Source organism: Chlamydotis macqueenii, chromosome 12 (genome assembly GCF_036417535.1).
Source record: "Chlamydotis macqueenii isolate bChlMac1 chromosome 12, bChlMac1.mat, whole genome shotgun sequence".
Taxonomy (NCBI): domain Eukaryota; kingdom Metazoa; phylum Chordata; class Aves; order Otidiformes; family Otididae; genus Chlamydotis; species Chlamydotis macqueenii.
In genome coordinates this window covers 20,683,453-20,942,656 of record NC_141567.1, presented here as the reverse complement: position 1 = coordinate 20,942,656, position 259,204 = coordinate 20,683,453, and the positions used below count along the sequence as shown (strand labels likewise).

At 39.2% G+C, this 259,204-nt stretch overlaps 2 protein-coding genes and 1 long non-coding RNA gene across 10 annotated transcripts; 1 reads left to right on the top strand and 2 right to left on the bottom strand.

Moving 5' to 3' along the window:
• Nucleotides 1-26,213: 26,213 nt before the first annotated feature.
• On the bottom strand, nucleotides 26,214-28,295 carry LOC147599307 (uncharacterized). Of its 2 annotated transcripts, none has more exons than XR_015259937.1 (3): nucleotides 28,233-28,295; nucleotides 27,340-27,623; nucleotides 26,214-26,711 (listed from the first exon to the last, which is right to left on the bottom strand). It is a non-coding gene; the product is annotated as an uncharacterized LOC147599307 (long non-coding RNA). The 2 variants fall into 2 exon arrangements; XR_015259938.1 differs by lacking the exon at nucleotides 28,233-28,295 and adding an exon at nucleotides 28,021-28,093.
• Nucleotides 28,296-28,343: 48 nt separating this feature from the next.
• Nucleotides 28,344-158,558, top strand: ENTREP2 (endosomal transmembrane epsin interactor 2). Of its 4 annotated transcripts, none has more exons than XM_086757371.1 (13): nucleotides 28,344-28,589; nucleotides 82,099-82,155; nucleotides 111,042-111,152; nucleotides 119,956-120,087; nucleotides 134,475-134,582; nucleotides 140,950-140,967; nucleotides 143,580-143,740; nucleotides 144,355-144,490; nucleotides 150,161-150,236; nucleotides 151,980-152,567; nucleotides 156,233-156,307; nucleotides 156,972-157,300; nucleotides 157,972-158,558. In XM_086757371.1, the coding sequence occupies exons 1-13, from the start codon at nucleotides 28,344-28,346 to the stop codon at nucleotides 158,155-158,157; spliced, it is 2,223 nt and encodes a 740-aa protein (XP_086613497.1). In that variant the 3' UTR covers nucleotides 158,158-158,558. The 4 variants fall into 4 exon arrangements, with proteins under 4 accessions (XP_086613497.1, XP_086613496.1, XP_086613499.1 ...); XM_086757370.1 differs by having other exon boundaries at nucleotides 144,352-144,490; XM_086757373.1 differs by lacking the exon at nucleotides 140,950-140,967.
• Nucleotides 158,559-159,647: 1,089 nt separating this feature from the next.
• On the bottom strand, nucleotides 159,648-256,514 carry APBA2 (amyloid beta precursor protein binding family A member 2). Of its 4 annotated transcripts, XM_086757572.1 has the most exons (14): nucleotides 255,731-256,015; nucleotides 252,487-252,570; nucleotides 202,241-203,247; nucleotides 190,584-190,664; nucleotides 189,161-189,197; nucleotides 183,588-183,733; nucleotides 182,213-182,248; nucleotides 180,594-180,680; nucleotides 174,536-174,721; nucleotides 171,348-171,527; nucleotides 169,529-169,741; nucleotides 168,716-168,835; nucleotides 162,401-162,541; nucleotides 159,648-160,939 (listed from the first exon to the last, which is right to left on the bottom strand). In XM_086757572.1, exons 3-14 carry the CDS (start codon nucleotides 203,207-203,209, stop codon nucleotides 160,868-160,870), a joined length of 2,268 nt encoding a protein of 755 aa, XP_086613698.1. In that variant the 5' UTR covers nucleotides 203,210-203,247; nucleotides 252,487-252,570; nucleotides 255,731-256,015; the 3' UTR covers nucleotides 159,648-160,867. The 4 variants fall into 4 exon arrangements, with proteins under 4 accessions (XP_086613698.1, XP_086613697.1, XP_086613696.1 ...); XM_086757571.1 differs by lacking the exons at nucleotides 252,487-252,570; nucleotides 255,731-256,015 and adding an exon at nucleotides 256,425-256,514; XM_086757570.1 differs by lacking the exon at nucleotides 252,487-252,570.
• Nucleotides 256,515-259,204: the final 2,690 nt, after the last annotated feature.

The window sequence follows — 259,204 nt, the reverse complement described above, 5'->3', positions numbered from 1 at the left end:
AATACCCTCAAGGAACAGAAAATGATTGTAATTAAGTGGAGCTTGCTGGAATTAACTTTCGGCTGTAAAACTCGGCAAACTATTCTGCCTGCCCGGCGTATCCTGTAAGCCTGGCTTTGTGCATGTCCACGCACGCACCTGCCACCACCTCAACGTCTGGGCTTTGCCGATAGCCGTGGAGGTGTTTCCGTGCGCGAGTCTTGCCCACCTCCCATCGCAGCCAGGGCACAGCCTGAGGAGGTCCGGACGCGTGCCTGCAGCAGAAGCTGGTGAGTTCTGACAGCCCCTCGCCGATGCCGTTGTGTCGCAGCCCCGCTCCCGGCAGCGGTGCGCGGCGCTCAGCGGGCCCGGCAGCTGCGGCAGCCTGCGCGCGTCCCGGCCGGCCGCCAGGGGGCGCCGCTGGCCCTCAGTCCCGCGCGGCGCTGCGGGGCGGGGGCGCGGGGCGGGGGCGGTGCCGCGGTACCGGGCTCCGGAGGTCCCGGGCCCTCCCTTTGTGTTCCTTCTCCGGGAGCCCGCACATCGGAGCGCAGCAGTGTCGAATCAGCACGGCAGCTTGCTAACAAACAGTGCATCGTGTTGCTGCTCTGTTGGGATTCATGTCGATATTTTGCTGCAGTCCTGCCCAAATTTGCGTTCTCTCAGCCGCAGGAACCAGTTCGAGGCCTGGTGTCAAGAACTGGCCAGCCAAGCCTGGGACTTCCCTTTGCTGTTTGATAAGAAAAATGGCAGAAATACAGAACTTCAAACGACTTAGAGCTAGTGTGGTAGTTCTGATCAAGAAGCATCTCTGTATCAGAGGCAGCTGAGAGGAGGGTGTCTGCGCTGTTAACTCAGGCATCAGAAACCTTGCCTTGGCCTTCAGGTGTGCGGCAGTGGGGAGCCAGAGCTGCTCGTACAGCCCAAGGCTGTCCGTGTCCACTTGAGCTGTGAAGGACGGTGCTGCTGGCAGAAACTGTCCTGTATCACCTTCCTCCCGCAAATGGGCTGGCTTGATTTTTGGAGACTTGCCGCTGAAGGCTGCTCTTGTGGTTACAAACAGATGTGGTTTAGTCAACTGTGAAAGCAAAGGGAGAAACAGTGGAGTAGGAATCTAAAATTCTCTGTGGTGAGTTGCGGTTGAGCCATCTCGCTCTGCTTCGGCATGGTGCTTCCTGCCTTTCCCTGCCCAGGACTGTGGGGTTTCTTTATGGACTCAGTGATGGGGGAAATGCCCGAAGGATGCCCCAATGTCATTTACCCAACAAGAGATTAAGAACTTGTACAGAGTTTTGTGGTCTGCAGTTAATTCATTTTTCATGTTCTCTTTGTGTGAGCTATTATCTCTCTGGACAAAATTAGAAACAAGCCTTAAGAAAGAATTCAGTGTAGTACAGAGTAATTTCCTAAAGCACAGGCTATGTGAACTGCACTGTTACTTATTCTTACTGTCAGTGTTTTTTCAGAACAATATGATGTCTTCGTGACAATACAATTTTTTAATAGTCAGAATGGTATAATTGGGATCAAATTCTAAAGTACAAGGATTCCTTGTTTTGCAAAATTGTTTTTCTTTCAAGAGAAGATGACTTTGTGCCATGGGAATATCTTCTGGAAAATGATTTATTTTGTTCTACAGAAATAAAGACATGCTTTATGAGGTCCCTGCTGTAGAGCTGTGATCAAACATGAGCATTTTAGAGGATTAGTTTGAATGTAATTTCAGCTACCTGGAACATCAGTTACAAAACTCCTGTTTAGACTGTTGGGTAAATATTTATGAATATGGAATTAAAATAAAATTGTTGTTGAAGGCCTCAGCATTTGAGACCTCAGCATTTTAATGAATGGTTCATTATTAAGCCCTTTTTAACTCCTCATTTTTAAAAATTGTCTTAAGAAAATAGTGATTTGGGGTATGGATAACTTCTATTTTGTTAGTAGAAAAAATTGTTAAATTTCAAATGTTCTGTAAATACCTTTAAGTAGCCTCACAGGTGCTGAAAAAGTCTACACATAATTAAAAAAAAAAATCCTAATAGTGTTATTTTCCTGTAGAAAGAACAGGTTTGGTTTTAATCCAAGAAGATCAAAGATTTTCTTATCTCTAGTAGCTAGTTTTCTGTCAAAATGTACTAATCTTGGGTGACGCGATCAGGTAGTATTTATTGCAGCAATCATGGCTGCGTAAGCTATCACTTTCTGTTAAGCAAAAAGTGGAGGTTCCAAAAATGTTTCTGCTTTTGAGTAGAACTAACAGATAACAGATATTTTAAGTGTTTAGTGAGGCAATGAAATTCAGGGATCCATCTGTGCATCATCTTATTCTTAGCGAATGTTGAGTTCTAAAAATATTTGAAAAGGATGCTGAAGTTCTGGTGCAGAGTTACGTAAGGATAAATATAACTATGGAGAGTAGTACTTCCTTATGGCATGTGCAGAATTCCAGAATTTTATTCCCATTTATGGGCATGGTGTTGAGGAAATAGTTTTGTTGGTATGTTTCTTTTGCATTAAGAACAGCCATATTGTGACCAGTGAGTGTGTGGAAAGAGAGACCCAAAAGAAGGTGTCTTCAGTAATTTGTTTCATTCTGTATGTCTTGATAAATAACGAACTTATACAAGGTCAGTCTTCCTCATAAAACTTCTAGCTTGTGGACAAGTTTTCTTACGTGCGTCACTACTTGCATGTAAGCAAAGGTAATTAAGTAGAAGAATACAGTAATTCCCCAATACAGATATTTTTTGAGAACCTTCTAAATATTATGAGACACTTCTAAACTGTATGTGTATTTGGAAAATGAATTACTAAGGGAGTCTTATACCCATCATCTGTGGGCGCTAAACTGGGAGCCAGTGATGACTAGTGACTAGTTTGGGGACGAGTCATGCCATCACTGAGTGTCTTTATCAGTCAAAAGAACCAGTAAGATTTTTCTGCCTCCTTGAACTTCCTCACTTGCATTCTCTGCAGCATTGCTGCTTTGGAACCATCTTTCCCTGTAGTCGCTCCCTTTTATCATTTTTTTTTTTTCTCTATGCTTTTTTGCCTTTTTGCCCACTAATGTGTGGTCTGCTTAATCATCGTACTGTCGTTCAGACTCAGGTTAGCACCGGCCTGTTGCCGGTCAGCAGCTGCATCCAGGTGTATGTCACTGAAACTTCATGGTTAGAAACTGTATTAAAAAAAAAGCTATGTGGTTTGTTTTTTTGAAATACATAAAGAATTCCTAAATGTTAAGGAGTGATCAAGACCTAAGCTGATTTATTCTTTGAAGAAATTTCTGTCTGTAGAGTAAGTGCGAGCTTCTTGGCTGCTGTAAGCAATCTCTTAGTTGCAATCTCAGCTTTCACCAAGCGATCAATGACTGCTTTTTCCTCCCTGCAGGTTTAATAGGAAGCATTACACCTCACGTAATGCGGAGCTCTCTTTAATGTTGATGTGCCTTTGAAATTGTCAGATTTCCCAGGTTGTCCCCCACGAAATGTAGCATGTCTAAATCTGGGCTTGTTTAGACTCTGTAATGTTTTGGTCCATTGCAGAAAGTGAAATGTTTTGGTGTATTCTAAAGACTTTTTTTCCTGATCCACATTTCCAGTGTGTGTTTAATGATGTTGCTGTGCTTATTTTGAGAACAGTGTTTTTGTTCATGTCCTCAGAATGTTTGCTGGTTCATAGTTTACTGAACTGTTTTACAAACAGTTTCTGTACCAGACAGAAAGAGAATACTACAGTGCTCTTCAACTTTTTGAGGAGATTGGATGAATGCAGCGCCTACCCTATAAGAAAATCTTAGAAGACCATAAAAATGAGAGATCTCCTAAAAGTCCGAGTGTCACATGTAGTAGCTGCTCAGGATTTTCTTCTTCAGTGTCAGTTCAGATATAAGTCAAGAAATCTTTTCCGTGGATTTCTAAAGAAGATGGATCCAGGGTCATTTCAGTGATACAACAAGAGAGGCATTTCTGCAACAAGCGGAAACTGAAACACAGGAGGTGACCTCTGGAGGTCCCTTACAACCTCAGCCATACTATGATTCTTCTGAGCAGATAGTAGGACATCATGCTAGCCCCAGCAAAGCTGTTCCCTCATCTTTAAGAGTCCATGTGAGTTTTAGTCTATGGACTACTATGGCCTGCTAACTTGGGGAGAATCTGATTGTGTCTACTAAAGACATGTAGTGTCAAAAATACTGTACTTCATGGAGGCTCTTTCCTTCTGTAAGACATATCAAGGTGTCTTAAAAATTGGTTAAGGTAATGGCTCAGTTGCTGTTATTCCTGCTCTGGCCTGCTGACATGCTCTGTTGTTTATGGAAGAAGATTGGAGGCAAACAAACATAACAGCTAGTTTAAGCTCAAAATCCCTGTTAGTAGGTTACACATTTTTGCTGTTAACTGAACAAATGTACTTGTAGCTGTCCGTAGCTCTGCTCTAAATTGTTTATGTTCAGCGAGGCTTCCTGAACTGAATGGCTGCAAAGTTGCCACAGTATACCGGGTCTTGCTGGTGGTGCTCTTATCCTGTCATGTGATCTTATCATGCGATACTTTGACATTTTCACTCTGCACACATCAATGCTGTAAAGCTTTTCTTATTTACACAGTATTTATCTGTCATCTTTAGCAGGTATATTAACTCACTTGCATTTGGTGTCCAATGTCAAGGTATTAAAAAATCTTCATTCTAGAAGTGAGCTGGTATCTGCAGCAGCACTCTGCTGTCTGGTCGGTTGTTTTCAGCTGGATGATGCTGCAGCTAACCTGTGTCTGTCTTGGAAATTGTTGTGCTTGGTGCCCACAAGCAGCCAGGGCACTGCGACGCATTCGTGCGTTTGGTGGACAGGCACAAATAGAACACCATAGATCATGCAGGTCTTCTGCTGTCATGGTCCTTGTACCTTCAAGGTTGAAGCTACGGCTGTGTTTTCTGTGGTATGTGTGTTCCGTTGTTCCTTTTCACACCTGAATGGTTTCTCACTGAACATTGCCATGAAGGTTTCCAGTTTGACAATAAGATCAGTTCTTACCACCCAGTGAACCTTGGCATACCTCTGAGAGTAGAATGAGGGGAATGGAGGAGGTAACACAAGTTCTTACAATAATCTGAAAACTCCTTTTCTCTCACAGTTAAATATTTACCGCCCACGTTTTACTGCTTTAGAGAGTTGAGACTTAAGTGTTTTTCATTGTAGTACTTCTGAGATTCAGTATGTGACAGAAAAGGTGGGTTTATTTTCCAGAATATAGCAATTTATGTTTTAATTACGAAATATCCCTGGCAGGGATGTGAATTCCCACCTTGCTTGCAGTGCACAAGCTGTAAGGCCGGCAGTTTGAACGATGGTAAACCAGCCTTTGCATACCTAGGCCTCTAAAGGAGAGACTTTCCCCAGTTGTACAGTTACGCTTTAACTCACCTTTTCAGTTTTTGTGTGGGATCATAGTTGTGAACTGTTTGGCTACAAGGGATGGCTGAATTTGGATTTTATTTGCAGTTCTTTAAGAAATAATTTTCATTCTGATTTGGCAAATGAATTGCATTTTCATTTTTACTGTCACTGGAGCACTTAGGAGGGAAGCTGTTTGCCACCTTAAAGCTAATACCTGTCAGACATTTGTATCTAGCCATCATTGCTCCATTTAAATGACAGGTCCTTCCTAACACGTAACGGGCTGCCCACTGTGACTGTTTAGTAACAGTTAATGTGATCCTCTGTTGAAGCAAAGGAGGACTGAAAAGTGTGCATGTGCTGTTAATCCAGCCTTTGTATACTCACGGAGATTTTACACCACCCTTAACATGATGTGTAAGGAATCATCGTCTCCAGTGAAAGAAAGGAGAATCAGGCTTTGGATTTTTTCTGAGGACAGCAGACAACAGTCTTGTTATGAACGCGATCCAGACACTGGGATGCTATCAGGAGTGAGTACAATAGAGACTAGAAGTAATAATTAAGTCAAAATACTGCTTTAGCAGCTGGACATGCCAAAAAAAAACCAAACCAACAACAAAAAAGCCCAATCAAACAAAACCCAAAACAAAACAAAAAAAAACCAAACAAAAACAAACCCTTATTTCTTTTTTACACTTTCCAGCCTCAGGTTTCTAACAGGTGCCCAAAACCTGCAGCTGACACTGGCTTTACTTCACTCAGAGATCACAACTTAAGACAACAAAGCCTACATTTCACTTCTCTGGCTTCTACTTAAACTTTTGAAAATCTGCTCTTAATGTGCCATTGTGGCTGGTGAAATTTTCAGCACTTTAACTACAGGCTTTTTGGAAATGCCGGGAATGAGCCATGCTTACTTTCTGTGATATCAGACAAACAGCACTTACTTTGTGTTGTTTAAAATGAAAACTAATCTCTTAGATCTGAGTTCCCCTTGGTCTTTTAAGGGAACTGAACTGCCTGTGCAGTTCAGGCAGCAGAGCAACATCCATGTTTTTCATGTCCTCCACTGACTTTGGTATCCCTTGCTCCATCTTTCTAGGTACTCAAGGGGGATTTTCTGACCTTACTCCACATGAGGAAGCCAAGCTTAACTGCTGTCCCTGTCACTAAGAGTTAAAGACAAGGACAGTGAAGGCAACAGACCTTAAAAAGCCAGACTGACTTAGCTGGAAAGATGTATTGATTAACGGCTACTTCTGGGTAGATAAGTGGGAGACTGCCAGACTAGTTTTTCTTCTTTTTATCTTGTACTGCTTGTACAAACGAAGCAATTCTGAAATCCCTTGTTATGGGTGCACATGGCGAGAGCTACGTATTCAAGTAGTTATGCCTGGATAGAGATTGCTTATGAGAGGAGTGATAGATGATTGCAAATAAATCATTGCCTAGTAATCCATGCAAGTGGTGAAGTGCTTGTGTGGCACTCACTAGTGTCGGACTCGGAAACGCAGTGAGCACTGGCACGCACAGCCCCACCACGCAGCGGTTCTCCAGCACTCTGCTAATCTGATCTGCCAGGTCCTGCACTTCGCGTCGCGGTGGAAACCGGCTACTCACTTCTCAGTGCTATGGGAAAGAGCAAGTAACGGTTAAAACTGTAGTTCACTCTAAGATACCATAGGAGGAAAAAACCTAACTGTAAATGACTTACGGACACTTCAAAATATCTTTTAACACAAATTAATGGCTAAGCACATCTATGTGTTGGGTTTTTTTAAGCATTGCTTCAAAAGGGTTTCAAATAACATTTTTGGCTGGATCTTACCCTGCTAGTGCATCTGTCCTTCCACAGGGAACTATGGTAGCAAATCATAGTGCAACTTGCAGCACAGACTTATGCTTTCTTAAGTGCCATTTAATATCTATAGAAATGTCAGCAACTGACTCTTGATAATCTACTTCATTACTAAATGTAAAAATTCCAAACAGAAAATAGACTAAACTGCCTGTTAAGAGACTCTAATATCCAGCATCTATGCAGCGCCCATCAACACTGCAGACCTGCAACTTACGCACTCCACTGTGTCTGAAGGGGATACAGGGAAACAGACCTCCATCGTAAAGACCAGCAAATCTAATGCAGTGTATTTGCAGTGGTGATTAATTTGGTTTTAAATCCCTCATTAGAGTATCTTTGGATACGCTTTTTACTCTGGAGATGATCAAAAGACTACTTTCTTTGTTGGAAACTTTCCCATCTGTGAACATGAGTTCATGAGAGGTCCTGAACTTGGGTTGAGGAGGACTGGAATGGCTGGGCTGTACTGAAATGAGATTACTCTGATGCTGTCCAAGAGGATTTGTTAAAATAGCTTATGCATTTTTGGTAAACTGTAGCTGTATACACAGCTTCTTCACCAGGCAGTGTACTTGTTCTGTAAACAAACTGCTACCTGCAATTTTTCACAGACTACATAGAATTAGAAATACTTCAAATTAAGGAGGGATAGCTTGTTAAATGCCATAATAAGCATAATAAGATTAGGTCCTAGCATATTAAAAATTCTGTTTTGTAGTGTGTTTTGCATATAGGGTTGAGTTTGCTCAGTGCAATCTCTCTTCTAATATCAGGAATATCTCAGAAGCCAGGCAGCAGGGAGTTGAGAGTCATTCCAATACAATTGCACTGTATATGGCCTTGGTCCACAGAGGACCTTGCCTTTTTTACCACATTCAGTCCCATTCCTTATGGAGGAATGGGGTATCACTAGTTTTGTGGGCTTTTTCCATGCCAGGGTTTAAATTTCCAGGCTTATTTTCAGACTCCCCAGCACCAACCTTCCCAGCTTCATTGCATGTCAGCTCCCAGTGACGTTATCTTGGGCCCCTGTAGAGGGACAGCTGCTCTCCTGTATTTGTGCATCTGGAGATGAAGGCTGCAGACACGCTCTGGATTTGCATTAGCTTCCTAATTCTTCTCACTCCTCACAACAGCGCTGATCTTTCTCCTCTGTTCCTTCCTATTCTTTCCTGAAATAATTATTATCATGATCAATCCATCTCCTTTTCTGGAATGGGGATACACCACTCAGGGAACCAGCTCCAGTGTTTGACTACTCTCACAGTAAAAATTAATAATTTTTAAAAATAAAAAAGAGAATGTCATATATTTTGTTGACTAATAATACATACAGTCTTCTATACCCCTATTTTGGTAAAGCAAAATTATCCTCATGCCTTCAAAGCTGTTCTCTTCAGTTACAGAACTTACTCTTGCACAGCATCTCTGATGCCTGTAGTGCTGCCTGTGCTGTGCTAATTACTGTCAGTCCTCAATACTTGTAATTCCCTGAGCCTTGGAAAAAGAATCGGAGCAGGTTAGGGAGTGGAAGCTGTCAGGCCAGGAGCCCAGTGATGTAAAATACATGCTACTGATCACAACATTTTATGTTGTGAATCAAAGGATCAAGTCCTATTATTTTTATGGATTATGAACTGTTATTTTTATTCAGATGGGATAGAACAAAATCAAAGGAAAAGATTGTATAGTATATAATACTAATGACACTTCTATCCATATATTTAATATTGCTATTAAAAGGAACTTAATTAAATAAAATGCTTTGTGATTTATTGAAATAGCCTGTAACAGCTCAATGCGCTTATAGCTTCCTCTTGAAATTCCGAAAACACATTGTGCTAATGCAGCTAATGGAAAGTCCATCATTGCACCACCTGTCTGTTTGCAATTTGCAAGGCCTATTAAGCCTATTTATCACTCAGCTGATAAGGAACAGAGAAGAAAGAATGAGGTTAGAATAATTTTCATAGAGGAAAATAGTATTGGATTACCTAAATCAAAGTTAGTAATGCACAGGCTCCTAGCGCTCTTCCCTTTTCAGTTGAAAAGGCAGTAATTGAATTAGAGGCTTAGATCTTCAGAAATACTTGTGGGTGAGGCAAGTGTATTGGCTAACGTTTTCTTGTTATTGAATCAACAAAAGACTGACAATTTCATTTGATGTGGGGGTGGAATATTTAATGGATTAAAGGTACGCTTCCCTTCAGCAGTAGAGAAGCTACACAAAATTTTCATTCTGACCAAGAGGTGATAACTGACATCTTAAAATGCCTCTCTTGGGTTGGTTGGTTTGTGTGAATGCTAGCATTTTTCCTCATACAGATTCTTCTATGTTATGAAAAGTAGCTCCAGAGGGAAAAAAAAAAAGAAAACATAAAATGATTAAGAGGAGGCAATTTAAATTCTAGAAATGCTTTTTAAATGTTACATAATTTGGAGATGAAAAGGACTTCAACTTTTTAGTTCAGGTTTCTATCCAGAGATGACTTTAATGAGCTTAGCTCGTTTTAGCCTTGCTGACGTTTTGTTCCCGTACTTGAGTGGTTTTACATGGAGCGCTACAAAACCCATACCAGTGACTGGGCTGCTGCCCCTGTGCTGTTATGTGAGCGAGTGCTGGCAAAGGTAGATTCAAACTGAAACGTTTGGGCGTATTGCAAAGGTTTTTGGTCACTGTATACAAATCACCAGTCTCTTCTATGCTTTAATGGTCTTTGTGGCAACTCAGCCACTGACGCAAACGACAGTGTGGTTTGCCTGCTCTGATACCCAGTTCCTGCCGTTCCCCAGCGAGTCATTTACTGGGGCCTTCGTATGGAGTTTCTACAGCCTTTCCTAACACCTGTAAAAAGCCAAAAGGAAAACTTAATTGGTAATGCTGGTAACCAACGGCACCGGTGCTCCCTGAGGCCGTGCGATAAAAGCCTAATTTCTTCGTGTAAACGTTTGAGTCCTAAGAGTGAGACAGTGGAGCTCTACCTATGGACTCAAACTGTTTGATTTGACTCATCTTTTGGGAAAAGTTCCTCTAGCTAGATAGCATGAAGGAGGATAGTTACCCATGTCAGGAAGACAGAATCATGCTTTTAAAATACTATTTGCTTCAACTCCACTACTGAGGAAGATGGTATTTTCTGATGTTCTTTTGTATGTTCAGAGAGGAAATGGTTTTGCAACAGGAGTATGAAATGAGAGAAAATGATGAGAACTAAAATATCTTGTCAAATAGTCACTCAGCTTTTGAAAATAAAAAGTTCGACTAGCATTAAAAGAAATACAGGCTTAGAAAATAATAAAAACTGCAAAAATACTTGAAGAAAACTGAGAAAAATAGTATTAAAAACTGGAAAGAGTTAGTGGAAAAATCCTTGCGTTAAATAACTTCATTTGATCTGGCATAGAGTTGTGCAACAATATGCAGGCAGCAGGGACAGATCTATTACTTTTCAATGGGAAGTGCCATTTAATTTTTTTCTGTCTTGTTTTTAGGAAGGTTCTATGCACTATTAACAGTATTAGATTAGATTTTCATTTTGAAAGGGAAAAAACCCCAACTGATTCAGCCTCTTTTGCTACACCTTCCCAAATGGCCATACATAAGAGTAAAGAAAGGAATGGGAGTGAAAATATTAGAGTGGGAGGGGAAATAGAACTGTTGAAATACAGGATTTTTCTTTTTGTAACTAAATATATCCAAATGTATAATTTCTGATGAGCCCTGAATGTTGTGGGGTTTTTGTCTCTGATATAATTTCCCCGTGATTGTGGGGCTTATCCAAGTCCTGAATTACATAGAGCAGGCATCTATTTTGGATAACTTTTGGCTCTACAGCAGTGCAAAGCCAATGTAGATTTTTAGTTTAACTTAGAGCTTATTCTCCTCCAGAATAGCACGTGTGGCTTGGAAGCAATTTCCACAAAGGTCTAGGCTATATGCTAATTCTATACTTATCTAGCAACAACCAACTGAAAATATAAATATAAAAAATAGGTTTGTTATATGTATATATATACACACACAGCAGAAAACAAAATAACTAGAAATATAAAGGAGATAAGAAACAATTACAGAATGCTATAAAATCTTATTTTAAATGATTTATTGCTCCAATAGCTTTATCTGAGAGAGGGAATGGGGGACTATAATCCTCCTTTAGTGGCATAGATCACATTGGAAAGATTATTTAATAATTGTTTGAGTGTGTTTATTTCAGTGCTGTCCTATGTGAACAATATCCTATTCTCAGCTGCTACCTCTACACCAAAAGGAAACATGTCCCTTATCTTTACTAGCAGTAGACCATTTACAGTAAATGCTCTTCTTAAAAACAAACAAAAAACTCCTAAAACACGGGCATGGCCTCAACTCGCAGGAAGCACCTAGGACGTAATCTTCCTAGGACGCGGGGTGTAGTGCCCCGATGCAGCAGGATGCCTGAGAATGTACTTCATGGGCTGATCTCCAAGTCCTATGCAAATCAAAGGGATTACTTTCAGGAAAGCATGTAATCCTCTCTAGTTGTTAATGCACAACATTACTAAAGGAAAAAGAAGGGTTGGTAAGTAGCAGGAGCTTTCAGAACTCTGCAAGAATGGCTAACGCTGCAAGAATTCATGCAGGGTAAGAAACACAAACTTCCCCCCCCTACCCCATTGTTTCTAAATTATTGAAGCCTACACAGTTACTTTTCAAAGCTCAGGAACATTTCACCCTCAAGATGGTTAAAGCCTGTGATATTACTGACAGAATCATTCTTGCTGAAGGGTAGGGGGTTTTGTCTTTAAAAGTTCAAGCATATATTCACTACAGGGCTCTTCAGGTGGGTTCTTGCACATCACAGAATCACAGAATAGTTTGCGTGGGAAGGGCCCTTCAAAGCCCACCCAGTCCAACCCCCCCAGGGACATCTCCAACCAGATCAGGTTGCTCAGAGCCCCGGCCAACCTGGCCTTGAATGTTTCCGGGGATGGGGCATCCACCACCTCTCTGGGCAACCTGGGCCAGTGCTCCACCACTCTCATTGTGAAAAATTTTTTCCTAATATCTAATCTGAATCTACCTCCCTCTACTTTAAAACCTTTACCCCTCGTCCTGTCACAACAGGCCCTGCTGAAGAGTCTCTCCCCATCGTTCCTGCAGCCCCCTTTAGGTACTGGAAGGCTGCTCTAAGGTCTCCCCGGAGCCTCCTCTTCTCCAGGCTGAACGGCCCCAACTCTCTCAGCCTGTCCTCACAGGAGAGGTGCTCCAGCCCTCTGATCATCTTTGTGGTCTCCTCTGGACCTTCTCCAGCTGGTCCATCTCCTTCTGATGTTGGGGGCTCCAGAACTGGACACAGTACTCCAGGTGGGGTCTCACCAGGGCAGAGTAGAGGGGGAGAATCCCCTCCCTCGACCTGCTGGCCACACTCCTCTTGATGCAGCCCAGGATGCGGTTGCCTTTCTGGGCTGCAAGTGCACAACATTGCTGGCTCATGTTGAGCTTCTTGTCCACCAGCACCCCCAAGTCCTTGGCAGAGATGCTCTCAACCCCTTCATCCTTCAGCCTGGATTTGTGCCTGGGACTGCCCTGCAGGACTTTGCCAGGCACAGAGGTGAGACTGACTGGCCTGTAGTTCCCTGGGTCTTCCTTTTTTTTGTCTTTTTAAAAATAGGGGTTATGTTTTCCTTTTTCCTGTCATTTGGAACCTCACTAGACTGCCACAACTTATCAAATGCAATGGATAGTGACCCACTTCATGTAACACTGGAAGAGGCTCCTGAATAGCTTCAACTCCAAAATGGAGCCAAATTTAAAAAAAACAGTGTCCTGGCTAGACCACAACGCAGAAGTATTTTCATATGTAACCATTCTGTGATATAGAATATCTAATAGAACTGGTTTTTTTTTTTAAACGTATTTAATTAAAGAGATACTGTAGTAAGTAATGTGAGGGCATCATGCATTTCAGTAGTCTGAAGACTAAAACCAGGTTCACATCTTCCATACAAGTAATGGGTCTATGTTCAGCACAACAACATGTATTTATTTTTTTTTTTCTGTCCTTCTGGGAACATCTAGTTGCTTTGATTCATGGAAATTAACGTCATAAGACAAAAAAAAAAAAAAAAAGCCTATTCAATTCAGATGGGGCTGTGACTGGCCTCTACAACTTCCCTCCAGCATCAAGGAAGAAATTTATAGTCATGCATGTGACTGGTTAATTTTTATAAATTACCCAATCATTGCTTTATTTTGCTTAAAATTGTTAATTAACCTCCGTATTGCCTATGTTGGTTAAATGGGTTGCTGTAATTGTAAGGACAGAACACATTAACAAATGCTTTTATGTGAGATATGTTCCTAGCATATGCCTGTCTAAGGCACTAATTTAGCTGAATTGGATAATCAGAACACTGACGTTATGAAAGCTAACAAAGTAGTCATTAACAGTGCACATTTATACCCAAATGGATTAGAAGAATGGTTTTCTTGTCCCATAATAACAATTATTAAGTGCTGGCTTTCCTAAAACACTAGTGACTTCATGATGTCTACTTCTCAAAGCAACTTATTTTTTTTTTTTAGATTTCAATATATTAAACACTGTATTAGTAAGAGAACTGATTAAATTTTTAGCAAATTTTTAAAACATCATTTTAAAAAAATTAAAAGAATAGAATAATAGAATTGTTAGAGTTGGAATACAGAACTGAGAGGATAAGTTGTACAGTGATGCATGTATGAAGAAAATTATATTCAAATTTATATAATAGAATCACAGAATGGTTAGAGTTGGCAGGGACCTTCAAAGCCCACCCAGCCCAACCCCCCTGCCAGGAGCAGGAACATCTCCAACCAGATCAGGTTGCTCAGAGCCCCAGCCAACCTGGCCTGGAACGTTTCCAGGGATTGGGGCATCCACCACCTCTCTGGGCAACCTGGGCCAGTGTTCCACCACCCTCAGTGTAAAAAATTTTTTCCTAATATCTAATCTGAATCTACTTCCCTCTATTTTAAAAACATTACCTCTTGTCCTATCACAACAGGCCCTGCTGAAGAGTCTCTCCCCATCTTTCTTGTAGGCCCCCTTGAGGTACTGGAAGACCGCTATAAGGTCTTCCTTATGACATATATTAGTAGAGAAGTAAGATTTGTTTCATCTTTTTCATTAAGCTAAAATGTAATTTGGGAAAAAAAATTGTTTGTGAAATTCCAGGATGCTGTTACAGGATGCTGTTTATGATAAGTGTTTTATTATCTGTGAAAATAAGACAGAATTTGGTCCTTGATCACAGATAAGTTTATCTCGGGTAACTCTGTAACTGGCAAATATGCCTGATCTTCACTACAACGTCATTCTGTTCCACTTTCTTTAGGGATTGCAATGAAATAGTTCTGTCTGTATAATGTATCGCTTAAGAAGCAGTATAAGGTGTTGTATTACCTTCTTTTATAGCAGCTATAAATTATTTCAGGTTCTATTCCAACTTTGAGTAAGCCTGCAGCATCCAAGAGGTCTGTTTAGGGAACCTGGTTAAAAGGTGGTACTTCTACAAGCCACAAATGCACAATTCTGGAGTTGTTCACTAAGCCATTCTATTACTATTATCTGCATAATGAATGGAAATTTGCATGCTGACTTCTTTCTGGCTTTCGCTACTTTTGCTCCTTCAGTGTAAAAGATGTTATGTCACTGTAAGAAATGTATCTGTAAAAAACGTAAGTCAGGCAAAAATAAGTTTGCACCAATGTGGAAATTCTCAGCCCAAGACTGCCCAGAAACAGTTACAGCACCAGAAACTGTATTTAGGCAGCAGTCTGATGGGGGATAAGGGGGATTAAACAGTTGTTAGATTTAAACAAAATCTTCTGAGTGATAAATAGGCTTCTAGTTGGGGGGGGAGGCCTTTAAACTTGGTTTCTCCTTAAGTGTTTACCCAACAGCTGTTCCCCTAAGGGACGCCCTTCTGAATGATTCAGTTCCACAATACAACATATTGCAGGGAACTGGAATATTCAGAAAGAAGTTGAAATAAGAATCCAATGAAGTCTCATATTCTCTGTAATGGAACAACTGCCTCCAAACTGCTCCTGGTATCTCAGGCCCCCGTGTCCTTTCAGTACATCAGTATAACAGCAAAGATGTGTTCGGAACTGTACCAGTTTAAATGAGAGGTAAATCTGGCCCCTTGTCTCTGGTGGTGCCAGGAGGAGAAATGCTTATTGCTGCAGGGTGAAATAGAGGGCACTGAACAATCTGGCCAACTGTAAAAAGGCCCCTTGGGAAGAAATGCTTTAACAAGAGGGAGATTAAAAAAAAAAAAAAAAGCATTAAGAATTGTGCTGAAACACTGGATGAAGAGTAATCCTAGCTGTACTCAAGCTGACCTTGTTAATTTTGCTACCCCTTGGAGAAAGAAGCACAAAGCCTTAATGAAATTTCTCACAAATTCCGTTGTTTGAAGGACAGTAAGAAAATCTGCTTAATTATTTTTGGCACTTATAAGTGTGTTTTTTTAAAAGCTTGTCATGGTAACTAATACTGTTAGAGTAATTGCTTTTTCCGTACACCTCTTTATTTAATGTTTTTGTATTATTGTTTTTATTATAAACCCTGCAGGGAATTTTTCTCTCTCCCAAAGCATTTTATATCCTTGGCTTACATTCTCCCTGTATAGTTTTTGCCAGATTTTCCTGTACTAGCGTCTGAGAGCAACCACAATTTAAGAAGGATATGTAAGTAATTTCTTGTATTTTTTTAAATTATCACCAAAAAAAAAAAATCCATTTTGAGACATCTAAAAGTGAAAAACAGAGGCTGGTGATTGAATAGAATACTTCAGCATATGAAATTACTTTCATCTTGGCACTGCCAGAACCAAAGAGAGACTTTAACTCCACCTGCCGTCTTCGCAGACCCCAGGCCGCTGTGGCTAGGGATGCTGCCAGCAGTGTTCCCCAGGCAGCGTGGCAGAGTACGCTGCTCACTGTGCACTGAGTCCACATCGATTCCCCCCGCCGCAGGCCAACGGTAAGCCGCTTTTGAAAAGATACAGGCGGTATTCCTTTAAAAAGAATACATGCTTCCCACCTGGCATCCTATGGTAAACAGGCAGACAACTAGAGAATTTCAGTCCTTCAGAAAGAAGAAATGCTCTGTTGGAAGTTACAGAAAAGGCTACTTTCCTTTTGAGGACACCATCTTCTAGAAATGTTACTGGTGCAATCGTTTTAATAGATAAGATTTACTACTTGTAAGAACAGTAAGAGAGCCTTCTACACGCATAAATCAGAGTTTTCAGCTAGAATGGCCAGCATCTGCCCCCTTGGTGTGGCCACAATAAAGAACATGTATTTTATATGGCCTGCTTGGAGTGATCTGTTCCTCCCAAAGGACAGATCTACGGAACTGTAAGTCCCATGATCTTTTTTGCACCTTCCAGCATAAGAGTATTAATTCTGATAAAAATTTTGCCATTTTCTTTCTGACCATACAAAAGCTGTTTTAAGGAGAGCCACACATCTGTGTTGAATGAATACCCTATTTTAAAAGCATTTTGAAGAGGAAAGAAAGTCTTGTATGCAGTTTGAAAACAAAACCACACCCAGCATTCAGAACACTGTCAAAAATAAAATACTTGATTTTTACCCCACTTTAAGTAGACAGCTAAGATTAGCTTTTCACAGAACAAATGTAGTTTCTTGACTTACTTATTCTATACTTAAATTTTTGTGCTGAATGGGAAATTGAAGTTTTGTGCATAAATAAACCACTTAGAGTTATGACAATACAATTAAAGATTATTAGAGTACATATTATAAAGGCTTTTTAAAATAATTGTACATGAATCAGAAATATATAAAAATTAATTCTGCAGAAGTTATAATCTCTCCTTGAAGACTATATATTTCAGAAAGTGTAGATTAAGACTTTCTCAACTTCTTTTTGGAGTTAATGTAAATATATATATATATTTCTGCCAAATTCTAATAAAAAAAAAAGTCCATCAAATGCCTAAGAATCCCACATATCTCAGGGAAGCATGGAATTTATTCAGATAGAACATTTTATATGGGTGATGCATTTCAGAAGAAATAGCTTCTGTTCAGACTTTTTTTTTTAAACAAACAATACTGTTTTCTACCTCAGAAAAAAAAAACAAAACATTTTTCTTTCCAGCCAATATACTGAAGGCAGAAAAAGAGCCCTTGCAATATCTGGACAGAGAGGAACAGTAATGAAAGTTTGACTTAAACCTTTGTCACAAGTGGAAAAAAATTAACAAGAAATAGCAAATTGGAGTAGGAAACATAAGAATAATTTAAAAAACTGACATAATTAAAATTCAAGAGAGAATGAAAGGGTCTGATTAATAACTGTGAAATTTGGTTCTTCTTGAAGCTTTTCAGTCCTTACGTAGATTTCTACTTCTCTGGCTGTTTGTCATCTTCAGCATCAGGTTGAGCTAACATTCTGCAAAGGGAAATGTTAGGTTTCTGGCTGACACCCTTCAGAGCTGGGGGGGTTTAACCTTTCTCAGTTTAGGGCAATGAAAGCCTTCTGAGGAAGTGTGGATGTTAGACATTTTTATGATGGGTATTTACGCATTGAAGTTGTCTGATGACATAATTATGTCATCATTAGTTACTTTTTTCTGTTATGAGTCAGATCAATGTGATATTCAAACAGAAGTTATTTCCTTAACTATGTTTAAAGGTCTGTATCCCTAGTGTAACAAAAAAATAATTATTTAATTCTTCTCAAAGTGCAGATAGTGTAACCCTAGAGTTCTAGAAAGAACAGCTGAAGAATTGAACACTGTTACAAAAACTTTTGTTCTTCTTACTGTTGTGGTTTAGCCTGAGCTGGCAGCTAAGCACCACGCTCCCACGTGTTCTCACTCCTCTCTCCAGCTGCAATTGCTGTTGGGCAGGTTTGATTTGTTTTTTCTCTCCCCTCCTTTAAATACGTTATCCCAGAGACACTAGCACAGTTGCTAATGGACTTGGCCTTGGCCAGCGGCAGGTCCATCTTGGAGCCGGCTGGCATTGGCTCTGCTGGATACGAGGGAAGCTTCAGGCAACATTTCACGGAAGCCAAACCTATAGTCCCCTCCACCACTAAAACCCAACATGCTATCCTGCCATTGAAATTGTGTGACTGAAAGTGGGAGAAGTATGGATTTGGGCTCTCATCAGGCAGGGAGATTAATCTGTCCTTGGATGAAGAACAGACAGTACTACAAAGAAAGCTCAAGAGAAATGTTTTCTTATTTCCGAGGTAATTCTCTCAGGCACTCTCAAAAGTGGTTTCAGTCAAGTTACCTGTATTTTATAATTCCTATGAAAACTATGCAGATTCAGAGACATTATCAATTCATGCCATCTAAAATAAGGAAGGCTTTTTTTTCAGGTACTCAGTAATACATGAGATACTATGTTGAACATCGGCGGTCTGACAAATCTTGTCTAATATTTGGCCTTTCACAACTGCTTCTACTTGGCTTTTTTTTTTTTTTTTTATCTCTAAGTATTTCTGCATGGTATGTTTGTTATATAGGCAGCACTATGTTGCAAATTAGGTTTTCTCAAAGTTCTTAAAAGTGTGCTCTGAATGTGCAATAGATTATTCTTCCAGAGTAAAAGGTACTGGAGAATAAAAAAATCAAAATGCTGCATCAAACTAGAAGTATTTAGTAGTCTTGTAAGTAGCGTAAAAACTTACTAAAGGTTCTTAGATGAATCTGGGCTAATAAGCACTTAAAACCAGAAATGTCAGCCTCTGCATCTGAAGTATTTTGTATTATCCTTTGAACTTATTGTTAGCCACCTCTGTCTTCCCCAGGAAGGTTACAACACACAATTTAAAAAAACCAACCAAACAAAAAACCCACAAACAACCAACCAACCAAAAAAGCCCCAAACCTAAACCCCAACCTGTAGCTAACTTCCAGCTGTCCTCATTTTACTGAGTTATCTGACAACCTTACCACTGGCACATGTAGATCACATGTCCCAGGTTACATGTAACAAATGCATCTAAACAGCATACACGACAGATAAGGCGTCTGCATAAAAACCACCTGCTCTGCCGTTCAGTGCTTCTCCTCATATTAATGCCCTAAGCTATCCACGACATTTCCAGATCCTATAGTCTTCCTTACCTGGACCGATCTAGGATTTAAGCTTACAGTTGCTTTTTTTTATTTTATTTTTTTCTCTTCCCTGCCCTGCCTCACTCTTTGCTTTTAAACTGACGTACACAAATCCTGAAGACAAAATTTTCCTCTTAAAATTATGAGAAGATAGTGGGTTTTTAAAAGTTCTTTCTCATTTGCGGGTTCAGCCAGACCAATTCACTTAGTTTTAAACAATGAGAGACCACCTAATAGTTACATGGGGTAAAAGAAATTGGTGTAAAATGGTCATTTTATATTAATGCATCCTTTGGGGCAGAAGGTGTTTATTTGTAGAATACCAGGCAATACCAGATTTCCAATTTATGTAATCGTGCTTCTGTTTCATCATGACTTAAGGCTGTTGAGTTTAATGAACATGAAAACAGTATGTTTACTGCTACAGCAGAGCTTTTGATGTTGTAGGGGATCAGAAGCAAAAATACTGAATAGCATAGAACTAAATATGGTAGACATGACTAAGTGTAAGTTCATAAAAAATGCAAATGGAAGTCAAGTACCGTTTATCTCAGTCTCAGTTTCTGCACTACTAGCTCTAACACATAACTTCTTGTAGCAAGAAAGTTCCTCATGTTGCTTATGACTTGCAAAGACTTGCTAGCACGGCATAGTAAAGATTGGTTTGAGGGAAGCTTTTCCTGTGTTTGATTCTAAATACATCCTGTATTTCATCAGCAGTTAGAACAAATTTTGTGCTATAGTAGTGTATGATGCTCAAATAAACAAATGGCTGCAAGACATTTTCTTTCTTGAAGTCTTCTGCTTTCAAAATGGACTCGACAGGAAAAAAAGAGCCAAAAAGTTATAATAGCCTAATAAAACTTTCAGTATGCTCTGCAAGTACAGATTTCCAGATAATGATGTCATTTTCCTTACTTTGTGTGTTGTCACTCTGAAAACCCAATACAGAACATTTTTTTAGAGTTATTTAGGGAACGCTAGAGGTATTTAGAAAGATTAGAGAAGTGCAGAGGATCAGGGGGGCTAGGTAAGCAAAAAGGAAAAGAATGTGAATATGTAAGTGTCAGTGGAAGTATATATGTGCTGGTGGAAAACACTAGCCTGGAGAAGAGGGTGTGAATTAAAATTAAAAAAACACATTATACCAGTATCTGCAGGTTTTTGCTTGCAATCTAGTCCTGCTGTCTCTCTGTCTGGAGAAAGGGGACAAAGTGGTAGGGACTTGAGTATCATCAGAAGGTTGCTTCTACTCTAGGTTGTTCAGTTTCCAAAGGAGGAGGACGAGTTTCAAACAGACCCATTTCAAAACTGCAAGTACGTTGCTGTATTAGATGTGGGTAGGGGGATAAGACTGTGAAGGAAGTTTGCCTGCCTTAGAAATGAAAGTTGAAGCCCTGTGTTACAAAGGAAGACTTCTCACGGCAAAGAGATTTGAGATATTATTTGAGAAAGTCTCTATATTACAGTCTAACCCTTAGAGTATTGCCAAGGTCAGTGAGTGATGTGTTGTGTAATTGCCAGCTCTGGAAGTTTACGGTTGCCTGAGGGCTGTTCCAACTTAAACATCCAAGTTTTCCACAAATGTGACAAAACTATGCAAGTTGTTTCTTCTTCATACAATCTTTTTTTGTATGTTTTGTATGTTTAATCCTTTCATACCTGGCAAAACTGCGATAGCATATGTGTCTAATCATGTATGGTCCATCATTACATAAAATACTGCACTGTGACTTCTGATTAATTTGAATGTATTTCAGATACATACAGACAATTTTCCCTTCTGATTTTCATCTGCATTTCATAAAGAAAAATATTGAGAAAATGATCCAATATGTTGGAGACTGATTTAATAAATGTCAGTAGCAACCTCATATGAAATAGACGTCCCATATGAATTACTATTTCATCCAAGAACCAAAGTTATTTTAATAACCCTTAACTTCAGCTCACCTGAGTTTCTGTGCTGAGCAGTCTTTCTGATTACTTTGGTTATCTAAACTAGAAAAAGCTGTGTTCACCTGCTGTGGGCTTTAACTAAATTGCTATGAGTAGCTCAGCTGGCCTTTAACTTATTTAGTTACCTACCCTATGGCTCTTAATAAAATGGGAATGTCTCAGCCACCAAAGACCAATTTCTGGTTCTCCGAGAAAGATCCTTTTGCCTGGTGTTTAAAACTTTACTCATCTACAGATGACAAGTAGAACAACTGTGTGCTTTTAATAAGCTACTTTCTGGAAGTAGCTAAATAAAAGCGTTTTTCTTGTCTTTACATTTTTGTACGTACTGTTCAGTTAATTAGGAAATCAAGCATCAGAGTTATTGTTGCTTTATTTTTAGCCAGGTCCCATTACCAAATAGTTGTGATAGAACCAATAAAACTAGGACTCTTATCAACAGAAAAGCCTGTGTAAAAGGAAATAATCTACAAAGACAAGACTTTGAAAGTTTTTTTCTAATATTTTGATGATTTTTACTTGGTCACAATTGGAAATCTGTTATTTTTTCCCTTTATCTTTTCAGTAATGTGTACAAGTCTAAGAAGAATAGGTCTCCTCAAGCAGATTAATTTCTGATTCCATGTCCTTTACCAGAAAATCCACAATCTCGGCAAGATACTTAGAAGAGGGACTATTGTTTGTTTGTTTCATTCTAAACACTTTAAATCACTTACCTGTAAATCAAACAAATTAATCTACTGAAAGTTAAACTTCTTGAATCATAATAAGTTTTGAGATGTTTTTCTCAGCAGACTGAGTCTTTGACTTCTATTATATAAAAAAATGTAACTGTCGTCAGTTTTCTTTCAGTAAACAAAAACCTACCTAAAATGATTCTTCAGCTAAGCCACTAAAATCCAGATGTAATTTTTAATTAAATGTTGATATTGTGCACTATTAAAAGTGATGTTATGTTTTATTTGAAACTTTTAGCTACTTAATTTCCACAGTAGAAAATAATCCAATAGACTCTGGCCCTGAAAAGTCCAATCACTTTAAGAGACAGTATGCAGTAGCTAATTCTACATTAGCACATTTTTTCACTCTTGGCAATGGGATCAGTAAGGAAACTGATCACTACTACCAGTTATGTCTATACAGAAGTGTTGCACATTTTAAAGTTCTATAGAAGAAAAGCGGTACAGTTTCATGCACCAAACTTCTGTCCAAAACTTCTTGTACGATATCGGATATATATTTTTCCATGTTTTAATGTCTTAGACCAAACTCCTGATGAAGAATAGTTTTGTTAACTTTTGCTAATGTGTGAACAGAAAATACCAGGTGATTCTTCATTTAATGTAATTTTTTTTTTTTTTTTTTCAGAGTGATTGCATTTTCTGCCAGCCCAGGGGTGGTGATCTGGGAAAGAAATCTATCATCTTGTTTAAAAAAAATCTGAGTTCTAGCTTGTCTTTTGTAAAAACACAGCGTAGTCTGCTTTACTGATCCAAGACACGTACCCAATTTCAACTTTTGAGCAGTCATAAAATGCAGGGCAATTATCTTGATTCCAGCAGTGTCTTTAGCACTCCAGGACATTCATCAGGGCAGCCAATCACATGGAGAAAGTAATTCCAGGGTAGGTATTTCTGAACAAGAGACTCAGACTATTTTCAGATTAAAGTACGGAAATTGAAGTTTCTTTCATTTTTATCTGCAAAGCTTTCCTGTTTAAAACTCCTTTGGCTTACATATGGAAGTAAATCCTATAGTTTTACATATGCTTAAATGATGTCGTTAAAGGATGCTATTTCCTGTAAAACCAACTGATCTGTGATTATCCTCTGTGTAAAAACATGAGAAAACAGAACAATAACAATGGGTGTAAAGAAATGGCAGTTACTTCTCTTTATTGTCTCCTTCAGGTCTGCTGTCTGGTTAGGGTAACAGACCAATACATAGGTGCAAGATGGTGCAGAAAATGGCTGAGAAGTTCAGGGATCCACATCTAACTCCAAGTCCTTAAACAGACATGTGAGAGAATCATTCCTCCGTGCACAATCACCGCGCCAAGGGCAGTGTTCTGCACCACAACTCTGACGTGACAGTCCTCTTTGTGCTACCTCTTGTAAACAGACTTTGTCTAGGCATTGGTTTATTACAGGACTCTCGATGATTGTGAGGTAGATGCTCTTGATTTTAATATATCCTTTTAAAAAACTTTCATAAATAGGCACTGATGTTTCAAGCACAGAAGCAGGGCTTAGTCAAAATCTGCTGATCTTCATGGTATTCATTTTATGGTTTTATTCCTAACATTTTTGTACACAGAATCAGTGTGCTTTGTAAACTCTTCAGTCATTCTCTTCCACAGAAAAATGCTGTAAAAGATGGGACTGGTAGTGATGATGTATGTATGATTTGCAAAGTGAAAACTTGTCTGTAAAAATACAATGGATACTTTTATTAGTATAAAAGTACGGTGGCGGGGAGGAAAGGTTGGTGGTGTTTGGTGGTTTTTTTTTTCTTTTTCTTTTTTAGAGCTTCATTGCTTAGCTACAAGTCTATCAGAGATGGTTGTCCTATTTTAAGGAAAACGCTGAGTCATCAGGAAGCAAGATAACACCAAAGACAGCAGTGCTACTGTAAGAGTTAAACAAGTCTACAGGCTTAACCCTATGATCCTTCCTTATATAGGTGGGCACTGGCATGCATTCTCTTGTTGTCTCTGACCCATTTTAGTATCTGCTAGCAGGACTTTTTATAATTATTACTTTCAAATTATAAAGCTGATAAAGCAGGATACTTCCTGCAACGTGCTGATTACAATTGAATGTTGTATACAGATAAAGCAGTCTATTATTTGCTGTATTGCCCTCCTTTCTCTCCCTGCCTGGTACACTTTTTTGGAAGGTAAAGTTAAGGAAGATTGATTGTCAAGTGCAAGGAAATGGAAAATTCTTTTTTTAATTTACTGAAATACCAGCTTCTGTTGCATTTGAAAGCAAATGTCATTATATGCTCAAAAGTTGGCGTGTGAGAATATGTTACTCTTCGGTTCTGACAATGGTACAGACATTTTATTTAAGAGCTTGCATCTGTAAAGCAATTTCATTACTTCTGTAAAAACCGGGTATGTTGAGTATGGTTCCTGGTAATCTGAGATAACATAAGCTGGAGTGCCCTACCAGTTATTTGCAGAACAGGTCGAAGTGCAGCCATGGAAAAGGATAATTATTTTTTAAGGTATGTGCCAAGGAATAAGGGTGGGTATACTTCATTTGAATTCATCCTAGCTGTTGTGGCCCCGATACTTGATTCCCCCTAAGGAGTGAGCAGAGTTGACAAAGGAAGTAAAACTACTACTGCTGATGTTGTAAGGACCCAAAATCTGAATGGCTGAGAAATTACTTGCTAAATATTAGAATAGTAAAAATACTTAACAATAAAGTCAAGATATCAAGATGCATTATGAAGGTCGGATGTGGAAGGAAGTATTTTAGGCTTTGTGGGTTCTTCTCATTTTGTGTATATGTGTAGATAAAGTATATATTTTATTTTTCAGCAGTGATACCACCTCATTTGACCCATTTCCACTACATCTTTAGGATGTACATTGTGTGGGACAATCTGGATCGTTAGTGCTTATGAAGTCCTTAGAGAGAGAGAAGAGCTGGTTAAAATAATGAAATAATGCAACGTATGCAAATTTGGAGACATGCTATGTAGAAGTGACAGTGGCAGAGCCTTTGGACATACTTTCAATATCTGTACACTGCAGGGCACCTTCTTAACAGTTTCCTTATCTAGTAAGCGAGGCTTCCTGTAACGACGAATTTGCTTCTTATTGCTCATTTTCCACTTCTGTCATACTTGAAAATGTCATTTACTTAATTTCAAATAACAATTGCAGAGATAAAGATGCATGAAATTCTCTAACATTGGAAGTGAGGCAGAATAAATCCAAACTTCAGTCCACCAATATAGTTCCTAGTATGAAGCAGCTTTCTGAACTGGTTGGAAGCCAGTAAAGACTGACAGTAATGAGACAATTACCACAGAAGTGGGATCATTATCACGCTGGCTTCTGAGTTTTTATGTTTTTTAATAGGCTAATAATAAGGTCTGATATGTAGTGCCCTTCTGGCTGCTTTCAGGAAATGATCAAATTATTTGTTAAATTAAATATCAGTATATTATAGTCTTCAAATATAAACATGGCTGCTACAAAGCTTTTGTTACTTCAGTTCTGGAAGAAATTTCAGTACTACATCCCACTTTAAGTTACACTCAATGATAAGGCATTGAAAAACACCACTGAAATATTTTTAAAAATCTCTTCAGCAAAATGACTTCATTTAAACTTAGGGACAATAATACTTCCCAAATTGCCCTCAAATAATTCTCAAACAAATCCAGCAACTGAGAGCCTTCAGAGAAAGCCAAGATGTGTATCCAGAGCTGATTCAGATCTTGAGCAGTATCTATCTACATCTGAATGCTCAGGAAAATTGGATGTGATCTAAACTCCTGTGGATTCCTACTGGAAGCTGAAATAGTTGTTTTCTGGTAGCCTTAGTTTGCTGTACTAGAAGCAGTGCACGTATTGATTACCCGAGACCTTGCCCACATGTGAGGTTCACAGACAGCGGATGAGCATGTGGATTTGCGATGCCAGATCCTCCTCTGGACTGCCTGCAACTGCAGATTTTTTTTTTTTTTAATGTACCAGTTGGAAAGTCCTTGGAAATGAAAGTAAATTGCTTTGTACTTAATGCATACAATAGTATCAGCACAGGGAGTTAGTGACATGTAAATTCACACCCCATTGTAATGTGTCCTAATTTCTCCAAGCCCTAGGGCCATCTTACTCCACCCAGATAGAGCACCCAGACAGAGGTTTCACTGTATTTATTCTTTATAAGGTTTCTAATTGTCCTGCTGTTGAATGACCTTCAGCATTTCTGGCTGGTCGGGGAATGAACTGCTTACTCACGAAGATTGCACAGGTTCAGTTTGGTTCTGGGTTTTGCTTTGTTTCTTTTTTTGCTGGCCCTTTTCATTCTCTTCGGCAGAACGTTGTAACACAGACCGTTCTTTGACTTTGAAAGGTGTATTTTGAAGTAATGTTTCCAATGTTGGATAGCAAACCACTCTACTTGACTAAAAACAAGTGGAAGTTATAGCATGAACTGGTATGAACAAAAATTCAGTGTAATCTATTACCATACATCCCCGTGCACCTTCACTAGCTGTTCCACGTGGGCTTTCAGATGGGACCCAGCACTCCTGTGGCAGCAACCAATTCAGGAGCATCAGCTGAGGCTGCGTATTGGGCAAGAGGGTGTGGGTAGTGGTGTTTTCTTTCTGACTCCCATTTTGTTCATGCCCAGTCTGAGAAACGAAGACATTGTAAGCTAACTCTTCTTTTGATTACTAGTAGTATTAATTTGGTAATATTCTGCATTAGAATAAAAACTCCTAACAAAACAACTGCCTCTTCAGTGTAGTTTTGTCAGGTGCTTTTTGGATCTGATTAAAATATTAGTTGCTAAAATACTGGAGCAGTATTTTAGCCATTTTAGGGTGACAGCACTATTGCCTGCTATCCTAACCTATTTCGTGGCATAGGCTGAAATTTAAGTTAAAAGTGGCATGCTTATCCCCTCTGTCCCCCGTTATAGTAAAATATCTGAATGTTGTATGAAAAAAAAACGAGGGACTTGAATCTTTTGATGCTTTCCTGCCAAGGCACACTTCCCCACTACCACCTCCCCAGGAAACAAACTATGTTATGCAAAGAAGAGTTCTCAAAAGAGAAAGGACCTCATGAACAAATCGATTTAAACCTGGTTTACATGTGGTGTTTGGGATTTTTTTTTGGTATAAATATTGCAGTATTACAAGTATGTAGACTACACATACCAATTCCTGTATTAAAAAAAATTACACTGCCATAGCCAATTATGGTACTACAAACATTAACCCTGGAATAGTTTTACTATCTAAACTATACTGTTACCTGTTAAGATTATGTTCTTGGTTTTGGTTTCTGTTGGCGTGTTTTTCACAAGTAGGTTTAGGTGTTGGCAGGCACTAGGTTATCACTGTGACTTCCCTTTTGCAGAAAACTGGCTTTCATATGTCCTTCAGGTGTGGTGGGGAGCCTTAAGCCCTACCGTGCTGGACAGTGTCGTCATGAGCAGCAGCAGGGCGGAGAGCTTTGCATAAATAGAAGCTCGTTCTGGTGGCTTTTATAATTCTGGTAGTGAGGATGCTTGCAAGCTGAGGCTTGGTCGTAGTTCACTGGGGAGGGAAAAAAAAAGAGAAAAATAAAGGTTAAGGCGACCCTGAGCGTTGTGCCTTTCACAGCCCCTCCCTGCCCGCCCCGCCGGACGCAGAGGCACAGTGCAAGGGGCGGGGGCTGCCAGGTGCCCGCTGCACAAAGCCCAGGTGGGGCAGGTTTCTCCTTCAGTGCCCTGGCGCACGGCAGCTGGGCCCCCAGCTGGAGCCGCCCCCCGCCGCGGCTCAGCGCTGTCCGGGTGCTGGGGGCGCCCCGGGCAAGGCCCCGCCGGCCCCGCACACACCGCTCTCCCCGCAGGGCCGCTGCCTCCGCCCGCCATTGGCCGTAAACAACCCTTCCCCCTTCCCCTCCCTGCCTCTCCCCCTCCCCTTCGCGGGAGAGACAGGAGCGGCGGCGGACCCGAGAGCGGGGCTCCGCTTCTCACTCTGCCAGCGGCGCCGGGGCCGCCCCCGCCGGAGGCTGCGGGCGAGCCGCCCCCGTGCGCTGCGCGCCGTAGCCCCGCAGGCCCCCCCGCGCCTGCAGCGGGGAGAGGCGGCGGGCCCTCTCCCGTCCTGCCGTGCCGTGCCGTGCCCTGCCCGGCGGGTCGCCCCGGGCGGCAGGGCAGCGCCTACCTCCATGCGCCGCGGCTGCCCGCCGCCCCGTGGAGCGCGCCCTCCCCGCCGGGCGCGGAGGGCGGGAGGAGGCGGTGCCGCCCGGCCGCGCCGTGAGGGGCCCGGCGGAGGATGCCGGCGGGAGGCGGCGGGGTGGCGGCGCGGCCCCCCGGCGGGGCGCGCTCCCTTAGCCCTACGGCGCTGTCCCGCAGCTTGTCCCGCTTGCGGGAGCACCGCGCCCGTTCGCGGGCCATGCTGGCCCTGGGGGTCGCGCAGATGGCGCTCGGCTGCCTCATCGTGGCCGTCAGCTTCGCCGCCCTGGCGCTCACCACCTCGGCCCGCGTCCGCCACTCCTGCCCCTTCTGGGCCGGCTTCTCGGTGAGTCGGGGGCGCGCGGGAAGCGGGGGGCGGGAAGAGGCGCAGCCACGCGCCCCCCCCGGCAGCCGTTACTGGGGCCCAACGGTCGGTGCGGGGCGCGCGCGCCGCCGGCAGCGCCTCGGGGCCCGGGAGCGAGCCCGCGCCGGCACAGGTGGCACGCGGCGGCGGCGCGTTCGGCGCGAGGCGCCCTCCGCGGGTGGGCGCCTGAGCCCGGCGGTGGCCGTGCCGCCTTTGGAAGCGTTCCCCGGGGGGGGGGGGGGGGGCGCGGGGGGCTCGGCGGTTTCTCGGCGGCGTCGGGTGCAGAGCTGGGGTAGCCGGTTCACCTCTGGCGGGACCCCTTTTGGCGGGCTGCTGTTGCCGACCCCGGCGGCTTTTTGGAGTTGGAGACCTCACCCCGAGGCGCGGCCGTCCTCCAGGCCTCGGCGCCGGGTTGTGCTCGGGTGGCAAATTCAGTCCTCGGTTGGAAAGCAATAACGTGAGATGGGCAGCGCGGGAGCGGGCGTTGAGGTAGGCACGCGGCGTGGCAGGCCTCGAGGGGCCGCTGGTCCCACCCGAGTGGGTGTCTGAGGGAAAAGCTCCTCGCAAATGCCCAAACCTGCGTCCTGACCCCTCTGTGATTTCATTGTCAACTTCCCACCGTGTCCTGCTAGTGTACGTTAAAAAAAAAAAAAAAAAAAAGGATACTCTTCTTCATTCAGGTGGCCTCACTGAGTGCTGATTGTCAGTGTTCGGGCGTGCGTGCGGATCCGGTGCGGGCGTGGGTGCGTCAGTCTGATACTCGCTTATGGAAGTTTCTCTCATGAGCAGTGAAATGGGACTTGACAGTTACGAAGAACTAGACATTTCTGAGGGTGCTAGTGACAGACTCGGCATTGTTGGTGAGGATCTGCTCCATTTAATTTAATGCGTTATTGGTTTCAAGTATGTCTTTTCAGCTCTTTTAACGGACCAGAGAGTTTTGAGCTTTAAAAGTGCTTGTTAGAAACCAGAGCTGTTAGACAAATGATTTGGGTTATTCAGTTCTGAGCATATGGCAGAAATGGTGTCATCTTAAAAAGTAGCTGTTCAATATCCTCTTATGCAGCATGTTATTCAGTAATTTTTTGAGTCCTTCAGAGCAGAAGAGTAGTTTTGGATTAATTATTTAAGTATTTTTCTTGATTTCGCCAAGACTTCTGAAAAGACACATCAGTTTGCACTAATAATCTTGATATGGTGATAATTATTCTTTTGAGTTTGAACCTCTGCAAGCTAATATGGAACTATTCATTGTGACGCGGTGTGAATTTTAAATGAAGAATCTGTCTGCTTACGTATTAACGTGCTACTAAAATGACACAGCTTAGGCAGACTTGGTTTCTTATATTGACAGACCACGCAGGAATGTGCACAACTCATTGTGTGTTCCAGTAAGGACAACTTTTTCAATAGTACCTTTTCCCCCAACTCCTGTAATCTTTGCGAAAAGAGACTTTGGGAGGTTATCAGTATGCTCTACAATATGCTGGTTTTTTGATTGCGGGTGCCTTCTACCCTTCTCTCTGTCCGCTGTAACCCATAGAAAAGTATGGTTTCCTGAGCGTTACTTGCTCATCATAGAGAAAGCCATGATTCCAGCCTGTGCTGTGAATTGGTGGAAGGCACAGGGGAAGTGTTGCCAGACTGTTGACTGGAAACCCTTATTGTCCTCTGCTACCAGAATAAGGCAGGTATAAATTGTTTCCTAAATTAAGAGCTAACTTTTAGAAAAAAAATAGTTCTACCTTATAAATGAGGTCTATCGGAGCATAAGAATAACCATTACTTTCCTCCTTATCTCTAAGTTTCAAGTAATAAAGTAAAAATGGAGCAGTTTTCAAGTATGGTAAGCCCCACAGAACTTTGAGGCCAAGTTAGTTACTTACACAGCCTTTTCTAAAAGCATTTTGAGGTATTTAGCGAGTTCAACGGAAACTAGGTGTCTCGTCACTCACAGCTTTCTTCCCGTGGAAGTCGGGGGCGCGCGGGAGGCAAGGGGTGGGAAGAGGCGCAGCCACGTGCCCCCGGCAGCCGTTAGCCGGGCCCAACGGTTGGGGCGGGGCGCGCGCCTCCGGCTTGCTTCTGGAAAATACCATTAAACAAATAACTAAAGGTGAGTTGAGTGACATGAGAGAAAAATAAGGGAAGTATTCTTTCTCTCCTTACCTGATGCAAAAATTAGGCATAAATATTTCAAACTTCCCTTCCAACTACTTTTTTTTTTTTCCTTTTTTTTTCCCCCCGCCTTCCCCCCCCTCTTCCACCCGAAATAAATAACTACCTTGCTTGATGGTCAAGTAGCAATTCTGAACCTTTTCTTGGGGGGAGTGTGATATGCTTTAGTTTTTACTAATTAGAAATGCACATCTTAAAACAGAGTATTCTTGGCGTGGGTACTTTTCAGCATTTTTTGACACCAGCTGCCCTGTCAATATAAATGAAGGCTGCAAAAATTTGCTAATAATCTTTTAAAAGTTTTTGAAAATAATTTCCTAGCGTTTGTAAGTTTCTAATTGATTAAAAACTAAACAAAAAAAAAAAACCCAAACCAAAAATCTGTCTTCATATTACACTCCTTGCAGAAAATTCTCTATTCAACTGCAAGGAAAGGTTCTGATTTCTCACTTTCTGTTTGGAATCAAGTCAAATGAGTGTACCAGTGACAGCTTATTTAAAGAACAAGGCACCATAATTTCCATAAAACTTTGAAGAAGTCAGAGCTTCTTTAAGCATCATCCCACAAATTTTAATCATTTTGCTTTGTCTAATGTTTTATAGCATCATATTAGGAAGAGAAAAAATATTTTCATGTATTTTGTATTAAGGTATTTGAAGGTGATTAATGAGAGTCAGCCTTGCGCTGAGCACAAGGCAATTTGGGGATTAGATGGGCAGGCACCGGTTGATTCTCTGTGTAGGCAGAAATCATTGGCAAGATCTTACAAACTGTGTGGTGGAATGCTAGGTAGTTTGTTCCCATTGCAGTCTTTCATTCAGAAGAATGGCGATTTCATCTTCCCATTCTCTCAGCTGGGTAAAGGGATATGCTTTCTTGTATAAGGTATATGAACATGAGTATCTGATCATTTTAAGAACATGAAGTACTGCCTGTTTTGATCATGGAAGAATAGCTCTCAAAATTAGCCTGTTCTGGTAGGTCACTGAATCTTTTCCCAAAAGTATAAGCGACGACAAGGCTCTTTGTCTCTCCTGTAGGTCCAGAGTTGCTTGAGTATGAGAAAACATTTCTTCACTCTTTAGAATCCAAAATATACACCAATTTATAGTTTACATGTTTTATATATGCCCAGATTGCTTCTAACGCTTCAGCTAAGTGTGCTTAATGTTTATGGTTACTACATCAGTGTTAAGACACTAGCAAACCGCAGGCCTAATAGAGCTACGTCAGTGTGACTACAAAGGCAAATCTTGTTTTCTGCGGTCATTTATTGAAATTATTTATAAGTGGGCAATAAGATGTTTATCGCCCCCCCCCCTTGGTTCCAACAGTCTGAGAAAATTTCCAGCCTCAGAGACTAGAGTTATCTCTAGTATAGGAAAGCATTGATTAAATTGTAAGTTATATCATAAGATTACACAGGTTTCTGACATTATACTGTGGCACTAGAAATCTTAGTTTATACTATCTCTTCTTTTATATGTAGTTATTTGGCAAATGTTGTATTCTTGTGTAGAAGTGTGTTGCTGAAAGATCTTGCGCTGCCTCTTCTTTTTATTAAGTTTCTTCTCAATTCTGCCTCTTTTCATCCGTATCTCATGTTCAAAACAGATAAAGTCCTCAGATTTAAAAGCAGCTTTTATATAGTATGTCTTCAATGTTCATGACGTACATGCTTTTTTGTGGTCTTTGAAAAGGGGAATATATATAGGGAGATTGTCAAGGTGAAGTCAGACCCAACTTCTCTCTTGTGAAGAATGTGAAATACATTATGTACTTGTCTACATTATTAACTGAGAAAGCTGAGTGTAGAGCCTTTTCTTCACTGACAACGTACGAAATAGGTTTAAATCCTCGGATGCTGCATAGAGGAGTTAACTTTCAAAAGCCTCTACTAGTCTGTGGCCCTGACTGTTCCTCACACGCAGCGGGTTGTTTTAGCATGTTCCTATGTAGAACCATTGTGGAAGTGAAGGGGAGGTCACAAGAAAGATTATTTGTTAGCAGTTGTGAGTGTTGTATCTCTTCCGTTTCAGGTACAGATTTTTTTCCTTCCTGCTTTCTCATTTTTCTTTCCTTTCTGGAGTTTTCCATTATTGCTTGTGGATAGTCAGGTGAAATAAAAGAGGTACTAGAGTGATGGTATTTGTAGATTGGAGGAATGAGCTTTAGTTTGCATGAAAAGTCTGCTGCCAATAGAGAGTCTGATACTGTGGAAGTAGAGCTAAGCTGTTTGAGAGAAAGTAAACTTACTGCTAGTGATATGTGTTGTATATACTGAACTTGTAAAATCTGCTGACACGCATCATTTATTTGTCTCAGAGCTGATCATCTTGTATCTAGGACTTAAATGGTATTTTTCTTGTCCACCTGCCGTAGGTACAGATTGAACTAGCGTGGATATCAAGTAGTTTTAATCAAACTGTCCATTGCAACTCTGAGTGTGCCACATGCTTCTCCATGAGAGTATCTAGTATGGGCTGCTTGTTTTGGGTACCTCTGGTTATCACACACAACTTGAGAGCTTAACCTGCAGCTTTCTTAGAAGAAACTCTTTTTTTTCTAGAGTTTGTGTAAAACATCAGAAATGTTCCTGAACATCTGTTATAACCACAGAGAGGTCATTAGCTGTCTGGGTAAGATTGATGACCAGATCCCTTCTCTGTAAGTGGTTGTTCTAATGGTAGATTTTCAAATCTGTAGACTCCATGACCATGACGATTAGTTTATCGTGGACAATTTGTTATTCCGTGAAGTTTGCCACTGGTTCAGACAATGTTCTGTGTCTGTAAATATTCAAATTCTTTCAGTCTTCTTTTGGAAGTAGTTTGTATTGCTGTTTTGGGAACTGAGTAGGTAAATTTCTGCACTGAAAAAGTTTTTCTCTTCAGGAGACTTACCAGACCTCTGATGCAGATTATCAAATAGAGGTGGATTCAGGAAGCAAATGGAACTGATTTCCCTATGTGAATGTTGAAGATCTTATGTCATTCCTGAAAGATGGTGCATCCCACACACTAGAACAATTATCTCTATGTTCCTTGCTTCAGATTGATGACATTTAGAAGACCAGGAAATGGATCAGCAATTTGTTAACCTATCTTTTGCCTATTCATGGTCTCCTTTCCAACAGATGAGTGACTGCTGGATTTGGCTAACAACTCATGTTAGGTTTTAGCCAGTGTGATAGTCACAAAATAAGAGCAGCTAGCTTGGATGATAAATTTGAGAAAGCTGTACTATAATGTTTGATCACTGTTAACTCCTCACTTAAGAACTGCAATATACAGTAACAGTTTTAGTTACTTGTAGTGGAACCTCCAGTTATATATGCTTATAAAAGAATTACACTAACTTGTGATTCTTTGAAACTTTGTGTATTATGGTTTATTGCTGTGTCCTTTAGTTAGCCCACCACCCCCGTTTTTTCTGTCTCTACTACATGGGTTGGATGTACCGGCACCTTAGGCATACTTTTCCTTTCCTTTGTGAGCTCGTCAGGGCTTTGCAACGTGAGCAAGCTGGGGAAGGAAGTCAACTGTCTGGAACTTTGTGTCTCAGGAAGGCTGCTAGGCACGTATGTTGCTGGTACACAGTATTAGTAAAAAAATATCAATGTCACCTGCATGGACTTACCTCTCACCTTCATAAAATTAACAAGGATTGCAACGTGTCTTGTCTACAATCATCATTAATTGTATTCTTGATTTGTACATCATGACAATATTGTGTGAAAGAAAAAAAAAATAGAACAAGGCTGTTATAAACTGTTAGTAGATGCCAGTTAAAACCTGTGGTGTTGGTGTACAAGACCAGATTGTATACGTCATATAATCATAAGAAGTAAGAAGCCTTGCATGCATTCTCTGTACTTTCTGGAGTCCGTGGAGGGACAGGGCTTTGGAACAGTGGATTCATAGGTGAAAATGTTGTCTCTATATCCAGATGGAATGATAGTAAATTAGACAACTGGAAAGATGAACAATTAGAAAGAAGACAGTATTGCTTTTTATTCTTTGAACTACACATGGTAAAATGTCTATTTGTAACTTCCTGACAATTTTGGGCCAAGTGTAACCTTTAGATTTCTTGTCTTCAGTACACTGTAAGAAAGCCGACTCCTGGAAGCCACCATCATTTGTTTCATGAGGCAAATCAGCTTTTCTGGCTTCTAAGTGTATTCTGTTGCCTCAGCTTATAGGGCTGGGAAGGACTTGATTGTGCAAATTCATTAAAAAACTTCCAGCGTTACAGGAAGGAATAGTTGAAGAAAGCAAAGATGCCCAGTTATGATACAGGATGGGGGGGTGGGGAGAGGTGCCCAATCTGTAGAGAAGAAATAGCTTTTTTTTTTTTTTTTTTAAATCCTGTATTATTATAAATTACCTGTGTTATGAAGTTATTATTTTTCTGTAGGCATGCAGACTGCAGAATAAAAATATTATGTTTTGGGTAAGTCTTTTACTGTTGTCAGCATAAGATAGAGTTTTATTTTTTATTTTTTGATATGTAGTAGAAAGATGGGTGTATATCTCGGTCTTTTTAGGAATTAAATATTTTTCTTGAATTCTGGTTGTCCCTTCCAGATGTCCTTTCTTTTTTGCTGGAAATGTAGCAGCATTTGCTGTAAGGATAGTCAATGCTACCCTAGAACTTACAACAACTAGCTGCGTGGAACAGTTACAGTCTACTGAGAAACTTAGGAATAGGTAAGTTGAAGCTTAGTTGAAATGGGAATTTCCAAGGTCAATTATCCAGCCATTAGCAGCTGCTGAACATATTACACCTCCATTTTAGTTGTAAGTTGCAACTTATTGAAGGAATGAGTTTGAATTATAATGCTTATTTGGCTCTTCTTTCACGACTCCTTTTTCTGCTCACTCCTGTGCCTTCTGGAATCAAAGGGCAGAACAGATAATGGAACTCTGTAGGGAGTGAACTGCCTGAAAACACATAACTTACACTACTGAAATAGGTATACTCCTGTATTTAGATAAAGATACTCTTACAGCAGCAGCATATGGTCTGATCATTACCTCTTCTCTATGGGAGTAACCACATGCCTTTAAAGGAATACTATGCAAATATGACAAAGCTGGGGAATTTATAATTGAGCAGTGTTTATACATCTAGAGCATCATAACCTATGTGCAGGCAATATTTTAAGATCAAAATGCCTGAAAGCTAAGCCTTCCCTCTTTGGCAAAGTCACAAAATCACAATCTCTATCCCATAACCAGAGGCTGGGATCTGGATTTGTAAGAACAGTGTATTCATATTCCTTTAGAAGTACTTGATCGTGCTGTTTGAAACTTCAGTCCTTTCCCTAGTATAATTTATCATTGTCATTTTTGGTGGTCTGTGGATGTGTCCATATCAGTGTTTTAGTTCTGATCATATACGTGCTCCCACTTTCTGTTCATTCACGTTGTGGAGTGTTCTCAGTGCACACAAACTTGGCTCAGTCTGGCAGCAAGTAGGTATTGAGTTTCGGGACCAGACTAGAGCTTGTCTGAAGTAGTCACCCGTCCAGTATGTATATAGCATGGATGCTCTCGTCTTAAGAATCAATTCTTTTGCAAACAGATTTGCTCCTGTTTCATTTACTCTTCGCTAATTTAGGTAGAACCTGTAAGGCCAAACCTGAAAACTCCTGTATTGTGCAGAGGATGTGAACTCCCTACAGATTCCCAGTAATCCTTTCTGCTGGGCAGAATTTTACTCCGTACAGGTTACATCTACATTAGTAGTTTGGTGCAGGTCTGCAGAGTGAAATAGCTGATTCTGAGGGCCAGGTGCCCATGCCCTGTGTGTGTTACTTTTGAGTATGTTGGGTATCTTTGAGCCAAGTTGCAAAATGAGAAATACTTTTGAATTACTGGTGTATCACTTACAATGAGATGTTTTTGGATAGATTGTGGTTTAAAAAAAAAAGAATAATTTTACAATATTCTAACAAGTGTAGACTTGCTTTTTATTGTTATTGTATCTAGGCTAAAATGAGAAAATGTAAGCACTTTGAAGAATATATATTTTTTGCTTGGATTACTGGATGTAACTTGGATTTCTGATCTTTACAAACAGCTTGATTTAAACATCGATAGTTGAAGCAGCATTGCGAGTTTAAAGTTTTGTGTCTAATGTATGAAGTAAGTGTTGCTAATTTTGCAAGCTTGCTTTCAGTTTTGAGTATGAACTTTCTTCCTTTTACAGATGCCATCATCATGAGTAATTTATGTTATGCAGAGCAAGCAAATAATGTCTGCATTGATAAATATGCAGTTTTGTTATTCTTGTCACCTATAAAGAGTCCATCTCAACAGAATTATTTTTATGTGAGTGATAAAACTCCCTTATGAGATTGTTTTTACTATTGTTTGTAGCAGGAAAGAGCGTGGCTTAATCTGAAGATTTTAGATAAGGCTTCAATGCCAGGCGAGATAAAACCAGGTGTTTTAAGCTGAACACACTTAATCTAGAGGCACTGAGAGGTAATAAACATGTAGCTTTATAATGTCACTTTTACATTCGCTCCTCAGAGAAGAAACTTATTTTCATCTAGGTGAAAATTGTGAATGCAGCTGTTTTAAGAATTGTGGTAGATTTTTGGCTGATTACAGAAAGCAAGGCTACTTTTCAAAAAATAATTCAAACCAAAATGTATTGTTTCAGCATTCATAGTAAAGAGCCAATGGACAATGGCATTTAACAATAATAAACACAAGTAATTATCTCACTATTACGCATTCTAGTCATCGTGGTTCTAGCAGAAAAATTACATTGAATATTCTTTTATTATAGCAGTGAAAAGCATTTGTTGATCAATGGTACTAAAATAGATGGTTTTCAATTTCTGACTCTGTAAACTATAATCAAGAACTTTGTAAGACACATTCCTTAAAATAGTGCTGTGAACATGTGGCTAGCATACTAATTGCTTTGCTATTCTGAAAATAACATTGCTAGAAAGTGGTTTTGTCAGATATTGAAAGTAGCTATGGTTCAAACAAATTTTGTCTTGCCAGAGGCTAAATCCAAAACCTTTTGAAAACTTGTGAAAAATCAGACTAAAGAAAATGAAATGCTGAGCATTCCTATACACCTAGGAGTTTAGTGTTCATGGGTCGTGAGGGGGGAAGGAGACAACGGCTCAAGTCCTGTGTTTGTGTCGGTGTGGAGGGAGCTCAGCTTGTTTCACATGTTTCAGGAGATCCAGACTACCAAGCTACTGTCTTCACTCTTTACGTTTTCCCCCTTAAATAGAAGTTTTCTTTTGGTGGAGGGGAGAGACTATTTAACGCAGTCTTTTAGGGAGTTTCAGTTTTGATGTTCATGATCTTAAAGAACAAAATGTGTTTAGAAAACTCCCGATGAAAGTATGGGATCTCCAGATGAAGAGTGGTTGAGCCTCTTGCTTGTACAGACGTGTTTGCAGCTGAGAAGTACATGTTTTGTTTCTGAAAGGTTATAGTATCTGTTGTAAATGGTAATAATCAGGAAAGTGTATCGATCAGCCTGTCTCTTAAACCAAATGTATGCCTTTGTAGTCCTTTCTGCTTTTACAGTTTATTTCTGATGTGTTAGATTTTGGATTTCTTGTTTTGCGGTAGTTTTAACGAAAATGTATTTCATGTGAAATTCTATTCTGTTTATGTGTAAAAAGGGCCATCACAGGATGTTTCTCAGCTTTAGTTGCAAATTTGGTTATAAAGGATACTTGAAAAAAGTTGACTTAGGGAGTGGAAGTTTATTTAAATACATCTGAATAGTAGAAATAATTTTAATGCTTAAAATAATGTATTAAACCAGAACAAAGCAAGTCACAAAACACAACTGAGATGGAGGAGGGGAAAAAAAAAAAAAAGGAAAAAAACCATGAAAATGACAAGCTCATGCCCTTAAGTCCACATTATCACTGTGTCTGTATATGTAGGAATGTCTTGCAGCTGGATCACGTGATGTCTCTGATGCGTCTGTGAGGCTTCTAGCACAGAACCTGCTGCATGGTGCAGAGAGTAAATACTGAACATAAGACTGGAAGAGAGGACCCATAGGGTGGCAGGAGCACGTTCTCTACCTGGTAACGTTGTACAGATTGGGCAAAATGTTAACAACTTTTCTGTGTTGCCTTTTCTGCATGCAGGTAGGAGTTGTATCAGCAATGGTTGTCCTTTCAGAAGAACATTGGTAGTGTTGCTATGGTATGTGGGAGTCAGATTTAATACACGGGCCTGTGTCCTTCATGTACCCAATTCTTCATGCTTGTTCTGGTAGAAGAGGACACATTACTTTTTCAAGGAGTTCTTGAAAGACATACCTCATGTCCTATTTATGCTTGTGCAAAAAGGATTATTCTGGACCTAAAGAATTTAGGAATTCATTTAAGAGCTACCTTTGCTCCCCTTCAAAGTTTCCCTTCCTTCTTCATGAAATCGGGTCATAGATTTGAAATAATGCTTAACCGTCAGACCATACTTTGAGATCCTATGAAACAGCATGTAGTAACTAGCGACAATACTAAAGCAGTAGTATCTGCTTCTGAAGTTCGTGTTTATTTGGTAAATATTTTCTTCACTAGCTAAGTAGTATAAATAGACAATGCAGCTTTTCCTTTGAACTTTTAAAAATTTTGCACTGTTATTTGACAGACTAATTTCTGTTGGTATATAATATTTGCCCTCTGACTGGAAAGGAATTTTTACTGTAAAAGCAGTGATGACAGTACAAACAATAAAGGGTTATACAGACAATAACCAATGTTAGAATGGCATTTTGCTGTCCACCAGAGACTGTGTGCTTATGTTCCTTGACATAACTTACTGTGAATTGAGTGTCTGAAAGCCTGAATATGAGACCGGCTCCTAGGAAGAGTAATTCCCAGTGACGATACTTGCCAGTTCTGGGTGAGGACCGTCTGCAGTATTCAGTCATATCCTTCATTGTTTTGTGAATCTGAAGTAATTGGAAGGAAGGTAGAAGGAAGCAAACCCATTTTCTCTTTCTGACATTGAACCTTCTTCTGAAGCAGTATACTTTTTGCTTGTGTAACTATAATTCATCACTAGACGAACTGCAGATGTCCTTCCACTTGACAGTTCCTTCTTGTGTCCTGACAGTTTAAAAGCTTTCCTTACAGTATGAATTGTTTGGGCTTAACTTGAGGTTTTGTCTGGATCAGCTGTTTTGGTTCGAAAACTACATAAGTAATTATCTTGCATTATCTGGTTAATTAACCTATTTTGAAAAAGAGAGAAGATAAGAAGTAATGGCAAAAGAGTAGCCAGTTTGAGTCACAGTGACTTTTCAATCTTTAGTGTTTCTGGAACAAACAATTTTTTATTTTTTGGAGGGTGGTTATTTTTTAATATTATGATATTAGTATCTTCCCTTCATCCATGTCTGTTACAGTTTATACAATATTAATGAAACAAGAGAGGTCTGTGAAGAATGAGTTTTTCCCATATGAAAATAAGTCTACATGTGTTTAACTCTAGAGCTCCTGGAAGAGAAGAATTAATTAGATTTTTTGTTTATAGTTTGGTATATTTAGGAACTGTATGAGAGTCCCCAAACAATGTATTTCCTTATATTGACTGCAATTGACTTAATCAGGAAAAAGAATCTGGTGCCAGATTGAGTGCCTCAGTAAAATGTAGTAATGGGCTGTAGCCCAAATTCTTAAAAACTATCTAATTTAGAAATTAGAGCAATATTTTAAGCAATATTTCCCTAATTCAGAAAGGTCTAGAAATACTTCTGGTATCTTGCTTCAGTATGTTAACCATATAACATCAAAGAAGTTAAATCAATAAATTTTTAGCTTCTTTGCCTGCAATATAAGTGCTTCAGTATCAGGTATTTCAGACAGATAATTTAGGCTGTTATTGATACATTTCTTCTGTAGAGTTTGAGAAGGTAGACAGGAACAATGTTAGGAGTATATTTTAGCAGAAAGGTTTTGGCTGAAACTTTATAGAATAAAACACTGAAACTGTGGCCTGTTTCAGTCATTCAGCCAGTAAGTTAAAGCTTTAAGCAAGGAGTCATCTGATGAAAGCAGGCAAAAAATATGAGCAACGTCTCACGACTCATAGTCTTTCTTACCTGTTAGGAAGTAGACGTTCAACCATGCATCTGTTCCCTTGTTATTTAAGAGCAACCAGAGATAGGGGTCTGTGTTTTGGAGTTAAGTCCTACCTTTTAGGCAGTCCTGCAGGATGAAACAAAGCAGATGGATGCGAGGTTCTGACTGACAGCATAGACCACAGAAAATGCTAAGGGTGAACTGGATGTAAAAGGCTTATACCTAAAAATAATACGATGCTTTGTGAAGTGTTCCGTTTTCTGAAAACAGAAAATTCAACAGTCAGTGTAATTGTATTTGTTAGATGCCCACAAGGAGCATGGAGATTAACAATAATGCACAGTGATTATATTAATCAGTAGGCTCTTATGGAAATGGGAGGTTTGATAGTATAAGTACATATAATGATACTTTGGATGAAGTGAAAAATACTTTTTGACGAGATCAGCCTAAAGAAGATGAAAGGTGATTTTATAATTTCATAAAGACAAATTTGCAAGAAGGGATTCCATTATTTTCCACTTAAATTACCAAGGAATAGGCTGAAAAAGGGAAAAAAAAAAAGGCTTGTATATTAGGAAAGGTGGAGTCTCTAGCATGAAAAAGGATACCTAGTGTAGCTATTTTAGGACGTAAGTTTATAGTTGGATAAGTGTAGTTTACTGGATTTCTCAGAAGCAGGCACTAATTTTTTGATAATTTCTGTGTAAGGCAGTAAAATGTATTTTTAGTATAAAAATCAGTGTGTTTGATGTCTGTTAAAGAATGCTTTTATCACTTAACTGGGAGAAATGTTTGCCTATCCAACTGCCATTTGAAATGCCTAAGGAGTGGGAAGATGAGGATAAGCAAATAGTGTGTTCTCAGACAGGATTCACACCTCCTCAGTCCCAAAAGTACTTTCTTAAGAAATGTGCTATCTGCTCCTTCTGTATTTCAACATCTGACAAGTCATTTTAGTAAGCTATAAATATGCCATACCATTGGATAACAAGGTTGTACAAACATGCTGAGGGAACTGTAATAACCATAATAGCAATGAGTTCTTGCTATTTACTTTCTTTACTTCACTTGCTTTACTTTCTTTGCCTGAGAAAGTAAAACTTTTTCTAGCCTAACCTGTGCATATCTTTTAAAAATAACTATAACATGTTGCAGAAACAGTGAATTTAGTTGTTCCCATGACCTAGTGACCTGTATCAAGGCTTTAGGAAATGTAATAACAGTGCAGGGAATACTATCATTAAAATCTAGGATTATAGTAGTAGCATTAGTAGATGTATAGCTTCGTGATTTATAGCAAAACCAAAACAAAGTGAATTTACAGGGCAAGGAAAGATAACGTGGACTCTGAAATAGTACCAAAAGCTAGTTGTTTTTCTCTGTATATTGTTTGATCATGGACGCAAGCTATATTACATTTCATAGACTCAGATGGTAAGATTTGAGTTTTACTGGAATAAAAATACATTTTGAGTGCTTTTTAATTTTCTTTTTACTTTCTATCTTTCTTTCTCTCTCTTTTGTTTTTTTTTTTTTTTGTGTGTGGGGTTTTTTTTTTTGGTTGTTTGGGTTTTTTTTTTGTTTTTCCCTTAGACCACTGACCTGCCTGAATTAAGTACCTGATGGTGTATAACTGTCTGGGCAGCAGCAGTAGCTTAGCAACACCAGCTAGCGCTGATGCCAAAGAACAGTGTTGGCTTTCATTCTTTGAAAATGCCAGCTGGTCCTTTAATAGTCTTTCTATATTTAGAGATTAATTGATAATTGTGTTTTAACCTGTAGACCTAGAATGGATTTCACCATCAAATTGTTTGATAGAGAATTTGGGAAACTCATAAGTCTTTAACTGTAGCCATTGATATAAGATTATGAAGGGCATGGTAATAACTATGAATCCCAGAGTGAATACTGGTTTTATTGGAGATGGAGAGTACAAAGAAACCTTCCTTGCTTCCTACGCTCTATAAGTGCACAAGCAAAGCTGCTTGAATGTACTAAAGGAGTGGTAAACTGCATTCTCTGAGAATCACAGAATGGTTAGGGTTGGCAGGGGCCTTCAAAGCCCACCGAGTCCAACCCCCCTGCAAGGAACAGGGACATCTCCAACCAGATCAGGTTGCTCAGAGCCCCGTCCAGAATGATGATGCTTCTGTGATAAATAGTAAAGTCTGATTAATACGTGCACATTTTTGAAATACATGATTTTGAAAGGAAATTAATATTACAAACAAACATACTCAATGTGTGTACATGTATATGTTTCTATATATGCACTAAAATAAAACATCAAGAACGTATTTTTTTTGTGACAGAAAGTATAAAATTATTGAAATGTGTGCCAGTTCATCTACTCTGTTTTCACCGTGAGATCCATCTATAAACAACGGCGTCTCTGGATGAATGTTTGTTCAGATATTCCTAAATTTATGTCATAAAGGAAGCTTTGTAAACTCTTCCAGCACTTAGTTATTTCTGTGCTAGTATGAATTTCATACATTAACTGTATATATCCTAATATGTAGTGTAAATCTTTGCTGCAAACTAAGCCTCTGCTTTTTCTTTTCTTTTTTTTTTTTTTTACTCCTATTTGGTGGATACAAGGGCAAATAATTTTTTTTTTGTTTATTTGTTGTGGTTTTTAACCTACAAGAAGACTTCCACTGTTCTTTAACCTGGGTAAACAAAACCAGGTCTTTCTAACTCCAAGTAACTTTCCAAGTCTCTTGGCAACTTTATTTCCGACCTGCATTCTCTACAGTAGCTGGGTGTATTTAATGAAATACCATACCTAAGCTAGGCAAAATGTTCTTGCTGAGAATCTTCACCAGTGCCTGTTGCAGGAGAACGTGTACTGTTCACTTTGTACATATAATACTCCTGCTCATTTGTTCTCAGATGTTGTTTGTGTTTTAATGTTCCTCTATCACTTTTTAATTTTTATTTTAATTCCTAGTTAAACTAATCCTCAGGTCCTTTTCTGTAGTTTTGCTGTTATTCTGCCAGTTAGGTCCCCTTACATACTGAAATATTAATCTTTTCTTTTCCTTGTGTATGCTACTTTTCAGCAGTGTTAGAACTTGCTAATTTGCAAACATCTTTTAATTTCTTGTTTGGACTACTTGCTTTTGATTTATCAAGGTTTTTACCAGCATGTCTCCCAGCTGTAGGTCATGCCTGAATGGTTATCTCGGTGTGCCTCCACAGTAATGTCTTGGTTCGGATGTGCACTTTCAAAATGAATTACACAATTGTTTCCACGTGGTGCTTTGGCTCACCTTGTGGAGCTCTCTGAGCCTGCTAAATGGATTCCTTTTGGATAACAGTGAACTGGAAAGTGTGCTCCACTGCTAATGCTGTCTAGCTGTGAAGGGGCATTTAATCCGTGGGCTTGAACTAGAGCTAGCTCTGTGTGGTTTAAAAAAACCCAACAAAACAAACAAACAAACAAAAACCCCACAAAACCAACAAAAAAGACTCAGCAGCAACAAAAACCCCTACACCCTACCACAAAAAGACAAACCAAAAAAACTTAACCTCAGCGAACAAACTGAAATGTGGATGGTGTGGATGTCAGCTTCTTAACAGCATCTGTTCACTCTGTAGCTCTGTTCCTGTTGGCCTACTTGTCAGTGTAGACACTGTAATTATGAATATGGTGTTTCAGGGAGTTGTACATACTCCCTACGCTTGCATCAGAGTTGTTTTGAGTGGTGTAAACTCTTAGGTGGTAGCTAGTGATTTGGATGTTGTTCTTGCCGCTCCGCAGTGCTTTGTGTGTTCCTATGGGCTGTGCTTAGTTGAAGGACTCAAATTAATCTTCATTTTTTATATATTCTGATTTGCATTCCTACCCTGGAATTGTTAATAGTGTTAAATATCTGACCATAACTGATATTTTGAAAAAGCACAAAAGGTATTTTTATCAAAAAGATTAGGGAGTTTTTGCATGAAGGAATCTTTCCTATTAGCTAATGGATTAGTATCTTCACTTTGTGTTGCTAGAACGAGCCTTACAAGTCCCTTTTTGGTTTTAGCCAGTTCTTTCTCGTTTAGTCCCTGCATGATCATCTCGCTGCCTTGAGATAATTTGACTGTCTCCAGTTCATTAGAGCTGCCCTCAGTAGTAGGTGTAACAGCTGTCGTTGAAATGACTTTTGTGACAAGTCTGTGGGATGTTTCATGTTTGTAACTGTCACTTATGAATACTTGCACGTGTTTTCAGGTTCTGTTTATCTGAGGAATTACTGTACAAATACTTGGAGAAAATAACTTTCTCTTGTGTTTAGGTAACATTTCTAAGTAGCTTTGTAAATTGGAAGCTGGCACTATGCAACTCCAGTCGTGTTTAATTCAACCTATAGCAGAAAATGAATATTTAATAATTTTCCAGTCAAAAGCTTTCTGTTTTGATGTTAAAGGTATTTGGTGTGCAATAGAGAACAAATGACAACCTTTTGCTGAAGAATGAGCAGTGTTATAAATTCATATATGTATCTAGTTTGTCACTTTCAGGATGCAGAAAAATGAAGGTTGGGATTTTCAGAATAGGAGTATTAATTATGTGATTTCCTTTCAATATTGATTTTTTTTTTTCCTTCATCTGCTTTGAAATTCCCAGGCTAAGGCTATATTCCAACTACTATCAAGGTTTGATAAGTTAGTGATTTATTTATTTATTTTTCCTGTAAATGTGTAGATGGATTTTATGACTTAAAAATTGCAAGCCATAAGAGCATACAGAAAGACAGTTTACTTGCTTTCCTGAAGGATGATGAAAATGCATGGTAAAAACATGTTTTTAGTTTCTGAATACTGACAGTGAGTTCTAAGAAAGCTGTAAGTGTGATGTCCTGTGCAGACTGCCTCATTAGAATGCTCGGTATGAAGGCTTAGCTAGAGCTCAGACTTTCTTTGCTGTTAAAAGTATTTCCTGCAGGCTGCAAAGAAGTAAGGAAAGGTGAGCAATTAGGAAAAAAGATGTTGTTGAGAGATTGTGTCTTTGGGGAACATAAAATGTTGCAAGTGACTTTTCTGCTATATGGGCAAAGCTAGAATTATCCCAGTGACAGTGATGTAGAAAGGTCAAATCCTAGAGTGTTCGTCATTGTTATTTGTAGTACTTCTTATATTTGCAGTTTAGGTGTCAAGGATATCTATATCAAAGCTGATTTTGCTGATTAAATGAAAAAATACAGCACAGTGTTGTTAGCTTGTAAGCCATCTGTAAGAGATGGCTTGGTAAAAGAGAGTTCTTCCTTTAAAAAATGTTGCTACTGTGTTGTTTGTTTTTTTTTTTTTTCCCCTAGATATGTGGTTTTTAATTGTCTGATTTGAGAAGCTTCTGTTTCTGACCACCTATCTTGGAGATCTTGAGGTAGAAAAAGACTGTGTTTCTTTGGTTTACCCAAGTTATAAATCAATTTAAGTGAGCTTTTCAGACCAGATTGAAGTGATTTAATTCTGTTACTACCTACAGAATTGATTGATAGATCAGAGAGTATTTAGGGATGTGGCAAACTACTTTTTCTTTGAGTATTTGTAAACCAATATCATTACCTTTTGTCTGCCTGGCTAATGATTGCTAAACAGGGAGTTTACTACCAATTTCTAAGTTTTACATGTCAAAACAGCAATGCAGCAGGTTGTGGGGTTTATAAGCTGCAGAATGGATGTGATAGCTGCATTATCAGAGTTCTTTATCATAAAGACTAATTTTTTTGTTTTATTTATTTTTTTTATTTGTCACTCTTCTGTCAGAAAGGGAGACAATAATTTCAGTAAAGATGAGAGTAACTGATACGGGAACATGAGATTAAGTGAGGATGGATTTGTGTTGCTCAGGTGAAGCCAGACGCTGGCTTTTAACTCTTATGTTTCAGGAAGACATTTTAAAGAAATTAATGACTTTTTATATGAGTTTGGGAGCACAGTGTATATCACATACTGAAACACATGGGCCTGATTTGGCAGCATGTGCCATCCATCAGAATAATCTTTTTGTCAGAATGTGTCACTTTAAAAAACACGTCTGTATTTGGTGCCTGTGCCCTGTTGAAACTGGGACAGCACCTTGTGAGTGGGCTCAGTGATTTTTTTAACAGATGGAGTTGGATATTGTCATGCCAATGAATAGCTTGCAAATCCAGCCTAGGGACAGCGGATCACGGAAATGAGAGGTTCCAGAGTTTCAGTTCTATTCTTCAGGTTAGTATTTTGTTACCTTCACTCAGGGGTCTTTTTAATGTACCATCATTCATGTTATATTTTGAGTTTTAGGAAGTGCTTTACAAGCTCTGTATGTTTCATCTTGTGCCTGTATAATGACTTTTGGACAGTTTTTAGCAGCCATTTGTTAGCTCCTTGAAAAACTACATGAAGCAATTGAAATCAGGAGATAAAATACTACGTTTGTTTAAAAAGAAGTCGAGCTAAGCTGAAGGCCTTTTCCCATACAGGAGCTTGGTAAGTGTACCAGGGCTATCACCAAACTTACTCAAAGTATGACACAGAGTTTACAACTGTATACTGTTTTGCTCTTTAATTTAGATTTAAACTGAAACCTGTGTTCTGAAGAACATATTCCCCATTTTTGTTGAGCTCCAGTAACATCTCTTTTTGTTATCTTAGCTGATACTGAAATACCCTATGATTGTAGTTATAGTTTATAATTTGATTGGAAATTTAACCAGACAGTTTTCTTATGTTTCAGTACTTCTACAATTTCTGATTTTTATTTGTAGAAAGTAAGATTTTAAAAAACAAAGATCAGCTTAGCTAAAATTGAAATGAAAAGATATAGCAAAAGGTCGGATTTGAGAGTGTTCTTACAGAGTTTTGAAGTAGCTTAAGCGATAGATTTGCACACTCAAAGAATTTGGACATATAAATATGTATTCTGTGTGATAGTTGTGTCAGTATTTTCTTTTAAATTTAAATTTTTTTGCTTATACTCTTCATGTAAGTTTGTAAGCCAGAAGGAAAATATTTGGGGTCATCAAAGCAGCTATAGCTGTATTTTTCCCTGACAAAAAGAGGCTACAGTTTACACAGTCACACTTGTGAACTTTAAATGCAATTATTTTGCCTTATTAACTGATTTTTTTTTTTATCATATCTGAAGAGGAAATTGTTTTTTTCCATCAGTGTTTGAGTGTTGCAAGAATAAGATGCGACACTGTTGGGTATGGAGGAAATCACTGTACACATTTGCACATAATGTACCTGTACTGGCCATGTTTGTGTTTGTATGGATGTAGGTGTAGCTTGTATTATAATTGAACATTAATGATAGCATTTTTAACTTTAAATTGCAGAGTCTGCTTCAGTATTTTTTATGGTCTAAAAAGAACAATGAATATGGTGAAATCAATAGTTACAGCTCAGACACGAACTGTATGGTGTAAACAGGAAAACTAGTGTTGTAAGAATCATAGGCTCCTGGAATTCACATGCCAAGCTGCAGTAGGGAGTTAAAAGCAAAAGGGAAGATCGCTGCAGAGGTGGAGGTATTGTAGGAGCTGCACTAGGCATTGAAGACCACTTGGAAAGGCTGGAGTTAGTTATTATGAGATAAGAGGAATCTCTTGAGAATGGCATGGTTCAGGTAGCAAATGAGAAGATTAATGTTTGATTTCTGACTTAATGTTTGAGATATTCCCTTTCATTTCTTTTCAGAGTCCTTTTCAACACAGAAACTTGTTACCAGTTATACATTGCAGAAGGAATAAAAATGTATATAGTTGATTATTTGTAGTATTAGTTTTTTTAAGAGTTTTGTTAAGATGTATTTGGAGAATAAGTAAGGTACTTGAGCCTGTAGCATGTTTGAATGAGAAAATTTTTTTAACAAACAGCCTTAAGAAGCCTGGAAGATAAAACTGTTTAACAAATAAAAAACCCCCGACATTTTATGTACAAAGCAGGAACATAGAATTTTAAGCTTCCTTCTAAATACATTTTAAATTTTTTCTAGTAGTGTTTTTTTTTTGTTTTTTTTTTTTTTTTAGAATGTCTTGTAGGTGTGTTGAAGTATCAATTTAAGATTCACCAATTATTGATCTAGTAAGCCAAGTGTATCATCTTTAAAATCAGAGGCAAGAACATTGTGGAAAGGCCCAGAGATATTTTTGAAGTAGGTGGGAGAGGGAAAGAGGCAAAGTAAAGAGTCAGTCTTTTAGGTTCTTGCTTAGGCTGGAGGACAAATGGTGATGACTTCAAGCTCCTCCTGACTCAGCTGTCCCTGATGCGCAGGGCCTGTGGAAGGCACCAGGGTTTTCTGCTCTGAGACCTACAGCTTTTTGGTTTTCCAGCTGTCATGGAACTTTTCCCAATAGAGTCTTCTGTCTCCAGTTATCTGTAGCCTTACTTATTCCAGTTTGTATTTCCTCATCTCAACTGACTTTCATTTCAGTCTCTAGGACCTTCTTTCTCTTTTTGCAGACTCTTCTTGCCGTAGAATGGTACTTCTGAACTCGTCTGCTCCAGGCTCATTGACTGCTCTGCAGCTCCCTTCCCCGCTTTTTCCTGTCACTTCCTCTGAGCTGCTGTCAGTCTGCTTGGGCCAAGCCTCTTCTGTGCTTGTCTGGTACCAGTGCCTCGTTGGGCGCAGTAGCTGCCCACCTTTGTCCTCCCATGTGGCTTTTTCTTCTAGGAGAAAAAAAAAAAAAGATGCTGTTTTACTCATACCTGAGAAATAATCAAACCAACTCAAGATGCACACTCGATTTAACAGAAAACTGCCTGTTGGAACTTTGCCGAAAAGTACCACATAGCTGGGGAAAAATGATAGTGATTCTAGAAAAGTCATAGCTGCTGTGGCTGCTGATTAGTTTTTGAAATTTGATTTTTATATTTCAAGTACAATCAGGATGGAAAATTAAAATGCTGACTGTAAAGCTCTGTTAATTGTTCTGGCTGACTGAAGGTTACATGCTGGTACCTGTGGTGAGAAGAGAGTGCTTTGGCATATGTCTGTGAGCAGAAGGAGCTATTCTGCTGCATTACTAATGTGTTAGCAACGAATGAGTCAGAAAATTAAAAAGTTCTCTTCCTGAGCTGAGATTTTTGTCCATTTCAAAGTATGCAAAAATGGTGACACTATTCCAGAATTTGAGTTTAAGATGAAGTAGCCATATTAATGTTCTTTGAGAGGTTGTAATTAAATTTCTAGGATTTCTTTGAAAACAGCCTTCTATGCGGCGGAAGAATGTTCCATAGGTCACTGATGTCATCTGCATTCTGAAATTTTGGGCATTAAAAGGCAGCTTGTAATGGACCTCCAGGCCTGAGGAGGGCAGGATACTTAGTGTTTTGAGAACTATTTGCTAAATTTCAAGGTAATCTTGGAAATCAATATCCTTGGAATTTACCTTTTGGTGGGGAGTATTCTCTAGATCTTACAAATATCACAGGCTGATTGCATATTCCACTTACAGGACAATATGCTGTATTTCAGTCTTGAATTTATTTTGTAAGTGTCTGGGTGCTGGTTCTGGCTGATGTGAGATTTTCACTTGTAACAGATTTTATTGGCTTGTCTTAAATTTTAGGAATGAAATTATCTGCTTAATAATTATGGCTTTGATTTGTATAGAATTGCTATTCACTGACAGAATCCTAGGGTTCACAGCCACACCTCCTCCCGCGAACAGACTGTGCATGTACTAAAATAGTATGTGCTCATGAAAAAAGAAATTTCCACAGAGCACTGAGTTTCACTCTGCTGGCATTTTTTTTTGGAATTGTTTACTAAATAATGTAGCTGCAGGTTACTGGTTTGGTTTCTTCAGTATTAAATAAATGAAGAAGAAGAAGCCAATGTAAAGAATAGGTATCAGTAAACACAATTTTAATTTTTTTTTTCTATGTACAACACTCAGTTTAATTTCTGTGAAGGAGTAAGAATAAAACTGATCAGTTTCAGAACTTCTTTGACTTGGTCTTTGGTTTAGATTCCTCAGTGAAAGTAGTGTATTGGAGTTTAACTTCTTCAGACTGGTCCTGAAATTTAAAATGTGCCTACTTAAAAAAACCAACCAAACAAACAAAAAAACCAAACAAAACAAAAAAAACCCCTATTTTGGTTAGGTTCCAAGAACCAGTGTTGGACTGTCCTAATAATAATCTTATTTATTTATTTATTTTACTCGCAACTTCTCTTTCCATATCACATCCAATTTTTGTGGGATTTTGCTCCAGATAATGTTGGACCGGTTGGAGAGGGTCCAGAGGGTCACGAAGATGATCAGAGGGCTGGAGCGTCTCTCCTGTGAGGACAGGCTGAGAGAGTTGGGGCTGTTCAGCCTGGAGAAGAGGAGGCTCCGGGGAGACCTTTGAGCGGCCTTCCAGTGCCTCAAGGGGGCTACAGGAACGATGGGGAGAGACTCTTCAGCAGGGCCTGGTGTGACAGGACAAGGGGTAATGGTTTCGAAATAGAGGAAGGTAGATTCAGACAGGATATAAGGAAAAAAATTTTTACACTGAGTGTGGTAGAACACTGTTACAGGTTGTCCAGAGAGGCGGTGGATGCCCCATCCCTGGAAACGTTCCAGGCCAGGTTGGCCGGGGCTCTGAGCAACCTGATCTGGTTGGAGATGTCCCTGCTCCTTGCAGGGGAGTTGGACTAGATGACCTTTGAAGGCCCCTTCCAACCCTAACCATTCTGTGATTCTGTGTCATGGGACACTTTCTTTTGCTACTTAATAGGAACAAGTTCTGTTCTTGAGTCCTCAGTGAAGCTTTCCATTGATTACAGAAAGACAAGACAATATGTTGGCAAGAGTAGTACTCATTGATAAACTTATGTGGTACTGTAATTTCATTTAAAGATAGGCAGAGTTTTAATTTCAGGGTTTTTTTTTTAATACAGGTGATATTTATTTGAGCGTCTCCAAGTAATTCCAAATTCTTATACCTTATTCAGAGGAATAATTAAGTCTTGAATTACATTCACAACAAAAAATAAGAGGCCGAGGGAACATATATATCAGTATATCTTCTACAGTTTAGACAGGTTGTAATTTCTCGTATTATGTTAGGAAAACTCATTTTCACAATCAACCAAGTAAAGCAAAACAAATGAGTTTGGTAGAACACACCAAGCTGTTCTGGGTTAGAACTCCTGACTGTAACACAACTTCATTGACCTCAGTGTCGGTGGTTTCATTGGAAATCTCTGCTGGTTTTGGCTGGTGCGAGATTTTACTTGTAACAAATTTTATTGACTTGTCTTAAATTTTAGGAATGACAAGATCTGCCTAATAATTATGGCTTTGATTTGTATAGAATTGTGTTTTGTATTTGTTACCAAAAGTTCACTGGTTATGCCTGGAGGATTCTACATACTAATACTAGTTCTTCCTTGAGCCAAAACATAACCTATTGACAAAATAATGCATCTTTGTTGGGTTTTATTATTGTTTATTTATTATTATTGAAGTTCAACTGTTTCTTCAACAAGGACAGGTTTCGTATATGAGTAGATACTAATGTGTTTTAAGGTTTTTTGAGACTGTGCTTGAGATTTGCTATCAGACTTCGATCTGAGCAGTAATATGTGCATTTATTTTTCAGAAAAATGCCTTAGGTCAATCTTCTGAATCTTGGCATGTGACTTAAGCAGAATCTATCTAGGTGCTTTAGATACCTCTTCATGGATTATCCTAGGATTTAAGAATTTTTCTGCCTATGTATTATAATAAATCTAAATTAAACATCCCAAAAATATCTGGTTTGTTGTAGTATTTGAGTCATGGTGTGAGAAGGGAGTGATGGCATTAAGCTTATATAGTATATTTTGTAATTAATCCAGTATCTTTTGATTGTGAGAGAGACTCTGCAGAAGTAATTGTATCCAGACTAGTTCAGACGTTTTAGAGGTACTTCAGAGTTATATGCATTTACCTTTTGATACAATGCAATTAATTTGTCATGGAATTACATAAAAACATTTGCTAGCTTAATTTCTGTTGTACAAAGTAACGCAGAATAATACTGGAAGGTAACAGAGCCATTGCGTAGAATCTTTAGTCATGTTTGAATAGTAATTGTACTTTGATTTCTAGGAGTTCTGTTTTTGTTATGGTGCTAACCATCTTCACCTTCTGCTGCTTATTGCAGATATCTCATGCTGCCTGAAGCGTAATCAGAAGCAACCAGTTTGCTTGGAGAAACTCAGTTTGTGACCGCATTCACCACTAGCTCATTCTTTTTTTTCAAGCTTTACTACTGAAGAAACAACTCCTTAATCAGGAAAATTAAGAAGTACTTCATAATCTATGATCTGTTTACCTCAGAGATAAAACTTTTAATCCTGGAAACAAATATACATGAAATTCCGTGATGAGTATTTGATGATACTGATCCTGTGACTCTATATGGACTTTTGAGCAGTGTAATGGATTGTAGGATTAGCATAGTAATGCTCATGAAATATGGGAATGCCTATGTTCACGTTTTTTCAGAGTTCAGTTGTGTGCACTCATTTGTGCTCTCACTTCTGCTCTTCTTTAGATTTAAAATGGCCTCCTTAGTGTTTGAAAATACTTTTTTAAAAGCTGAATCAAAATTTCACTTAAGGATCTCTACATGCAGTAAGGTTTATTCAGTGCTGACAGGGAGCCACTACAATGTTATTGTTGTCCATAGGATTTTCAGTACGGATAGTTTTTTGCTGTTATACTTGATCTAGAGAACTGTAAAATAATATGCAAGTTAATTCCAATAAACAAGAGATTTAAGCAAAAAAGTTAGAAACTATACAAAAGTATAGTAAAACAATTTTTTATCAAATATGCTTATTTTCAAAAAGACCTTCCCTTTTTTTTTGACAGCGAAGAGTTTTGTCCTATCCTTAACTGCGTCTTTATGATATTAAAACCCAATAGTTGTCTACTCGTACTGTGAGTTCTGTAGTTCTAAAATAATTTAAAGGGAAAATTTAGAAGTTTTCTTTCCTGCCTGTCATACTGAAACTAGTTATATCATTAATTCCTTTCAACGTATCTTTTTCCATACTCAGAGCTATTCAGATGCTCTGTTATGAAACTGTATTGAGTTTAAAAGTATAAAACACTTTTCATAAAGATTCATAAATAAGGAAATGAAATTTTATGCAGCCTTTACACAAATTACACCAATAAACTTTGTAAGTTGGGTTTTACTGTTACTCAGCATGTCATTACAGGCCATCTAGTGTGCCAGTGTGTATTATATATGCGTTTTAATGTTCTCAATCGCTGGCTACCTCCACAACGGAAGCCCTAGCTGGGAGAATCTCAGCAATCATAAAATGTCAGCTCTGTCAGTTAATTGTCTAAATTGGAGTGCAGATCACCAGCATTCAGTCTGCAGCGTTATTCCACTCATGAGTTGTTTTTAGTTTAATTGGCTTTTCAAGTAGTCCTGTCAATATAAATGTTCATCTGGGAATACTCCAAAAGAGCTATTATTTTATGTTTTTACTTAATAATCTGATGCAGCCTTGAAAGTTTGTTGTCTAATTAATTTGGTTTTTTTTAACAGAAATTCTTTTGAATTATTTGACTCAGAGTTGTGGTACTGCAAAGCTGAAATGATTCATACAAGTCAAGTTGCAGCTTAGATTTACCATGATTTGAGCTTTATTTGCTTTACTGAATATGTTTTGGATTGGGGATAGTGCTGTGTATTTACTGTGTATGTTTCAGAAGGATTAAATTCTGCTGTTTTCCAAACTTGAAGTCTAGGCAGCAGATTCTGTACCGGATAGTGCATCTCTGAAGTCTTGAGTCAATCACATCATCTTTGACAATTTGAATGTGATTTGATAAAGAATTTATTAGTAATGTTTTAACCAATTAACTAAAAGTTGTAATTTCAACTCTTTTGAAAAAGTGTGGCCATGTTAAGATAGTACAGAAAACTGGAAAGTCAAGTATTTCAAGTTATTTTTAAGATATACAGGTATGAAGGTTAATTGTTCTGGTGAAATCTAAAGTAGTTTATTTATATTTCCTGCACTAAAGTACAGTGTCTGGGAAACTTTGAAGTGGCAAGAAAGTATTTTTTTTAATTTATTGATCTAGATTTTTGAAATGGTGCTTTTAGCTGTTGAACAAAACCTTGAACTTCCATCCTGGATGTAATTACCCTGTTGGCGGGTGGTAACACGAATATGAATTTCTTCCCTATGTTTAGAGATCTTGTGTAATAATATTTGTAAAGAATATTAAGATCTTCCCAGAGAAGATCATAGGATGTTATGTACGCTAGTTCTGCCCTATTGTGTGTGAGAGTGCAGCCTGCAATGTTTGAGATGTGGTAAACCATTGGAGCACTCCCAGCCTTTCTGTATTTGCCTATGCTATTGACTAAAATGAAAACAAACATTTGTTTACAAGTGTTGAAGATGAATACAGATTTTGTAGAAAATACAGAAAAAATTAAAAGTACATATATTGGTATGGCTGCCCAGTTGAATCTTTGAGCAGAGCAGTCACATCAGCAGTACCTATTATGTTTTTAAAAGCAGCATTTCTGTTGTAGAAATAGGAGCTATTAAAAGTTCAGTTAAGACCAAAAATCAGTGATGGTGTAGCAGTGTGGGGTTAATAAAAAAACTACTACAGACGTGCATATATATATATATATATATACACACACACACACACACGTACTGTAATGGCACTATGTCCCTGATTTCAAACACTTAGAAGGGATGAGTGATTAATGTTTGTGTAGAATAGTTTCTTTAGCAGTTTTTTATCACACGTGTTTCTGTGAGAAACTAGGACAGAAAGAGGTAGAGCTCTTATTTCTCAATTCTTGATACTACTGCTGGTGTGGTGCGTTCTCTACCACTAAAAAGGGTGCCTCTGTAATGCGTATGCCTTTTTAGTAAGATATAGATGGTGCATTTTGGAGAGAAGATTAATTTGTTGGAATTGCAAAATGTGTTGCAAAAGCTTTTTAAGGTATTGCTCATATAAGGTAATTTTTTTGTAGTACTAGAAGAATAAAGAAAATCCAATCATTTCCGGTATATTTTTTAAAGATCCAGCTTTAATTAGGAAATAATAGGAATATAGATTAGCTTTGATGGGATAGTATCAGAGCATTGTTCTTCTACATACAGGAAAGTATTACACAATTATATCTAATTTATATAATTTCTAAAATATAGTATGGATTATACTTATAGATTGATAAAATATATACTAGTATAGCTCTGAATTTTTTTAGTACAAAACAATGGAATTTGGAGTTTTATTCAGCTGTAGTATAGACTCTTGAGAACTAATATAGAAGAGAGACAGGAGTTAGTAACTGCAGATGATTTCAAGAACATCTTGAGTGAATTAGTTTTACAACAATAGTTGCTGTCATCTGCAGTCTTTTTGGATACTATTTTATGAAGCAGTTTTATGTCAGTGTTCAGTTGCTAGCAGGCGAGTCATCATGCCATAAAGCTGTTACTACTTCTGAGTTTGATACTTTAAAATTAGTGTCAGGAGAGAAACAAGGCTTGAAAGGGGGTGAGGCTGTATCTTTTTACGAAATAACTTTTTCAACTTACAGCAATTGAAAATGAAAGACCATAAGTTTTACTGGGATTTGGGCTGCAGGTTGAAATCCCATTTCCAATTTTCTAAAACTGAAATGTTTCAGTGTAGAAGTTTCAAGAAGCTGAGTGCTGTTTGGTGATACTGGGATATACGTATCTGCTGTTTAAGTGAAGGTGCTTTTTGTTTCATGATGCCAGTTAAAAATATAGATGTCTCTTTTTCAAGCTGATTCATGTTTTTGCAAAAATGCAAAAGTATGGTTAGGATTGCTTACAAATCCAAACAAAGTGTGGCAATCGCTAGCAGGAATAGAGGATAATTAGAAGAAGAATCAAGATATTTTGTAAAATCAATGAATTGAAATAATAAGGCTTATTTTGAAAAGATGCAAGTAAATTGGATGCTAGTACTTAGTAAAGGCTACTACTTTCTAAAATGCACCCTGGAATTGGTGCCTGCGTTAAATGAAACTGTAATGTCTACAGTAAAATTTTTAATACAATTTTTATATGCTATGATAAATTATAGGCAGGAAGCAAGAGTTACTTTGTTACATCTGTAATTCAAGTCCACTTGAAATAAATGGTTCAGTGCTGCACAACTAGATATTAGAAATAGCTTAAACGAGACGAGCATCAGAGGATGATAAAAATGATGGTGGTTTCCTAAGTACTTTATAGTGGGGGTGTTTCAGACTCCGTAGGTAATATTTGTATACATATTGTCATCATTTACAATATCAGTTTAATTACCTTGACTAGTAGGAGGTTTTTTTTTTTTTTTTTTTGATGCTATCAGCTTTTTCTGAGAGCCAGAATGCCACTTGTCATTTTGGGATGACTTTAAGAGACATTTTCTGAGTTTTCAGCTACAGCTGCTGAAATGTGATGGGAACACTTAATGCTTTGATAATGCATTTCCAAAATGTCATAAACTTAACTGATTAGTATTGTGCCTGACTCCTAAGCCTCTTCATTAAGAATGCCACCTTCTGATGTCAACAACAAATTCACTCTACTGTTCTACTCTACGCTACACCAATAGAATGAAAAGTTTATGTTTTCTGACTATTTATTTACTTATTTTTTCCAAAAACACCTGTATAAAAATCTTAATCTCGTATAAGCTGGAAAATATTAGGTTGCAGTGGATAATGTGTGTTTTTAAAACTCTAGGGAAAATGAAGTGCTGACTTTCAAATACTCAAAATAATTGTTTCTGAGAAGTACTGAAACACAAAACTTGGTTATTCCATTCTCTGCTGTTGCTGTCACTAGTGTACAATGTCCTTCATCATAAACTTACACTGAACATTACTTTTAAGTTTACTGTTTTTGTGGTAGATATAATCTGAAATAATTATTGTATTTCTCAAATAGTATATGAATTAAGCAGCAGAATGCACTTACAGAAGTGAGACAGTGAAGTGAGTTTTGTTTTAGTTGGGTTTTTTGCCTTTCCTGGCAAGGCAGAGAGAGAGGTTGCTGATAGTGTATTCTGTTGAAGTGTCATTTTTGGGAAGTGGCAGAACTCTTTCATGATAAGGATGACTAATTTAATAGTAGTTGAGAGAATTTACATGGATGATGGTAAATATGTGCAGTGCTTTAGCAGAGGTGGATGTAGATAGGTGATGTAGTTTCTGAACTGATGGTATTAAGTCTCAGCAGTTCCACAGTATCATCCAACTGAAATCTTCCCAAAACTGTATTGTTTGGCGTCTACTAAATTGATGCCTTCGTGTCCTGTGGGAGAGTAGGATAGAAGATCAGTGTGGTTCTGCAGCTTTCAGATGTACAGCTATGTGCATGTCTGTACTGTGTTTCAAAATGCTGATTGAAGTAATCTCTCTGGAGTAATTGATGTCTGGAGCCATTTGATCAAAGAAGGTAGATTTGTCCCATATCCTGTGACTGGAGTTCACGTCTTGAATAGGCATATTTAATAGTCTTCAGAAGCTATCAATATCTTTTAGTTATTTGCATACTTGCTTTTTCTGTAGAACTTGTCTTGATACTTGAAAATAATTCAGTGCTGAAGAGCCCTCTATAGTAGTTGGTACTGGAAGATGCAGCAGCTGGTAGAAAAAAAATCAGTGATGACAGCTGGGAAGACAGGTCACTCAAGACTAAGTAATATTTAGAAAATATTTATTTAAAAGGAACTGAAAAACTTTTTTTGTTGTTGTTGAATTAATAAAATATGATCCTATCCCCCTCTCAGTCTTGTGGTTCTCCTTTTCTTCTTAATTTCCAAATTCTGAGATTATTCTGTGGGTTTACTCATAGTGAACGCTTTCCTGTACATGTGAGGTTGTTTCCTTGCTATATTCTAGTTCATATTTTAGATTGTTTGCATGATTGTAACAAGTTTATACAATTCTGATAATAACTATGTCAGAGTAGTCTTAAAAATTACAGTTCACAAGCTTTGAAACTCTTTGAGCAGATTATCCTTGCTTTCCTCAAATCCTGGAGCACAGGCAACAGAGAGCTGTTGAAGGGGAGGTGAAGCAGGTCATACTCTGTGGTGGGTTGGCCCTGGCCGGCAGCTAAGCACCACACAGCCTCTTGCTCACTCTTCCTGCAGCAGGATGGGAAGAGAATGGGAAGAGCGAAAAAAAGTGAGAAAAAGTGTGGCTCAAGGTAAAGATAGGGTAATTAAGTGAAGGAAAGAGGAAGGAAAAAAACCAGAGTGATGCAGAGGTAATCGCTCACAACTTTTCACAAGTAGACCGATGCCCAGCCAGGCTCTGAGTGGTGGCTTCCTCCCTTCAGTTTTTACTGCTGAGCATGGGATCATGTGGCAGGAATAACCCTCTGGTCAGTCTGGGTCAGCTGTCCAGGTTATGTCCCCTCCAAACTTCTTGCCTGCTCACTGGGAGCGTTCCTCCAGAGTGGGGAAAAGAGGCAGCCTTGGCACTGAGCAAGTACTGCTCAGCAACAGCCAGAACACTGGTGTAGTACTAGCCCTGTTTTAGTCACAAATCAAAAGCATACAGCTGCTGTGAGAAACATTAACTCCATCCCAGCTGAAGCCAGTACATCCACTGTTGATGTTATAGTGATTTTCTTTGACAATCTCTTCACCTAACTGCTGAAGTCTGGACTGTGCTGGAGTTAACAGGTATCACTAACTTCAATCAAATCAGTGTTCTGCCAGTTGTCACCAATCTTTACCTGTAGAAGCTTTTGTAATGTGAAACAGTAGGGTTCTCATTATTGCTAAAGCTTCCTACTCCATGTGTAGTTTGGTTTTTAGGCAGAGCAGACCTAGCCTCGGTGATTAAGGTGTTGGTTCATTTTTGCAGATGTACAATATAATGTTAACAGTCTCGCTGCCTTAAGTACAGAACCTGTTGTCGTCAGGAAATAGAACTTCACTATTGTGCAATCTAAACCCTTTTGGCATATGGGAGTTTTCACCATGAGAAAAGACTTAAAAATAGTTTCCCTAGTGTGTTTTTGCTCCATACTTGTTTTAATTCGGTTTGTGACACTATGGGGACTTGTAAACATTGTTCCACCTGAGGATACAGAAGATAATGTGAAACTAGGTAACCTTGGCAAAGGCATGTCTGTCGACAGTTTAAGGCTCTGTAAGTGTAACAGCAAGAAATATTAGGAAAAGTTAGCTAATATTTCAGGGCAACCACCTAAATAATTTTTGTTTGTTTCTGTGTTTGTATGCTGTGCCTATCTTGTAGGCGCAACAATTTTTTCTGATAAAATGTTTAAAGTAGTACAGGTATCAGTGTTAAAGATGCCTATTAATAATTTATTTTAGTTGGTGTTTCCCAGCCCCTCTCCAGGGATAATGCCAGAATGCAGAGGTTTTGCGTTTGTAATGATGACTTCGTCTCTGGAGAATTTTCCTGTAGATTTAAATGTCTGTAGTCATTGACACTACCCCACCAGATTCTGTATTTGCAGTCTCGCAGAGCAGAGAAGAAATACTTGGTTAAGACTTTATATCTGTACTGAAGAAGGAAACTTTGTTGCCGTTTATCTGACATGAGCTGGCATAGCATATGAGATCTTGTTTGGTTTTCGTAAGCATGGGAAAGTATCATCTATAAATAAAACTTGTGTTTTCAAATAGCTGCTGCATTACATTGAAGTTGAAATTTAATTAGATTACGTTAATGTGCACCATTTCTTTGATTGTTGTAGGTTGGAAATGTACTCAACTCTCAAACATACATTACATAATTAAAGATTACAGAAGCTGTTTGAGTTAAAACAAAACCAAACAAACCCCCCTGAAATGTATCATAATGCATGTGGAAGTTTCCTGGTCTTCACATTTCCAAGCCTACTTCCTCATGACTTAGACCAGCACAAAAATATTACAATCCGTTCCTTAAAATTACAGTTGTGTTTATTTTTGTTGTCCTTCTTTTGGAACTCCGTTACACATGCTTAGACAGGCATATAGTGTTTGGATTCATCAAGGTACATGATAGATTAGGTTTTAACAAGTGAATTCCTTTTTTTTTTTGACATTACGTGAATTGTGATAGTTCTCTTAAAGATAAATGTTCTCCTAGTGATGTAGCAAATTAATTGTTTTGAAAATGAAATATATTGGCTACAAGCAGTAGTAAGTAGTGTCGGAACAATTTACGCTTTACTGTTTCGTGCATGAGGGCAGGAATTCTCCTGTACTGATGACAGGTCTCAAATAGTTACCTAGTAAGCAGGTAAAAGATAAGACATAGTAAGGTATCTTTCTTGGCCATTGTCAGTGCTGTAGGATTGGCACCATGTCTTCCTTAGCATAATACTAAGGAAGGTTGGGGTGGGGTAGGAATGTTCACTATGTTTATCTTTAGGGATTTAATTTAGATATCCATTTTCTAAACCTATCGTCTCGGTAGTTAGTCGAATGTCCAAAAGCATCCTAAAGAAACAATGGTTTGGTACCTTTGAATATGTAGTGGTTCAGCATTTTGACATCTCAGTAAAGTTCAGGAATGCCTTTTATTGTATTTAGTAGTATCACTAGTAATAACCTGACTACAAAACAGATGTAAACTCTTATTGTATCTTGAGATGTAGCCAGGGATTGCTTCTGTGTTTTAAGAGCAGCAATGTAGTAATTTTTTTCTTTGCTGAGACTGTAGAATAAGGTGTTAATTGGACAGCTGTCAGTGCTAGATTTCATGAAGCATGGTCTGCAATAAGTGCTGGAACAGTAACGAGAAATTTTTTTCAGTCTGCATCACTTGCTTGGCATAAACAAATTACTGTTCTGTGAATTTGTGCGTTCTGTTATGCTGCTCCTCCCTGGGCTCACTGATCGATCATTCAGTCATATTTTCTGAAGTTTTCAGAATATGCCTCCATAAGACACAGCTTAGTTTTCATGTCAGATTTCCAGCTTTAAAGGAGATAAAATTTCAGCTACAAACCAGAATATTTTAAGTTTTGTTATGGTTATTTTTGTATCTCAAGTACATTATTTTTTTTTTCCTGATTGCTAGAAAAAATTGATGCATTTGGGTGCATTTATATTAACAGTTGCAACATTGCTTTTAGTTTTAATGCTGATTTTAAATTGGGTCTCAGTGTTTACTGACATTTTTCTGGCTTTACCACTGAAGTTTTATGACTTCACTACTCTGGTCCTCTGCTTTTTGTATCCTATTTCCCCTGTCCTTCTCTACTCCAGATCTCCCTATTTAAGCAGTTTTCTGCTTTTACTCTTTTTGTGTTTAAAAAACAAACAAACAAAAAACTACCACCTACAAAACCAAACCCCGCTGTTGATGGACAGTGCTGTATGCTTCCTGCCTGGGCGATCCGCTTTGTTTTGCTGCTGTTGCTGATTTCGATGTCTCCTAGGATGGGAACTAGAATGGGAGGTCTAGTGGGTCGGGGGAAGATACAGGAGAGTTACTGTCTCTTTCTTCTCGTTAGGAGCACAAGTAGCAATTATGCTGCCTCTCCTGCAGGTTTTACTGTGCTCTGGATGCAACTGATCTGCAAAATGATCAATAATATTCAGCAGTGCTATTTATTATAAAGCTCTCGTGGAGTTTCTAGAGCAAGTTAGTTTGAGGTCTTGCTGTAAAACAAAGACTGAAAAAATGAAGTATATTTCTCAGTGTTTCTCATGTGTTTGGCTCTGTTTACGAGTGTATGGCTAAAGAAGTTTTCTGTCCTTCAAAGCAATTATTAGCAGTATGAGAATAAGAGTTTCTCCCTCTCTTTCTTACAAGAAAAAGTACAGTAGAACTTGATTCTGACATCATATTAAAAGCAGAATCTGACATACAGTATAAGGTGCTCAAGGTGCTCAATAAATATATTACAATTTCATTAAATTTTGCAGCATTACAGTGAATTAGCAAAGACCTGTCTTAATTTGCGGAGAGCCTGAAGGATGGGAAGGTGAGATGACCTACTTCAGTGACAAAGATTTGTGCTTTTCAGAATTGGGAAATCTACTATGTGTAAAAAATCTCAGACTTTCCAGTGGTTTTGTTTGTATTTTCTCTCTTTGATTCTGTCTCTCTCTTTTTTTTTTTTTTTTTTTTCTTCCCTCCATGTCATTAGACCTTCCAGTAGTTTAAGGGATGCCTTTAGTCATTAATGGTCTGACTCCTCATAACCTTGTGAAGAAAAGTCTATGGCAGTATGGTACGTGATACTGTTTTGGCTAGTGCAAGGTCACACCAAGGTTTTATGCTACATGTAGTTATGGAGAATTTCTACTGCCTGGGAACACTTTTACAGTTAATAGGAAGAAAATTCTGAAGAAAGTGGGATGAGAAGATATAGATGAAAGTTCCTTTATATACTGAAGTGCAAAAATGGCTGAGAACATAATGATTTTTTTTTTTTTTTTCTACCTCAGGAAGCAAAAGTAGTGTTTTTTTTTAAAAGTAACTGAATTATTTTACTAGACTGACTTATTGAGAGAATTACTAAAATGAAAAAGATTCCAGATCCACATTAATACTGACTGAATGTTGGATATAATTGTCTTCTGTTTCTGACAGCCCTCATCATTCTTTACTTTGCTGCTTCTAGAAGGAGTATTTAATGAAGCAGGGGCTGTGATTAATTGATGACATCCATGCCATCTCAGAGATCAAATTGAATTTAAAATGTAAGTCCCTGTTTCTGTGTGTCCTGGGTCTCCTCTAAAGATCTTTCACTCCAGAACAAGCAGAAGTGTATTTTCTTTGATCTTAGATATCTTATCCTGTTATCTGGGCATATCATGCATCTACTTGAGAAGTGCTGAGCTTAGGAAAACAAGGCTCCAAACCCATGCAAATGCAGTCTATCTCTGATTTAGCTTCTCAGCGGGGACTTAAGTGCTGCAGCCAGTTTGGGTGGCTGGAGCATGTACTGGGTTTTTTACAGTGACTGTACACTCTTGAGACATTTTAAATTTCTTGGTGTTTCACCAGCACTCTGTCAGGGTGGTTCATCAAGACTGACGTAACTAAATACAAATGTCGAATTATGCATGTGCACCCATGTACTGTCTTGAGGCTCATTTACTGGAATTGTCTGTAGTCTTATTTTTATACTGTTCTCAAGATAAGAGCTGGAGGAGTTTTTTAAAAATTGATTTACAGGTTGCTTTATGGTTGTTATCTTTCATTCTGTCTGCACCAAGGTAATTTTACCTGTGACCTAGTCAGTATGCTGTATAAGTAAAGATGAGCTTTAGAGGAAAAAATTTGAGTAATACATTGGACAAATTACTTGTTTTCTGGCTCTCAGATGTTGCCAAGTTCCTGTTTGTTAGGATTTCTGCTCTCCTTTCTATGGATTCTGCAGCTTTCTTTTTAATCAGAAGGGAATATAACAGTAGTCATATATAACTTGGCATAAATTCAGCAAAAAGTTGTTGATAAGCTGAAGAACTTTATTTTGTTGACCTGAGCTCATAAATTCCTCTCAGTTTTAAATTCTTCAGGTTTTAGATTTGGTCATGGTTGGTTGCTTGGTTTGTTTGTTTTTTTTTAATGTAGAATTATTTTCCCTAGAAGTATTGGTTAAGTTGCTTGGTTTGGTGTTTACTTTCATTAGGAAAATAATATTGTAGTTGTGGATAAATTAGCTTTCTACCTACTGTTGTCACTTGTGTTCCCTAGAGAAAAAGACTTCTGAGAGATTGGTTCAGTTGAAACTACTAAATTACCCTAAAATCAATTTTTAAAAGATTACTTTTCCCTTTGTTTAAAGCTTATGTAAAATAAGCAAATAATGGTTTTTCTTAGTGTGATAACTGAATTTTTTTTTTTTTTTTTTTTTTTTTTTTTTGCAAGCAATCGTAAGATAATTTTAGGCAGTTGTGATTTAGAAGTGGTAATCTTTCTTGGCCATGTTGATAGCTTGCAAATTAGCTTTAATTCCTTGTGAAATTAAATAGGAATCACAGATGGCTGAGGACTGTCTTTAGTTGGATAGTCTATTATAGATAATGAATTTCTACATCAAATTAAGTGATATTGCTGGTACTTATTGAAAATCGGAGTGAAATATTGAGGTTTTGAGATCCACTTGGATGTTTTTTGGTAGTTGATACAGATTTGAGGGGTTCTAGGGACCAGTATTTCTAAATTACTGAATTTGTCTGCTAAAAGAATCTCCTGCACTTTTTTTTCCTACAGGAATCTCCTGTAAATTCTTGAACAAATATTACTGAATACTTGTTATAGACTACTAAATGACTGAAGACTCATAAGATAATTGTATTAAAATGTTTTATGATTTAATGTTATTTGGATTGTATTTTGAAGCTGAAACAAGAAGGGATGTTTTCCTTTAGTTAGAACTCTTCCTTTAAGGCTGTAGCTGTTATATCCGTTGTTTTTCCTGCAGTCTGAACTTTTGTATGTTGGGGCTCATTCAGGTTTGAAGTGTGCTTCTTTTCTTTTGAAATGTGAAGAATTTAAAGGAAATTATCTAAAGTTAAGGAAATAATCCTTTAGTTCAATGAATTGGTATTATCCTCATCCTTTTGTGGGATCCTATAAGGACAGGCTGAGAGAGTTGGGGCTGTTCAGCCTGAGAAGAGGAGGCTCTGGGGAGACCTTAGGGCGGTCTTCCAGTACCTCAAGGGGGGCCTACAGGAAGGATGGGGAGAGACTGTTCAGCAAGGCCTGTTGTGACAGGACTAGAGGTAATGGTTTCAAAATAGCGGGAGACAGATTTAGATTAGATATTAGGAAGACATTTTTTACACTGAGGGTGGTGGAGCACTGGCCCAGGTTGCCCAGAGAGGTGGTGGATGCCCCATCCCTGGAAACATTCCAGGCCAGGTTGGCCGGGGCTGTGAGCAACCTGATCTGGTTGGAGATGTCCCTGCTCCTTGCAGGGGGGTTGGACTGGATGGGCTTTAAAGGTCCCTTCCAGCCCAAGCTGTTCTATGATTCTGCAGTTTCTGGTGTCTATGTGGTCTATAACCATGTGGCTGCATCTCATAGATTTCTGACCTGTAGCCAGCTGATAGACGTCAGCTGTCTGGATGCATGCAGCACATACAACCACAGTGTGCGGAGTTCTTGCATATGCATGTCTGTGCGTATGAGTTTGAGACTGACCAGTATCACCTTCTGCTGGGGTTTGTGGGAGGAGAGGAGGAGAGTTTCATCTCTAGATTTCTAGTCGAGATTGCATGTGTGTGTGTGCTATCTCAGATGTACAATGTCTGTTTTGAGCTGGGATCTGTTAGCTGCCTAGATATGGAAAAACTTTCTGAAATAAAAGCTGTGGAAGCTGTAGGAAATTTGTTATTCTATTTAGTAAGTTTGAATACTTTCTTTGACTTTCTGTCTAGTGAGAATCAGTAGTGTTCTAGGTGCATTTTAGCATTCTCACGTTTCCTGAATCTAGGAATGGAAAAGAAATAGCAGACTATATGCGTAACATTGTAGTTTCTATTAGTGTGACTTTCGTATCTTTCAATGCCATTTTGGGGTTTTTTTTCAGAGTACTCTTTATCACTCTACTATTTTCTCCTCCTTTTACTTTCTGCCAGCTTCCTTGATATTTGCATTGATTTTTTTTCTCTATTTTAAAAAAAAAAACCCACAAACCAAAACCACTGTTCTTTCTGCTAATTTTGTAGTTGATTGCCACAGTTCTGTCATCTTTTTGGGTTTTTTTTGCCATGTTGTGGTTTCAGTAATACAAGATAGGATATACTATGTGTTACAAAATATCCTGTAGAGACTTTTCCCAGTTAAGATACCAGTACCTGATACACGCCCTAACCAAAGACTCCTTGAAGTGCCACACACAGGTTGTCATATTCCTACGGATCAATAGCAATAGCTTGAGAGAATCTTCCTGGACAGCATTGGAGTACTGAGGCTGATTTTCTTCCCATTACCTGCCAGGTAGGTGTTTGAGATTAGCTGAACTCATTAATTTCACTTATCAGTTAATCAGCAACCTTCAGTGTCGTCCTCAGTCTGTTTGATATTGCTAGGAGGCCGATTTCCTCTGTTAAGTCCTTTGGATACTCGAAGGCTTTATGTCAGGACAACCATCATTGTCATTGTTTTCCTGACAGCTTTATCGATGTGTACAAAGAAAAGCTGCTGGCCAGAGCAGCATTTGAACAGGTCCGTCCATCTCAGCATTGTGCGGCTTAAAAATAAAACTTTTACTTCCGGCGTTAACATGGGAAGATAGTGGGAAGATAGTTCCAGAAGCAGGTACTACATGCGAAGTTACCATACCTTATTTCCTGGGATACTATCCCATTCTGTTTTGGATTTTGAGAGCCAATTTTGAAAACCGTCTAAGTTAGGTGGAGTCTAAATGCCAAAGTTGCTTTGAAGTGCAAGATAAAATTCTCAGAGTTGTGTTGAAAATCTAGGAATCTGGATCTGAGGTTTGTGCCTTGGTTGATTCTTTTTTTTAGGCTGTGTGTCAGTGTGCGTCAGATGTGTTAGTCCTAAATCACTTGCAGGTAAGTATTAGTCTGCCTGTCTTGTTTTCAATTTATCCTGTTTTACATGAACAAAATATTTCCAGACAACTGAAGCAGGGACATAGCTTCTCTTATGAAAGTCAGTATGTTGAGTCTGTGGTCAGCCAGGCTGCAGTAACACAAACATCAAGAGTGTGGGAATCTTACTGGGATGGTAATTTCAAAGCTACTTTTGTGAGTTTTTTGTGGACAGAGACAAGTAGAACAAACCAAAGAGGCCCTGCCAGTTTTTGAAATATAATTGAGTTTGATGTACTGTGTACTCAGTTTTCTTTGCCACTGACCCTGCAAAATTTGCTAAAATGAAGGCTGTGTGTGATGAAGTTTGAAAATGGTCACGTTTGAGCCTAATCCATTTAATATTATAGGAAGTTATTGTAATTTTTCAGGAGATACTTAAGAAGGTGTTTTAAAGTTTCCGCCACTGAGTTTTCAAGAGGCATGTTACTAGAACAGGGAACTGGAAAAAAATGTAAGTGAAGACATTTTAAGTTAGCCCTAAATGAAATAAATTCTATTCCCAGTTTCTCTGAGCATAGTAGTGTGGTGATGCAGATGTTTCATTAGGACAGAAAGAGGAGTGTTTATATAAGGGATGAGGAAGCAACAGAATTGTTGGAGCTCTCTAGATTTCATTGTGATTGTGGCAGGTACACAGTAAGAATTTTCTTTCCTTGGGAGAAGACCTTTTACTTGTAATAAGATGCAAGTTATAAATAAGATGCACAATACGTTATTTGCACAGGTTAACTAAGCTGAATTAAAATGGGTTTTATTACAGTGAGAGTCTAGTGCTGCTCAGCCTGATGCTCATATGTGAATGGCTGTGCTGTGTGAAATTCATTTAAACTGTAATTTTTGGTCACAGTGGTGGATCCACCACTAAAGGTCATACATAGTGCTAGTCAATCTGTAATCCTTGTTAAGCAAGCATACTTAACATTGCGATGTGAATCACTTTTTCTGGATTTTTGCTTCCTCCATCTGTGAAAATACAGATGTATCTTGTGTAACATAGCTTCTATTTGCCCACTAATGATGCAGTAAAAAACTGCAGTTTGTTCAGGGGTGAGTTTCTTCTGATGTGGAATTATTCTGTCTAACCCAGGGGAACAAATTTTTAGAACCAAGTTTTTGAATCTAGCAGTAACGTAAAAATGCATAACTACTGTTTTAAGACTGCAAGATATTTTTCCTGTTAATCTGGACACAAAGTGTCCATTCCAACCTTGGAGTCGGATTGGAATAAGCCTTTGGACTCCTAGGACTTAATTTTTCAGTGGAAGAAGGGTTTCTGTAGAGTGAGAGTGAGTTGTGGCTGCATTGCCGTTTGCAGCATTAACCCGAGTATCTGCGAGTATGCCAGGGTGTCAAAACCAACTTGAGGCAAGTGCTGGCATGCGGATAGCGCTCCAAAGCTGTGAAAATTTAGTGAAAGATTGAGCAATCTTAGCATTTGCATCCAAATTGGAGTTAACTTAGACTCATCTTTTTTCTAACCCAGGAGTGCACTTGAGATCCTCCTCATTCAGTCTTCTTTTGGAAGCATAAATTAGCACGAACCTCTAGAGTATGAAATAGTCCTAGAAGGCAGACGACAAGACTTGGCAAATGGGTCTGTGTGAGATGAGGTCCTGTACAAAGATGGGTGTTTCATTCTTGCTTTATTTCCAAATCAAGATGGAACAAGTTTGAATTTGATGATCCAGCTTGGGTTCATAACCAGTGTTGTACAAGATGCATCTGTCTAATGTTTCGGAGTGTGTGTTTTGACCTTGCTTATGATAAATTACAGCTTGGTCTTCAAATGGGTTTAGTGTTGTGCACCAGTAATCCGTTTGAATCTCTCCTGGAGTGAAAATAGACATAGTTTTAGTTGCTCTATTATATTTCTAGGGTTCTCTCTTTCCCCACTCTCACTCCCCTTGCACTTGAAATAGCTCTGGATTTTGATTTTGGAAGTAAGGTTGTACTTTATTCAATCTTGGGACTAGTATTGCCCAAATAATCCATTCTATTAAAAGCACAGAAATAGTGTGTCACATGCTACCCAGATTTATTGCCTGCTGGCAGCTTAAAAAAACCTACATATCGTAATTAGACTGCAATTAGGAGGGTTTTGTTGTTGAGGTTTTTAAAAAATTCTTGCTTAGTGTTTGGCTTGAATTTTGGGGCCATGTCATATGTCAGATTTCACTACCGAACAACTATGCTTTGGCAAAGTAGTTCTGCACTCTTAAGCTGTAAGCCCACGTAAGCACGCTACCAAAGAGCTTGGTGTGAGAAAACTCATCATTTCAATAACCTGCATTCTCTTCTGTCGGCTTGGTGGCTTTCATTCTGGAATGGGATGTCATTGAAAACTCATTTTCTTGTGGCGGCATTGTAGAATTTAATGGATGGTTTGTGTTGCTGGAGGAATAACATTGTTTTCTACTTACCCAAGTCCTTTGGTGTTTCTTTCCAAACGAATTAGAAACAAATTTTGTAAGTCGGCCTCAAAGGTTGTCACACAACAAATATCTTATGCATCGTATGCAGCGTGTCTAAAGTAATGTATTTTAAGTCTTCAATAATACTTAATGAGGATTATTATAATTAAGAATAGAGCTAATGCTCTTAATTTATTCTGAACACATTAGATTCTTTGTTCAGTCTATTTTGACTGCAGATCAACGTGACTTCATTGGTACGGTTGGCTTTCGGCATCAGGAGCTCAGGCCCCTGAGCGTCCTGAGCAGGGATCTGGCTGAACTGGGATGCAGTTGCTGGTGGCTGCTGGTGGCACCTGGATTTCCATTCTGGGGCATCTGGGCTGGAGAGGACCAGGTAGAGGAATTTCCTCGTCTTGTCTCAGCAGAAAACTGGTTGAAATAGGATTTGTTTTTGGGGAGCAGGTGTTGAGGAGGATTCCTCTGGTTATAGTCTAGAGGTACGCGATCAAAGCAAGCTGTTTCTGCATAGTATCAGGGCTGAGCCCATTTCATACTGGTGAGGTAACATCAAACTTGCTGTTGTAGTCTGTGGGAAAGAGGTATTCTCGCTGAACACAGTATGGATTCATATACTGGGTATTTTTCTAGTGCTGTCTGTAAAAATTAAGCAAAAACCCAGAATGACTTGGATAGCTGGTGGATTCTGCAGTTTAGTTTAAAAAGAACAGAAATGCAGTGTGCTATTTCAGACTTAAGAATTAAAAAAAACTTGTGAAAACCAAGGGCATTTGCGTAGAAAAATGTACCTGACACTCCTAGTCGCTCTGTGGCCTGACACTCCTCGTCATGCTGTGTCGAATAATGCTGAAGGAGTATCCTGCTGTCATAGCTTGTGATGTTTCAACTGCTTCTATAGACTGCTCTTGTAACTGTAACTAAATGCAAGTTTTAGTTGATTTCTTTGATTTTAAAGGAGCCATACACTGTGTTCTAGTTCTGTAGCTTTGCAGCATGCTTTTGTATATTCGCTAACCATATTAGGTCACATGCTATTTTTAGTATAGATTTCTTTGAAGTGGTAAACTCATGGTTTTGTTCCATGCAATTTTAATTGAAACTGCATTTGCTGTGCCTTCAGAAAAACAAAACAATTAAATAATAATAAAATATACCACAGGTAGATGAGCTAAAAACATGTGGATATTAATTTTTGTGCTTCCTTGCTTAAAAAGAGATGAGAGGTTCAGATGGGACAAAACCTTAAGCTGGGTTTATTTTAATAATTTCTATCAGAGGTCAGAAGCCTTCTGTGGCCCTTACCTTCACCTTGTTCTGTGACAACACTCTGCAGAACAAATTCACCTCACAACCTTGGTGTGTTGGATGTCCTGTCCTCAGGAGAAGTGTTAATTACAGTAATGGACAGGGTGGACAGAAAAATGGAAAGCTTAAAAGATTGACCAGTCACACAAAACTGTGTTAAATATAAACACCTCATTTAAAGAGTAGCTAAAGTTACTTCTTCTCATCTTCCTTGATTAGTAGGCAGTTGCGCTTGAGAACCCACGTATGATTCCATTTCTTTAATAGGGAGCTTTTGTTAATAACTTTCCCTTGTGAAGTTTATGGGTAAAAATGTATTGTATTGGTTATATGGCTGTACATGTATTCTAAACATGCAAATATGTTTATTTGAAATACATAGCTCATTATAGCACTTTTTAAAGAAGGGAATAGAAGTGGAATATATGGAGTATATTGCATTTCTGGTTTATATTCATGTATTTGTATGTGTGCGTGTACAAAGAAGGGAGTAATAAAAAGTAGAAAAGAAAAATGAAGAACTATTTTCAGTGAGGATTCTTTGAAAAGGAAGATGAAATAGAACCACGGGTGGGAGTCGGTGTATAGAGTTCCACAGAGCTGAAAAGGAAACTGCTACGTAGAGGAGCTCAGGTGGCTGGCAGTCTCCAGAGTATTTTGAGGTAAAACCAAATTGAAAGAAGATTTAGGTTTTGGTATTGAACCAATTAATAGAAGATGAGAGTAACTTGACTGCATTTCCTAAAACTACCATAGAAAGCAAAGGTTATAATAAAGCCTTTCTCACTTCTGTGTGCCTTGTGACAGCCTTAAAATGGAATAAAACATTTTGTTGTCATGACATTGTGTGTTTTTGTAATAAGATTATGAAACATTTGTGTTTTGGTTGTAATCCACACCTCTAATAACCAGACTCCATTACCCTGTGAAGTTTGCTGTAGATTTTGTAAAATGAATGCAGATCAATTTGAGGGAGGTGTCCACGCATTTTACAAGAAAAAGGCAATGTAACAATTAACACAAATGAGAAACATCTCAGCAGCGAAGCCAATGGATAGATCGGTGTATGGTTTTAATTAGCTGAGAGACATTAAGTGGGATAGCAAGGTGAGAGCTGAAGAGATACTGCTTGCACCCTTCGTAAATGATGAACAGTTGGTTTGACGTGTTCTGTGAGCTTTGAATTTATCCTTAAAAACATAACGATTTATAACAGAAGCCATAATGACTAAAATGGAATGTATTACTTAAGGTCCCTAGGTAGTTACTGCATTGTAGCTCCAGAGCAACAAAAATGAAATTATTGTATCCATTTTTTTTTGGCACAGGGCAGTGTTCTTCTGAAGGTCAGAGTTGATCGGTGGTTTGGAGCAGCTCTTCAGCTGGTAAACCCAGGGAAGTTGGTAATGCGGCGCGGGGGAAGATTTTTCCCTGACTTCAGGGAAAGTATGCACATTCATATCTTTAGAACCTATTAAGTTGCAATTGATTCTCTGTTACATTGTCAAGGAAGAAGCTGTAAATATGACAAAGTTGATGATTTTTGAGCAAAGTCTTTGGAATGAGTCTAATTAGTGTCTTGCTACATGCTATTTAAGGCATTTCTTGCCTTACCATGTTTTATTTAACAGCTTAACCTTGAGGTGCATTTTGGTTGAGTTTCTGATATTCAAGACTTCTTATTGTTAATATGTAATTTCATTAAGTATTAATTATACTAATTGTTTTTCTAAGAATGGAAATTTTAACTCCAAACAAGAGAAACACTGTAGGCTTCAGATGTACTTATTCTGCTAATTAATAGTTATAAATTAACTTGAACATGCTTTCTAGAATAGTGGGATCCTTTGAGGAAAATGGCTTTTAAAATTACCGGGTAGATACATTATGCCAGAGACATGAACATCATCTTTAGAGCCCTTGGATTGGCAGAGTGTCTGGAAGGCAGCTATCCATCCTGATAGGAACCCTCCGCTTAAGCGAAGTCACTTGTCCTTCCTCTCTCAAATACTGGTTTGGACATGGTGACTAACTGTCTGTCGTGGAAGGGTGGTTTAGAAAAGGTGATAAATGCAGTAGTGTAGATTGTCCACCAAGAATGTGACGCAAGTCAGTAGGCAAAGGATGGCAGCAGTGTATATATTATGGCCATTGAGTGTTTGCTCTGTCCCTTTCTATCTCCAGCCTCACTGTGTGCATCCCTAACTTTTTATTTTATCTGGTAGTGTGGCCCTGAGGCGAATCACTAATCATGCTCATTAGCTTATGAGGTTTATTACTCTGATTAACCTTTCTCCATGTGCCCTTGTGGCAGCGCAGTTAGGGATGTAGCTCCAAACGATCCATGGAATTGGAGGACTGGAGCGTACTGTGTACTAGTGATAGGCAGAAGCACTGCGTTTTAGCTGCATTTGGAAGCTCCTCTGAGTTTGAGGCAAAGAAAATAACTGTTATTCTTGACATTTAGATCACTTTACAATGCACCTCAGCTTTCATCCTTTGAGAAATTGTGTCAGTAATTGAAAGAGCCATCGTCTCATTTCACTTATCTAAAGCAATCTCAGTCTTCATTCTCATAATTATTGGAAGAGCCCAGCAGCAAAAATCTGATTAGTGATTTCCTAATGCTCCTGGAAAGCAACATTTCTAGAATAATAGTCTGTCCTGAGTCAATGATACAAGTCAACGTTGGTGTGAAAACAGATTAGGAAATGTCTAAAGAAATTTATCGCAATGTTTTTCTTTGTCACAGCAGCATGGTGGATATAATAGTTCTGTTCAGTAATTGAAACAGAAGACAGTTCTGGAAGTGAAATCCTCATAGCTGGGTAATATTGGAGTTAACATAAATTTTTCCCATTCTCAACCCTTGAAGAAATTTAACTATAATGAAATTAGAAAGAATTTTAAGTGTACTGGCATTTTTGGAAAGGAAATTCAATATACTTTTAGACTTGGAGGTTTTTTCCACGCATAGAAATAATCTTTAATCTGTTGCATGGACTGCACATAAAGACCAAGAAAATAAATACTCAGGTGAGAAAACATTAACACTTGAGTGTACGATACCTGTGTACAGAACTATGGTATTGGACAAATGGCTTCTGATTCCACCAGTTTCTTTGGTTCGCTGCATTTTAATTAAGCTTCTGATTGCTGCCTCAGTAAAACCTTCCTGCTTCAAAGGATTGATAAGCTATCCAGATTTGATCTGAGCTATTGTGGGGATGTTGAATAGCATGTAGGGGCAGCACATTTCTTCAGTCAATTATTTTTAAAAGATTTGTTTTATCTTTCATTTTGAACATTATGGAACAGTCAGTGATTAGTTATGCAGTTATTCAAAAGTAATAGTGTTCTTTTCATTCGTAGGTCCTTCTAGAGGAAGAAAGTTGCTCAAGTCCTGTGGGGAGCTTTGCTTTAATATTAGAGAATTGTCCAAAGCTGAAATTGCCACCGAAGCTTCTTAGGTGATCTCTTACAGTATTTCGATGGGTCTTATTCTGAGTTAAAGCTCTTCACCTGTGAAAGAGCGTGTAGAGAGCTAGGTCTCTCAGTCATCTGTTTATTTCAAGTTTATTCATAAATGATCTAATAAATCTGAAAGCATGGAGGATTGTTGCAAACTGCTTAGTTTCCTTTCTGTTTAAATAATCCTATGCTAATGGCTGTGTGCGTTATTAAAATACTCCTGGATTACATTATGGCACATATAAAATAATGTAATACCGTGTTCTGTGAAGGCGTTTAATAAGAGTGAGATTAGAATTAAGACTGTATTGTGACCCACTGACATATCAGCTCTGATCTTATCTAAATCCCCGTCCATTGCTTTTAATGCAATTTGCATGTTGTAGTAAAGTCAGGCATAACAGATCTGAACCACTTGGAAGTGTAACAAATGCAGAATGTGTGATCTTCTTGTTCATAATTGGAAAATATACATGAGAGTAATACATGTGCTCCATCATCCCTTGTTTTCCTCTGTATATGAAAGGAAAAAATACCTTTTTGGACTAATCCTTTTCTAAAAAAAAAAAACTTAGAATGTGTTACTGTAATTTTATAATAATTGTTGGTCACTTGCATTAACAAACTACAGATGTGAAACAAGCAGATTTCTGATGAGTCTGGAGCGTATTTCATAGGAAGACAAAACAAAAAAAGCTCACCTTAGAGCTTAACATGAGATCAAAATTTCATTCTGTGAATACATTCTGGTAGCTGTGTCAATGTATAGGTTAGGTAATTTTACTGTCCTGTTCTTGCAGGGCACCAAGGGATTTTGTTTCTCTGCTCCTGTTTCCATGGCAATTAGAATTAGATTAGGCTTAGGTTCACAGTGACTAAATGAGAGAGACTAAGCTACGATGCAGTGTTTATTAGTCTGGAACATACTGTGTCTTTTTAGAAAATAGCTCGAAACTGTGCTTAAGTTGTTGCTTTTCTGGTTGCTGTCGAGTTGCTTGTCTCTATCTTGCAGTGTACAGGTCTTTTGCTTGTGGCTAGGCAGTCTGATGGTACTTGTGCTCTTTGTATTCATGGTGATGTAGTCTTCAAACAAGAGAACGGTCCCTGGGTCCTCGTGATAAATAGCTGCGTGTTGAAGAGTCACTTTGCATATCTGCAAATAAGTAGCTGTATTAACTGTTTCAAAACTTCTCTAGCCTACTACTGATTTTTGCAGTATTTTGAGTGCAGTGCAATGGTGTGATTTTTATCAGCGCCCAGCGTTTAGGAAGACCAAAACCATGTCACTCTTCTGTATTTGTCTATGCAGTTTTTGTGTGTGTGTATGCATACATAATAATTTTTTTCCTTCTGATACTTGTTAATGCATTCCCAACACCCTTACACCAGGAGTTTTTTATACTCACTGTTTTTCCAGGAATTGGAATTGGAATGGAGAGTAGTATTTTTGGTAGATTATTGTAGTCCCCTTCTAGTTAATTCCCGTGGGGATTCTGTAACCTCCCCCTTCTACCAGTATTGAAATGTCTTGAGCATTAGAAAGTTTTTCTCAGTGTCCAACGTGAATCTCTATGAGCATAAATGTAAATGATTTCTCATTCAGCTTTTAGTGTACTTGAAGAACAATTAGTCAGTCTCTTCTTTGTAACAATCTTGGGTTTTTTTTTTTGAAACTGCTGTTGTGTTCCATCTCAGTCTTCTCTCCCATAAAACCAGCTTGCTTCAACCTCTCCTCCTAGGCATATTCTTTAAACAGATACATTAAAATTTAAAGTGTCTGGAGAATGACAACAACAAAATGAGAGTTTGAAGTATAGATCTTTATTTTGCATAAGACATCCCTGTCAAAACTTTATTTGAACCTTATGATCTCCTAAGCAAGGCTTCTTGTTTTCTAGAGCAAATAAACAGAAAATAGAACAATTCTAGTATGCATTAGAATAACGTTAGAGAATAAAGATACAGAAACTCACACCAACATACAATGTCTTTTGTTTATTCTGCTTTGAGTACAGCAGATTAAATACAATATCAAAATGTAAACATATCCTTGGACTCACTGAAGAATTATCGTACTGACACTTGATCTGCTTAATGTCTTGGGAGAAAAGGAGAAAATGAAATCTGAGTTCCAGAAAGCTGCAAGTCCTGAAATTGTGAAGAGGAGTGATTTATAGTTTCTTAACTGCATCTCAACTCCTATTATGAAGAAATAATTAAAGATGACTGACAGCTGTATACATTTTTCTTATTTGTACAAGTATTCCTTTCTTTGACACCGTTTTATTACCTTTTGTCTTTACCATTTTGCATACCAGCTTTACAAATGTGGAGTATTTGATTAACAGCTAAGTGAAAATGATAAGACCTGACTAATGAAAATTGTGCATCTTCTCTCACTTTCTTTTGATTTTAGTAGACGGCAAGTGGTGCCATATAACTTACAAACAGGTAAGAGGTAAATCCCTTGCAATTGATTTCATCTGAAATGGATTACACTGTGTTACACTTTTCTGCCTCAGAACGTTCAGTAACACTACTTGATACTGCAGTACAGTGTCGCTGTTGCATACCATGGTTCCCAAGACCCCTCTTCAGTTTCTTTCTGGATTCTAGTCTTAAGTCTTGAAATCTGGTCATTCGTAGTCAGGTAGCAGCAGGAGTGGTGTTGCTCTGTTAGTTTTGGCTGCATGATTAGTGTTTAATTAGAGGTAAGCTGAACGTGGTGGATACACAAAGTTATTCGCCCTCTGAGACTCCAAAGAACCAGGCACTGGGCACCCATATGTGTCAGATTTTCACTTCAGCCTTCACTGTCGAAGGAGAGATGTTTTCTTCAAAAGCCACAACTTAAAAGCTTCAGGAATATGTTGTCCTCTACTGTTGCTTTCATGAGAATGAGCCTTGAATTTCCATTGTGCAGAGGAGGACTGGCCTTTCCTGCCTGCAGGACAGGTATATATATTCATTTCATGGTGGGTTGGGTCGTCTGAGCACCTAAGCTCAGCCACTACCGTGGTTCACAGTCCAAAGAAAGGAGAGTTTTTGGGAGTCCTTGACTCCTCTCTTTCTGCTCATCTGAACAGATGGAGTTTCAGTAGTCGTCTCAGCTGTGGTATTTTCTCTGTCCCTTAATGGGACCCTTGTGGCTTTGGAAACTCATTTAAGCACTACTTACGTAGTTGTGCCTTTACTTTAGTCTATTGCTACGTTGTCTTTTCTGCAGCATTTGGAGTAACTTGCATTTGCTAGTGGTATGCGGTATAAGTATCTCTTATACTCAGAGATTGAGGTTGCTGTATCAATTATACCTAACCATATATGTGACAGGTAATTTAATGAGACAAGAGTTTCCATTTTATTTTTAATCTCGGTTATTATTAGAGCTCATTTATACAGTTGGGATTGGCTTCCCTCCCCACCCCCTGCAGGAATACTCCATGCATTTAGTAGGGCAATTAAGTTCTCTAAATTATATGTTGTAATATTCCTCCTTTTTTTTTTTTTTTTTTTTTTTTTTTCCAAAAATCAGTTTACTTCAATGTATTTGAGTTGTCATGTGTTTGAATTAACATGTAATATGCATGTTATCGTATGTTTTGAATGGAAGGCAATGCAGATCCGTAGGATGTGCTATGCTATGGATTCTGTTTATTCAGATAACACAGGAATTAAGGATAGCCACTATTTGCATTATTTAGTATCTCAGAAGAGGGCAAAGAAGGAGTTTCTGTAATTAAGTGTAATTAAGCCTACAAGTGAACAACTTGTAGGCTTATTTTAATGGAAATTGAATCCATTGACTGGAGAATTTGTCTGGTGTTTACAAGCTGAAAAAGTGAGGAACTCTTAAATTTGAGAGAAGGAACAGATGACTTGGTGCATCAGCCTGAACAAGAAAGTAGGAATCAGAATAGACAATAAAGCTTGGTTTCCTGTAACTTGTATGCACTATGTTAGACTAGAAAAGCATTGCAAGATCCCAAGTTATACTGAGAAAAAAAAAGAGATAATTTTTTTATTAAGCAAATTCGTACTTAAACATCAGTAATTTTACATTTCTAGAAATATCTTTACCTTGATAGTGTTTCACTATATTCATTTTAATTAAATTAGTATTTATACTAATTTAGTAGAAGTAAATTAGTATTTATAACTACACATTTTATGTAGTTCAGGAAATAAGTTTAAAGGAAGCATACTAGGGAGTGTGTTGCGTACAATAACCACTTTGGTGATGAAGACTTGGGAAGCAGATGTTCAAGATACATCAAGAGATTGCATTGTCTAATCTGTCCCATATTCAAAATCAGAGCCATCTCAATTTCTGGAAACTTACCAGAGTGTGGAGGGTTGAAAATACTGGAAAAGACACCATCCATGGCTTTTAAAAAAACCCTTGGTTTGAAGTCCCTGTACTGGAAAGTAATTTTATCTTCTGGTTTTGGCCTGCCTCAGGATGTGCCTGTTAAGTAAATGCATCTTTTTCATGCATGAGCACAGCTTGCGTTAATGATAATGGAGTTTTTGTATGCAGGCTAATGTTGCTGCATTTCTAATGCTGCAGAAGTCAACATTGATTTATTTTTTTGCTCTGTGAATCAGCAGTGTTGTTATAGTCAGCAGGTATATACATCTGGAGGAATTCTGCTTCAGGGAGCTGGCAAATCTATGTTGTTTGAACACTTTTAGTAGTTTTGATTCATTTTGGTTATTATGTGATGAGGGGGTTCACTGCAGTTATGTCCAAGATACTAGATAAATGTGCTAGGTAGGCTCTGGAATCAAACAGTGCTGCCAAAGTTAAGTAGGCAAGTTGTTAAAATCAAACTCCAATAACTCTTGTTATTTAAGAAAGAAAAGATCTATGCACAGCATACATATGATGTATCGATTTTTGAAAAACATTAGAATACCTATAGTTTGTGATGTTGAGCTATAGGTGTTTAGGAAATGACAGTGTTTAAATTACTGTTGTAAAAATAACTCATTTTATGCCTGTATTTCCTGGCCCTTAACCTTGTGAAACCAAGCCTGTGTTTTATGTGCAGTGATAGTGGGGGCTAGTGAGGTTTGTAAAGTTTCACTGCAGTGTTGTTGAGGTGAACTCTTACAATGGCAATATTAAAGGCATGGATGGAAGGAACACAAACTGTTACTGTCTGTCACCAGTGCATTTTGGGCGTTTGTCCACTGGCCCAACTGTGTTTGACTTTTTGTGTGGTGAGCCAGGAAGCTCTCCTTTTCCCAAACAAAAACACGTACCTCTTTCATCTTGCAAGACCCCTGTAAAGGTCAAACACAATTGTAGTTCAGCTGAACAAAAAGGATCGGCTCCTTTCTTGCGCCTTCAGGCATGTGCAATGCCACAGGTATGTCACACAGGAGAGGAAGAGGTTTAACCTGCCAAAAGGAGGTGGCACAGTAGATGAAAATAAGGATTTGCTACTCATAGGTGGCACACTGGAATATTTTGACTCTGAATATATGGCTTGGTGACTTAAGAAATACTGACTTATGTATGAGTATTTTATGTATTGGTATATGCTCTGTTTTGGAAGGTAATTTCTTATTTTTTTCTAAAGGGTTTTCTTTAATAACCTTACAATTTCAGCCATCCCATTTATTTAATTGAGAGCATGTTGCTGTCTAGCCTGCAGTTAAACTAGCTAACCCTGTCGTTTTACCTTCTTAGTGCAGTTTCACATTACAGAGACAGTTATCATACAGCAATAATGAGCTAATGTAGCTGTGTGAGCAAATTTAATTAACTGCAAAAATGGAATTCTCAGCTTTTCCCTGGCTTGGCCGACATACAGAAGGATGGAGCTGGTATGTTGCTTTTATGCTGTAGGGAAATGCTGTAGAATACAAACTGTGCACATTTACATGTAGGAATTATCTGCATAGCCTTTGGTATCCGTATCCTGATTTTGGTTCTGTGTGTTTATGCCTTCTCATCTGTTGAATTTGTACTTGGCTTAAGAATTACTATGAAACTGCATTTAAGGTTTGGGTTTTTTTTAATGGCGTAGCTGCTGAAGAAAATATCAAAAGGTGCATTTTCCAATATGCTGTCTTCCTGAATAATGTTTTCCACAACTGCAGCAGGTGTGGATATCACCAAGTTGTGAAGTATGTGTGAAACATATTCACAGTATGAATGCCCAAAGACATTGTGAAAGCTTAGACTGGGTGTTCCCTAACCCAGCTTCTCCAGATAACCAACAGCTCTTTATCCCACGTTCACACCAAGCATCAGTGGACAGACTCTTTCCAGCCTGGTTCCCAGTACGGTGTACATTGCTTCTGTAGTGCCTAAATATAGATGCATTTTTAATTTTTATTCTCGACTAATATTATACTTAAAAGATTGCTAGTAAAGTGGGAATGGTGACTTTATGGCATTTGAATTCCAACCAACCTTGAATATAATTTCATGGAAAAGAGTATTCATTAGCCTCTGGGCTTCCTTCCTTTTGAATATCAAGGGTCTGAGAGAGCAATAACGATATTAGAGCTTGTTCTAAGCAATTGCAGGAGGATTTAATAATGATTATATCAGGCTAGCTAAGTATACGAGTTACTGTTAGACAAATTCTTTACACAAGCCAAGGTGAAAAAAATGACACTGCAGACTCATTAAATAAATACACTATGCATTCTTTTATCTGCATTTTCTTTGTATTCTAGTTTACTTTTTTTTTTTTTAATTAGGTGTTCTAATGAAAAGGTTCCTCTTTGCCTTTTTCCCACCCCGGGGTCAATATCCCTCACCTCATTGCTCCAGTTTCTGTCTCTATTTTCCGCTATTTTTAACTGTATGTAAAGCTACTGATGTCTCAGCTGTAGCTTGCATGATATTTTAAAGTGCCTAAGACCAGCTTACGTCTATCTAGGTCTGAAGCCAGCTTGGTTTTGGCTGGTAGTGGAGGGGGTAATGTATCTGTATGCTAAATACAGGTTTTAAATGAAAGCATGTGGGCTTTTTCAAACATAAGATCAAGTAGTGTGGTTGATTGAGTGGGTGGGTGGAAAACCAACCCCAGAAAAACTCTTTTGCTAATTTAGCTGGATACCCTGCCTGATTTTGTTATTATCCTATCTTTCCTCCCCTTTTTGTGAGCTAGTTTTCAATGATAGGAAGAGACCACAAGATAATTTACCCCAAACATTTGTTCTCCCTTAGTGCTGATAACATTTGGGACTGGGAGAGAAGATGTTTGAAGACCTGTTGTGATCTGATCAGAACTAACTGGATCTGGGAGCTGGATTGAAATTTGTTTTAAAACCAGCTTAGTAGTACTTCAGTTTATTTTTTATTGAGAATAAAATGAAAACATTCTCTTTTTAGCAGTTGGTTTCCAGCACTCTGGAAATACACATCTTAACCCTGTATTAAACTTCATAATGATACTTACTGCTATTTTTTAAATGACCCTGGCATAAACCTCCTGTCCCTTTGGTGACTCTGCTGTCTTTGTTACAGGTGCTGCTGTCAGGATTGATTGGTGTTGTCTCATGGAAGAGGCCCCTCTCTCTTGTGGTGAGTAGCAGTGTGGTTTAATCATGGTTCACAGACTTTACATAAGTGACTAAAGGATTCTCTGGATGTAACTCCCAGTGGTTTTCTCTTTATGTAGAAACCTCACAGCCTCTGGGAATGATTTTCAGTGCTGTTATTGATCCTAATATTTATAAACACATAGCACAAAAATGTTGGAACTTTGAGGTTGTATTAGATAAACTATCTAGGCGAGAGTAATGTTTTTCTTCTATCTGTACTTAAATCTCGGAGAGCTGTAATATTCATTATGTGTAAAAGAATGCAGATATATACTGCCCCTTCTTTGCCATTGTTACAGTGCTCTCTCTCTTTTAAAAATGTGGTTTAGTGATTTAAATGTAAGAACTAGTGAGTCATAAACATTTTGATAAATGTGTATGTTTAAACAAAGGCAACAGTCATACCATAGTTGAAGGTGTGAAATAAAAATTGGCTGAAAATAGTGAGCATTGTTGCCTAGTATATACATTCAGTACTGCTGTATGGCTTGGATGAATAGCTGTTAGTGAAATATGTTATAATTTTCAATAATTTGTTCATTAATTTATAAAAAAATAATACTGAACTTAGAAAAGTGCTTACTCTGTCACTGTTGTTCTAGACAAACAGACCGTTGGTCTGCATTTATCATTGCATTTAACTTGCTTAAAATTACAACACAGAGAAATCTTTGAAACTAATTATTGGCATGGCAAAAAAAGCATATTCCAAATTACTAGCTGTTCTTCTTTGCAAAACAGTTTTAAGCTACATTATGTATTCTGTTGTGATTTGTGTAGTTACTTAATAGTGAAAAGTAATTTATGCTTTGTATGTGTATGCTAATAGACTTCCAATTAACCTGTTAACTCAAAGCAGTAATACATTCAAATCAATTTTATTTAAAAAGGAATATGATTGTGTCAATAAGGATGTATTAGCAGGTAAATATTGCCTTTGAAAAAGTATGCCTAGGTAACATAGTAACATAATTAATGCCAAAGATAGTCCCAAGAAAAAAGAATAAAATGGAAAGACCTGTATTAATAGGAATAAGCCTAATTAGAACTTGAAGTGTATCTTTCAGTATTATGAATTATAGCAGTAGTGTTAGAGCTTTTGATATATATTTTTTTCTTTCCCTTTCCATAATTCACTCTTCATTGTTACTAGAGAAAGGACAGATTGAGTTTGTATTGATTTGCTGGTTGGTGTTTTACCAATAGGTGAACTCTATATGATGTAGAAAGCTGCCTGATGGCAAGATAAATGTGCCCAAAATGAGGTCAAAGTGTGAAGCAAATCAGTGAAACTAATAAGTGCCCATGAGAAAGGCAGCAGGCAGATTTCTGGGCTAAAATAAAACAAAAGACAAATTTTTACTCATCATTGATGAGCTGGGATAGCTTTCACATTAGAACATATCTAAAGACTGGTATGTCGTGAATGGGCAGTCATCAAGGAAAAAGATCCAGAATTTTTCAGACTTTTCCATTTAGTTTTTTTAAAAGGATAAAGTTAATGTTTATATAAGAATACATGGACAGGATGAGAGTGGTCATTTGGTTGTCCCAGTATTTCTCTAGTTATCTCTTGCTGGGCAGGAGCAGAAAAAGGAGGGAGCATGGCCCAAAGTGCTTTGGTCCATCAGTAATGCATTTCATGTTGGAGATTTTGCAGGCTGACAGTGTTGTTTAGAGTAAGAACGTGTATCTCTGGGTAAGATTGGACTAAACCTCTGATTATGACAAATAGTTGGTATACCTGATACTATTCCGGTATATTTTATTTTACCTTATGGGCTTTGTTAATAGTAATTCTCTACCTGGTACCTGGGAATGCTGCCTCTTTGGTTGAATAAAACTAAATAGAATTGTAACAGTATTACTTATTAGAAATACTTCAAAAGAAAAAGTTCTCCTGACAGTGAAAGAATCATGAAAGTGTATGTTTGGTACCCAAATCTCATTTTGTTTTAATTTGTGTTATACTTTACTATTCACATATTACAAACCATTAAAACTAGAATAATTCGTCTGAGTTGAGGGCTTGTACAACTGTGAAATCTGACTAAGCCTAACACTTTTCACAATAGTTGCTTGTAAGCAACTGTAATTGCTGCTTACATCGTTGGAATAAACAATATTCATGCATCAGAAGTGTTACTCAGCTCTATTTGGCTTCTTTGATTCCTGAATATTTGCATACTGTAAATTCAGCTAGGCTTTCAGATAGCAGTTCATTCAGTGAAATGTAACTGGGCAGTCATGGTCAGAATCATTCAAGGAAATAAATATAAAAGGGAAGAAATAGTAAATGGTGGCATTAATACTCTCAGAACAGCTCACCTTGAAATCTGCTCTAGGAAATGATTCATTTCCAAGAGTAAGCTTAGTGCTTGTGAGTTAGATCCTGATTGTTTTTTTCCTGTATTGGCACTTGGTGTTGGTATGATAATCAGTTGGAGGAATAGGGGACAGGGATTACAGTTTTTGTCTCTGTGTGTGATTAAGCTGTACAACAGCCAGTGCTAATAGTTTTGCAATGGCTACATAATGTCTGCTTTTCCTTGTTGAATTGTAAATACCTCCTAGCAGTTGGAACCCATGTGTGCAGGATGGCTGTTTGTTCAGATTAAGAAATTAATACTGTGTAACTTTACATCCTCATAGCACAAAGTATGAGCGTCTTCCAGCATATATGTCTGTCTTTTTTTTGTTGCAGTGTGTTGCAAAATCTGGCATTGCAGAGAGCGATAACAAAAAGAAAGATAGCTTTATCATTTGAAGCCATGAATAAAGTTTTACAAAATTAAACCATACACCATCTGTGATGTTCTGAAAACTGGTGAAACTCTTATAATATTTTAAGGTGCCAGTTTCCCGTGTGTTTTGGCTTTGTGACTAAAACAGGGTTGGTAACACACCAGTGTTTTGGCTGTTGCTGAGCAGTACTTGCACAGCGTCAAGGCTTTCTCTTATCCCCGCTCTACATCACTTGCTTTGTTTTTTTCCCTTCCTCTTTCCTTTGCTTATTAAACTATCTTTATCTCGACCTGCTAGTGTGTTCACTTTTCTCTTCCAATTCTCTTCCTGTCCTGCTGCAAGGGGAGTGAGTGAGTGGCTGCGTGGTGCCTTGCAGCTGGCCAGTGTCAGCCCTTCACACAGCTGATTCTGGTTTGCTCAGTGCTGTATCCATACAGTGTTTCTTCACAGATGCAGTGCCTTTTCTTTGCAAATGTATTATTTTTTGCAGGCAAGAAGAGGGAGTCAAAGAAGTAATAAACACAAATAGTTTATCAAGTGTTAAATTCTGGCTGTATCTTCCCAGAAATCGGTTATGTAGTATTGGTATAGAAATGGGTGGGTGGTTGTATGGTTTAACACCTTGGAACCAAGTCAAAACTGAGAATAGTTGTGTATTTACATTAGCATGAATGGTGTTTTGTATTATACATTCAGTAAAAGATTTGTGAATGTCTGTGTACTAAGGAAATTTTACTGCAGTATTAATGTGCAGAAATTTACACATAGAAGCTCTCACGGTAAAGTGTCTTTGCATAGCTTAATTATCTGAAGGATTCACCAGATTTTGTTAGTTTATCTGTATGTTATTGTTCACTACCTAGCCATCTGCTGCTTATGTTGCCAAAATGCTTTATAAATACAAGGAATCGGCGTTTGTTATCAAACCAGTATTTACATTTACTAGAGGAGGACAAGACACCGGGGCAAATCTTTAAATTGCTTATGCAATAATTTTAAGCGGTATTTTCCTTACATTTCAGATGTTTCCTCATGAATTTTTCTCTATTTTTAATTACAGAATCTCAAAGAATTTGTAGTGCTTTTGGGAAATCTTTCAAGAGTCCCTGATTTGGAAACTAAGTGCTGACTGTGTCCCTACCACTGTTTAAGGTTAAAATGCTGTGGTAAAATAGGAATTTGTTTCCTCATGGTTTATGAAAGTGTCTGAAAATTAGAGGAGAGCTTCTGTAGCTCCCAACATTGAATTACCTTGTACAAAACTTTCAACTGTGCAGTGAGTTTATTTTTCTGTTACAGTCTGTGGTAACTGCAAATCTGTTTGTATTAAGGAGAGTAATTCAGCCTCTGGATGGAGTAGAAAGCTTCTCTGTTGCCATCTGGCATTTGGGTGATCCCAGAAAATATTTTCACATTTTTTAACTGAAAGATTTTATAATAAACTGATAGATTTAATGCTTTTTCAAGAACAGAACCATGGGTTTTTTTATTATCTGTGAATGTCAGTGAACACACATAACACCTCTTACTAATAAGTGATCTTGGTTGCTCAGAATAGCTATTTAAAAGCCTTTTCTATGAATTCGGCATTTTAGAATCAGTTCCATGCGTCAGTGAACATGCAAATCTGTGCATATACCTTTAATAAGTTGCCTGCATATAAAGGCTCAAAAATCTGGTCTGTACATTTGTTTTTCAGGGTGTTTTCTGATTTCTTTCTTCTGGCTTAAATGGAAGGGGACACTCTGTTTCAATGTGTTATCCCTTCAAATAGCAGCAGTTCAACCTGCACCTCAGCCACAAGGATGAACTGCTGTGCAAGGTCTCAGACTGCACCGGTAGTAAGAATCAGTCAAATGCTGAACTGACTTTGTTAAAAAATATTCATCTTGGGTGAGCTTCCTAGTTTGTTGCAAAAGGAATGATTAAGGATACATTAAATATATAGAAATAACATATAAGTAAGTTTCCCATATTCTTCTCTGTGATGTAGGGTGTTGACATATTCCTGGCCATACTACTGAACCTGAGGTCCTAGTGTAGCTGAGGTGATGAGACATCTGTTTTTAAACTCTGGTAAGAGAATTTACGACTTCCTTTCAGATGAAACGTGACTGAAATTTTGTAGTTTGAAAAAAGTAGATCTTCCCCTCCCAAGCACAGATTTGGTTTCGGTAGCTGGAATAAATAGATAATCTATGTAGACGAGAGACAACACTAGCTTAAATGGGTCAGAACTGTAAGAGAAAAACAAAAAAACTCACACCCTGGGAGAATGGCAGTCTAAAGGCATCCATCACCTTCTGTGTCATTGTTGGCTTTGATACTTGTGTGATGTTGAGATGAGACGCAGAATATCACTCTGCTTTAACATATCCCTTGATCACTCTGCGGTATCGTTTCAGCTCGCATATGCTTTGAATTCGTTGATCAAGATATTCATTAGGAACCCTTCTATTAGACAAACAGTCGTCTTTGAGGCTGAAGCATTTGTTTAAAGGTTAACAAAACACTGGGTAAAAACAATTGTGTTTTGCACACCAGAGTTTTGCAAAGTTTCTGATAACCTGGGGTATGGTTGAATGCTGAATATTGCTTGCTTTGAAAAAGAAACTTGGAAAGCTTCTCTTCTACTTGCAAAGCAAATCCAATGCTGGTTCCCAAAGCAGCTCTTCTATTAGAAAGCTGTAGATTTTGTTCAGAGCTGGTGTGGACTGGAGTGTGAACCCTGGCTCTGAAACTGAGAGCAGAGTGTCTTTTCTTTGGCCTATTTTCTAGAAGCATGGAAGGAAAATACATTTAGAGGATCTGAATGCTAAATCAAGGGGAAGAGAAAGGTGGAGGACTAGGATGGGAAGGAGGAATTAAAATGTGAGTCTGGCAACATGAAGGAGACTGAGATCAAAAGCCGTTGAGAAGAACAGGACCTAGATAAGCAGAGAGGAGTGCTGGTGAACCAAAAGCGTGTCAATAAGAAATCACACAGTGGAATCTCTGGTTTTTCAGTGTGATTTTTAAATGTTGTGCCAGAAGCACCGTAACTTAAAATAGAGTTGTGTCTTAGGTTTGAATAACTTTGAAGAAAGCACGAGCTGTAAATGATCTTTTCCTATAGTTGGGACATAGTTAACTTTTCTTTGTCTCTTCCCTTCCTCTTCTCCCGTTCACCGAGAGCTAGTTGTGTAAAGCATTCACATGGCTGTACTGCTCTCGTAACCAACTTGATCAACTGTCTCTGCATACCACTGCGGTGGGACTGTAGTTATACTGAACGTCTGTGAGTATCTGAAAATGAGGGCAATGTATTTATTGATAACTGTATTCCAGGTTACATCAATTTGAAAGCAGATTTGAAATATATTTGTTTCTGTCAAAGCTGCTTCTCTTTGTTAGTTATTCCAAGCAGATGCTGAGAGCAGTTAAACGTGAATTATTATTATTTTTTATTTTTTAAAGTTCTCTTTCCACCAAACCAGGCTAGTGAATATCAGATTTTGGGGCCTTTTCAGTCAGCCAGTAACTGTCATTCTTTCATTCCTACTCCCTCCTTACTGACTTCCAGGAATGTATGTACCTTTCCTACCCTGGTTCTAGTAACTGTGCCAGTGTTCTGTAGAAGGCTTCCTGAGAGAAATACAAGTACTTGCCATTTGTCTGGCTGTGTTCTTCTGATGTCTTCTGATGTCGAATTTGGGTGGGTATGTGTTTGGATGCTCCAAGGAGAACAATTTAATTTACTGTTTTTGGAGTGGAGACTTCAGTGAAAACAGCAGCTGAAGAGGAATAGGGGAGAATAGGAACACAACTGCAACTGAACAGGTCTGCTTTAGGCATCCTTAGCTGCAACCTAACTGAGCCATTCCTACGAAAGCCAGTTGTAGATCTTTCAAATTATTTTATTTCCTTGGCTTCTGGCAGCAATGAAAGTTTCAGTAGTAGCAAGACAACCACAATGTTTCCCCTTTCCTTTTCATTGGGATATTTTTATACTCTATGTGCAAATTTCGATTTCCAATTACTTGAAGAAATAACTAACTATATGAGAAATGAATGGAGATGTCTTAGGGTTTTGTTACATAAATTACCTTGATGAATAACTTAACTAGGTAAAAATTATAAATATCTTATATACATGTGCTATATTGAGTGACTGGTTTTGGCTGCACTTGTGCTGGTTTTTTGTGGTGGTTTTTTTTTTTTCTGTGAAGATTCGAGTGATCACACTTTACTGGAGCACTTCTCAGAAAGTAGATGTCAAAGATATTTGTAAAAGATGCATGTAACTTTACATATGCATATGCAGGAATGTGGCACAGTGTTATTTGTGCAGTGATTGATGAAACAGAAGTTATCTGATCAACTATACTTGTACAAACCAGCTTGAACTTTGATATTTGGGATCAGTCTGTGGAAATGAATAGCATACATTATTTTGTTTACTATGCAGTAACAATGGGATAAATTATGTTTTATCCAAAACTCTACTAGTGCAGTCAAGCTTAATTTTATTCTTAGGTTAAAGTGCTGCAATCTCTGGATGTCATTTCGGGCTTTTTCTGATGGCCTGCTGAGGCCTTTTCTGATGCTATGCATTGATCATAAGTGGAGTTTTTCCTAGACAGCTAAACTTTGGGTAGCCAGAAGGTGGTCTGTCATGATGAGCTTTCTTATCTGGGTCGTTTTGATAGATGTTTGTGCCTTAAATCGAGGCTTTTCAGGGTTTTGGTTTGTTTTCTTTCTAGAACTGGGTCTTTTCTGAATCTTTATTAGTTTGAGACCCTCGGTTATTTAAGCTGTTGGTCTTGCATTTCACAGGTCTTCCTCTATATTACCGAGTGTAAGTGTTGTGTAACTTTTGGTTGCCAAAAAGAAGAGGTTTTCTGTGTGTACACATATGTGTGTGTGAAGTGGGGAAGTCAGAGGTTGGCTGGAATTTTCACCTGTGTCCCCTGTCCTCAGAGATGTTTTCCCAGTGTGTGAACAGCTGGTTTAGGCCATGAATTAATGCCTCTTGTTGGATTGAGTAGGGGACTTGGAGTGTGGTCTTCAAAGTTTGCCATTAGAGTGTGTGGAAATTCCGATTACATTCATTTCCTAAATTGCCTTTTGCATGTAGATTAACATAAACATTTAGATTTTTAACAATGCGCTCACCTGTTGCTGTTGTGTTTGTTGTTTTTTTCTCTCAAGACTACCGATTCCCTTCTTTCTTCTCTAGTATATGGAAACAACTGACAGAAAAACCTACACGCAGTGCCATTTTATTATAATACAGCTGACAGAAGAGGAATAGGGAAAGAAATTGAGAATGACCCAGTAAAGCCGTGAACTGGGAGAGAAAGCAACAACTCTTGAGATGAAAACAGAGGAAGTGAATCGAAGAAATCTTTATAAAGGAGGAGAAAAGATGTCACAGAGTGAAGCATCTATTTAGAATGGACATCCTATGTCCCTTTTTACAGCTTAAGACTTCTTACAGCTTTTTCTTGCCTGCGTCTGTCTAGCTGCATCTCTCTGTTACCATTTCTACAAAGGCTGCCTGTTCCTGGGCCCAGCTGCCACCAGCTGTCACCAGTATCAGAATCTGGACTCTGTTGAGCATCCATCTGCTAATTAGTTATCCCCAGTGGCAAAACTTTAAAAGACCACAAGCAGCTTTTCCTGAAGAGCAGATAAAGCCTGCTGGGGAATCACACTTGCCCCTTCCTAAACAAGCATGTCTTAATTACCCTTAAACAGACCCTTCTGCTCCCCATCTGCTCCCGTGGCATCATGTTGCCATGGCAGCAGTTAATGCTGGCCCAGTACCACGCGATAGGAAACTGTCACAGTCCCAGTATCATTGCTGCTTATCATCTTAGAATGATGGGTATGGTATGGGTGCCACAGTTGCCTCTCTTCAGTCCATCAGCAACTCCCCTGTTCTCACGTGCTGTCTAAATATATCTGCTAATGCTTCTTCCAGCTCATTTGCTCTTTCTTTTAGAAATGCAGGCTGCATCCCATCTGGTCCTGGAGTTTTTGGCAGTCTTCAGACAGTCTTAGTTTCTTCAACTTTTTCTTGGTTTCCTTCAGCATTTCTTCTTCCTCCTTGGTAAATTAATCTCTGTTTCTGACATCTGCCTCACTTGCTTTGTAAGCACTGAGGAAAACAGATTATTTTTTTTTAGGGATGTCTCTGTCTTTCAGTAAAATACTTAGCTCGTTCTTTAGAAGTCTGCAGTCATCTTTATTGTTCACTTTTTGTTTATATGCTGGAAATGTCACATTATTTACCATTGCTTCCATAAGTAACTTTCCTTTCAGTCTTGAGTAATTTTTTCACATTAATGGACATTTAAGTCCCTTTCCTGTTCTTAATTTTACCACATGTAGCTTCTGACCATAAAGCCATAACGAATGAAAGAATTAACTATCCTTAAACCCTGAGAGTTGGTTGTAACTTTATATTTTAGGCATGCCTATGGCTAAATGCATTTTACAAGATGAGTAGGAATACTTGTTTAACCATACTGGCAACAAGAAAATTTGAGGCATTTCAAAGACTAGATATAAGTATAGAAATGTTAAAAGGCTAAAAAATGAGTCACTCATTTTACGAAATTCTACCTTCGTAAAAAGAAACAGGTGTAGTTGTTAATGTGTATTTTATAAAACATTTGATGTGCAGCAAGAGCACATTGTGTACTTCCACATTTCATGAAAGTGCAGGCAGACCTGTCAAGTGTAGAAGACTACTGAGGGAACGCAAGCCTGGCATTCTCAAAGTAGAGTAAACATTAAATGTATTATTACCTTAAATTTATCATTACTGTTGGTATTATGGCAAGTAAAACCTCGTACTTGCATTTTTTTTTTGCGTATGAATGATATTGACAAAAAAAAAAAAAGGGATTTTGCCACAAGGACAAACCTATTCACACCTTAGAAAAAAGGAGTTTCTGACAGTTAGTAGGAAACGTGAAATGTTTGAGGGACTTGGAAGGAGAAAACAAAACCTGCAGAGGGAGAGATCAGTGGAGTTTTCGGTGTGTTCTGTTTATTTTTTAAACAAGAAAGATAAATAATGTGATGCTGAGTATTCAAAAATGAAGTTGTTTCAATTCCAGCAGTTTCATTAACAGCTGTAGAAGTTTCTGAAAATAGTAAAAAGTAGTAAGACAATTCATTGCACTTTGTCAGAAATTGTGTGGAGGTGATGGAGAGATAAATCATGATATTTTTAATTTTCAGATTACAAAACCAAAATATCAGTACTTTGGGCCCTGATAGTTGATCTGGTCTCAAGAATTTGGGGAGCACTGAAGGATTTCCAAAGTTAAAATAAGCCAGATAGGAGCTTTGAGAGTAAAGGATTCAATATGCTTTAAAATTGCAAATACATATATTGTACAAAATATAGGCAAAACGGACTTATTGTAATAGTTTTTCACATGTCTACTAGTTTTGGCGTCTCTGCCTTGTAGAGTACCAATATGAAAGTGATTATATGCAGCGTAACGTCAAAGCAGATTGATAGCAGAAGCAAAAGATATTTTGATACCTGTGATTTATTTCCTGCTGAACTCCTACAGCTAATAAATTCAGACTTCCGCTGAACTCAATTGATCCCTGTTTGTTTGCAGATTATAAAGCATAATCACTGCAGAAGATTTTAAACTGATGAGTCAAAATGACTTGGCAGACTTACCTGCATCCCAGATTGAGAAAACTTATGTTTATGGTTCAACATTTTAGTTGCTCATATATTGCAATATTTAGTTGCTCAGTGTTGCAAAATCAGTGGTTAGAAAAGCTGCACAAATCTATAACAACGTAAATAGATGCAGGCTGCACTAAGTTGGATGCTATACTTTCTACACCATAAAATAATACTGTTTTAGAGGTGAAAGTATCGTTTGTCTCTAGATATGCAGTTAAACACTCTTCAGAACAGAAAAAAGTGTTTTCTGCATTTTCTCACATTTCATGTTTTATTAGGATTTTCACGCAAAAGGATCTGTTCAATCTCTTTGTCCTAATACTGTTTTCATTTTAGGAAAGGAAAAGACTGATATCTCTAAATAATATAGGTGTCTCTATTCAAAGGTAGATTAGCAAAAGCATTTTAACACTTTTAAAGGTATGGGATCTAATGTAGTGTTAGCTAGGACCAGGCAGTGATCAGTTTCCTGCCATATAGTAGATTTTATATAGCCATGAGCAACAGTAATAATCATTATCAATATCTATGTCATAAGATGCTTAGGCTACATCCTAACATCCAAAGAAACATAGTAAACAACAATTTTTAGTTTAGCTTCTCCTAGATGTGTTTCTTTTCAAATGTTTTATGGTTACGTATAAATTTCCTACTAAATACCTGACTTTTATTCCCCAGAAGTAAAGAATCTTGCCTCTTTGAGGAGGGGGGAGGTATAAGTAAACAGGCTCTGCAAACTCTACCAAAGAAACAAAAACCAACCGCCACCTCAAAAAAAGTTCCCGTCCTCTGAACTGACCAGACTTGAAGCTTGATACAGTTGTGCTGTTCAGGGCAGTGTGGTGTGAGATCAACCAGAGCCACCAGCAGAAAGGGGGAGGAAAGAGAAGCATGTCTTTTCTGTTCAGAGACAGTAAGCAGAGAAAATTGTCCTCTTGGAGTATTCCAGAGCTTTGAACTCCTTGTGTGTGTGAAACACAGATCAGCCGCTGCCTCTGAGATGCCACAGTATGGCTTCGTTCTACAGAGGCCCATGAAGATCCTAAAGCCTTTAAGCTCCTGTAATTTCTCTTCACGGTATGGCAGGGGAATGAACTGCAGCACAGTCCGGAGGTCACCAGCAGTCTCTCAGCTTTTTTTAACCTGTGATTTTACAGGTGTTCTCTCTTTGCTATTTGCATAGTATTATGTTGATTTAGGTAGCATTACAGTATTGAAAGCTGATTAACAGAAAAAGCAATTGAGTCTTTTGACTTATTTTGGTCTCTTAGCTGCTGTATTTGGCCATCAGCCTAGCTGGTTTATTAATACCATTGTCATGTTTGGTCTCCTTGAATGTCATTAAAAGGTTGATTTGTTGATGTTTTTATTTCCGTTTGAGTTGAAGATGGATTAGGAGATCTAATTTCTTTTAACTTGACATTTTTAATGAAAATTCAGCCCATCAGAATAACTCAGTGGCTTTACTCTGTTTGAGGAGACCTGTGGTTTAGAGTAGTACAGGTGACCACAGCATAGGCATGGTTTTAAATACAGAGATAAATATATTTGTGAAGTTACCGATCTCTCTTTCTCTCTGCTGTTTTACTGTATGATTAAAAATATATATATAGTAATATCCACTACTAAAACTTTTAAAGCTATACTGTGCCTGCTTGTTTTACATGTATATTATAATCTGTATATTCATATCAGCACTTTATGTATGTAAGGATTTGCTCGTTAATATAAATGACTGACAGCTCTCAGAATCGGTAGGAAAATGTTCCTCTTTCTGACGTAGTACTAGAAAAGTTGGAAATATAGGACAGCGTATGTTAATCTGCTGTATGCATAAGAACCTCAGTAGAGAATCAGTATTTGCATTTGATTGGAAAACTAGATTTGCTTCTTGTTAATAGAGCTTTATTTGCAATAGAAAAACACATACTGGTTTTCTCTGGTTCTTTTTCAGACAGTAGAGAAAACGGCAAAAACCTGACCAATTTTGCTAGGATGGTCCTTGCGTGTAAAAGTGGATGCAGTAATAAAAAGGACTGAATGAACAGATGAATATTCTATATGAATATAGAACGGCTCAAGACATTGTATACTTTCTCTAAAACTACAATGGCAAAAGAATTAGAAATAGATAGATAGAAATAGAAATAATAGAAATAGAGAGCCTGCCCTCTCCCTTTTGTTGTTCCCACTACCCCAATAAATTTTCACTTGTATGTGGACAGAGTGGAGAAACAGAAAATTACTCATGCGCAGGGCTAAAGGAATGTGCGTGTCCATTCTCACAGACAGGTAAGATCCACAGAGATGTTTGCAGTGCAGTGTGTTGTAGGGATTGTGAGACGGGAAGGGAGGGGTGAACTCTTGATAACGGGGCCATGGTGAGCAGCTCTGGGGTGGTGTTGCCAGAAGCAAAGAATCCTGCCTCATGTAACCAACATTATAGCCAGGGGTTTGTAGAGCAAAACACGCTGGTTCGAGCTTACCTTGAGAAAGGGGAGAGAAATCTGTGTGCTGGACAGGCCGCTCCTGGGGTCTGGGGAGGTGGCGAGGTCCTGGTGTTGCAGCGGAGAAATGAGAAATCGTTCTGCACACACTGCTGACTCACGTTGGGGAGGAAGCCCGGGAGGAAAAGCTGGCAATTTGATGCTGCTCTGCAGATCTTAGTGTAGAGTATCCCTCTGCTGATCGGCTTTTCACTGAACTGTTGTTCAGAGTGGGTAAATAGAAATATATTGTTCATGTCATTTCATGTCCTCACAGTACAGGGTTTTCTTCCATCATAAACAGTATATGCTATAACATAAAAATTAAACTCCGCTTCTAATCTAGGAAAAGCAAGTTATAATTTGATGTGTTTGTTTTATCCATGTATGTAAAGGCAAAAGTGCTGACTATGTTTTTCACCCTCTAATTTGGATAACTGGAGTACAGCTTCGTCTGTATGGTGTCACTGGAGCTGGCTAGTGGGGCAACATGGAAAGTATTTGTTAAACTTTATATTTTAATTTAGAATGGTGAGGAAACAGTAATTTCAGTAATTTACTTTAGATGAGATGAATTGCATTCAAAATGTTTTAAATTAAAATTACAATAAAGTAGAATAAATATTTGCATGAAGTGTTTGGGGGGTGGTGGAGCTGGCATGCATACCTCATTCCTTGTACAATCAAAACTCCTGTGATTCCAGTTTTGTTTGTGCAGCAGATGGAAGGAAATGCACAACTATCCAAAGAGAATCTAATTATCCTGTGCTTGTTGAAGAAAAATACTTTTATTTCAGTGGGATTTGTTTGCCAGCTGAATCACAGTTCAGACCCTGAGCTGGACATGCCTGTGATAGAGTGTATGGCTTTCCTTCCTTACAGGTGCTGTAAAATCTCGCACAACGTTATGGATTTGGTTCTACTTTGGATATATGAGTGAACGTCCTAGAAATGTTAAAATTCATATATTGATGGATCTCCATCAAATTATTCTTGGGAGTCTTCCAAAGAGATGTGTGTGTAATTTTTTTTTTTTTTTTTTTTTTTTTTTTTTTTTAAACAGCCAAAATTATAATGATATTACATTAGAATTGAGCTTGGAAAAACCGCTGTCCGCGTATAAGCCTTGCCTCACAAACTGTCTGATGCTGAAAATGCTCATGTACTGTTGACATAATGTAGCAGTCGTGGCTTGCTGACCTTGCCTACCTGACAGAAGCCTTCTTCCTTAATGATGGAAGTAAAGGTATTCTGGTGTGACAGCTTTCAGAGAGACCACACGATTGTTCAGTAATAAAAGTAATTGCATGTGAGTGGTTAATTGCTATTAATATTTTGGTAAAGACAGATGCAAGATATCTGTGTATCTGACCTTTACAACCTGCTTCTCTCTAACTGTGGCGCTGTCAGGAAGGGCTGCTTGTGCAGCCTTTTGATGCCTGTCCGTGTCAGCAGGCAGTGTGAGCTTTTATTTCCTCAGGGTATTCGGCTGCAGATGTGAGGGAAGGTTAATTTATATGGAGCAGTGTTTCACCAGCGCTTCCGTGGAGGTGAATCCTTCCAGCAATGTGACACTTGCAAAAAGTAATATTTTGTACATATGGAGGATCCTATTAATGCAGTTGCTATGGAAATATAAGATCAGTCTTCTGTAGATTTAATTTGAAGTTACTACACTACTCACACTTTTAAAACAATACATTAATTTCTATTTACTGATTTAGCTGGCTGTTTTGTTTAAATATAGATTGTCTCATTATATACAAAACTAATTTAGAAAAATGGCTTCCTTCCTAACGTAACCATGTTCTACTATTGTCGTGGAACATTTTTAAGAAATAGTACTTCATTAGGTAATTTTTTAAAAAAGTTTCCATTTTTACATCCTCAGAGAATTTGTTGGGAGAAAAATTAAACCGGTATGGCTGAGGTAGCTGCAAGTTTTAAATCTGATTTATGTGGTCAAAATTCTAGTCATAAAGCATTTATGTTTGAAGTGTTTCTCATCACCCTGGATATATAAGCTCTGCTTTTTCCACCTGTCTGTAGAGCTGGAGCAGTCATTTTTGAAGCATTTCAAGTGGACAGCATTAATACCATTTGATTTCTTTCTCTTTCAAAATAACATTTAAGTTAGAGTTAATGTGTGTGCATCTTTTACTTAGGGAAGCAGTGGTGTGTGAATGGCAGTCAGTGATAAAAATCAGGCAATATAAGCCACTGTATAAAACAGTTATTTGTCAGAAGGATTTCTGTTGACTGCCTGCACATCTAGTCAAGACTATCTGATTAATTTTGTTGCAGTATTAACTGCAGATCATTGCAAGATTCTTTTGGATGCTTATTTTCATGTAGCAAACTTTGTATGGGGTTCCGTAGTGTACCAGCTGTTACTCCTCCTTGCCCTTTAACAGATCGTGTGACAAAACTTAAACTTGTTCTCTGCTATGAACATAATTACCAAGAAACTTTACTTTGTTAAAATTGCTGTTGGAAGTGTGTCGCGTTACTTGAATACTTCAAGATATAGCTTGAATTTTATCTGCAAAAAAGTAAAGATCCTCTTCTTGTTCATCTTTTATATAGGAGTAGCCAGTAGGCCACTGATGTTCATCAGTACGAAATGCACTTTTCAAATGAGTGAATGTGAAAAGTATGTCATATTGTCTATTTCCAGTTTTAAATATATTTAATAATATCATACAATATATTGTATATATGATGGGTGATATATAATTTACCATAGAATTTGTTATTTTATATTTATGCATGTTTATATATTTGTATATTTATTAGAAGCACTGAAAGTTTGGATACAACATGCAGAATCTTAGAGAACTTAGGAAGGTAGAGCTGACAGAGCAACTAAAAAAACTATCTGTTTGGACTAAGCTTTTCATTTTCAAATAGGACTGAAAGTTGTCTGGTGCTTCATTATCACCTTACAGCCCAAGTATTCCATGAGCTGTAAGATTCTGTATAGTAGCTTTTGTTTGTGCTTCAGGGCAAAAATACTTTGGTTCCCAAGCTTCCTAGAACGACTCTTCGTTCCTTTTAAGGCACTTCAGAAAGGTGTAGATGTAAAAAGTGCTAATTAGAATCAAACCAGCAGAAAATGAATAGATGCTGAAGTATCTAGTTTTGACAAATTTCTGCTTAATGTTTCTGAGCTGAGAGCATGAGGGCTTTATTACTAAATCAGACCTCCTGTTACACTTCCCTTAAAAATGTTCAAATAAACTGTAAATTGATACTACTCTAATATAGCATTCCAGAAGTAACAAATACCTGTTGTTGTGTGTAGAATGTGACAACGCTAAACGGACTGTTGTGTTGCAGTGCTTTAATCTGGTCACACCTGGGGAAATAATCAGTATGGCCATCAGAATTTTTCCACCTCTGCAAATTGCCTTTGCTGTCAGGGAATTGCTTGGAGGTGTTGAATTGAATACTCTCATTAAGACATATTAGAGGAGATTTGATACAACGAGATCTTGCCCTTGATCTGTCACTCTGTACTCCCATATACAGAGAGATGGTCATGTTTTGGATTCCAGGGTTCTTGAAAAGCCTGGGAAGCAGTTACCGAATCCCTAACTTTATTATTATTATTGTTCTTATTTACTCCACCGTGATACAGGAGGAAGCTAAACTAGTTCTTCTGGTCTTTAAATAGATTATGTTCTTAGTGATGCAAATCCTACTGGAAACACACAGTGCCGCTTTCTGTTGTGCATTGTGCTCTTGTCAACAGCCTTCAGATTATTATTTTGAAGATATGACTTGCTGACTCTTAGCTGATTGCTACTCTAACAATAAATAAAACAGAATAGGAGAGAGGCATAATTTTTTCTTGTAAATTAAAACCAGTAGCTTTTATTATAATCTCACATAGTATAACTTTTGAAGTTGTAGTTAGGTTTTTCCACTGAAAAATTTTATATAAAAGAAATACAGAAATGAAGATATAACCAAGCAACTAGTAATAAATGAATTAAATTACAAGATCTATTTGAATGAAAGCAAGTCAATTTGACCGTAACATGGTCAATAAAATAATGTACACCCAGTTTAATTCTGCAAGTTTTCTTCTGAAATATTTAGCTTTGAAATTAGAAATAGCTGCATATATTTCAATGTTTGTACCAACGCTTCAACTTCCTCTTAAAAAGTAAAATAGCCTAATTAGACCTAGTCACAAGGAATTGTATCTGCAGGAAATGTAATTTAATTTAATAATGACTGGAATGATTTTATATGTTTTAGGATAAAACGGAATATAATTTATGATTCTTCACATAAAAGCATTAACATCTTTAACTTGATGCTGTGCCACACAGCACAGAATATTTCTGTGTATTTAATATAAAACACTGCTTTAGACTTAGAGAAAATGCTTTTGTTCGAACCTTTGTTTGAATTTACTCAAAGGACATGCAATGCTGACTGAAACAGATCTGAAATGCCAGCAGTTTTTCATTATCAGTTTCTTCTTGGCAAGTGTTGAGGAACAATTTTTAAAGTGATAGAATTGAATCACAAAACACAAGAATCCCTATTATGAGGCAAATAGTAGGAAGCTGTATTTTGTTGTTTCTTGTGCACTTGCAAACCATGACTCAACGGGGTTGGTTTGATTACCTTTTATGTGTAGTAAGTTTTTTAAATGGGCTCATTTTAAAATGATATGTTAGTTATTTAATTCTATCATCTGTAATTAAATGAAGTTTGAGTTTTAGCTTCCAATATTTTTGCATTGTATACTTTATAGCTTAATAAATTATAAGGGCAGAAGCGATCAATAAAATTATGTACTATGACCTCTTAAAATAACACTCCGAACAACCTTCATCATAAACTGCAAAACTGCCTTTGGTGTTGTGGCATATAGTCCAAAATATTTCTTAAAAATATATTTCTCTACCCCTGCTTCTGCTTCTTCACTTTTTTTTTTTTTTTTTTTTTTTTATTTTCCCCTTCTTAAATCCATTATCTCAGAGGCATTATCGGGGAACATTCCGTCACCAGTTGGCTGGGCCCTGGCCGGCAGCGGGGTCTGCCCTAGGCCCGGCCGAGTCCATGGGACAAGGGGGAAAAAACTTCCAGCAGCTTCTTGCAGAAGCTGCCACTGTAGCCCCCCTGCTACACAAAACCAGGACGGATGAGCTGCTTGTCTGCATTGTGGGGAAAGCAAATGCACATGTGTGTTTTGTGGAGAAGGTGACTTCACAGAAAAATCAGAAATCTTCATCTTAAATTCCATGTCTGGCTGATCCAGCAGGTAGTGTGTGTCTGTATACCAGGTAGTCTTGCATTAACTTAGTACTGGCACAGTTCCTGATTTTTACCGCTTCATGATGCTTGGTGCTCTTAAATTTTTCAGTTTGGCTTCTGGTTGTGTCCTCCTACATCTCTGTCAGGGAAACTATAAATTCTGTAGAATAAAGGGTAAAAAAATGTTATGTGTAGACCATATAAGGCAAAGCTTTGTGAGCAAAATACCATGCTACAAGTGTTTAAACTACTTACAGAGTAGTTTACAGAGATAAGCACATTTGCCTCTAGTGCTGCTTCACAAATCATAAATGTGCGTATGAAAATGTATATATTTTAAACCACATTAAATATATACATGAATATTTAATGTGATTGGAAAAAGTCTGTGGTATCTAATGTCTAACCACAGTGCTTTCTGCAAAATATTTCAATAATGTAACAAAGAAGTTAATTCAAGGATGACTTTATGACTTTTCAGAGAACTACAGGACAGGAACTAACAGGAAAAACACATAGACGCAGTAGCAGAAGCAAGCTTAACCTCTCAATTCCTGATCTTTCTCGAAGTAGACTGCACAGTAGTGTTGAGTGGTATGTTTCAACTGCACAGAAGGTAACACTTTCTAACTGTTTGTGTCTTGACTGTCAAACGACTGAAAACCATGAGGGGAAGTAGTGATTGAAATGCCAGCAATGAAAAGAAAATTCTGTTTTGTATACATCTCCAAAACGAAAGCGTGAGGAAGGAAATAAAAGCTTGCTTTTACAAATACGGTTTCATCTGATACGATATTTACATGGCTTTTGGAGGACTTTAGTTACTTTGCATATAGAGACTTCTTCCTCCTTGTAGTAGTAAGTAATTTCTCAAAACATATTTAATGCATTTTGTTCCTTTTTACTATGCTCCTGATTTATTCAGATGCAGTAGTTATTGTGCTTTATGCACTTGCCTGTTTTCTGTATAGCAGGTATAAAGGTATGTGCACCCCCTTGATATCAGGTACTGAAAATGTAGGGATGCTACATATTTGATATAATTGCATATGGCGAAAATTTTCAGTGAGTCAGCTTTCACACAGTTGTGTTTGATGTGAGCTTGTGTCTTGTTTTGACATTCAGTTCAAACTGAAAGTGCAAACTACTCCTGGGAAGATGGCTCACTCTGGAATGGCTTATTCATCCTTGAAACTTTTTCTTCAAATACTTTAAGGGGCTTTGTAACAGGAAAATGCTCTTTTTATGTGCAAAAATGTGCTTTAGTCAGCGAAACAAATGGGTATTTGCCCGTAGAAGCGGTACAGTAAGATTCAACACATTGCTAACAGGAAACTTGGAGCTCGCCAAGCTCAAGGCTTGACTGAAACGTGAAGGAGCTCTTCATTTATGTGTTCTGGTACATCAGTTCTTGATTCATACATTTTGCAAGTAGTTAATACAGTCAGATGTGTGAAGGTACTCATGAAGTTATGTGATCTCAAAGTTCTCACTTCACAGCTATGGAAAAGGCATTCAGTTGAGGTAGCTTGCCTGAGGCCAGCCAGCTGGTCGTCAGCAGTGCTAGAGTTAGGAGACAGATCTGCTACCCTGTGAAATCTTTCTTCCTCTGGTGTTATTTCCTTCTAGTGTTGCTATATCAAAAATAGATGTACTAGGTATACTGTGTGTGACTTAATGCTAGTGGAGTGAGTGCTGCAGAGGAGGAATTATGATTTATGATAAATGCTGTATGATGGAGAAGTTCAATACTTGGAATTCAGTAATACACATAAAATGCTAGGTGTGATTAGGTAAGAAATACAGAACAAACCATAATCTCGTTATGTCTGTCACAGTTCAAAGCCATGTGTTGAATGCTGAGTTCCAATTACCTCGCTGGAAAAGCGTAAGAGAAAGGTAAGGGGAATAGCAATAGGTATGATGACTCTTTGTCTTGAATAAGACAGATACAATTTTAGAAAAGGCATTACTGGCCTGGGAGAGGTCAGTAGGGCATAATAATTCGTAATTTTTCTTAGCAAAACATTACCAAATAAAGTGGCACATTTTAGAACAAAGGAAGTATTTTTCAGGCAGCTCCTAATGAGGTCATGGACTCTGTTGTAAGGAAGCTAGTTTGACCATTTTTTTGTCTAAACTTCATGCCTATCATTTTGAAGCATCGCTTCAGGCATTGGTTGTCAGGAAAACATTACATGCATGGGAGTTAGCACTTCCAAAGTGCACGCTAACTTAGAATCATAGAATCATAGAATGGTTAGGGTTGGAAGCGACCTTCAAAGGTCATCTAGTCCAACCCCCCTGCAAGGAGCAGGGACATCCCTGACTAGGTCAGGTTGCTCAGAGCCTCATCCAGCATGGCCTTGAACGCTTCCAGAGATGGGGCCTCCACCACCTTTCTGGGCAACCTGGGCCAGTGTTCTATAACCCGCATCGTAAAAAATTTTTTCCTAATTTCTAATCTAAATCTACCCCCCTCTATTTTAAAACCATTACCTCTCGTCCTATTGCAACAGGCCCTACTAAACAGCCTCTCCCCATCTTTCTTGTAGGCCCCCTTGAGGTACTGGAAGACCGCTATCAGGTCTCCCCGGAGCCTCCTCTTCTCCAGGCTGAACAGCCCCAACTCTCTCAGCCTGTCCTCATAAGAGAGGCGCTCCAGCCCTTTTATCATCTTCGTGGCCCTCCTCTGGACCTTCTCCAGCTTGTTACAGCTGAAAGATTTAGAGGTGCTCTTCTCCCTGTAGGCACTGGGTCAAGTCCTGGTGTGAGACCACTGGGTAGATACTCATCCAGTGTGCAGTGTTAACTGTGCTGGATATCGACTAGTATTGTTACTGACAAACGTCTTCATCCTTGATTTCTTGCTTGAAAGGAAACAATATAGTATGGTCTTTGTGCAAATATGGAACAAAAAGATGGGCCAGTTAATGAACTGGAATATAGATACTCATTAGGCACAACATTTTTGGCCTTGAATGATTGTAACACATAATTACATGCTGTTTGAGTATGTGAACGCTACATACTGTTCATAATCTTACAGGTTTTTTTAAGAATTCCACTCCGTCGGTCTTAATTACATATTGTCATGTCAGATGTATAGTCCATGCTTTCACTGACTTATTTGATCTTGAAACAGAAGCTTGACCAGTTTCATATTTGGCAAACTTACTGCTAAAATCCACGAGCGGGGTTTTGATATATTAGCAGTGTTGAGAAGATTGTGTAGCGATGTCGAGGGATGCACTGGCACTTACGTAATGCTTTGATATACTTGTTGTTAGCATGGACGTTTTTTGAGCATTTCCTGGTTATAGAAATTTAATAATATCTGTTAGTTTTTCTTTAGATTATAATGTAATGCATTTAGTTAAATACTTAACTGATTTTTACATTAAAACATTGTGAGGGCCATATCTTTGCAGTCGGATGTCCCTAGGAATGTGTTTTTCTAGCAGTTTTAACTTTTTTTTTTTTTTTAAGAATGTGGATGGTACTGAATTGTCATTGTAATGGAATTTGAAGTTCTTTGGTTATTAAATTTTTCTCCTTTCGCATAAGAAACCGTGTCTTCTCAAACTTACTTCTTTATAACAGTGCTAGCACACTATAGCTTTTCCAATATGTTTTTTGCTTTGATGTACAACTTCAATGAGTTTTACTTTTTGGTAGGAAGCTCTGCATTGACAGAGAATCTAAAATCTTGATGTCTTTTCTTGCAAGTCATAACTGCAGTGTGTGCTAGAGTTGGTTGTTCTTTTGTTTCTTCCCTTTTCCTCCTTCAAGAACAAATTGTGTGAAAGACACGGTAAGGGTAAGGGCAAAAAGGTGGTTTGAGCCAACTGTCTAAAGGATTAAAGATTTCAGCTTTGCAGGTAATACAGTTTTAACTGTGCCTTTGGGAAATAAGATGAAAGGAAGTATAAAGATCATGGTAAAAACAAAACAGAAGAAATTAATTGAGGCCAATTGTGGAGAAAAAAGCAGTATTAAGAGACAAAAATGCAAGTGACGAAAAAGAACAGAGGGAGAGAATATATCAGGTTCTGTAAATCCCTTTGATATTTTGATAGCATCCTATCCTGATTTTGGCTGGGATGGAGCTGATTTTCTTCCCAGTAGCTGCTGTGTTTTGGATTTTGTACGGGATTTGGTATGTCAAGAACGTTGATAACACACTGATGTTGTCAGTTGTTGCTAAGAGATCAAGGACTTTTTCAGCTTCCCAGGTCTCGCTGATGTGCAGGTGCAGGAAGCTGGAGGGGTGCAGCCAGTACAGCTGACCCAAACTGGCCAAAGAGAGTGCTGCATGCCGCAGACATCACGCTCTGTGTGTGAGTGAGGGTTGGCTGGGGGGCAGCTCTTTCTTTCTCTCTCGGGATTGTTCCAAGATCGCCTTTGGTTCTGCTCCGTGATCACTGTGCAGGACAGGCTGTACATTCTGAAAGCAGGTGTGTAGTGGTATCTACATTTAAGAAATGTGCAGGAAAAAACGTTCACAAATAATCTCATTGAGAATACTAATAACTTTCTAAAAGGTGCTAATTCTTAGGTTACTATAGCCATATTGTCTGCTGTTCTTAAAAATTGCCTTTAAAGTGGGCTATATTTCAAACAAAAATGCCAAAATGCATTTATAAGTAATCCTACATGGTTTTGTACAGTATCACTATTTGAGTAGAAACTTCCTTACAGCCAAGAATGTTACATTATGAGAAATAATAAGGAATCTCACAAGTTTTTGTAGAAGACAGGGACATTTGACGGCTGCCGTTGTGCGAGTATTCACAGTGCAAGAAGACACTTGTACTGAAAGGCTTCATTATCCATCACCTTTTTCAATTGTCCCATGTTATGACAAAAACAGTTCTCAGACAAAAAAAAAGTTTTAAGCCAGAGTTATAGGTAAGAGAAGCTTATGATACACTAAAAGAATTTTGCAGACATGCTCTGATCAAAGCATTATCCATTTTTACAGAAATCTGGTTCTGCACAGATAGGAAAGTGTAGATTTAGGGCTACCAACCTCTCTCTGCTCTAGAATATTCAGACTTTCCACATTCTATTCTGAGATTCCCGGATCTTCTGAATTGCTGGGTACAAACCTATGTTCCGGTATTTATCTAAAGAAACAGTATTTATAAAGTCTTTTTCTTTGTCTGCTGTTCTTCCCTAATAACGTTTGAGGCAACAGGACAACTTAAACCAAATCTGACAGAATATAGGTTTTAAAGAGAGGAAAACCCCTGAAGTATAGATAAAATTGGTAACTGAGTAGAGGCTGTAACCTGAATGAATGTTCCCACTAAGGGAAAGGCCGTAGCTTGACTTGAACACTTTTTCCTCTTTGCACTTTTTCCTAACTGATCTCCAAGGATGCCTGTGTTGGTCAGACGGCATACGCAGTTTGGAGCGAGTCACCGACCTGTGGTGTTTCTTGTGTGGTGAAAGATAGCTGGGCAATGGAAAGAGAGAAGGAAAAGGAACTTGAGAGTCTTTGCGAGGTGGTGAGAAAACACAGAAGAATGAAATTTGAATAAGAAATGTGGTTGAAACAAAACTTCAGAGGAAACCAGGCTTCATTTGTTACAGTACTCATAGAAGAACTGGTTTATTTTTAGGACTATTGTTCCATTTTTTTCTTCAGAAGTTAGTGTTCTCCAAATGTAATTTTAAGTATAGCTGTAGTGATCATCACCAAAAAAGTTTTTGACCATGACTGAACATTTTAATATTGGTTGTTTTTAAAGATATATTTTACTTTCCTTTTAACCGCTCATCAAAATGTCACTGATGAGAATAGAGAGGGTACTGTAAATGTCCTATGTTAGAATTTTTAAACTCTGTAAGAGTGACTTTAGTGGTAAACTTTTGACAGCGTACAATTGCAAGCCATTTTTAGTCTCTTACGCAAAATCCAAGTGTGGTATAGGTGGGCAGAGGTTCTTCTGTCACTGCAGTAGATTTATGACACCGTAGTACCTGTTAATCAAGCTCAGTTACTATGCAAGAACTGGCTCCCATAAAGATCGAATTCCGTCTTTCTGCTTTTTGAGAACTGAAGTAGTTGCTCACATGACAATAAATTTAGAATAAATAAATTACTTTTGTTGTGGAAGTATTAGATCTTCTGCAATATTTTCCTGGAATAGAATTACAGGAGTATGGAAAGAAGGGAGAAGAAAGAAAAGCAGAACAGTATTATGCTTCTGAAATGCAATTTTTTTTTTTACAGGATATCTCCCTTTATTGAGTTGTCAGTAAAATTACTTTATTGAGTCCAGGACAATAAGGAACTAATAAAGAAAACAAAACCAATTTCTGTGGTGATGTACAAATGCATTATCTCACATACTTCTTTATCTAGAAAATATTGTGGGGAACTACCCTACCTTATGGATGAGACTTAAATTAACACTTTATATGTCAGAGGCATCCCAACACGAGTATAGATGCAGGTTTCATACAACTTCAGACTGTCAGGCAGTGTAGTGTTCTTTAAGTGTTCTTTCTGCAGTATTCAAATGTGCATTTCAAGGTTAATCAAATAAAATATATCCTTGTCATTTCTCTGTGAGGGTTTTTGGTGTTAAAGTACTAAGTTAATTTCTGTTGTTGAGAAGGCATGAGTGACCAGTGCTCGCTCTTGGTGTCGTTCATTTTGAATAATTTGGAAGCAGAGGTTATCCTGAATACCCGATGTATGATTCCCTTTTTCTAAGGACACAGAAAAGACTGAAAGGCAAGGTTTCATCTGTTCTTTGTTTCAGAAGCAATTCACCTTTGAATTAATGAGATGTTCATTCTACTGAAAGACATAAGTCTTCTGTGATCCTACGTGTCTTTTATTTATGCTTTGTTCAGTGATCTGATCAGTCAGATGAAGATCTGTGTAGATATCTGACTACCCAAGTCGTCTCTAGAGGAGGGCCCCTGTATGAAATAACCCAGTATGCTTAATTTCTTTATCCCAAAAGGCAGTGTACCTACCTCAGACATGAATCTTTATCTAGACAGTAAATCTTAATTTTGCCCGTGAGCAAAACACAATGGAATCACGTAAAACCATTTGCAACATTAGAAAAAAATATACATAAAGGTATAGGTATGTGGAGTATGTTTATAAATACATCATTTGAGAAAACATGAATAGAATTATGATAATATTTTCTTTCACTATATTCATCTTAATGCTTTATGTACCTTTTTATGCACAGGAGTTAAGACAAAAGGGGAGGAGATGAAGCAGCTGCATTAGTTAAGTATGAGCATGTTGTGGGCAGAGTGAACAGCAGGACTGTGTGTGATCTGGCATCTCTCTTCTGTTTTCTTTATTGTTGCTGACGAAGGAATGAAATGAGCCAGTGCATGTCTTTTACTTGGTAGAAATATAAGCTTCATAAATATCGGTGGCTGGCAATCTGGTTGGTCCTTGGAGGCATGTTACTCTGCTTCTGTTTTATATCAATATGAAAATTCTTGTTTTGTGATTCTCCACCAGCATAGGCTGCATTGTGGTTGATAATTTCCTTTGTTTTGTACCCTAGACAGTTCTTTCTTCACTCAGTAGAAGGAGGAAATGAAAGATATTTGGCTCTTTTGTTTTTATTTTGTACTATATCACTTCACTAAAAGGTCTTACTACTAAAATTCGTATCTGGAAAAAGCCCAGAAAAATCTATTGGTTAATTCTTACTCTTTTGAAGGATGATGTTCAGCACTGTTGTTCTGAGCATTTCTGCTTTAAGCTAATGTTATTCTATTTGAAAATTTCAGTAATGCAAATGAAAGCCTGATTCTTCTTGCCTGTGTAAAGGGGAACCTCATGAGGATTTGCCTGTCCGTACTTCCTGGGATGGCTCTTCAAATCTTCTGCCACAAGTCTTTCAGGAGTGTAGCAGAAATATCCTGTTAGGCTCTGGCCTTGGCCTTCATTTGCTTTGGAAATTTTTTTCTCCTCTTGATGGAGAGCTGCTGTGAAGGCTTGATCTTAAATAGTTTTATTCTTAAAGAGAGAAGTTCTGAGAAGGCCAGGAGAACCTACTTCATGTAACATGAACCTCAAAATTATTGGAAAAAAAAAAAATGAAAGAAGTGGCCTAAGGTCGTGAGGAGAATGAAGCTAGTTTATTATTCCAGGTGCAAGATGACATCTCAAGTTGTGAGTTGTTATATCCTTTTAAACCATTGCCTCAGAGCAGAGCTAATTAGTTTTGTATGAAGCTGACAACTAAAATTCGTAACACAACTTCTGTCCCTTGTTTTATAATGTGGAGATTACGGGGTGGGGGGTGTTTGTTTGGCCAAAGTAGTGCTTGTGTTCGCTTTCAAAAAGTGTTTGGGACCCTTTTCTCCTGAAGGGATGTGACTAATGAAAGGTGTTTGGAGCAGAGTTGATGCAGTAGGTGTTCCTTCATCATAAGGGACTCTATTTTCTCTGAACTTTCAGAACTTTGTAGACTTCGTAGAACTTTGTAGACTTCATTAGCTGCGGAAGGATCTTTGAGCCGCAAGTGCTGCATTGGTTGTGCCAGAGATTCATGGGAGGACAACTGAATAACTAAGGAAAGTGTTTTAACCGTGAAGAATTAACCACTGTCTGGGGTTGTAGCAGGAGAACTATAAAGGGGATGTGGTATTGAAATTTCACGCAGTTCTGATGACTTTTATGGAAGTTTTATGTCAGTAAAGGACTGGATTTCATCAGCCTTAGCATCACACCATGTATTTTTCATTTCCTGTGAGCCTGCCTACCCAAGACAATCAACATCAAGTAAGAGGATGTTGGCTTCTTGTTGCTTTGGTGGTTTTTGAAATGGCTGAAGTTTCATATGCAAACTGTGCTTATCAGAGAAAAGGTGTCTGATGTTTACTTTATTTTGACTCAAATGTTGATGTCCATTTGCACACCCTGGCTACTTTTTTTCCTGTAAGGCAATCAGGACTTCTTTAAAGATGTCATTGTTCAGGAACATGTCTATGATTCATAAAAGGAATATGATATAACCAATAATGTGCATTTACACCACGAAAGTTTGCACTCCAAGGTTAACAATTGAAGTACTGGCAACATAAAAAAATAAACAAACAAAAAAATCAATTTCCTATTTTTGGCAAAAGCTCCATTAATTGTTCAAATGGATTTGCATTTAAGGGCTAGAACAAGTGTGTTAAAAATCACGCTGAGTGTGTTATAAAGCTCAGTGTTTTAACAACTGTCACTCTATCCGGTATATTAATTTTTGCCTGTATTAGCGAAAAAGAAATGCATAATGATCTTGGGTTACAATGGTTAAAAATACAAAAATTCAGAAGTAATAAAATTAGGTGATACATAAATATTGATTCTGCAAGGTATCCATTAGTGCAGATTTTATACTACTTATAGTATCAGTGTTTCTCTGCATATGTGACAATATATAGAAACACAGACGTTATCTAGTTGCCCATTATTATATGGTAGCAGGATGTCTTTTATTTTAGAAGTGTTGACTTTGGCACAGATTTGTCACAGATTCTTTTTGTTACACACAATATAGGAAAGTTAAATTGTAAAAATAATTGAAATATTGTTTTATTTAAAAATATGCAATGGAAATATAATTTAACCCTTAGCTATATCAATTGGGAATTCTTCTGTCGAGTAAGGCTTAGGCTGGTGAAGAGAAACTATTGAAATTCTTGATTTTCGTTTGAAAAACACTACAAAAAAAATCCAACCATTTGGGATTTAATGTTGCCAAAAATATTCATAGTATATGCATTGCCGAAAGATAACATCTTGTAAGAACAGTGAAAAACTGTGAACCATGGGCATGCACACAGAAAAAGGATGCAACAGAATTTCTTACTAACTTCAGATAACTCAGTAGTATGAGTGTTATATGGCAACGTGAACACTGAATATTTAAGGTGGCCACATATTGTGGACATGTTTATTCTTGGCCTCTTACCGCTTGTACCTTTCTATTTCTCTCCATATTGAGATTTCTATCTGCCCACACCGGGCCAGATTTTTTGTCTTTAAAGCAATAAAATGATGGTTTAAGCTGGTACAATCAAGTTAATGATTGCTTTGGCGTATTTTGAAAAGAGGGGAAAGGAGTAATTAAGACGATGAGTAGTTGGTGTGTAGGAAGCTGCTTAAATTGTAATTGTTGTTTAAAAAACAAGTAGTTATATATTTATCCAGAATTTTATTCAACTTTTTTTTCCCCAACTTGTGCAAACTCATGATACGTGATATTCACAAATACTTTCCCTGTTTAGGATACCTATATTCTCATCAAAAGGATTTAAATTGTTTAAAGACTACTTTTGATTATAACAATACTTTTTTCAAATCTTACTCAGTCAAAAAACCCATTGAATTTTCAGAGTGTGTGATTAAAATGTGAGAGAAATGGATAATTTTGAAGTGGCTGGAGGAAAATAGGTGATAGTCAAGTCTAGTTCTGATTTCGCTTTCTCTTACAGTGTGAGACTTGGGATGTTGGCAGATTAAAGAATACTCAAATTAGTTCTTTAAAAAGTATAAAATGTTACCATCTATGTAATTCTATGACAGGCTGGAAGTTCTTGAATATCTAATTTTTTTTTTTTCTTGTTTACCTCTTGCAGTGAATAATAGTAGGCTGTTTGGTTTTTTTCCAGATAACGTTTTTCATGCTGCTGTCTGCAGTGTGCGTAATGCTGAACTTGGCTGGTTCCATTCTCTCTTGTCAGAACGCTCAGCTGGTAAAGTCCCTGGAAGGATGTCAGTTGGTGAGTAATGAAAAACAAATCTCTTACAGAGGGCATGGGATTTTATTTTTCATTTGTTTGGTTTTTATACACACATTTCTTTAAGTTTCAGAACAGTATGTGTTTAGTAAAGCCATCTATAGGCATTACAGCATGAAAAATCATGTTGGGAAAAGTTTAAGAGTTGAAGTGCTAATGTATTTACAGTATTTTGTCACCTCAAAAAGTAAGTTGTAATATGAGAAAGACTTGCTTCTTAGTGTCATGGTACAAATGACACTTAAACAGATGGAATAGGTGGAATACAGGCCACATCAAAGCACTGCAGTGATGACGATTTGATGTCAGCCGTGTCAGGATTTCATCCAATAGCTCCTTGTACAGCCAGCATATTTCACAGATGTACTAGTAGTAATGTTTTGGTATGTGTATCATAGAATAGTTAGAGTTGGAAGGGACCTTCAACGGTCATCTAGTCCATGTTAATCTTTGATATGCCAACCTAATTTTTTTTTTAATTTCCAAAGCAAATATATGTTACTTATGTTAAATAAAACAGAATAATAGAAATTATGATGATGTGGCATGCTTTATATTATTAAAAAGTACAGTACACCAGAAGTCTTTATTTTATCTCAGGACAAAAGTATATATACGTTGAACTCTAACATATTTTCTGACTTAAACCTATGAAGGTATCTACAGAACTAAACTCATGTCTGAAATCTTTAATTTAAGGCAAATAATAAAAAAAATGATTCTTCTTAAGTTCAGGAAACAAATGACATTAAGTTGCAAGATTGACGAATGGACTGGAGAATGTTTGTGGGTATCCATCAGCTCTTTTTAGTATAATCGGAGTGTCAGTAGACCAGTCAAACTGTTTAAACTGTATGCATGTGCACTGAAAGGATTTGTTAAGTATTAGGAATATGTGCACGTAGGCACCCTAATTCATTGATTCGAATGATGACGAGAGAAGACATTTTTCTCTCTAATGCCAACAGGTGACTCCACAAAATGCTTGTGCTTTCAGACATTGTTTTCCTCCTTTGTTCTAAGGTTTTTGTCCAGTAAAATGCTTTAGCCTTCCATTGGCATGTTATATTTAATAAAAACAAGGTAAAATAATATAAAATGTTTCAGGAAATCTTTCAAAAGGCACATGAAAAAATACAGAACAGGAAACCATTTGGGTGTGACCTGTCATGTGCCTTCACCTTGTTTAGTCAGCTTTTAAGCCTGTGTTCTGTTTTCCTATCACCCATCCTGTTCCAGAGGGCTGTGTCTGCAGCTCCAGCAGTTAGCTGGTCTGGAAAAGCTTAGGTATTCTGCTAAGCTTTCTGCAGTGTTTGTGATTTCCAGGTGTGATTGGGGTACAGGCTTTATAGAGCTGGATGGATGGAGCCAGATAGCTGACTCAGTGGAAAACCAGCAGTGACCCAAAGAGAGGAAAGGGAGGCTTTTCCCTATAAAATATTTGGTCTGGGAAACTCTTGATAAAGTTCCTGGCTCTCATTTTGATGAGCTGGAGTTCTGCTGCAGAGCTGGAAAAATCACCTGATGGAATCTGGAGCTGTTTCAAGAGGCATACTTTACTTTGGACTGCTATGGGAAAATACCTTTTTTGTTGTGGGATTTGTTGATGCTTTTGATGAAAAAAAAAGTTCCATAGGTTTTTTTTTGTGGAAGGTCTTTGAAGTGAGTCTTACTAATTTGTTTTGAGATCCTTGCTTTGATATTGGGACTATTTAGATGTTACTTTAAGGGACTGCATTTATATCAGAACTTCCCATGAAGACTTACAGAAATGGCTTCATATCTGCATGGAAGAAAGAAGAAACAGTCTCTCGGAATGAATGCTTTCCCAACTATGTAACTGTATTTTGCAACCTATCTGCTATAATTTTCAGATAAGGTATTTTGACCTGGAGCATCATTGTAATTAATATCTTAGGCTTATGTCTGGGCATCATGCTCTGCTGGTTGATACGTCATGTTCCATATTCTCAAGCGATGCCATCTTGCCATGTCTCTCATGTAGGATAGTATCAAAGCCCTAAAGACAAAAAAGGAACATTTGAATTTTTGAAACATTAATTTACCTCTTCCTTACTCAATAGCTCATTGTTTGATTTGTTGGCAAAATCCCGTACATATAAATTATTTCAGAACCAACATGTTCTTAATTGCTTACTGGCTTTGACATTTAATTGACTATAGTAGAAAGTGGAAAAAAAAAATCTGTGTCTGTGTGTATGGCTGAGAGGAACCATTTGTACTTGCGTGTGCAGTCTTTCACTTCAGCAGTAGCCAGTGTCTTTACTGACACGGTTTAGACAGATGTCCACTGAGCTGTGTGCGTAGAATTTAAACAGCGCATCCTGCCCTAGATGGAGAGGAGTGCACGTAGTAAGAACGGTGCCATTGATGCTATCTGGTGTAGCACATGCATGGGTCTTGCTGCCTGTGCGTATCTGCTTTTCTAGTTCCTTTTGGGCAGCCATTAGAAAACAGGGCTACTCAGCAAAGCCTGCTGAAAAATCCTTAAGCCTACAATTCAGTTGCTTACTCAGCCTACTGATAACTGCAATTATGTGTGTGCTTGGGAAAGGGAGCATTTTAATTTCTCCTAATACATGCTGTAACAGAGGTGTAGGACAAAAGGAAGAAAATCAAGTTAATGAGAATCAGCAAAGTGGCCTTGCAGAGACAGAAAGTTAAAATAAGCCAAGTTCTGCTTATTTAGCACCTTCACAGACAAAGAAAGCACTGGCTGCAGCCAGTGGTTAGATGTTCACTACCAAGAAAAGACCTAAGTCAACAGAAAGTCTTTTTAGTCTTTTAAACGTTCAGTGACCTCTCTTCTGGTTATGAGTCTCTTCTTCACTTTTGGTCAGAGAGTCAGCACCTCGAATAGGAAAACTACTGCTGCAGGAGTAAGCAGTGACTGAGCTGTGCAGCTGAATTCTCAGATCATTTATGAACATTAAAAAGAATAAATTTGTTTTGGATAAGGTGAAATTTAGAAGGGAAAAAAAAAAAAGCTGGTTCAGGAAGAATTGCTTTTCCTCTTTAATTTTTCTTAGCTTTTTGAGCTAAGAAAAAAAAAAGTGTTTCGTTTGTTTGGGATATTTTCCACTTGGAGATTTAATCTTGTTCCAAAATATCCTTGATTCTGTGATGATGTTTATGGGAACACATTTGATGTGAGCTTTAAAAAAGCCTTTGGTTCTTAGACTGCGTGTTTGCTCCCTTCTTCCTTCCTGTGTCTTGCCTTCTCCAGTCTCGTTCTAATCAACAGGGAGGAAAAGGTGTGGTGTCAAACAAATGCTTTCAGTGGGCAGGCAGAGGGCTGCAGGTGGAAGGAGGCTTTGCCTTTGGGTAGACATTTTAGGATTAAGAGATTTGGTGGGTGGCCATGTAGGAACTTCCTGAGGAGGTGCTTTCCCTATTTTCTCTCGTGGCAGAACTCAAAGGCAACTTTTGCTTGTTTCTCCAGGTTCACGGAAGGTGCAAGAATCTTGCAAATAGTATTTTGCATTTTTTTTTCCAAAGCCAGCGTACTTGGCTAGTAAATTAAAAAACACGTTAAGTTTCATTTGTACTTCCCTGAGCTTTTCATTCCAGCTACAGATGGACTGTGCAAATTTTACTCATATCATGAAATTCTAGAGTTCTGCTCTTGCAGACTACCCACTGGGAGAGATGCACTGTCGTGAACAACACTGCTTTATGATTAAGTGCAGGATTTGACTCAGAAGTTGGTGATGTATTATGTTTAACATATTTAATTATTTTATTACTGGTTTTCGCTCAAAAAGGAAAAATAACAGTTCCTTCATAGCTTGTTCTAAGCTTATATTTCATATTAATTTCTCAGATGGCTCACTTTAGTGTTGTAGATCTGTGCAGTCCTGCGCTATGTGACTGGGTGTACATTATCAGAGAGCTCAGTATCCTTTGATTGCCTTGTAGGATACAATCAGTTACGGTAACGCAGCTCTAGGACTCAAAATCTAGCTTTTGTCGACATGCAGTTTGAAATGTAGTTAACATCCCATGTAACTGCACCAGACAAAAATACTAGCAAATTTCCAAGTGCTGTATAGTACAAAAGTTAAATTCAAAATCAATTCTATTTTACTTGTGGTATTTCTGTCAAACTCATTCATGCTGCATGTATGGCTTCAAATGTGGTATTAGTATTGACTGTATTGTGGAGTTTAAATTCAGAAGTGTTTCACCTGTAGAGAAGTTTTTTGAAGAAAAAGAATGAGAGGTGAGGGTCTTACTTAGCTTTAAATGCTGGGGATTTTTTGTGGATTCCATAATGTGTATTTTTGTGTGCCCATGAAAAATGTGCTCACCATATGTTAGCATTTTGAATGTGTAATTTGTGAATTTAGGCCTTGTGCTCTTTATCCTGCAGCTTGGCAATATACAACACTGACGAACAGAAAAATACCAGTAGCTTTAATGGCTTGTTGTGAAAATTTAACTGGTATTTTTTTTTCCCGTGACTAGCTGTGGACCCTGCAGCCCAAACCTCGAGATACTGCTTGAAGTCAGTGAGAGCAGGATGAGTACAGAGCAGTTACGCACTCAGGCTGTTCATTTACTTGAGTATGAGAAACAACATTTCTGTCTTACTCATTTATTTTCCAAACAATTAATCTCTAAAAATTGTGCTTAACTTACGTGGGTAGAGCCATTTGTATATTTCATTTTTTTTCTATTACTGCACAAGATTTTTGTTAGTGATGTTTTATTTCTTAATCTTTATTTGTCTTTACTGGGTGTACCTTTCTTCTTGTAAGTAGCCCGTTCATTTTAAAAGAAATGCTCTATTTTAAATCAAATTTACAGTGGCTTATTATTCAGAAGAGTAGTGATGGTGTCTGTCTCTGTATAGAAAGATTGTTTATAATTTATTTTTCAGGTGTGTAGCTGAAATAGGCCTGTGGTTATAGTAACATATACAGGAAGACACCTTTTTCCCCTCCGTTATGTTCAGCTGGAATAGACCAAGCGAGGAAAAGCAAAGCAAGTGCAGGTTCACATGGAGAAACTTTATTGCTACACAGGGTGCTTTGTGTGTGTGTATGTATGTATTTCTAATAAGTCTGAAGTTCTTAGTGTTCTTTGTTCTTGGAGGATCCTTTACTTTTTTTCGTCTTCTGCTACACAGAAGTCAGATTTTAATGGTTTTTATCACTTTTGAAGTAACAGTACTGCTTTTTGGCAAGACAAAATAAACTTAAAAGACAATTTATGCATATAGGCATCAGACTGATGTTTGAAGTCTTAAATATGGCTTGGATGAGGGTGTTCTGTGCAACTGTCATAAATATGAAGGTACACAAACTACACTGCAGTTACTGACTGTGCATGAGTAAGAATCACAAGGAGGAACGCAAATTTGTACAGCATGGTGGGGAGTATGTGCAGGGGATGATGTGAGCGATGCTTTATCCTCGAGCTCTGCCAGCCAAAAAGAGATTTAAACACAGCAGAGATAGGAGAAAGAGCACGGTTTTGGAGGCACTGCTGATGTAATTGTGTCAGACACAGGCTGGCAGACACCCACCCCGCAGCTGGAAGGAATCATCCCAGCTCCATCTCCCTGTGCCATTTCTCCTCCTCCTCCTCTATTGCTTGTGCTACTGTCTGGTTTATGAAGCCACACAGTGGAGGGTGTTTGAGCTCTGATCTGGACTGAAAATAATCCACTTCCACACAGAAAAAAAAATCAAAGTTAATTGTGAAAATGTTTAGCCCACAGGGTAGCTGTATGAATTCTTGATCCTGTCTGCACGGGTGTGAGACAGCAGCAGCGCAGGGATGAGCGTTCTGGAGTACGGGGGCTCGAAACTGCTTTCAGCGGCTGTATTGTTGAAAGCATGAATGCGACGATGTGCTCAGCCTTTTGTACTGTACAAAATCGCAAGTTAGCAACGATGTCGCTTCACAGTCCTTAGAAGGAAAAGGTGCACGGTGGGGCAAGTTGTTAACAGCTCTCCAAAATCGCATGCCTAAGACTAAAACAGAGTTTTGTTTTGCAGTCTGGTTGCAAATATCAGGTGATTTTGGATACGCTGTGATTTCTAAGATGTCCCTGTGTTTTGCAGGAACTTCCATGTAAACAATTCTCTTTTAACTGTTTTTAAGAATTGAATTAAAGGGAGAGTTACTGGGCACTACAAAGTTAGGGAGCTTCTTTCAGAGTGAATTGAGAATCTCTCATAGACTGGGAATCTTGACCAAGAAAGTATTTCTCTTTTCAGCCTTATTTCTGTGACACCTGGTCATTACATGAGATAAAAGCAGACTTGGGTCTGTATTTCTTATTAGAAATGTCAAATACATCCCATTGCGAGTCAGTGACTACCTTTCGCTGAACAGGGGCAGCACAAACCAGAGAAGAAATGATCTTGCAGTAGACAGCTTTGAAGTCCATTTTCCTCTTTATAAAACTTTTATAAAACTTTTTAGCAGCTGAAGACTGTATTGATTTGCTGTATGCCTGCTGCCAGTATGGCAGGTATGCTGTGGCGTTCCGGCCACTGACTTTGACACAGCTCTAAATTCAAAGCATAAGTTTCAAACTCCCTCTGTAGCATTTATCTAACACTTGGCACTGTTTCCAGAAAGGCTCAGGAGCAAGACCTCCCCGGTGCCATTTAGTGCTTTGTATTTTCCAGAGATTTGAAGAGCTGAGGTTATCTGATCATAAACCATACAGATGGGTTTTGCTCAAATCTTTCTCTTTTTAAAGAGACTGTTAAAAGATTACAGGAATTTAAAAAAAAAAACAGTATGAAATTGTTAAAGCAGCTTTGTGAATTAAATTGTTTGCTAATTAGAAGTAAACAACACAATTATTATAAATGTACTCAAACTTTTTTCTTTTTTTTGTTTTACAGTGTCTATGGCTTAGGGTATGACCAGTCTCTATGAGTTGCCATAGAGAATTATTTCAAGTCCTGCCTTTGAGTATATGGGAAATGGTGTAATTTATATACCTAATTTTTCCTAAAGCCTTTTTACAAATTATACTGGCTAGAGGGCAATCTGGAGTCTCAGGAGTTGAAACCCACTGAGACAGCATCCTGCCCTGAGCATGCCTTCATCACTGTATATGGCAAGCATTCATTCATCTACATCTCATCTGGTAAAGTTTATTATGGTTTTTTGTTTTTTTTTTTTTTTTAATGGACTCTTGCTTCTGCTCTTCCAACTGCTGTTCTGGTCACCAGCATGTAAGCAGAGAGTGCTCTATAAGCCTGATAGAAGTGATGCTAAAAAATACATATAGTTAAATAGGTAGCTATTGAGATTATATGAACAATTTAAACCTTTTTTAAGGTCTTAAGCAGTAAGAAAATATTGCGCTGAAATGATTTTATTTATAAGGTTGTGCAAAGTAATTTTACAAGGAATGCTACTATCTGTCTTTGTTCAGGAAATTGGCAACATCCTACGGAGAATATGAATTTAAAATAGTGAATGCGTATTTGCATTAGGAAAATTTAATGTTTTATTATTACCTTTTTTTGTGTAGAAAAGTAATATGGTGATTTGTCTCTCACCACCCAGCCACTGTGCTTCCATCTTTACTTGGAGGAATACAGGACTGATTGAGTATGCCTGGATGGTACATTGAAACTTTTATTCTTTACATGAAAAGCCAGGGAAGTTTCTCATGAGTGTAATTTTTGCTACTGATTATTGGAGTGTAGAAACCTGGGATCTGGTATTTTTAAGCTCATAGTTCAAGGAACTCCCATGTGATACTAATTCCTTTTCTCAGTGCAAACCCAGACTGAATTGGAGCTAGTGATCTGGAGAGGTAAGGTATTGTATCCTGTTGTTAGCCCTTTAAATAATTGCAAAAGTGGGAATGGAGAAGGTATAGAAATGCCAAATTGACATAATTTAAAGCAATGACAATTCATATTAACAGGCTAGGTAAAAACATGTATGGAGTTAAATTTTTGCTTTAAATAGTCCTTTTTTTGAAGGAAGCAGAAAAATGAACATGGCTATGGTTTTTGGTTTTGATTTTTGTTTGTTTTTTTTAATGAGGAAGTCAGAATCAGTATAATGACTATTTTAATGGAGCTGAATGGAATTATTTTAGAATCACTCGGAAATATCTTAACTCTAATTTACTTTTTGAGAATGGTCAGGATTCAGTATTCTTAGCAAGGCATGCTTTAATGCAAGTCTTTGAAGAACAGAATGCATAATGCTTTTTAAAATGTAAAAACATTGAGTGCTTATTGTGTCCAAGACAAACTGAACATAGGAAAATAGAGAAGCAAACCTTTTTCCAAAGTAAAAATACGTATGAAATGACTCTTTTCTCAAGTATATGTCATTGTTTCTTTTGTAATTATTTTTCCATGTATGTGTAAGTATGTTACATTTATAATCATGAATGCTTCATGTATTTTCTGACTTTTTTTCTGTTATTTTTTGTCTTTCTCCGTTGGGTATGATTTGATGTTTATTCAGTTCAGCTACTTTGGTTTCATTTACCCCTGAAAAGCAAATTTTTTTTCAGAAAGAGGCATAAAAGATAGAACACACTTCCTTGGTATTGTATACTCTTTCTCCATTTTACCTGATTTTATAGCTTATGTTAGACACGGAAGGCATTCTGCTTCAGGAGATTCTGCACAGAGATTTTCATTTTGCATTTAGTAGTCATTACTGTCACAACAAGTGTAAATATAACTCTTGGGAAGTGTATTTCTGTTGATTTATACTTTCTCTGACGGTTGGTGTTGTTTTGTTTTTTTTTTTTCCCCCTCCACAGATTAAATTTGACAGTGATGGTGTCTGCGTTTGCTGTGAAATGCAGCATCAAACATCAGGCTGCAGTAACTTGGGAGAAACGCTGAAACTGAACCCTCTGCAGGAGTGTAATGTTGTGAGGCTGACCCTAAAGGTGCGATATGACAAGAATTAACAGTTTGTTTCAGTTTTAAATAGTGAGTACTTAACAATATAGAAGTGTGTGATGAAAGGAGTCGCTGATTTTCTCTGTGTTCATATACTCTTACCTGCAAAAAAAATCCAAATCTCTTCATCCAGCAGAATTTAGTGCATCTGTGCATGAAGATGGTTTAATGTTACACACTCGGTATCTGTATTTGTATAGGAAAAGAAGCATATCTTGACATTGCTGGTTAAAAAAAGAATAACTGCTTCTTGGATTGCTCAATTCAGGATTGTATTCTGTGGTAGTTTCAGAGAAATGCGTTCTGAGAAGGTAATGCAGGAAAATAACTTCTCAGAAAGACATTCTTCAAAGTATGACAGATGTAAAACCGTGAACCTGTCGTACAGAAAAAGCTAACTTGCTGATCCTATAAAAATAAAGATTGAGGGAGCATATGGTTGCTTGCTGTAAATATGTCAGTAGAGTAAACTTTAATGAGAGAGAAAAGAACTGTTTATCTTTGAGGACATTGTCAGCATATGAAGTGAGTAGAAGTGACATATGCTGGAAATCAGGGTAAGGTTTCTAACCAATACAGCGATCAGAATGGAAGCACAAAATATGATTTATTTTAAAATATAATTCCGTCATTTATAAAAGGAATATTTTAGTAGGAATATTGAGTACAAAGGCTCAACTGTGCTCACTGTTTGGGGAGCCAGAGGGAGAGAAAGTGTAGAGTACCAGAGTTAAGATTATACACCTTTATCTATAACATTATGTAGGTTTCATGCTCCTTCTCTTTATTGAGGGTGGGGTAAAAATTTCATGTTTCCACTAAGTCATTTTGGTAGTAGCAGCTGCACTGTGAACAGAACAATTGCACACATATTGCCTCTCTGATCTTGTTCCTAGGCAGTCAAACAAGACAAGGGAAAATAACAGTGGCTACAGTCTTGTTTATGCTAAATTGTGTGGGGATCATGTCTTGCATGATATTGAGTGGTTTTTTTAGCAGTTGTTTTGAAAAATTTCTAATTTTTTTTTCTTTATTTGTTCTTGTTGTCTCTGCTCTGAATCATCTCTTTATGCTCCTTTGTAAATCTGTGTCATTTCTTCCTTTCAAAGCCTGCATGAACTAGCCAAACATTTTAACGGGAATGACACAAGAATTAGCACTGCACTATCTATGATCACCCACAGGTACCTACATAGATTTGAGTATTGATTGCAAAAGCTGACCAAATACATGATCTGTGAGATGAGTGCTAATTCCTGTGATGACTTGAATAGTGAAATTTTGGTACAAAATCATATGTTACAGTAAAATGGACAAAAATACTCTGCCACTTCGCTGTTGTAAGGGTTGGAGACTCAACCCATTTCAAGGACAGTGTATTGGTGGGTTTAGAGTTTTATTTATAAGACATTATAGCCTTGTCTGCACATCTCTAGTAAAAATAGCACAGTTGCATGTTGTGACAAACCACCGTTAAGTTCTGCAGGCACCCAAGTCTGATCCATCTGCTCTGTTTTACAGTGGAGAGATTTTCTGGTTACTGTTTTTCACCAGAAGATGCATTTTCCACACAATTTCCTGCATTAATAGCTCCTAAACTGTCCCTGAAAATGAGATTGCTTGCTTTCCTCTGGATACTCAGGGTCAATATTTTGTGCTGCTAAAGAATGTTGGTGTCTCACTATCTTGATTGTAACAATAACTGTGCTTCTAGAACAACTCAATCCTATGTTAGGAATTTACTTGACTTAATTCAAACCAAATTAAGGTAAAAGCAAATCCTGCCTGTTTACAGAATTCAAAAATCCTACCGGTTTTCAAAGAGTTCTAAACATTTATTAAGAATCGGGTGTACAGAAATGAGGTCGTGACCACAGATGTGATGGACCTAGGATGCAGTTTCACTAGCATCGACTCAATCTGCTTTTCCACAGAGCTACCTCCAGAAGGGGCAGTTCTGTATCTGGCTGTTTCCTGCCACTGAGTTTGTTGGTTTGGATTTAGCAGTCATGTCATCACAGAATGAATCTGTTCAATTAACTGATCTGGTCTGGTCCAAAAGCCCACAGCATCTGCACTGGCCTTTTAGTGAAAACAGTCTGGCCATGAGAGCTACGCTTTCTTCCGTCACACAGATCCACCTTTGGGATTACTGAAATTCCAAGCCTTCACCTGGCAGGTAGAGTGCAGTGAAGTGCTGTAGCCCAGATGCCAAAAGGAGCACGCGCCTGCCTGTTCCTTCTGAGTCACCTCTTTCAACAGCAAAGTTCACTCAGGTTGAATTCAGCTGGTGTGGAACTAGGCTTGGCGTTAGACACTTCATATGCTGAACTTCACATCCCATACAAATAGGATCAGTAAATCATGTAAATCAAGATGAATACGTCAAAAAAAACATGTTTGCAAGCCTAATGTGTACCTCACTGTTCACTCTTGCCAGTTGAAGTTAGGTCTAGTGTCACAAATGTGAATGATAATGATTCGGGCAAACTCTGGTTTACAGAGATTTTGTGTTTAGCATCAAAGATATACAATGGTTTTACAAATGTAGGAGAGGATGCTGTTATACCAGAAAGTTTGTTTCAGGACATTCCTTTTAATAATTAATGATTTTTGAAAAAATAATTTTTATAAGATGAAATATTAGAAATCATTTGTCTTCTGCTTCTTAAATCTTATACAGACTTACTTTTGTCTTATGAACTTAATTGAAGAGGAAAAGATAACATTATCCTGATAGGAAAAAGATAAGGTTTTTCCATGCAATAAAATCCCTAAAAGAAAAACATGAGCTGAAGCACAAAGCTATGGCAAAATGTTTTATTTTATTGATATATAGACTACCTTACCTTACAATTAATGGAATCTTACAGCACTTGGTATTCTAAAATCTTAAAACATCCAACATTTGAAATTTTTTGGGTAAAACACAAAAGGCTTATTATTTCAATATCTATAAACCAATCATTTGAAATGAATTGTTTGCCAGAACCAACAGATCACAACTTGTGCAAATAACACTTTGTAATCTTACCTTATCTTGTGCTTGGAAGCAGTTGAGTAATTTTTTACTTTCTGAGAAAGACTTCAGTTGAGCTCGTTTTGCTCTTACTTTCTGTCCAAACAGGAGAGGAGTGATTCTAATGCATGAAGTAGAAGTTTATGGCCAAAGATGCCAGAGTTTGTGGAGTGCTAAGGGAACTGTGGAACAGGACAGGAGCACAGACCTGTTATGAGGAGGCTTGAGTTAGCTAAAGAGCTGAAGCTCTACTGGAAAAGTTCTTAGAGGCTCAGAAACTGCTGAAGATTTAAAAGTAGTGTATCACATAAAACAGCCAGTCAGTTTAGCCGAGATGTTACCAGCAGTGTATTACTTTCTTGACTGGCTCTCAGTCATCCGATGTTGCTGTGCAAGCTGGCTTTTATGCAGGTAAAACCAGAAAAAATGCAGAGGAGTAACCTTTTTTATATATACGCACACATAGACCTAGGTATAAAATGGTATCTCTGGATTACATTGCTGATTGTACTTCAGGCAACGTCCTAAACCTTTGCCAACATGAGACCAGTGTGAATGAGATGCCTTTTTTAAACAATTGCACCTCTGAATGAGCATAAAATGCTGACATAGTAGTCTGCAGTGAATGTGTTGGTTTGTAGATGAAATTTATCTTGTAATGTTAATTAAAGTGCAAAGACTGAATTTTCCTGACAGCTTTCATCTGTGAAAATTATTCCTTTTTCCTAAACTCAGAATATCCTGAACTTATTGAAGACATGCATGCAACAAAGCTTATCTTCTTGAGATTGTGTTTTGAGAGGATGAAGTTAGATATTAGAAGATAAATTGTTTTTTAATGTATTATTACTCTCTGATATTTGCATGTAAGAGGAGAATGTTTTGCTGCTTGGATTTAATAATGATTCAGTAGGGTATTTTTAATTACTTTAACAGCTTACACAGCCCACTATACCTGCCGTCATGTATGCTAATTTTTGAATTTGCTAGTTAAATAATTGCTTCCTAATTTACTTAAAGTGCTTCTGTAGAGTGGTTTTGTGACTGTAGAGGCTAGGGGAAAAGCTGATTCCCTGCCTGTATTTTCAGCATAAACATTTGATTTGGAGCTGCTAAAATTAAAGTACAATATAAATAGTCTTTTCCAGGTTACTGCTTCCATTCATTAGTTTGTAAGCTAGGCATGATTATTAGAGATTTATGTAATTTGAGGTTCTTACAGGCTTCTGTGCGAACCTTTCCTTTCCTGTCCTTTGAATCCAAATACGTTGTTAGGAGGTTTCCTGATGACCAAGCCTACCCAGATGTTTAGTATGGGAAGAGTGTACTTTCACTTGCAGAACAGAGGAGGATGATTCCTAATGTGTTCTTTAGAGTTACAAGAACAGACTTTCCTCAGATTCACTATATGACCAAATCCGAAATACTTAATTTTGCTGAATGACTTCCTAAAAGACTTCATAATCTGCTTAAAATTGGATAAAGCTCAGTGCAGAATAAGAAGTAAATTCCTATCAGATTTTTAAATGCTAGAGTTGTTTCATGTTCCTTAACAGGTAACTGAAAATATTCTTTATGCTCAGAGTGTATTTACTGTACCAGATACCATCAAGAATAGAGCGGTTCAGTGTGGGATTTGTAGTCTGAATAGTTGAGCTTACAAGTATGCAAAAGTTCTAAGTAAGTGTTGTGTAGCAGACATAGTCTGCTCATAGTTTTCCTTCCTTGTGAATGTATTTGTTCCTAGCTTAGGCAATGTGTGAATACGGTTGTGAACGTTTCTCATGGCTGAAAAGCTGCCTCTTTGAATTACTGGAACCTGTTTATTGCGCACTTATCCAGTTATTTTATGGAACCTTAGTCTTTCAGGAGTCTTTAACATATCTCCAGTGCTAAATTTAATGTAGACACCTGACTTGATGAGGGAATGCCAACTTGCATCCAAGCAGAGAAGACCTTTTTGAGTTTTATTTTCTTAAATAGCAGCTGTGCACTGCTTCTTTAAAAATTTAGTAAATATTTCAGACCCATATAAAATTCATACCTTAAATCTATTTTATGGAGCATTGGCCATTTCTCCATTTACAGTTTCAGAATTGATTTCTTGTAAGCAAAGCCAGTCTTCCGAGTAGTAGAGCAGCTATTTTTTTTTCTAGTGTTTTTCAGACATACCCAGTTAGAACAACTGAAGTTATAATTTGAGTTAAAAGGATTGTTACCCTTGAATTCATGAACAGAAGAGGTACACTGACACTAATTTCATGGGTGAAGAAGCTTTACTGCTCATTATCTCTTTTCACGTTACAGTAGTATAAGAAATGATGCACTGTAATTAAAGTCAATCAAGGAGAAAAGAAATCATCTTCACAGAATTGCAGAAGCGAAGCTGGTTTTAGCCCTTGATCAGCGTCGATATTTAGATCCACGTATTCAGGGCTACTGATTAGAGTGTTCTTTTTTTACACACCAGCAAGCTTATTATACTCCTTTTCTTGTGTATTGACTAAGCTCTCAAAAGTGCAGTCGTCTTAAGAGCCTCAAAGACTACGAACCTTTTATTTCCGGAGGAATTGAAACAAATAAAGCAATCTATTGAGCCAGCAATAAATATGTTGTAAAGAGAGATGCCAGTTCAATATTTTCGTACAGGTTAGAATTCCTAGGAAGTACTGGGTTTGTGCTATGTAGGATTTTTTTTGGTAATATGAACATAAATAATACATTTCACAAAAAATAATAAATATTTTAGATGTTGTAAATAAATGTGGAGACAGATGTAAGTGGGGACAAGAAGAATTGATCTGGACTTTGTTTCCTTCTAAAGCAAAACAGATTTAAATACAGATTCTCAATTCTGTGTAAGCAGCACAGCTGAATAATTTTCTATACAATATTTGCCAGAAAGAATGACTATTTTCTGGTAAGAGTGCTTCATTTGGGTGGTACATGTCTGTATTGAATGTTAAATTCCCTGGTTTGATCTTCATGCATGTGACTTAATGACAGTACCATTCACCGCTATCATATAAAACGCCAAAGAGTGATTAAATATTTACCGAAGTTTACATTTGAGCTGAGCTGTGAAAGTGTCCAGAGATTCTCATTTTATTTTGACTTACTTGATTTTTGATCTGTATTTAGTAGGTATGTAAGAGAAATTAGGAAGCTCCTGCGATAGTTTGGTAAAAGAAGACAGATTCAGCAAGACCATCCGTGTTTTTTCCAAATAACAATTATCCTGAAGCATGTAAATTTATTGGGCTTACGCTGAAGTCCTTTGGCATGAGCGTTGTAACTCGGCTTTGTTTCAAGCCCTTACAAAACAGTTGTTATGGTAGGTGGTTACATATTGAAGGAAAGTTTCAGAGAAACTTCCTGGGTTTTGGCTTGGTGCTTCTGTATTTGATGAATAAAGTGTGTAGGAACAAGATGAAACACCCTCGTTTGAAAGGTTAATGTGTCCTACTGCTTTTTCATGGCTATGAGTTTGGAGATGCTGTACGTATGGAAGCAGAGTTCGTTAGAAATTCACCTTATTGCCTGGTTTCACATGCAGGCTGCTGTCAGTCGTGTAGTACCTCCCTTCCAGAGCTCAAATTACATGGAGTTTTTGCTGTTAATGTTGACTGCATGTATTACTACATGTATTACAGCTGGCTTCCAGCTGGAGTTGACAAATACGGTTTTTCTACAGCTGGTTCTGGAAGACAACCGACAGTAGAGAGAAATTCAGTTACAACTTTGTTTTCCAAGATGAAGGAACTCTATGAATATGGCTCACCATTAGAGCAAACCGGTGGTATTCTGGTTTTGCTTTATATTTGCTGTTATAGGACAAATTGCGTTTTGAAGGGCAGAATTTCAGAAGGGTGAATACACTTGTACTGAGTGTTCTTTGGTTATAAAGGAGCCAGTTTTGCCACCTCTCCCATAGCTAATGGGGTACGCGTGCCATTGTCATTTTTTTCGTTTTAAATTCTGTCTCATTCCAGAGATTTTCTTTGCTTCTGACAGGTAATTGCGTGTGCTAACAGCTGTTCTAAATTACTTTGTTAAATGATTGTTTCTACAGTTGAATTATTGAAGCGATAAATCAATCACCAATTTTTTCCTTATTCCAGTTTAATACCATCTGACTGCCTTATCGCCTAGCAGTTTAATGGAAAACCAAGAAAATGAGTGTTTAGGACAAATTGCTTTTTCAGTATATTACTGTATGGTTTTTTTCATATGTTGTTCTCACTGAATGGTACCCTAAAATTATATATTAAAATATTACAACTAAACTTTCAGATTTTTAAAAACACTCTGTTTTCATGTTGTCTGAGCTCACTGGCATAAAAGTGGTGAGGATCCTTGGATGTTTGGGAATGCAACTGGGATTTTTAAGAGGATGGCAGGTACCCTCTCTTCACCACAAATTTTGTATGTAGAAGCCTATGAAATAAGCAAGATGGCTGTCTGTTTTCTGTGGGAGAGGAGCTCTGTTCAGACAGTCTTCCTATGCTGTGTCAAACTGGAGCTCCTTTCTGGAGCAAGGCTCGTCAGAGGGAGGCTGTGCTACTCCTTCCCTACCACAGCCAGGAGCTGCTACAGCTACTCTTCGTAGAAACTAATATGTAGAATGGACATACTGAAATACTACATTCAGATAATACTACTAATAACTTTCACAATCATGTAGTCAACAAAGCAGTCTGTAACTTACACTTATTTGCAGAGATTACAGCTTGGGCAGCTTTTATTTATCAGCTAAAGTCTAAAAGCAGTTCCATTAAAGAGAAGTAACCATGTTTTGGATGAGCAGATGACATATAGGACATCCAAAAAGGGCATTTGGGGTCCCTTTACAAGGCCATGGTCAAGGATTTTAAAAGAATGGCACTGCAAAATATGAAGCTGTCACTTTGCTGGAGAGCCACTGTTACTGCATGATTGGATTTGGCCAACTGTTTGGCTAACGTCAGGATTTTTAAGTTGCAGTTCACACAACCCGTTTGCAGAGTCTTTTCACCCTTCTAAATAGTGGCTTAATTTTAGTGACATTTTCACAGGTGTCTCACCTGTGTGCCTTCCACATAAAACAATATTGAGAAACTGCAGCTGAGGTGACTGCTCAGTGTGGGACTGCAGCCAGGTCACGTATCTGTAATTCCAGAATCATGCAAAAAGCCACAGTTATGTACTTTCAGGTGTATATACGCTGTTTGTGTAGCCAGCAGTGCTTACTGGTGCACCTGAAAGCTCTGGGAAACCTAACTTCTGAATGGTTTGGATGTTCGTAGGCAGCAAGCTGCTTAGGGCGGTGTGGAGTTTGTGTAGTTGTGGCATCAGGAAAACAGAACCAATGTTGGTTAAATCCGGAACATGTTAAACGCTTTGTCACAGCCAGCTTAGAAAAATTAAGATTTTCTCCAAACTGCTAACAACACATCCCATAAGGCTGCCTTCCAGTGTAACAAGTAGACATAAACCCAAAGGGGAGGTGTTTCAGCCTAATTAGACTTAATGCATATGAACAAGAGGGAGGAGACAAGGAATATCCCTTCTGCTTCTGTTCAGCCACAGCTGACATAGTTCTGTGATATATTGCTGCATATTAGCTCTGACTGAGAGCTCCAGCTTTGGTTTTGGCTGAAATTCAAACTGAAGTTCATATATTTGTAGTGTTAAAATGGCATTTTTCACGGAAACATTTCTACTACCTCTAATACAGACGTTAAGACTTTCAGACTGGGGAAATGTTCAGTTTCATTTGGAGCTAAGATTTGAAAGATTTGCTGCTTTTTGTTACATAAGATGAAACTAAAATAATCTATTCTATACTTACATTATGGTATTATTAGTTAATATTTGGTTTTCGTTGGATAGTTTTCAGCTATTATGCTGAAGAAAGCACAGCAAACAAGAAAGTGCACGTGCATAAAACTAGCTTTTGACAGCTAGTTGATAAATATTTAAGAGCATGTACCAGATTAGTGCACAGCCTCTCAATAGGACATAAATAGGTTCATTTAGCCTCCTTTTTACGGTTATAAAGCTCATACAGTGATTTTTGCCTCTGTTGGTGTCTGGAGTTCTATCACTAACATTTCTTGGCATTCTGTGGTTAAACCATGTTTAAACTCAGAGATGGTACAATTCATGGTTTCTTTTTGTTAATTGTTATATTTCTTATATTTCTTCTTTCATTTATAACCTTCATTTCTCCAGATATCTCAATGACTGCTCCAAGTTAAGGGATCACCCTATTCTCTTTGTTTACAGCGTGTTTTTAAGAATCCTACTAATAGAAGATGGAAAGCCGGTCAAGACGCGCCATTTAACCAGGACAACACACCTCCTTTTGTTGGCAGTCTCTGCTTCTCAGTTTGTTGGTTGATGTGAGAAGAGAGCTATGCCTGGTGCCACTTACAGTTTTGGCTTGGCAGAATCAGTTTTGTACAAGTTGCTTTCCTGAATTTAGTAGCCACTCGAGTTTGCTGCCAGAGTGTGTTCTTGGGGCTCAGTATATCTGAACACAGTGTTATTTATAGTGCTGTCTCTCTGAGAAACGTTGGCACGGGATGACTACTCCACAAAGGGCTACATCCCAATGTCCATGTCTTCTGTTCCACAGACAGCCATGTTTTTGTGCAATTCATCTAATACAGCTTTCAACATTCTGGTGGGTTTAGAGTTTGGTGCTCCAGAGTCTTTGTACAGCTGAAGAATTACATTCATTTTGATCTTATACTCTGCTTTCATTCTGAAGATCTCCAGCTGAGATGTTTTACAAGACCACAAATTTTGTGCGACAAACGTTTCCTTCTGAGTTGGTTTTGAACTCTCAGGGATGCAAAAGTGTGCTTATTTCAAGAATTTATGGGACCACAGAGGTGGCTGTGACTGTCACGGAGGAGAGAGCACAGGAAATATGGGAGAGTTTCTGTGAGAAGGCAATCCCTGCTGAAGATGAGGTAACCTCCCAATAGATATAAAGGGAAGGTTTAGTTTTATTATACTTTTTGCTTTGTGATTGTTTTGGGAAATAAATGTTTTTAAAATTTTCATTGCAAAGTATTATTTTAATTGTGCTAGTACAGGCAGAGCTTTGAGGTGCAGCAGCACAGAAACAGTATCAAAAGAGTAACACTGAAAACAGCTTAACTTGATAATAGAAGAAGAAAAAATAGCTGTTCTCTCCTTAAGTAAGATATGTGGATAATAGCGCGAAGAAGATTTAAGAATGCACAAGGATCTTTCGTGGGACCACAGAATAAGTCAAAGGTGTCTGTTTTTAGGGAGAGAAAAGGTAATAAATGGCTATGTAGATAATGACACAATTAATTTGGTAATTACTAAGCTGTAATAAAAATGGAATTCTGCAACCATGACCTCTTGCTTTTTTCACAGATCAGTGTTAAATTCAAATTCAGCTTTCGAGATTTAGCAAGGGACCTACTTGGGAGCGTAACTGGCCACAGAGAAACAGCTCACAATGCCGTCTGAACTCCCGTGGGTCTGTATCTGAATTGATCTAGGCTTGCTTCCAGGCACTTCTAACAGCTGCTTCCACCCCTAAAGGGGTTTGTGTCCTCTGTGGTTAGTGAGTTAAGGTGCTGCAAGAAAATTGTATACAGAACCTGTGGAAGAATAATTCATGTAGTATGCTATACCTATCAGAGCATTAATTATCATAAACATGCTGAAGAATCAGATTTTTGTCTTAAAGAGACTAAAATAGCTGGAAAAATACCATGTAAGAGAAGATTGGTTCAGCAGTTTGTGAAGAGCAAAGAATCATATTTCACACCAGTAGAGAGTCATGTGTTCTGATCAGTGTAGTTCTTGCAGATAGCAACCAAGAATCAGTCACTAAAGATCCTTACTTTTATATTTAATAGAGATTTCCTACTGCTTTAGGCCCCTATGTGTGTAAATGTAGCTGTCTGGCCAGGTGCTGTGGAGAATTAAGATTGTCCCTGTTGTGGTTACTGCTTTTTCACAGACATTTCCTAAAGGGCATCCTAATTGTCATGGCATTCTGGCTGGAATCGGCATAAGCACCTGCGCTGTCTTTCTGGTTGCGTGTTTGGCCGTGGAGGGTTTTACGTCTTGATAGCCTGTTCCTGCTCACTTGCTATCTGTGGTTGAATAAATGAGTGTCCTGTGAATTACCTAATTACTTGTTCTAGAGGGCACAGGGAGGAAATTCCCTGAAAATGCTAAATTGCCTGAGGCTGATTAATGTTTGTTTGGGGGCAGAGGCAAAAGGCTGGTTGTTGGTTTGTGGGTGGATTCCTGTTTGAGTTGGTCTTGCGTTAATACCTAGTAGTGGTGAGGATAGCATAATCATTGCACGGTTATTACCTTCACTGTTAAACATTTAAACTTAACCTCTTTTCCAGGTTTGTTTAGTTTATGCTGTCTTGTTATGTTCTTGACTGATAAATTTCCACTCATTATTGATCTTTATGAAATACGTAAAAATTCTACATCGCTGCATTTGAAACATTCCAGTTGTATCTTCACCTTGAAAGAGATTGCAGTGGGAACAATGCTCTAATTGTGGTATGCTGAGTGTGGAAAAGGAGTCTGTGGGAAGAGGCCACTGGTACTGCGGGCAGTAATCCCTGCCCTACATAACAAGCTGAATGCTGAATAGCAAACTGAGCTCAGCTAGCCATGCGTGGCAGGGGAAAAATCTCAAACCACAACAGAGAAGTCATGATCACTGTGAGCGTTCAGTCTGGAACGCTGCTGCAGCTCAGGGTGCTTGCACAGTCAACTTAACCTTGTGTGTTATTAGCCATGAATAAAAGTTAAAATGATTGATTTGACGCTGTCTGGAGAGGTTTTCTACAATTACTGGTAGAGAAGGGAAAATAACTAAAAATGAAAAGTGTTACTTGGTTTTACTCTATGCTTTGGAATGTGGGAGGAAGGAATTGGGGGGAAAAATAGTTTTTCTCTCTGTATCTCTTTAGTATGAAATGGATTTGATTTATTCCTTATTTTTTATAAATGTGAGATCAGTATAATCGAGAATGAAGGGGGGGGTGTTTGGCTTTTCTCCAGTAAAAATAGTTTTGTTTTTATGATGCCGCTTCTCTCCTCAGCTAGTAGCAGGATGAAGAGGGTAGTACTTCTGCAGGAAAGCATCTTGGGGTTATGTTGAACGAAAGATAAATCAGTGATGTACAACTGCAAAAAAGCTCAGTCATCGCTGCAGGATGTGTAAGGATGAGTACGGCTTGTAAAGCACAAGAAATAATCCTTACGCTATAGTCAGTTTTTGCAAGGCCTTAGTTGCACCCAGTTTATGATTCTGCATTTGAGGAAAAATGTGGACCAACTTGAGGTAAACCAAATAAAGTTAATGAAAATAATCAGAGGAAAATTGGTCTCCGTCGAGGACCAGAGAAAATGGGGTTAATATGTCATGCAGCAAAGGAGGTCAAGACTTGAAGCATGGTAATAGAGTTTAAAGGTGTAAAAGTCAGCTGTGGAATAGCTGTTCTCAAGAGCTGTGGAAGAAAGAGCGATGTTTTGCAGCTGTGAGGTAGACTTCAGGTAGACACTCAGATGATAAACACTGAATCTTTAGGAACAGATCAAAGAAACATCTCATGAGTGAGAGAGGCACAGTTGAGTCTATTGTGAGGCAAGTAAGTTGTATGAGGGTCTTAAAGGCACTTTGGATCCTAATTAACGACTTTGATGTAGATTTAATTATTTAGCATAAATGGTATTAAGTTATACATTTGGATTAGCTAAATCTTTTGGTTCTAAATGGCTGTAGTGAGCACTACCCTAGATCTTGTCTCTGCCGTGTGTTCTTTACCCGGGTTTACCCAGGGAAAGCGGAACACGCGGGATCTCGATCTCTTTTTGTGCCGCTGTTAACAAAGTGCCTCGCTAGGGATTTACTGGCCTGTTTACCTCCCTTTGAACGCTCTAGGTGGGTCTGTGTGACTTTGTGTTTGAATGAGTCCTCTGTATCACCTTCTGTGTGAGTTGGAGATTGGCCCTCCCAGTGTTTTGCTGTTGATGCTGTTGATTCATTATTTCCCTTGGCTGAGGGGCTGGCAAAGACCACAGAAAACTACTGACCAGACCAGCAAGAGCCAGCGTGGCCCAGTGTGAGCTATTAAATGGTGAGGACTTGTTGACCCATTTAATATCTGCCTGGTTCCCATGGCTGGCATTTCCATCTTCAAATCAAGGCCGCCTGAGAGGCATGCAATTACAGTGGCAGGAGTACATCCGCACCTTTCTATCATTTTTTTGGTATGTTGGGAAAAACAAAGCAAGTCATGCATTGATTTGATAGCGTGGAAGCTATTTTATGCACCGGCAGTGACTGAAATACTGTTTTAAACTTAGATCCTACAGAATGTTCTTTACACAGTGAGTGCTTTCACTCGTGATATATTAACAATTTTGATTTTGTTTTTCATCTGTTCTCTGTGATGCTTTTTCTCAAATACTTTTATTGGCTGCTCGGAATACGGCCTGAGCCCAGTCGTTGTCACAAGTACAACAGCTATGCAACGGTTCTGAAATGTCGCCAGCACGCTCAGTCAGTGTTCCTTTTCCCTGGCTGTTGGAAAGGAAATAAAAATCCAGTGATTGGAAGAGATGGATGCTGCTTTTTTTTTTTTTTTTTTTTTTTAAATCCTACCTTTGCTATAAAAATGTTTCAATTTTAATTCATTTTTTTTTAATTTAATTCTACTTCATAAACAGAAATATTTGATGTTCTATTTTAAATGTTTTGGGGCTTTTTAAAAAAACAACACGACCATTTGTGCTTACTTGACCAGCACAAGGTGAAATGCCAGATGTAGTCACTGCTTTTCTCTTAAAATGTTTTAGATGCATAGAGTATCTGATACAGGATAAAATTCTCTGTTTCATACTAGAGTTTCCATTGAATTTTTTAACACACAACCCTAAGTTGTAATTTCAACTATTGAAAGCAATGAATTTCTATATGGGTTTTTTTAAATTAGAAGTCTGTTTCATGGTATCTTTCTTGTGATAGCTGTAGCTTGGAGTCCACTGTGAAAGCAGTAATTTTTCTTTTTTTTTCAGAGAACAGGAAAACCTGAAATATCAATATTTCTGAGAAAATCTCTAATACCAAATGGATTGTGAGAAGTGGGGAAGGGAAGATGTTTGTTCCTGTATTGTTCCCTTTGAAGACTGGTTTAAAAAAATTATGATGAGCTGAATGAGTTCTACACAGTTAATTGAGGCCATATAAATTGATAGCAGTTGCCAGTGTTTATTATCAAATTGCTAAAACTATTTCCTGCCCTTTGTGTCCCTGAGAGAAGAGATGATATTCTGATGGATGTCTTTCCACAGGACCTGTTATTCAGTGTGTGCGCTCTCAATATCATCTCCACCATTGTCTGTGCTTTGGCAACAGCGATGTGTTGCATGCAGATGGTTTCTTCCGATCTTCTGCAAATGGTGAGTACATTCAGTGACCGCACAGGATATTGTCCACCGTAACGTGTTGTCCCTGTCTGTGTATACTTGTTTGTACCCACTCTTTGCTTCTAAACTTAAGCCTGTTTCTGTATCTTTGCGTAGTGTTAGAACGTGTCTGTACATGGGTGTATTTTTTTATCTGCATGCATCTATATAAATATAGCATCCAGATGTGTGCAGTGTGAAGAGCTGCTGTGTTTAAAATGTTTATATATTAGAGAGATATTCAGGAATTTGCAATTGAGAGTGTGTTATTTTTGTTAAAGAGGTTATTAATGAGGTTCAGTTATATATGCACACTGAATTTTCTGTCATTACATGTTTGTAATCTTCAGTTTCCACACTATCCAGAGCAATTACTTAGCTTTGAGATACTGTGTCTCATTACTTTTCTGGTACGAGAACTATGAGTTCAAAATGGGAACTTTTTGCAGCCCTGTGCCAATAACAGTGTTTTCATAAGGAAAATGTGTTCAGCTTCAGCATTGCCCTTGTGTTTAAAACAAGAGGGAAAAGGATCATTAGTCTTCTGCACAGCCAGCTGCATTACAGGATATTGTCTTGTTTTGGCTGGGCAAAGACAGCTTTCCTGTCCCAAATGGGCACTGTGATTCTCAAGGTTTCAATGCAATGTTGAAACAAAACAGAAAAATTTAAAATCCTTTGTAATTTGCAGGCCACTTATTGTGTTTCTAATCCAGCTCCATTACTGGCTAGTCTACGAAATTATCCTGTTTAATAAGAGAAGGCAAGTGCACAAACCTAATACCAGTCATTTGTAAATATCTTGTATTTTAAAAGTTTGCATAGATGGAATACTGGTCTCAGCAAGTTAGCTGCAAACCATTTACACAACAAAGAAATATTGTATAAACTGCCATGCAGGCTTGTGGTTGATTTAAAAAAAAAAAAATACACTAGCTGCCATGGATATTGATTTTTAGTCTAAGTGCATTAATTACAGAGATAAGACTGTCTTTTCTGGGCAAGTGCTCCAATCACTGGGTTACAAACTTACATAAAGAATATCTTCAGTTTGTGATCTGGTGTTTACTTTGCGTAGCAGCGGATGTAAGTTAGGCACGTATCTCTAGTTAATGCCTACAAATGGTACAGAAATGCATTTTTTCGTATAGCACTCTGTGCATTCAGATTGTGCATGCTTGTAAACAGTGCTTATTTAATAACTTTGGATGTCAAACAGAATTGACAAAAGAATCATTTTAGCTGATGACACATTGCATTTTAGATGTTAAAGGATTTTTATCCTATTGTGGGTGTTCTTTTCGCACACTCCCCCCCTCCCATGATATTTGCTGCATGAATGCCCATTGACTAAAGATCTCTTTCACCTTGCAGCGAAGGCAGGGAGATGAAGTGATCACACCTGGAAAGATCTGTCTGTCTAGGGTAACAGTGATAGCGATGATCCAGAAGTGTAACCATATATATTCCAGGAATATTAACCTAAGCTTGATTTTATGGTATTTAGCCGTGTAAGGGGAATCAAAATGTATAGATGACAACGAACCAAGAACAATTATTACAGTGCTTCTGACAGGCATGTGCAAGAAGCTGTAACCTCAACAGGAAGTCAAATACCTTAAAAGTGCATAATTTTTAATTTTTTTCCCTCTGCTGCTTCATTCTTGACTTCATCCCTTCTTTTCCACCTGGCGATGCTGCCTTTATGTCCGTTTCTTTTTGCTTCCTATGCTTTGTGTTTCCCGCTTCCTGTCTTCCTGCTTCCTTGTCCATTCTCCCACTCTTTCAGCTCCATTGACAAGAATTTTTTTCCCTCTCCTCAGAAGAAGGGAATTATCTTTTTCTTTCTGCTCAGTTACAGTCTTTTCTTGTTTATCCTCAAGTTCTTCCCTTTCTTTTTTCAGGTTGCTGAGCCAGATTCCTGCCAGGCCTAAGTGAGCGTAACTTCCCTGGGGCTACGCTGACTTAGACCAGCTGAACTCTGACCTGAAGATTTCCTTTTCTTTCACTGTTTTCAGTCTATTGTGCCATGATCTGCAGTTCCCTTTTGGTCTGCTGCACCCGGAAATCTGATTTACTTTCTTTTTATTTCTTGTCAATGCTTTTTCCTTTTACTTCTTGCTGCAGTATGCGTCTTCTCTTAGCAGGGTTTTACCATGCTGGAAGTTTAAGATAGCAGCAGCAAGAGATACCACCCCTCTTAGATGAAAAGGTTTTAATTATTGTGTTGATTCTTTTACTCTGTTCTTAGAGTATTTGAGAGCTATGTAGACTCTCCTGTAGGAAGAGGAGACATAAAAATACAATTCCTAGCCAGCAAAAGCATTACGCAATAGGGAACATCCTTCTCAGGCATCATTAGGTTATCATTAGGTCATCCATTTTGTGATTTGTGTTCTGTGTTAGTGTGCTTATCTCAGAAATTAATCAGTTAGAATAGTGAATATTTGCACATTTCAAATAATTTCAAGGGGTTTTTTTCCTGGCATGAAGCTGTTCTGTGTGCTTCAGGTTTCATTGCCCAGTAACATAGAGCTGGTGTGTAATACAGTCTCAAGCAAATCTGCAAGTGTTTCATGTCTATCTGCTTTCTTGCTGATATTTGCATACAGCGAGTATCTGATTTGTACAAGCCGACTGACAGCATTTTATTGGAAATTGCTACCTTCTGGTGTATTGCTGTTTTAGTAAAAGTGCCCTGAAAAATATAAACACAAACTGTTTGGTAGTAAGTGCAGATTAAACTTTCCAGTAAATTCAAAGGAGACTTTTTGGTTAAAAATTATATCACCAAGCAAACATTTGGTTTCAAACATTAAGGAAGAAATACTGCAGAATATTGCAAATTATTTTTATTGTGTTGTATTTTAGTTTCCTTTAGTTTTTACTTTTGTACTATCTTACGAGACACAAAAACCATATTTTCCTAGGTTGTTCCTTATTTGAGTTGACTGTTTCAGAAAGTGCCCCAAATTTTTCACCTCATTTTAACATTTCTCACCCTGTTAGGTATACACAGTTGCTAAAGAAAAAAAAATAATCTACCACTTGCACTAAAGCTGCAAGAGTAAGCGATAGTTAAAGATGGAAATAGCATTTCTTGTGTATTCTGCTACTTTAGACAGTTTAAGGCTGCACTCCATTACAGGGCTTCCCAGAATTGTTCTTTCCGTGTACACACCCCTTCAGCAGATACACGTGAATCAAATCAGATTATATCAAGGTTCTGTAATGCGACGAAACATCTCTTAATAACCAAGCTGTCACTTCCATCATATTTCATTTGTTGCCTGAGGCAATTTCTGTTTGCATCTTGTCTGATGAATGGCTACTGCAAAAATTCACCCTGTTTTCTTCCAAAGGTAGCTGCCTGAATTAAACAAAGAAATACAAGATATTATCCCCATGCTAAAGCATGAGGTGTCCCTATTCCCGTCCTCCTTCCACTCCAAATACACAATACTTACCCTAGAAATACTAGCAGTGATATCATTCAGTGTATTCTGATTTGATCCCCATTGCTGTTAGGAACTGTTCTTCATGTTATGTGATATCTAAAACAATCTGTTATTTTGTAAAGGAAGTAAGGTAATGATGACACATACAAGCTGTAACATTTAATTACTGTTTTCATCAACCATAATGGTAATTCAGCATGTCATTAACTTAATAGACTGTAGTTAATGTTTCTACTCAGACGCCTCAAATAAAGCACCTCTGCATGAGGATAATATCTTGCTGGCATTGTTTTATTACCTTTATCCCGGTGAAGTAGTAATTAAAAAAGCCCTTCGGGACGAAGCTTCCCGTTAAGTGAGAATTGAGCTTAAGTTATTACATAGTGTTTATTATTTAACATAATGATATCAAAACCTAAATATTACGGTTTCTTGGCAGAAAGCTCACGTAAAGGCACTGTAAAGCCCAGATGACAGTCCTTTTAGAAATACGCATCGTGCATGATGTACATCCATCGAAACATCCTCAGTGTAAATACGGTTGGAGAAATATTCCCCTCACCCCCCACCACAAATAAAAAGACAAAATAGAAACCTTTGGTGTAGGAATGCTTTTGATGTTTTTAGAAAACGTAACATTTTTTTGTTTCACATGTTATTGGTAGAATAAGAATATTTAATATTTAAGACTATTTAAAATACAGTCAGTATTTCAGTAAAGACGCGGTGTCACAGACCAGTCCCTCTGAGACTCAGAGCTAATGGCTTGTGATGGTTATAGGAACAGCAAATGGAAACAACGGAGCAGAAAAATTTGAATCTGTTTTCCTTATCAAAATATATTCTGTGTTGCAATTTCCCTTTAAGGTCAGGGACAAATTAGAAGAGTCAACCATGATCCTTCTGTTCTTGCAGACATTTAGTATCTACACTTTCCTCGAGGAAATACTGATACCAGTGTTTCAGAAAAGGAAAATGCAACCTGTCCAGGAGGAGGACAGTTAACTGAAGACAGAATTATAGACCCAAGTATATTGCAAAGAGGTTTTTCTATAGATAACATGCCAATATTTAATTATAGGCAATGAGAAAATTTTATTTCCCATTCCCAAGAACTAGGAGATTTTTATAAATGACATATAGAGACTGAAATGAGGATAACAAACGCCAGAGTCTCCAAAGGACTCGTTTCAAAGTTACACAGTAGATTTATTAAATGGGATATGGAAGGCAGAGGTGGTTACATGCAGATACAGGGGATGCTCTGGATAAGAAGATTCCCTTAGAGCACTGGTCACGTCCTGATGTATGGCGATTACTGGTTAGGTATGTCAGAGTTGCTAAGTGGTGAGTCCCAGCACTGGCATTTACGTGGAGTCAGTGGTGCTGATCAGCTGCAGAATACGTGGAAATTCTGATGAAGAGTTCTTAGTCTCAAAGGTCTGAGGTAGAAGGATTTACCGCATTGTATCACACTGAGTAACTGTTTTGTTAGAGAATTATATTTACAGTCCTTGTCTGCTGTTTCTTCAGTTCCTTAATTGAGACTTCTCCATCAGCTTTTACATCAATATACTCAAAATATTCAGAACATAAATAATAAACTCCAGTCATTCTGGTCACTTCAGTGTCCAAGTTTTAGATGACCTTTCAGTGAAGAGCTGCAAATTTGGTCTGACAGTAAAAAAAAGAAACTTGCTGTTGATGCCACGGCTAACTTCTGTATTGAGTTCAGGCTGCAGAAGTGGGTACAAAACTGCAGCACTGTGCATCTTTCCTGCTTACCCTGCTGCGACCGGATGGCACGAGTTCTTCTTCCCGTGTAACTGCAGAGCAAATACAAATGTAGTAGTCCTCAGTGTGGGATAAAGATGAGGGCTGTTTGAATCGGGCTGTTTAACTCTGTCAAAGTTAGGCCTGCCCAATTAAAGCAGAGGAAATTCTGTGTGGTGTGTGCATGATGTTGCACATCCGTTTAGCACGTGTAGTGATGTATACGTAATGCCTGTTAAGTATCAGACATGTTCCACAGACTAAAGGAAGGGCATCTTTACTCCAAGGATAAGAAAAAAAACCTGCATGTGTATAACAGTTTGAATGCCAAGTTTCAAACGCCAAGTTTCAAACATGAGGTCGGCTGTTTCCTAAGAGAAGAGCATGAATTCTAGGTCTGTATTTCATTGCCTGTCGCATTCCTGAAAGCTCCCAGCATCCAACAACTTCAGGTGGCCTACAGAAACAGCTGAGTGTTTGGGATTTCCGGAGCCAGGGGATATCCGTTTACGCCTAGCAGATATGTTCAGAGTATCTGTTGATAGCTGTAAAGTTGTGCAAAGCTTGTAAAACTGTTGGCTATTTCCAGTGTTTCCAGCGGTGCTATTGCTGTTTGTCTGCAACCATTTATATGGTTTATACCTGTGACCAAACAGGCCACCCCCATTTTCGGTTTGGCAGCTCTTGTTGCCTCTTCTACTTGCCATCAGCATTTTGAGACTGAGCATTTAGTAACAGATGTCTTTTAATCCCCAAAATCTGTGTTTCCTTGTGAAAGCATCTGTCAGTGTTCCTCCACATAGCCCAGCTTTGTCAGCTCTTTGCATTTTCTTACCTGTGGACTTTGTATTCATTCTTTGCTGAGCCCCTGCCAGCCTTCACCATTTGAGAGGAACCCTTAAAGATTTTGAAAATACATTTTACTCTAGGAACAATGAACTTCTGCAGGTTAGCAGAGATTAGATAGAGTAGCATGAAATAAGATGTGATTTAATTCCCACTTAGCAGCTTTCCGATGGTTTTCTCAGGGATGCCTGTTCTTTGTGATAATCCCTTATATTTGCTGTTATTTCGTTTCCTGCTAGTCTCCCTCTTACAGCCTTTTTCACTTTAATTTCTGTGCCTTCCAGCAGGATGATGTCACACAGGTAAACTGTTGTTTCTCAACATGCGCCCCCAAACATGTGCGTCTTTCATGTCCGTTTGGCCGCCCATTTTCAGCCTTGGTCACGCAGAGTCTGTTGCCATCATTTGTATTCACCGTAAACGTCCCTGAAAGGGATGCAAATGATTCTGCTGTTAAACTGAGCTGCATCTACACATCAGGTCTTTTCCTTCTTGAACCACAGCCTCTTCCACCCTGTGTAAAACCTTTCCTTTCTGTCACATCCCACAAAATGTATGCTGGTGGTGCACTTGCTGTAAAAGTGCTGTGTGTTTAATTGCCTTTTTTTGAGGAGTGTTAAGAGTATTGTTCCCTATATCTGGCTGAATCAGACAAGCTCCAGGGAATTTGAGAACTGAAGGGATGGAGCTACATGTTATCTGGTGCAAACCAACGCTTGGGTTCCATGGCAGTGTATGGTAATAGTCTGGGAGAAGGTAAAGAAAGCTGTAAAAGAAAATTGTTTAGTTTCCAGACTGTAAAAATGACTCAAATTACCAACTCTGCTAGGAAAGTGAGTCCTGAGTTTGGTGGAATTGTGTAGGGTACAAAATGTGAGCCAGAGTATGCAGATATTTGTCTTCAATATATAATTCCTTATTCAGTTTTTAGGTCACTAAGTTGATATCTTGCTTCCTTCTTTCCTAAAAGATTCTTCATTGTATTTGGGATGGTAGCAGACTGATGATTGCTGATGCTTTTATCACTTAAGGCAGAAGCTTAGTCTTGAACAGTTAATATTAATGGACTGTCACAGTTTTGGAAACGGCTGTTGAAAGATCAAGTGAAGTTAGACCAGATGACTGCCAAAAATGTAGTTTTATTCTGTAAGGCAAAGCTGTAGAAATGTCTGAGAGTACTCAGGATAACAGCATCACATCTCACGTGAGTGCTTAACATCTTATGTAATGAAGAGTCAATCAAGTAGATGTCATGTCTCTTATTCCTGTACCAGCAGTAGACTACAACGGCTGAAAGTCATTGATTGGCTGTAAGATATACCATATTCTGCCAAGGAGGTTCTTCATTTAATAGTTCCTTGTGAAAATATCCCTAGAGAGCCAATTAGTAACAACTAACAGCTCATTTTCATTCACAAATGGTTGGGATTGGTCCTCTTGACCCTCTGTTGAGTTGCATTATTACGGCTTTGACCTTTGAAACAACATATATAGAGTGTGTTTAGTAGAACTAAGATGTAACTCAACCTTTTCAGTACCAAAGACCAGTATCATTTCTATGGTAATGTAAATTCAGCATAACTGCTGAAAAAGTGAAAAATATAAAACTAAGACATTAAAAAATTTACTTTCTATTTGCTGGATCTCCTAAGCATAAACATTTTCTTTTTTATTTCACTGCTTCTTAAGTCTTTATTGTGGATTTAAACAAAAAATAATGTAACGAGACAACAGTACCAAGACATATTCTCTTGTTCCAGTATAAAAAAAAAGAAGTGCCTTCAGCAAATTTTCTTAGCTCACTTGTTTTAAAAGGTGAGAGCTAAAGACCAAGTCATCTGCTGATCCAAGAAAAGTGATATGACAGCAGAACCTTGCCTGGAGAAGAAGGAATTTTTCTGTGGATTTGGATATTCTTTTGATTCCCTTTTATCCATGGGGGACCATCTAAAGCCAGGTCAGGGTGGCAGGGTTCCATGTGACCGGCAGAATGGTCCATATTTGATCTTGAAGTAGTTTAAGCCTTTACTAGAAGACTTAAGTTAGAGTTCGTGATACCGAAGGTATCAGCGTGGCTTCTTGGTATCACTGCTATGCTAGGAGCTGATGAGGTTCCTGTCACAGATGTTGGTAGTAGTTCTCAGTATTACTACCTCTTAATATTTGGTGTAATTGTTTTCTTTTTGGTTTTGACATGTTTACATGGAATAAATGTTTTTCTTACTTCCATACCAGTATTTAAAACCTTTATACCACATTTAAGTGCGGTGTCTGTATCACCAAACCACAGATGTCTATTAAGAATATTTTATTTTACAAGAATAATAAAGAATAGTTATAAATGGCCCCTTTTTTGGAAGTGAACAATAGGTGGGATATTTGTAGTTGTCTTATTCAACATTTAATGAATATGTGGTAGCTTGTTGCTAGTTTGTTTTATTTTGGGGATGGGGGAGATGGGGTTGGGTTTTTTCTCTGTAAGCACAAGGCATTTCAGATTGGAAACAAGAACATGCAGATAGTTATTTTAGTAGTTGTATCTCTTGTTCCTCAGTTACTAAAATACAGCTGATTATATAGTGCTATAATAAAACTGTAATACAAGGTAGAAGTATTTCTTCAAAAGCTGTTTGATTGTCAGTGTCTGTGTTCTGCACCCTAAACGTGACTGACTTGGAGGCACGGGCTCTCTGTGTCTGTAGTAAAACCTTGTGTTCTGTTTTGGCAATTTGACTGGTACTTCTCACTGTTCTCAGCTATTCTTACGCTTCCGGAAGTGTGTGTCTCATTTCAGTATGGATATTAATGAAATTGGATATTGGTCAGGGTTGCTTCTACTGACCTTTTATTAAAGTTATGATTATTGGTGATGGTGTTTCTACCATCTGAAGGAACTTGACTTATTTGTTTTCAGTTTCTGCCACAGAGGCCACATTCTACCCATCCTGACTGCATGACTCCACATGGAACTATCCTGCATCAGACCTTGGATTTTGACGAGTTCATACCACCAATACCGCCTCCACCCTACTACCCACCAGAATATACCTGCACACCCGTCGTAGAGGCGCAGAGGTGATTCTTCTTCCCTCTAGTTACGGTCATTGCATAGTTCTGAGCTACAAACTGTGAAGCTCTTTCAAAGAATATGAAGCCAAGTATTGTCCTTCACTTAGATGAGGTGCTTCTTTTCCAGAGAGTTTTTACAGACACTTGTTGCAGGCTTGTTAGGATGCACCTGGAAATACTTGTGTTAAAGCACTGTTTTAATAGAGAAGTGACTGAACTTAGCTAAGACAAGGTTAACAATAGCTGAACTCAAAGCAGACATCAGCTTATAGGTGATGCTTTCACAGTTGTTAATGTTATACACTTGAACTTGAATATGAGATTTAGTTTTCTAATGAAGTCATTGCAGTTAATGTGTATTAATGTGGAGTAGTGGAGGACGTTAATGACTGCTGGTAGAGATGGCTGGCATCCAAAATGAAATACAGTTGTTAAAGCAATCCCGTGAATGAGGGCTTCATTTTGGTTGTCTAATACATTTCTTCAATATAATTCTTTGTAGTATGTTGGCTTTGCATTCAGAGAACACTTCACATCGCTGTGGTGTAGGTAAGAGTTTACCAAATAAATCCAGTGCCATTCCTTAGTAATTAAATTTGCTTGTTTGTGTTTTTAAGCAGAGGTCTCCACCTGGACTTTCCCCACTCCCCATTCAGTGCGTTATATGAAGTAACCATTAACAGCCCCGGAATGCTGTATCCCGCTGAGCTGCCCCCTCCGTATGAGGCAGTGATTGGAGAGACACCTGCCAGTCAGGTAGGGAAGGCCAAAGGGAATTCTTTATGCAGTCTTCAAATTTCCGTGATGCGAAACAATTTTAGATAAATGTAATGATCTAAAATAATTTAGGCTTTAATGATACTTTGAGGGAACAACTGTGAGGAAATATTTGTATTCTTTAAACACACTTTTCAAATCCCTCTCTTTAAAAGCGTTTAACTAACAGATTTTACTTAATGTGTATTCTCCTTATGTTCTTGTGCATGCTTGGGCAAATGCTAATGTGGGTAGTAATATTTCAGCTGACGTAATCCATTTAAAAGGTTGGATGTACCGGACCATCAGTAACAAAAACCTAGAAGAATGGATTGGAATCACCGAAAGCACAGTGTTTTTCCTTACTTGAAAAGGATAATGATGTTTTAAGATGAGATTACACTTCTTAATTTCTTTAGGTAATAAGAAATGTTGATTAGGAAGCAGATTTATTTTCTTAAAAACCTCTATAAAGTATTTTTTTTATTCCAACTACCAGTGATAGTAGTTTACCTCACTTTTACATACTACTTTGAGTTGGAGGTCGGTACAACAGTTTAGGTTTAATAAGGAAAAAGACAACTGTGTGTCATCTTGTGACATGTAATGCTAATAACTTGTGTATGTTTGTGTATGGGTGGCTACAGCACAGAGCTCAAGGGACATTTGGTAGTTGCTTTAGTGGGCGTATGCTACGGCCCCCGTAAGGAGGCTCCCGTCAGGCATCAAAGTACTAGAAAGCGATTCCTGCTTCAGTGTTACGTTAGCTGGTAAGGAACTATGTGGAGCAAAGATTTGAGTGATAAAGGGAAGGGCGGGGACATGTTCCTCCTATGAAATAGCAATGAGTAGTTCTCTGTGGCTTATACTTTTGGCTGTTACAGCTTATAATAGTTTGTGCTCTTCTATGGCAGAAACAGTTACTCCTGAGAGCGCGTAACACCTTTATTCCGAGCTTTGAGAAAGGGTCCAGTATACCTCAGACGCATATTTACATTACCCTTTTTGCCTTATTTTTTTACTATAAGTGTCAACTCAACTGAAAGTAGAATGATAATGTATCTGCATGGACAGTCAAAGCTAATTTGAGCAAAGATTTGCTTTGAATTGTGATAATTGAATCAGCTGTCACGAGTGGGAAAATACTTCAAATTGCTTTTAGAAACTGTGATTTCTTGCAGGCTTCTGTAAAAACTCAAGGAGTCAAACATTCTAGATGTTGCTCATCAGTTGTTAATAGTGCATGGTGGACATCTGTGTGTTTAGGCTGCCGAATTGCACCCACGTTACAGAGGGGAGTACTTTGCATTTCCCCAAAATGTAACTTTGAAAAGTGTGCTGGTAATTTTTTTCACATTGGAGGAAACCACAACTGAAACCACAGAACTAAAAAAAATTATATAAATTTTTACTATTATACACAAGCAGATTATTAAGATAATTAATAAAGACAAGTGTCTGAGAAAAAAAGAACATTGAGATGTACAGTCCCCTATAAAAATGCAATTAAAGAACTCCAAGGTATTCCTAACTTTGCAGCGTCTATGACTGACAAAGCAGCTTCTGACAGCTCTTCTGATCCTTGCCTTGTATCATACCTGCCACAGTAAACAGGCAGGTTATTTGACTAGAATAAAATGAATCTGTATAAACTGCTTTTGAGTGAAGTTCTTTTCTGAACAGCAAAATTGGAGTTTCCAATGCCATCTCCTCTCTAAAATATTTTTATCCAGGTTCCACTGTTTTTTCCTTTATAGAACTCAGAGGAACCTGCAAGCCCTGGAGGAGCTGATATTTTTCCATTATTAAAAAAAAAAAAAAAAATTGGCAAAATCGATTTGAATTATACATCGTTTCGGGGGAAAGAGGAGCATCATATCAGTGACAGGAATTCGTGTGTGGTACCAAGTAAGGTTAGAAAAGTGTAGATTTCTACTTAAGCACTAAATGACTTTGAGCACTCTTGTAATTGGGATTACACTTTGTGTGAGCATTGACATCCAGCAGCAGGATAGCACCAGCATATAACGAAACCAGAATTTAACAAGGCATATTTTAAAGCAGCAAAGTCATGCTCTTGCAAGAAGAGCGTGAGCTTTAATTAAGTAGATGTATCGACTCTCATTTTTTGGCATCTGGGGTTGGTGTGAGTGCCTTGCCTATTCATCTCTGGCCTCCCAGGTTCCAGAACCGTTTGCTCTAATCCCAAGAGAAAATGAGTGGACATTTTTAATGGCTAAAATTATATAGTTTCTTAGTAGGAGTGAGTTTATATATGCCTCGTAGTTGCTGGTTCAGAGAGCTTGTAGTAGCAAAATAGCCACAGGTGCCGAGTATCGGCAGGGAAGCACCTTGGCGATGCTGACCAAAGCCTCCGCAGCGCCTTTGTAGCCACGTACTTGACTGGACAGCAAAAGCCCAAACCTATTTTTTTTTTCAGTCAGTGTCCCAGTCAATCTGTAAGTGGAGGAATGGAGCCAAAGTCTAAGACAGCTTTAGGTCTACAAGAGGAACTAAATGGAGTCCTAAATTCTTCCATGATGCAAATGCTCCCGTGTGCCATGCGCCAAGCTGCGGTACAGTATGAACTGAAATAACTCGATTTATAAATCCCTCAAAGGCAGACTTCGCAATGGAAATCACGGCAGGGCTCGAGCTACACAAGTGCTTCTGGGAACCATTATGTAATAATGTCATAATTGTAAAACCTCTTACTGAGCATCAAGCAATAGGTTTTGTTTGTTTTTAAATGGATTGGAGTCCTCAGAATTGTATTAAATTGTATCAAATTAGACTCAATATTTCCTGCATTTCACAGACAACAAATGTCAGTGCTAATTTAAGTGGTTGCATCTAAGTAAAAATTGCTGTTGTCGTCTGTGCTGATTAGGAATTCCCATTTTACGACTATGAAATAAAGTGTTTTTCACACTGTTTTCCATGCAAAGTATGGACTAGGATACAGAAAAGGCAAGAACAAAAAGATCAGGATTCTGGGTGAATTAGACCAATGACACTTTTATAAGGTTTGCTGACCTGTAGGCTGTGCAGGCTTGTTAAAAGTGTGATTTTTTTTTTTTTTTTCCTTTTCCTATTGATAGCTTAGTGCCTGTCTACCAGCTTTGTGTCTGAGGATGTGCAAATCAATAAGGTTTTGTTAGCCTAGGCTGTGCAGGAACCTGTATGAAACTGTGTGCCACCCCTACATGAACCAAAGCTCTGACCTGACTAAAAATTGTCACTGTTAGCTCCTGCAATTAAAAGCATGGCTCTCCTTCCCCCAAGCGAGGGGGTTAATCAATTCCAAATGCATAGAAAGTACGTTCAGCAATTATTCTTGTGAAAGGAGAAGGAAGAAGGGAAGGAAAAATTAACACGTAGATGAGATAAGTTGAAATGGCTTATGTTTTACAAAATACAGATAAATATTGAAAAAGCAGGAGAAGAAACCAAAATTCGAATTATATCCCTGATCTCTTCTGCATCCCCAAAATCTTGAAATCTCTCGTTTTCCCACTCTTAAGGACGCTAGTTATCCATGAGACCCGTAAGGGATAAACCTTAAAGATGTTGAGTGCTTTTCTGAATGTGCAGGATTTTACATGGAGGGGAATAGTCACAGTCTTCTATTTGCTCTCAAGAAGCAATTTCTGTGTGTGTAAACTTGTCCTATCTGTTTGTCCTATTTTGGGGTTTGGTTGTGAGGTTTGTTTCAGGGTTTTTTTGTTTGTTTATGTGTTTGTTTGGTTTTTTAAGATTTCCAGCAATTGTAATTAGAGAAAACTATAGTATAATATAGCGTGCAGAAGTTAAACTGAGAGCCTGTGCCCTTTGATTCCCATAGTAACAAGTCACCTCTCGGGATGTTACTGTGTTTTTGCAGCCCCATGTCTTCAGGAATGTCGCTGCAGGGTTCTTGGCCTCTGAGACTGAGGCAGAGCCTGAGAAGGGCTGTGACGTATGGTGGCTGAGCTTTTGTGTCTGTCTGAATTCCAAAGGATGTGGAAGACGGATAGAAATCTCATTGCATGGAGGAGAGGGCTGAGAACAGTTCCTCTCTGTGGTTTCTCTGAGTAAGACATGACTCCCACCCCTAGGCGAGCTGAAGGACTCGCGGTATTAACACCTAACCGCAAGGTAAAATAGTTTCTCCCCTGCCCGTGTTGGAATACACCTTGGGTCCCTGGTGTGTTCTTTTTGAGCTCTGTCAAAGCAGAGTACTGATAGCTGCTCTGTGGCTCGTGTTAAATGAGCTTAGGTGTCTTATTCCAAGGTCAAAAATTCTGTCAGTGCTGTTAATTGTTCCCTTTGGCAATAAGGGGACGGGGGTGATTCCACCCTTGCTTCCCAGTCTTCTATCCATCTGTTGCCCAGTTAAAGTATTTCTGGTCCTGTTCTTTGTTTAGAGTTGTATTTCCTAACCCTTAGACTTATAATCACTTTTAAAAAACTAGATTTGTATCAGGAAATGTTTCCTGATCACTTGATCATAGTAAACTATCGATTGATAGATAAAAAAAATTAGTGGGTAGAGTAAGTTATGCCTATATATATGTGCCTTAATCTACACTGGCACGCGCACTGGCAGCTCTTTTCTTAATAGCTTCAGAGTAATAGTGTCACATTCAATTTTTTAGAAGGCCAGATCCAAATTAAACTCTTGACAAAAAGGTTTTCACAGAGATGACTGATGGTTATTTCTAGACTCTGTCACTAACTGTAATAAGCTTTTAGTAGTTAATTGTGGCCCTGCAGACAGAAGCAGGTATGGTGCTTTCTGCTAAAGATGGTATCCATCTCATTCCCTTCGACTTTTCTTTCTATATTTTTCTCATTTTTTCTTAGCAGCTATTTATTGGAACCAATTTTTTTAATAATCATAACCTCGAAGAACTGCTAAAAATCTAGCGAGATTGGCAACAAGGTCCAGTACAAAGTCTATTAAAATCAGTACCAAAAAAAATTTCCTAAATTTCAGCTCTTTGTGGATCAAGTCTTTGCAGCAGGACTGGTTCTGTATTTTATCCACATGATTCTCAGAAGTGAAGGGAAGTTACCCACTTAGATCCATGCTTCCAGAAAAAAGGTGAGTCCTGGTTTGATCTCCCTTCAGCAGTCTCTGATGGGCTGGAGAGCACCCTGCATCAGCCACCTTGGGTGGCACTGATCTTATAGGGCTTAAAAAGCCGTTAGATGTTAATATCTCAGCAAATAACCAAAGGAAAATACTGCTCTTGCTCTTGTTTTTATGGTTTCTGTTGTTCTTTATCCTATTTTATGGTGATACAATGTGGTGGGGAAAAAAGCATAATATAGAAAAACGCAGACTGTAGAAAAAGAGATTGCTGGTAATAAAACCATCGGTATCAAGTGTTGCAGACATTACGTTTTGTAATGGGCCTGCAGCCCCGCTGCCTGTGAATTCAGAGGAATTCAGCTTGTAGATTCTGGAAGAATGCAGAATTGCTTTAAGCGCGGTCCTTTGCCCTGCATTTGTTCCCAGCCCACAGACATTGTTGAAATAGTGTCCCTTTCACTAGCTTTCGGTCTGCACAGCAGCTTGTGTGATAGTTATTTCACATGGTCGGGTGTGTTAAGATCATCGGCACTATGCTTCGTTTTGGTAAATTGCAGATTGATGTGCTGTTTCATTAAACAATTTTCACTTAGGTGACCGGTACTGATCAGCAAGTATCCGAGTCAAGCCTGGGCGGGAGGAACATGACCCTGGACTTCAGCACACAAGGTGATGATGGCGTTGTGTTTGTCTGCTTGAGAAAGGTGTAGTAGGAGTTTTGAGTGGACTTCTCCTCCTCTTCTGTCCTTCCAAATGGAGAAAGAAGGCTTTGCTTCCAGATTATTCATGGCAAGAACAACCTTTTCACTGTCATAAACTGGTGTGGCTGGAAATGCAGAGGGGAGTTTTGCTCAGCAAAGCCTGCTCTAGAAAGCCCTTTGAGGCAGATAAGGCAACTGTCATTTCTCTTTGAAGAGTCACGTACATAACTGGCAGTTTGTTTCTCGTTGTCAGCAGCCATAAGTCCCTTCCTGATGGTCCACAGGCCTTCTCCCTGTAGTGGTTTCCTGCATGGCTTCCAGAAGCCGAATAGGAAGCTTGCTGCCCAAAGATTTCAAAGCTTGAGTTAAGGGAATGTGTTGCAAAGAATCATCGAACTAGGTAAAAAATGTTTAGGCACTCATCCCAAGTAGACACGGTCTAACAAGCCACTGCAGTTTGCACCTAACACATAATCAATGGTGCACATTGTGCATTTTTAGCATAATGTAGATGTATAGATGTGTTGCCATTATTGATTATTACGTCCTTTTTGGCAATGTTATAATTGCCTTGTAAGTGTTGGAAATGTATTTCCTGGAAGTCCCAAAAGAAAATAGTTGTTGTGATTCATTTTATGTAAGAAGAAAATGTCCTTCATAAAAGGTTTGATTTTCATTTTGATAGTTGATTTCCCTGTACTGTTGAAAGCTTTCTGCCTCTTAGAACCCAAAAAATGGGAGCACTTAACAACCATTCTCTAATTCACTAACAGATTCTATTTTTCGATTCCTGAGCAAAAGAGTTAATACATTTCTCTCGTCAATATGGTTAGCAACAGTTGTTATGCAAAAAGGGCATTGGAGGCTGCTGAGCTGAATAGAATTATGTGATTTGTATTTTGTAAATAGTTTTATTTCACATGTAGGACTTGAAGGAATTTGAGTGATATGGGAAAAGTGTTGTCTATATTATTGGAGCCTGGAAACTGGATTATCTAGTGTTATTTTCTTTTTTTTTTTTTTTGTCCCGACTTAGGGAATAATGCAGAGTCAAATAGTTTCATATGAGGGGCTATTTTCATCCATAACACCTATTTGTAGACATGAGGTAACAATCTCAATTTTTAATGCAAAGGGCTCCAAAGATGCTGTGACCTTGCTCAGAATGTTTTAGCTTCTGTCTGAAGTGTGTGTGTCACCTATTTGGTGTGCCAGAGATGTGCTGTGGTGGTGAATTGTCATTTGTAAGGAACTTAGAGATATGCTTCAGGGAAATGACTGGTCAGAAAGTGCTAGGTGCAAAGCTGATTCTGACAGTAGTGATAGGTTTAAAAGTGATCAGAGCCATGGTTTTTTCAGCATTTGTGTAAAGTTTTACTTTCTCTACCACAGGCAGTCTGTCACTGTTTACCAGTAGTGAAAGAGCTGTTCCTCTCTGAATGTAGTTACAGATAATACTTTGGTATCAGTGCTCAAGCATACTTGAATAAAATAATGGAGGACAGCACAAATTGTCTTTGCTGAAGGACACTAGAAACAAGTAAACGGCTTCAGTCTTTTTTTGCTTTAGCATTGTCATCTGAAAGCTGTTGAGTAATTACTGATGTACTTGCCAATTACTAAATTTAAATCAGCATCTTGAAAACAGGGCTGGGGGGAATGGGAGAGGGGCAAGAAGTCTTTATTCTTCTGTGAATCTATTGTTTTGCAGTTTCTGTTGAGAGCACCTCTTTTGTGGTCTCTGAGGCTGTTGATATCCCAGACCGTAGCTACTCCTCTGAAGATCTTTGTTCACTGGAAGTCCAAGGATCTCTCCATTCTGCAGATCTTTCCCCCTACTGTACAACCCCCAAGGGGGCTACGGACCAGAGCTGCAGCACCCTGGATTACAGCACCCGCTGCAGGTGCCACAGAACTCGCTCAGAGGGTTTTCCTGATGAGGATGACAGTGCCCACAGCCGAGCCTCTACAGACAGGTCTCAAGGAGAGGAGAAGAACTGTGCCCACGGCAGATCCTTGGACCGTTCCTCAGAGAATTTCAGCCCCTCAGAAAGAGAACTGCAGAGTTCTGCTCAGGAGAGCAATGCCACGCCACCTTCGAAGCAAAAGAAAATCTGCTGTGTGGGCTTTAGCCAACCTCCTGTCCCTTCCCAGACCTCTCCCTGTTTTGGGCCCGCAAATACTTCATATGCAAGTGGCCACGAGCGTGCTGTCCAGCAGCATCACATTAGAAAATATCGAATTTCAAATATAGTCCGATCAACTAGTGACCCTCTGTCATGCTCTTCTCACACAGAAGGTAGGTGTGGAGCACCGAAGGCTGATGGAACACGGAACAAATGAGTGCGGTGTGATTTATGCAGCAATTGGTGCTGCTGGCAATTATATGAAACGTTCCAGTGAGGGTTGACTTCATGTGTGAAGGCTTTAGTTCCTTGCTCATTTTCTAGATTTGATATTGTTTAAGAAGAAGGGAAATGGGAACAGTGACAGTGAAATTAATTTTGGCTTTTCTAAATTGTACCAACCTTTCTGCACTCCTCAGAAAACCATCTTTTGAGTAGGTGGCTTCCACCTCTCTATTACTGTTCTGTTGAGAAGCTAAACTACGAAGTTGAATGGCAGCTGGGGTCTGTTCAGGAAATGATTACCTGAGCTGGTTGTGTTTGCTGATGGTGACAGGGACACTGGCAGTACTGGTGCGTGTCAGAGGCAGCTGGAGTGTGACTCTGCAGTGGCAAGTTGGAGTGAACGGTGAGAAGTTTTAAAGGACAGAGAAATGAAAGTTGAGGCACGTGACAAGATAAATGAAGAGGAAAGCTTTTGACTGTCACGGATAAGCATCTTCCGCTATGAATCTCCTTTCAGACAAGTAGGGAAGAAGACAGGAGATGTTGTTAGCTAAACAGTGTCTCTTCATAAAAATCTGCTTGTTAGTGGAAAAGAAGTGTTTGATTTAGTAGAGAACGGCTCGATCAAATAACAGTAGGAATGTAGAACTATCTAAACCATTTGAAAAGTGCAGGTTTTACAAAAGGATCTAAGCTGTTTGGGGAGACTCAAAGGGGCAACCTGGAGAAGTGGTTTGAAAGTAAAGATTAAAAGCTTTGTAAGATGTCATAGATTGTGCTGCTACAGATGGGGTCACTGGGCTTTCAGAGGGATCTAGAGGAAGAATCATGTCACTAGCTCAAAAGTAGACACGATGCTGAAATAACTGGTTTCATTTAGGAAGATGATGTGTTGGTTCTATTACACTTTGCGTCATTACTCTCTTTCTGTGAATTTCAGAGACCTCATACTTAGCTCAATAATTGAATGTCTTACCTTTAGAAATCTAGCCTCAGCATCCTGTCCAGGAAAAGTGAATCTTTAGTCTAGAAGTCTGCAGCATTTATTTTATGACATTTACTCTGCTAGGACAGACATGCTATGAAGCTGCTGTGCAGACAGTAAGTAGGAATTTCTGAATCCTTTCTGCTGTGCCAAAGAGGAGAACCACCGCCCTTTCCCTTCTGGATCACGCTCTGCAAGTTTTCCATGTTGTGCTCCATCTGCTCTTTGAGCAGTGTTTGATGGAGAGCTGACTGCAGGCAGCCACAGCTACGTGTTCTAGCTGACTGCTGGGACACCTGGTAGACCAGATGCTCTGCCGTCATTTTTAACATGTCCTAAATACATCCATCATCTTTTCTGGAGAAGTGGCTTTCTGGGAGTTGCTTTGACTAATTTGCAAGTTATTAGCCCTACATGAGTTGAAGGACACGGGCTGAACATCACTGGGCTTAGCAAAGGCTGTAATAAAGGAGCAGGGATGCTTCTGGAGACAGCGATAGGCACACAGCGGGGAGCAGCCAGGGAAGCAGCAACTCGGAGGGAATGTGTGTGTGCTGGCCTCGTTTGCTGTTCTTTTGCTGCCTATGAAAAACTCTTGAAAATGAAATCTCTAGACTAGTTGAGTCTAGATGTGCGTATTGCTTTCATTTACATGTTTGGCAAACTGCAGTTTGCAAAATCTTACTCTGTGAAGGTTTGAACAACTTCACTTCCACTTCCTCTGCTTTCTGTTGAACTTTATCTGGAAATCATACACAGGTGAGAAGCAGCAGAATTTTAATAACACATACCAGCTGTTTGTATCAGCTCCAAAGCCTATTTTTCCTAAGCTGTGACACACAGCTGAAGTTCTTTGTAGTCTTTATAACTTTAAAAGGGTATTTGATCTAGATTTTTCATGACTGGCTATTGGTATCCACTGCAGAATTTTAAAATACATCCTCAGAGTTGAAAAACAGACAAAGGGAACAACTGAGCTCGATCAGCTAACCAACCCAGAAGAAAAAAGTGTTTTGGGGTTTTTTTAGTAACATACACTTATTTTTTTAAATCATCCTGGACTACAAGAGCTGACCATATGAAAGGTAGAGCTGTAGCTCCCTATCGTTAATACTAACGACTCATTTGAGAGACATACCGCACAGTTTGGAGAACTGAGGGCTGGGGGAGCTTCAGGCACATCCACAAATGGGAAAATGCAGTGGTCAGATTGGTAAGAGGGGTTTGGTTTTGTCTTAGGCCATGGTCTTTCTACTTCAAGAAAAAATATTAATCTTCTGATCAACCTCCCTATACAGGTCAATATGAAGAGATTCAGAAGCGCAGCTTTTGAAATTTGCTGTTTGGAGTTTTGTCAGATGGGTCTTGCATGTTACTGTGATTACTCTGGACGTGGTTTGGAACGTAATTTATTCGACACAGGGATGTTGCTTGTGTGCAACAGTGTGGTGACACAACAGCAACGAGCTCTAATAAATTAGTAACCTGGGAAGTTTAATGCTGGCATAAAACTGGGCTTTTAGATCAAAAAATGCAATTTGTGCTTCAAGCACGTCTTGACATGATGGAGTCTTTATAGCATGTATGGTCAGTAATTCTGCCATTAATCCTTTAATGCTGAAAGTGAGGATGTTTGTTTTTACATCTCTTGTCATTCCTAGTAGAGAAATTATAGATTCAATTTTAGTTTATTAGGTGCCTTTATAGTCACTGTGTAGTAAGTATGGTGGGTTCCCTTAAAATCTCAGTAAGAAATAGTTCCTTCTTAAAAAAAATTACTTATAAATGAGTAGTTTGCACGTTTTTCTCTTTTCCCTGTAAAGTTTATCATAGCAAAGGCAGACAAAATCAACCTCTGGCACCGATGTTTGTTACAATACATTCATAATCAAATATGACAGTCTGCGTGGCTGTATCAGGTAAGTGCCTGAGCGGCTACTGTAGTGTCTGTGTCCCAGGTAATTCAGGATGATGGCTAGTGGTGTGGCTCTGGCTGTGCCGCAAGTGTGTTACCAGTATAATAATGCATGGGAAGGCAGAACCTCTGAAGTGTCTCCTCTTAATAAGCTTGCCATGATTCGTGTGTTGCAGTACTTCAGCGTAATAAAACAAATTAAAGACAGAGTAGAAGCTGTCTCTCTTAATTTCTTACAGATTTTCGATGTTTGTAGCATCATAGGTTTGTTTTCCTTTATTTAATTACTCGCTCTACCAGTGAGGATTATACCAGCTTTTCATTATAAACCTCCCCTGAAGATATGGAAGAAAATCTCATCTACCTGGAAGTTCAAAACAGTTTTCAGTCTTGGAAACAGATGTAAACAGCCTTAGCGTAAATGTGAGGCTTGTCGCAAGCTTGAAATCAACAAGGCTACGGTGGTGATTACTGTATAGCATCGCCGATCCTTGTGCTGGCATCCCAGAAACGCCGTCCTTCGGAGGCAGCTCTGCCCAGAGCTGTTGCAGACGCGCTGTGCCTTCTCTTTGTGAAGGGACATCTTGAATGCAGTATTTCTTCTGAGTAGTTTCCTTCTGTGAAGGTGGTAATAAAAGATTCCAGTGTGTTTTTGCTGGCTTTGGGCAAAGGATAGCAGGGTTTGATTGTGCTCTGTCTCCCTTTGGTTCAAGGTGGGAATTGTGCCTGGACTCCCAGATGTAGCCAGTGGCAAGACGCAGGACTATCTCCAGCTACCTTAGAAACAGGTGAGGATCCGTTTTCTAAAGCAGGATGATACCGGTTTCCTTCTTTCACTTTAAAAATAATTCAAACTTTCTGACAGAGAAACAAGCTTTAGAAAATCTGGAGCAGAAAAATCACTTACTAAGAGCATACGTGTATGATGTACAATGCTGATGGAACGTGCCTCTGAGTGAAAGTAAATGCTGCTAATGAAGTCCTCTCTTCTAGTTTAGCATTTTTGCTTTCTCTGTATTTCTTACTGATTTCTCTTGTATTATTCACTGCTCATAAGTTTCAAGGCCTAGCAGTAAGTGGAATTTAATCCATGGTGGGGGGAGGCTAAAACATTACAGGTTACATTAACAGTGAGCAGCTGGTGTTTCCCCTGGTCGTTAGTGTCAACTGGAGACCCTGAAAGCAGAGGTAACAGAAATGTCTGATTTGTGCAGCACTGCAGTTACCTGCCCACTCCTCCTAAATGCCCTCGACCTTGGCCGCGCTACAGAGTCTTTCTCTGCACCCCTGGTTCAAATGACCTACTTAGCAGTTTCCTTCATTGCATGGTTTTGTTATTCTTCAGACAAAACAGACATTTTATGACAAAGTAAGAACTTTTGTGACAATATTTGTTTTGCTTTTTTTTTTTTTAAACTTTTACTTTAAAGATATTCTTCCCCCCTTTTTTAGTTCCTGTTTCTGGTTCTCATATGGCTGCCTCTGCTTGTCAGCATTCTCTGAGCAGTTTCCTACCAACTGGAAAACAGAGGGATACACGGAGAACTGATCTACACCTAAAGCCAAAGGCTTTGCACACAGTCTCAAAAGAGCGACCACACTCTTTAGTGGACCTTAAGGCCTATAAAGACACTAAAATTTTAGTGGCAAAATTTTTGGAACATTCAAACTGTAATCTCCCTCCAGAAGTACGTCACGTAGTGAACAGCATACGATCGGTAATAAAATCCGATGAGAGACACATGGAAGAAGCCATCTTCAGTGCCAATATTATAGACCAGGTAGGCCATTTGTGTTCCAACGATTTGTTCAACCGTGACACACAAATACCTTATTTAAGTGTTTTTGTAGTTTTTAGTAGAACAAAAGTTCTTTTATAGTAACATGGCTTTAGTAAGAAATAACTTAATTTATTGGGCGGCAGTGCATTTTATACTGAAGCACTCATAAATGCATTTAAAATTCTTCAGTTGGATCCAGTAACATCCTAGATATTTACACACTGATAGTCATCCTCTCCTTGCCAGTGTCTTTCTGCACCTGTGACGGTTCCACACGTGAATTTGTGTAACAGTCAGTTTTTTCAGAATTTGTCCAGCGTAAGCTCCCAGCTGAAGAGAATGGGTCGCTACACAAGCAGGGCCACCACGAGCTATCCAGACAGAGCAGTGCAGTTACCCTTCCTCCTGGCTAGAGGAATGATAATGACCCTTGCTATTTTTAGGAAAAATAATTGAGAAATTGTGCTTTTCCAAATGAAGGAATAATGCATCCTCAGCCCTGACCAGCTGTAGAACAGGAGAAGTGCAATGGGATAAACACCCATCTCGTCTGGGAGAGTTCCAGCCTTAGACAATTTAAATGAAAAATATTCAGAGACTGAACCTGTGAAATGAAAACATTTCTTACCCTGTTTTCCCCATTCTTTCTTCTCCGTCCCTGCCCTGCACAGGTAATTACAAGTTCCCAGCAGAACGTGAATACCTCTAGAAAGCGACTTCAGGAAGACCTTCACCTGCAGAGCTGTGGTGCTCTGAGCTCTCCAGTTGCCTTCTTGCACAGGTCCCATATCCCTCGCGGTTCAGAGCGGGACAGGCCTCACAGTTTAATTGGAGTTTGCCGGGAGACCATCCTTTGATGGTAGCACAGGTACGTGGTTCCAGCAGAGAGAATGGAGGAAGAAGCCAGGACTGGGAGAAATACAAGTAGTGGATGACCTAAAAAGGAAAAAGTGTCTTCCTCTGGAATTCCACTTTTTCCAACCCAGCGGCAGGAGGAGAACACCTGTTTTTCTGAATGTAAATTTCAGCCCTGATTTTAGCAAAATTTTAGCTGATTTATTAGGAAAGTCGTAACAAATGTTTCCCAAGCAGAAATGCGTTTATTTCACTGTACTTGGAGAAATGCTGCTGATGCATTTCTCGAAAACCACTGCAGAACGGCCAGAGACTGGCTGTACAACTTGAAAGTTGTATTTATTTAATGTACCTCAAAGTGTTTTAACTATGATCAGTGTTTTAATAAAAAGTATTTCTGGACTTTGCTTTTTCAACAGCTGATTTGGATAGAAATTGTAAAGGTGATTCAGACAGCACCGAGAGTGCTGCTTCTGATCCATTTTTCCAGTGTGTGTCATGCCAGCCTGGCTGATCTGTCCCGTTAACATTGCCCCCCGACCCCGTGTTGCCCTTTGAGGTGACAGTAAAGGCTGCAGTGTGGTTCAGTTTTGCGTGGTTCTGAGTGCTCATGAGTTTACTGATGGAGCCGCGTACGCTGTTGAACCCTGGCGTTTAAGCACTCTGTGGACTGGGACCAAAAGATGCATTAGGGAAGAGGTCTTTGAAATTCTGCGTTTCCAAACAGCCTGTTTCACAAACTTTGTACAAATGCCAGCTGGTAGGAAGTTAGATGAATTTTTATCTAGCAGAGCCTTGAACATTTTTTTAAACAATAGTTACTCCAAGTAGTACTTTTGACAGTTGTATCACTAAAATATGTCCTCGTGGTTCTGCTGCGTTCATGATTTATGTAACATTGATCTTTTAAAAAAAAAAAAAAATCAAATATCATTGACAGTAATTTGATTACCAGCATAAACACAGGTCTGCCAGCAATGTCTTCCAGTGCAGGCTTCATCCTGGCTCTCAGAGGAAACTGGAAAGGCCTTAAACAAAAGGTTCCCATAAAGAACCTACCACAGGTTGATGTTTCAGGGTTTTAATTTTTTCGCAGCAGTGCTTGTCAGTAGCGTTAGCTTCCATTTGAGGTTTAATCCCATACTGGTTTCATTTGTGTCACTCTGAGCTGGGCAGACACCCTGTGAAAAGGTCACAGAGGAAGATCGCTGAAGATGGGTGGCTGAACTTTAACAGAATTATCCCTTCTGATGCATTTAATTATAGAATGCTTCTGGACTGGTGTGAACTTACAGTGACATCCAGTGGCAACTAGGTTTGCTAATTGCAAGCATCTGCTCTCAAGATAATAATGATACACAAATTCCTAATTTGAGAGATGAATTCCTTTTTAAAAAATAATCAGTGACCTTTGCAACTGCACTTAGATGAAGAATTAAATTATCTCCTACTTGGATTTTTTTTTATTATGTAAACTTACACAATAAACAAAATAAGCAAGCTTCTTTTATTATTTCAGATTTATTAGTGATAGTAGGTTAATTCTTTCCTAAGGTCAGTTGCATGCAACACACTACTCCTTGAAGTACAGTCATCTAAAGCTCTTTAGTTACTGCATGGTAAGGCTTCTTAAGTCACAGTGTATTTTCTTCAAGGCCGTGGCCAAAAAAAAAATCTAGACAAAAAGTTACACCAATGAACATTTATCTCATAAGGAATACAACTTTACTACTAGGTTTTTATCTACACACATTCTAATACTGCTGATGGTGCTAGGTTATTTGTCAAAACAATTTACATTCAGAACACATTGCCTTAGGAATTGGAATGCTGTAGAAAAGACAGAAACAGGTAAGCATGGCTTTCCCATTTTGAGCTAAGAGAAACAAAAAAGTAATACGCAAAAATTGAAGAAACCCCCCAGCCCAACACATACATTACACAACCTGTCCAATAAGTTACCCATGAAAACTCTGTTAAATCATAAAAATCACAAGCATTAAAAATAAATATGTATCTAAATAAATATTTTGATTTTAATCTTGTGGCAATTATTCTTTATTTAGCTTATGAAACACTTGTTACATGTTTATGTTCACGCCTCGCCAAACAGGTTACACTTGTCAGAACAATACCGAGTACTACAGTGGTTTCTTTACATGAGAATCTAAAAGTCTTAATGCACACATTCCTTTCCACTGAAATTCCTTCCATTTGGCACCAGTTTTAAAATTCTGCAAAGCCACCACGACTGGACCACTCTATGGGACTGGGATTTGTTTTTAACTTGAGGCAGCCGTAACTTTCTCCAACGGCTTCTCTTTGTGGTTTCCTGCAGTCTCACTCATCAAATACTCACATTCACCGTGTTATCAAACGGGACAGACATACGTACGTCACTCCACATAAAGGTTACAAATAAATATGGTTTAAGTTTTATGAGAAAAGAGTTTAGAACATGTTGCAAAATACTTAAATGTTTTACAAAGATTTTTGTCAGTGATTATTGTCCTTGACCATCCCTCTCATCGCTTTTTGGCAAAGAAAAAGGGAAGGAGAGGAGAGGCAGAGACACCTGTCTGTTCCTTGTTTCGCAGTCCTCAGGTCAGCTTCCAAGCCTTTCATTCATACAAAATACAAAACTCTCTTCAGCTCTGAGGGCTTGCGCTTCGATGGCATCATCTAGTCATTCTGCTCCACGAGGCCCGCGTGCTAGATGTACAGGGGCGTCTCCTGCCCAGTTAGAAGCCTGAACATGGCAGCTGGCATAGTCTTCATGTGAATCTGTCAGTTGATTAACACAGAAATTAACAGAATCGTTACTGGTTTCAAATAACCCATCAGGCCCTGTCTGGCTCTCCCTGTGCTGTAAGCGCATTTGTCCTGATTTCTGTAACGTGAACGAAGGCTACCAGAGTTTCTAGTTCAAAGTTCTCTGGTTCTAACAAGCTGGTTTGCTGTCTTTGGGGTTTTTGTGTGTTGGGGTTTTTTTGTTTGGTTTTTTCAAATGACAACGACAGGATGCAACATCACATAGCTTAAGAAGACACCTAAACACTTTCTGTTGTTATTCCCTACTCCCATTACAGCACAAACCTCTCTGAAAGGTCATTCTGCTGTTCTGGTATTAACTGAACTTAGCTTTTTCTTCTGTCTTCCTTCCCTGGGGGAGCGTCATTGCACACGTATTTTCTCCTAATGGGAGTATGATCCTCTGAACAAGAAACTGGGACTTTATCACCTGATATTTAAATGCCAGTCAAGAGTGTGGTGGAACGGGTTCTCTCATGGCTAGTGTGTTTCAGTTCTTTCTAGGAGCACTGTGGTGTCAGAGGGATTTTACGGACAAAGAGGATTAAAGGCATCGGGTAATCAGAGCTGTCTGGGAAGTGGAGTGACAGCTGTAAGTACCTGTCAGACAACGCCCGAGGAAGGAAGGTCAGCTTTACCAACTGCTAATACAGACCTCGCCAGCCACGGGCTGCCGTCATACCTTGGTCTCTTTGTGCTGAAAAAGAAGCTTCACACTGTCCTTGTCTGTGCAGTGTGACGGTGTGCAGCAAAGAGGGACCACGAAGGCATGGAGGTTCTACTGAAATCCACAGCTTTGTTCCTGCCCACGTGCACGTACTCTGTATTATTTTTCAAGTATCATCTTCCACAGGAAAACAAGTTATCTTTGATTTTTGGCAAAGGAACTAGTGGAAGATCTGGCCAGGGCTGTATATGACACTGCCACTAAATTCAGTAGGGGTTTTGATAAACTGGAGGATCTTGTTCATTCATTGCTGATTTCTCTAAAAGTACTGGAGAGAGATGTCTTAAGTTATTCCCAAGGTAAGCTGGAAATGTTAAGTGGAAATGAAATGTTTAAAATACATATCGATTTGAATCTCTCAGCTCTTTGAATATTCACTTATTTCTGTGGCAGATGCTGTAGCAATAAGCCAGGAGACATTTTCATAGCTAACATGCCTGAGCAATTTCTTCCCTTAATTGATAGGTTTAATTCAAACAGTAGGTTGAAGGTTCAGAATCATGCCAGGAGGTCTTGAAAATTAGTGGGGAAAATGCACTGAATGTGCATCTAATTATTCAAAAAATGTTCTGTTAGTTGTTTGTTATTAGTACTCAACTCAAATTTACTGAGGTGGTGGTTTTAAAACGTTAAGACGCTATTTTCAACAGAAACAAATTCTTTCAACAGTTTTAATTCCTTGATAAAGTATTTAATTATTTTCTCACCTCTCCCACTGAATTGGACAATGCTTGTACTATCTTCTCATGAGCAGTAGCAACAACGCTTTGTCCGTTGATCTCAATAATACGATGTCCTACTCTTACCCCTCCCCTCTCGGCTATTCCACCTCGCATCAAGCTGCAAATCTGCCAAGAGAAAGCAAAGTTCATTACAGTTTAGAAATGTCATAATGGAGCAGTTGCTAGGGTTTAAAACATAATAATGAGTGGTAACACCGTAAGGATTCCAGAAGATACTTGTGGAAAGTATTAAGCAATATTGTGAGTTTTTCAAAGTTGGTTGTTGGGGTTTTTTTTTTCCTCCACAGATTTATGCAAATTACAATTTTTATTTTTATTTTCTTGGGCTGGGAAGATATAAATACCTAACACAGTGATCCAGGTCGCAGCTATCCAAAAGTGAAGTCAGGGGAAAGAAGTTTTATATACTGTCAGGATTTTTTTTTCCACATACATGGAAACAAACATGACCTAAAGCTTACTCCTTAACCCTGCACAAATGCTGGTCTGGGCTGAAGGAAAGGATGCCGCCATACAGCCATTCTGTATTGAAGGCTGGTGATCCTTCAAAAGGCTCACAAAGGTATATAGAAGATAGAAGAACAGATCTGTTTCAGAGACACGAGGAAGACGTTCTTCCCTGTGAGGGTGGTGGGGCACTGGCCCAGGTTGCCCAGAGGAGCTGTGGATGCCCCACCCTTGGAAATGTTCCAGGCCAGGCTGGACGGGGCTCTGAGCGACTGGTCTGGTGGAAGGTGTCCCTGCTCAGGGCAGGAGGCTGGAACTGGTGACCTATGAAGGTCCCTTCCACCCAAACCTTTCTATACATCTATGAAATGTGCAAATTCTGTTTCTCTTTACAGGCTGTTCTCAGCATAGTGAAGGATGACAGCTTGTTTCTTGTGCCTCTGCAGGCTGGAAAAGGGCACTCTGCTCTCAGACCCACTGCTTGTCTCCGTTTTTTACACTGCTGCTGGCCACAGGGAGCTTAGGATGGAGAAGGCAAGTCAGGCCACTGTTGCAACTGGGAGCTGCAGGTACCAGTAAAGAACTAGGGAAAAGTTTTTACTTTTATGCCCCTTCCAAGAGGGGAATAATTTTGCAGGAAGAGTTACATTGACCAGGCACAGTCCCGGCAGACGCTGCAGCTTAAAATGATTCTGAGGTTGCAACACGCATGGTGTACAGGCAGAAAGAAAAATCTTAACCCAGTGTGGGGACTTTAAAAGAATGTTTCCTTCTCAGCAACGGGGTCTGTGCTGTGACAGGGCCCTCCCTGACAGACTGGAGAGCTATGTATTAGACAGAAACTGCTGGTGAATTATTTCAGAAGACTAAGCTCGTGCAGCACATAAGGCAGATAATGTCTAGCTTGAATCTCGGAAACTGAGCAGAGCTTAGCAGTGCTGAGATTTACCTTTTGTTTCTCAGCTGATCTTGGAGAAAAAGAGTGTCAATAGTTAGAATCATATGCCAAGAATTATTATTTGCTGACATGTGACGATTTGCTCAGAGCTAAATACAAGTATGACAAGATGCAGCTTGTGTCCCAGAGAGTTTGTAATCTAACTGAGGAATACAGTGTGTGGGGAGACGGCTGAGCTGGAGTATATTAAACATGAAACATGGTCTGTGGTTGACCAGCATCTCTTCTGTATGGCACTAGCTGTTTCCTCTACATTCCTCTTCACAAATAACAATGCTAGAAAAAATGAAACCCCTTCTTATTCAAAGTTCAATTGTCTGATATAAGGAGCAAAATTGCAGTTATTCTTTGTTTATAAAAGGCTTTTCTCAGCCTTCTGAAAAAACTTTGTGCAGTGAGACTTCTCTTCCACCACACTACCATTAGTGGGTGAGTTTTACCTACTGTGCTTACTTCTGGAGGACTTTTACGGATAGAGGCACCATCAGGCCCCCTCACAGAATTGTGTCCTAACTTTCAGTCACATACAATATCCTGTTTTGCAGGTAGTCTGTCTGCTAACCATAGAGCTAGCAGCTGTACTGCAGAGATCTCTCTCATAGAAAGCGTCTCGTTTCAAGTCACGGTTAGAATGACAGTTTGCTCCTTGCTGTTGGGGATTGCATGCAGTAATCTGAAAGGACAAAAAGCAGAATGTGCCAAAAGAAACCCCATCAATGTATTTTTCACAGTATCAAAGAAAATACAGAAACAGCACAGCCAGCTAAGTAAAAGCTTTCAGAGCAAATGGAAATGTGACCTCTCGCCCCACTGGCATAAAGAAAAAGACGATGGCTTGCATATCTATCCCGAGCACCTGTCACTGCGTGGCTCCCAAAGCACTTAATACCATCAGTGAATGTCTCCTAACAGCCTCAGATGGAGGAAGTGGTCTCTTATCTTCATTCCAGAGTGTGATCTGTCTCCAGGGAAGGGAGTCCGCTTCTGTTTTGTGAGCATTAAGGATTTTAATGAGGAGAAGCAGACAGAGAGCCCAAGAGGTTGTGCCTAGCCTCACAGATCCTGTTACACTAGAGACAGCGTGTAGATGGAAAGAAATATACTGTAAAGAAATATAATGTAAAGAAATACACCGCACACGTTTACGTGGCTCCTGTATTTGGAAGTGGCTTCCTCAAAGCAGCCTTAAGGCTTCTGTTTCCAGCCGGTGGAGCTAGGGCAGACTGGGCTGGGAAATTCAAGCTGAGCAGTAGCACCACGTAACGTGATTCTGACCAGGCAGGACTGTTCAGCCTGCTGTGCTTGCTGAACACAGTGACAGCTGTAATGTTACTAAATAAGCATGACAGAGCTGGATCTTCTTGTAAGCAAGAGCGTTCACTCTACTTACTGCATAAACTGCAGATAAAAAAGAAGAAAGGTGGGAACCCTACTGGTTCCACCCATTCGGCTGTTACAGATTCTGCAATGCCTTAGACAAGCTCAGTGCATCCGATGTGAAACTCCAGTAGCTTCACAATCAGTTTTACTGCAGCTGCCCGCTGTGTAGCAAGACATTCAGGACAGAACAGTGCAAGGCAAGCTAACTGTTTATTCTGTGTGAATGCCTTAATTATAACCTGTTAAACCAGCTTTCTCCTCAGCTCACTCTTTTAGTTATTACCAAGTTATTACTCTATTTAAACCCTGTATATTTTTCCCCAGAGAGTTTAAATAAACACAAACAAAGGCAAGGAAGAAAGAATAAACTGTCCGTTCTGTTAAGCTTTACCTAGTTTTACTGTATTTTTAGACAGCATCGTGCTAGGCTGGGGATGGGGTAGATCCACTTCTCAGAGAGTGTCTGAGCTGTGAGATCTACACTGAGATGTGGTGCATTATCAGCAAACTACAGCTGGTAAGACACAGATTTTTCGTAATCTAGGAAACAAGATACAGATGTGATACAAGATGTGACTGTGTTTAATTATCATAATTTTAAAAGAAGTGTAGCATAATGACTTTCAGAAGGTGGCTGGTAGATCACCTTACGTTCATCTCCCCATCACATAATGTCCATATTGTGTCAGATGTATGCGCAGTATTTCTTTTGTTATTAATGTTTTACAGTTCAAATTTTAGATTTCTTTTATAAATATGTAATGAAACTACATCAGTAGCTTTGGAGAGCCACGATGAACATCTGCATCGTTAGTGCACGCGGGATTCTACAAAATTAACAGATTGCTGCAGCTGTGCTGTTCCCTAACTAGAACTTCCAAGAGCTGCGGCTGCTAGCGCTCCATAAAGCACCACGTCAGGCTTTGCAGTAACTAAACTATACAGCATACACAAACCAGTCACCTGCAGCAACCCGGTCTCTGCACCTTCCTGACAGCCTCAGCAAGCAAAACGCAGCGCGTACTTTTGTATGGCCAGGCTGCGCATGGGCTGTTCACAAACACACTCGCCGTGCATCCCGCAGAGGTGAGACGGGCAGGGTGACAGGAACCACCGGCAAACCGCTCTCAGGAGAGGCACAGAAATCGGTACCAGTTGCAGGTGTAAGGAGGTAAGGGCAAGCAGGAGGAGACATTTAATTCTAGCCCTCTGGCAAGCCTTTTATTTCTTTGCTGTGCTAATGCAGAGCCAACAAAGAATGAGGATGTTATTTTTTAATCCTGTCATAATTTGTAACAACTGCTGGCAATACAAACCTGCTTTTTAAAAGTTCTCTGTCAAATTACAGAGAGACATACTCTGCAGAGTCATATTTTCAAATTGAGTTAAGAGATAATTTATCTGAGGCGGGGCGTACAGGCCCAGAAGCCTGTCTGTAACGCAGCCTAACAAAAGATGTTAACCTCTCCTTTTTGTTCACTGCCTTTCGTATTCAAACACAGCCTCTTCACGAGTGAAATGTATTCCAAGGCTTTCTTTTTTTGTTATCTGCAAAGGATGTTTCTGCTCAATTTGGTAAAGCTTATACTGGACATCATCTAAATTCTGCTTATTTAACTGGAATGAATCATGTCCAGCCAGTGTGGTGAATGAGACAAATGACCAGTAGATGGAGTGGGCACGCTAGGAAAGAAACAACCACGGTCTGCAAATTCTGCTAAGCTAAGGCTCCGATGGTGCAGGAGATGATTAGCTGGGACACGATGAGTAGACTGTCTCAGACTCCGTAACTGCCTCTGCGCACGTGAGGACGTGATAGAGAATCATACCATCATGGAGTGGGTTGGGTTGGAAGGGCCCTTTGAAGCCCATCCAGTCCAACCCCCCTGCGGAGTAGGGAAATACGCTGCTTCTAATCCCCCCTCGCCTGATTCTTTTTCCCAGCCCTGGCCCAAGCCCCACCGATGCTGTGACAGCCTCCTAAGAGCTGATAAACGCACCACAGCCCTGCTCATGGTTCCTCAGATGTGTTTTCCTCTTTATCACAGCACCAGCTGAACAGACTAGACTTACAATGAGGAAATAAATCAGTGCCTCAGCCAGCATTACATGCTGTTCTCAGCACCCTCTGTGAGGTCTTGCAGAACTACATCCCAGCCCTTTTGTCCTTTTTATACCAAGACTTGGGATTTGCTAACACAGTGAGCTACCAGCACTTCACGTACACGTATACATAGGTGAAAGGGGATTAAGCACAGGCAAAGGAGGACAGAAACATACCACACACCTGATATTATTTTTTTTTTCCAAAAGACCCCTCTCTACTCAAGTGTCAGAGCATTAATGCCAAACATGACCACAAATACTTTAAACCTCTGCTTCTAAAGGATGTCGTCCTGGAGTAGGTACCGCTTCAGAGTGCTTCCTTCAGGACCAAGGCTTGTAGCGGGGTTCGTTACAGCAATCTCGGCTGCGACCGCAACGTGATGTGTGACCTTAGTGGTACAAGAATAACTCGGAGACAGCTAGCAGAGCTGTAGATCTACTGGTGAGCCATCTGTTTGCTGAAGCACAGTACGCCCCGCAAACCATCATACCCTACAGAGTTACCTGCTACTCTTCCAAGTGTGGCAAACAGAAATCTGGCAACGTCAACCTATGATTTTCACAGAACAGGGACCAGAGCCCACAGTCCTTTGTGATCTGCTTTTCTGTGTGAGCAGCCTGATTATTTTTTTTCCTAGACTGGAGGAAGAGATGGTGATGCTCCTGCGCCAGTGTCAGCCCCCAGAGAGGCGAGGTGACTACCTGAGCTAGTTGTGTTGGGAGTTTGCTTGGGAAAGGTATCGGAGAATGGGTTGGGAAGGAGGAACTACGAGAGGAGGACCCGAGCTGCACGGGGTAAGTGTTACCTGCCATATTCACTCTCCTGTTTGCTGGGGTTATTAAAGGGAAACTGCAGCGTGCAGAGAAGGGACACCTGAGCCACAACCTATGTGATTTCTTGTGGTGAGAGATGTTTAAAAGAGGTCACAATTACGTTCCCTTGCCCACTACCATGTGATCCAAATAAATTCTGCCCAGCAGAAGAAAAATTAAAAGTCTTAGTGAGTGTGTGCTGAAATTTAAAGAAAAGCAACAGGATCAGAGCTAAGATTAGACTGTTAGCATTGTAAGAACCTGCTTCACCATAACTGTGTTCCTTTCAACTCTGGCACGCTGATGACAGTTATACACGAATTACCTGATCCAGATACTGCACCAAACAATCTGGACTATAAATCTTGTGGCTGTGTTATGTAGGAAAATCCCTCAAGAATTCCTGATGTTGTCTGTTTGCATTATATTACTCAGAGATCTGACTGTAAGGTTTTGATTAATTAAGGGATCACAGTACCAAAAAAGTGAGGTCATGTGCAAGGATTTTTTTCAGTACTGCAGTGTGTTTCTTGAAAGAAAAAAACAAAAACCAATCACTGAAAACAGAAACTTACAATTCCGTTCTGTACGCTGAAGCCCAGCTGGTATTTTAAGTCTGGCCGTTTTATGAGGACAGTGGTAACAGGAGGACAACTGACAATGTTCAGTTTGACTTGCGTCTGATTCTTCAGACCCTGTAAGATATTCCAAAAGTCAGTACTTCTGGAATGGATCTTAATTTGCTGTTTCATTAGTGGTTTTCTAATTGCAAGAGTGTAAAACAGCTGATCTGAGATAAAACAGCTAGAGTTAATAGAAATCTGTTGTTAACTTAGAGATACACTACTCTGTTTCATTTATTTCCCAGCTGTCTGGCCCAACAAAGCATATCAAAACTTTGCCTTTAATTACTACAGAAACTTCAAGAAAGTTTTCAAGAAGAACCAAAGCTGAATGCTACTTGCCCTTCACTAGTGTCTGCCTAATTAACCTCCTGCTGCTGCTGCTCTTGCTGAATCTGCAGAGACATTAGATTTAGTCTCAGTGATTAAAGATAATGCATTCTGAGATTCCATTGCGTCTGGGGAATCTTCACATACTCACTTGGTCTGCCCTGGAGTCTCCCAGCCTCCATCGTTTGTTATAGTCCAGTAAGAAAGCTGCAGTCAAATTCTCCAGCCCTAAATTTCTGTACATAATCACCCCTGAATCTCTGTTTCTGATGCTAATTTTTATTGATGACAGATTACTTTTATTTTTCAGTTATATGAAGATATTATATGAATTTAAATATATAATAATATATATAAATCTACAGGCTCGCTTGTCAGAATATTACATCCCTGCTGGCTTACAATCCACAGCATACAGCTGTAAGGCGGGGGTACCTTTATGATCCCTTGGCATGTTGCAAGAGGCAGACCAACTAAACTGGTCCCGTTGATGGACATGATTTGGTCTCCAATGCTCAGTTTTCCTGATCGGGCTGCAGGGCCTCCATTCATCATGTTAGCCAGGATAACGGTGGGCAGAATGGAGCCCCAGCCAGACTCCACAATCACCACCCCAAGAATTTCTCCCTTCTGTTTTTCTAGCTGGAGCTGCAATTAAAAAGAGGAAAAAAACCAAAACAAAATAAAACATGGTTTTGCTTTGATTTGTCTAAATTTGAGCACTAGCATCTCAGTTGTTACTGAATAACACCTACAAGTTACAAAAAGAATTTTATTATTTGCCAGCATGACTTCAAAAACACTGTTAAAATTTGTAACACGTACCTATTTCTTTTCAGGGGTATCCTCTGTTTGTTTGCTGAAGGTCATACAGGTCCTTATAATTTAACTCTGCAGAAAGTGGTGGAACTGAATACCAAATGAGCGGAGCCCAAAGAGGTTTCTACCCTTGCTGGAACCTGGCAGCTGGGGCAGGCTGTAACATTTTGTGCTGAGGCAATGCCTGGAACACTGGCTTGAGTTCAGCTCCGCTTCTGCCGTCGCTGCTCAGGGTGCCTCTCATTCTCAGGGTTTGTCTGTCCTTATTTTCGGGTAAGGATTTCCTGATTATTGTTGTTGTTGTTATTAACATTATTAACGTTCTTGAATATACTTGTGCCTAGCGTGTTAATCTAAGATCCCTGATGTGCTAATGTAATGAAAATGACTACTTCTCCTCAAATATGGTGATGTTAACTCTTCAGTAGCCACAGCGTATCTAATTTTTATAGAAAAGGAGTAAGAGTTTAAGTAGAGAATGTACTCTTGCACAAAATACTGGGAATTGGTTTCTTTTAAATGTAGGAGGACAGGGACATCGTACTTAGGGGAATCACGAAGGCCACTGTTGAAGCTGTCTATCAAGGCTGTGAACCAACCAGTACATCACAGCTCTGCCATTGTTCAAACATTCATAAACCCATGAGAAACAAAGGTGCCACCAAAATAATGACCTTTTAAGTCACTTTGAAATGTGTCGCATCTGTCTTTTTCTGTTCTGATTCTAAGTTAAACCAAGATTTGTTCAACTGAATTTTCCCTTGTTTGCTACAAGAGAAATATTTTGTCATGCTTGTATGCACAGGAAAACACTTTATTGACATCTAGTGACTGCAGACGTATAAAGGCGTGAAATGTATGGCTGTTGTACTGAAAGAATCCACTACACCCAAACTCAAATGTAAAGAGTTACACTTAGGTAATCTGGGACACTTAAGGGAAATTCTTGCCTTTTCATGCATTATGAGTGTGAAACTCCATTTCATGTGGCAGTTTTGCCAGTGTTCTGATAGGGGAAGATAAATTGGCCTGCTCAGTGCCACGGCACCCTGAACTCATGCTCCTTGCATCTATTACGTAAGAAATCACTTCCAACGTGCGTTAAAATGGATTGTCATCTCTCTTTCTGTATCAACACATGGGTAAAACAGAAACCTGCCTTATGCTGTGTGCTGTGAATAGCACAGAGCGTGTCTATGCCATATAGAAATGTATTTTATTACTGTTTTGACCAATGGACGCAGGAAGACCCAGAAAATGAAAAGAAGAAATTCTAAAAACTTATAAAGCTGATTTTAGTAGCACAGTATTGATGAAGCAACACATCCTGAGATGTAAACTCATCCTTAAAATGCCAAAAGGTATTTCCATGAGAACTACATTTCTCTAAAAAAAAAATTTATCAATCTAAAACGATACTCCAAACCCAGTTTACCTCTTTGCAGTTTTCTGAATTGGAAAAGTGTATGAGATCATCATTGTACATCTCTTGGGTATTGATGATGTCACTGTATTCTTTCTGACTGAGATCCTCTGGGTTAATTCCGTTGGCTCTTAGAAACTCTTGGTAAGCCACACTGAAAGCCTGACCAATTGACTGAGCTATCAGCTGTGCCTGGAACGTAGAACGAAACAGAGCTCAGAGGGAGGACTGATAAACAGTTTAACACAAGGAACAAGAGAGATTGGATTTTAAGACGGAGTCAAAAAAAAGGGTCCTGCAAAGTTGCTACGTTAGTACGGATATGACGTCACTTTAAGGTCAGTTGTACACAAAGAGTCCATTACATCCAAAATCAAATCGCAAACTCCCTTTACAAACCCTGCTGGTCTCCTTTCATCAGCACATTGCAGCAGCACACAGCCATATGCTCTTTATGCACTGGTTCCAATAAGCACTGGAGAGTACTGGCTTTGTACCAGTACGGAACAGAACATACAGAAAAGGCTGTCACAAGCCCTGCTCCTGATCGCCGTGTGTGTGCAGCAGCGATGGGAGATGGGATGCTCAGCTTGCACATGCCTTCACAGCCGTGTATGCACTGATGATTCTGGCGGTTGTGTCACCTGCTGCTTCTCCACCTTGGTTTTACAGCACTGAAAACATCGCTTCAGCGAAACCATCTGCTCTGCTATTCCTGCCACAATAGCTGTCTCATTCCCAGCAATCCAGTAACAGCCCCGCTTACCCAGTGTGCTCTACAGCAGCTATTCCCGTTAACACCCTGGACTAGCAATGCCAGGGATGCTTTCAAAAATGCAGCCAGCGCCATGATTATAGCTCGTTAATGTTAACAACTCTTCCAAATCCCCTGTGTCTGTATGAGTTTTTGGAGCACTTACCTGCGCGTGCATTTTACTACAGTATGCAATAAAATACAACTTCTCATTCCAGTGAGTGCATAGTGAGTACAATTAACGAAACATTACTGTGACTGGTATATGTCAGAAATATATACACATTCAAAAGAGATCTACAGAAAAGGATGATGATGATAATGGGAACAACTGTGCACATTCAGCACACTGCAAAAGTCAACTCATTAAAGAATTATTGAACAGCCATAAAATTTACTTTCTTGTTCCATTAGATGGCACTGGAAGACAGAGGAACAGAGGTAGAGCTAAGTAAAAGGAATTTGTAGTCAACTTTTTCTACACTTGATTTTTTTACGTTTTCCTATTCAGAGTTTATTGAAGCTCATAGGAGAATGCCAGATTGAGTTTTGTGTATTTGTGGTTTTCATCTACTGTACGCTGTCATCAGGACCTATGAGTAACTCCCAATGATCTGAGGAGGAGTTAAGTGCAGCTTACAACATAAATCCCTAAAAATATTACTGATCAAACCTACAATACTATTCGGGATATGCAACACACTTTCTTAGACAGCAGGTACATAATATACATTATGAATATATAGGGTTTTCTAGACAACTCTGTAAATTTAAATCATCTTGCAATCTACCTGTCAGATACACAGTGTTTTCTCTGGGGCTAAAAGGTGGTTTACTGTGCTGCAGTATACAAAAGCACTGGTCTGCTTCATTGGAAAATGATTTTAGAAAATCAAGGACATAATTAGCCTAGCCAGTCACAAATCTTTCCTTCGTATTTTAAAACATCTTTTCAAATCTCCTTCAGACAATGCCATTTCTCCTTTGCAGGCTTAGTTGCTTTAAAATAATGAGAAGTATTGCTTAGCTCAAAAAATAGGCAACCTGTGAGTTATGAACCAAAGAACTCAATTCTTTTCTAACTGGTATGACAGAAATTGTATTTTAAGCTGTTCCTATATAACAATGGTCAGAAATGTTTAGTACTGCCTCTTACTAATACCCGGATCTCAGCTGTCAAGTTAGAAACAGACAACAAATGTTGCTTTTTCTGTTTTACTAGCCTGGTATTTTTTTCCATAAATGTTTTAGGTTGAAGTCCCCCAGTCTGCCACTTCAGACACAAATATCTGTTTCACTACAAAACCAAACCTGGCTGTACAGCAGCAGTAAAGCAAGGTTTCCTTCTTTTGCCACAAGCGGTAAGGGCATGGCACGCCAGTGCTGTTCACAGGATGCAACAGAGATGGACAGAACTCTTTTGCAACCACTACTTCTGCATTCCTGTTTTGAGAATGGCTCCAAGTTCTTTCATCTTTTGGTACTTCTGATGCAAGTGAAAATTAGAAGTTAAATTCTGAAGTGGTCACTCTTTTTTTTTTTTTTTAAACAGGATTTGAATAACAAGTGGTTTAGGGCTAATATGGTATTGGATCTCAGAGTATCTTCAGGCATCAAATGACTGAAATTGTGCTTTTGGTTGTATAGGCATTCTGAGAGTAGTGACAGTGCATTCTTCCTAGCCTTTTATTTAAGCATTGCTAAATTCTTTTGGCTGTGAAGAAAAACTTCTATAAATATCAAGAACTAAACCTTCTTAGCTCTATGGCATTTATATAGAGGTTCTAATTCATAGTCTTTGCTAGGGATGAAAAAAGAGAACTGAAAAATACACAGCTGAATGTGTTCTTAAACCTCAAAGGATCTAGTTGCGTGTTTGGGAGTACGTAGACCAACTACAAGGACTGCGTAGAGGGCAACCTTGTGCCAGGCCCGACCAAGTTGGTAAATGTTTTCAGCAACTTGGCTTCAGTTTTAGAGGTCCAAAACGGTTCCACCTCATTGCCAAGTGTCTGGAGGCTTATGTGTGTTGTTATGTGCCAACCCGCTGGCTGAAAGGATCCAACCCAGGATGAATGATCCACTTGCTATCCCACAGATTAATTTTGGCCATGAATGGCCATCGACTTCCAGACAACTCCCAATAATTAGGTACTAAAGCATTTGGGAAAGCGTTATTGAAAGAACATAAATGATTCTGTAACACAGGACGAAGAGTGGATATTTTGGGAGTGAGGAGGAAACATTAATTTGCGACATGAATTTGTGGAAATAAAAATGAAATATGAGTATGGACAAACAACTGGCTAATGTTTCCACAGATTAGCTGTAGCTTCAATCAGAAACGCTTATTGACAATAAAAATTCATTCAAGAAATTAGAGGTAATATCAGAGATTCTCTAAATGACACAGGTTGTTTAAATAAATTTAATTCCATTTACTTACATCCTCAGATTCAAAGACATGGCATATCATTTTGTACTGCTTCTTTCCTTCCTGGGCACCAGGTGTTGTTTCAATACAGTCTTGAGAAGCTGATCTGGGCATGCGGCGCCGTGCCATTAAAACCACGATGTTACCAATATCGGCGATGTATGAGATTGTGCGCAGTGCGTGATCCATCATTGTTTCCTACAGAAAGCAAAGAGACATAAAGTAATTCTTCATGCCTGCTGCTGCTCTACAAATGCTGCATCTTCCTTCTCCTTGATGGCCTGCTGCTGGAGAATGACAAAAGATACAGAGGCACTTTCCATGGGCCCAGACCTGATATTCCCGATGCAGTCAATAGGCCCAATCTCCAACTGGAGGCACAGTGGCTGTTCAAGAAACTGGCTTCAACGTAAGCGTTGCCGGAGCAAATACAACACGGTTGCTACTCTAAAGCAATAATGAAGAGCTATATTAATGTTTTATAAACATTTCCGTGCTGTTTGAGAATAACGTTTCCTTTTTGTATTGTTTTCTCTGAATGAAGCAGATGCATTTCACAATGAAAGAACAAGTTTTAGGGAAGTAACATACATATGAGAAAATGTTATCATTTCCCTAGTACTTTTTTTAAGTCATGTCCTACAATAGCAGTAATATCTCAGGTAACATTGTCTCATGTACAGCAAAGCCATCCTTACTTTCTTTGTAAGGAGCTATGAACGCAGCGTTTAACCTTCTCTGTAGGCAAAATTTTTAACCCTTTTTTTTTGGCTATCTACATATCTCAGATCAGCTTGGAGGGACCTGGTCTAGCGTCTGGGCTCACTGTCAAAATCCTACTCCAGTCAATGCCCTTAGGCTGCCAGTTTGGTTGTGCGGGGTGAACTCAACTCAGAAAAGCCGTTGCCTGTGAGAAAGAGTTTCTGTGCACCTCTAAGTATGAACTTGTAGTAAGTTTTATTATTTGTGAACTCAGTATTAAGTATGAATAAATTAATGTGGCTCAACAGCTAGCAGTCTCATTTTCATTAAAAGGTTTCTGTATGTTAAATAATTTTATTTTAATAAAACAATGTATGTGATATTGGTACGGTGATAACTTCAAAGGATTTTGATATATTTAGGACTGTAAAGACACCTAAAATGATACACTCGCACTAATGTTTTAGATAATTATTTGTAGCTTCACATGGGTTTTATTCAAGATACTGTGTAAGCAACCTGATTTCTCATTTAGTTTGGTTTTTTTTTTAAATAAAAATAAATAAAAAGCCACAACTTCCTAGGTTCCCAGAAAGGCATGTTGCTAGGAAGATGTTCCGTAATGGTAAGAACCATTTAGGTTTAAAATGAGAGTTTTAGGACTGCTCAGGCAATCCAGTAATGCGATTGACCGTACTTCCTTTGGGTGCCTGAAAAACATCACTACTGCTGAAGTCTGTGTTTAATTACACTCCTAGGAATTCCTACGATAATCCTTTCTATTGAAACTAAAACCAAGAAAGTGCCTCCAAACCATGCTTTGTTAGCTTTGTTTTCTATCATTTCTTTATGTTTTTTGCCATTAGAGAGATGAACTGTTCTCTTCTTTAAGAAACAGAAAGAGCCCGTCTGAAAATTCCTTCTTCCTGGGGGTCACTGGTCAGTTTGGAGGGTTTTCCAGAATTTTATTTATTGCTCAAACTGGAAGCAACCAGCAGCAAAAGTTTTATTGATCAAACCAGCGGAGGATGTCCCCTTCTCCCTCCTGCCCGAACAGCTGAAACCATCCACAAAATTCTGCCTGAATTGGAATTAGAAAATACTTATTATTGACTCAATTTGATTCACTTTACTTGGTGACCTCTGTTAGTTTTAAGTCAGTAAATTCCTTTCTGGTGTCTAAAATAGCCTTGGTTCTGGGCCAAGACTGAGGTTGTCTCTGCTGCTTTTGGCATCTGCTTGGATATAGATGTGGATATTTCTAATGTGAAGAAAGAAAATTTGACTACAGGTTTGTAGGTAAAGCCTAAGCCTAAGCAGGCTTTTTTTTTTTCCCCTCATTATTTGCTAGTGGCTCTTGATATGAATCAGAATTCCCAACTGAGAAGCATGAGGTCAGTTTTCCTCTAATTCAATCACATTAGACAACTGACATACTCTCCTTGCTGTGTCTGCAGTGGCAGGATTTCCCTTGATATCTGATCTTCAACAAAAACCCTGTAACACGGTATGAGACAATACACGACTTTTGTTGTTTGTATAAGCAGCAGCATCCTTATACAAACAGCTAGGTACCTGCTTCCCATTAGTTGAACAGATCTCTAAGGCCTAAGAGAGAAAGATTGTTCTTCAAGTCAACAAGAGTAATTGTTTTAAAAACTTCAGTACAATTTAACTTGACAGAGAGAAAAATATATAAATAATCATTGCTTCTTAGAACCACCTGTCTTACTGAAGAGAATCACTACCCATAAATTTATTGTAATGATTCTTCTCAGGCTTGAAACAAAATGTTCTGTGCTTATCCCTGAACTGTGAAAAGCAAAGATGGTTAAGAGTTGGTTTGGGGGTGTCTCTGAGGGCTGCAGGGGCTCAGGAGGATTTGTAGCGCTTCTCTCAGTATGAAAAAACGTTTTATAATGGAAATCTCTCAGCAGCATCTCGGAAGCTCCACAGAGATAACTGCTTTTCAGCAGCCTGCACTACGTATTCTGTAAGGGTGTAATCATACATGCAGTGTGCGCAAGAGTGAATGGGCTGGGAAAATGAAGGCCTTTATCTCACCTGCCAAGAAAGTCTTACTGTCCTTAGCATCACACAGAAGTTACTCAAACTTTCTTTTATTTCCCCCTTGTAGGGGTGAAAGCAGCCATCTCCCCTCCCTCCCCTCTTCTGCCTGTCTAATGCAATCACAATTAGGAAAAAGGCAAATATGAGACTGTAAACGTATCTTTACTTTTTACTTACTCGTGCTGTGACTTCTTCCTTTCTCACTCCATATTCCATTCCACTCTATTTTCCATTACCGTTGTCTCATTTTCACCCTCTCTCCTCCTTTGTTACCTTCCCATTGATCCCTCCATCTCTGCCCAGCTGCTTCTCTATTCTTTCCCTCATATCTTTCCCCGTCCCATCCATTCCACCCTTGCTGTCCTTATCTTTCTCCTTAGAAATTCAGCCTCTCTCTTGGCCTTTTCCAATACCCATGTTCTATCTTCTCCTGCCCAGATTCCTCTTTCTCTGAATCTCCCTTCCTTCCTAAGGAACTCTCTTAGAATCCTGTTTGTTGTTCCTCTTAAACCCAAACAGAGGAAAATGTAAGCATTTTTCCAGGCTTTCAAGCAATACAGTCCTCTGGGAGTGTGAATGAGACAGTCTAACAAGACAGATGATTTTATGGAACCAATCCTCTACCAGAGGTTCTGCACGTACATGTTTGTGACCTCTTTATCGTTATTTTTCTGTGCTAGTTTTCCCAGTTGCTTCTCTCTCAGCTTCTCTTCACTGAATAAGCAAGGAGATGGGAGAGGCTGCTGTGGTATTTCTGCTGTTTTCGTGCACCGACTGCAGCCTGTCAACTGTGGCACGGGGGAGAATTGCTCTCGTACGACAGAGTCCTGTGGCCAAAGTTAAGGTATTCAGTAACTAAATGCATAAGCAACTAAAAAGTAGCAGGAGTGCCATTTCCTAGTGTTGCTGAGGGCAACAATCCCCAGAGCTGGCTCTGTTCCAGTGCGGCAGTACAGCTTACTGGTGCTGCTCGGCATTTTGAACCCTGCTGCATGTCATTTTTTTAACTGGGAATTTTATATTTTAAATCAGCTGATAGCTCATGTGAGCTATACAACACTACAGATGGATTAAAGCACCGATGGCGCACTGCAGAAATAGGTTTTATATAATTGATAAAGCCATGAAAGAACAGATTGTCCCTGCCAGCTGAAATAGACCTCTGGTAATTACACCAGTCGGGAAACTTCACTAGCACTGAAAAATATTACCAAGCCAAAAAACGCAAAAAGATGCCAACAGCAATGCTTGAAAAGTCATGGGAATAAGTCTCTTGCAGCTCTCTGAAAGACCCACTGTAGAAAAAAAAAGAAAGCAAAAAACCCAGGGCAAACACCAGAGAGAGCTTGTAATTATAAGAATTTCCAATATTGCTGTTTCCCTCTAGTTCATCATCTCATGCTAGACACCATTCCTCGTGGTTAATTGCATTTTATATCACTAGAAATCTCAGGGGAATCAGGAGAGTAAGATAGCAGTTACTGCGACAAAGTGTTTATGGTCTGCCTCAAAGGATTTTCCTTTTTGATTTTTACAAGGGTTGGCGTTCAGCTGAAACGCTGGATTATTCAAAGAAGGGAAAACGTGCCTTCCACCAAGACTAATCCTCACTCAGCAAAGAGACTGTATCTATTTACTGCCATCCCTTCAAACTGTAAACTGTAGCTGTTCATTTATCAGTAATTATCTGTCATCATCTTTACACTAATTACCAGCATTTTATTTTCTGCTAATGCAAAAAGTAGCCACAAGCTTTGCTCATATACTCGCTGGGTGACGCACGTTTACCACGAGGCCAAAAAAAGGCTGAACCGTAACAAACAGTGGTAGTGTTTATCAAGGATGAAATGCAGCATCCGCATGATTTATGGATGGCGGGTTGTAAATATTGCTGCCCGTGCTGGATGGGATGTTCTACTCCTCATCTGGCTCCCTGTCTTGGGAGTTCTGATGTGAAAAGAAAAATAATCCATTTCCTGGAGGTACTATCATTACCCTCACATTAAAAGATAGTAACGCTCTCTTAAATTTCAGAAGAAGTAGGTGCCTCGTGGTTTGCACTGTTAGAAAGGCAAATTCTATATAATTGAGAACAAAACAAAATCCTAAATGTAGAGTGCTACATTTATCTTTATTGAAATATCTCTTGTAGTTTCAGCTCATTTCTTCAGTTAGCCATGGTACTTCTGAACTCTGATCTTAGAGACCAAGATGGTCAATAAGCATTTTATCTTTCCATCTTCCAAGATGTTTATGAAAATATTGAACAGTACTACATGAAAGAAACATGCTTTGAGTCTCCCTCTGCTCTTTCTCTCTTTAGATGGCCATCTATATGGCAATATATCAGAAATAAGTACACTCTCAAATTTTTTAGCCTGCTTGTATCTCTTGTATCTAGATCATATAATCATATAATCCAACCATTTTTCCAAACACAAAGATTAACTTTCTAGTTTGGCTACATCAACCTTAACTAAGCACTTCCTAAATGGTTTGTTCTTATTAATATAACTTCAAGTCTTACCATTTTTCAACTGCTGTTAGCTGCATACAGTGGAGTTTTTTAGTGAAAATTAAAGCAAAAAAATGTCACTAACATTTCCCTTTTCAAAGCCTCTTATAAGAATGGAAATTTAAAAACCTTCTGTAAGTACGATCAAAGTCTAAGAGATCTCATGAGGTTATTATACTAAATATTGGGATCTATGTATAAATTATATGTATTTAATTGTAAATTTCTTTTTAAAAATGCTTCTTATGAAGATCGCCTCTTATTGAATATATATATGTATTCATAGAAGATGAGGCTGATCGTTGCTGTGGTCTCTAGATGCTTCTTTAATGTGAATAATTAATAATTTTCCTTAGGCAAAGAGGATGGTAGCTCAGATGTGATTTACGGAAAAACTGGAGGTTAAATGTTAAAAATGGCACAATACAAATAGCTTGGTCAAAGCTGCAAATTACTTCCCTGTTAGACTGTAAATTTGGGTACTGAAACTGTTCCAGAGAAACAGCGCACATGCATTCTGAAAGACTTCTGAATTTTTTCCTAAACTGAATTATGGATCTCAGCAACACACAGACATTTTCCAATACATGAAATAAGCAAAACAGTGTCAGTATTACTGTATTGGCAAATGGCAAGGGTTACAACAGCAGCACATCTAACCCTGCTCTTTCTGAATATTCCCACAACAGTGAATTTATCCAAATTCAGTAACGTTTCCCGCTAACAGTCTAAGAGCGTGCTCTAACTCAACATTATTCTTTCAGGATTTTAATTACAACTTACCTGTGTGTCTGCATTTAAAACTTTGATTCTCTGTGTGGAGATGAACAGATCCACTTCAGTCAAGGCCTGGGAATCTCCCTCTGAAGTCTAAAAGACAGATGCTTTGTTACACGGGGAATTTTAATTTCCTCTTTAGAGTGTCAGATTCGCTGACTGCTTCAATCACAATGTGAAGTGAGGTAATTGCACTGTAAATCCGCTACAAAAACGGCTATTTAAAGAGTTTCTATGTACATGCAAAGAATGCACTTAGTGCATAGGAAGAGTGAAGCATATTCTGATTTTGTGGGTAAGAGTGAATTTTCGGAGCTCGTGGGACTGACAGCTCAAGTACTAAAATTCCCTGTTTGTAGCCAGAACAGGAGAAAGAGTATGGCTGTTTCTTCCCCACTGTCTCATCGATGCACTGCAGTACGCGATGCACCAGAACTGAGACAGTGACTTACTCCCCATCAGCTATTTCGCCCTTGCCATCTTCAGTGAGCTCACCAAAAAACGTGCAAGCTGGTGCTCAGTGCTGTGGTGGGTTTTAGGTTTTTTTTTAGATTTGTAGTTTTTTTTTTCCCTAGAAAATAAAGAACTGAGTGCTGAACTAATATTTCTCTCATATCACAGAAGGCCATCGGCTGACGTTTAGACCTCAGCTTCTGAGCACCACTCCCTAGGGAAACGGTTCGATATCCCATTAGAAAACGCGCTCACAGAGCAAGCGGGATCCCAGCGTCATCAGTCCCATGTGAGAACACAGGAGAGAAAGGGGGAAAGCAGTTACTGCCTCTCGCTGATGCACCATCCAAAAGTTTGCCTAATACTCTGAGCTCCAGCAGAAACCTATTTATTCCTCCAGGCTCCGGTGCAACCGGTATTTAGCAGCACCCATGTCAGCAGCCTCGGAACGACGTGGCCACCCTGTGCCAAAGGCAGGCATCGGTCTCTGGGTCAGAGACTGGTTCTTTGATGAAACAGTGCAGGGAAGAATGCTGTATTTGCTGCTCTTTTCTGTACTTACAGAGGCTTAGCTCTGCCTGTAATTCATGCAGATTAATTTTATTTAAATGAAGTCTCATCCAGCAAAATACAAAGCAAGCACATACTTTGGCAGATTGCTTGCATTGCTTTCATCCAAGACCATCACAAAACGCGAGATTAATTTTAGCGATATTTTTGTCAACTGTATTTAGTTAGCTGAAGTACAGTTTTCAACTGAGTGAAATGTCTCCTGTATGAATTGTTCCAGCTACTACCTGGTAAATTTATTTGATTTGGTCTTAAATATTAACAATAATTTAATAAATACACGGTAAGTCACAGGCACAGGAAATACATCTTACTGCTTTGGTTAGTAAACTAAAAATCTGCCAGATAACACTGGCTGTATATTTGGACGAAACAAATCACAGGTATTCATCAGAAGAAGAGCAGCAGGCAGGCACTCCAGCAAATGAACAATGAAGAAAACGAGTTCATTTTATTCCATCCACTGTTCCACTACTTAACAAAGAAGAACCCAAAATGACAACTTTATAAGGACTGATAATGAAAGACACAACACTCCATGGAGAACAAGGACAACAAAAATGTAAGTCAACATTAGCATTCAAGAAAAACAGTTTACACACCGCTTTTTTCTTGATTTTAGTCGCCTTTTGCATCCTCTGAGGAGCAGCATAAAAAAAGAATGCAGACAGATGTACACACAAAGAAAGAGAAAAGACAGTGTGGGAAGTCAGGGAAACCTTTGGACTATGAATTCAGAGTGCTGAAAATTAAAAATTTGGGGGCAGTGGGAGAAGGATGCGCAAGAGAGCAAGATTTGTTCATAACCTATGCAGTTCTCAAGCATAATGGGATTTAATTGCATTATGCATGTTGTCGATTGATTACCAAAAAATTGGTACGGAAGAGTGTTATCTGTTAACAGCTGCCTGTAACACTTATCCTGCTAAATATACAGCCATCCAAAGTGACAGTGACGCGCTATTTTAAACTCCAGGTTTTCCATCCACGTTAATCATACATTTACATGTAATTGTGGGACAAAACGTAACTCAAGCTCTCCTCCATGACTATCTAAAGTAGTCAAGTATCCCTGGCAGATTAGGATTGCTATTAAAACATGAAATAGTTTTTAGGGAGTTAATTGCAATCAACAGTTACTTACCCCTTTAGACATCACAATAAGCTAAATAGAAATTCAAAGATTTAGAAAGTTTAAAGAACTGGACCTTTCTTGCCTTCCATTTGTTTCTAAATGCCAAATGAATCATCAATCATGACAGTCTCTTGCTAAGTAAATGATTCTCCCAAACTGGTTCCCTCCAAAACTATGCAATTTTTACCAATTAAATATTTTATTGACTAAGCATGTGCTTTTTTTTTCCTATTAGCATCTAAACCTACCTCTTTCTAACCGGGTGTTTATTCAGATGGGGTATTTACAGCAGATCCACAAAAATTGTAAAAGAAAAATCTCCTGCTTGGATTATTAACCAAAAAAAAGCTGTGTGAAGCAGTCTGTGCTACATTATTTACACAGGAATTGTTCACTGTAAATAGCACCAAATCCAAACACAATAGTAATTAGTCTTCTTATCCTAAAAAAGTAATAATTCAATATACTGAGAGTAATTGTCACAAATTGTAGTGAGTTAAAGGAACTAATGACATAAGAGGAAAAACCAGTCAAACAAATATCCCGTGCTTTGCCATTGGAATATTTCCTAACTGCAATCTCCCATTTGTCTTTAAAACTTGAGTTCTTCATACAGCTTCCAAATAATTTTGAATAGACTCTGACGTAACTTATATTTTGTTCCTCAGAGATGCTGTATGCATTTTCACAATAAGCCCTGGAAGCGAATGGTATTTACAATACTAGGGCTATACTCACGTCAGGGCAGTTCAGAGTTGGTTTGAAGCTGCAGATCCCGGACTGTTTAGGGATCGACTGTCAAAGGAGCAAAGAGTATTCTGCAAACCGTAAAACCCCCCTACCTTAACACGGCTGACTGCCTCTTGGGCCTGCATCATTCGGATGTTTTTGGAAGGGTTGCGCTCAGAGAGCAGCTGTGTAGAGCCCAGGTAATTGGCTGCGAAGATGATTCCATCAATGAGGTCTTCAGGTTCGCACGGTCCTGGAACTGACAGGAGACATTTACAGTTACGGCCTTTCGACACAGAGCAGAGGGATGAGACACTGAACAAAGGATATTGAGGCTTGAACAACCTTTTTAATGCCTTTTCTAATATGAAACAGGTGAAGAGATCCAGTGCAAAATAAACATTTTTCCCTATAATTATTTCCCAAAAAAAACCACATTAACTGAACATACAGTATTTAAAACATTACATAATGGATTGCCTGTGGAATTCTAAGAGGAAAATCATTGGAAATTTTTTCCTGTGCTGCACTGATAAACATACTGGAATTATTTGCAAGTTTCAGAAATGCTGATAGGTTCCTTTATCATAACTTTCTTACTATTTATATGTATGATGGTTACTGTGCATGAGATAAACTTCTGTTTGAATACAGATTTGTTCTTTCCACATTTTTTTGGTAGAAGTATACGGTCCCCAAAAATCATCTCTGGCAAAAAAGACTGATGAACAATGGGCACAAAGGTGTATTCTGCTTCAGCAAAAGTCCACCATGAAACTTAACAGTTCAGAAAGTTTAGGAAACAAGAAAAGTCGGCATGTTGATTCTGTTTAGTCGTGTAAGGCCTGAATTCAGAGACTGATAGAAAAATAGAGTTCCCAGGCTAGTACAGATTGTAAAAACTAAGAGCTGGAGAAACATGCTTCAGTACAGGAGTTCCATACAATGTTCACGGTCTAACCAATGGCATCTGCACAGCAGGTCATACAGCCTGTTCCTCTCTGTCGCAGTTTAGCCCCGATCAGGACCAGACTATGCAATCTCTCACTCCCCCCACCCTCCGAGAGAACGGGGGAGCTGATATAAGGAAAAACAGCTCGAGGTTTGAGATAAGGATGGGGAGAGAGCCTTAAAGTTACCATCACGGGCAAAACAGACTTGACTTGGGGAAAACTATTCATTTATTACTAAAACCAAAGCAGGATAATGAGAAAGAGAGCAAGATAACTTCCCCTCACCCCTCCCTCTTCCCAGGCTTAACATTATCTCTACCTCCTTCCCTCCCTGAGCGGCACAGAGGGGAAGAGGGAATGGGGGTCGCAGTCAGTTCATCACGTGTTGTTTTATGCTGCTGCTTCATCACAGGGGAAAGAACTCCTCGCATTCCTCCCCTGCTCCAGCGTGGGGTCCCTCCCACGGGCCACAGTCCTTCGTGAAACTGCTCCGGCGTGGGTCATCTCTTCCATGGGGTGCAGTCCCTCCAGAACGGCTGTCCCAGCGGGCCCTCCACGGGCCACAGCCTCCTTCAGGCACCTGCCTGCCCCGACGTGGGGTCCTCCATGGGCTGCAGGTGAATCTCTGCTCCTCCATGGACCTCCATGGGCTGCAGGTGGATCTCTGCCCCTCCGTGCTGGCCAGGAGCTGCATTACTGCTCCCCCTCCTTCTGCACTGACCTTGGCATCTGCAGCTGTTCCTCTCAGAAGAAAAATTCTTCACAACAGGCTGGCAGACGCCTCTCAGGATCTTATTACATCTCATTCATAGCTCATCTCCTCTCCGCTTCTTGCAACCGGGCCAGGCCGAGTTGGGCCCAGTTGACCAGCCAGAGGGTGAGGCCTGCAAGGCCCACAAGGCTGGCGCCTCCTCCTCTTTGCCCCCCCGGTTCTGCTTCTTCACATCTTCTCTTCTTTTTTTTTTCTGTTTTCCCCTTCTTAAATATGTTATCGCAGAGGCGTTATCACGGAACATTCTGCTACCAATTGGCTCGGCCTTGGCCAGCAGTGGGTCTGCCCTAGGCCCAGCCGAGTCCACTGAACAAAGGGGAGCGACTTCTAGCAGTTTCCTACAGAAGCCAACACCTTAGGCCCCCCTAACTAACAAAACCACGACACTCTGAAAGCAGGGAAGTCACAGAAGGCAGTTATGGAAAACCAGCTAACAGAAAGAGTATGAAAAATTTCATGTTAAAAAAGAGGAAATTAGTGGAATTTTAAAACATCTTGGTATTTTTTAAATGTTAGCTTTCATTCAACAAAACGCCTTTGCATATGCTTAGTATTAATTACATGGTGACTTCAGTGAGATTCTAACATCAACTTATATTTTGCAGAAGTTGTTTATTTCCAAAGATGAAAAAGAGGAGGCAGGGAGAGGAGAATAAAGGACAATATTTCTACTATACTGGGACTATGCTCATCACCCGCTTTATTCAGCTGTTAAGCTTTGCATGTAGCTTGATTAGAGCAACAGCAAAGAACAGTCATTCCAGAGCCTGGCTGAAATCTCTTGACAGTGAATATGTTCTGTTTCTCAACAGCTTTATAAAAGAAATTTGCCTTGAGCTGTATCAACTTGCCGAGCTGCTAACACTTTTTTTTTTAAGTACATCAATCTCATGTGTCAGAAGAAAAATGACACTGAAGGGAGATGCTAATTTAAAAAAAAAAAGTTTTCTTTTACAGTGGATTAGTTCAATTTATTTATAATCAATTGAATGTGGAAGATTAGAAAAACTTACAGCATGCTACACTGATGAAATTTACTGAAATAGTGGTTTGCACCTTTCTATTTTAGTGAGCATTCCTATCCCTTGTTTTCCTGTTCTGATTTAGAAAAAGTCTTCCAACAGAAGCAATGTTGCTGACCCCTATACTTCTGTGCAGATCTCACACTCAAGTGCTGGAAATCTCAACCCCCCCAGCAAAAAACCTCACAGTCTCTGTAATTCAGTAATTGAAAGTATATAAACACATCTGTATTTCCTTCAGCATGCAACAAAATACTAACGTTGCATCATATTGACATCTTGTTTCAAGGGTAGCAAAGAGGGAAATTAATTAAAGATGTGAATTTAATCTTAAGTTAGCAAAATTTCATCAGATACCTGCATCAACACACTCATTCAAAATTAAAGTGCCTTTAATTTTGTTTTCCTTCATTCACTTCAGGGTGAGTAAATCAGGCTAAACTGAATCAAGGTTGCTTTAACTCTGAAATATGCTTACTCACATAACATTTAAATCAGTTTAACTAACCTCCTTTAGTAGTTAGTTTAGATTAATTTTCTTGAAATATTTTGTGTGTCTGAAGACAAGTAAAATTGCAATTCTTGGTACAAATTCTAATACAGCCATTATTACATCAAGCAATTCTAATATAACGAATTTGTCTGAAAAACTTCTTGAACACAGAAATAACCTAGGGCTTTAAGCAATTTTATTTTCCTATTTATTATTGGGATTCTTTAAAGACCGGGTTTTTTTTTTGGTTGGATATAGTTTCATCATCATTAGAAAGTGGGTTTTTTTTTCAGAATCATTATAGTAGCAACCAATTCTGCAACATCATCTATAAAACAACAACATGTATAAAATGCTTACAGCAATAGCTGATAAAGGAAAAAAAAGGACAAGAAAAAGGGCATGTTGGGCAGAAAACATTTCTAACATACACTTCCCATCGTGACGGCAACATAAGCAACTGTCAGGTAAAGTAAGACAGCTGTTGGAAGGACGGAACGGTATGAAAAATTGCCAGGGTCAAATTGGGTTACCTGAGTGTTTTCTTCCCTTATCTCTGACTGCTTTAAATAATACAAAAACGCAGACTTGGCTGAGGTCCCAGCTCATCAGAGCACTTAAGCATGCCCTTGATGGTACGCGTGTGTAAGGCTTACTGATGAGGAAGGGAAGAAAGAAACAGATGTGAAACTTGAAGATTAGTTCTATGTGAACAAAGACTGGAATTTTATGTCGAGTATTGATGCTTAAACATTAGGTAACTATTTCTGAAAAATCTAACACTAAGTTTCTGCACTATCTCATTAATGCAATAGAGATTACTTGGTTTTCTGCTGATCTATTAACGCAAGTATAAACGTATTTCTAGACTAAGTAGGCTAGGTCTAAACATTTTTAAATTAACTTATCCTTTGTATTCATAAAATAAGAAAGAGAATACTCAATAATTCAGCACAACTGAATTTAATAACCGGTTAGGAATGTATTTTGTAGCTCCTAGTGAGGTACATATTTATTTGTATTAGACAATGCCATGAAATACCTGCCACAGAAAAAGCCTAATAGATGGTTTATCCTCACATACTCTGCAACTAAAGAAAAAAGAGAAAGCAAAATGATTGAACTAAAAAAAAAAAAGTATACAGTCCCCTTTCCAACAGAGTAGGATTGGTAAGGAAAGCAAAAGACATAACCTTTTTATCCAAATAAAATAAAAATGTGCAGTTGTATCTGCAAGTGCTGTGAGGGATGAATTTTCTAGTCAGTTTTAAAGCTCCGCTCGTGCTGGCCTCTCCTTAGAGTTGTCCACTAGACAATCAGTAGATGCTTATTAAAAGGTATCAGCTTGCTTTCTTGTCTCCACTGCCTTTGGGGAACGCATTTAATTTACCTCTGTTTAGGACCTGTTAGCCAGGACGTGCCCAGTGTCACCTGTCATTTCCTTCAGATGTCAATCTGTGTAAAAGGGGCAATCTTTGAACTCTCCCTTTGCTCTAGCTCTTCAAGGAAATGACTCAAAACAGAAGTTGCCAGTCAAGCTGATGAGATCAGGGAATAGAAATAAAATGTGCTGGACATTCTAATATTATTCTAAACTGCAGTAAGCTTTCCCTGAGTTGAGAATGGCATTAGAAATAAAGTTTTTAACATTCATTTATGGTTTCCATTGTGGGGAAAAGTGTGTTCATGGCAGATCTAAGGGGTCAGATCTGTAGAATTTTCCTACTGTCTTTTCCCACTTTACAGCGTAGACATGTCCTTTGCGGGAAGTGCAGTATGCACTTTCCCCACACAAAGTTCTTCAGCTGTCTGTGAATCAGGTAATGATAATGTTTTTCAGTATAATCCCATTTTATCTCTGTCCACCTCCTTGTCTTAATAAATGGACTTATTTTTCTCCAGACAGAAAATGCGTAATAGCAGTGCACAGGCAAGTGAAGAAACACATGAAAGCATGGCTCCCTGAAACGGAGGATTGAATTGCCAATTTTATGTCAGACTGGAAGAACCTTTCTGTTTGTGCTGACAGCTGAGACTCCCAGAGTGCAACAATGGGCATCACATCAAGGTGGTGCAGGGGCTGCTCTGAACAGTTAAATGACTCCTTCCTCTGCACAAGGCCGTGAAGAACAGGGGGCTCTTATACCTTCAGAAATCTCCACTCCACTGGGGCCCACTGTTACCACCTTTTTTACTCCCTTCCAGATTTGTCTCTCTCTCCATCTTCACCTTAATCCTTCTGAGAGCTCAATCTGCTCCTCCTTTTTATTACGACCAGGTGCCCATTGCCACAGTGGAGGATGCAAATATTAAATACTTCAATATTTAAACTTTCCAGCTGTATTCTCTTGGGTTTGACTGCTTTTCAGAACTGTGATCTTTAAAATATATTAAAGCATTTGCTTCTGTTTTATCCTACTTTAACTATGGATGATGTAAAACTTACCATCAACAAAACTTGGAAATGAAGACACTTTCTTTGTCTGTTGAGAAACAAAAATGGTATAGCTGTAACAAAATCATTTTCACAAACTGAACTGAATTCATATTATATTTAAACAGCTGACCATTGTTTAAAAAAATCAAATTTCTCTGTCTAACTTCTGCATAGCCACTATTTAGCACAGTGGCACACATTACATCAAAGTAATTAACCCAACCTAACTGTTACGTAGTGCTGTTCACCTGGAATCTCAAAGCTTTTTAAGCAGATCCCATCACACGAAAAAGTAAGGGAGGGTGGGGGGGAGAACATGAAAATGACAGAGGAAGTCAGCTGACAAATAAGCAATACAAACCAGCAATTCCCAGTCCAAGAGTTTGTCCACTAGATCACATTGCCTATTAGTGATATCCCAAATTTCCAGTGAAGAACACTGAACAATATTTTACAAAGCAATACTCTGGGTGAGAGGACAAAAAGAGCTGTCCCTGATTGCACAGCACATGGCACTACGCTTAATCTCAGCAGGGGCCACAGCAGTGCTCTTTTTGTGCTACTGTCTCTATTCTCAACAAACAGATAGAGTCCTTCCATTCGCTTGTCCTTTCCCAGCCTCCTCAGGCATTCCTGTTTCCAGGAAAGAGGCTGATTTCTGCATTATGGGAAAAGACCTTAGAAATGCGCCTCTTCAGTAATGCAGCAGGCTACAGGCTAAATACGTTATATGTTTCTGAGATAACAGACTTCTCTTTGAAGTGTGAATGTCATTTCATTGTGTCTGGCCTCAAGCATAACCTCATTCCGCACTCTTAGACGTCTGCTTTGCTCCAGTGTTCAGGGACAAGAGCAGGTCTGCCCATCCCCGCGTCTTTTTCACAGCTGACCCAGCCAGGACACAGCTTACCACAGAGGCCACTCAAAAAAGATATGAATCATCTGAGCCCTCACCACTGAATGATGTGCTTGATGTTAGGGGTTATTTCAAGAGAATTATCCCTGTGGGAATTAAGCAGTCCTTTGGTTTCAAAGACTGAGGCGGGTAGGGGAGCAGCAGAAATAACTTTCTTTTTGATGCTACTTTTGCTCTCCAGTAACCCAAACCAGTAATTTGGTTTGGATTACTGGATTCATAATTCAATAATTCAAATATTCCAATAATTTGTTAAGTGTCCTCCCTATTCTGTCAGTCATCAGAAAATTTTAGGCTTGAGTACATGCCATGGACAGTTACATGAAATGAACGTGGCAGCAACAAATTAATGAGTATAGTTCAAAGACTTTTCAGAATACGCGGGCATAGTATTTATTGTCAGTTCAGGAAAAGAAACAGAGCCTAAGTATGTGTGTGTGAGAGGGAGAAAGCCGACAATCTGATGCCTGCTTTCCCTCACGGACGCCCGACTGCAGGACAGCCTCGGGTACCCACCTCGGGCGTATTGTTATTGTCAGCTGGGCCATTGAGGTCCGAACGCTGCTGCTTCCTTGGCTGCTCCAAACCATTGCACATCTGTTAGAAAAAGGAGAAACCATCTCAAATGCTTTTGCCTTCTGAAAAGCTTCAAAACAAAGTCGAGATTTCAGTGGAAGTCAATGGTGCAAAGATAGAAAATGTTCACCAAATCACATTCAGAAAATTTTAATAAAAATTCATAAAATATTAATATATGAAACTGTATTTAGCATGTTCTTCATTGCCTTATGATAGTCATTGGTCATGGAGCTGTTCTGTGTAGTTATTCATATGTATTTATATGTAGTTAGTTATGTGCAATCCATACTCATTACTGACACTAAAATACCGTAACATCATATAATAGTTGGAATTTCCTATTGTAATTCAGCAAATATGAGACTCATACAAAAATGTTGATGTGTTTAATTATAATAAAAGATCTACGTTGATGTATAATAGTAAGAAATTTCAATTATCATTAAGTAACAGTTACACTACTGATTTAAACTACATTATTTTCTTTCAATGCAATTTTTTCACATGAAATTAAGCCAAATACTGACATGTTCAAATTGTTCAGAAACCAAAGTCAGAATTTTTAAATGTGCTTATTCTCAGGACCAGACAAAATCAATATAGCCCTAACGGCCACTTCTGAGCCAAAAAAAAGCAGAATTCTAGCACTGAAAATAGGATTCTGTGTTCATGGGTGATACCTCATGGCATCTCCTTCCTTTTGGGCCAAGCAAATCCACAGGATGCTGGCAGCACAGCTTCAGTCTTCCAAAGAAAGATAAAAGGGAAATTTTAAAACCCTACATAAGGAAAATACTAAGGTTTTTAAACTACAGAAGACTCCTTTTCTTCTAAGTTGCAATATTTTCAGAGGCAGAATTTCTTCCAGACCTGACACAAGTTACAGAACACCAGCACCTTGCACACGGAGTGCCTGTGTGCCGTACGTAGCAAGAAAGTGAAGTTTTCATGACTCAAGAGTTTCACTGTTAGAAACGTGGAAAACCAAGGTGATTTCTGGAATAAGTTTTTATGGTTTAGGATATTTCACTTGCTTTTTTTCACTGAGTCAGATCAAAGGGTCAGCCTGAATGGTATATGTGACCATAACTCCTTGTCTTCTGACTTTCAAATGCAATATGTAGCTGTAATTAAAGAAAGTCTGCACGTTAATCTCTAGACAAATTATTCCCTCTAAGTATTATTTAGTCAACCGAGCGGAATGCGCTAATGACCCAGGCACATCAGGCTACTAGCTCCATAATGCCAATTCCCAGGTAAGGCAACATACACAGAGCAAAAATCCACCCAAGTGGTAAGCAGGATTTGAGGAAAGACTGAGATACGCACCGAGCAGCCGGGCGTGGGGACCCACTGACCAGTGCCCTCTCCACGTGGCTGCACGGCAGCTTTCCATGTCCCCGCTAATAAATGGTATTATTGCGTTTGGGACAGGACATAGCTAATCATATGGCACGGCTAAACTGGTATGGAGCGCTACGTGTTGATACGCAGTGAAATATAGTAATGAGGTAAACAAACACCTAGAGGCCTTTAATAAAACAAGCATAATAATCATATATTATTCCCTAAAATAGTGGATCAATTATGCTTTAAGCAGGGAAAACAGCACGGCCACAACAGAGATACATTAAACTGTAAACAGTGAGAACAAATGCATGTTAACGCTGCTAAAACTCTGTCGGTTCCCATCACCACACACCTGACTGAACTGAAAATGCACCTGCACATAAAGAAATAGTTGGCTGACTGGTTTAGTAAGCATGCCCTGGGTGCTGTAGATACTACTGAAACGTGTCTCTGCCACAAAGCTTACATGTTGGGGGGTTACGCAGCCCTGGGGATCATGACACCAATCATGCTCTTTCGTCATAGCTGCATATCTAATTCCATGTAGTCTTATTAAAACAAAACACTTAAGCGACATTTTGGTTTTAATTTACATACAGCTGTAATTTACTAGACTTCCTATTTTCAGGATTTTAGGAATATAAATGTTTATTGTTTCCCAGTCACATATGTAGTATGTATGTTACTGTGTATGAACTGGCTTCCCAAGAGAAGTCTGTGCAGAACACATGACGAGTTGGGATCAATCACATCACCTCTACAAGCAACATAATAAATGTTTTTTACTCACTATTTGGTGTCTATACATGAAGGCCAATATTTCCCCCCCACCCCGCCTCCAGTGTTTGTTTCACCTATGTGTTCAGGAGCCCCCGTCTAACGAGGCAGAATCTCCGGTACAGAGAATTCTGCCGTTTCTTTTAAGAACATCTGTGCACACAATATGTTTCACCTCTGGCTGATCTATTACCACTTTGTTCTGTAGCAGTGCTGTGATGGGGAGGGTGTCGCTGTGAGCACTTCCTTCAAACAAGGCTGTGTGCAATATCACATTCTTGAGACTTTTCTCAGCTTTGGAGTGTAGCACATCCTGCGTCCCTTCAGCAGCAGCACAAAATACCGAGGAGTCAGTAAGGGAGGCTGTGCCTGTCTGAGACCTTCTGTGCCCAACATCTGCCTGCAAATATGTGGGCTGTTCCAATGACGCTGTACAAAATAAGGGTTGAGGTCTTCACGCTAAAGAAATGTTTGCTAATGTGGTATCCCAGAAGGAAAGGGCAGAAAGAAGTACAAGAAGAAGCGCGTCCCTTTCTTTCCGTAAGACTTGCAGTGTCAAGGAGAGAACTGCAGAGTGGGCATGGCCGTACCGCCCATACACCGTTACAAACCACATGGTCTTGTACAGCTGGAAGGAGATGCTGCTAGACCAAAGATGAAGGGACTGCTCTGAAGAGTCTTTATGGAACCATTTTTAGAAAACATAAATTCTGATACTCAGTGCAGGCTGGAAGTTGGTTCATGCTCCCAGACGATCTGACCAATGTCAGGTAAGTTATCACACTCAATACTTGCTTTCTTCATGTTCCTTACAGAGTTTCCAGTTTATATTGTTGTTTTAAAAGTGTTACGATAGCTAGAACAAGCACATTTGAAGGAAATACTTATAAGGTTTATAAATACTTTCTACTATGACTTGCAGTTCAGAATAGGACCTAAAGCTAAACTGGAAATCTGGAGTTTCTGTGTGACTGCACACTAACACAGAGGTTCAGCTACTTAACTAACCCTGCAGCTCTACCCACGCCCTGGCCAGCTCTGTCCTGATGGCTCATCACGTTCCTGGGGCCACCTGGGCCTCTCCCCTCCCACCAATCTCACAGGGCTCCTCCCAGCACACCAACCCCTTTATAACCGCCCCTCCCCACACTGTAGAGCTCCTCTTAGCTGCAGTTGGGGGCTGGTAATGGCTGAGTTCTGCTGTTTCTTACCACTACTGGTTGTTTGCTCCAGTGTAAGCTGTTGAGCTTTCCAGCTGAAAGCTCGCCTCAGCCCCAGGGTCCTCCTCAAAGGTGCCACCTGTGATCCTGGATGTTGTGTGGTGCTCAGTGCCCATGAAGCGCTTTCCTGCTGAGGAACATTCTGCTGGAAAACAGCAGGTTAGTCCCTTTCTTCATTTATTCAGAGGAATAATTTGTCTGAGAGAGGAATGAAAGGTTAGGTTTTTCAGAATTGTTAACCCTTTTGGTAAAGAGTTGGTAAGCAAGCACTAAGTGCAGCTCAAAGGCATGGTAAGGCTTTACTGCTATGTTTAAACATTTAAATGATGAAGCTTATGAATGATCTGCACCTGCCAGTCTCTCTACTAACATCACTGTGCAAATATTATTTAATAATGTGTTCCAATGCACTGGCTTATGTGTTTTGAAACTCCTCCTGAAGGCTACTAAGCTGCTGGGAAAAGAGATGGTTTGTGATAAGCTCCAGTTGAAAAAGGTTTCTTGTGGTAGGCTCCAAGAGGAAAAAAAACCTTATTGGAAAAGAGATGTTTTGTGGTAGGTTGACTAGATATAATTGATTTTTCATCCAGGTTTGTTGTCTCTCTCTAGAACAAAGATAAAGCAGATGGGTATTGTTATGTTTGTCACTTAAGGACAAAACGTCAGGTTCTTATTTCAACTTGTATGATCTTCTGTTGGTTTCTGAAGGCAGTTTATAATTGTGCCATGTGTCTTACTGATAGTTAAACACTGTTAAGTTTACAGAAACACATCAAGGTGCATCTTTTTGAATCAAGAGCTGGTAACCTAATGTTGTGGTTTGGTTTAGTGAGGGGGGGCCTAAGGTGGTAGGTCCCGATCGGGCCTGAACTACGACACCTAGTAACAAGTCTGTTAGGGCGGTACTATTGCTATTGAACTACTCAACTGAAATGACTCTCCTAGACGTTGGTGATGTGCAGTGGGAACGGCTTAATGTACCCTCCCTCAGCTGCGGGATTAGTTATCGTAACATTGGTGCCATGCTGTTGTTAGGAGTGTGTCTTGACCCAGCAGGACACACTTACAGGGATAGAATCTGAGTGAGGCAGCTCCTGACTCGTTGAAGGATTTCTGATTTTGATCACTGAAAAAAAAGCCAGACTTCACACTCTGGTCTCTCACAAAGATTTCATGACTTATGAGCTAATTTAGAAGTGGTGCCAGCACATGTCAGAAGTGAAGTATTTGTAGAAATGAGTAGTTCCAAGTAAGTGAGCTTTTACCGATGATCTGGACAAGGGGATCGAGTGCACCCTCAGTAAGTTTGCAGATGACACCAAGTTGGGTGGGAGTGTTGATCTGCCTGAGGGTGGGAAGGCTCTGTAGAGGGACCTGGACAGGCTGGGTCGATGGGCCCAGGCCAGTTGTATGAGGTTCAACAAGGCCAAGTGCTGAGTCCTGTACTTGGGTCACAACAACCTCATGCAACACTGCAGGCTTGGGGAAGAGTGGCTGGAAAGCTGGCCAGTGGAAAAGGACCTGGGGGTGTTGGTCAACAGCCAGCTGAACATGAGCCAGCGGTGTGCCCAGGTGGCCAAGAAGGCCAACAGCGTCCTGGCTGGCATCAGGAACAGTGTGGCCAGCAGGAGCAGGGCAGTAATCGCCCCTGTACTGGGCACTGGTGAGGCCGCACCTCGAGTACTGTGTGCAGTTTGGGCCCCTCAGTACAAGGAGGACATTGAGGTGCTGAAGCGAGTCCAGAGAAGGGCAACAAAGCTGGTGAGGGGTCTGGAGCACAAGTGTGAGGAGCGTCTGAGGGAGCTGGGGTTTAGTCTGGAGAAGAGGAGGCTGAGGGGAGACCTCATTGCTCTCCACAATTGCCTGAAAGGAGGGTGTAGTGAGATGGGAGTTGGTCTCTTCTCCCAGGTAACAAGTGATAGGATGAGAGGAAACAGCCTCAAGTTGCACCAGGGAAGGCTTAGAGCCGATATTAGGAAAAATTTCTTCACCAAAAGGGTTGTCAAGCATTGGAACAGGCTGTCCAGGTAGGTGGTGGTGTCACCATCCCTGGGCGTACTTAAGATGTGTCTCTGGATGGGGAGCTTAAGGATGTGGTTTAGTGGTGGACTTGACACTGCTAGCTTAATGGTTAGACTTGATGATCTTAAAGGTCTTTTCCAACCTAAACAATTCTATGATTCTAAGTCAAGTTAGAGAACAGAACTGGTGTTATGAAAAGAGGAGTCTAAATAAGTTTAGAGATCTAAGCATTCCAAAAAAAGGATGCATCAAAAGCAGTGTGGCCAGCAGGTCGAGGGGAGGGGATTCTGCCCCTCTGCCCTGGTGAGACCCCACCTGCAGCACTGTGTCCAGCTCTGGAGCCCCCAACATCAGAAGGATGTAGGCCTGTTGGAGAGGGTCCAGAGGAGGCCACGAAGATGATCAGAGGGCTGGAGCACCTCTCCTGTGAGGACAGGCTGAGAGTTGGGACTATTCAGCCTGGAGAAGAGGAGGCTCTGGGGAGACCTTATAGCGGCCTTCCAGTGCCTAAAGTGGGGCTACAGGAAAGATGGGGAGACAGTCTTCAGCAGGGCCTGTTGTGGTAGGATGAGGGGTAATGGTTTTAGACTGGAAGAGGGTGGGTTTAGATTAGATACAAGGAAGGAATTATTTACTGTGAGGGTGGTGAGGCACTGGCACAGGTTGCCCAGAGAAGCTGCAGATGCCCCATCCCTGGCAGCATTCAAGGCCAGGCCAGGTTGGATGGGGCTTTGAGTGACCTGGTCTGGTGGAAGGTGTCCCTGATCATGGTGGGGGGGTGGAACTAGATGATGTTTAAGGTTCCTTCCAACACAAACTATTCTACAATTCTATGAAATAGCTGTGCTGAACGGTGTATTTTGATGTGGATGTTAATTTGGAGCACACGCTGCCTTCTGCTTTAAGCTTCCCTGAGAAGGCTCTGTCACTAATACATCTTTAGGAAAGACGTATTGATTTTGCTGTCTCCTGGTGTCAGGAGCTTATTGCTAAAAAGCCATGACTCGGCCAATTAGCACAAAGAAACTGGTTTGGTTTGAAGAATGTTTGGACTGTTCAGTGCTTGCTAAGTCTGGGAACTGTCACTTGGTAACAGCTATTTAGCATTTCTGCCCCACAGCTGCCTGGAGCACATGGGAGAACGCAGCAAGCTTTCTTTAATACTCTTTATTTACACCCATTTGTGTTTTCCACAAATTCTATCAAATGCATCCCATAATACTCAAACTGAATTCCAGTGAGACGTTCCTAAGCTACAGGCTTTCTAGAATGTCTGTCATCTTAGCTGCTTCAGGGTGTTCTAAGAGAGATCTTTTATGGACAAAAGACTCCTGGGTTTGGGCGCTCTGCAGCAGAAGACACTGCTCGTGTCAAGAGAAGGGAATAAACCTCAAATATTCTTGTCAATACTGAGCTCCACTAGTATAGGTAAAAAAAACACAGTAGCACCACTGATGTGTGCAAAGCTGTTGGAGAATAAACTGGGACAAAAAAAAGACTACTTTGTAAATTTTTCTTTCACAAGTTTTTTGTTAGTGATATTTTATGTGTCTCTGGAAGTCCACATGGAAAACATGTAAAGGCACAGGATATAAAAGCTGTGAAATGAGATGAACATTGCAGAAAGTCATGGGGTCCCTACCAGGGGAGTTTGTATGAGCATATTTGGTTAGGTTCTTAAATGCAGGTCAGTGATACGAAAGTAAGGTTGAGAAATGAGAAGTGTAGGATTTGTATGTCACAGGCAGCAATAGCCTTCCCTCTGAGGTCCTCCTCTTAATGGTGATAATGGCAAATCCCTGGTTCTTCAAAAGGGTACACAGATGAAGGTAGGGTGTTGGTGCTGTTAAAGTTTATCTTTATTGTTGGTAAATAGATCTGTTTGAATAGAGTAGGAGAGAATATGCATACTCAGGAGTTTGCAGTCTGAAATCCAAGATAAGACATCAAGAACAAAGGGCTGATGAGACAGTGCTCAAGTGTTGAGTTCCACAGTCATCTCTAGTCCCCACTTATCAAAAGCAGCTCTCAGGCCATGCCAATGCCAGTATTTCATGAAAGTATGATGCTAGTTGGGATGAAAAGAGTAAACTGTCACATACAAGGTTCCACACAGGAGCAATCACAGAATCACAGAATGGTTTGGGTTGGAAGGGACTGTTAAAGCCCACCCAGTCCAACCCCCCTGCCAGGAGCAGGGACATCTCCAACCAGATCAGGTTGCTCAGAGCCCCGGCCAACCTGGCCTGGAATGTTTCCAGGGATGGGGCATCCACCACCTCTCTGGTTTAGACCAAGTCCTTGTTCCTGTTTTGTGTGGTGCAAGCACTCATCTGCAACAGGAAACTACTCTCACTTTCCATCTAGTAAATCTGTTCCTAGGTTGATTATTAGTGTGCCAAACCAACAATATTCTAGCTAAACTTGAAGCTATGCAAATGTAGTAGCATTCCAAAAAAAAAATAACTTCAAGTCAAGAGCAACTACTTTTGCACAGGAAAACCGCATCAAGTTAAAATTTCTGGTCATACTGTACACTAGTATCAGTTGAACGAACCCTTCAGTTCTTCTTCCTCCTTACTGTACCCAAAGATATATCCAAGTCACTTAATGTTTATTTTACAATAAAAACTGATAATTCAGGAGAATTATATCAATAGGGTGTCTGATCACAGCTGACCTCTCTGCATGAAGCTGAAACATATAAAATGAAATTACAAGGAAAAAGAAAATTTCTTTGTCAGAGATGCCAGTCTGAGATGACCAAGATGTTAAATGGGTTAGGGGAAACTCCTAGCTTGAGGAAGTTATTAAATTTGAGTTGTGTCATTAAATGCCCAAAATACAAAGTTTCAACTTCATAGCCATAATGCCTTTCTTAAGTAATGTAAGCAAGGAAAACCTGCAAAAAATAAGTTGTGCTAATAGGTGAATAAGAGCAAATACACACTCTACATGTATTCTAGGTTTCCCTCAAGCTCGTCTAGGGGAAATTTTCTTCTGCACTTCCCAGAGGTATTTACAAATAAAGGCTCATATACCCCCAAAGATTTCAAGAGTGAGTACGTATATTTAAGACTGGAGACTGACTCACACTAGAAGTAACTTCTGTTTTCCGTTCTCTGTAGATTGTTCGGTCTTTCTCAGAAGTGACTGCTGTTCTCTTGTGATTAATTGCTGAATGCAAACCTAGCAACTGGAACCTTTAACACAGCATTTGTCTACTGGTTAGTTAATGCTTGGTATGCAAGACAATTGCTAGCATTTCACAAAATCATTTATCATGGGCTAAGAATAAATACCTATATATTTTAAACAGCACATTCCCGTTTGCTTATTTTTTACAAAAACTGGCATACACATAGTATCTTCGTTTAACTTAAAAGCATTCAAAGCTACATTTACTTAAAGAACTGGGGCAAAAAGTGTTCCATATGCAATATGTATGCTTGTGTCATCCCTCTCACCATGGTATTTTGTATGGTGCGATGCACACTTAAAATAACTGAAGTCTTTTAGCGAGATGAGAAAACCAAGGATCTTCCAAGCAAACTCTCTGCAGACAATAAGTTTGGCATGCAAATCTACTAACAATGGCCTTAGGTTTTTCTCCTTTTGCTATGTAAGAACTTTATTGTAATTAAAATAATTACTGCCTCAGCTTCACAATATGCCAGTAGATTAATTGCATCCATCCCTTAGATGTTTTAGAGTAAATATTAAAAAATTAAACGCCCCAGAAGAAAAACAAAATCCTCTGCACTCTAAAGTTCTCAGAGATCCAATATCTATGTTTAAGGTCCAGTTGCACCGTTAAGGATATTTAAGGATCTATTAAGCATGAAACTCCCTTGGGCAGAAATGGATGCTGCGCTCTTGTTCTAATGCCTTCGCAGTGAGCCTGATGGTTAGATAAAGCTGAGGATAAGCAACCTGCAGTAGGTGAGCAGAACACAGCAAGATAAGGCCAGCCTTGTTATGATAAACATGTTCGAGTAATGCTTGCCAAGGATTATTTAACGTTTTCATCTTTTATATCCCTGGAGGCTCGGGGTGGGAGAGGGCAGGATCTCTTCCCCTCTTCATTTGTGAGCCTCTATCTCCATAAGAAATGACACTTCTCACCTTTATGCCTTGAAGGCCTACGTGCTCTCCTCTTCAGTGAGGAAGCCCACAGCAGCTTTGCCCTGTCTCCTTTCTTACAAATTAAATGCATGTCTTGTCATCCAGTTTGTGTACCCCTTCAATCCTGACCTGAAACAGATACCTGTACTGCTGTACCTCTTATTGCACCTCTACTTTCCTTTCTCTCTTTGTATCTGAAGGAATGAAATACTGTGTATTGCTTAATGCTCTATGCATTGGACAATAGTTCTGGGTTTTATGAAGACTGATTGTAGAAACCCAGTGGCTACCTACCACAGCAGCACTCCCTCCATTATTAAAAAAGATGAAGGCACTGGCCCAAGAGTGACTGGAAATAACTAAAGCTCAACAGGCAACTTGGAAATACTCAGGTCCCTTTTGTTTGTTTTCACACCAGTGGCAGTTATATCAATATCCTGATGTTACAAAACCCCCAGTTCTTAGCAGTCTGGCAAGAACAATAAAGGTACAACACAATTCAGCTGAACCTCTGCTAAATAAACTTTGAGAGAGTGCAAAGATGTTGAAATGAAAGTCTGTTTTGAATTCTGTTTTGAATTAGCAACCATTCAGGGGGAAAAAACCCAACAACCTCTTCTTCAAGCATATAGAAGAATTCACCAACTTTCTTTCTTAAGAGCTCCTCTTCTCTCTTGTTTTGGAAGTATTTGCAGAACTTACAAGCAGCAACACTCCCAGTACCAGCTGCTGGGGTACTGTGCCAGAAAGACCATCATTAGTCTAAAATGTGCTACCTAGACTTCTCTGCTCCTAGCCAGTACCTAGTGACTGCTCAAACCACTCAAGATCATCAAGCTTACTCACACAAGCTACAACTTTTATGCTGTCAGGCACTGAATATAATAGGTTACACAATTTGGCTCTACTTCCAGAAATAGAATGTAGAAATGAATGCTAAAAACTTGCTGTAGACAGGGGAAATCTGAAAATATCCCTCTAAGATTTTTTTTTGTTCACAATTATAATAAAGGTCAATCTGTTTTATCAGCATATACTTAAACATTTCATTTCCTTTCACTGTTTTTCAGAGGAATTTAATCATCTAGATTAAATTGTTTAACTGTGGGGCACTTAACTATAGAAAATCATAATATTTATAGACTTGACATAGCTGAAATAGGAAACTTACACCTCTGAAGTTTAATAAAGCACGCTAATTTAAGATAAGGCAAAATAATTCACTTATCCTTACTAGTCTGTCATACAAATACATGTTATCTTACCTTACCTATTTTTAGGCAGATCTGTGTTCATTGCAGAAGATAACTAGTATTTAGCTGCATGTAACTTCAGAGATGCAAAGTCAAAGCTTTAAACTGACCTTAGAGCAAAGGGAATTAGGTATGTCTCTCTAAGGAAGTAAGCACATTAAATTTGAAACTTAAAAAGAGAACTTCATACCTCTATTCCTCTAGAAAAGCTTGAGCTTCATTCACAGATTTTTTTTTTCTGGCACATAATATTAGTACAAGAAAAGATCATGCATGGTTTAAATTGGCATTTACACCATTCTTGTGATAAAACTGCTTAACGGCATTTTTGGTACAAGCTCCTATTTCTTCCTTCTTGACAAGGTCAAGATACGCCCAGCTAGCACAAAACCACAGCAATATGCAGGCACTTCTTGCAGTTGTGTTTAATATATGTGGTATCTCGCCTTGGCATATGTTCTGCTGAAAACCAAAGAAGTTACAAGTAATCAGCCACTAAGGCAATGGTACAGGAGACGCTAGTGGAAAAAATCCTCAACTATTTCAATGCTGACCCTAGTTTTATCTAGTGTGTCAATGCAGAATAAAAATAGTATAAACGAACTGGTTTTGCCCTGTGTATGTGGAATATCTTGTTTTACTTAGAATTGTCTGTTCTCTGTGCAAAACCTCTTTCCATGTTATCTACCTGAATTGACTACATTCAGCACCTTTCTCCAAACATACAATGTGATTGTGTAGTTGTGAATGTAATACAGAGTGGGAAAAAAAAGTAAAAGTATTGTTTGGAACAACTACCATAACACCTGCATGCTGCCCCTGACAGTCCGGTTAAACAGCCTCATACCTGCTCTTGCGGCCACTTCTGTCTGTCCTCCGGGGTCCGTGACTTTGCTTTACAACCCCTAGACACATCCCCACCGTGCTTAGAGGCAGGTGGGATGTTCAGGGATTTCGGCCTCCCCTCGTGCCTGTTAGCACTGTGAGCAGCTTCTCCCTTTGAACAAGTCTCTTTGTAGTCATGTGCCAGGTTTTCGGTGCCAGTGTGCTCGGGACTCATTTCTGTTGTACTGTTAATACTGCTCATGCTCATACTCATTTTGATCTCTGCTACAATCTGGTCAATGTCCTCTTCCTGCTCTTCCAGCTCTGCGTCCTCTTTTCTAGAATGGTATGGCGATACTCCCTGCGAGTTTCCATTGGCCTCTGCTGGGTAATAGTCCGGATAGCCGCCCTCACTTTGACAATACTGCATGTTTTCTTCTTGGTCTTGAATCACCAAAGATGACACTTCATCCTCCAAAATCTGAACACCATTATCTTGACCTTCCTGCCACTCTTGCCTGTCCGTCACCTCACTTTCATCCTGGTGCTGAATTTTACCTTCAGCCCATTCTTCTACAGCTTCCTGACACTCATCTGTTTCAACATGGTGCTCCTCATGGGGAGCGTACTCCTCCCCATTGCAGTCCATTCCTTCCAGGTAACTGTCATCCTCTGGACAGTATCTAATGTAGTATGTGATCCCCTCCTCCTCTTCCGGCAAGCCTTCATCATAGTCCTCCTCCTCAGAGGTGTTATTCACATAGTCAGAGCTGGAGTCACCGTCTCCACTGTGATCATTGCACTCATGTTCCACAGGTGTAGGACTACCTTGTCTGACAGTTGCCAGTTCTGCCTCCTTCGCTGCATAATCTTCAATGGGAAGGTCACTTTCCTCATTTTCAAGCTCCCTGTTGTGAGATGAAGCTGGGCAGGCTCTGGCTCTGTGATCCAGCATGCTGGCTGTGGTGCTCTGACGGTTCCTGTTTGCCATAGCCAGCTCCTTACATGACAATCATTTCTGAGCAATTGCTGCAGGAAAGATGGAGAAACACATGGTCAGGAAAAGGTCATCCAGTACAGATCAGTGATGTTCAGAGGAAACAAACAGATTGACTTGGTAAAAAGGATGTCTTTGTAGATATTTAAACCAGATTCACAGATAGCTAACTTTTAAAATGTTCATGTTATAGAACCATGAAATCAAAGTAATAACTCACACCAAAAGGAACAGATACAGAGAACGTTCTGCATTTATGCTAAATGTATCCTAGAGTAGGATCTCCTCTGTCAATTTGACGGAGAATTAATCCTGAACCTTGAAATTAGTTTTCAATTTCTTTTCTTGCCAGTAAGGGGTCATGCTTTGATTGCTATGAAGTAAACAGAAGCTCTTTTCCATTTTCAGCTCAGGAATTTCTTTAATGTGTACTGAAAGCATATGTTTAGAATCTGACCTGCTCTTAGCAAAACGAAAGGAAAATAATTCTGTTAACTTGGCAGTCACACAGGGCACCAAAGGATAATGCACTGCTATTGGAGTTTTTAAAAAAAAATCACTCATGGGTTTATTAGCTCTTACTAGCTGGATGCTATTAAGCTTCTCCCATAAAACCATATTGGTTTTATGATAGAATAGACTATTTCAGCTGGAAGGGACCTATAATGATCATCGAGTCCAACTACCTGACCACTTGAGGGCTGACCAAGCTACAGCATGTTATTAAGGGCAGTCTCCAAACGCACGGACAGACCAGAAGGACGAAGGTTTCAGTTAATTCAGTCTGAGGCCACAACTGAAGGCAAGGCTTCACCCCTGTATGAGGAAATTGAGGCGTGTGTTCCCCGCGGAGGCAAAATAAGCCTGATTTTTCAGTAAGAGGTAACACTGATCTTAATGCTATGGAAACTGCAGTTGCAAAGCAATCTCTGCACAATGGCAACTCCAGCTGGCCTCCTTACCTTTGCCTCCTCTCAGGAAACCAAGTACTGATCATATTGAAATAAAGAGGCAGAATTTATTATTCTCAGCCTCTGAATTGCAGCCTGAATGTGCACTGATTATACCATCTCCAATGATGAAATGTAGCTTCTACAACTGTATCGACATATCTAAATTACCAAGCAGAGTTTTCAAACACAAGTCTGAGAGTTGCTCTTCATGGAGCTGCACGTACTTTTCTGTCAAGGGAACAAACAGTTGTATTTTAACTTAAACATTGTAACAGCCAAGGTAGCCTAGTTTTCTTCCACTGTTTCTAAATATCTCTCAGGCTTCCTAGAAAAATACTTTAGTCTTACATTAGGTTTAGCACAACCTGAATCTTTTAAAACCTAAAGTTGTTCCAGGATTTTTCTAAGGTGTCTCCTGTTACACAGCAAGGTGCTAGGACCTGATAGCCACAGGTCCAAACTCTTCCATCTGCTCACCTACAGAGATGTTCATTCATCTACATGGATGACAATTAACTGAACCCAATGTATTCAGATTTCTAAAGACCAAAAATAGAACTTGGAAGTTTTTTGACAAATGCAATAGAGATAAAATTTTTACCACACATTCTGCTATTCAGTCTGCTGTGCAGAAGCCCTCTGAGTCACCTGCTGCAGGGATTAATGCTTTTCCTCATTTCCTCAAGAAATCTGTGGTGTTTGAATGTTACATAGCTAATACTCACATATCAGTTACTGAGAATGCTCTTGAAATTGGAGAAGATACTGGATTTCTATCTGACACCAAAGTCCTCTGAAGTGAAGATAGGATTTGCTGGATCCAGAGGCACTTTATGAATAAAGGCTTCAGCTGAGTCAGCAGGTCATCTCCTCTGCTTGGTGTAAGGCTCCCTCCTACTCCTGGTATCTCAGCTCCCTCTGTGATAGCAGACTTAGGTCAAACTTCTCTATCACTCCAAGAGTATTTTTTTCAACCTCTGACTGGGGAGAAAAGTGTTCCTGAGAACACAGGAGGTCAGTACTCTATCCTTCTTTCCTCTCCCCAGGATCCAGTAATTTATCTTGCCCAGACAAGCAAATGCTGATTTGTGTTGTACAGAGCACCACTAAAACTCCATCAGTGTTGTCCAGACCAGTGATTAAGGGACAAGTTACACAGGGTTCTGACTGAAAGCAAAACATATTTATTAATGGTTTTGCTTTCTTTTTCTTAAGTTTCCCTGCTGCATCTCAATGTTGAGAGAAAAAGGAAATCTATCTTCAGAAAACACATGCTGCATTTCTATGTGGCAGTAAAAAGGAGTGTATATATAGGGGAACCAACCTCTTCTGCTCCTGGAAACAGGACTGCTGGCTTACAGCTGGAATTTATTCTCATCAGTGCTCATTACAGAGTCATTAGCTTCCTCCTGAATGCCTTGCACCTAATCCCAGACAGCTGCAGGGAGGGTCTATGGAACTCAACACTTCCACATCTTTTCACCTGTGCAGAAAGAGACCTTCACTGCTTGCCTCCCATGGAGAGAGCCCAGTTAAACTAGCATTAACAATGGGAAATGGTACAGGACTGTAAACATGGTGATAAAGTGAAATACCCACTATCAGATTTCTGTCTGTGTTTAAAAACTGCTTTCCATAGGTACTCGATTGACACTTGATTCTAGCGGGAGCAAAACAAGCTCTCTGACTTTCCATCTAATGTGCATAGGGACCTGAGGGGATTGTGGGCTGGGGGGTTGTTAGTACCTGTTTGCCAAAAGAACTACTTGCTGCTTATCTACAGCCAAATGATCTTTTGAGCCCTGCTTTTGCAACCTATAGGTGATCCCATGAGTTTTACTGGCCTCAGTGTTACATACTCGCTTTATTTTGCAAGGCCTCTTTCCTGTGCTTACTCCTCCCCAGTTTCCTCTCTTTGTCTACTTACTGGTCCCCCTTTTCCCACACTTCAATACCTGCACCCTGTCAGCTTTGACAAAATTCCCACACAAGTTTTGCTTTCCTGAAATGGCTCAGTACCTCCTATTTTCCCCAAATACCCAGTGCAATCTAGCTGCTATATAATTGGTTTTTTTAGGCCACCTTCAGACCCAGGTGGAACATAAGCACTGCACCACAATTTCCCATCAGGCTGGATTATAGGACGTATGGCCTACGGGCTTGCTTCTCTGCTGTTGAGCTGTTCCCAATGCACTGCTGACTTACGCTATTCCATATGTTAGCCCTATACATTCATAATCAATAAATGTGGTAAAAAAAAAAAAACACCCAACCCTTTCAACACAGAACTGCTACATTTATCAAGTTACCCAGCACAACCGTAACTGAGATAATAGCATCTTCCAACAGAAGTGCATCACAACATTCATGACTGCGGGATGTCACACTGATTATAAGTCTCTTTTTGAATAAGCAGATAAAGCGGAAAAAAAATCTAATTTCAATTTCTTCAAAACAATTTTAATTTCAAACTAACAGTATTTCTCAGTAGGCTTTCATTACAGAAGACTTAATATCCCATCTGCTAAGTCAGCCAAGATGAATTGGGAGTGACCCTAGCCTGGAACTGGAGTATTCAATACGCAGACAACAGAACAGGAGCCTGCTGTGACTGTGTCACATCCTGCAGTCATTTGATTCCCCAAGGCCAACCTGGAACCCAGCGCACAGCAGATAAGCCTGTGCACACCGATCTCGGGAGTACGGCATCTCTAGCGATGGAAAGGCAGGAGGGCACGCAGCAGATGAGGACTGGGGATGCTGGTCCCCCGTACAGAGGGAGCCTGTGTAACCCTGATGCATATACAGCATCTGTATATGGAAACAATGACACTGTGTCCTACGATCAGAACGTAATTAAATTAGGGTCATGTTGTGCCATTCTGAGTGGCATCTCCATTTTCTTAAAATTTAGAAGTATTTCTCTGAGTAAGGCTGGTGCAGGCTGACACTAATTATTAGGTCTGTAAAAAGATCTAGCTCTTTTCTCTAAAGCCTTCAAATTTAAAACAAAAACATTCTACACAATCATAACCCATTATTTCAGGGAGGGAAAAGGCCTAGGACAGAAGTTTCAGTTCTTTCTAGGACAGGAGCAGCCACACCAATGCAACCTTGCAGATGCATCTCACCATTCAACAGTGCTACTGACACTACTTTAAAAAAAAAAAAATCAGGCAAACTCAAAGAGAATTTGAGAGGACACTGACTTTATGGGGAGTATACTTTTCTATGAGTTGATGCATAAATTATAAATTTGATGGATTTTTAAATTACTAAAATTACTTATTGCAGAAAAGCCTGACTGAAAATAGTCAGAAGGCTTTTAGAAAATAAACTTCCATACATAGATAGTATATATGAAATAAACCTGAAGTGTTTTGTCAGTGCTGTTGACAATTTAGGACACTTCCAGGAAGTTTAAAGCTTAACTAGATATGAATTTCCACCTTCTGTTGGCTCTTGCTAAATGCCCAGAATAATCCTTTCTGTTTCCTCCTCCTTCCAAGAACACTTTCATCCCAACTCACAATAAGAATGAAAGGGCTAACAGAAGCCTAACAAGTCTTAAATGAGCTCTTTTGCTATTTATTTTAGGATATTTCTACTCTCACATTCTTGACCTCTTCTAGATCGTGGTCTAAAATAAAAGTTGCAAACATAAAATGTGAATAGAATTGATAGCAACTTGCTATTTAGATTTTCCCTCTTTTTCCTTAATTTAAAATTAAATCCAGCAAACTTCAAATAAGACAACACACGTTAAAGCACTGTTGTTTGCAGCAAGCAGAAACCTCTTAAGCTTCAGAAATTCCTTTTCTTTTGTCCTGTGAAACTCCATTCAAAATTACCCTATTTTCATCCGACTCTCTTTTCCACGAGTGCTTTTGACAGACTGTTCACATTTTCTAAAAAAAAATTTACAAAACCAACATTGTAGTTAGATGTCTTTCAATATTTCTTTCCCAGCCTCTTCTCCAAGCCCCAGTTTCCCATCTCCTTGCTGGGCAGCTGTGAGGCTGGGGTCCCTGGATGATCCATGTTCCCTCCGCGCCCTCACCCAGCATACAGATGCTTTATAATTTTATGATTACATATTCTTTTACACCACCTGCCTTCTGCTTTGTTCAAAGCACAGATGGGACAGTCCAGGAGGAAAAACAGCTAAAGGCAACTATAAATTTGGTCCTATTTAGTGTTTCAGAGCTTCAATTTATCATCTAAATATTACTTTGATATGCTTAACACAATCAAAACATAGAATTAGAAAACAGCAAGAGATTTGCATGGGAAGCACAGAGAAAGAATGATCTTTACAGAAATGAGGGAGATGTGTGGGAGAAGTGAAAATGAGCAGCATCTAAAAATAGATGGTATTAAAATCTGTGACTTGCTAGTTAGCTCAAGAGTAGCCACTAGGGTCTTCCTGTGTAGCTAAGGGGAAAAAAAAAAACACCCAAAAAAATCTCTTCTTCTTTGGTTACTGAACTGTGTCTACTGGGAATCTGAGGTATTCACAAAAAGTATTAATTTGGAAAAATGACTGAACAGGCAAACAGGAAAGAAAATTATATATCCATTATTACTCACCATTATGCTTAATTTATTAGCATAACAACTGAGAGCAGAGTGAGAAATTAAAGTTCTGAGATAACAAATGTATGTTCTGTATGTTACAACTCTTTCAGTTGCAGTCTTGCAGAAATTCTGCTTAAAGCTACAACTGCTGCAGTATACCAGATACCTCAACAGCTCGGGATTTCCAAAACCCACCCCTGTGTCCACAGGCAGGGCTTCTAACATGGAGCAGACTCTCCTGAGCTACCACCTTGCTGTCATAAATATCTGAATCTGAAAATATGAATATGCAATGTGTATGGGTATATAGCAGAAATTAATAGCTTATATTGACAAGTCCTATTTAACATACACATCCTCACCCTGAAACCAAAGAGAAACAACAGATAATTTGCAATGGAGTGTCTTTTGCTCCTGTTAAATCACACCAACAGGATCCCTCAGTATATTAAAGGTGTTGCATTACCTCACATGAAAGTGAAATCCTTACAATTACCTTCCTATAGGTCAGACAACCTTCCTTTCACGCTATTCACCAGATGACATCAAGAGACTTCTGATGTGACTTAATTATTTTTCTTATTTTTAAGAGATTGTACATTCTGAACTGTGTTCTTGCATTTCCTTTCATGGGTACATAATATTTGCTCTGTTTGGTTTAATAAGCCTTTAAATTGCAATAATTACCTTGTAAATGGCACTCTAAAAGTGCTCTAGAATTAGAAACCACCAACAGAAATTAAAAGTAGAACAGAGACAAAGATATGCTAAAGATAGTGTAAAATCCTGTGGCATTGCAGAAATGCTGTTCTTATATCTCAACTGCATGAAGCTTTTATAATGAAAAAGATCAGTTATTTCCTGCTGAAGTAATAAAAACACGTGTAAACACATCTTTAATTATCATTTATTATTGATCTGGCTTAATCATTCCTAAGGGTTTAGTTCCACAGCTCAAAGAGGGATACTAAACCTGTCATGCCACATTCATAGAGTTGCTTGAGTGATGATTTTAGGACTAGTACCAGTTCTGCAGTGTTATGCTTGCAAAAATAGAACCTCATTACAGATATCTTAAACTGGGGAGGAACAGACGCAGAGTGTTTTTATTCAACAGAATAAGACGAGCCTCCAAAATTAAGGCAATGAGATTTTATAGCCTGTTCTTGTGGCTGCCCTGTTCCAACAGATCAGTTTTAAATAAAGAAGTATCCCTCGTGTTTTACCGGCACACAAATGTTTCCTTCTTCTAATCTCGACTTTCAAAAAGATTGTTCACTGGAAAACCAGTAAATAAAAACTTAGTCATTTGGCCCCTAATGCAGATTTAACTACTACTTTAGTAATAAATCCAAATAATTCCACCTGAAGTCTCTATTAATATGTGGAATTCTTCCTCTGTGTCTACAACAATCCAGTGTTTTGAAATGGCTTGAACAATGACAGGAAGGTGTACTGTGCAGTCAGAAATGTCGTACAGGGGGGAGATGAAATTTATTTTGGCTACAACACGGAAAAAATTTTAATTCATCATGGCAAATTGCTAGAGGAGCCTTTTAAGCCATCAAACCTATAGAGTGACCAGTGACTTGGTGGTACTGGTGAAAGGTGAGACAAGATTTGGGGACTTCCTCAAAGGTGAGGGATTAGCACTTTTGACAGGATGTGCAAATTCCAAATTTCCATGTTCTTGGAGAAAAAAAAGGATATTGCAAAAAGAGGGTCTCCACAGTAAGAAGAAACATAAAATCTTCTGGTTCTATGACAGTCTCTTCCACAAGAATACAAATCTAGGCTGTATATTTGACCATTTCTTTTTGTCAAAAAACCTCTCATTGTGGTGCAGGCTACGCAGACAGAGTGCTTTCTGGAGCCTGGTAATCGGAGATATTCCTTGCACTGAGCTCCAGACTCCTCATACTAAACTGGACCTGAGATTAACGTCGGCTGCAATGAAAACAGGTTTTATTGAAGCTGACGTGCAGTAGGAAAGGGAAGAAAATTTGTTATATTAAAGCTGTTGGAACAAGCGTTGCACTCTATTGCTATGACATAGATATGAAAACTCCATGGGTGTTAGCTAAACAGATTTACACACAGGCAAGAATAATTTTAGCTCATCACAACTTAGAAACTTTTAATTTTGGAAACTGGGTGTCAGACACTCAGTTTAACCCTCCCGTTTTCTTCAGATGGAAACAAGGCTTTTTAAGAGTCACGCATGTTATACTAGCCTGTATATTTGTCATGCATCTCTTTTATTTTTCTGTCTTTGAGGAATGCCAAGACAGTAATGTCCCAGCGAGTCAGTGAGAATACTGGCCCCCACACCAAATTATATTTCTAATAAGATCTCATCATAGTAGTGATGCAATTCCTGTTGTTCTTTGTGCCCATCTTATTTTCCTCCAAAATTGTTATCTTGCCATCTAAAAAATACCATTTAGGTGCTTTAAATATTTAATAATATGGAATACAGTTATCTGTTAACAATACCAGATAAGGTCAATTCAACCTCATCATTACATAAATAATAATAAAAATGCTCCATTTGGTGACATACAGTTCCACCTGAAATACAGCAACCACAGACATTCCTGAGACTGGTGTATCTGAAATCAGTTTTTTCTTTACAGCTTTTGGAAAACTATGGCCATTTAAAAATTAGCTCTCAGAGCAGATGCAAAGATGTGTGGCAATGCTTTGTATCTTCAGTAGACGTGCGGCTTTTAAGAGCCATTAGCTCTTGCACGCACATTTCCACGCATGCAGGAAAGCTCAGCAGACCCTGTGCATGTGAACGACATGTTAATAACATACAGCACTCTTACCAACACAACCGTATTCCACTCCACTTGCTCTCTGAGAAAATGCTGTGGTTTCACTGAATGACCACTGTTAACTCTTATCCTGGCTCAATTTCATTTACTACTTAATGTTGTTATTTTAACAGTCTAGGATTACGCCTTTAATATGCTGTTAACTTTTTTGCTTTCACTGCCGTCAACTTTCTTCTTTGAAATAAATGTCCTTAGAGAAGTCCGTGCTTTACTGTACCCCTTCATGCAAAAAAATGTAATGTCATATTAAAGAAAAACATAATGGCACAGGAAGAAAAACGGGGCCACTTTAGTATGCCATTAAATTGTGTGTCCTTTTGCTATTCAGAAGGGAAAGACATTTTTAAACTTGATACTTATTTAAAAATACATGGTGTACAAGCAATTAGTTTCAAAACTTACTTGATTTTGTATTTTATGCTTGAGTTTACGTTTACCCAGTAAACATTCTTTGACTTTTTTTGGCATGATGCATCTGTTCAAATTTTTAATACAATAAACTGGAAATACTTACCACAGGCAATTAATTAATCATTGCAACAAGATTTCATTTATCTGCTTCCCCAGCCTCGTGCTTTCTTTTCATGAATACTAATTTCAGGTTATAGGCAGAGGTAAATAAAAGTATACTTATTTGTAGAATGATGTAGAAAGGAAGAGAAGGACAGAACAGGTCACTTGAAATGAAACCTGGAGATTTGGCAAAACATTTCAGACTGTACCATTTAAGAACAATAAGCCAAGCATTCCCACCCTCGCTCCAAGAGCATCCACTCAATGAGCGGTTAGATGGCTGGAGGGGAAGGTGGTTGAACATTGAGATGCTCAAAGTACCATAGCTGTGGAGGCAGGTCACAAGAAAGGCCCCACTTGTAAAAGAAAACAGAGATGCTAAACTTTCTAGTAACTCAGGGTTCACACCCAACCATTTACACTCAAATTTTACAGCTTCTTGCTTCTCAGTGTGTAATAATTCTTCAAAAACACTTCTTTTCATTTTATCACTATTGACCTGGAAGTCCTGGGAACAGTTTCATGGGTGCTCACTTAATGTTACCATAGGGAAAAATAAAATTTTCTTTAAAAGGTATAGGAAAGGATTGACAGCATCATTTTAATGAGTCAGACCTCAAAAGAAATAAGATTTGCAGACATTAACAATTGACGCATTCCCCATAAAGCAGTATCTTCGAAGACTGTAATGATTAGGTATTGCTAGTAGTTTATAAACTTTTAATATTAGCTGTTCTTCCAACTGGCTAGCTGGAAAGAGGTAGCTCTAATTAGTCAAAAATAAGTTGTTAACCATGGTCCAAAAAGTATGAGATGACTTTTATTACATGGCTGTTTACTCACCACATTTGGGTGCTTAAGTATCACCATTTAAAAAGGGAGATACAGGAATTCCTTTTAGGAGTTTACTGTATTCAGACTATTTTCCTGGTGGAAATACAGTCAAGATGAGATACCGCCGAGTATTATCTGCAGAGAAACTCCAGAAGAGTAGTCTGGAAATTGGATGAAGCTCTTCCCAACGATGAAACCTCTAAAATCTTGTGAAAGCCACTACCACCCTTCCCATTCAATTAACATAAGAGGATTAGGTTGCACTTTTCTCCTGTTAGCAGAACATTTTCTTTTTCAAACTCACAGAAAAACTTGGGCTGCTGGCAGATTTAGTAAATAAATTTTTAAAAATCTTTTGAAATCATAAAATATGGGTAAAGATTATTGTGTTATTTCTTTTCAAGATAAAATAGTCTGCCTTTGTTAAGCAGAATTAGCAAATTGCAAGGTTAAATTCTGAGACATTTTACAAAATAAAGATTTAATAAGAACAGTAGATAATGAAGATAATCAGAGGTTTTGTTAGCAGTGAATTATGTCATGGGATTTTGCATTTCCAACCTTTGAAAAAAAATATCAGTAGCTTGCAGCTGGTTGTGTTTCAGGCACACCACTCTGTAGTGGATGATCACCTCATTTGAAAAGCAAGATTAGAAAGATTATTTTTCCCCTCTGTCTCTAAGGCATCAATTGCACATCAGTAAAATCCTCTCCAATTGATAACAAGTGCTTGGAAGATAAATACTCTGTCAATCAATCACTTCAGCAGACACTCAAGATGGCTTGAAACCTTTCCACCCACCAGCTTTTCCACCAGATGCCAGCAGAAAATTTGTATATACAAGGCTTATGAAAATAAGACCTTTCCTCCTAAATAAGTATTTTGAACGTAAAATCATTTAGATGTGCTCTGAATAATACTGTTACAGCTCAGCAGGTTTACACAGAAGTAGTTATTGAAAACAAAGCACTGACCGTAGCGCTTTACACCGTTATTTGGTATTGGAATTGGAGACACGCAGCGACCTGACACACAAACTGCTGTGCTGGATGCTGTGTGAGCACACGACGGATGTGCACTCCAAACTAAGAAGTCTGCTACTTAAATGGCTATTGACAAATGAATTATTGTTACCTTCTGTTGGAAGCTCTCCGTGGCTATGGGGACTAGGACGTGCTGCATACAGGGAAAATAAATTATATCCTGGCACCTCTACTTGAATTGATTTCCACTAAGCCACTGCAGGTCCAGCAGGGCCACCTCTGAGGCCAACATTAAATACCACGCTCATTGTTTTCAAGCAGGCTTAGGAAACAGCATGCGTACTGGACCCCAGTCAGTGCACCTGGCAGAATTAAGCCTTGTACCGCTGCGTATTGCACAGCTTACCTGGAAGGCTACTTCAGCCCTTGTACAGCAAAGTACGTACACAGTCATTGAGTTCTGAGGCTGGGAGCAGTGCGTCGGCACGGAAGACCCATATCCTTGTGATATGGAGCTGCCGGTCTGATTTTGGAAACGCACACTGAGCATCTGCTGAGGATCCAGGCTGAAGGACCTAGATAGATTATGTGAACCGGACCTGTATTTCCTGGCTCTCAAATTAGCACCCCAGCCACAAACACCTTATTTCTATTAAGTTAAAAGCAATAGGTTGGAAAATACATAACTAAATATAATAACTAAAAATGCAGACCAGATATAACCTTATGGGAGACATAAAGTGAACAAGACCTAGCTTGAAATGTCTCTTAGGTAAAACAGAATAATCTTGCACCTTTCTTGTGTAAAAGTCTCACTTACAAATAAGATTCACTTAAAGTCTCTTAAAATTGAAGAATTTGATGGCAATCCTGTCTCTTTCTTTCAAAAAAAAATGATGCCCTAAGCAAAAAAAAAAAACAAAAAAAAAAACAAAAAACCCACAATTTAAAAAGAGTCCCACATTCATAGAAAGGGGGAGATAGCAGTTCTGGGCAGTCTCATTAGCTATTACTCTGGTTTTCATCTTCCCTAGGTGGCTGCTTTTGGCTGCTCTGGGCAATGGGATACTGGGCCTGACGATTTTTCCTCTACGCCAGCACAGCGCGTTAGCTAAGGCAAACTCTGCCACTGAACAGCTGTAAGACAGTCCTACCCTTTCAGATAACTCAAGGTGATATATGCAGAGGCATGGATCAGTTCTAAATATCAATTTCTAGCCTCAGGAATTATTACTAGGACTATTTTTTAAAAAAAAAATATCTATTATTTATATAAATTTGTCTTTTGATTTATATAAAATTAAAGCTCATATGCATCAGTTTTTCCAAACATTTCAGTCAAAATTTACTCTTTTAATCAATGCTACAGAGAACTCAGTCTCTCATTGGTAGAGTTCTGCAGTTTAGATTAAAGAAAGAGTTTTTTCTCCACAGAGGATAGTTAATTAGCACTCAAAATATTCACTAAAATGCAAAAATGCCAAATACAAGAACCATCACTGCTGTCAGTACAGACCAGACAAAGTCACTGCACAAAATCACCTCATATAACAGCAGGTCAAGTTATTTGGATGAAAATTAGTAATCAAAGTCAAAATCACTAACCTGAGGCACTTCTGAGCAAGGAAGTGTTCTACAAAATTCGGATATCTCTGAAGAGACATGTAATAGCTGTTTAGAGAGCCAAGCAGCTGAAAGTAGTCTTTCTGAAACTCAAATATTTTTGTAAAAACAGGTGAGAATAGTGTGCTTTCTACAACATTAATACTTTATGAGAAACATACTGAACGCAGCACTGTACTTCCATGGCTGAGTACTGTGGGATTTGGTTCCTGAGGACTAAGGCCCTACAGAAGGTAGTGTCAGCTACAGCACTTCTTTGTTACTGCTCCATAAAGCACAACACAGAAGAGATCTTTGCACTGATTCAGGATTTCACGTCCTTACTCGTAAGCAGTGTTCCTGCCTTAACCTCACCAGTGCGCAGGAGTCCTTAGAAACCTCTGAGGGCAGTTTCTGGAGAAAAGCTGAAGACTGCATGGTCATTCTACAGCAAGCTATCAGTAATCTTACACCTTACACCAATTCTCTCCATGTATGAAGACTGCTGTCTAAAAAAAAAAAAAAGGGTTTATTTCAAGTGTTTGTACTAAATCTATGTTATGGAGTCTGTGTAGAGTATTTCAGCCTCCAGCCTACCACCCCGAGAGCCTTTCAGTAGGTGACACACGAATCTAAATAACCTCAATGCAAAGCCTTCCTCCTATTCACTTTTTCTTCTCTGAATTAATGACTTGGAAAACTAAAGCATGCTTCTTCCACATTGTAAGGATAAAATATAAATGTAGCAGTCTATTTATTGCATTCTTTTACTACCATACTGTCAAACTTCTCCCATTCTTCATTCCATTGCGCTCACTGTCAAATTCATTATCGAGCTGCGCACGTGGGTCTCACTGTAAAATAACTGAACTCTGGGAGTGTTGGTATTACGAATACTAGGCCATGTCTTTTTTTTCCTAAGAGTAGCGTGCTGGTAATCTGTGTTACAGACTACATGTTTTTAAATTTCAGATCTTAGATGTCCACATCTTAATCTATCACGCATCTTCCTTTTCTGTACTTGGGTTTCTTACAGTTTCAACAGCTGTCCAAAGGGTTAAAGTTACACCTCTGTCTCAAAAAACAGTTCTCCAAAATAAGAACCATCTTTCTTTTTTTCCTTTTCTCATGATTAAGCCGTGCATGCTGCTGAAAGCAGGCGTCAAGCCAACGCTTCAGCATTCGGTACACAAAGATAACGGGATGCGTTGGCTCCAAGTAAATCACAGCTGTTGCACGTCTCGGCTGTCTTCTGCCTGGATGCCTAGCTCAGGGATCCAAACCATTCATCTCTAATGCATCTATGAATTTACAGAACATTGTACCAGTTTCATTATTCCCAAAGCACGTGCAATTTCTGCTTGGCCAGTTGCTAAGAGAATATCACGAGGCGGGGGAAGCAGCTACATGTTCAAAAGTACAAAGCTGTCAGAGGGAACTAAGAATTGACGGGAAAAGATTAAACTGATTCTAATTTTTTTAATTCACTATCAAGCTTCTTTCCTTTTAATGTTTTCCCAATATGTATCCCTTTTTTTCCTCTATATCTCCTTTCAGTGGTGATGATGCTCTGAACATCAGTCCTGCTCAGCCACAAACACTCCCCTAGACTCTGCTGAAGACAGACTGTAATTTCACTAGCTAAATAAAACACATGGGAGTACTCCCACGAGCACGTACTGTATTTCACAGTACAGTATTTCCACAGTATTTCTCTTTCACTTGATCGGTTTTTAAATGAGATGGTTATTCAAGGCAAGGTGCGTACTTTGGGGGGAAGCAAGTAAGAGCTGGATTGGGGGAGCAAATTAAACTTCATAGACGCCACGGCCTAGCTATCAAACTGCCTACCATGTCTTGTAGGTGCAGTCCGCCCAAGAGCAAAGGGAGGGGAACTCATACTGACGCTTCTTCCCCGTTTGCCAAGCTGTGTAGGGACCATGGGACTTGGGGGCTTTTCTGCTCAGTGAGGGGTGCGAGGACGGGGCAGGGCGAGTTAAATCACCTTATGGGCAGGTAAACAGTTCTGATCCCAACGCATACATGTTAGCCCCCCATGAACAATCAATGCTGTTATTAATGTTAAAATAACATAAAACTACCTGCACACGGAAGTAACCAGTACTTTGAAACAATACACACCTAAAATATGTCAACTAAAAAAGAGAATCTATACTATGTCTGCAAGCTATTACATTTCAAAGGAGTCTTGATCGTTCTGCTTCCAAACCCTCCCTGAATATTGACATGCCTTCTCAAAAACATTTCCAGCCTCTTAAATGTTGAGGATAATGTTCTATGCCTCTGCATTAACTCAGTTTTAGTATTTAGTCAGGATGGACTTAATTTATTTTACTGATGCACATAAAAATGCTTTTAATTTGAATGCTATCTACAAATACATCAAAGGAAACAGAATTTTCCTTCAGTGTTAATTTAAAAAAAAAACAACCTGCTTTTATCTCTTATTTCCTTAATTCATACATATCCATAGCAAAGACATTTTATTTTTTTTTTAAGCTTGTGCAAAATACACGCATATCTTTAAAGGCTTTGTTATTACTTACAGCAAGTGGTTTAATTGAGTCGTCCCGGTGTAATGCCAACCAGCAGACAACACTGACAAGGAGGAAAGGAATCATTCCACTAATCAACGTGTGCTGTATTGAGAGTTTGCTTGACATTCCTCCCGGTCAATTTTAACCAGCTGTAGTCGTACCCGTCGCTCTGCACAGGTTTGCGGGCAGCTACAAGTGTTTCTGAGGAGCACTTTATTTTCCATTTTTTAATATTTCCATTATTTGCAAGGGCTGCTTGAAAACAATATGTGCAGGAAGGAAAGAATTGGAGAAGCATATTCCTACTGTAGAAGGTACAAGAAAGGGCTTCTTTTCCTCCAGCCCATGAACTTGCAGCTATGAGGCTAGAAACTACACAAACGACAGAAAAATGCACACTGACAATCGAGAACTTGTTAAATGAGAATCCTACATGGGTACTCTGAGTTATCCTCGCTAACAGTCTGCATCAGACACCCACGACATCATGAACTGGGAACAAAAGCACACAAGGTGAATTAGGTTATGTTTGAATAACAGTCAGTTTAACGTTACGTGACTAGCAAACTGACCTGCTAACATGGCACGCTTTTTTTTTTTCCCCTAGTGACTGTTGTAATTAAAAGAGTCTGTACAAAAGAGAATAGTGCTTAGTGTCTACAAGAGAATTAAGGAGCTTCAGATCACTGAGGATGATGAGAAGTGGGAAATTAAAGACGCTCCAAGTACTGTCCCATCTTAGAAGGGATCTTGCTTCATAGTTATACTGGATTTGGATATACTCAAACATGTATTTTCCCCAAGTTTTTCTATTACGGGTCTCATTTAAGCAGTTTCCTCATACACAAGATACTTTAGAAAAGCAAATGCCATTCCTTTTCTCAGTGCTCCTATCATTTCATCTCAATGACACAAGAACATATTTCCACATGTACCCGCACATACGAACACAAGCATACACTCTCTGTATCAAAGACCTGGACTGTGCACAAAATTTCACCTTTACATTTCTTATTAAACTTTTTGCCTACTGATCTCCTTTTCCTTTAAAAATTTAATTTAATTAATACCTAGTGGCTCTAAGAAGATAAATACAACACTTCTTGTGAAACCAGGATCTTTCAAATGGTGCTGCAAGAAAAGGGAAAGCTTTTACCTAAGGATGGTTAGAATAGACAACTAATTTCTACTGCTTCTAAATTTTTTAACTTTCACTTTATCTTTAAATCCTCTATCCAACAGCTAAAATATCCAACAGCAGTACAAAGAAGAGAAAACCACTGGCAAGAAATCCATAGTCTGTTTCTGCCCACATCCATATGAAAAAATATGTTAATGTTTTCAGACTTACGGAGTTACATGTACTGGTTAGCTGTTTAAATTGCTGAGGATGGATGGCAAAAAGGTTTCATACAGTCTCTGAGGAGCACACAGAACAAGCTTTTCACAAGGCTTAGTTTCACATAACCCCCAAAATTACATACCAAAAGGCAGGAGCCTATACTGTGCAAAAATTTAGAGTAACCTAGACTTGCACACCCAGTGTACTCATTGGGGGGGGGGGGGGTCTCCACTGAATACGTTTGCATTTCTGTGTGTAAAATTACAGGGAGGAAAGGAAAAGGTTGTATGTTTCTTTTTAGACAGCAGGAATATGTTCATTGTCAACAGCTACGGAATAGAGAGTTTCAAATTCAGAACAGTTCAGGTTTTAGGCAAAATAGAAAAAAAAATACATTCAACAAGCTCAAAGACTAGTTTTCTACAATTAAAAATTAAATAAGTCTGCAGAACAGAAGTCTAGAATGGAAGTCCTTCTGAACTTAAGCAGGTTAGGATGTCACGCCAGATTGCCTGCAGAACCAAATTCCAGCCGTTTGCAGAAACAGTCAGTTACGTTTCTTTCAAATCACAGTTATTTTTAAGGACGTTTCCTGACATTTTCTGTCAAGCTGATATTTTTACAGGGTATTGGTGCATTTTATTTATATACGGGTATGGGTAACGAAATAATTTTTCCCCAGGTTAGAATGACAAAGGATTTCTGTTCCCTTTCTGATTCCACAGGAAAGAATCCCCTTCCTGCCATCACCTTGCTCCATTCATTTAGAAAATTCTCTAGGATGCTGGCAATCCCTTTGATTTCTCCTCATCTCTTAGCAGCACTTCTTTATAATCTACATCTTTTGATTATTCTGTCCTATAAGCTTTATGCATTTACAAAGAAAGGAGTCTGTGGCTGCTAGTACAGAGTCAGTCTCTAGATGGCTGTATAAAAAATGCCTGTATCCAGTTGACTAAGCCAGTGAAAAAGGATGGAAAGGCTTCCATCCTCTTCAGGAACTTAAATTGTGTTCCAGAAGAAAAGTTCAGCTCATTCCTCATAAGACTGCAAGGTTTTCTGTTGTTCACCCTCAGCACACCATATAACATCAATTACATTTTTCCAGTTAATTTTCCTATTTTCTGTACTGTATTGCTAAAGATTTGTGGTGCTTTTCAGACTGTCTGGATGACAGCTGTGCTCCTTTAACACGAGCCTAACAGTCTGATCACTCCTCTCTCTCTCTCTCATCAGGATTCTCCTTCATCACGCAACTACTATGCTTACCACTGTCAAGAGCAAGGAAATATTAAGGGCTAAATTGCTAAACCCAAACAGGGCACGGGGTATCAGGACTACAAGGGAAGATTTCTCTGTTTCATTTTCCTGAAGTGTGGGACAGAGGATGGCACAATTCCCAATACCTAATGTCATGCTAACGCTGTATCCTGTGTGTTGGACACAGTTCCAACAAGCAGACCAGGGTGCAGAGACGTTTCATGCAGACAGAACGGTCCAGTGCTCTCTCTTGTATCGTACGCTCAATACATCCATGTGATGAAATTCTAAGCTGGTATCAATTCCCATCAAAATCCTTTGCTTCTCTCACATAATCACTCATAAGCTTCACTTGCGGAGATTTGCTGTTGTTGGTTTAGGTGGTCTTTGACTCGATCATGTGAGCATTATAAATGGCTCAAATTTTCTTTCTTAAGCAGCTGGTCCCCTCCACCTTCACCAGTGAGGACAATGTGCACCTCCGCTATGAAGCGGTGCGGGAGAGCGTGTGTTGTACCAGCACTGCAGGGATGTGCTGGCGTAGGCACCGTACACACACAGCATACACACCACCTGAAGAGACAAGGGCAACAAAGCGCGAGGAAGCAGAGAAAAATGACTTGGTTTCTCCATCTCTTCTGTCCTTCTCTAAGGTCACAGCCCTGCTCCTTGCAGGGGGGCTGGACTAGGTGACCTTCAAAGGTCCCTTCCAACCCTAACCATTCTGTGATTCTTCATACTGACAACCAGTTCAAGGGTCTAGCTCTGAGTCCATCACCAACTTTATTCCTCCACTGCAAGTGAGAGGCCCCTATCTGATGACTTGGACATAGCAAAGTATTTAAGAGTACTTCATGCAAATGGATTTTTAATACTTTTAAATTTTCTTGTATCTAATGTTAAATTTTCCCTGAAGTAACAAAATTTTGTATAAATACAGAACACATTCAATACAGGATTGGAGATATAAGCAAAAATATCTGGTAGATATTTCTGTGAATTAACAGAATTTAAATTTTATTTAGGAAGCTATGACATTATTAAAAAATTTTGTTCACCCTGTGACAAAAAAAAAAAATAAATTCATAAAGCATAGTTTTTGTAAAACACTGAGCACCCAAGTAATTGTGCTTAGTTTTAATTATGACAAGCATATGAAAAATTATAAAACTGTATATAAACCATGCATTTTATTTGGGATTAATATGGAATACAAATAAAAAGGCTTTCATTCTCCCACTTAGTTTTACATTAAATACTCTCCCACTGAAGCAGTTATTGAAAAACACTTCTTACTAAGAAGCTGAATTTCAGACGTGAGCAGCTTGCTCTGAGTTGCGTGGGCAGGACGGGAACACGGCAGAAGTGTTAGTGCAGAAGCACCGTGTAAATGCATGAATAATGTCTTCCTACTGCTTTAACTGTGAAATATGTTCCTTTGGCATTCGTAATGAGGGGCAGAGCAGATGGTGAAAGCTTAATATGTCCATTAAAATAAATTATGCTGCCAGTGTTTCTGTAGTCTATAAAACTTTGATTGAGCTGGCTAGCTCAGGTTGGGATTTTTGTTCTCCTTGGAGCAGTTCCTGTGCATATGCTGGGGAGTGGTTTCTATTGCAACTGCAGCAGGAAAATAAAAGGAAAGGGACAGGGAATTCTGTCCAAGACTGACACCACTTTGAAATGGGAGACCTCTGATTTAATCTTCTCCTCCTTCCCTAACAATCTTTTTCCTCACTAAAAGAAAGCCTAGTTGTATTCTTCTTACTCTTTCACTTTCAGTGTGTTAAAGCCTCAGAAACAACACATGTTTGTTTGCTTCCTTCTTTAAATGGTCAGCAAAGAACTACTGCTGTTCTTGGCCATAGCCTTTTGTCACTGAGCAGAGGACAAGGCAGGCATTTTATTTTTAGCGTGCTCCCACAGGCAGGTAAGCATCACAGCTCATCGGCTGGCTTAACAGCAGAGAGCACCACACAATCTCATGTTGAGCACCGAGGTTCCAAATTCATAGAATCAGAATAGTTGGGGCTGGAAGGGACCTTCAAAGCCCATGCAGTCCAAACCCCCTGCAAGGAGCAGGGACATCTCCAACCAGAGCAGGTTGCTCAGAGCCCCGGCCAACCTGGCCTGGAATGTTTCCAGGGATGGGGCATCCACCGCCTCTCTGGGCAACCTGGGCCAGTGCCTCACCATCCCGACAGTAAAGAATTTCTTCCTAATATCTAATCTAAATCTACCTCCCTCTATTTTGAAACCCCAGGACACACTCACACAAGCCCTTCCCCTGTGAAGAGGCACGGCATCATCTGCACTTCTTTTCAGAGTAATCATTACCAGCAGAATATGTAGTCCTTGCAGGGGGGTTGGACTGGGTGGGCTTTAAAGGTCCCTTCCCACCCAAGCCATTCTGTGACTCTAAGCTAGGAAGATGGAGCTGCCTTCAGAGCCTCCTGGAGGCTACCCTTTCCTGCTCTTCTCCTCCCCACAATGGACTTCTCTTATCAAAAGTCCTCCCTATAGTAAGGTGTAATTGAATCTTATTGTTGAGAATGTCATAAACTCTGTTCCTGCTGCCCAGTAACATCAGAGACTTCAGATGCTGTCATCTACCCACAAACACTGTATTACAACTCTTTATTCCAGAGCAAAAACTAAAGCTAAACTAAATTTAAAAGCTAAATTTAAAACTGTCAATTTAAAAACTCAGAGAATCTCTTGTTTCATTACATAGTTTTCTTAAGACACGGTCTACTGGAGAAAAACTTACTTAATTTGATTTCAATCAAATGTTGTCTGAGCAAGCATTTGCAAGATCTGAAACACATTTATTTATTTGTTAAAAACCAACAACAGATTAAATAAAATAAATATATGTTGTATTATTTAGAATATTTGAATATATAATATTCTGAAAGAAAATAAGAGAAATAATATCAGAATATGAGGTTGCAACAGACTCCTCTTTTTATCCAGAGACACTTGATAAGAATTCAGAGCACTTCTAAGATATGCAATAAATTATTCTGCAAAGAAATCAGCAGGGACTGAAAATGGCTTTGAAACCTGAGCCAGTCGGTAGCCTAGCTCAAGGCAGCTGGAAAGCCAGCCTAATCACCAAGCTCGGCATTCCCCCGAGCGCTGGGATCCAGGGACAGCCAAGCTGCAGCATCTCCTGTTCCACTGCACCTGAACCAAGCGTGGGAAGGAGAGGTGGCCAGAGGAAAGCCATATTGCTGCTATGTTTGATTTATTCTTGATGTCCAGAAGAACAATTTGGGGAAGAAATATGGACAGTCATGAACTGGGACAGACTTTTGAAAACAGAGTAAAATGGTGAAAGTCACAAACCAGCACAGCTTCACCACAGGACCTTCATTAACGCTGCTCCTCAGGCTGGCCCCCAGGTCACTGAAACAAATCTGCGATTTTAGTCTTGGTTTTTTGTTCTGCGTAACACAAACAGCAGCCATGTCTGAGATTTAGAGAAGATGAGGTACACTTTAAATGCAAAAATGAAATTAGATGTGTCAACTGCCATTTCTGCCTTTTAAAACCTCCCTTCAGTCTTTGCCATCTGTATCCTTTTTCCGCTGCCTGGAGACCTGCTGCTCCTCTTATCTCCTCGCACGCCTGTGTTCTGCCTGATAAAGGATTCTGCTCTGTGAAGTGCAGATTAGTTCACTGCTTGCATTAATAGTAGCCATCACTGGTGACTACATTCTAAAATAAGCTTTCCCAGGAAAACCAACTAGGGAAAATACTTCCATACACATTACATTAATATCCTACTTTAAGTATAAGATGTATTTAAAAAACAGACTGTAACTTACTAAATTATATTACATATTCAAAACCAAATTAGCATTGCTAGATATATATTTTTTAAAAAGAGTAAAATAAACTCTCCTGAAAACAAACAAAAAAATCAAGTGTTACATTTCAACAGACACTGCGCCAACAGAAGTGTAGGGATCAAGAACTAAGGTTAGAATAAAGTCCTCAAAAGCAGCTGGTTGATTGCTATGAGCAACAACCCTCTTCTGCACCAGAATCTCCACACAAGAGGAGATGGTTCCATCACCACAGAATAAACTCTAAGAGATTTCTCTGTTAGCAGGAAAACAATAACCAATTACAGACTGTAACATCTTTCAAAATTTTTCAAATCTCGTTGCTAAGACTAATTAAAATTTCCATTCAAAGCCACTCCTCCAGTAAGGGGACAATAGGTAGACAGTGTGAGGTTTAGTAGGAGGTTGAAAATTCAAATTTAAACATTTTTGAACTGAGACACCAAGTTGAAAGGGGCTCAGTTTCCATCTCCACCCCAGACTTCCTACACACTCTTGAGCAAGTCTCAGTCCTATCAATTAGTAGCCTTCAGAATACAGACACAAAAATTCATTTTTCAAAAAAAAATTGCAAGCAATTTTATACACATGTATGTAAAACAGCACAGGAAGCTGGATCTTGAGGAAGTTTTTACTACCTCTTTGACAGGCCTATTAATTTTTATACTACTGCTAACTGGAAAACTGCCGCAGAGAAACCAAGGCAGAAGGACCACAAATTGAACTCGTTTTCCAGAGGCAGAAGGAAAGTTGAGCAAGGGGAAGCCAGAATTCTGTTTGTACCACACGTTATCCTAGAGTCATAAACAACCTCAGTTCCAGAGTATTGCCCCCAGATGAAGAGACTTACTCGGATTGTTACTTCAGGAAAAGCAGGCAGAAAATGAGACAAGAATGTTCTCAGAGACCTCTTTGCATCTCTGCCTAAATAGGACCTGAACCATTCAGAATAGTTCTAGCTATGTAGGATATGGTTTTCCACATCTGTTCATTTCAATAAAATTGAAATGTTAACAATAAACCCATCAAGGTGAAACCATTCACTTCTCTCTCTCCCAAAAAAAAAAAAAAAAAAAAAATCCAAAAAACCCTCTGAAATGTTGATGTCAGTACAACTAATAAATGAAACACAAGGTACTTTGAAGCAAGTCCAATTTCTTGCTCCTACGTCTCAAGAAACAGTCAGTACACTACTCCTTAACCTACTATTGATTTGTCTGGTGAAGGGAAATCAGCTTCGGAAGACACACCACCTTCTGAATTGCAGGCCTCTTAAGAATCCTACAGTATCTGAAAAGTGGTATACTGATAGATTTCAGAAATGTAATCATCCTATCATTCTCTATTAAGTTAACTTGTGTATTTTAAAGAAATTAGTGAAAAAGAATGAATGCCACCCTTGCAATATCTGAAGCCTTGTAAGAAAATCACTACACTTCAAAGACTTCTTCTAGAGAGCTTGCAGTTATGTGCAGATACCTGGCAGGGGATGTAGTCAGAATGTGGCACCTGATAAATCAGAGAAAAAGGAAAATGAGAAAGAGGGTAGAGACTGGCAAAGCAGAAAGAAAATGCTTAAAAAGGATCAGCAGCTAGACAAAGAGTAGTGACAGGTAGTGATGAGAAAACCCACCCATGCAGCTGAGATAAGAATGTCACCATTAAAAAAAATATATATATTTGAAACTAGTGATAGGAGGCCTAGAAGAATTATTGTCGTGTCAGGTGATCTGAGACTATGCCAGAGCATTCTTCTGATCTCATCCTTAGGCTTATGCTAGCAAAACTCACCAATTCAACCCCCAGAGTGAAGACCGCCATAAGTTGCCCTCAATTATTATTTATGTACTGTAGTATCTTCAGAAAGTCTGCCTGTTAGCTGTGCAGCAGAGTAAAGCCATGGCACACTCTGCATTTCCAGAATGAAAAATAACATCCATGCCGTATTTCTAGCCTCACTCTTGGGTGCCAGTGCTGTGTCTGGGACTGGCGGGCCCACGCTGGTAAAACTCTAACTACAAACGCACAGTGCCCCCGATCATTACGATGTATAGCACTGTCGCACGAGTCCTGCAGGCAGGATTACAGCGATAGAAAACTGTACTGAAACGCCACAGTGCACAGATCGTACTGACTCCCGGAGACCAGCTAGGTGCACGGTGCTCTTTTTTCTGAAGCAGGCTGGGGATCCACTAACACCATCTCCATTCACGCTCTGTCATCAGGCCGCACTCCCGTACCCGTACGGCATCCTGCGCAGACTCATACTGTCTCTCCAGATACGTACAACCTACACGTGGATTCCGTTACGGGCCAGTTACAACTTCCTACATCTTATGTTTGCCAATAAATTGGCAAGAAGTTAGAGTTTGTATAAGGAGAAATGTTAGAAAAGCAAGATGGACACAACTTGGATTGACCTCAAACAAATGAGGACTCTGGTAAAGGATTTTTAACCTGGACGGCTTAGGGACAGCAGTATTACTATTTTGTATTATAGGCTTTTCCAGCATTACTTACATTATCGTTACAACTATTCGGTGAGCACAATCATACCAGAACTCCCCACCCATTGCTCACTGTTGCGTATTTTTATTCTCAGCTGGTTGCCTTCTGATTTACCTCAGTTTAAGGAATTGTTTTCTTTCCACTCAGCAAAACATGAAGGTTCCCCCCACGGGTACGTTCAGCGCAGGGTATGAGGCTATCGCTCTAGCTGTGCCAAGCAGCCTCCGTGCCTGCTGCTCTGCGCTTGCATGGAGAGGAAACGTGTATTGAATGTTATTTAAAGTTCCCTAGGACAGAAAACTTGACCAGACTGACAGGGTTGGGAAGAGATCGTTCACCTTTCACGTGCACAGGCCTGAAATGATCAGTTGCTACAGAAATTCCTATTTTTAGCTATAATAATGGGAACTGCTTTTTGAACTGCCAAATTCTGCAATCCATAGCCAAGAAGAGCTTCCACTTGAGGTGATGCTTCAGAAAGCTTTCGGCAAATCTGCAGGAGAGGAGACTGAAGGCATCCCAGCAGCTGCGTTCTCCATTCCAAGCCAGCTCTGCTCATACCTCTTAGTCTGGACTCTCTTTGAAAAGTGTCTCCTCTTTGAGAAAAACAACTCAAATCAATCATTACGTTGAGTTATGCTAGTTTGTTAAGCATCAGAATATGTTAAGGAGGAAAGTGTTCTCAATTTGCATCTGGAAAATATGAGTCATTGCGCTCTCTCCCTTCAGAGGCTGTTGGGAATTTGGGTTTCTAGTGCCTAGTCTGCCCCTGCTTTATTCCATTTTTTTTAAAGCAGGTTTTATGTACCCACAGCTTCCTAATTAAATTCAACAGAACATATTTAGCTGAGAAGTAAGTCCAAAAGACTTCAAAAGACACTGAAACCCACCTATTATCCAAAAACATCCTTATAGATGATTACTAATAATTAACATACCCTGCTGCAATCTTTCCTGAGTTTCTTTGAAAGAATGGAAACAAAAAGCAACATGAACAGAAAAAGCATCTGGTGACAAAAAACAAATGTAATTTTCAAGTGTCTCTTTCTTCTGAATTGGAAGAATTCCATCAAACTAGTGATTTTTAATCAGTGAAAATTTTGGATCACATACAATCTGCTTAGTAGCTCTTGCCTACTGCAAGGTGAGGAACCTACATTAATTTTGAAGTATCTGTATTATATTTCTGTATTAAGAACAGCTACTGCAATTCTGTTTTGACAACTCCCATCATCATATGACTCAATGGGTTTTTGGACCTCGTGTAGTACGTGCATATGCAAAAAAACTGGCACTTGCCCACGTTTAAGGAAGGTAAGGGTTCATAGATGGTCACATGCACCAAGAAAGCTTGCTGATGGGTCTCTCCTTTAACCCACAACAGCCAAAAGAACCCGAGTCCATCACACAACTATTCCCCATTCACAGAAAAGTCAGACCAAACGTGTTGGAACAGATTCTGACTAGGAAGAAACGATCAGCCCAGACTAACGATCATTCTGCACACCAATAGCGATAACCTCGCAGCACGGGGACCAACCCGGCTGGAGACACCTCTCCTGACCTTGACAGGCATCCTCCAAAGTACAAGAAGGATCTAAGGGATCAATGGGAAGGGCAGACAGGGATTCACTGTAGAATAAAATGAAGAATAAGTAGAATAAGCCGGTGCACACAAGGGATAGGGTGCAAGAGCAACATGCTGCTTCTTTTCCCAGGGTTTGTAGAATTAGTAGCCTTTGATTTTTCATGGTCTGTTGTCTGTGTATTTGCCTCAGGGTACCTCTATTACTGTGAGCTTATCAAATCCTGTACCTGTAAGATTTTAAAGGCTTTATTATTCTACAGTCATGCTTCAACAGTATTTTCTCATTCTTTGACTGTGTTTTCACACCTCAGCTGAAATTTGTCCAAACAGCTGAGCACAAAATGTACTCAAGAAGAGGAAAAACGAAAGTACACCATAATTTCCTTCAAACATCTCCTCAGCTTTACAGGAATTTTAAAATTACTGAGAACTATAAACTAGCAATACGTTATTTGAAATGATAACAGAAATGGGAAGTGGCCTTAAGCGATTTGTTTTGCACTGTTTTTCCAGAAGAGTAGCTTCATTTTAATTTATGCTGGCAATGCGTATTGAATCGTGCTTGGAGTTTTTATAGTAAGCTGATCCTCCATAGTATTATTTCACAAATGAAAGAAATGCATATTCATCCATTGGTTGAGAGGCCTAAAGTCCTCCCAGGAGTGCCACAAAAGGAACATAATGTTCCAAGAGTTGGGTTTTCCTTTCGGATCACTGGTTGAGCTGATGGATGTGAAAACTCACGTAGCTAGACATTGGCTATAGTTCTAAGGAGTGAATAAATTACTTTAAACTTAGTAATTTATGCTCACAAAATGAGTAAGGATACCATCTGTTCAGGTACAGACAATACAGAATTGTTTTAATTTGGTGTTAAATTGCTCACGTTTGACAGAGCTGCGTCACTGGTGAATACTCCTTATACTGAAATCATACAGGAGTAGAAATCTGCCTTTTCTGGACAATGGCAGGAAACCACCTAGGCCTACAAGCAAGGTAGATGTCATGACCTCGGAAAAGTAATAAATAATTTTGGAGTAGTATCTGGGGAGAAATCTGAACTCTGAACAAGGAGGGGAATGAGAAAGGAGGAAAAATGTTAGTAAAACCACTTGGAAGTTTTAGATTATCTCACCTGTTCTCCAGAAGTGTTAATAATAAGCAGAATAAGTAGAATAAGCAAGGTATCTCACACCAGGAAAGGTAATCACTCTATGCTCAACTTATTCATTTCCATGTTTCTAATAAAAGCCTTGACTAACTTCTGAGGACTGGAGTTCTCATTCATCTCCCTAGAGATCATACAGCCATTCCTCCAAAGTAATTTTAAATAGGTTAAGGCAATGGACATGACACGCATACAGAAGCTGAAAATTTGCAGTAGAATCCAATTATTTTTAGTATCTTTTATTTTATAGCTTACCTATGGTATTATTTAAAAAGATTATTGTGCACCTTCTTCTAGAGAAAGTGGGATCATTTCCTACAGTCTATAAACATTTTTAGTAGTTTTTACTGGAGAAGATACAAGTTAAGTTTCAGTTACATGTTATCATATCAGACAAAAGAAATTATTAGTGTAATAAAAACTGAGAAGAATGACCGGAGGTAGATTTGGTAACGAGCTATATCATGCTTCTGGCTCTTCTCTCTCCTGAGAAGGATGGGAAATCTGCACGTTTCTCCTCCCTGTGCTGGCAGTTTGCTGAGTCAGGGGAAATTAATTGAGTTTGCAATACGAATAGTAAACCATAGTAAAGTACTAGACATAATAGCTGCAGGGGACAGTCAGACACAGAACAGTAAGATTTTCCATGTCCTTAGAAGTTTATGGTCCAGCTACAAAGTAAATGCCTGCAAAGGAGAAGGTAAAGACTGCAATACTAGGTCAAGCACAGTAAGCACCAGTATTAGCACTCCAGTTGCCTCTTGCCTTTTATTTTTTTGGGGTGGGCAGGCACTCCAGCAAAGTAAAATTTTCATAATTAATTTGAAAGATATAGATAAATCTTTTCAAGTGTTTCATAACACCTTCTCCTAGATTAAGAGCCAGCATGGGAATAGGCCTAATATGCCTACTAAAAAATTCAACAAATGGGTGAAGAAGTGCCATATCTCTAGTTGGCTGCTGAAGAGTAAATAACAGAGGAGAGGAAGAACTTTAAAGGTTTGCACTTGAAAAACCAGTTTTTTTTTTTAAATCATTATTAAAGGATGCAGTGCTGACAAGAGAACGGGTGATGTGGTCACACCAGAGGTGTGAGAAAGTGATCTTTGTAGTGGTAGCCTGAGCGGATGTATGAAATGAGAAATTGCATTCACCGAGGTCAGAGAAAACGCTACAGAAGTCAGACATGACTGAATTAGAATTTGTAAAAGAAGTTTACTTACATGGACACAATACAGAAATAATATGCTGTGTTTAAGAAAGCACATGAAAAGGGTTATGCTATTTGCAGGCCTCAATGAGAGGTAAAAGAGTGTTGTTGTCTGCAATGACTGAGGAAGGAAGGAACAGGAGCAGAGGGTACAAAGACTTCCGGTTTAGAGGTGTGTTGTTGGGATATTTCTGTGTTAGGAATACTGAGAGAACATCTAAAGTCTTGAACAGAAGGCAATGTCTGGAGCAGAGGTGCAAGTATAAATTGTCAGACTAGAGAGGGCAACTGAATTTGTGGTTGAGATTGCAGAGGCAAAGAGTATGGAGAGAAATAAGACAAAATAGAGCCGTACAGACTTCTACAGGAAAAGAAAAACTCTTTGGGAAGGTATCTTGAAAAAATATTCAAGGCCACAGAAATGGATATAGGCATGAAAGACTGGCAGGAGAGGGCACAATTTCAAGCAGAAAATCGTGCTGGCTGTGTCAAAGACCGTTGAGAACAGAGAAATGGTGCTGATCTTTGGCCACCAGAATGAAAAGTCTCAAAACACAGCGCAGCTCTACAGCAGTGCCATGTGAAGACAGCAGTTTGGTCTAGCAGCTCAAAGAGAGCCGAACAGAGCTTGGGGTGGTGGGGGGAGAGATTTCTACATCCTTACATTTTTATACACATCTTCTTCAGTATTTACAATGTGCTGCTGCAAATACTGTGGTAACATCTAATTTCTTCCACAAAGTTTGTAATAGTATTTTTCCTACGCACAGAAGTATCAAAAGCAATCCACTTGATTAAGTAAACAGCCATGCATTCATTTTAAGAAGTCAGTGAGATCTGTACTTAACAAATTGCATTTCTCAGTACAGCATCCATTTCTCAGGTCACCTTGATGTATTAAACAGTTAGTTGTATTTGGAGTTGAAATAAGAAGCAAAATGACTGTAAAAAGGGTTTTCATCCACCAGGCTAATGACAATGGAACTTCTATGTTACCGATTCTTTATTTTAGGGGCAAAACCCACAAATCATTTCAAACTTGTAATAGTCAAACCACGTGCGAGCTCATACACATCTCCCTCTCTACTAAATCAAAACACCATGTGCTCATTCCAATACACGTATATTTAAATGTATTAATATTAGCTAAAAGCATATCCTAAGATATGGCAATTAATATGGTAAAAGCATAAATATACATATTTATAAAGCATAGAGAATGTATTATAATACTTGGTAGCATATAACATCACACCAATCAGAATATAATTATGATACAAAAAATAAACTGATGTGATAAAGTGGTTTGGCAGAAGAAATTAGGTACTTTTATTTGCAATGCTACTTTTAATCTAAGTTTTCCATGCATAGGTCCCTTTTTGGTTAGCAGTGGAATATATTAAGAATTATATCTTAATTTGGCTCTGCAGGGAATAAAAGCTGTCTCCTTTTTTTTTTTCTCCTCAATAGTCTTGCAAATGGACAGAACAGTCCTCAAAAAGCTGGGCTACAAAGGTGTTATATAGGACACCTACACGTACATCCACGTATTGTTACTTCTCTCTCTTATCACACACTACAGGCAACCTGAGAAGTTAATTCTGAACTTTCTGTAATGAAAACAGCTGAAGCTATTGCAACAGGAAGTCACAATAGGACAGTTCTCTGTATTTCGGTGTGTCTGTTCTTTCTATCTGCAAATTTCAGTACAGGTCTCCCTTATGTTCTTGTACAGCTGCTGCTGCAGTCATGCAAATAAGAATTTTTAAACAATAGAAACGAGACATTAAAGTCTTCTAAAAACGTTAGAGAAGTGGTTTGAGACTCAAAACAATTTCTAGTGCCGTTTCTAAAACTGAAATTTCTTTGAAGTTAATTTTCTATTTAATTATTTTGCTTTAAGATATGCAGTCTTTTACATCACGCTCAGTAAATTATCTGTTCGGTTATTAAAAGTTGTAAAAGAAAGTTACAGCTAATATGGCACGTTTCCTAGAAGCTGTACCCAAGATATTAATGCTTCCTACCGAAGTAATTTAAATGGGCCTCTGAGGTCAATCATGTCTAATTGATCTTGCTGTAATAACTCGGTTCCACAGCATCCTAAACAGATTCTCTCCCCTTATTGAGATGCATTTCTTGTACGATAGGATTATACAATCTGCCATTTATACTTCACTGTACATTATTATATTACTACGTTATCTTATTATGATGTCCTTGAGATCTGCAGCTAGGGATCAGTCAATTTTCCCAAGTCCTTTACACAGCAGGGCTTAAAAGCACCGCACAACTTGGCCGCGACGAGGTTCAGGCGGTGGGATCAGTGCCAACGCGCGGCCGTGGGCTGAGGCACCGCTGCACCGCACTGCAGCAATTCGCTAAGCGGAACCCACAGAACCACGCACGCGCGCTGAGTGAGTAAGCAGCACTTCGAACGCAAGGATGTACCGAAATGCTGCCAGGCTTCCCAGCAAAGCTGACCTAGTGAACAACAAAGCTTTAGAAAGTATGTATTTTAAAGGTCAAGGAGGGAAAAACTTCCTTTTTGGAATAAGAAGAGCCTGTGCTGTACTCTACTGGGTGGGCAGAGAACTGTTCATCCTCATGTTGAGGTGTGAAGTTGTAAAGCAACCACCAAAACAGAAGACTAATGCTTCTACAAACAGGAGGCTGCCAGAGGGCAACGAGAGGCTACCACACTGCACAAAGGACATTCTCCAAAAAGATTCAAAAGAATGGTGCCTAGTTGATAGTAAGGATGATTACTATGTGAGGCTTTCTTAAAAAAAAACCACACACACAAAAAAAACCTTTCTGCAGAGCTTTTACAGCAGTCCTGAGTAACCTAGAACTCACAGAACTCATACAAAAAATATATAATTCAAGCTGATTACAGGTTTATTATTGTAAGTAATTGGGGGAGCAGAGGGCTTCAGGGAAGTAGTTGCTCAGCTATTCTACAGAAAGAGCAGACATTTCCTTTCTGATCAATTACTCGATTGCAGTTGAGAGATGGATCAGGAAAAAAAAAAAGTATACTTTTAAGACCTTATGAATTACAGGAGTCCCAAGCTGGTCCCTGGAATATTCTCATACCCCTCCCAAATAAACATACATATCTGTTCTCCTGTTTCAATTAATCTTGAAGTATTTATATGTTTCCATGAGATCTTGCCTGCCTTAGGGCAGTATGTGGACTTTACTCAAAAGAATTATCAAGACAGGAAAGTAAAATTTCTCCTGAAGGGATTATGCTTGGTACTACGTAAATTACCTTGATCATGTAAGGAGCCAAGTGCCCTAAGTACTGTTACGTTATCTTTGAGGGAAGTATTTAATAGTGTCTCCAATAAGCAGAGATATGTACTCTTTCTTACAAAATATACAGGCACCACTCGCATTTGGACAGGAGGAAATACACGTAATGCAATGTGAAGACAGCTTTTACCCTTGTGTCCATTTACAGAATTTTAAACGCTGCTTCCTCTGTAGTCCAAAACTTGATTATAAATTCCACATAAATTATTCTTCCTTACAATGCTCTGTATTTTTGACAGTGGCTAAAACCTCCCTTAGTAATTCTGTATGAACCACTAAAATTACACACTAGTAAATTACTTGTCCACATACACATAAAATACAATCTGAATTAATGCTTCAATAGGCTTATGTAAAAATATACATTTGACAGTGCTGATTTATTATTTTCTACTTGACAGATGAGATGGTTTATGTCAGCTTAAATTCAGAAGATTTTTTTTCTCAAAGAGAGTGCTCAGGTGTTGTAATTATCACCTTAAAACTTTGTTCAGCTCCTGTATGTAAAACCAGACAGACTTCATTCAGTTACTCCTATCTGGGATATGAACAGACTTCCTTCTGCTTGTGCCAGCAATTTAACATCAACTCATTTCTTTGCTTTCTGAAGAAACTGTTTGGAGCAACTCAGAATACCAGACTGGCTTAATTTATATGCTAATTTATGATGATACCATTGAAGTACTGCACTCTGATGTCCTAGATGCTGAATAAAACAGAAGATCAAAATTTTGGTTCTGCAAAATTGAAGTATTCTCTTTTTTAATACCAAAAAAAAAGAATAAAATGTTTAGATAAGTGAAAATGAGGATAATAGTTACCCATTCTGCACCGGTGCCAGGGTGATTAATGAACCAATATCTGTACGGTGCTGTAAGATGAAGAACCCCTAGTCTCCTCATCATCACCATATGCTTTCATCTGTTTTGTTAGGTGCAGCATGAAGAACAAGACAAACAGACTATACAGTATCTAAGAGCTTAGGACTTCAGCAAGTAAAACATTTAAAATCTGAACAATGAGGAAGTCCCCTACAAAAAACCTACAGATACATGACAATTCCTAGGAAGAGTTTATCCTTATTCCACCACTGGCATACTTACTCGTGGGTGATGAGGACTAATTTTTTTCCAAGTTATTAGTGAAATTACTGGACTTAATTTGAATTTACTGTGAATGAGTATATGGCTCATTCATTAAGCTCCTAGTTGTAGTTTCTTTTTCATTTCACTGCAGTTCTTTGAGATACATTTCAGCAGAGACTCAATCACAAAAAAAAAAAAAAAAAAAAAGTATTGCCAAGCAAGGAGCACATAGGAGCAAAGGAAGCAAAAATTTCTAATTTCTAATTTTATTATCACAAAACTTTAATTTGAAAGTGACATAGTTGGAACATTAGGTATACTTCAAACTCTTCAGGGATGACATTTAGCTAGCTAGTGACACTTACTACAGCTTACAACCTGCTTTATTCTCACTTTCTAAATGCCTTAATATTTTTCTTACAAAATCACGTACTCCACTTCCCTGCAGTTAGCACAGCAGGTTGGTATACAGAACCTTGCCTGTACCTGTGACCTCATGATTCATCTTTCCTAGGGCAATTTGTACAATCTATCCCTTTATCATCAGTTTTATAACAGTTAGAGTTGCTGAAAAACATGAAATTTCACATGAAATTATATGTAAAAGGACACTTAAAGTCAAAGTATAATTGAACTTACATGAAATTTTAAGATAAATTAAGTCTGCTTATTATTTTCCAGAAATCAATTATTTCATAAATGGTGCTGGGAATACGGATTTGAAGTTTAGTTCAAGAGAAAGGGATGGATGTGGAGTAACAGAGAGGGACCTTAGAAATAAACTGCAATAAGAAATAATCAAATACATCTTCGTATACATCATGGAATTGTCAGTAAGCAAAGGATGCCTATGTACATGGAAGAACAGATATTACACTATAAAAGCTCAAACACATGTAGTTCTCTTGTATCAGTTCTAAGTAGCTCTGAACACATCATCAGATGTTTTGTAGCCCATTACGCTACAAATGAGATGTCTCTCAAAATCCTTTCCAAAATGTTCCTATTTGTCTCTAATCCATATTACTGTAGTCACCGCAGATTTTAAATAGCTAGGCAAAGATAATTCAGTTTCATCACTTCAACTTCAAACCATAATTACAGGAGCTATCTATTATTATGTATGTTCATTTTCCTATTCTGCTCCAACACAACCCCAGAACATCACTGTAAACTGTGAAGCAGCAGTCTGTAAAATAAACATTTCATAGGCCTGCACAAAAGGACTAGAGCACCTTATTAAAAACAAATGCTAGTGCTTTTGCAATTAAAAAGCCTAACCCTGCAAAACCTTAATTGTATGACTAGTGTCACCTTTACTAGACAAGCAGTAAAACGGAAGGTTCTAAAACTGCCCCAAGGGCTGAGGATCAGCTACCTAACTAGGGCCTAAACTATCAAATCGGTGTCTTCTATTCTTGAATTGTTAGTTGCTATCTTGAGAAAGATTTTCTTTGCATCCAGAAACACAGTTATGGCAAGTAGTTGGAAGAAAATAAAACAGCCGCTGCTCTGCATAGAAAATCACTGTATGTCATTAGTTACAGACACTAAATGAAACACTGGCAAAAATCCACTACATTATACCCCAGACTACTCCTGTTTACACTCTATGCAGCATAAAAACAAGTGTTGATGTCTTATCACTGCTGTGCAGGTCTGCAAATCTGCATCAGATTTGACTGCACTGCATGACAAATGAGGGCGCGCTCTCCAACTCTCAACCAGCCTGGTAGGCCTCAGCTACACCCTCGCAAACCGCAGCCTCCAGGCAGCACATCTTGTTTGCTCAGGACAAGCCTGATTTAATACAGATGATTTTTTTTTTTTCTGTATTTTTTCACCTTTCATTTAAGCTCAAGTGAATGTAAGCCTTTTCCTTAAAATTATTTACCGTTGAAATCCTGACACGATGCAGAGGAACTAGCTGAATAACCCAGTAAAGACACTTTTCAGCATGACCGCTATTCCTTACATCTGTACGGAGTGCTGAGGTCTGGGTGAAGTTAAGGAAGCAGGCTTAGAAAAACAGATTAAAGAGAGACAAAATGGAGCATATGTGTAAAGCAGCACATCGGGAATAAGCAAAACAGCTATGCATCTTTAAAACATATTTGCAGCAGATTAATTAAGGAATGAATGTTTTTTTGTGGAATTAGGAAGCAAGGATGACTAACAAGAAAATTATAGGACAGAGAAAGATAAATACACTTAAAATAACAGCAGTACAAAGCACCAATGTGCAAACCAAATGAAAAAAATATATTCCATAACAGGAGCACACACTGCAGGCACCTAACTCCTACCTTACTGTAAGATCAGTTGAGGAAATCTGTAATTAACAGCGTCCTCTGAATGAAAACACAGCAAAGGAAAGCCAGTCAGAAAAGCGGAAAGTTAAACACGGTAGCTCTTGTCCATTTTCAAACATTAAGGATATAAACATGTTCCCATTCCAAAGCAGTATGAGCTGTTTATTTAAAGTAAAGGGAGATGCAAAATCATGAGGGAGACTCCACAGCCCTTCTTTTGTCTCTCCAAAAAGAATTAAAGGACTCTTTCCACTTAAGTGTAGAGGTGTTTCTATAATAGCAATACTAGATGTTGTAGCATCAGCTGGTCTGAATCCACCGATCAACACAGGCAATCCTACCTGGCGGAACAGTGACCAAGGAAGAGCCCCATTTGCATAGTGCTTTGTACATCAACACCCACTGTGGCATTTCATCCCTTCTGAGATGCCACGGTGCAGGCCCAGAGCCTCCTCCTTTCCCTGGACAGGGTTTCAGTTTAGTACTCCTAAATCACTGAATTCCTAAACCATTTCCTATACCGTGTTTTATCACTGTTCTTGATAGCATGTCTCCCACGGGGTGAAGACTCCAAGAATAGCCTTGACTAAAGATGGTAGCAGTGGAACTGGATGACAGGCCTGGGGGGTGAAAAGCTGTCAGTTTTTTCTGCCATGATCTCTATTAGAGCCACAATGTCTGACCGAGGTTTTTTAGAATTAACGGGCCCTGCCCACGCATCAACCTGAAGCTAAGAGCCAACCCAGCCATCGCTGTCCTTAACACAACTGTTCATCCTGCCGCAGACATCAATTGACGATGGCATATTTCACATCAGGCCCTGTGACACCGCGTCAGAACTCAGTAGGAAGACTGAAAGTCTAATATTTTTCTTTTTAAGTTACGATTGTTTTAAAATAAGACCTAAAATTAGATTTAATGCAGAGCCATGTTTTCACAAACATAACTGGAGATATACCTGGGGCAGAGATGTCTGAAGCCCAGGCAAAGCGACTCAAGAGCATCTCCATTCCTTGCACACACACAAATAGAAGATTTGTTTGTTCATTTTTTATCTGTGTGTGCTTAAGAGGCCATATTCTTGTGTTCAGCCAGATTTGATTTGATAACTATAAATCAGGTGACTCTTGTAATGCATGGATATTTCCTTATGGTATTTTTCTGAAGCTTCTTCCCAGGTGGCAAGACCTAAATATTCTTAGAGTGAGCATTGGACGCAACTGCTCCAAACAGTGACTGACAGCAATCAACGGTATTATTTCAGTTATATACTTGCTGGCTGCAGTTACTGGGCTCTATTTCCTCTCCTTTCTAGTGAAGAATAGATTTTAAGTTTGTTTTGGTTTAAATCAGAGAGAGTTGGAAACAGCATAATACGATATGACAGGTTACAGCAAAAGTCAGCTCTTGAGAATTCTTTTATTTCCCCATGCCAAACTTGAAGATGTCATAAACTCAAATGCTCTATGCCAGTCATCAAATTTTAATTAGTTAAACTAAAAATACTGGTACTATTTACCACTGCTCTTATTTGTTTCTTAAACTGCTAAATTTGAACACCACTAAAATAGATTGCAGATTGCAAAAGGCCATCACTACTATATTAATACCCCACTTCAGCATACACGTGAGCATTCTGTTCAGCTTGATTATAATTAATCAGTAAGATTCTCACTGCCAAATGATAAATTAACTACCAGCTACATTCATGGATGGAATATTAATTTCTACAATGCCCTAGGGGTACTTCTGTATGTAGTACAAGACACCTCAAGAACGGATCCCATTCAAAGCCTTAGTAGGACAAAGAAACAGAGAAAATCGAGTCAGGATCAGCTGCAACTGATTAAAACTGGAGGTACTTGTATCAGCAATTTTAGTAAGCACCACTGAGATAGATAAGAAATTAAATTTACACATCGCATAGAAGAATTAATTCCTCTTTTACACGCAAAAAATCAAGTGCCTTTCCATGCGAAGAGTTAGTATTTTCTGGAGGTTTGTGAGAAATACTTTGACTTTTTCAAGGTCAAATTTTGTTCTCCAAGTATAGCACTGCATGTGTGTTGTGTAATGGGGAAATTTGCCAGTTCTAGAAGGGAAGTTATTTTTATTTTCCCTTAGTTGCTCTGCAGTACCTACTGAGGCTTCCCCACTACAGGTGTGAGGACAGCAGCTGGATCCAGAGGTTCTGCCTCCGGCGTTGCCTGTTTCATCATTCCTCACATGCTGCAGGCTTCATCTTGTAGCATCTTTCGGCTTCGGCTTTCTAGTGCATGAAAATGACCTTTGCACAGATGCAGAAATGATACGCAACTATTTTCCTCTTCTTTTTGGTTGCTCTGCATTTTTTTAGCCTTTGAATGTCAGGCAAGACAGAGAAAGTATTATTTTTTAATACGGGGGGAAGGAAGTTCTATGAAATATTAGTAATCCTGTGGCACTCGGCAGTACCAAAACATGCTTCAGATGTATTATATTACAAAATTACAGTATAGCAGAATACACATCTCCGATTTAGTGGCACTGAAAACACAATAAAACTTGAAAAGGGAGATTCTGTCCTTTCTCAGCTTTTCACAGGCCAAAGAAAACTGAATACAGCATGAGCTCTTGGTAAGACCACAGCGGAGGACTGCAGCCTCTCTATAAATGAGCCTGCATTTTGGTAGCTCACAGCATATCAGCCCAGAATGATCACATCAAGGCTTTGCCTACAAAGTGCCTGAGTTTTGAGCCTTTCAGCACTCCAGAATGGCTCGCAAAGCACAAGAAATACAGCACAGGATAATGTGTGCCAAGAATAGGATGAAAACCACTGAGAAAGGAATAGGGTTCTTTTCAAATTTCTAACATAATATGATTAATTATTATGAAGCTTTCTCTCATAGGAATTTTTAATATTCCTTCTCATTCTGAAATCAATCACAGCAGCACACATAAAATAATTTCAAGCTTTAATTATAAAAGAATGGGCAATGTACTTGGAAAGCAGCATAAAGATTTAGCTAACTCAGACATTTCAAGCAAGACTCATTTTGATTTCGCCTTCTCCTCTTGCATTTCAATGTTCTAAGCATCCTGCTCTATGAGAAGGTTATTACTTCCTGCATGGCAAGTCTCAGAGAGCTCCTGTTCTCCCTGCACCTGACAGTTCTGTGCCTGGCACAATCTGATAGGAAATAGCAGAGTCGACACGAAGCCCAGCAACAACTGGGGGCAGGGGAAGGCAGCTACAAGCATCCACTGCTAGACCATGCAACCGGAGAATATTGCTTAGAAGGGAAGTGGCAGAACCTCATCCATTGACAGCTTACATCTAGACTACTACAGGGAACAAAGTACTTGTATATCAACGCATATTGTACGGAGCTGCCCCTACAGGAATACGAACAGCTTGTTTGCACAGAGCGCCAGACTTCATAAGCTCCTGCAACTCATTTACAGTCACTTGTCTTGGGTACCATGAGGCTTTGATGTTCGACTTGGTCACATCTTTGCTTGCAACCTTTGCCAAGGCTAGAGGTCTTATTAGGGACACAGAACACAAGTTTGACTTCTTCAGCCCAGATGAAAAGTTTTTGGAAGGAAGAAGCACTGAATATGTGCTTGTGAGCTTCAGCTGTTGTCCTTTCAGAAGGCTAAATCACCAAATTTATCAGTAGAGGGCACAAGAAAACAGCATTCCTTATCAAACACGCACAAAGGAAGGGAGAGCTCCTCAACAAGCCACTAGGCTAAAATTATCTATCCCATTTAAACTAAAAAAAAAAACCCAAAAACAAAAAAACCCCACCCTGAACCTGTCACAAAAAGCATATATAATGTCAGTTGAATGAAGACTATTAGTTTGTCTGAGATAAAATTCATGGTATTAATAGCCGCAGGATGTTTCAAACATTCGGCTATCTGAAAACCTGAATGCCTGAAGATGAGGATTTACAAACTGCAAATGAAAGAACTAGTCCCTTGTGATATCAGGCAAATGAACAGCATGTTCATAGCTACTAAATCCTAAAGCATAAATAATCTCCTTAAACCTACATCTGTGAAACGTAGCAGTGAACTTACAAAAATATCTGTCCCTTGTGCTCAATGGAAAATAATTTAAGCAAACAGGGGATGAAAAACAGGGCGGCTGAAATGCCCTTCACTATCGGGTTGTTGGACACACAGGATCTTGGTGGAACTGACTTTATTTAGTTGTAAAGAAAAATGGCCCACAGCAGATTTCAGCACATTATTTAATGTCATTAAAAAAACAAAAAACAAAAGCAATCAGCTATGGATGGATTATCCACAGTAACCAATATGCTGTAAGTGAGGATATCAGCTTTTACCCTAAATTAGGGTAGGTGGAGTTTACATTTATGATGTTGCAGTTTCTTTGAACTCTGGTTCTCAGCAGCTTAGTTTGTATGTTGTAGATCTTTCCATTTCCAAAAAAGTACCAAGCACGTACATAAATATTTAAATCTTCTGTGACAGCTATACATGCTCTGTACATTGAAGGGCCAGGACCTTATAACGCTACCAGGAAGAGTTAATTAGTAAGGTGACTATTTGGAGAAAGCGTATTTCCAATTCTAACTAAGGATCTATTTCCAAATGTTACTGTAGTATCACGTTAAGGAAGATGTAAATTGGGTCGACCCAGGCTGTTTTCTGAGATGTAAACTGTCTCTGCTATTGTATTATCAATGCAAAGAATGACATTTGGAAAAAGTCTTTTCTTCACCAAGTCAGTCAAAAACACCTGACAAAATTTGGTACCTAATTTGCCTATTTCGTTCTTAGTTGTTTATAACAACCTGTGTTTGTTTTTATGGGATCTATCTATATTTGTGCACTCACATCTTTCTCCCAAATCGATCTCCCTCTGTCTTGCCATTTTAAAGGAAGCAAATAGCTTCCTGTCATCTGCTTCATGTTTATACCACAATCCACAGATGTATGACATTAAGGTCATTTTTTCCAGGTATCTAGCTGAAAAGCAACAATATATTCCTGTATGTATTTAGGTTAACAGAGACCCAAGTATGTAGCTACATATATAAGCAAAGGAGTTAACCCTCCTCTTGGTTACCCAGCTGCTTCACCACTGACTGCCTGTACTTCACAGGCAGAAGATGACAAAGTGCCAATTATGTAAAAGCTTTGAGCAGATAAACAAATGACTACTCTATGCAGATTGCTAGCCATGAAATTGCAATACCAAAGAGAATGACCTTTTATTTTGAAGGATGGAGCTATGTTTTACTTTTTTATTCCCCCCCTCACTCAATATCTTTATTGCCTAAACAGAAGATTTCAAAGCTTCATTTCCTTTCTGACGCTACATAAAGGACAAACAACATTCATCTTTTACTGAATACACACTTTGAAGTCCCTGCTAACTTCCAGAACATGCCACTGTTTCTCTCCAGGGAGCAATGAAGCTGAGTGGAAGGGGACAGGGACAACTGGTGGTGCTTTATGGATTCTGATAGTAATCTGTGGTAAGGAGACAAAGTCAGCTCCAAGTACCAGTTTTAGGAAAGTCTTGAGGTTTCAGATAGACAACTCTGCAAACACTAGTGATTGCTATAAAAGACCACTCTGCTGTTTGGAGAAGTATCTTCACGAATAGTTCAAAATAGGGTATGAAATAACATGGAGGGTGAATCACAATTTCTTTAAAGGATTCCTTGGATATAAGGATTCTTTGGGATATAAGGGAACACTGCCTTCAAACTCAGCACACACATTGTATGTGGATGAAATAAAATATGCATTCCGCCTACAGTTAAAGGATTCTTTGAAAAAAATATGACTTTGGCTATCTCAACTGCCTACTCTAGCTTGAAAAAGTTTCTCAGTAAAGGCAGAGAGATCCTTTTCAAGAAATCCACAGGCAAAGTTCAAGCAAAATCCTTGACTGAACAGACTTTTCTGTGCTGAAACTGTAAATACTAACTCTATTTTTTAAAATGCTCCACTTAAAGCCAGGAACTCAGACATCATTAGCCGCTTAGGCTCCGATGCACAAGTCTTATCCCATCTCATCCTAATGGCTTGTAAAGGAGAAGGGAGGCATTTGGATCTTGTCTAGTTGGAGATGTTGTCAAAAAGTAAAGAACTAAGCTTCCTCTGACAAAGCAGGGCAACAAAGCACTGATTTACTTCTGCTCTTGGGTAGTTTTTGTAAGAAGAGGAAGGGTATTAAAGTCTCTGACCATCTTTGGAAAAAGGTATCTTGATGTTATGCAATTTCTGTAACAACACAATGGAATCTTTAGGATTTAAGGGAAAACCAAACAAGTCTGTTGCTGGGAGATGAAACCCCAATAGATTAATCACTTCTGAACATAGTGCCCCTCACAACTTCAGCCTGCTGAAAGTCTGAGGAAGCATTCGTTTTCCTTTAGACCTTCATGACAATAACCAAATGTTTGTCTCACATTTGCCAAGTGATTATAGGGAGAGCAGCTGCTTCAAACACTGGAGATTCTAGATCCTGCCCTCCACAGGTGTGTGATAAAGCTGAAATATTGCTATTACGAAAATAAAAGTGAACACGAATATTAGAGCAAAAATCGTAGATCAGACTGACGCGACCCTTTGGCAGTTCATACTATGCTCTTTATCTTTTTAGACTACACCTCTCGAATAGACTTTGACGGTCTGCATGTCATTCCTCCAGGCTCAGTAACCGCTTCAGGGAAGTACAGGAGACAATAGCCGGCTACCTCTTTGTCTTCTCTGCCATCCTGTGCTCTGCTAGAGATGGGAACACTGACAGTTCTAGTGAGCTATCAAAATCCTAACTATTTGAAGACTTTAAGCCTGGGGTTTGGGTTGATTTTTTTTTTTTCCTTTTTCTTCACACACACATAGATAGACTTTCCCTATCAGTAACTGACAGGGTAAGTAGGCAACAATGCAGCACGGAACAGGAGGAAGGCAGAAAATTCGCTGTTACACAATATTCCCAGAAGAATGAACACAGCTTCAGCCACTCTCACTAGCAAGTGTACCCTGGGGTTGATGAAGATGCAGTGTCAGCAGAGTTGGTTACATCTACAGTTGGCCTAAACAAGAGATTTGGTTTGGACTGCAGCTGGCCTAACTGCAGCATGTAAAATAATGGTATCGCATGCAAAAAAAAAACCCCATATGTAAGAGACCTATTGGATAAAGGGCATTAACCCTGCAGCGCAAGGTTACTGTACCCCAGTCCAAGGGAAGATCACAGCTGGGCAGCAGTATGGAAGACTCCTACACACAGCAAGCCTCATGCTCCCTATCTGCCTGTTACCTTCCTTGTGTCATGCTGGCTATCAAAGGACATGGGGAACATTAATGATGCTTCAGAGACAGAGAGATATAAAAGTTAGTATGAAAACAAGAATTTCCCCTGCATATTATTTAATTGGCGTAAGATAATCCTGTTTTACTTAACGCATTTAAATACAATAAATTTCCTAGGCTCTCAGCAAGTGTTGCTATGCGTTTGAATAACAGTTTTGAGAATTCATGTTTTTCCTTTCAAAATTAAATAGCTGACAGATCACTGAAACATCCTACCTGAGACACCACATCAGTACACTGTGTCTCAGTCTATTTCGTATTTATGAATTTTCCAGTTCAGTACTCTGCATCTCCCATCATGAAACATGCAGTAAGTAGCTACTAAGGCAAGAATGTAAATGGCAATATAAGTCTTGCTAATACTTATTCTTCAGTGTTTTGACTATTTGTTCCTAAATAGATTGGTTTGTCTTCAACTGATGCTGAAGACTGTGTATAAATTCTGCTATCACTTTTACAATCAGTCATGTCTTGTCTACAGTTATACAGATATATATTTATATATGGCACAAAGTATTATGGCTGGCAGAATACGATCCTTAAAGAATATCACGTTGTGCTCACTGGGAAAGTCACATGTAGAGTAATTCCTCTAACAATTGGGAAAATTAGTATTTTTCTATCATCATTAAGTCAACTAGGTTTCACCTTTCTAAGTGTAATTATTATGCTCTGAAAAACTACACCATGGCAGCACCAGGTTAGCTCCCAGCCACTTAAATTGCAAAGACGTGCCCACAGTCCCTTCAGAATAGAAGTTGCTCGCAATTGTAAAACAACAACAACCTAACACTGTGCAGACCCTTCCTTGGCTTTCCCAATGGATTTTGGCAGGCGCTTAGAAGGCTTCCCTGCAGGATACACACGTAGCCTGGCATTGCAAGGTTATAATCAACTTCTGTGCCCTTTGAGTTCTCTCTATCAGATTCAAGCCCTGAACAGTCACATAATATTTCCCCTTCCATTTAGTTCTTCAACTGGTATTTGCTAGAGTAACAACTGTCAGCTGGGAGCAAATAAATCCTAAATTACATGTGCTGTGGAAAAGTCCATTAACCAATGTTTCATTATGTTAAGAATTCTGTGGATATTCCTGCCAGAAAGAGCTTAAAAATCTGTAAGTCAGTCTACAGGTGACAGATGAATGAAGTGGAGTTTGTTTAAAAAACAAACGCACTCATACCCTGACACTGCACTGGTCAAGAACAACAACAAAGGAAATACTTTAAAAATTTCAAAGCCATCCTTTCATAGTCTCCATGGCAGAGAACTTTTTTTCCACATGCTATTTATATTTACATAGGCAAATTATTTAATACATTTATTTAGATATATAATTATTTTTATCTTCATAGTTCAAACCAGCAAGAAGGTTAAGAGCAAAATTCAACTAAATGGCAAAATCAAATCAAGATTTTCCAGTTAAGTACATTTAAGCTATTTTAACTGATAATTATAGACATACCTATTATCCCAAGTCTTCAGTAAATGTTTGGTCTCTGTGTTACTGATCAAATCCAGTGTTTCACACGCTTTCTCTACCATAATATGAGGTTATATTGGCTCTGTGCCACGTTTTTACACTCTTGTAATATTCTTCTCCTCTGTCAGATAAAAGTGAACAGAAGATACCGAACTGTTGGGCCTATTTAGGTAGGTCAGTCTTCTGAGCAATGACAGAATACTGCTGTCTTTGGAAATGCCTATAAGGACTAACACCACTAGTCCAGCCTAAGGAGATGACAGTCATTGTGTCAATGGGACCAACACGTTCAACTAGGGTCAGCCCCAGTTAGAGTCACAAGCTCCTCTGATGATGAGAGGGACTATCATCTTAGAGGCAATATGGATTTCGTCCTGTCAAGACAAGTTTCTTTGTGCCAGAGCATGGGAAGGTTGGGAAACATAGAGCAGATTTCATGTTTCCCAACCTTGTGATGGTATTTACCAGTACTATACTAGGTTACTACATTATCTTAATTACTACATTAATTTAATTAGGATTATAATCACTTAGATGAAAACATGTAACACCATGGACTGTTGACTGATAAAACAGCTGGTTCAGAAACATTGGATGGCATTTGGCTTGTTTATATTTATCATGAATAGTTATTAAAATGTTAAGTACCATCAGAAAGAAAACAAATAACTCAACCTTGTATCATTCAAACAGATGCTGGTTAATATTAAGGAACTGATTTCCATGACAATGGCTATAGCACTGCCAATCACAAGAATTCCAAAATTATTCAAAGGTATCATATCGTCCACAGATGTTTAAAGTGCACATTCACAGTTTCTTCACTCCTGGAGCCAGTGTGAGTAGAAATCTGAAGCTGCGATTCTCACGCACCAACAGCTGGAGCCTTAACTAAACCATGAAATACTGTAAGACTCCCAGTACTAAAAAGTATTAACAAATCTCAGCTAAATCAATGTTGGCTCAAGAATAAGGCAGAGGTTTTACTAAACTGTGATTTACAACCTCCAAAACAAATAGAGAGACATGCACCGGAAAAAAAAAATAAAAGTCACTGTAATAAATAGTGCTCAGTTTTCTCTCATTCCAGTCTTCAGCAAGCAAAGCATTTACTGCTAAGGTTCTTTACTATGCTTTGTACAAATTACCTTCTCATGAAGAAAATCATTCCTGTACCAAGATGTTTGTACGACAGAAAGCAGATCAGCTAACAGTTTGTTATTCTCCCAAATGCTACTGTACAAAGCAAGAACCAGGTTAAGATAGTCCTGTGGATAAACCTTTAGGCAACTATTCCAGGGATCCTGATGTTATTCTTGGTTCAGTCACCTGGCAGGGGGAATGATTCTGGGCAAGGCATTTCAGTGACTCCCCATCTGTAAAACAGGGCCATCAAATTTATTTCCTTCTCTTTGACACTTTCTGGTAAGAAGTTGAAAAGCTAAACCCTACCTAGCATGATAGCACAAAAGAATAGAAGTACCAATGTATACAACTTATGCTGCAATAAAACTGACGCGAGGTTATTCATCCCTAGAGTAATATCATCTTAACAGCACTTTTTTACCCCAAAATCATTATTTCCAATTAGATCATCTGCTAGTCGGTGGGTCCAGTTACGACGGGTATGAATTGAACAATAAATGGAGGACAAATATCAGGCGAAACACATGCTGTAGAGACAATTTATTATCACTGCAGGTAGGTGTGGAATAGATGTGCTGAAAACCCTAAGGTGGTCTCTTCCCAAGTACTGAAAACACCAAGCATCACAACAGACACCTTCTGTGCCTGTTACTTAGGGAAGAACAGAGGGAGATTTCCACCTACCATGGAAAACAAAGAAAAACCCTTTACTATTAAAAACAAGCACACACAAAAAAAAAAAAAAAAACCAAACCAAACCAAAAATCCCAAAACCCAACACAATTCCCCAATTGACTTAAAGGCACATTCCCAGTACCACACAGATATTTCCATGGCAAGTCTACCATCAAGAAAGCAGGTAGTCATTCCCAGGAAGGAAGAATTCTGCCACCAACAGCCTTCCTAACACTGGAATCCGAAACGCAATGCAAATCAGTGTTTACTAGGAAATGTTCCCCGTCACTGCTCATTTTAGGCCTGTGATGCAGTACTGAGCATGAAACTGCTGCGCGCCAACAGAATTCCTTCCCTTTCGATCATCCAGCACGCAACAGCTCTTATCTCCTGGGCCATAATATGTCAAATACTTCTACATAATTAAAGCCACACTGATTGACTGGCTAAGAATATCACAGGGATAAGTTTATTTTTAAAGCTGCCTTATCTCTAATCAAGAGTTGTCTCCCAGTACCACAGGATTTTGTGCCTAAAGGACATCATATATACACACACACGTACACATTTATATAAAAATGGCATTCCTTTCTCCTCCACAACCCAGCAATAGCAAGAAAATATCATTATACTCTGATTTCCCTTTGTAGTGCTAAATCAGAGACTATGAAGGATGGCAAGAGGCACTTACTGAGGTAGGCAAAACGCACATTTTCATTGAGTACTGAAACAATAATTTATATTCTCCCCTTGATATAAACCTTTTACTGCACTACAGAACAGAACCTTTCCATATTTCATTGCTTTGTTCATCTCCGAGATTTATCATAGAGGGGTTTATTTAGGAAAGAAAATAAAAATCTGTAGAGGTCAAAAATACACTAACAAATTGGTGACACGGCTTATGTCTTGTCAGGTTATTTTCTGTTCTAATTTACTGTTAACAGTTCATTCTTTTTAAATGCAAATCTGTTAAGGGTAAATGTAAATGTCAAGGCAAGCAATTCCGGTAGCGTGGCAACAACAGGCTATGCTGCATAGTAAAAATTTGGAACCCAGGCAAGTCTTTGCTGCCTTTCCACACCGGATCAGTTTATAAGAGTGGAAATATTTATGTAACTGCCTCTATGACTATTCCTACATTAGCCGTTGCAGTGTTCTTTGAAACTCCAGACAGCACAGTAACCCTGTGAAACCTGGTAGCAGTCAGGATGGCCATCCTGATAAACAGATGAGAAGAAAACATTAGAAGAAAAAAATAAAATTAAAAAAAAAATCTGGTTAGTAACAGTGTTCAATACAAGATTTCATTCCCAGGAGAGAGATTTGGTGTGGATTTGAGGACTATGGCAGCCCTGATGCAACCTTGCTTCTGAAGGAGAAACAGGCAGTCCCATCGCCATGCACCCTCCCTGATCTCTTGGCTTTTAGAGGACGAGTTCTGAGACCTATTTTAAGATTTGACTAAACCAAAAGCTTGCACTTGCCCTTGCACTGAAATGATATTTTTGTGGTAGCTGGTATCAGTGATTCTAGAGAGTAACGTCAATTGTTTTATGTCGTTTCCATCTTGGTGATAGAGGGGGAAAAAGAAAAATAAAAATCCTATGTCATTCCAGAACAGGCTCTGGTCTGTGCAACACCCATTCTCTCCAGTTGCTCCAGTAACCAGGCACTCAGGAATATATCACCATTTTGCTGGGACAGGAAAAGGCAAAGGTAACTAGCAGTTCTGAGACTCCCTGGAAGGAGAGGCTAACCAGTAAAGTACAGCAGACGATCTGCTGATTTTGAAGGGCACAGCGGGTGACACAAAGTCCACCCAAGTACCTTTGTTTCTCTCTAGCGCATGAAGGCACTAAATATGTGGAGGGCTGTGTGGGAACCGTATTTTCTTTATTATTCTTTCTCTCACATAAAGATCAGATATTCCACTGAACCCGAACACTGAATGCCAAACACAGCTACTCCTCTGGGAGGTTCTTACAGTACTGTTTAGAGAGGTGCTGTCCTTGTGGGACTTGGGCTTCTCACCCTATGTCATAGTTTCTGTAGAGGGGAAAAAATGCTCTTTAGAAATACTTGTCTAAATTGTTTTGGAGTAATTGAGCACCAAAAAAAAAAAAAAAAAAAAAAAAAAAGACAGATAGAACCTCAATTTTTTGTTCCTTGGTAGTTGTTTATCCTCGTTTAATGCAGACAACACACTGATGACTTCACAGTCTTGTGTTTCATAGAATTTGAGGCAGCTATCACCTTGATTTTGGAACTGTAGCTAATGTTTCATCCAGGCTCCCTACTTCTACGTAAACATTCACATTTTTGGAGCCTACACTTCAAAAATTCCTGTCACTTCCTCTTCCTCCTCAGGGAATTTTTCCAGACATACCACTATCACCACCAGCAATACAGATATTGTCTTGTTTCCCCTCCTCCTTCTTTCCTTCCTTCCTCCCATGTTATCTTGCCTTATGATATGCTAATTTCATTTCTCTTATCAGTTTAGAACTCCTAAAGTAAGTCAGCACTTACAAGTCTACAGGTCTCTGCCTTATGTAGATGATGAGCTTTCTCCCAAGTTTTATCACCACTTTGCATGGCCGGATGCCTAGGGAGTCCCTTACAGAAGCTCTCAGGAGATCTGCCCATGTGATTCTCCCAAAGACAGGCATGTTTGTGGAGAATTGAGGTGACATTGTCACTGCCGACTGTTGCTAGTCTGCAGTTCAACTAAGGTTCCTATCAACTTTTAGAACCCCAAGATACGCAAGGTCTGCTATATTTATTCCTATGCTTCCTTCTTCAGCAGCTTACCCAGAGGAGCAGACCACACAGTGATCCCAGGGGATCATTCTGATGTCATTCCTAAAATCTTAACTGAATGAACCTCTCTCTGTGGACTCAGGCTCTTAACACAGTGAGATGGAACAATGAAAGTCTATACATAAGAATATGAATTCTCCATTTCTGTTTATCTGCTAAAATATGAATTTTCTGTTCAATTTTTACTGGAATTGCTATCGCACTAAATCCCTCAGAGAACTCTGCAGTGTCATGCTAAGATAATCACTTGGCTGTCACTCACAACAAATCCAAAGTGGAATAACTGGAAAGCAGAAATTACTCTTCTACACTCACTGCAAAAAAAAAAAAATACCTTACTGGAGAAAGTGGAAATGAACCGCAAAAGACCTACATTCCCATGTCAGATACCACCACTTGGCATTCTGACCACACTGGTCAAGCATCTAGATCTGCACACCCACCAGAACATGGTCAGTGTAACAAAACTGTTATGTTGGGTTGTGAGCTGGGCAGTTGGTTGGTTTTTAAGATGTTGCTATACTCGTGATAGTAAGTACTAAATTGCCTTCTATACTCGTGATAGTAAGTACTAAATTGCCTTCGATGACCACATCAGAAAATCTTAGCTAAATCTAACCACTGTACTCTGGTGAAAGAATTTCACTAAATTCTTCACAGATTAGATCCTGTGGACCCTTAACACACAAAAGAAGAAGACATATAAAAGAAAAAACTTGCAAGGTCAGGCAGATTACACACTTTGACAATGACCAGGGTTATGGTACAACTGAGTTGGGAGAGGAACTTCTGCAAAGGTTCTAGTTGACAAGTGCGTTTGTGAGAGGGATCTCTCAGAAAGTAAAAGGAAAGACAGAAATGTGGAAATAATGCTAGCTGGTGACATGCTCACAATTACTAACATCAGTGTACAAAATGAAGCTCAAAAACTACTTCATTCAATTAACAGAATGGAAATAGTCACCCTGCCTTAAAAGGCATTACTTAAAAGTAATGAAACAAGTTATTCCTATGTGTCTGAATCTTCATTACAAAGTCTGTTACTAGAAGGGCTATTTTCTGAAGGAAACTTGATCTTAATCTAAGATTTTAAGATCTTAACTTGATCTTAAAATTCAAACCAGCCAACTATCCAAAGATGCACCTCCATACAGCTCCCACTGGTAGTCCAGGTGGGTACCTGAGAGCAGCAACACTTCTTCCTTGTCATTCCTACCTACAGGGCTTCTAGCTCTCCCTCTCTTGCTTAGGTGGATTATCTATTAATCCCACAGTTTTCTGTACCCGCCTCTGCTCAGCTCTAACTTACTCCTCTTGAAGTGCAAGTCACCTTCCTCTGCTGCAGCAGGTGAATGAAGACAGTAAGTACTGCAACAAAAAAAAAAAAGGAAAGGGATGTCAGGTACTCCAATGACAGTGCATTTACCTACCAGCATCAGAAACAAAACAGTTCATTCTATATGTGCTTTTACCAGTTGTACAAGACCTTTCTTCTGGAAAATAGTATCATTAGCCATGATGAGACTTAAGTTCAGACTAAACTGAGAATTGGAATGAAAGCCCTCTTCTCACAGATGCCGTGATAATGCCTAAGTGCTGCATGTTCAGCTCCCGCCGGCAGCCCAAGCCTAAAGCACTGAACACTTCAAGAAACACATGGTGCTTTCTTGAGCTGCTTTTCACGCAGCTCTCAAGGGAAAATGGGTCCTCAGGAAAGAAAAAAAAAGAAATAATCTTGTATTTTAATGCTCTCTCCAGTAGACTAAAAGCATTTGCAAGTATCCAAAGTACTCTTAACGAACATTTGACTCAGCAATTGCATGTTTTGTGGAGCGTCTAAAAACTAGTGAATTCTGATTCTGCTTTCAGCTCTTCCTCTTAGCTTGGGAAGCACATGTGACTGCATCAGTGCTTTATTTTCTCCAGCTACAAGAACTACCATTATGTCTCTTGCACTAATGTTGCGAAGCTTTAATTTCCTCACAGGAGTGCCAAAGATAATACGTAGAAAGGTTCTAGCTTGCAAGAAGTATGTTCTTCCTTTTGTTTATATCTACATTGAAATAAATGTATTTCAAGCACGTATCTCTTCCTTGGGAGGCTTATCATAAGGTATTGGTTTGTACTAACAGTAACGTGCTGTTACACAGGTAATAGAGGCCAATGTCTTACACTGCTATCCCCTTTACTGAGAGGCACGGATTAGCCCTAGAATGGAGGCTCTAGTTCTTTCTAAAAAAAAAACAAACTATGAAACATGTCTGCTCCTTGAATCATGCACAGATAGGCACATACATACAACTGTTCGTAGGATCACAGAACAGGGCTTTGTCCAGGCTGGTCTTAAAACCTCCAAGGACAAAGACCACACAACCCCTCTGGGCTACCTGTTCCCATGTACAATTGTCCTTCTGGGGTAAAAGATTTTCCTTGTATCCAGTCTGAACCTCTCATTTCAACATCTGCCTATCGTCTCTCATTCTCTGCCACATACCACTGTGATGAGTCTGGCTTCACTTCTCTGAAGAGATCCTTCTAAATACCAGAAGCCTGCTGTTAGGTCCCCCCAAAGTCTCCCCTTCCACAGGCTGAGCCAGCCCCACTCCCTCACCCTCTCCTCACTGAGCCCGACCTCCAGCCCCAGCCACTTTGGTGGTCTCCGTGGAACTCCAGTTCACTAGTATCTTCCTTGCACCAGGGAGGACTAAAACTGAACACAGTATTATGGATCTGATCCACTGAACGATGAGTAGAGGGGGATCATTACTTTTCTTGATGTACTGGCTGCATTCTTGTTTGTACGGACTAGGATGCTCCTGGCTACCTTTGTTGCCTGGGTACGTTGCTGGTTCACGTGCAGCCTGCTCTTCTCTGGGACCTCCGGGCTTTCCTGGCAGGGCTGCTCCCCAGCCTCCATCGTTGCAATGGCTTAAAGCAGGAAAGCATCGCCTTGTTTATTTAAGCACAGATTACAAGGGAAATGGATATAAAAAGTCTGCAAAAGTACCCAAAACCTGATGTGCTCAAAGGCTACAGCCAAGATTTTGTTCTGGACAAACCCAGGACCTTCCGTATTTGTTTGTCAGTCGATAGCCTAGAACAGATAACTTCTTGCTAGATTTCTCTACCTTCAGCACAGGAATAAAAACTGGAAGAGGCTTAAGTATTAAGCTTAAGTATTAGTATTTTCACAAATTATTTCTTAGCAGATAGAACAGCTGTAGAGATGGTAAAATCATGCTTCTTGAAGTGGTTTCTCATGTTCACAGCCTTAAGCAAAGGTCACTTTTTAAAGACCTTGCTCTTATTTAAATTCATGTCCAGTCTCCAACCTGAACTGGCATTAACCAAGCAACTGCACAGAAAAAATGCTTTTTGAGATTCTTCCTTAGGATCACAAGACTTTGACCAAAAGAGCTGAGAGCTATGGCCTTTTCAAGAACACTTTTCCCTTAAGATCAGAGGATCAAGGGGAAGCTATAATGCAGCTGCTGATTAGAGGCAACACTGCATTTTTAAAAATAGCTTGAGATATTTCCAAGTGCAGATAAGGGCTAAACTATCAGAGAATTTAGGTTCAGGAAGCCTGACAATTAAGGTTTACAAGGACAAGTCCGCAGCTTGAAATCCTAGGAGCCCGAAGTGGGGTGAGGACAGTGGCTTTCGCTTTAGTAGTTTAGTACTCATAGAACAACACAGGGAAATAAAAGCTCTTTCATCCCTGTCTGTCCCATACAGAGGAGAATCTGGACTACACAGTGAGATAAACTGCAATCTTATGCTTTTACATAAACTTCAGTCTTATGCTTTCCAGCATACAGATGACCAGCACATACTGTATCTTTACTTAAGTGGCAATAAAGAATTATGCTAAAATTCCCCCCTTTTAAATTTACCTTATGTGGAAATACTGTTGCTTACACACGACCACATAAAACGACAGCAGTTGTTTCTATTAAGTAACAAGGGATTTTTGGGTAACAGGCATAATACATGAAACACCTTTTCTGCAAACAGATTTCCCCCCCCCTTCCCGGGAGATTATAGTGTGGCCTCGGCCAGGTAATATAACTGAAACACTACTTGCATTTTTTCACCCAAACTGGTCACAGTAATTTAAGACTTTTCTTAAACATCGCTGCAATGCACATCATCTCTTTACGATGAAAGTGCTATGGTCTCTTGTCTTTATTTAAATTTCTCTTCTTGCATGCCCTCACCAGCACGCAACAGCCATGCAAACGACATTGAGGATGCAAAGTACGTAAATCTGGAGGCGCAGCCCGCTAGCTGAGGCAAAACCAGCCAGTCTCTGCCTTTCCAAGATGCAGCTCCAAACGCAGCATTCCCTTCCTCTCCCCCACCCCCATCCCTTTTGTTACGGCAACACAAAAACCCCCCACATATTCAAAAAAAAAAAAAAAAAGCTGTTCAAAAAGGGGAAAGCAGACCGTGCTATACCGTCTCATGCTGTTTAGCCCAACAAAAACCAAGTATTCTTAACCGAGCGGTTTTTTTCCCTCCAGACCTCACGGTGAAGGGAGCGGGGGGATCAAAAGCTCTGCTCCATTTGCTGCACGAAACCAGAAACGGACACAAACTCCTGGCCGCGCTGCGTTACACGGGGGCTCCTCTCGCTTTTCTTTCGCCTCTGTTAAGACCAGCAGAATCCGGAGCCTCCCGCAAAAGTCAGACACGATGCCTGCGCCGCATCGGCCGGTCCCCGCATTGCCGACAGCGGGCACCAGCCGCGGGGAGGCGGCGGGCTGAGCCGGGGAGCTCGGAGCCGTCCCGGGAGGGAGCTGACCGCCCCCGGCAGCCCGGCCCCGGGCAGAGGCTGCCGGCGCTCCAGCGCCTGACAGGAGGCGGCGGCTCCCCCGCCTTCCCGCCGCAGCGGCTCCGCGGCAGCCCCCCCCCCCCCCCCCCCGCCACCCCGCACCGGAGCCCCCCGCCGCCATGCCGCAGGAGCTCCCCTTCACCCCCGTCCGTCCCCTCGTCGGGGAGCTCGGTTGCCAGGGGACGGGGATGAGGCGGGGGCGGGCAGCCCCCAAGCCCCGGTTTCGAGGGGAGCAACGCCGGCGCGGGGCGGGGCGGGGGTGGCGGCGGCGGCGGCGCCCCCTCAGCGCCCGCGGGCTCCCCGCTCACCCCGCAGGGATGAGGCCGCCGGTCCCCGCGACGACACCGGCGGCCGATTTCCCCCGCCCCGCGCCCCCGCTCCTTACCCCTGCTGGCAGCGGCGGGGCCGGGGAGGGGAGGGGGGGGGTCAGCGGCAGCCGCTCTTTTGTGTGCCCGCCTCAGCGCCACACACCGAGGCGGCTGCCGGGCCCGGGAACCTGCGTGCGAGAATAGCGCCGGCCGCCCGGGAACCTGCATGGCGCATAGTCCGGCCGCCGCGGCGCCTCAGCAGGGGCGGCCCCGGGGGTCTTCCCGCCTCCCCTGCGCCGCGTTTGTGCGCCCCTGAATTTCTCACAAAACGGCACCGAGAAGCGGGCGGCTTGGTGATACGGGCTAACCTGTCAGACACGCTCTTCCACAGATACCAAAGGCCCAGCCCCGCGCCAGCTTCGCACCTGCCCGCGGAGGAGCCGGCCCAAGCCCGCGCTCCGGGGAGAGGCGGCGGCGGGGCGGGCCGCTCCGGCACCCCCGGGGCAGCGGCACGGAGCAGCCCCTCGGCCCGGCTGCCCCTCGAGCGGCGGCGGCGGCGGGCAGGGGAGGCCGCCCTGCACCTGGGCTGTGCCCCCTGCGTGGGTGGGGGGTCGTGTCGGGGGGGTCTTTCTGAGAAGCGCATCCCGAACGCTGGCTGTGCAATCCTGCCAGTTACAGGCCTCAGGTTTCCCTGCTTCTTGAGGTCCTGCAGTGCCGCAAAAAAAAATCAAATTAAACACCAAAAGTTTCAACGTTGCAGCAGGGGACAGCGCTGGACTTAGTCACGTTCCGTTGTACAGATTTATGAGATCAAATCGTCATTTTTATGCCCTAGCGCAGGCAATACATAGATCCACCCCATAGAGATTAAAAATGGAAGATGCAATGTGTAATATTTGAAAGCTTGCTGAAGTGGGGTTCCCCAGGAACATTTCTTATGGTGAATGAGAAACATGGTTGGTTCCTCAGGCCTTTCGTTAGAAACTGCTAGATCTTTCTACTGCAGCTGGGTGATGGGGACTACTTTGGACGCGAAGGAACATAGGTGAGATCAAGTTCTCTTAAGCCGATTTCGACAGGACTTGCTCGTAAGTATGCAAATTTGAGACCTACAGCTGTTCTTGAGTGTAAAAAGTAATCTTTCTTGTGATAGCAAAAATTAAAAGCTGTCCACGTGTAATTATATCACATTCCAGTCAGCCAGATATCGATGTTCGCTGTAACAGCTGTGTCCCCCAACTTGGTGCGCTTCTGTTTGCACGAGGGCAGCTCTACCAGTTGCTTAGCACCGAGTCAAATTCCATGCACATGGAAATGCCATTTTGTGGCATTTTTATTCTCATTTAGTTGTTAAGATGTCTGTTAAGATTCACAAACTACTGAGTAGCCACTTGCTAGCAAGAGGCTGTTTTCTATCATGGTTTTTCTATGGTGACTTTTCTCGTCTGTGCCTTTCTCTATCCTAACTACTTGACTGGTTTTGGTTCTCCTTTGAAGATAATGAAAACTCAAACATTACAAAAACTGTAATGCATGTGTGTTTTACACAGAACTACATACATGCATTACAGTTTATTATTATTTATAGGAAGTTACATAAAATCTGTAGATGGGTTGTTTAAACATTTGGCAAATCATGTTTTAATTCGTATTACGAATTCCTAATGTTGTTAACGTGATGAAATAGCCTCACATACATCAGGAAGTTTTCTCTTTCTCAATCAATATACCAAAAGCAGTATTCACAGCTTGATAGGGCAGGTATGTGGGTTTCTTTTGAAGTCACTGCAGCTGCAAGTATTGTACTAGAACTGACCTCTCAAAGATTGCGGGGGTCCCAGAGGGAATAGGATAGATTTTTTTTTTAAACTTCTTAAATGTAAGTTCCTAACAAATATTCTCCCTCCACCTCATTTTGGAGACAGTGACTCAGACAGGCGGGTATTATAGAAAATTACATACCAAAATGGAAGGTAAAAATAAGGTACATAGTATCAGTCCAATAACGCACCTCTCTGCTACTCTGGAAATAATCTTTTCTGTACAAGCCAGTCACAGAAGTGAAGTAGAATATGATGCAGAAGTAGGATATTCCCCCTATTTAATGCAAACTGTGCGTCGTCACATAGGCCTTCAGAGTACCCACAGTTACTAATTACTTCAGGACTTGTTTTTTTTTTTTTTAAATCATGGTTTAAACCTATCTTTATTACTGAAAAAATGAAATGTTAAAAATAAGAAAAATCTTCAATAAAGATATTTTTATAGATTTTAGTAGCTTTTTGCTATTTTTCTATTAACATAGCATAATAGTTAAAAGATCACTTTAGATTACACCTAGAAAAGTCATTAAGTGCTTCAAAATGTATCATTACTTTAAAATGTTTAAGAGAGAACTCTTCCTCACTTGTGAATCTATGCTATATACTCATAGATATTTAAAGATACCATCCCAGGAGGAAAACCTCCCTTCCTCACAACAAGATAAAATTTACATTTCATAAAATGTTCAAACTGCTTTGAAAATGCTTATCAAAGGTGATAGATTTTGTATTCCTAAGAAGGTGAGGTTTCACATTTTAAAATGTCAACATTGGGCCAATTAATTTATACATTGTTGTTAGTTTCCATTTCCATATTAATCTTACTTGATTAAATGTTCCAAGTTCAAAGTGTCGGTTACCTTTCTGTGTCTAGTGTCACCCAGCACCCTTATGAGAAGTACCAGGGCTACTACTTCAGGGATTTCTTCTGTTTCACACTCTAATAATTTGGCCAACGTGACAACTGCTTTGGTAAAAGAATCGCGTGTTTTCTGAAGCAATTAACTCTAACTTTTTCTCTTAGTTCAGAGTCC

Excerpts from the sequence above, each read along its gene's own strand:
- ENTREP2 (XM_086757370.1), top strand. The coding sequence starts at position 28,344 with ATGCCGGCGGGAGGCGGCGGGGTGGCGGCGCGGCCCCCCGGCGGGGCG. Across the intron at positions 150,237-151,979 it reads CCTGGACTTCAGCACACAAG|TTTCTGTTGAGAGCACCTCT; the intron begins GTGATGATGGCG and ends ATTGTTTTGCAG. Across the intron at positions 156,308-156,971 it reads TCCAGCTACCTTAGAAACAG|TTCCTGTTTCTGGTTCTCAT; the intron begins GTGAGGATCCGT and ends CCCCTTTTTTAG.
- APBA2 (XM_086757571.1), bottom strand. The coding sequence starts at position 203,209 with ATGGCAAACAGGAACCGTCAGAGCACCACAGCCAGCATGCTGGATCAC. Across the intron at positions 180,681-182,212 it reads CTAAAATCAAGAAAAAAGCG|ACTTCAGAGGGAGATTCCCA; the intron begins GTGTGTAAACTG and ends TCTGTCTTTTAG. Across the intron at positions 169,742-171,347 it reads ATTCAGAAAACTGCAAAGAG|CTCCAGCTAGAAAAACAGAA; the intron begins GTAAACTGGGTT and ends TTTTAATTGCAG.